The 288,358-nt window shown below is 42.0% G+C and overlaps 2 protein-coding genes and 2 long non-coding RNA genes across 17 annotated transcripts; 2 read left to right on the top strand and 2 right to left on the bottom strand.

Moving 5' to 3' along the window:
* Positions 1 to 61,176: 61,176 nt before the first annotated feature.
* LOC309352672 lies at positions 61,177 to 64,220 on the top strand. Its single transcript, XR_014161413.1, has 3 exons — positions 61,177 to 61,208; positions 63,864 to 63,928; positions 64,176 to 64,220. It is a non-coding gene; the product is annotated as an uncharacterized lncRNA (long non-coding RNA).
* Positions 64,221 to 102,185: 37,965 nt separating this feature from the next.
* On the bottom strand, positions 102,186 to 137,465 carry LOC309352269. 2 transcript variants are annotated; one of them, XR_014161215.1, is made up of 4 exons: positions 137,137 to 137,465; positions 124,776 to 124,926; positions 108,020 to 108,167; positions 102,186 to 102,851 (listed from the first exon to the last, which is right to left on the bottom strand). It is a non-coding gene; the product is annotated as an uncharacterized lncRNA (long non-coding RNA). The 2 variants fall into 2 exon arrangements; XR_014161216.1 differs by lacking the exon at positions 102,186 to 102,851 and adding an exon at positions 103,664 to 103,799.
* An 89-nt stretch (positions 137,466 to 137,554) lies between these two features.
* On the top strand, positions 137,555 to 262,996 carry PAM (peptidylglycine alpha-amidating monooxygenase). 7 transcript variants are annotated; one of them, XM_081880384.1, is made up of 26 exons: positions 137,556 to 137,699; positions 179,748 to 180,276; positions 181,553 to 181,673; positions 188,832 to 188,889; positions 196,104 to 196,191; positions 202,015 to 202,100; positions 202,925 to 203,008; positions 207,899 to 207,947; positions 209,811 to 209,878; positions 211,284 to 211,364; positions 212,417 to 212,493; positions 214,431 to 214,534; positions 218,047 to 218,231; positions 219,528 to 219,599; positions 227,587 to 227,904; positions 231,692 to 231,821; positions 236,709 to 236,825; positions 239,064 to 239,136; positions 239,507 to 239,717; positions 240,362 to 240,562; positions 245,741 to 245,859; positions 249,271 to 249,370; positions 254,042 to 254,095; positions 258,832 to 259,032; positions 261,161 to 261,217; positions 262,186 to 262,996. In XM_081880384.1, exons 2-26 carry the CDS (start codon positions 180,185 to 180,187, stop codon positions 262,365 to 262,367), a joined length of 2,928 nt encoding a protein of 975 aa, XP_081736510.1. In that variant the 5' UTR covers positions 137,556 to 137,699; positions 179,748 to 180,184; the 3' UTR covers positions 262,368 to 262,996. The 7 variants fall into 7 exon arrangements, with proteins under 7 accessions (XP_081736511.1, XP_081736510.1, XP_081736508.1 ...); XM_081880382.1 differs by having other exon boundaries at positions 258,829 to 259,032; XM_081880383.1 differs by lacking the exon at positions 137,556 to 137,699 and adding an exon at positions 157,756 to 157,864 and having other exon boundaries at positions 258,829 to 259,032.
* Positions 251,373 to 287,767, bottom strand: GIN1 (gypsy retrotransposon integrase 1). 7 transcript variants are annotated; one of them, XM_081880494.1, is made up of 9 exons: positions 287,748 to 287,767; positions 283,963 to 284,103; positions 282,457 to 282,650; positions 280,360 to 280,665; positions 279,926 to 280,111; positions 279,639 to 279,809; positions 278,709 to 278,997; positions 275,600 to 275,928; positions 251,373 to 251,744 (listed from the first exon to the last, which is right to left on the bottom strand). In XM_081880494.1, the coding sequence occupies exons 2-8, from the start codon at positions 284,099 to 284,101 to the stop codon at positions 275,645 to 275,647; spliced, it is 1,569 nt and encodes a 522-aa protein (XP_081736620.1). In that variant the 5' UTR covers positions 284,102 to 284,103; positions 287,748 to 287,767; the 3' UTR covers positions 251,373 to 251,744; positions 275,600 to 275,644. The 7 variants fall into 7 exon arrangements, with proteins under 7 accessions (XP_081736620.1, XP_081736622.1, XP_081736621.1 ...); XM_081880496.1 differs by lacking the exon at positions 251,373 to 251,744 and adding an exon at positions 267,614 to 268,055; XM_081880495.1 differs by lacking the exon at positions 251,373 to 251,744 and adding an exon at positions 268,441 to 270,238.
* Between the last annotated feature and the right edge of the window lie 591 nt (positions 287,768 to 288,358).

Here is a 288,358-nt window from a genome sequence, read left to right as displayed (position 1 = left end):
GCATTGCCATAGGAACAGCTGGCTGGTTAGGCTCTTTCAGGAGGGAGTAGGCCTGCTTCTCACAAACAGAAACACACACACACACACACACACACACACACACACACACACCTGGAAGCTACATAGTTTTGCAGGTAGGAAAACAATTGCCCAGGAACTAGCCTTTTGTTTTAGTCCTGTCAGGAGTTGGCCATTTCCCAGGGTGTCTGGAGTTGGAGGCTAGAAAGACCCAGAGAGGTGTAAGCTGCTGTCTGTGCTGAGTCCAAGGCTATGGCTTTGGGGACAGCAGCCCCAACCCTGGAAGCTTAATGGGGAAGCATGATCTTTTGGAGGGCTAATTCTGTGAGTCCTGTGCTCAGTACCTATGCGCTTATACATTTGTGTAAATAAAGCGATATGTGTTAAAGACACCATTGTTCATGTGATGGCCACTTTAAACAATAAGATCCATTGAATGAGGTGAATATTAGGAGTGCTGATTCAATCACTGATGCTAAAAACCTAAGCATACTTACTAGGTGAGTAAACTCCCAAGTGAACACAGTGAGACTTACTTCTAAGTCAACTTCCATGGGACTGCATTACACAGGGTATATAAGATTCAGTAAATGAAACAGTTAAAGTTGTCCTTAAGGTATTCCTCCCCACACTTTTAGGCATTTTTCCAAGCACAGGCTTATGCCAATGTTTGCATGGTGCAACTCATAACTCTTCATCAATAATACTGACTGCACCTGCTTTTCTGCAAATGAATACCTCCTCCTCCCTGCTTTTTCTCATTCTCCGCCATTCTCATTTCTCATTCTCCGCCATTCTCATTCTTCTCTTCTCTCCTCCTTTTAGCACTCTTGCATGCATTCTCTTTCTTCTTACCGTCATCTCTGCCTTTTCTATCATCTCCATACTTCCCATACAGATCTAAGAAGAGATAAAAAGAGTAAAGGCACACATATCTTGAATTTCTGTTTCAAAAAGCTTCTTTATCTCTCTCTCTCTCTCTCTCTCTCTCTCTCTCTCTCTCTCTCTCACACACACACACACACACACACACCCTGGGTGGGCAGCTCAGAGTCAATGGGGAGGGGAGAAAAAAGAGGGGAAGCAGCCGAAACGGGGAGAGAAAAGGACACACCACTCACATCTATCCTGACCACAGCTAGCTGGCAGGGCTTCAGATGTGGAAATTGCTTCTCCATCAGCTCTTCCACCACCATTACCATAAGATCCTTCTTGCCATTGGGGGGGGGGGCAAAGATGTTATATAACTGTGCAAATTCCAACCAGTACCAAGCAAGTCAGTGCAGGCAGGGGGAAAACTTAGCAAACTGAAAGTAAAATTAGCTAGAGGATGTTTTAAAACAGCATTACATCTGCCAGTACAAATAATTCTGCAAAGCTGCTGTGTTGAAAGAGGGTGAGAGGAGAAAACTGAAAAATTATTCCACAGATCAGTCTGATACAGAAATAGAGTCAGGGAATTTCCCTGGAATTTATATTATTTTATATTATTTTTGAAGGGCAGAGGACAGCACTAATGGTCACTCAAACGTTTTAACATGCCACTAAGAGGTAACAAGAAGTTACAATATCTAGGAATATTTATTAGGACTGAAATGAAGCACGCAAACATTCTCTATGATTCCAAGGTCTGGTTTTCACACACACACACACACACACACACACGTGTCCAAAGGCTAGTAGATATTGTACAGCTGCAGCACCCATGGAAACTTAATGGGGAAGCACAATCTGTTGGAGTGTTAATTATGTGAGTCCTATGTTCAATATATATGTGCTTGTACATATGTGTAAAGAAATATATGCATAAATAAAATCACATATGTTAAAGACACCACTGTCTTTAGTAACTTTCATTCCAAGGAAACCAAACCCTGGGTGAGTGCTGGGACCTCTGAAGTCTCTTGCCACTCAGACATTGGCTTGTGTGTAACAATATAATGGAACTAGATAGTATACCAAATTTGCAGTGCAAGCATAGGTACATTTACTCAAAATGTCTGCTTTCAGTGGGACCTCTTCTAGTAAGCATGCTTACAATTGCAGCCTTAAGTTCCATTCCATTCAGCATGTCTTAGTTTTGACAATTGATATCTGCTGCATCAGAATGGAGGCCAAAAGTTAGGAAGGCGATGCATCCCAGCTGAAAACAGTGGGGCTTAAGGACACATAAGCTTCACGGTGGATTACGGCACGACAAATTTGCTGCTATCTTTAAAGAGTTGAAGAAAATATGTTTCCCCTTCAGTCAACTCTACTTGAACATTCTTTCATAAATGAGAGGGTTCTTTGCTTAGTATGTTCAAGCAATCAAAAAAATTCATCTGCAACTCTAATACAAGTTTAATAAGGTCAATGTAGTTCAATGACTTTTTAACAGCAATGCTGCTGGGACCATCTGGGTGTTTTAGAGGGATTTCCCCCATATTGCTTATTTTGTGACTAAAAGGTGTTACTCTCTCAACCTTACAGCATTTTCTGGCCAAAAACAGCTCGGGGAGTGTTTTCCCAGCAAATGGTGAGTTACTGAACAGCTCAGATGAAGGTCAGTAGCCACAGTTTCAACATCTGGTGCTGGCCGACATCCAGTTAGTTAGCAGTCTGCTTCAGGTAAGTTGGTTTCCTCTGTGGTGGCTTGCATTATAACAGCCTGTCGTGGAGAGATTACTCAGATGTGGCTGGCTCAGAAAAGTCTTTCTCTGTGCAATCAACTTCCTAATAGCTGCTTCTGCAGACTCAGTATATGCATTTCACGAAATGGACCCCAACTTCTCAGTTTTAAAGAGTTGCCTGTGGATTTCTAGCACATTCCATACTTTTCTGTGTGGACAGTATGGGCTCATGCACACTTCTGTTTGCCTTGTGATTTCTAGGTACGGGAAAATTCACTGTTCACTGTTGAATTGGAACAAGCATCAGTCCACGGAAAACCCAACTGACATTTGCTCCAATTAGAAGTAAACAGTGGGTTTTCTCAGGGAAAGCAGCAGGACTAAAGAAAAACCTCGTGGACCCATGCCTAGAAATTACAGGACACTTGGAATAAATTACAGCACAAAAAGAGCTATGGGTGAGCCCTGTCTTATGCTGATTGTTCACTTAACATGCCCATTGGTGTGGAAGAAAAGGGTAGGTTTGTAAATTGCAATCTGTTTAGTGGTTTAGTGGTGTTCCTCTAACACAGAAGTACAGTGGTACCTTGCTTCTCAAACTTAATCTGTTCTGGAATTCCAAAACTAAAGCATTTCAAAACCAAGTTGTGCTTTCCCATAGAAAGTAATGCAAAATGGATTAATCCATTCCAGACTTTTAAAAACAACCCCTAAAACAGCAATTTAACATGAATTTTACTATCTAATGAGAGCATTGATCCATAAAATGAAAGCAATAATCAATGTACTGTACTATAAAATAAATAAAACAGTATTGTAGATGATGAAAATGAAAATTAAAAAATTTTCTTACCTGTACTGATGATAGTCATTGTTTGGATGGGGTGCTTTTATCCATTTCCGCAGTCACACAATCAATCAATGAACAATCAATCAATGAAATGGGATCCACACAAGTCAGAAAAACAAATTTGCTGAAAAAGCCTCAGAACAAAAAACGCAAAATAAATATCAAAAACAAAAGCACCAAATATAAGCTCCAAATATCACCTCAGAACATTGAAATCGGAAATGGAAGGCTTGAATGGCAAGGAGGGGGGCGGGCGCAAGTTAGCAGTGGAACAGGAAACACAGAGGACTCAAAACAAAGTACATTTAGCCTCCGAAAAAAGTTCAAAAACCAGAACTACTTCCGGTTTTGCAGTGGGTTCCAAGTTGTTCTTGAACTAAGCTGTTCGAAAACCGAGGTACCACTGTAGCCATTGTTGGCTATTCCTGTGTAACAGATGCATAACAGATAGAATTTCATCAGGCATTGCAAAGGGGGAAAGCTGTACCTGTGAAACATGCCACACTGCCTCTTCTGCCAATCTCACAGCTTTTGAAGGGATACCATATTTATCGAGAAAAAAAGACAAGTTAGGAAACAATGAAAGATGGAAACCTACACATGGGGACATTGAAAGTTAATATGTTTCTACTGAAAACCAACTTTTGGATGGGTTCCAAAATATAACTACCTTGAGAAAACAAAAACAAAAAATAGGTTGGTTATGAACAGGTTGTGTATAATTCTTTTGTCATATGCTCAACTACCTGAGAAACAAAAATCAGTCATCAGAAAAACAGGCTCAAAAAGAAGCACCCCAACATTTTTAAATAGAATAACCTACTTCCAAAAAGAGAAAGACTATGATCATAATCATACAGTACTATGTTTCATGCAATGAGACTTTTCAAACTGTTGCATTTATGCTTGTGTTCTGTAGGCACCTAATTCTAAACTATAGTGAGCATCTGGCTTTATGTCTGAACCACATGACTGGGTGACTAGGACATGAATTATTTTCTTTTCTTTTAATGTGCTAAAGCAGAAATTGTTCAGCTAAACGGAGGCATGATCAGCAATCAAACACTAACAGAATCAGTTGTCATTGTAGCGGGCAGGTGAGGTGGTTAGGGCATCTTAAAAACAAAAAGCAAATAGCTTCTTTTCAATATTTGAAGTGACAGAAATTTCCAGCACCATTCAAAGGATAAATTGCATTTGGACTTTATTGAAGCTGACAAATTTCACAGCAAATCGGAGAGGACATAACATTAATACATGTTTTCTAGTCGTGCGTTATTGGGGTAACACTATTATTTTTAACAGATACATATTTTCCACAGTACACCATACTAACACTTTGAATGCACCAATAAAAAACATCTACAAATATAGTCTACAAATATATATTGATGCATGCCATGCACCATATGACATATGGTTTATTTACGCATATACATATAACCTGGTAAAGGAGTTCACAGCACCAACACCACAAGAGAGTATTGTTTCCCCCATAGCTGCAGCCTTCGATTCAGATGGAAATTAATCAATGCACTCTATCTCTCAACCTGCCCCCTTCCAACTTGCTGCTTTGCATCTTGCTCACATCACTCCAAAACTCTCTGCTCTGAACCCTGCCTTTATCCTTCTAACCAATGTGAGTTGAGGGAGGGGCCCACAACTGCTTGCTACCTTGCACAGAGCCCCTGCCTTTGTTCTCTTAATGACCCATCGCCCAGGCTATCACTTGCCCAGGAAACTAGACTGTCTATTCCAAGAATTAGAAAGGGATCCAGGCATTCAGCCTAACCCCCTAAAATTTTCATAACTATATATATATATATATATATGAAGTTACATTTATGTAACCTGAAGGAGCGTCTCCACCCCCATTATAAGTTAAAATAAGTTATATCAATGTTGCAACAAGGATTTTGCTGAATTAAGAATTTGAACTGGAATACAAAAGGGGGAGGTAAGAGGAGGTCCGGGATATAAGGTAATGGAAATAAGAATTGGGAATTATACTTGTTTTGTTTTGTCTTAAATGTGTATTTTTGCTTTTTTTGTCTACTGTTTTTCTTTGTGTATAAAATTGGAAAATCTTAATAAATATTTATATTAAAAAAAGGAACACCCTCTCATCAGATGTCAAAGAAATTAACAACTATCTGACGTTTAGAAGACATCCCTGTTTAGGGAATGTCTGTTTTAATGTATTTTTAATCTTTTGTTGGAAGCCGCCCAGAGTGGCTGGGGAAACCCAGCCAGATGGGCAGGGTAGAAATAAATTATTATTGTTGTTGTTCTTATTTTTTAAAAAACCCAAAATATAGATGAAGTCAATGAAATAATAATGCTTTCAAAGAACACTTGAATTGGGCTAGTATCGTTCATTATATTGTGCATATGACAGAGAAGACTTCTCAGAAGCACTGTTTATGACAAGGTGGGAGAAAAGTGGTTAGAGAAAGAAGAAGACAGCTAATAAAGTAGAGAAGTGGCAGATAGGAGATGGCGGGGAGGGAACAGTGGATATAGTCAGTTTCTGACCCCTGCCCTTTCCTCCAAGGACATGGAGCCTTGAAAAGAGTTGAAAATGGGCAGCCTGTAAAGTATGCTACACATTAGCCAATTCCCTCTTGCCTCTGTTTGTTCTCTGTTTGTCACTTAAGAACAGATCCTATATCGATGAAGCAGCCAGTAGATTTCCCACCTTAGAACATACTTTTGTTCACATTACTTCCCTTAGTATCATTTGGGGACAGCGAGTTGCTTTCTATCTCTATTAGATTTTCCCCACCTCTTGCTCTCATGAGTAAATCCCATCGTGCCATTCTGTTGTATCCTCAGTTAACATGTTTGCTTCCCTCAAGTCCCCCACCCCCATGCCAAACTACATTTAAAAAAAAATACTTCTGGCTTATGTTTCCCAAGCCCCTAGCTTTTCCTTCTCTACTTCCCTAATTTCTACATCCAGACATCATCATTACATGGCACCCTAAGCTAAAGCTAAAAATAGTATGTTGCTATTAAATAAAACCTCATGTTCCTAGTCATTCTGCCCCCACCTCCCCACTTAAGAAACCTGCAGTCTGTTTTCATTTTCCATACTACATCACTTCCCCTTCCACATTTCTTCCCATTCATGATGAAAATGTTTGAACATTCTATACAGTTTTTCAACATGACGGGGCAAAGAAACATTGCCATGTAACAATGGGCACCTAGATAGTCTCGCTCCTCTATCCCTACCTGCCTTGTCTCCCACAGGTTAGGGGGCACAATACTTGCCTTGGCCTGGGTTCTGGCAACCCACATTATACCACTGGCTCAACTCCCTTAAAGTTTGTCATATATTAATGGAGTGCTTGATTAGCTGGCTAGCTCATCAGCGTTTTCTTGGAATTCTCTTAGTGGCTGAGGCTAATGGAAGCATTTTGTTGCAGGTGCCACAACAGACATTCTTTAGCTGAGTCACAGTGTTGATAATCTGTGGAAAGGAGGTTGAGAAACTCTCTTTCCTCCATCCCCACCTTCTCAGTACTGAAGAGAAGGGTGAAATGGAAAGATGCAGGAAAACACTGAAACCCAAAACTGAGTCACAAGGGGATAATCAAAAGGGAGTAGCAATGGGTTATTGAAATTTGCCTCTGCGCTGCTGGGCCATTTCACTGACACACATTCGGGGTGGGTCAGTGTTACTGCACGTGCACTAGTTCAACTTGTTATGGAGAGGGAGATTCCCTCAACTGGGCAGATCCAGCAACTCGACTAATTAGCTATTAAGCTAGAGCTGAGAATTCAGCTTGGAAGAATATGTGTCAGCTTAGGGATTTCATTATCACACAGGTGCACAGGTGTTGCAAGCTAGAACTGCCTCCATGTGGTTTTTCCATGTACACAGAGGCATAGTGTGGACGGGGGGATGTCACCCACAGCACAGGTATTGGGGGGGGGGCACATTCCTTTGTGGCATCCTTCTCTCCACCTGGAGGGCGGCTCGAGAAGGACGCAACAGGCATGTGCCCTGCCAGCCCTGTGCCACTTTTGCAAGTTTCCCAAAGCGGCGCTGATCTCGCAGCGTGCTATAAGTCCGTCCCTCAAAGCAGGGTGGCACAGACTGCACTGGAGGACCAGGTGCAGCCCCATTCAACTCCACTGGAGAGGGGTTTCTCTGGTGGCACACCTGCCACGGCTCCATGGCACTCTGCCCCCATGGTGTGCCACATGCACACACCTGCCCTGGGCACCAGCAAGGAATGCTCCCCCACAGGCTGGAAGATCAGCATATCCATCTCAACACGTCTGCAGTATCTACCACTGGCATATGCAGCACTGAAACAGAAACACTTAATGCGATGAAGAAGAACCACACAATGAAATGTGGTTAATGAAGAGTCATCCAGAGTTCCTCTCATGTCAAGAAATAACACGTAGTCCTAACTGGTTTCAAGTGGGGTGGAATGGACCACAGGGAGCTGCCTTAGACCACTGGTCCATCTTGCTCAGTTTTGTCTACACTGACTTGGCACTGTCTCTCCAGGGTTTCAGGCAGCCCAGCCCTTCCCAAGGAAGTCAGGGGCTGAGCCCGAGAGTTTCATATGAAAATGTATGTGATTTACCACCCAGTATCAGCCTCCTCCCTTTTGCTTCATTCAAGGAAGTGAGAGGTCAAGCAGCACCTCAACTGAGGCAGCAATTTTTAATTCTATCCTTTAAAGCCCTATATGGCCTAGGACCCTCTTACCTGCAGGACCTCCTCTCCTGGCATGTCCCACGGAGGACCTTATGGTCTTCAAATAAAAACATCTTGGAGATCCCGGGCCACGGGGAGGTTAGGCTGGCCTCGACCAGAGCCAGGGCTTTTTTGGCCGTGGCCCCGAACTGGTGGAACGCTTTGTCACAAGAGACTAGGGCCCTGAGGGACTTGACATCTTTCCACAGGGCCTGCAAGACAGAGCTGTTCCACCAGGCCTTTGGCCAAGGCACAGTCTGACCCCCTCCTTTGGTAATCCTCATAGAACTCTAGCCCAATGGTTGCGATTAATTTGATTCTGAATTGATTTTAGAATGTTTTTTAATTATTAATTGACTGTGATTTTATGTAAATTGTGCTATTTTTACTGTTGTTAGCCACTGAGCCTGGCTTTGACTGGGGAGGGCGGGATATAAATAAAATTTTATTATTATCAGTGGCGTAGCGTGGGTTGTCAGCACCCGGGGCAAGGCAAGTGATTTGCGCCCCCTAACCCGTGGATTTGCGCCCCCTAACCCGTGGATTTGCCCTAACCCCAGAAGTTGCGCCCGGTGCGGCCGGCCCCCCCTGCACCCCCCACGCTACGCCACTGATTATTATTAAAACATAATTGCCATTTGAAGAAGGCCTGAATGGCTTGGAATCCTAATTCTTACTTATTGCATTTATAGCCCATATTTTTCTTCTAGAAGCTCAACATGGTTCTCTCCCTCCTGGTTTAACTCCCACAGCAACCCTGTGAGGTAGGTTAGGCTGAGAGGCAGTGACTGGCCCAAGGTCATCCAGTCAGCTTTATGACCAAGTGTGAATTTGAACCCCCCATTCCCAGGTCCTTGTTTAACAACTACACTGGCTCTTCTCGGGTCTAGAGTCTGAAATTCTGGGTCTATTGTGTGCTGTAGCTTATAAATAAGTAAGAACAACCTTGGCAGGCAACTTAAAAAGATTTATCAGAAAACAGTACAGTTCCAGTCTATGCCTGCTTTCCAAAGGAAACCAGAGTGATACAGATGAAACTTTATAAGAATAATTTATACCTAGTTACTAATAACCCCTACCTGGGTAATTAGGCAAACATAATACAGGAGATTCTTGCTGTAAAGTTTGTTCATTTGTTCATTTTCCAGTTTACTCCTTCCTTCCTTCCTTCCTTCCTTCCTTCCTTCCTTCCTTCCTTCCTTCCTTATAGCAAGCCCCACAACTGCTCTAGTCTCAGAGAAGAGAAACATAGTCTGCTTAGTTAATATACTGTAGTTTTTAGGAAATTAAAAGAAAAAATTTCAGGGCATTCTGAGGAATGGGTAGATTTGCACTAGTACCATTTTTTAAGGAGACCCAGTGCTTTTATAATGCATATGTAATTTTTATTCATCTAACTTTTTTAAAAAAAGAATCGGGGTTTTATTTTATTATTTAAAACAGTTGTAAAACTGCTCCTTCAATGTTCCTTATTCTCAGCTGCAGTGATGTTACAGGAAATAACCAAGAGACACCTGCAAACTTCCTCTTTCTTCCAGAAGAATGAACCAGAATACTGCAGGCAGTGCTTGAAACATGCTAGAAACACCACAGCAAGATGATTTTTTAAAAATGTAAATAAGAACTGCTGCAGGCAATGATGACACATTCATATCACAAGGAAAATGTCACATCTGCACACAGTCCAAGACACAGGCTGGAAAACATTGCTAAAGCAATACAGAGGAGGGGTATGCATGAAAATAGCACACAGACATGATTCATCCTCACAAGTGCAGTGTGGTGAAAGGTGGGAAATGTTTTAGCTTGTTTTGAAATACTGCATTTTATAGAAACTTTTAAGCCAAGCCCTAAAACTCAAGGAAATGAGTTTTTTTAATAGGGCATTTCCATTTTTTAAAAAAAGTGTAGGAAAAAGATCTAGGTGTTGAGTGAACAATTTGAACATTTCTTTCCCCCCAATATGGAAAAACACTCATATTTTTGCCAGTTCAGTGCACTGAAATTGCTTTGCCTTCTAGGATTGCAGTAATCCACTGAGCATCAGTACAATTGTAGAACAATTTGTGTATGGCAAAACTGCTTCTATAAGTACAGAACAAACACACTGGTCCTAATTGCACATGCTTGGCTCTGTTCTTGGGCAAATTCATTCATTTTCAGTCAGACTTGTAGAAGTGAATCCATCCAGTATAATCTTGGGGACTGTGGACTGTACAAAAAAGCTACTGCAAGTGTAGGTGGCAAAGAGACTAGGCAGACTCCACCATTAGCCAGATGTTTGGGGAGGGGAAGGAACAGTAGCAAGGAATTAGAGGAGAGGTGTGTGTACCATGCCCTCCTGAGCCCCGAAAACTAATCTGATATCCATCTAGTTGATTGAGGGGCTCTAAAGCGATGTTGTGACATTGCATGTGCAACATTATGAGGAGCCAAGGGGTGGAGCTGAACACCCTCTGATCATTGAGGGGGCTCAGACATCTCAGAAAAATACATTGGGGAGCTGAAACTGCCTTGGCCCCTAGGAGCATTGGGGCCTATACATGTGGAAGATGCTTCCAGTATTGAAATAAGATTAAACTTCACCTCAAGTCAACAAAATGTCTTTGACCAACCCTACAGATCCTTCAAAATTCAAAGAATCATAGAACTGTAGAGTTGGAAGGGATATCAAGCGCCATCTAGTCCAACCCACTGCGATCCAAGAATTACAGCTAAATATTGCGAAGATACAAAAAGGGTTTGAAAAGCAATACTTGCGTTTGGTTTGAACTAATTCACACTGAGAGCTATCCCCACCCTGAGCCTTCAATTTCCACTGGTGCAAAGGAATAAAACCACAATGTTGTCCTTTCTGGCAGATTTAAAGTACTCATTGGCAGGGTTGTCTTAAGCATATGCGGCGCCAGGGTGCAAAGATCCACCCGGCGCCCCCACCCCACCCCAGGTTGCCCAGTCCCAGGCGCGCAGGAGGGCGGAGCCAGCTGGCCGCCTCAGCATCTCACTGTCTCGGTTGCCCCTGAACCCGTGGCGCAGAGCCACCTGCAGCAGAAGAGCCCACTGGGCGCTCTGACCAACAGGCGGGCTCTTTTCCGGACTCAACTCTCAGGCCCCGGACTCTCGGCCTGGCACCCCTGAGAGCCCAGCGCCTGGGTGCCCCGCACCCCTAGCGCCTATGGGTAAGATGGGCCTGCTCGTTGGCACTGATAAGAGAAAGGGCTGGTGAAATCAAGTTTCTCATTGGAAGAACAACAAGAGGTATTGAGCAAACTTGTTGGGTGGCTTTTATGTTCAGTGTGTCTGAATGTCCAGTGACAAGCAATGCGTTTATGTGAATAATGTGCTGGCACCCTGCATTGCATAAATCAATGGCACTGTTATAACCATCCAGCTAATATAACTTAGATAGTAAGAAGGGCAAATCAGTAAGCGGTGCAGGTCACCTCTTATAATCCTGCCCATCTGCCAATAAATTAGATCTATATCAGTAAGCATGAAAATGTCACTTTTTCCGGAACAGTCTAGTATAAAAGCGCAGAAGGTCATGTTTAGAATGCATCTGACAAAATAGCTGTTGCCCTTATAAGAAAATTCTGTCTTTATGTATATTGTAGCTTAAGTTGCTTAAGTATTCGATGTCATGCCTCTCCTTTTTTCGTTTTGCTTTTCAATCTTTGGTTCATTTTAAAACCCCTGTAGAGTTGTGTCATAAAGCACACATTATAGTATGCATAGGTTATTAGAGGAGGGGTAACAGGGCTGAATTTAGGTTTGATGAGGCCCTAAGCTACTGAAGGTAATGGGGCCCTTTATATGTCCACCTGTCCTTTGTCAACAACAAATTGTCACTGTTTTTTGTGTTGAATATACGCTATAGTGGTACCTCGGGTTAAGAACTTAATTCGTTCTGGAGGTCCGTTCTTAACCTGAATCTGTTCTTAACCTGAAGCACCAGTTTAGCTAATGAGGCCTCCTGCTGCTGCCATGCCGCCGGAGCATGATTTCTGTTCTCATCAAAGCAAAGTTCTTAACCCGAGGTACTATTTCTGGGTTAGCAGAGTCTGTAACCTGAAGAGTCTGTAACCTGAAGTGTCTGTAACCCGAGGTACCACTGTATATGGTAAATTATGGACCTAACAGGTATCTTAAACCATTTGCACATGTCGCCATGCAACCAGTCCATGCAGAATTTAGGCACCCTATATATAGAAATGAGCAAACCAGTGATATTTTAGGAAGCAGGCTAGCAGGCAGGTCCCATTACTTACATCATCATAGGAGCCTACACAACACAAAACACTGTTGCTGTATGTAGGTTTTATTTTATTTGATTTTTATCTTATATTTTGGAAATGTACATCCAGGGTTTTTTTCCCTTTAAAGTTTTTGGGAGCCCCGAAGAGAGTGGGGCCCTAAACTATAGCTTGTTTAGCTTATATGTAAATTCGGCACTGTGGAGTAGTACCTCTGGTGGGGGAAATGTTGTGCTCCTTCTGGGGTAATTTGTCCATCTTTGGTTCCCTCCCTGCACTCAGCTCTCACCTGTGACTCCTAGACATTGTCAACATGCAACAGTGGCCACATCCTGGCAACAGCTTTGACTGACCAGCTTAACCAGGTGAGGGTAGCCTTGATGAGTTAAGGACCTCCCCTGCATGCAATGACAGGCTTTGATGGATTGACTCTATGGTGGGACCAGTGGTCAAGAAGGTAGTTTCTGCATGTGCTGTAGAGGGAAGTGAGTGACAAATGGGGCTTGCAAACTGGGAAGTGGCCTATTTAGGAGAAGGAAAACTCTGATCCTTAACCTCCTCTGCCTTGAGGGTTATCTTTGGGGGAAGATAAGGCTAAGGAATAAACCCTACACAAATCCAGAGTGGAGTCCCTCAGGCAGTTGGATGGCATCTTGTATGCCTCCTTCTGGAAACTTCTGCAGCCAAGCTGGTTCCAAGCCTATTGCTCTGCTTTCCTTTAGACCACATCAGCAAGACTGAAAGGGGGGGGTCTTGTCTGGGCAGCCCAGGACCTCCATACACACTGCCCAGGCTTGCATCCTGGGGAGGTCACCTCAGTACAGTTAACACAGCAGTTTGACTTCACCCCTGAGGGCACGCTCCATTCTCTCTTGAGGCAGATGCATGCCACAACAATCGTAACTACTGAGATATATATACATAACTTTTGTGAAAGTCTACCCGTTCTTGATAGAAGTTGTTTCCAGATGGGTGTTGATTCCTAGAAAAGAGAGACAGACCACAGAGAAAGAAAGGGCTAGAATCCACCAGAATAGCAGCACATTAAGCCATCTACACATGAGGAAATTCCATAACTACCGTATTCCTTTCAGTTTCTTAAAAGTTGAATTTTCTGATAACTGAAAAAAATATTGGAAGCTGAGTGGGGGGGGGGGATGAGAGGGCTGTTGTTTTGCTCACCGTGTTGTTCAGATGTCCTGTAAAAGTGAATGAATAAAGCATGACTATTCCACAGTAAATGCCCAGTGTGGAAGCAGGTAAAAAGATTTTAAATGTAAGTCAACTGTAGTTAACCAGCTTATATATGAGCAGGCCATTTGTGCTGTCGATTGAGTCACTAAATGCCAGATGTGGTTAAGGTAAAGACATTTACAAGGAGGGATGAAATGTGTGCCTCAACTACCTACAAGCTTACTGTGAGTAGCTGCTTCAAAAGCAAGAAAAACTGGCACCCATTGACATGCACTGTTATATTGACAAATGAATTGCATAAATGCATTCATCATCTGGATGATGCAATAGAGTATGCAGAGCCGTAAGACATTTGGGAGACAAGAGCTGTGATGAAGAGATTGTTTTTGTGAAGCAGTCTATGAGTAGGTTGAGTTGCCTCCACTGGCACAACTTGACACACCTAATGTTTAGCAATAAGGTTTTATAATGAGGTTTCAAACTGGCATGCAGCAATACCAGGACAAACTTGCCCTGTTTGACAAGTTGAAAGATATGGCGCTGCTGTAAATATGTTTGTGCAATCCACTCTCCAGGCTCTTGCAACTATTCATTCATATAGATTTAGGCAAAAGTCATTCCCCTCTTCGACTGTACAATATAATTTTGTACCTAAGTATCCAGTAGGAAAAGTGAATCTTTCAAAGACATGAAGCAATCTTTGCCTTCTAGTAATCCCCTTTATAAAATAGTACTGGCAGTTCAGCATAATGAGAAGCTAATTTGTAAAAGAAGAGATTAACATGTTGATATTTTCTTAACAAAGTTAACATACTTTTTTGACTGTGTAAGTTTTGTCATCTTAGATACAAGTTCTTTCTTATTCTTTCTGCATACGTACCTTCAGGGTCAAAAAATGAAGTTCCTGGATACTTCAAGGCTCCCTCACACTGACAGGTGACTAAACTTTGGCAACAAACAAACAACAACTCAAACTACTGTATAGGAAGCCAACTTAATTTACACTGAATTAAACTATGTGTAACTTTACCTCAGTTGCAAACTCTGTTCAGGAATGGAGCTACTCCTCTTAAAAAATTATTTACACCACCTGTTTTGCCAGTGTAACTTCCACTGAGTTGCTAGGTCATGTGACCAAGCTGAAAATAGTTTGGAATAGGAGCATGGAAATATACATATTTTTTGTGCGTTCTGCAATTTCCTTTGCCCCATCCTGCTCTTTTAGGACCCTGGCTACCCTAGCTTCAGCTCAGTGAGGGTTCCTTCGGCTGAGCTAGGATGGAGGATTTATGCTGGCATATCACTGAGTTGGGATGAGGGACTTTCACTGGTGTGGCCCTAACCCAGCCAGAGATCCACTTATGCCAACCCCTAGAAGATCTTTGGCTTTGGGTTGCTCCCTGAAACACTCAAATATAAAAGATTGTACTTTGTTAAGCTAATCTTATCTCTAATAAATTATTTCCATTTGAGAGAAAGGTCCTAAGTAGTGATTAGAATGACATGAGTAAAACAGATAACATTCATTCTTAATCTATCTTCCTGCCTAAGGGCACACAGTGCTCAGGTTTGTCTTTCTCTGCCTGTTAAACTGAATCTTGTGCAGTCAGGATCTTCTAGCTGTAGGGAAGTGACCTCCTAATAGATGCCAAACAAAGTCTCAAATATAGCTCCTGGCTTTCTGCTGCACAGACTACAATATATCTCTGTTGCAAGTACCGGCTTACTTCACAAAAGCCTGCTTAAACAGCAGCAGAAAGAGGAATCATATAAAAGGGAATGCAATTTTCCTTTAGTAGCATCTTTTTTGAGCATCGTTTGAAAACTGAGATGGAACTGAGTTTAACATTTACACTGGGATGGAGAACTTTTCTAGCCCAGCAATCCAGATTGTTATCACACACACACACACCCCACTTCTCCTGGGCCAAGTTTGAAAAGTGAGCTGACATCAGGTGATTGGAAGACCCTCTCAAAGTGCTATCTTGCTCTGCACTTTGAAAGGGCCTTTGCAAACACTTTCAACCAGCTTGTCAGCAATGCCTGCAACTACTCTTTCAGTCAAGCCCTGCGCTTACCTGACCCACACCTGATATAAGGGCAGGTGGGATAGCTTGGCAAAATGTCCTCATGGACCAAATGGGGGAGGCCCACCCCAGTTTACACTATATAGCCAGTTCTCAACTAAGTTTTTTAATTGCCATGTGTCTTTGTTGTCTGATAGCCTTTTTAAAAAATAATAATAATCTGGGATTTTGCCTCAAAGAACATGCACTGACAGGTAAACCTACTGGCAAAAAGCCAAAAACAAATCAGAAACATTGATCTGATGGCCACTTCATACAAGAAGCTCAATTGAATGAGGTGGATATTAGGAGTGCAGCCCCAGTCACTGAGGCTGCAAGCCTACACACACTTATTAGGTGAGTAAACTCCCAAGTGAATACAGTGGGACTAACTTCCGAGAAAACATGCAATAGGAATCGCATCACACAGGGTATAGAAGATCTAGTAGGTGACGCAGTTAAAGTTGTAAAGGTATTCCCCCCACACTTTTAGGCATTCTTCCAAGCACAAGTCTATGTTAATGTTTGTACAGTGCAACTCATAACTCTTCATCAATAACTGATAAGCTTTGCTCTGTACAAGGGATATGAAGCACGCAAGTACTGTCTGCATCACTTTTTCTACAGATAAATACCTCCTCCTCCCTACTTTATATGTGAAATTTATTTGGCAGGTGGGAGGGGAAGGGTTAACTGGAGTTATAAAGAGCAAGGACCACAGTCATAGGATCATAGAACTGTAGAGTTGGAAGAAGAAGAAGAGTTTGGATTTGATATCCCGCTTCATCACTACCTGAAGGAGTCTCAAAGCGGCTAACATTCTCCTTTCCCTTCCGCCCCCACAATAAACATTCTGTGAGGTGAGTGAGGCTGAGAGACTTCAGAGAAGTGTGACTAGCCCAAGGTCACCCAGCAGCTGCATGTGGAGGAGCGGAGACGCGAACCCGGTTCCCCAGATTACGAGTCTACCGCTCTTAACCACTACACCACGCTGGAAGGCAGCACACATGGGTTATTTAGTCCAACCCCCTGCAATGAAGGAATATTGTGGTTTGAACCCACGACCCTGAGATTAATAGTCTTATGCTCTACCAACTGAGCTATCTTGGCAGTCTTTGTTTGGGGGGTGGGCAAACTGATCACAGCTGTGTTAAAATCTGGTACGTCTTTATTTATTTCTAAGGGCATCTCAGAGTCAATGGGGAGAGGAGGAAAAAGAGGGGAAGAAGATGAAGGGGAGAGAAAAGGACACACCACCCACATCTCATCCTGGCCACAGTTAGCTGGCAGGCTTTCAGATATGGCAGTTGCTCCACCAGCTGCAGCAGGATCTCCTACCCCCATTGCCATGGGATCACTCTTCCGGTTTTCTGGGCAAATATGTAATATAACCAGTGCTTTTTTTTCTGGGAGGACGCGGGGTACACATACCCCTAAACATTCTGTGAATCTAAGTTTGGCCTCGTTGAGGAGCAGTATTTCAATATGAATAGGAAAATGAGAGTACCCCTAAATATTTTTTTAAAAGAGGGGGGGAAAGCTCTGAATATAACTGCAAATTCCAGCCAGTACCAACCAAGTCAGTGCAGGCAGAGTAAAAAACTGAATGTAAAGTTAACTAGAGGATGTTTTGAAACATCATTACATCTGCCAGTAGAAAGAATTCTGTCAAGCTGCTGGGCTGAAAGAGGGTGAGAGGAGAAAACAGAACATTATTCCACAGATGGATTTAATGTAGAAATAAAGCCATGAAATTCTCCTGATTTTTTTAAAAATTATTATTATTTTATATTATATTTGAAGCGCAGAGGACAACATGAATGGTCATTCAAATATTTTAACATGTCATTGAGAGGCGACAAGATCAGAAGTTACAATATCTGGGAATATTTATTAAGTCTAAAATGAAGAATACCTAAGAATCGGTATATCAAACCTTTCACTCTCTCTCTCACACACACACACCCTAGTGCCCAATGATTTAAGCAATCCCCTGTAATTATCCACCCTTTCTCATTTATGCAAATCTACTGTATCTCATTCAAATCATTACTGAAATTAGGAAGTGCATGTTTATGTTTGCTGCAAATGGATGACTAATAAGTCTCATTTTTCCCCCCAATGGAATTTCCAGTAACTATGCTAATAAGTTTTCATCACCACAGTAAAATAAAAAATGAATAAATCCTATTTCATACTAGCAGGGAGCAGTGTGGTGGGGTCACCACTCACCTGACCTTCAGTCAGTCATACTGCTGCTTCTTACCAAGAGGTAGAGGGGGAAAGGCAAGGCAGCTGCAAGGCTGGTGTGGTGCAAATGCAGCAGCAAGAGCACCAGATTGACTCTGCCTGTGTGCTTGCACCATACTGACCTCATTGCTGCCTCGTTTGTGACTGACCACTGTCCACTACTGGCTTATACAAAAGAAAATGAATTTAGCAGATACCAACTTTTTTCTCCAATGAAGGTGTCTATTTCCCTATCTATTAAAGCATGCTGTTCTCTGTTCATTAGAACATCTCTAACTTGACATCTAAAAACTTCGCCTTTACCTCAACAAATCCTTTCATTTTTTAAAAAATAATTTTTATTAACTGGCCAATCACATCAAATTAAATCACATCACATAAATTCTGAATTACAAAGCCAAATTTTGAATTTTGTTGGGGGGACCCATACTTCAAGATCCAAAGGGGAATTCTGATCATCTTCTTGCTACTGCGTTAATGTCCAAATCAGTCCAAACAGGGTTCATAGTTCTATCCAGTCTTATCTTGCTGTTTCCACATCACATCTTGTTCATCTTGGAGAGCCAGTGTGGTGCAGTGGTTAAGAGCGGTAGATTTGTAATCTGGGGAACTGGGTTCGCGTCTCCGCTCCTCCACATGCAGCTGCTGGGTGACCTTGGGCCAGTCACACTTATCTGAAGTCTCTCAGCCCCACTCACCTCACAGAGTGTTTGTTGTGGGGGAGGAAGGGAAAGGAGAATGTTAGCCGCTTTGAGACTCCTTCAGGTAGTGATAAAGCGGGATATCAAATCCAAACTCTTCTTCTTCTTCTTCTTCATCATATATTTTCTCTTTTTTCTTTATGATCTCTTCTGATAGTCTCCTTAAGCCGATAAACACCAATATAATAATCCTGTGTGAATTTTCCGTTCTTCCAATCCTCAAATCCAGATGGTTTCCATATATCATCTCCTTTATAGATAACATCGCTCTTTCCATCATAATTTTACGAAGCTGTCGCTCTTAAGTCCCACTGAGGAGTTTAATCCACAATATATAAACAGCTTTGTTTCTCTCTTTCTCCTCCCAGACTCAAGACCTCCGACAGAGCTTCCCAAAATGGCGACGGCATTTTTAACTGCATCATTCCAAAGCTCTTATACCTTCCAGACTCGTCTTGAAACATGCTTTGGTTCGAAAGTTTATCTCCACACAGCCTTAAATCCACAGCTTAAGTCCTTAAAACGACATTTCTGACTCAGGGGAGGGGATTCTTGTTTAATCACATAGAAAAAGAAAGGAAAGTTTTTTTCCCCTCCCCCATCAGTCATTTGCCGTACTGTATCTTGACGTATCTTCTCATATTTTATTCTTGTCTTGTTTTATCAGAGATCTCTTCTGTCAGCAGTCTTTACTCCCCCTCCTTCCTTGAAGTATGTGCAATTCGCCTTGTCCAAATTGTTTCTGTTGAAGTTCTTGCAGCTAGTGGCGCGAATCAGGGACGGCGTCCAGGAGTGCCGAAATCCCACAGGAGGGCTTTGTGCCTAGTGCCCCCATCCCCACAAATTCAGGGGTGGTATAGGGCACAGCAGGCAAGGGCCACCCCCCCCCCACAATCCTAGGGGGGTTTAGGAGCCTATTACCCCCATCATAGCCTCCAAATTACCTTGTGTGGGTCGGAGAGATGTTATTGTCAGCCATCTTCCGATGCACCCCCTAGTGCCCCCCCTCAACAAATCCTTTCAGTACTGTTTCATTTGTTCCTTCTGCCTAGCAAATCGTTGGGGAAGTGGGTGCAGAGGGTTGTGGGGGAGGAGCTGCAAGTATTTTGGGATGACACATTCTTTAGCTCTATTCCAGTCTGGGTTCAGATCTGGTCATAGTAGTCAGTCGGCCTTGGTCTTTTCAGAGAGCAGGACAGTTCCCAATGGGTGAATGGAGGTTTATTATTAACTGGTAATTTAAATGCAGGCAGCCAGGCAGCCAGGCAGCCAGGCAGCCAGGACGCAGGGTTGAACAAATAAGTAATTGGTGGAAGAGTTGAAGTGGAATGGGAAAATAGTAGATAACCCTTAAGAATTTGCTGGGGGTTGGACTCGATGGCCCTTGTGGTCTCTTCCAACTCTATGATTCTATGATTCTATGATTCTATTCTATGATTCTAAAATGGGATTATAGAAGTCACATCCAGGGCCTTTTTTCAGCCGAAACTCACTGGAACTCAGTTCTGACCTCTTTCAGGTGGGCACCATTGCCATTATAAGAGAACAAGGGAGGTGGTCATAGTGAGTTCCAGCACCTCTTTTTCTAGGAAAATAGGTTGTAGTTAATATGATCCTTTAGAACTGGTAGGAATTGTGTGGGGAACTAAACTACATTTAAATTAGCAATAACTTCTATTTCTTGAATGACCAAGTTCAATTACAGTAGTTTGTTCCTCTGCGACTAATAATAAAAGCAAACCTAGGTTCTCATGTACTGCAAGGGTCGTTGGTTGTCAATAATAAATAAAATACTTTCCATCACACTAAAATACCAGAGCAGTAGATATTGTATTTGTGACAAACACTGGTATTTAAAATACAGACGTGTGATTCAGCTACTCATTAGGCAGCAAAACCACTAATGATGCTGCAGCTTTCGCCTGCATCGTTCCTCTGGGATCTTGTCTGCTAGGATACAAAAAGAAAAGCGAATATGTTGGCTAACTTGGAGATCCCTCCAGCTATCTGGGATAATCATTCTCAATTAAGATTCAGAATATTTCATCACAATGTGTTTAACTTCAAGCTAAATTCTCTTCCTTCTCATTTCCCTTGGGTCAGAGATGTGAAGCCTGTAAGCCCAAAATGTATCATTTACATTTTAGATTTTCTAAAAATAACTGACCGCAGAAGAATAAAACCCAGTGCACACACCAAATATATGTAGCCTTAGGATAAATAGTACCCTAGGCGAGGAATTCTGTCAGGGCTACCCCGGCTGCTGGTCAGCCTTGCAGGGCCACCCAGACAGTTTGTGGGGCCTGGTGCAGGTATGATGCTGGGGGTCTGCTGCTGCTTCTGCCCCCTACAATGAACCCTGTAGGTGTGTACAGAGCTGGGGGCTTCCTGGGATAATTAGTGCATGCATGGAATGCATGTGAAAATTCTCTTCTGCATCTCTTTCTCGGCCTGGAATCAAGCAGAATGATAGGATTGGGTTGTGTTTCTTCTGAGTACCTCCACCCAATTCTAACCGCCTTCTAGCAGAGATTGACTAAGCCCCAGGATGCAGTAACAAACAGGTCTTTTAGTGGTGGCCTGCATTCTGCCTTCTCCACTCTGCTCAGCCTTCTGGGCAACTGTCCAGTTCACTCACCCCTAAGGTCAGCCCTGAGAGTAGGACTTAGTCTCTCTGTGTGTTTTGTTGGTGTATTCTTCAACAGGTCACTGATGCAATAATTGTGCATTACTGCTGGGTTTAGACAGGACCATCCACACATCATTCCACTTTGTTAGCTGTTCTGCAATGCTCCCCCAATGTTATTGCCTTTTGCCATTTGGAGAGGCAATTCTTGCACCCTAGTGCAACAAAAGTAAGACCAAAAAAAACCCCACTCTAGAATATCTGTGGTATAATACGGGATTCCAGCAAGATGTTATGGGAGATGCACTTATTGAAAGGAGTATGTGTGCCCCAAGACCACTGTATATCCTCCAACAATTCTCCAATGAAAGTAGGCAAGCCCTATTCAATAATAATAATAATAATAATAATAATAATAATAATAATAATAGTTATTGTTGTTATTGTTGTTGTTGTTGTTGTTGTTGTTGTTGTTGTTATACCCTGGGTTGCCCCGGGCACTCTGGGCAGCTTCAAACATATATAAAAACATAATATAACATTTAAAAACTTCCTTATAGAGGGCTGCCTTCAGTTGTCTTCTAAAGGTTGCATAGTTACTTATCGCCTTGGTTTGAGGTTTGTATAGCTCCATATCCTCCAGCATTTCTCTGATGAAAATAGGGAAGTCCTAAGGAAAATCAGGACATTCCGGGATCAAATCAGAAACTGGGATGGCCTCTGTAAACCCAGGACTGTCCCTGGAAAACAGGGACACTTGGAGGGTCTGTTATTGCAGGTGCTAACAGTATTGAAAGTGGGATTGTGCTGCTATTGGTACATAAAACTTAAAATCAGTTTATTTGTTGGATGTGCCCACTCAACTACAGGAGACCTTGTAATGTTACAGGCACTGCTCATTGCGTAGTTGTAAGAAATCAAAGAGCCACACTTTGGAACTCAGGCAGGTGCCTTCACTGTACTGTTTTCAGTGCCTGCTTAAAATATTTTTGGTTAGGCAAGCCTATCCAGAGAAGTAGATGTTGATATGTTGCAATCTTTTTGCAGTTAATTTCAATTTAAATGTTGTAATTACTTGGTTTAAATGATAATTTTAATATTTCTTGCAAACTGCCAAGAGGTTTCATTACAATCAAGCAGGACATTTTATTTTATTTTATTTTATTTTATTTTATTTTATTTTATTTTATTTTATTTTATTTTATTTTATTTTATTTTATTTTATTTTATTTTATTTTATTTTATTTTATTTCTATATTGCTTTATATTTTTAATAAAAATCTCAAAGTGGTTTACAGCATATTAAATAAATAAAACAATAAAACAATAGCCAGGCAATGTTCCTCTGGCCTCATGAGGAGCCTCTTTCTAGGGCTAGTGAGTCTGGGCCCGGCCAGAATTTTGTTAGATAAATAAAACAAAATAAAAAGAACAGCTGGAGGCACCCTATATGGACCAGATGTAGGTATGATACTTGTTACAAACACCTTTCCTTGGAGAAAGATCACCTCCAGGTTCTCCATGATTTCCTCCATAACAGGAATGAAGACTTGAAACATGGAATGGAGTAATTGGGCAACATAACTTAACAAGATCTACAACAAGTAATAAGCATGTTAGCAACAAGCTAATAGACACTTCCATTGTCTACCCAGTGTGGGCTAGTCCACCCTGGCTCCAAGCACCAAGCCAGTTCGCTCAAGTACCAGAGCTTGTCATTTCCCAATCTTCTTAAAGTTGTGCTGGGGAGGCACCTGATGGTGGCATCATGGCTGGACAATAATAGATGTGATGAGTGGACACAGAGGGCTAATGGAAAAATGGAAAACCAAGAGGGAAGGGAAATGGAATGGAGTAGTTGGAACCCTGAACAGAAGTCCACACTGTGTTGTGCTTTGAGCAGCATCCTCAGCAATACAGAGGTGAAGTGAGGCCTTATTGGCAACCTGGACAGCTCCAAACAAGATAAGGCTGTGCAGGGAACCCCACTATCTGCCCTGTAGCCCTGATCTGTGGTCCCTGGATCAGGGTGACTTGCCCTATGCCACCTGTCCCGAACCCATCCCTGAAACAATAAGGGTTGGGGCTAAGGAATTTCTTCACCAGAGTGATACATGATGTGGTTATCTCCCACTTGGGTTATTACAATGTGCTCTACATGGGGCTACCTTTGAAGGTGACTTGAAAACTACAATTAATCTGCCAGAGTGGTGACTGGGAATGGCTACCAGGACCATATAACACTATGACCCCATAGCAAATTGGCAACCAATGCACATCTCTGGGCAGAGGTGTTATATGCAACTGTGCCACAACATTCTGCACTAACTGCAGTTCTGAATCAGGTGCATTGCAGTAATCCAATGCTGGAAGTATCCAATGCATGTCTCACTGCAGTCAAGTTTTCCCAGTTTTGACATTTGATGGTGTTTTCCTTTGTTATTTTTGGTGGCAAATGGGTTAATTGTTGGCAGAATGTTTTATTTATAAGAATGATAACGAACAGAATAAACATGATGGTTGGTATGCAGACATGACCTGCAAGTATAAATGATGACTGCATGACAAGGCAATATTGTACAGAGTGAGAAGTTTGCAGTAATAAAAGTTTCAGGAAATATTTTCTGCTGCAGAGATCATAGATCACCATTCCCAAGAGAATGAAGTGCCTGGCTTTCTGCCGTCACATTGTCAGCAGTAATGGAACAAATGTCATCCTTTCTGCTGGTGGAATACTCTCTTTTGTCTCACAGGATTTGCAATAATGCTATCCAAATAGCATCTCCTGAATTATGTCAGCGGTTCAGTGCATTATTCTGTCACTGGGTGTGTGAAATGCTAGTGCACTTAAGGAACACAAAACAGAGAAGCAACTTGCTGATTATTGATTCCAGGGGAAACGCAAAAGAGCGTGTTTGTCTCGAGCATATTACATTATTGGTATTAGTGGTATACAAGTGAGACCGGCAAACAACAAAATGTTGTAGTGCTGAGTGTCTATGCAAAATCCCAGCCAGCCAGTCACACCCTTTTCTAAAATGTTGTTGTTGTTGTTTAGTCATTTAGTCATGTCCGACTCTTCGTGACCCCATGGACCAGAGCACGCCAGGCACTCCTGTCTTCCACTGCCTCCCTCATTTTGGTCAAACTCATGTTGGTAGCTTCAAGAACACTGTCCAACCATCTTGTCCTCTGCCGTCCCCTTCTCCTTGTGCCCTCCGTCTTTCCCAACATCAGGGTCTTTTCCAGGGAGTCTTCTCTTCTCATGAGGTGGCCAAAGTACTGGAGCCTCAGCTTCAGGATCTGTTCTTCCAGTGAGCACTCAGGGCTGATTTCCTTAAGAATGGATAGGTTTGATCTTCTTGCAGTCCATGGGACTCTCAAGTGTAGTATTTTCTAAAATACTACACTCCATTCCTCTCTCCCCACTCCTGTTTTCTTGTCCTTCCCCCAAAACTGTTGGTTGACATTCTTCAGCCACTGAACATGTGTCTATTGTTACATTTGTATCCCACCTTTCCTCCAAGGAACGTTGGATGATGTACATGGTCTTGCCTCCCCCCAATTTTATCCTCACAAGAACCTAGTGTTTTTTTTTTTTTATAAAAATTTTTATTGGGTTTTCAGCTTTTTCAGACAAACACACATATATAAAACAAACACAAAACAAAACATCTGTAATTTCATAGTCTTACATTCATTACCTTCTTTCAGTGACTTCCCCACACCCCCCTACCCACCTTCCAATTTCATTAAGTATCTCAGCAAGTTATTTGTTCATTTCTCTTAAATATCGTTCATATCTTTCTTAAAATTTATCATTTTTCCATTTTTACTTATCATATCCCATTATATACATTGAATCCTTTCTCTAAGGTCGGCCTAATTTCTCTCCCACAAATTCCTCGGTCTTTATATTAAACCAAAAATCATATATTGAACCAAAAATCATAATATTTCAGTTCTAGATCCCAGAGTCTTACCACCCTACACTCCCCTCCCTCCCCTACCCCGGTTTTTGCTCCTTCCCATATTTTTAACCTGGATTTCTCACATCGGAGGCCCTTAGGCCCCAATTAGTCTCTTTCCACCAATTTTGTTTATAGTCCTTTTTGTTGGTCTTCTCTTCTCGGAGGAATTCTGTCCCCAGTTCCTCATATTTTCCTCCTTCCAAATCAAACAGAAACAGTTTCTGTCCAGGATCAACAAATCTCCCCTGTTGCAGCTTAAAGAATAAGTCCCCATCAGACTTGTTCATTCTTTTATAGCTCGATATTCCAGTTATTCCAGGGACTTCCATCTTTCTTTGCAGATTTGTAATCCTTTGGTTGTCTTCTTCATTTCTTTTGTTCCCAAAAGTTACAGACTTTTGATTACTCTCTTCCTCCTGAACTCCCTCTTCTCCTTCTTCTTTTTCCCCCAGTTCTAAAGTTATCTCTTCTTCTGCAGCTGCAGGTTCTTTTTCCATCCGGTTAATTCCATCAACAGAGTTGCTTAGTTTAAGATTGAAGGTCATCAATTGTTCACTCATAGCCGAGCTCTGTTCTTGCAGAGCTCCCACCAAAAAAAACATTTTTTTTATCTCTGCCAGTAATTTTCCTTCAGCCGCCATTGCAATGTCTTTAGTTCCCTCCAGGGGGATTTCCATCATGGTTCTTTTCCAACAGTCCGTTACTTTGTTGTTCAAAATTAGTTTGTTTCCAATGAATTTAATGTAACACTTTTAATCCGAAAATATATTTGTAGCACAGTTCCAGGTTTTAACTATCCGTTTGACAGCTCTTTTGACAGCTGTCAAACTCCTTATTCTTTCTCTCGGGTTCACATACAGGGCGCTGCCCGGGTTCGGGGGGGGGGGGTCAGCCAGAGAAAACAAAAGAAAAAAACCTCTGAAATTCCCCTCTCTTCACTCCAGCACAATTAACTTTTTAATCCAATTTATGAAAGCTTTTTCTTTAAACACCACAGTTTTTCCGACTTAGTGTTCCTCTCCTTACTTTAAGTCTTTTGGTGGGGGGGGGAGTGTGGACTTCCTTTTTGACACGTCCCCCGATCGTACTCGAATTCAGGAATAAAAACTTTTAGTGCCAAAATTTCCTTCTACTCACGGGTTGCTTTTTTCAGTCCCAATTTCAGGAAGAAAGACGGCGCTCTACGGTCATGGCTCGCGGCTTCGCTCCGCCGAGGTAGCGCTGAACTCTCAGCACCACGCCGCTCCCCAGTCCACTCCGCAGCCTTTAAAAAGGCTCTTCGCGGGTCGGGGAGGGCGCTTGAGGTGCCCACCGAGTTACCAGGTCCGCAAGCTTCCGCGCTTGCGGTTTTTAAGGGTCCCCGTGTCGCCGGCACGGCAAGACCCGTCCTCGACGGAGCCGATTCCCTCCGGGGCTCGGAGGGAATCCGCCATTACCCGTTCGCGCTATCCCGGAAGTCTTCACACACAAGAACCTAGTGAGGTGGTTAGGCTGAGAGGCAGTGACTGGCCCAAGGTCACCAAATGAGCTTCATGGCAGAGTGGGGATTTGAAACCTGATCTTCCAGGTCCCAGTCTGACCCTCTAAGCACTACACCATATTGTTTCCTACCTCTGTAGGGTTCCTTTTCCTAAACATTTTTTTTTACAAAACTTTTGAAAACCTGGGGTACCCATAACCTACCAACATTTCTTTACCTTGCTTTTTTGACCAGGCTAGTGGATATCCTCTCACTCCCCTCTAGTGGCCAAAGCAGGAAAGTAGTACAGTCATACCTCAGAAGCCAAACACCTTGCAAGTCAAATGTTTTGGCTCCCAAATGCTGCAAACCTAGAAGTTAGTGTTCTGGTTTGCAAATGTTCTTTGGAACCTGAACGTCCTTCATGGCTTCCATGGCTTCCAGTTGGCTGCAGGAGCTTCCTGCAGCCAATCGGAAGCCGTGCCTTGGTTCCCAAACATTTTGGAAGACAAACGGACTTCTGGAACAGATTCCTGGGAGCAAGAGACAGTTGTGCAAGGAACGGAGTAGGAATGCAGAATAAATTCAAAGCAGTTCTCATTTAGAGCTGGATTTATCAAATACACACATTCTGGAAAAAAATACGAGAACCAAAACACAGCCAACGATTGAAATTTGTAAATGTCAGAAATTTGCGATGCAGTTCTCCAACCAACCAATATTTACATATATTGGTGGAAAGTGTGTGTAAAATTGAATACAGTTGTGAAAATAACACACAGAAATGCATTTTAGTAGAAGAAATTGTTTGCATGTTTTTATTAGTCAAAAAATGATTTTTTTAGAAGAATTTTGCACTAAAATGATTAAGAATTTCAGTAAGCCTACATTTAGTTGAATGATCACCCATTGTCTTTAAGTTTCTGCAAGATCCTTTGCTGGTTTTGCTGTAACAGACTGGCTTGAGCCTGGATAAGCAAGAGCCTGGATGCTGAAGACAGAAAGACAACAGAGGCCAAAAAAAATAAAGAAGAATCCCCTAAGGAACTGTGACTCCCTCCTCATTTTTCTGTGGTTTGCCATGAAAGTTCCCCTTTCAGATAAGAGAAAGGAATTAGTGGGACATGGGGCAGTCATTTCTTTTTCCATGAGCATAGAGGCAAATTCATGCTACAGTATGGAAACAGAGCAGACTTTACAAGGAAAAGGTAAGAGGACACTTTCACCAGGTGTTCATTAGTTTTGTGTGCCACAGGTTTCTACTTAAAAAAATAAAACTATTCATGAATCATAGGTGGTAGCATTCTAAAGCAGCCTTCCCCAACCTAGCCTCCTCCAGATGTTTTGGACTACAACTTCCATCAACTCTAGCCAGCGTGGCTGTGTTGGCTGAGGCAATGGGAGTAGTAACCAGTGCTTTGTTGTTAGCTGGAGCACACCAGAACACAGTTCTGGCAACTCTCAGGTGGACACTGTTGCAGGCCAGCACTCCCCCTGCCCGCTTCATGCCTTTACATACCTCTGAGAAGCCCAAAACAAACATTTCAAGTCAAAATGGAGGCTAGTCAGCTTATGCAAGTCTGCACTTTTTTTTTTAGATCTATGACTCCACCTATCTCCTAGCTGCACCTAGCCGTGATTGGTCAAGCTACAGGTTGGGGCCCATTCATATTTCCCTTTCTTCAATCTGTCTCCAATGTAGCAGCAGTGGGCTTTAACCTTTCCAACCACACCTCTACCACTGACACATGCGTTTTTGTGTGAGCTGCCCTAGCCACCTGCCAGAATCTAACGAAGACAGTGGGAGTACATTTACTTGACCTGCATCAGAGCCAGGAGCAACCTCCAAACCAGCTAGGGAGATAGCTTGCCGTAGTTCTTAGCACCTTCATGGGTGGTGAATGAAGCTGTTGTCAAACCGGCATCTGTCCAGGGCTGCCCTGAACTTTATAGTGAGTTCCGGCACCTATTTTTCTTTGAGCGGGGGGAGCACTGGTTGTAACCCAAAACATCTGGAAGCTGCAAGGTAGGAGAAGGCTGTTCCAAGTGGTAGAATTAGGTAGATTCCGAATCATGGGTGCAACATTATATAAGTAAGAAGAGCCCTGCTGGATTGGCCCATCTAGTCTAGCACCTGTTTCCCAAAATGGCAAAAAGTCTCTGTGATGCTGTCGCCTAGCAACAGATATTCAGATGAATGCTGCCTCAGTTCCTGGAAGGAAAGAATAGCCGCCATGACTAGTTGCCTTGTTTTAGCTAGAATTTTCTCCCCGTCCCAATACAATTTATATGTTTAGACAGGATAGATGAAAGCCTGAGCCGCTTTGTTTGCCACAGTCAATTGGAAACTCCAGAAACATTATGACCAGGGATTACTGATTCAATTTGCTTTCATCTCCTCAAAGGTCACCATCTCACCATCTCTACCTTCATAACAAAAAAAGAAGTGGGTGTAAAAGAAGTAACAGAGTGATGGGTGAATCATAGAGCTAATATGTGGGTAGGCGTAAGAGTGGGAAACTGAATCTGGGGAGTAAATGGCAGAGTTTAGAAGATTCTATAGGCCGTAACAGAGCACCATTCATGCAGGATAATTTAGAGCTGAAGCGAAGTCAGTGCATTCACTTTCTGAACCTTCCCAGCTACAACTAAAATTGCTAAATAGGTTGCTGATGATGAGAAGATTGGAAACAGCTCCTTGGTAACAAAATCATGCCACAAAGAATTAAACAAACGGCCCACTTCGAGCAAAAGCAGATGAAATCACTGCAAGGATATTGAGTGTAAAAAATAAGCCAGACACATCACAACAATGAGGCACAGATAGTTTCCTATCTGTGAAAATAACAATCTAGAAATGACATAGCACAGGTGCTCAGAGAAATAATAGGCAGATGAAAGGGAAACACAACCGTGTGGTTTCAAAACACTTCACTTAATTAAAACAGCAACAATTGAGCCGAAGCACATGTGGAAGATGACAACACCCAATTTGAGAAGAGAGCTTCTGTACCAAAAGTGGCATGTGTCATCCTGCTGTAATGCTGGAGGGGTAAGGATGTTCTTCCTTAGAAGTCCTAGTAGCTAGGAATCTAAACTGCAATATTTGGTGAGTATCAGGCCATGACATGTGATGGGTGCAACTTTTTGTAAACTCCCTTCAACAACATGACTGATGAAGCTGTGGAGCAATTAAGTCAGTCATTTCTCACCAGTGCTATATGTCCTAAGGGACACGGGTGGCACTATGGGTTAAACCACAGAGCCTAGGACTTGCCGATCAGAAGGTCGGCGGTTTGAATCCCCACGATGGGGTGAGCTCCCGTTGCTCAGTCCCTGCTCCTGCCAACCTAGCAGTTCGAAAGCACGTCAAAGTGCAAGTAGATAAATAGGTACCACTCTGGCAGGAAGGTAAACGGTGTTTCCATGCGCTGCTCTGGTTCGCCAGAAGCAGCTTAGTCATGCTGGCCACATGACCCGGAAGCTGTACACCAGCTCCCTCGGCCAATAAAGCGAGATGAGCGCTGCAGCCCCAGAGTCAGTCATGACTGGACCTAATGGTCAGGGGTCCCTTTACCTTTACTATATGTCCTATTTTTACTAGAAGCCGCAAGGTGTCCTCAGTCATGCCAAGCCACTATAGCAGGAATGCCTGACCTGTGCCCAACTCCTATCAGTCTGAATCTGAGTCAGCATGGCCAGTTACTGGGGATTATGGGATTTGTAGTCTAAGTTAGCCACTCTCACACTAGTCCAACTGCCTCCATTTACTGGTATAATCTATTTATTTTTAAAGCCCTTGATTTATCCAAGACTAAAACAAACATGCAAAAATTAAGCAGCCAGAACACCCAGATGCTATCTCACCCCACATCCTTGTGCCAGACCTTTTCGACAACTACTCTATATTCAGTAGATGGTGGCAGCTAACAATCCATCAGGTTATTAAACTCTGGGCATCAAAGGTAGGGCATTGAGATGCCTGGGCAAATTGGTCTTCCTAGTGACTACCAAGGCATAAAGAGAAATAAGAACTCTCTGAAAGACCCCTGGGTACATCACCTGCTTATATAAGAGTATAAAATGCAGGATCTCAACCTATGGATTTAACCCAAAAAGTTTAAAACAGAATAATAGTCATGGAGAAAATGATGGTTATTTTAGGACAGCTTTTCATGTGAGCCCTGAAAGCTGAAGATTGCAAACATAATGTGTGTGTTTTTAACATATGGGTAAATAAAAATGGTTTGTTTTAATCATATGTGTCCATATCTGCATCAGAAAGCAATGTGGCAGAGTATGAAGAAATTCTAAAGTATATCTATTTCGCACCTGGGAGGTTGGAGTCTTTGGAGGAGTGAACCCTCTATTTCATTCAGCAAAAAACCAGCATGAAACACTGGGTAGGAAACAGGTTGTGAAATGGGTTTCAGATCAGAATGCTTACACAGTGCATAAGCCAGCCAGAGTTTGTTTTAAAAGGAACAAGACAGTACTGTCTGATACTGATACATAATGACAAGCTGACTTGGGACTCAGCTATACAGCTGAAAATAAAACATTTTAAGTGTGTTTTAAGTGCAATATACAATGCGACACTAGATGGCGATGGTGGGCCTTATGGAAAATAAAATGTGTTTTAAAAAAAACACTTTTTAAAAAGTGGTTTTTATATGTGTGTAGATTCCACCTTTTTAATATTCCTGTTGTCTTTGTCCATAGAGTTTTCTTGGCAGGGATACTGGAGTGGCTTGCCGGTTCCTGCTCCAGGTGGATCACGTTTGGTCAAAACTCTCCACTATGACCCGTCCATCTTGGGTGCCCTGCTCGGCATAGTTCATAGCTTCTCTGAGTTATTCAAGCCCCTTCATCACGGCAAGGCAGTGATCCATGAAGGGGCTTGTGAGTCCCATGGACTGCAAGAAGATCAAACCTATCCATTCTTGAGGAAATTAGCCCTGAGTGCTCACTGGAAGGACAGATCCTGAAGCTGAGACTCCAGTACTTTGGCCACCTCATGAGAAGAGAAGACTCCCTGGAAAAGACCCTGATGTTGGGAAAGATGGAGGGCACAAGGAGAAGGAGACGACAGAGGACAAGATGGTTGGATAGTGTTCTCGAAGCTACAAACATGAGTTTGACCAAACTGCGGGAGGCAGTGGAAGACAGAAGTGCCTGGCGTGCTCTGGTCCATGGGGTCACGAAGAGTCGGACACGACTAAACGACTAAACAACAACAAGATTCCACCTTAGTAGATATGCAAGAAATTTCTGAACACCGCAGGTACGTTTGAACAGTCATCGATATTCTGTCCAAGTCTGCATGTTATAGTTATAGTCATCAGAAGTATGCCCAGCTTTAGTCTGCTGCTGTTCCCCAGTTGCAACTGTTTCTGAGTATACAAGTCACCAAATCTCTCAATCCCAGACTTTCTACCATGCTTTCCACTAGTCTGCCCTTGCATGGTTACGTTCCTGATTAAATGTGGCATTATCCATCTTCTAGCAGAAATTGCCCGATCAGGTTAGATTTGTCACAGTAGTAAGTAGGACCCAGATGCTTTCATGGGATGGTGTAAAACGCTCAAATTGGACCATATTTTTACAACAACAAAAAGGCAAAAGAGTGATTCTACTTAATTACATATTTCTTAGCCTTTTGTAAAAAAATTTTTTTTTTTTTAAATTGAATGACAGATTTAACTCTTACTTCCAGTTAAAGGATACCTAATAAAAGAGAGGTTTATGCTTTGCGGGAATAAATAAAACAACAAAGTCTCTTTCCAGTTGCATGCTATTAAACACATCTGACTAAGGCGCAGATATAATTTTGGTTCTTTCACATTGCTTAATCTTGTTTAGCAGGTGTTTTAACAATTTATGATACTCTTCCTACCCCACCAAGTACAGAGAGATGGAATGTTATTGAAGTAGCTATTTTCTTGTGATTTGCTTGAAACCTACCACTACTACCTTTCTGGTACATCTAGATTCAGAAGCCTGGGCTTTTCAGCACAATGTTTTCCTGGTTTGTGCATTCAAACACATTATCAGTGTTTAGCAGGCGATATTAATTTGGTTTCCCAAGCTACCACATGTCAGAAGCCAATACTCCAAGATCTAATTAACTCAGCCAGTTTACTGATGCCATAGCACCAGAAACTCAATCTTCTGTACTGCGGCTTGTACTTATAAATCCAGATCGAGACTGTCGTGACTGGTTAAATTTCACAGCCTGTGAAAAGACACAGAAGCTCCTGACAGAAAAAGCCCAGTAGACCATGGCTTGATGATTATTTGTGTTTTCTTGTTCTGTTCCTTCCTTTCTTCTTCGCTTCCTCCCTGTGTACACTTTGCAGTGGTGTGTGCATGTATGCTTTTAACTACCCAGAAGTGCCTGGCTGTATCCTCAAAGAACTTTACTGCTGTCATCCAAACAGATCCATTTAAATGTACATGCAAATTGCTCATTTGGGGAGAATGTAACAGTATGTACTCTGCTGCTGTTTCAATTACTTTTCCTAATTATGGCTTTATAGATGTGTCGCACTGTTACTTGTTTTACGGATTTTAATATTGTTTCTGGTTCTTACCGTAAGGCACCCTGGGCTCCCTTTGGGAGTAAGGGTGGGGTAAAGATATGAAACAAATAAAACAATATTACGTATCACAAGCCTAATAAGCATATCACTCAGAAGTAAGTCGCTATGACAGTGGAAGTAGAACACCATGGCTAGTAGCCACTGGGAGGCTTGTCCTCCATGTATATGTCTAATTCTCTTTTAAAGCTATCCAAGTTGGGGAGCATCCTTAAGTAAAGCAGATGGTTCTATGTACACAGGTGGAAGGATATATACTACCATAAAGGAATAACAACTACCCTATTCATCTTTCTTCTTAAAAGAGACAGGAGTAAATCATTTGCAATATTCAAATAGTTTCAGAACAGAAATATGTATAACACCGGTCCTAAAGAATCTACATTGGCTTCCAGTACGATTCTGAGCACAATGTTGCTGCTAACCTTTAAAGCCCTAAATGGCCTCGGCCCGGTATACCTGAAGGAGCATCTCCACCCCCATCCTTCACTCCAGACACTGAGATTCAGCTCTGAGCGCCTTCTGGGGACTCCCTCACTGCGAGAAGTGAGGTCACAAGGGACAGGCAGAGGGCCTTCTCAGTAGTGGCACCCACCCTGTGGAATGCCCTCCCATCAGACGTCAAGGTGATAAGTTACTATAGAAACTTCAGAAGATACCTGAAGGCAGCCATGTATAGGGAAGTTTTTTTAAAAAATGTTTAATGCTTTTATATACAGTGGTACCTCGGGTTAAGTACTTAATTCGTTCCAGGGGTCCGTTCTTAACCTGAAACTGTTTTTAACCTGAAGCACCACTTTAGCTAATGAGGTCTCCTGCCGCCACCGTGCCGCCAGAGCACGATTTCTGTTCTCATCCTGAAGCAAAGTTCTTAACCCAAGGTACTATTTCTGGGTTAGCGGAGTCCGTAACCTGAAGCGTATGTAACCTGAGGTACAACTGTATGTTGGAAGCTGCCCAGAGTGGCTGGGGCAACCCAGTCAGATGAACAGGGTACAAATTATTTATTTATTTGCTGATTGATTGATTGATTGATTGATTGATTGACTGATTGATTTCTTCTTCTACTACTAGATTTATTTATTTTTAACAAATATACAGCACTTTTAAGACGGGGGTCTTTTTCCAGCCCTGCCTGGAGATACTGACGATTGAACCTGAAACTTTTTGCATGCAAAACCTGCAGTGTAATGCTGAGCTACAGCTACTCCCCCTAACACCATGAGGAGTGGAGGCATTACACATACTGCCCCGCTCCATTTATTGGTCCTGCATGAGTTTTAACATCATCATCAGTCGGCATGGAAGAGGAAGCTGTTTCCCCCCACATGTGGTTGGATTTGTAGCTCCCATCAGCCCCAGAAAGCATGGACAATAACCAGCGATGGTGGGAGATGACAATCTGTCAACGTCTGGATGGTCACAAGTTCCTTCTTCCTGGTCTAGAGCTAAGATTTTCAAACCACAATCCTTAGATCAATGAACTACCGTATTTTTCGCTCTATAGGAATCCACTTTTCCCCCTCCAAAAATGAAGGGGAAATGTGTGTGGGTCCTATGGAGTGAATGCAGGCTTTCACTGAAGCCTGGAGAGCGAGAGGGGTCAGTGTGCACCGACCCCTCTCGCTCTCCAGGCTTCAGGAAGCTATCTGCAAGCCTTGGGAGCCCGGCGGAAGTTCCCCCCAAAAAAACTAGGTGCACCCTATGGTCCAGTGCGCCCTATAGAGCGAAAAATACGGTATTCTCTCCACAAGTGTCACGGTAGTAATCTCCCAATTAGGAGCAGTCTGAAATAGCTGCTGGTGAGTGTCAACCTTTGGTACTCCCCTTACCCAACGGGAATGTGACCACCTTCTTCTTAGGGGAAGAGAAGCAATCGGGGATTTCCTAGTTCAGTAATTAAAGCACTGCTCTTCCCCTCCCCCCTCTATATGTAAATAGACTTGATGGTTGGGCAGTGTACATGAGTTTGACCAAGCTGTGGGAGGCAGTGGAAGACAGGAGTGCCTGGCGTGCTCTGGTCCATGGGGTCACGAAGAGTCGGACACGACTAAACGACTAAACAACAACAAAATAGACTTGAACAAGGGCTACACAAAGGGTTGAACTTTCATTACTAGCCACAAGATGGCAACATATTATTAAGTCTTAAAAGGTCTTCAGGTGAAACTCACAGGCTTGGTGAATGAAACCCTACTGCCTCATTTGGAAGCGGGGAGGTTAGGTGTTAACCCCCTCCCCGCAGCCCACCCTGCCAAATTCTACAAAATTTGGAAGTGCTGAATAGGAAACACAATGTTTTCAAAGCTTCAGTATTCACAAATAAAGCCGGCAGAGGTTGGATCCTGACTACTTCATCAGAGAGGAAATTCTAAGGATCCAAATTTTTGACTTGCTGTAAGTGTGGTTGGGTAACCAGTGGCTTCCTTTCATGTGGAGTCATTAAAAATGTGATCTCCCCACGTACAGGTTAAAATAGCACGGTCCATTCTGTCGCCTATATTCTCATTCCCACTTGTTTGTTTACATAAGAGCATAAGAAGAGCCTGCTGGATCTAGTCCAGCATCCTGTTTTCACTGTGGCCAACCAGCTGCCCAGGGGGAGCCCAAATGCTAGAAATGAGCAGAGGGCACTCCTCCACCTGAAGTTTACAGCAACTGATATTCAGATGCATGCAGCTGCTCCCAGGGGAGGTAGAAAATAGCCATCAGAATTAATTGTCATATTCCCAAGAGAATGATACATATTTGGTCTGCAGATATGCATACACACACACACACAATTTAGATTTTTCTCTGCCTTGTTTTTCTCTTACAGATAGGTAGCCGTGTTGGTCTGCCATAGTCAAAACAAAACAAATTCCTTCCAGTAGCACCTTAAAGACCAACTAAGTCAGTTCTTGGTATGAGCTTTCGTGTGCTGAAGAAGTGTGCATGCACACGAAAGCTCATACCAAGAACTGACTTAGTTGGTCTTTAAGGTGCTACTGGAAGGAATTTGTTTTGTTTTGTTTTTCTCTGTTTTATACTTTTCTCTGTTTCAATGCATGTGTTTATTTTTATTTTTAAATCGCTTTATTTATTGTTGTAAGTTGCCACTAATAAGTTTACTAAATAATAGTAAAATAATAATAATGCAAATGTGCAATATAAAGCATATGTATACAGTGGTACCTCGGGTTACATACGCTTCAGGTTACAGACTCCGCTAACCCAGAAATAGTGCTTCAGGTTAAGAACTTTGCTTCAGGATGAGAACAGAAATCGGGCCTCCGGCGGCGCAGGAGCAGCAGGAGGCCCCATTAGCTAAAGTGGTCCTTCAGGTTAAGAACAGTTTCAGGTTAAGTACGGACCTCCGGAACAAATTAAGTACTTAACCCAAGGTACCACTGTATTGCAAATATTTACAGCCGGCTTAATATGCATATTATAAATACATTGTAAATGTCTGCATGCTTAAAATTAAAGACCATGATGCCTCCAAGCACATAGTCAGCCCTGGAACTGGTTTTCAAGCAAAGAACTGGTCTCTCGGTCCTTTCACAGACAATTCTGCTTCTCTACCTGAAAGTTCTTTCTTTTCAGCAATCTAATATGGGAGGGAGTCCTTCCATTGTTGATTTTGTTAAGCCATCAGGAGTCGGAAACTCTGCCAATCTACTGCAAATCACTTCTAGATATACCAGTGGATCCCAAACAACTTTCTGTCCACACCTGGTCAAGGCTGCCATTGGGAAGCTGGCTTCACTCTACTTCTCTGGATCAACAATTCTGCTTGTCTTTCAGTTCAGTGTCTTGGTCAAACCTGCAAGAGAAAGCCAGGGGGCTCTTCAGAGAGAAGCAGCTTTCATGAACAGAATTGCATGTGCTTTTAGAATATACAGGCCCTTGTTCCCATATATACTCCATATAAATTTCCACAATGGGATGTTTGCTTTAAGAATTCTGAGGTAAAGGAGCCACGTTAAGCTTAAAACAAAAACAAATCACAACAGCAAGAGGAAAAAGTGGAATGGCCAGGTTTGTCCAATTCATTCACAAAATAGTTTTCCACATCTTCCGCCACAGTATGGTAGCTTTGAAAAAAGTCAACGTACAATGAAAAATGCAGCCATACGTATCCAGCGTTATTCAGATGCAAATCAGAAGTAAACCCCTCAAATTCAGCTGACTTGCACAAAGGACAACCTGGTTTCTCGGCAGCCCCAAGCCAGTGTCATTGCAGAATACCACTGTTTTGAAAACAAAGACCCCCCTTTGTATGGAATATTAGAGATTAAGCTCAGTAGAGGGCCTTCAAATTATAGGTCTTGGTGCAGCAATGAAATAGCTTAGAAGACGACCCTAAATTGGCACCTGTATGGATGGGTGGGATGTCTTATACTTTAAAAGCAATATTTGTGCCTTGATACTTAAGAGTGACCACTGGGATACTAGGGAATTGTCTAAGGAGACATTAGGTTTGAACAGTCTGGTACATTTTGCTGTCCAATCACTATTATTGAGTATACATGAAACTGTTACATTGGATAATGAGTACTCAGCTCAACTCAAACATGTGACAACACAGAAAATTAAAATGCCACCAGCTATGAACTCTAACATACCCACATGTGAATAGATTTGGTTTTCATTTGATGTGGAATTCTTAAAGCAGCCTCATTCTCAAGGAGCATATATACTAATGTGTGACTGTCAGCTAAAATGAATTAATATGTATAGGACAAAGGATCATGCACTCAATATGTACAACTGTTGAGGGAGATTAGCAGCCAAACTTAAATGCATGTTCTTGCTAGTTGAATTCACAGAGCTGAATTGCTGATAGGCAGCTGCTCAGACCATAGAAATACAACTGGTAGAGAGGGCTCTGTGTGATGTCATTTCCCCTTCTCTCCTGGAGTGAAATGAGCATAAAATACTTCCTGTTCCTCTCACTCTCTTTTCTTTTGACCAGCCAGGAGGGCAGATGTGCCCTGTGCTTGCTCCAGCTCCAGGCACATGCCTAAAGCCAGTTACACTGTAAATATAAGTATTTAGCCTGCACAGATTTTACTGCTGCCATTCCTGTGAACCAATGCAATATTATAAATGAATTATATTTTTTAACTTACTTCCTAAGTTGTTGTCTGGTTTTGTGTTAAGCAGGGTAAGAAAGAACTTCATGTTTAGACTTTCTCAAACAAACTTTTGTAGGCTAATTCTTATGCTTTACAACTTTGCTGCCAAGCATGGGATTTTAAAACTCTCTTTAAGCCCCACGTGTGGGCACCTGGAGGGATCAATTGCAATTAATACTGTATATCCTTTCCTACCCATTAAAACCCATTCCACAATGATCACATATGCATACAAATGACAGTCTGTTTATTGAACCAAGGCAAGAATGCGCTCTAGAAAAGTCTAGGCCAGAGATGGGAAACCTGTGGCCTTCCCAATGATGTTGGACTACAGTTCCCATGAGCCCCAGCCATCATGGCCAAAGATCAGTGATGATGGGAGCTGTAGTTCAACCAACATCTGAGGGGCCACAAGTTCCCCATCCCTGGTGTAGACTGTTGCTTGGGGCAGCAATTAGCAAAGTGATACCACATAAAAAACCCAAACACTTATTTCATCCAACTAGCTAGCTAGGGATGTAGATGCACCTTTTCCTCCAGTCCTTCAAACCAATATGAACATGCCACTCCAAAGTGTGGAGTGAGCTCCTTGATATATAGTGGTACCTTGGTTCTCGAACTTAATCCATTCCGGTAGTCCATTCGACTCCTAAAACATTCGAAAACCAAGATGCAGCTTCCGATTGGCTGCAGGAGCTTCCTGGACTCAAGCGGAAGCCGCGGAAGCCACGTCAGACATTAGGCTTCTGAAAAATGTTCGCAAACCCAAAGATTTACTTCTGGGTTTGCAGCATTTGGGAGCCAATATGCTCGACAGCTAAGCCATTCAGGAACTAAGATACCACTGTATCTTGTCCCTGTATTTCCCCAAGGCTATCTTTAATCCCCTTTCCACAACTTTTGCTCACTCTAACTTCATTTTTAAATATAAGCAGAGCAGTCCTAAGTTGGCAGTTGAAATTCAATGGCCGAAGAAATGCCAGTTCCTAAACCCTGCTGCTCACTTCAGCAAGGGTAGAAGGTGGACAGCAACTTTTTCAATAATCAACTTGAATCTTCCCTTCTTTTTCCTCTAATTTCATCTATTGATACCCTGGGGGGTTGCAAGCAGAGATCTATTTCTTAGAATTGTGCACAACACCATGCACATTTATTACTGCATTTCATGAATATTTCTTTTTATTATCATGCTATTTATAATTGTGGGCAAATTAACAAGTTTTCTGGATTTACAAGATAAAAACTATCATTTACATCTAATATTGGTAATAAAATGATTCCATGTGTCCTTTTCTTTCTTTCTTTCTTTCTTTCTTTCTTTCTTTCCCACACAGAGTTGATCTGTGCTCAGAATCAAAGTTAACTTTCGCTCCAATCCTAAGCACAGCTGATATTAAAAATGATAAGGACAATAATAACAGCAATTAAGGCTGTGGGGTTTTTTTCACTGCATAACATCTGTACATATGACACTTACACCCAAACTAAACACGGATGGAACCATTTTTTATCTGAACTCCATCAGTCATGCCAGAAGGAACAATACAGTCATTCTAAAACAACAAATGTTTCAAATAAATTCCCTCTTGTCACCAACTGTGCAATAAATATCGTGTCACTTGATTTGCTTAACATAAAAGCAATATAATTCTCAGTGTCTGAAGTCCCAGTAGGAACACACACACAAACCCACTCCTAATTGCAATTCTCATAATCAAAGAGCTGCCAGAATGCAACATTTTTATTCCATCCAGATAAAGAAGATCAATAGGCCGATTGTTATTACTCTCTCAGACATTATTCAAATTGAGTATTAAAATTAAATGCAAAGTAACCCATTAAATATCCTGAAAATGAATTGTGGCTTCTTTAGATTGAGCTTAGCCATGATCCTGTTGTAGTCTGCTATTGGCTTTAATTGTACCACCGAAATCCCTCTCCATCTGCCCATCAGGTAGCTGAATTCAACAAAAGCCTTCCACTGAAGACACTCCTAGCAATATAATTATCTCTTGGCAGCATATTAGCAATGTGTTAACTACCGGGCTGCCCAAGAAATTTTGCTGCTTGATGCAAAGGAGAAGACGGTGCCTCCTTCTCATTCCACATACAGAAGCCGACTGCACTAGCAGTTGAATATGCTGTTCAAGGGACAATGAAGGCCCTGCACACAGCTCCATCAACTAGCTGATGTTCCCCATCTACCCCACATGTGCTATGTAGAGCTAGCCAACCGCCAGCCAATTGCCATTGCGAAGAAGAGCTGGATAATTTCCCACCTCCCCTTCCACACACAGCTGCTGCCTGAGAAGGCCACCTCCTTATTCCTTGTGCAGCTGCACCCATTTGGGTATAGATGGAACATGTCCATGTTTTATGCAAGTAATTTCCAGCATCAAGCAGCATGGAGAATATTGTGCGCACTGTAAAGTACTTTTTCTATACCTTTTTACCTGGTCAAATATGCCTTCTTAAATTCACCCCGATAACCTGGGAGGCAGAACCAATTTTGCTATTTAGAATTATACAAAGAATGCAAAGGACAGTTGGAGAAGTTAAAAGAACAAATCCAAATATTGTAATTTTAAAACAAATAATAATGACATTGCTTAATTTTTCCCCCCTTTACATAGCACTGATGAGTCTTTTTGTTGGCTTCAAACAATCCCCTGAAAAATCTGAAAAGTAAATATTGGAACAGGATGAATCAGCTTAAGATCCTGAACATGAAATTAACTGATGAGAAATTACAAAGTAAATGTAAGTTTACTATGGCGGGGGGGGGGGGGGGGACTGCCAGCCAGGGAGACCTATTAGGTTGAGGAACAATGTTCTAAGGCAAGTGGTGGAGGCTAATCTGGCATATGCAGTCTTGCACTGGTCAGCCTCACTCAGAAACATATTTCAATGAGACATTATAATAATAATAATAATAATAATAATAATAATAATAATAATAATAATAATAATTTATTTACGGCAATTAGCCCATAAAATATGTACAAACATAAAAGCACAGAAACATAAAAACCAATACATCTAACAACAGAAGGGGAACACCACGATGCAAGGGTGGGTCATTGAGCAGTGACAAATAACAGCTTGGGGCCCGGAAAGATCCAAGGGACGGTTCACAGAAAAAGGAGAACTGGAGACGAGATCCGTCCTGCACTCTCATCATAACTGTCCGATTAGTTTTTGTTGTTGATGTTGTTTTTGGGTGGTTTTTGTGTGTGAGATAACCGCATTCAGGAATCTCGCCACCTGCAGAGTTACAGAAGGATCTGTATCCTGCAAAAGCAGTGCGGCATGTGACTCAACAGGCCTGCCAACCAAGCGCAGTAAAGCAGGACCCAGGAATTTAGTCCTGGCTATGCTATGTAAGGGACAGTTGAACATTATATGTGGAAGAGATTCAACTGTTTTCCCGTCACACTCACATAGCGGAGACACCAAACCCTTGGAAAATCTGTGGCTCAGCAGGTTCAATGGAAAAACATTGAACCTTGCACGAATAAATGCAAGTCGGTGTGGTACAGATGAAAGAGATGACATGTATGATGGAAGGCCAAGTGGTGGGGTTATTCCATGATACCTGGGGGAGCAGACACCCCCACCCCTGGAGAGGTTGTGTTGATTTTCAATGTCTGCTAATCTTTGCTCGATAAGGCTTTTGGCTGAGCGTAGGTTCATCTTTAAGGAGTCCGCTGGGGAAATTCCGATGCTCAGAAGTTTGGCATGGATTTTCCCTACCCACGGATTAACAAAGTCATCCCGCTAGAGGCACTGAAAGAGGTAATGGTCGGGAAGCCTATGCCAGCTGGACAGCCAATAGCCAAAGACTCGCTTCCAGATGACAGTCTCCAATGATGCAATCCTTAGCTCCAGATGTATGGCTGCATTGCTCACACACATGGGGAGTTTCAGGAGGCGATGGAGAAACTGATTCTGCAATGTCCCCAGCGATGTTAAATTGGACCCTGGGGCCCAGAGCGGGGCAGCATAACAGAGGGTGGAAACCACTTTTGCGTGGTACACCTTCAATGCAGAAGGGATGTGGGAGGCTCCGTCGACCGCAAAAAATTGGAGTAGAGTGTAAAGTATTGTTTTCCCTTTGTTCAGTAAATACTGTATCTGTGGCTTCCAGCTTAGGTTGTAGTGAAAAAAGACTCCCAGGTATTTAAATTTGAAAACCTGTTCTAATTGGACTCCATCTAACTTCCAGCTGTAAGTTTTCCGAGACCTGGTAAAGACCAGTACTTTAGATTTTCCATGATTAATTGTCAGATGGTTGAGTTTGCAATAAGCCGCAAAAATCTTTAGAGCTCTGCATAAACCGACTCTAGAGTAGGAAAGGATCGCTGCATCGTCAGCATATAGGAGCAGAGGGCAGCGAAAATCAGCTAGGCGGGGGGCATGAATGTTGGCTTGAGACTCACTCAGAAAGAGCTTCATGTCGCTAATAAACAAGTTAAAGAGGAGTGGGGCCAAAATGCAGCCTTGGCGCACTCCTCTATTTATTGGGACCTCATTGGATAGGTTTCCCGCCGGTGTGAGTCTCACTCTAGCCGACGACCCGTGGTGTAATTGGGTTATAAGCCATAACAGCCTTCTATCTATGCCCCATCTCTCTAATTTCTTCCATAGACAGTTTCTTGGGATACTGTCGAAGGCGGCCTTTAAGTCTATGAAAGCGACACATAGGCGCCCCCGACTCGGGGCAGAATATTTTCTGGCAAGATGATACATAATTACCATATGGTCAGTGGTCGAATAATTGTTCCTAAAGCCCGCTTGTTCATGGCCAATCAAATTTGAGTCGTATGCCCAATGGGACAGCTTAGACAGCAAAAATTTTGCATAGATTTTCCCGATGATAGACAGAATGAGACATTGCAAATGGCCAGAACTGTTGAGAGATTCAGGGCAGACAAAAATAAATTCTTCTTTGCACAACACACTTGGAATTTGTCTTCACAAGATGTAGTGATGTCTACTACCTTGGATGGCTTTAAATGAGGACTAGGCAAAGTCATGGAAAATAAGGCAATCAATTGCTACTAGTCATGATATTTAAATATTAATTCCATTGTCAGAGATGATATTGCTTCTAAATACTAGCTGATGGGGACTGTGAATGGGAGAGGGCTATTGCACTCATCTCCTACCTGGGAGCTTCCCATTGCCTTCTGGTTAGCCATTGTGAGAACAGATGCTGGACTAGATTGGTGTCTGGTCTAAGATAGCAGGGCTCTTCTTATATTCTGATGTCCTAAAGGTCTATCTGCATTGTAACTGCACATCTGGTATAGAGATTAAAACAAGGGTGGGGAATCTTTAGCTCTCCTGATGTTGCGAGGATGCGGGTGGCGCTGTGGTCTAAACCACTGAGCCTCTTGGGCTTGCCGATCAGAAGGTCACTGGTTTGAATCCCCACTATGGGGTGAGCTCCCGTTGCTGTGTCCCAGCTCCTGCCAACCTAGCAGTTTGAAAGCACACCAGTGCAAGTAGATAAATAGGCAGAAAGGTAAACAGTGTTTCCGTGCTTCCATCACGGGGTTCTGTTGCACCAGAAGCGGTTTAGTCATGCTGGCCACATGACCCGGAAAGCTGTCTGTGAACAAATGCCAGCTCCCTCAGCCTGAAAGCGAGATGAGTGCCACAACCCCATAGTCGCCTTTGACTGGACTTAACCGTCCAGGGGTCCTTTACCTTTACCTAGTGGCCTGCTAGCTAGGACAAATAGGATATAGAGTCCAAAAATCTGGAAGGCCACAGGTTCCCCATCCCTAATCTAAACAAAGTACAAGTACTGGAAACATTACTTGAAAGACAAATATTTGATTTTGCATCGGTCTACTCTGAGTAGGATGAACATTGGCTACAACCGTCTGTACATTACAGGAACTAAGGGTGCTTCCAGATGGGTTTCATTGTGGGATTGCTGCTCCCCATGCATGCAAGATTTTTGCAGCATCCACATGATGTTGTCATCATCAAAATAGCAGCCCATATCACCACCACCACTCCATTTATTCCAGTTTTACCTTTTCCGGGGGAAAAGGTTTTACCTTTTCCGGGGGAAATCTGATTTTAAAAAATCAGTTTTACCATTTCCGGGGGAAATCTGATTTTAAAAAAAAAACCACACATAACCTGCTGCCAATGACAGGATAATCTGACTTTAAGAGGATTGGATAATGCAGATTCAGACACTGAGCCAAATGTTTCAGAACCAGTGTTAAACCCCCATCTGGAAGCAATTTGATTTTAAAACATCATCATCATCATTAATAATATGCTGCCCATCTGACTGGGTTGCCCCAGCCACCAGCAAAAGCACAATACAGCATCACTCTCTAAAAACTTCCCTGTACAGAGCTGCCTTCAGATGTCTTTTGAAAATCACATAGTTGTTTATCTGTTTGACATCCGCTGGGAGGGCATTCCACAGGGCAGGCACCACTACCGAAAAGGCCTTCTGCTTAGCTCGTTAAAGGGCTGCTTCGTTTGTTTCAGTGCAACTGTTTCTCTCATCTGCCTTGCTTGTGAACCTTTAATAAATGCCTTAAATCAGAAACCTGGAGGTGAGTAATGAGATTTCACTTGGGCAATCCCACCCACACTGACTTTTCTGCCAACTGAACTGCTAAGAGAAGAGCTGGCACAGGCCAGTCTCTCCTCCCTTTAAGACACACTAAGTTTGAATTTCTATGTGTTCAGTCTATTGCAATAAAACGTGGGTGGTGATGGTGCTACTTCATTTATAAACTGCACCTTCCAGTGGTTCTACCTCGCAAGGAAGGTGGGAGCTAAAGAAACTGATTCATAACACCCTCATTCCCCAGTCAAAATCATAACCCTGAAATAAATACATCAGGGAGAAGGCTAAATGTTTGTCCACCATGTAAGCTTTTCACCCGGTGTGTGACTGGGATGAAAAGCTGCTTTCATACAAGCAATCTCACCCATCAATTGTGAGGTGATAAAGTTCCATTAAAGGATTGTATTACATTAAGGTCAATCCAAATGTGAAGGAGCTATGACAGTGATTGGAGGGATAAGGGCACACACTGGTCCTGATTCTGTCACACAGGAGGCTTTTAGCAGCCATGGGTCCCTGCGAAGTAAAGCACTCCTATTGCGAGAGGATTCCCAAAATGTGCATTTGCTGTCGCTCTGTTTTTACTTTTTATCAAAAGACGAAGGGAAAGTATAGAGGATCTGAAGAAAAAGGAGAAATCACACAAAGGTGCTATTGGTTTTACACAGAGAGAGAGAGAGAGAGAGAGAGAGAGAGAGAGAAATTGTTCTGTATTATTATGTGTACCAGACTCCAAGTTGTAGCAGGTTCCAGGGATCTCACTCCAATCCCTTGGATTGCTTTCTTTAGAATGAAGGTCACTGGAGACAAGAGATGGTGGAAAAATTCGCTGCAAGCAGAAGGAAACATCAAACTGGACCATGATCTGCTTGCCCACTCTCTTTGCAAAGTGGTCTTGCATGCATTGACTTTCTGAATAATTCCCAATTCCAGGAGGGGAGGGGATGTAGAGAAGTTGCGGGGGAAGGGGATTTTCCAAATATGATTCCATTTGTTTCAATACTATTAAGTCACCTACCATCATCATCAATGTTTGCTCTTAACTGTGCTAACTAGGTACTGCTGAAATGTGCATTCACTAACTTCTGTCTCATTGATTCACTATTGAAGTGATTATGTTAACCATTAACCAGCATTAACATTCATCATTTTATTGTTAACCTTTCTCTCTCCTTTTTGGTCCCTTGTGACTTAACAAAACGCTCACAGAAAGCGTAGTCATCGTATTATGTCTTAATGTGAATCTTTGATATTTGTTAATGTAACCAGAAATGGGTTTTACGGGGGTATTGTGAGTGTTAAAAGGCAGGTCTGATTCATTTCTTTTGTAGTAACATTATTACATTATTTATTATAACATTATAAAAAGGTAAAGGGACCCCTGACCATTAAGTCCAGTCGTGGCCAACTCTGGGGTTGCGGTGCTCATCTTGCTTTATTGGCCGAGGGAGCCGACGTACAGCTTCTGGGTCATGTGGACAGCATGACTAAGCCGCTTCTGGCGAACCAGAGCAGCGCACGGAAACGCCGTTTACCTTCCCACCGGAGTGGTACCTATCTATCTACTTGCACTTTGACGTGCTTTCGAACTGCTAGGTTGGCAGAAGCAGGGACTGAGTAACGGGAGCTCACCCTGTCGCGGGGATTCGAACCGCCGACCTCCTGATCGGTATGTCCTAGGCGTTGTGGGTTAAAACCACAGCGCCACCTGTTAACATTATAATATTATAATATTATAATCTGTTAACATTATAATAAATGGTTAATTATTACTTTTCACTATTGATCCATGCAAAAATACAAACTGAGGTGGTGATGGGGTTGTTCTTTTTTTCTGGGCAAAGTTTGACAATGGGTTGAGTCAGGAATCACAAGCACACCTTGCAAGCCATACTTGAACAATATGAACTGGTTTTTTGTGGTAGCAGAGGCATATGGAGGAAAATCATCAACACACAGGGCCCTGAAATTTATCTCATTCTAGAATTAGAATTAAGTGGTTTCTTTGGTGGGCTGGGGGTGAAGGGAACACACTTGCCCTGCCCCTATAAAATTCATTTTACTGCCTTCTTCACCACCACTCATTTGCCACTACAGTAGTTCATCCTCAAAATCAGTACAATTTCTGAGAGGTGCTCTCTCCTGCCCGCAATCGTTTTTATATATAAATTCAGGCAATATTGATTTTCCCAAACCACCCTACTTGATTCCTAGCCATTAAGCCACTCTCCCTGCAATTCATTACCATTCCAGTAAGGTAAAGGGTAAAGGGACCCCTGACCATTAGGTCCAGTCGTGGCCGACTCTGGGGTTGCGGCGCTCATCTCACTTTATTGGCCGACGGAGCTGGCGTACAGCTTCCAGGTCATGTGGACAGCATGACTAAGCCGCTTCTGGCGAACCACAGCAGCACACGGAAACGCCGTTTACCTTCCCGCCGCAGCAGTACCTATTTATCTACTTGCACTTTGACGTGCTTTTGAACTGCTAGGTTGGCAGGAGCAGGGACTGAGCAACAGACAATCACCCCGTCATGGGGATTCGAACCGCCGACCTTCTGATCGGCAAGTCCTAGGCTCTGTGGTTTAACCCACAGCGCCACCCACGTCCAGTAGTACCACTTAAAAACAATTGTTTCCAGTGGAGCCTCCACATTCTGTGGCCATCACTCTTTCTGGTCAGAACTGCAGGGGAAATATCAATGATGATTAGTGACTGAGTGTGCAATGACCAAAAGAAGAAATCTCTCTAGCCTAAAACATTAACGTTGAATGAGAGTGCAAGGGAGGCCCGACTTTAGTTGTCATTCTCAAGGAAGAGTCAGTCTCTGTGCTGGGAGAAGGTGTGGGGATTTCATTTTGCAAAATACAAACCAGCAATCAATGCAACGGGTCACTTATTTGCCTGACATTGTAAGTTGTTAATATGCCAGCTACCTGACAAGAAAAAAAATGACAAAGAACAGTAACTCCAGAGTGGCGAGGTTCATCACCTCTTCATCCTCACTTGAACAGACAGTAACCCTGAGGCAAGAGGCATACTTCAATAGGCAATTACCAGCTCACTGAGTTTGCAGACAGCTCTGAAATCATTGCCCAAAACATAAACAATAGCATGATTTTCAAAAAGCAAAGCACTGGATCCGGAATAATTTTTAAAAAGTGACGTGAGAAGTGAAGGGAAACCGTATGTGTGACGTGTCTGTTGAATCGTAATCCAAACCGGTACCAAAAAGCAGATTACATCCCTACTGGAGACCAATGGAATATTTAGGATATAAGGTCTTATTTACACTATTCACAGGCTGCACGTAAGATGAAATGCATCATCATCATAGATTTATTAATCGCCTTCTAAACAACCATCACAAGGCAATTTACACATATTAAAAACGGTTTTTTTTAAAAAAAACCAAACAGCAAATACATTTAAAGCAAGGCTGAAACCCTAACAAAGTAAGACATTCATGGTAAAGACCTATTTATACAGCTGGGAAAGCCTGTCTGAACAAAAAGGTTTCACAGCATTAGTACTCCAACGTATCTTGCTCCCCCATTGATTTGGGGAGAGGGTTCTCTAGTGCACTGGTTCCTCATGGAGAGCAAGCCCAGCCTGTGTGTCCCATGCAGACCCATTTCAGAGGCCACCAGGTCATGGTTCCCTTTCACACAAACAAAGTCCTTGATGACATTACCTCCAACTAGAATTGGGGGGGGTGCCCATAGTACATTCAGCTATTTTGTTTATGTGGCAACACATCACCTGTACTTGGCCATCTCTTTATTTTATTTATATTATTTTATTTTATTTTTAAAAATATAAACACAGAACTAACATCCATTCAAAATCCAAATACTGAGATTACTCTGGGGGACTTCCGGGTTGGCGCCATCGCCGAATGGTGGACTCCCTCCGAGCTCCGGAGGGAGCCAGCTCGGCAGGGGCTGGGTCCTACCGCACCGGCGATGCGGGGACCCTTAAAAACCACGGCCACGGAGGCCGTGGACATGGAGACTCGGCTGGCACCGCTAGCGCCCTCCCGACTCATGAAGGAGCCTTTTTAAAGGCTACGGATCGGGTGCCGGGGAGAAGCGTGGTGTGCTGGTCCCGGGGGAAGGTACCGTGGGTGTAAGCAGAGTCCACACGAAGAGGGGCGAGGTCCAAGACGGGGAGCCGGGCGGGGAACAGGTACGCTGGAACAGGAGGCCGAGCTGGGAACTGGAACACCGGATAGTCAGGAACAGGAGGCCAAGCAGGGATCAGGAACACAGGAAGGTCCAAAGCCAACAACGACGTTGCTCCCGCAACCTGGGGCCAGGCTGACTGGGCTTTTATCCTCTTCTAAGGCCGGGGGCGGTCCCGGCCCCCAGGAGCCCCGCCTCCTCTGGCCTTAAGGCGAGCACTCCTCCTGGGGGCAACCAGTTCCCTTCGCCTCTCTGCCCTAAGCCTCTGCAGATCAGGAGAGGCCGAAGGGTTACTGGGCCCTGGAGGAGGCTCACCTGTGGCCACTGAGTCGTCAAGCCCCTCTGGGGCCAGAAGGGCTTCACCTGGGGCCAGCTCCTGATGCTCTGTCACAGGTGCAGGCTCTTCAGCATCTAGGCCTTGCCCCAGTTCAGCCGGCCCTGGAGGCGGGGACTCCTGTGCAGGCTGGGATTCCTCTGGTTCATCCTCTGAATCGGAATCCCAGGCCATCACACCATCCCCCCTCCCAGGCCCCCCCCTCAACCGAGGGTCCGGACCCGGCTTGCCGGGGTACGTCGCATGGAACTCTCGGAGGCAGGCAGGTGCGTGGACGTTGGCCGCTGGTTCCCAGGAACGGTCCTCCGGTCCATACCCCTTCCAGTCAATGAGATACTGCAGCTTTCCCCTGCGGTATCGGGAGTCCAGGATGCGTTCCACCTCATACTCAGGCTCTCCCTGAACCAACACTGGCTGCGGACGGGGACGGTTCGGGTGGAACTCGTCGGGTGGGGCCACCGGACTCAGCAGGGACCTGTGGAAGACCGGGTGAACCTTCAGGGTTGCGGGTAACCGGAGACGGAATGCTACAGGAGAGACTTGGTCCACGATAGGGAACGGGCCGGTGAAGCGGGCGTCCAACTTCCGCGAAGGTCGAGAGGGGTGGAGGTGGCGAGTGGAGAGCCAAACCAGGTCACCGACGCGAAGTTCCGGCCCCACCTGGCGGTGGCGGTCGGCCTGGGCTTTGTACGCTTCCTTGGCCTGGTGCAGTTGCTCCACCAAAAGCTGTTGCTGGGACTGGAGCTCTTGAAGCCACTCCGTCACCGCCGGGACCGCGGATGCCGGCAGCACATCTGGAAACAGCCGTGGATGATAACCGTAACTGGCCTGGAACGGGGTCTGCTGGGTGGACGCATTCACCGCGTTGTTGTAGGCGAACTCCGCCAATGCCAGGTGGTCGACCCAGTCATCCTGCTGGTAGCTGCAGTAACACCGGAGGTACTGCTCCAGCACCGCGTTCGCCCGTTCCGTCTGGCCATCGGTCTGTGGGTGGTAGGCTGACGAGAGGCAGACCTCTGTCCCGAGGGTCTGGTGTAATGCTCGCCAGAACCGGGATGTGAACTGAACGCCCCGGTCGGACACCACGCGCTCTGGTAGGCCATGCAGGCGGAAGACATGCTGAAGGTACAGCTGAGCGGTTTCCTTGGCTGTGGGTACAGATGGGCAGGGGGTGCAGTGCACCATCTTGGTGAAATGGTCGGAGAACACTAGAAGGCAGGTACAGCCACGAGACGGGGGTAAGTCCACTACAAAGTCCAACGAAACCGTGTGCCAAGGGCGCGGTGGAACTGGCAATGGCTGAAGTAGGCCGGGGGGTCGCCCGGTAGGACCCTTGGCGCGCCGGCAGACATCACAACCAGCAACGTAGCGAGCCACGTCGGCCTTCAGGCGGGGCCACCAAAACTCACGACTGACCAGATGGGTGGTCCGATACCGTCCAAAGTGCCCCGCTGCTGGGGCATCATGGGCCATCCGGAGAACCTCCAGCCGCAGTGGCCCTGGCGGGATGTACAGACGGCCGTGGTGCAGCAGAAGGCCCTGATGCAGGACCAGCCCCGGATACTGTGGGCTGGACCCTTCAGCCAGCTCCCGGAGTCGTTCCTGGGCCCAAGCGTCGACCCGCTGCTGTTCCCGCACCCGAGCCTGCAGTGGTTCCGCCTCCTGGGTGGCCAGGAATGCAGCTGGAGGTAGGATCGTGGTGGGTTCTGCTTGCTGTACCGTGTCTGAGTTGTCTTCAGGTTTCCGGGACAGGGCATCCGCCTTCTGGTTCTGAGAGCTAGGGATATAGCGGATCCGGAACTGGAACCGGGAAAAGAACAACGCCCACCGGATCTGTCTTTGGTTCAGCTTGCGGGTGGTCTGGAGGTACTCCAGATTCCGGTGGTCGGTTCTCACCTCCACCGGATGTCGTGCCCCCTCAAGATGGTGGCGCCAGACCTCAAAGGCCACCTTGATGGCCAGTAGTTCCCGCTCCCACACAGTATAGTTACGCTCCGCTGGTAGGAGCTGGCGGGAATAGAAGGCACAGGGCAAGAGTGGCGCTTCAGGTCCATTCTGTTGAGACAAGACGGCACCGAGAGCCGTACTGGAGGCGTCGGTCTCCACCACAAAGGGTCGAGAGGGGTCAGGATGTTGTAAGATCGGCGCCCTCTGGAAACAGGCCTTCAACCCCTGGAACGCCTCCTCTGCCTCCTCGTCCCAGGAAAACGGCGTCTTTGGGCGCAGTAGCCGGGTCAACGGGGTGGTGCGATGAGCATAATCTGCGATGAAGGTCCGGTAGTAGTTGGCGAACCCCAGGAAACGCTGTAGGTCCTTGCGGTTCCGGGGTGCCGCCCATTCTCGAACCGCTGCCACCTTCCCAGGGTCCATCTGCACCCCATCTGGAGAGAGCCGGTGACCAAGGAAGTCCACAGTCCGCTGATGGAACTCGCACTTGCTGAGCTTTGCGTACAAACGGTGCTCACGCAAGCGCTGCAGCACGGTCCGGACATGTCCCTCATGGCGAGCCGGGTCACGGGAGTAAACCAGTATGTCATCCAAGTACACCACCACGTACTTGTCTAACAAATCCTGGAACACGTGGTTGATGTAGCGTTGGAACACAGCAGGCGCGTTGCATAAACCAAAAGGCATAACCAAGTATTCGAACTGCACGTACCGGGTCCCAAACGCTGTCTTCCACTCATCCCCGGCTCGGATCCGAATCAAGTTGTAGGCCCCCCGGAGGTCCAGCTTGGTGAACACCTGTGCCCCTTGCACCCGCTCCAGCAACTCCGAAATAAGGGGCAAGGGGTACCGGTCTGGGATGGTGATTTTGTTCAGGGCTCGGTAATCATGGCAAGGACGGAGTTCCCCACATTTCTTCTTAACAAAGAGCACTGGTGCCGCAGTAGGCGAGGTGGAAGGCCTAATGAACCCACGCTCCAGGTTCTTGCGCAAGAAGTCCTGCAAAGCCTCGCGCTCTGGCTCTGTTAGAGAATATAAGCGACTCACCGGTAGGGGCGCTCCGGGCTGGAGGTCTATGCCGCAGTCAAAAGACCGATGCGGCGGCAGCTGGTCTGCCCCCCGTTCCTCGAACACGTCTTGGTAGTCCCGGTACACGGCTGGGAGCGTGGGTGCTGCCTCCTCCGTGGGTGCGGCCGCTAGCATCTGCGACTGAGCATGGGAACATGGATCTGGGAAGTGTACGGTCCGTTTGACCCAGTCAATCTGAACGTTGTGAGCCTCTAGCCAGTCCATTCCGAGCACCAGGGGGAACCGGGGCATGGAGGCAATGTCCAAGGTTCGCACCTCCCGGTGCTGCTGGAGACACAGGACCAAGGGCTGGGTCTCCCGAGTGACGGCACCCGAACGCAGGAGCCGTCCGTCAATTGCCTCCACCTGTACCGGTTCTGGCTTGTTCTGAAGTGGCACCTGATGATGAGCGGCAAAGGCAGCGTCCATATAGGAGCGGGTTGCCCCCGAATCTACCAAAGCGTGGGTAAGAATCCAGGGCCCACCTGGAGGGTAGAGACGCACCGGTACCATGAGATGTCGCAATTCTACTGGTGAGGGCCCTTCTTGCATGGTTTGGGACCCCACGTTGCTAGGGCCTTCGGCTACCGAGGTTGGCGGTTTCCCTGCGACTGGTAGCTTCTCGGGACAGGAACGGGCGTAATGTCCACCCCCACCGCAGTAAAGGCACAGGTTCCCCTCCCGACGCCGCGACTTCTCCGAGGGGGAGAGCCGAGGTCGCGCAGCCCCGAGCGGCGTTGGCTCGACTGGCAACTCGGCTGTGGGCGTGGACCTGCTGGGAAGGACTGGCGCCAGGAGTCGGGAGTGCTGGCGGTCCCGGGTCTGGCGACGGTCCTCCAACCGATCGTCTATCTGCAGGCTCCGCTGAATGAGGGTATCCAGTGTGGTGGGACGATCCATCATGGCCAACTGGTCTAGTATCTCGTCCGACAGTCCCTCAAGATACTGGTCCCGTAGTGCAGAGTCATTCCAAGACAAGTCTTGTGCCAACAGCCGAAATTCTGTGGCGTAGGCGGCGGCTGTGGACTTGTCCTGTCTCAACCGACGAATCGCCCGATTGGCTTGGCTCTCCTTCAGTGGGTTACCAAACGCAGTCTCTAAGTGGTTACAAAACCCCACATAGTCCGTTAGCAAAGGAGAGTCTTGCCGGAGCAGTGGCAAAGCCCACTTGGCCGCCTGGTCCTTTAACAAACTGATTAAAAAATGCACCTTGGTGCGGTCGTCAGGGAAGTTCCGGGCTCGCCCCTGAATGTACAACTTGGCCTGGGCGAGGAACATGGGAAAACTGGCCTGGGTCCCATCAAATTTCTCTGGCAAGGCCACTGGGTACTTGCCTGGAGCTAGGGCGTCGGCCCCAGGATCTGGAAAGGCTTCCAACCGCTGCTGAAGCGCCGCAACCACATCGCTTAGCTGCTGAACGGTGTGGGTCAAGGCCTGGTTTTCCTGGGCCAATGCCACCAGCGCAGCCGCCTGGTCAGCCATGGCCTCTGGCTCTTCCCGAACACACCCCAATGAAGGGGGAGTGCGGGTGTGGCGGGAGCAAACTGTGCTGGTCCCGGGGGAAGGTACCGTGGGTGTAAGCAGAGTCCACACGAAGAGGGGCGAGGTCCAAGACGGGGAGCCGGGCGGGGAACAGGTACGCTGGAACAGGAGGCCGAGCTGGGAACTGGAACACCGGATAGTCAGGAACAGGAGGCCAAGCAGGGATCAGGAACACAGGAAGGTCCAAAGCCAACAACGACGTTGCTCCCACAACCTGGGGCCAGGCTGACTGGGCTTTTATCCTCTTCTAAGGCCGGGGGCGGTCCTGGCCCCCAGGAGCCCCGCCTCCTCTGGCCTTAAGGCGAGCACTCCTCCTGGGGGCAACCAGTTCCCTTCGCCTCTCTGCCCTAAGCCTCTGCAGATCAGGAGAGGACGAAGGGTTACTGGGCCCTGGAGGAGGCTCACCTGTGGCCACTGAGTCGTCAAGCCCCTCTGGGGCCAGAAGGGCTTCACCTGGGGCCAGCTCCTGATGCTCTGTCACAGGTGCAGGCTCTTCAGCATCTAGGCCTTGCCCCAGTTCAGCCGGCCCTGGAGGCGGGGACTCCTGTGCAGGCTGGGATTCCTCTGGTTCATCCTCTGAATCGGAATCCCAGGCCATCACACCTGGTGCTTTGAGTCCTCTGCTATCCCTGCCGAGCGAAGCCACATGCCATCCGGCGGAGAGCGCTGACTTCTTCCATTGAGAATTCGGACTTTCAACAACAACCCGTGAGTAATTTGGAAACCGGGTTTAAAAAGAAAAACAAGAAATTTTTTTCGGATTTGATACGAGCGGGGGGGATCCAAAAAGGAAGTCAGTCCCCCTCCCTATTGTAAACCTTCCAAAACAAGGACTGGGAAACCAAGGTCCAAAAAGAATTGTATTGCTGATAAAAATTAAGAATTCCACGATGGGAAATTACAAGAACTGTGCTGGAGGAAGAATTGAGGGAGAAGGAAAACGTAACCCCCCCCCCTCCGGGAACCGGGGTGATTGAGGAGAGAGCCTGGCGAAAAGCGAAGGAGACTTTGACAGCTGTCAAAGTAGCTGTCAAAGTCGGAAATTCAAAGAGGACTTTAATACGAGGACTTTGCTGGTTAAATTTTGTTATAATTTGCTACAACCCGTTAAAATTTGGATACAAAATGGCGAAAACATGGATAACAATCGGACTTTTGGACTAGAGAAAACAAAGTTATAATAATCCCCCTAGAGGAGCTTCGGGACATTACAAAGAAGGTCGTAAGTGGAAAAATACCATCGGAATTTTACAGGACTGGTTATCTTCTGGGAAAGCTGCAAAACGGAAACAATATTGTGTCTACAGGGTGTTCAGCTAAAGGAGACAATAGAATTTTCTATTGAAGAAAGGAAGGGACTGAACGCAAGTTTTTGTTCCTGAACAACAATAACCCCTGCAGACTTACTAAATTTCTGAACTAGAACGTTTTAGTAGCGGAACAAGAGGAAACTGGACTACAATTTGGAAAGAACAATAGGGGGAGCGTTATTATAGATTTGATGCTAAATGGTTTAAAAATAATTCTAAAAATAATTATAAAAAGAAAAAGCCAGCAAGGAGTTGGGGGGAAAATGTGATTTATGGACTTTAAAAATTCCAGGCAGACAACATGGATTGGTGGTCAGGGGGAAACTAAACCGGGGACGGGAGGGGGGGGGAGAAATAGAATCCAAAGGCTTGTCAACTATCTTCTTTTACTTACTACTTTTTTTACTTCTTATTTTCTTATATTTCTATTGTGTGGGGTGTTTTTGATCATTAAAAAAAAAAGGGGAAATTGTGGAATGGAAAGGGGGTGGGCCCTGGGGAAAGAACTTTTGTTTTGCTAGTAAGGGTATTGATGAGGATTGTACAAATTTAAATTTAAATTCGATTAATGGTTTAAACAAACTAAGTTTTAATTAGAATTGAGAGCTTGTGGAGCCAACAATATGATAGGGGAATATGGTAGGGGTGGGGGAAAGAGGGAGTCCCGGAAAGTGGGTGTATAAAAATAAGGCTTTGAATGTATTTTAATCTTTTCTTTCTGTATTTCTGAAAATCTTAATAAATATTATTTTAAAAAAAAAAAAAACAAATACTGAGATTACTCTGAATCTCCTGACTCCCGCCTCCCCCATCCCTTCCATGGGTCCTAGTAAAAATAATTACAACTGCATATCAGTATTTATCCAAATATTTTCCCTTCTAAATTGTCCATAGTTGCCGTTACTTTATGTGTGATGAAAATCCTGCCAGTGTCTTAACCTGCTTGCAGTGGTTTCATATATAAATTTTAAACTTTTCCCATTCTTTTTTGAAGTTCTTGTATTCTTGATTTCTGAGCTTCCCAGTTATTTTTGCCATTTCAGTATAGTCTATCCCATCTTGATTTGCCATTCTTTTCTGGTCGGGGTTGACTCTTCCTTCTATCTCTGTGTCAGTAGCATCTGTGTCAGTAGCATCTGTGTTGGACATCTCTTTATTGATGGAAAGGTCCATTCTCCCAACAAAAGAGGATCTGCCAGGCTAAGCTTCTCCAACCAGTTTGTTCTCTTTTTCTGCAGAATCCAGTCTTACAGCTACAGAATCACTGGAATGGAGGAGACCATGAGAGTTCTTTAATCCAACCCTCCATTTCATTACAATATTTAAGGTATCTTAAACCTAAAAACATGTACCCACTTCTTCTTAGCACCCATGATATTTAAGGCTTGTCAAGTACACAGAGATAATAGAATGGTAAAATTGGAAGGGACCACGGGCATCCTCTAGTGACACCCCCTGCAATACAGAAAAATATTTCACCCCATGTGGGGCTCAAACCCACAACCCTGAGATTAAGTTTCTTGTGCTCTACTGACTGAGCCATCCTCACGTTAGATGATTCTATATGAATGATCAGGTGGCTGGGTGGGATGGTGCTGCAGATTCAAAGACAGCAACAAATGTTGAGTCTAGTATGAGGAATCCTTTCTCTTCACATGCACTGTCAAAAACGTACTATTTTTAAGAACACCCATCTCAGATTCATTCATTCATATATGATGCACACTCCCAAGATTAGCTGCTCTACACAGAATGATGACACATGAATTCAACATACTAGAGAAATATAGACACTGACATCATGTTCGGGAGGAAGAGGATTGAGATGCTAGCTGGCACACGCTCGCCTTCCTTGGAAATAAATTGGCTGTCTCTTTTTCAACTTTGGACTGATCTGCTCACTCAAAACGGCATGTTTCAAATGGCAGAAGCAAATGGTATTAAATAGCAATTAAGGGTAAAATGTTCTCATTGATTGCAAATGCAATGAAGAATAAAAAAAAAGATCTCAGCAACCTACAGCTATAATGTCAAGATTTAATAGAGTGGGAGGTTTTTGTTTGTTTGTTTTTCCTTCCTCTTTGGGAACATGGAAATGTGATGCAAAGGTCTCAACACAGAGAGACTTCAAAATATTTGTAGCCTTCCACAGAGGCTTGCAAATTGACCAATGTCTCGGCGAAACGTCAGATTTACGATGGATGGGTTTTTACAGTTTCCACAGACCTTGGAAAGGGTATTGGGGCGGGGGGGGGTCGTTAGGGCTGGACCATAGCTCATTAGCAAAATGCATGCTTTGCAAGCATAATGTTGCAGGTTTGATCCTTGGGCTCTCTGGATAAAAGGTTCAGTTAGCCAGAGTAGGGGAAGATGACTTCACTACCACCACTGAGAGTAGACAGTACTAGGCTACCTGGATAAATACAGGGGTCTCCCTACTTATGCATGGGGCTATGTTCCTAGGTACCACGCATATACATGAAACCACTTATCGTGGGGAACACCAAAAATCCACAAAAATCCGCCAAACTCCACCACCACCGCTACCTCCAAAACTTCCTTTCTCAAATTCCAGCTCTCCACAGGCCTCAAAGATCAGTGCAAAGTCTCGTGAGATTTGCATTTGCAAAGGCTCCTGGGATTGCTAGCTGTTTCACCGCTCTTTTTGCCCCATTTCTGCAGTTTTCCCACTCTTTGGGTGCTGTTTTTCCCTCTTGCAATTTAAATCTATTTAATCATTTCCCGGTGCCAAAAGCATACGTGGTTGTGTGTGTGAGGGAAATGCACATAACTGGGGAGAGTCCTGTAGATTGACCCGATTTAAGCCGTGGTGACTGGTGCCCACAGGACTGGCAGGGTGGCAATATGGGCGGAGCCAAAACCAGTAACAGGTGGCGCCAACTAGTTGTTGTTTTGTCCCATCCTCCTCCTTACTGAGTTCTACGACAGCAGCATTAAGACCACTGAGGAGGAAGCTGGCACCCAGTGCCGCCCTCTGGACTGGATATAAGAAGATGGGCAGATGGGGACTTGTTGAAGGCAGAGCGAGGCTGGGAAGGGGAGTGCCCCATTCTCCCTAATGGACCAGCCTGCACTGGGTTCAAGGCAATTTCCTCTCCCTGTTATAATAAAAGGCAGCTTGCTCATAAGAAAAAGCAACATGTTTAGCAAGAGTTTTCCTTTCCTCCAAAGGTAGCATTACCAGACACACAGGATGCTTTGCTCATAATAACACAAGCAAGTTATTGAGAATAATTTGTTTAGTGGGGATCATTAGGCACTCCAAAGACAGAAGTACTGTATACACAAAGGATATGATGCCGTTTTGCAGATGACTCGCAAGCTGTCCTTTACTCACGACAAGAAACCACACAGGAGGGAACGTTTCTTTGGAGGCAGCCTTTGCAAACACACAGCTGATTTTTGTCTTAATTTATATCATCCCGCCCCTCCCCCCCGCCTCCCCGTCATTTCTAAAGCTTTGCTGTCTGATAAACAGGTAGCAGAGCTCATGATTATGCCAGGAGGGATATAAAGCTATTCATGCTGTCAGAAATAATCTCCTGGAGTTTAAAGATGGTCGTTAATTTAGAGGGGGCCTGCGCTGGCACTGTTTGTCATTTTCCTACCCAGTTTGCCTTTCCTTGTCTCGGCGCCTTCCCGTGTTGTTCTGTGTACTTTTGCAACCCACAAACATGAAGAGGAGCACAGGAATTGCATGAAAGCAACCCCCTCTGGCATATTCACTTGCCTGCAGATCTGCTTGCAAATAGGAGGAGCACCTACCCAGGTTTGGCTCTGGGTTTTCAAAGAGACCCTGGGCAATACACTCTTAGGGCAGCAGTAAGGATCCACCTCATGAGAAGAGAAGACTCCTTGGAAAAGACCCTGATGTTGGGAAAGATTAAGGGCACAAGGAGAAGGGGATGACAGAGGACAAGATGGTTGGACAGTGCTCTCGAAGCTACAAACATGAGTTTGACCAAACTGCGGGAGGCAGTGGAAGACAGGAGTGCCTGGCGTGCTCTGGTCCATGGGGTCATGAAGAGTCAGACACGACTAAACGACTAAACAACAACATGCCCCCCCCAGGAAAATAAACAACAACAAGGAACTAGGTCCAGGTAAAAGGCCAGATCCTTCTAGATCCTTCTTCCTCCATTTCCTGTGGGTCAAGGTGTCCCCCTGTCCAGGAAGCTTCCCACCCTCTGTAGCCCCTCTGTCATTACTGTTGCTGATGCCCATCCCTTGGCCCTGACCCTCTGGGCAAAATCTACAACGCTGTTCTGATGGAAAGAACAATGGAGATGGAGGCCTCTGCTCCTTCTCCTTGCTCCTGTCACTGCCAAGCACAAAGGAGAACAGTTAGTGGCAACAAGCAAGAGTAGAAGGCAGGGTAAATAAATCATTGAGATTGGTTCCTCTGCCATGGGCGTAGACAGGATTTTTGTTACAGGGGGCAGAACCTCATATTTGTATTGATTTGTATTGATTTTGATTGATTGATTGATTGGGGCAGCTGTCCCCTGGCTACGCCCATGCCCTCTGCTGGTGAGTCTTGACATATGCCCCTTTATCAACTTGCCACTGGAGTTCCTTGCCAGTGAGTGGCAAACCATGCGATTAAACAAGTTTTGTTTTTCAGATGGTGATCAACAGGGCCTGTCAATTTAGAAGGTGATCAACAGGCAATTTAGAGCAGATAAATAATGGAACAGCAGGAATAAAAGAGGAAAGCAGCTTACCTTGTTCTTGAAGGGGAAAGGATCCATCAGTAATTAGGCATTTCTTTCTCTTCTCCTAGCTCTTACTGTCTCCTGCAGCAATGTAAATGGAATGTGGGGATAATAACAACTTCACTCAGGGCAGGTCCAATACATTTTGCTGCCTGAGGCAGAATAGCAATAGGTGACACACACCTTCCTGCCAGTTAAGATGCACAGTCCCCCAAGTCCAGTCCCTGTGGCAGAAAATTAAATAACTAACCATTTTCTGCCATTTCATGACATGCAAAATCAGCTGCCAGAGGCAGCTGCCTCTGTCTAATGACAGGGCCAGCGCTGATTAAATGGAGAAGATTTTCCTAATGGGAGGAATTGTGTTCTACCAGCTTGTCTAAGACACTTTGGGATGCTTGGTCTCTCCTCTGGATTTTCATATATATTTATTGACTTAGGATTTTAAAATTTTATTTGTTGCTTTCCCAGGAGAGCACGCTCGAGGCAGTGTACAATTCAACACCCATATAAATACAATAGAATACTATAAAAATATAGAAATCAATAAAACAACATCAGAGCATTCAATGAAAAGCAACAGTGTTCATTCATAATCCCAAATCTCATTTTAAAAGAGAGGATTTCATCTGCTTCCTAAATACAGTAGGAGTTTGCAAACTTGATTCAGGACAGAGTTCCGGAGGGACAGTGGAATGAATGACAGATAAAACCCTGGCCTTTGCCTCCATCAGTTAAACATCACAGATTTGATGGGACAAAGAGCAGAGCATCCCCTGCAGGTTTTAAGAACACTGTGGGGATTATCTAGTTGATGCAGGCATGTGGCAGATGAAACTGAAGCCTGTTCTGTGTGTATCCAAAGTCCCACACACGGGTCATTCCGTTTCAGTGCCGTTTCGGCCAACAGGTCAATTTCTCTGTGTCTGCTAGTTTCTGGATTGAAACTGCACCGAAAAATGCTTCCAGCGGGGTGCAGAGGCGAGGTGGTAGTTGCTGCATTACGAGATGGCCTCCCGCCACTAAAACTTAATAATGAATAAGGTGGGCTGAGATCAATTCATTTATTTCAGAGTCAACTATCTGCCATTCGAAATGAGCTTTAAAACAAATAAAGTGGAGTATTGATGCAGTTAACCCAAGCGTGGCTCTGTTCACTGATGTGAATCCTTTCCAATCCATTTACATAAGCACTCTCCTTTATGCTGCATCTTTGCTGTGAATTCTTGCCAATTCTCCCTGAACTGTGGGGCAAAATACTCTTTCCTCCTCCAACACCGCCACCATCCAACCACCTCCTCCTCCTACCCTATAGTGCTCAAAAGGCTCCATTTCAATTTCAGTGCACACTGTAAAAGGAAGAGATTTGGGAAGCCTTTGGTTGTTTTGCCTGCCCGTACTGAACTGTCTATCGTCTCCAAAGCTTGTTAAAGAAGATTTAACATAATGAGTGGCAGCATGCTCGTTAAAATTGGGTGGGGGCTGATTGGGGGATTTGAAGCAAATGAGCGCAAAGTTTTCAGCCGCTCGCGTTGCAGTCAAAGATGCTGCACAACAAATCCCCACAGGAGCCCTCCAAGTTGACTGTGTTATTAACGAGTATGTGTGATTGGTGCAAATGAGTCATGCCGAGTTGTGGCACATTCCTGTATTCTTAAATGTCTCTTTACAGCATGTGTCAATATGGCAAGGTTATAACTACCAGACACACAGAGACCGGGACGCTGACAGGGAAGATGTTGAGAACAGCAGTGTGCTGGCAATCTGAATATTTAATATGCAGACTGTTGTTTTTTAACTCTTCCCAGGAAAATATTCTCAAAACAACGTTTCGCCGTGCCGTAGCAATTTGTTCCTTTGCATGACGCTCCGTATGGGGGAAGGCAATTGTCCAATCCATTTTAAATTGGAATTGTACAGAATCAACAGTGACTTCACGTCAAAGCGCTGTTGATTTAAGGAAGGCCCATTTTTGTCCTTTGATAAAATCCTGGGGTTTTTCCTTTATTTCCTAGTTGCGATTGTCTATGTGTGGGTTTTTTTAAAAAAAGTGGTGTGTTTAGTTGAGTTGAGCTACCCACAAATCAAAATCAAACTGAAAGGAAAATAAAATGCAACATTCTTCTTCATCATCATCATCATCTTCTTTTTAAGGAGGCAGAATTAAAAGCAGACTTTGCAAGGACCTACTGTACTGTAGCAAAAAGTGATTTATGAAATATGTAGGATTCTGCAGCCAGGGGGATTGTTAAATGGGAACATTGAAAAGCTGTTATATGATATGCAAAACAGTGACATCATTGACCTCCTTCTAGCATCTAGCCATGGCAGGCAATAATAGCCTCTCATAAGCTCTGTTTTTCTGCAGATTTGTGTGAGCTAAATACAATAAAATTAGTCTTGGAAATTAGCTATACATGACACTGGCAAATGTTGTTCAGAAATACCCAGTCATGTTATACTCATTAAACTCACCACTTCTTCAGCTCTTACATTCATTATCTATACTGTAGTTTTCTGTGCAGGTCTGGAAACCTCATGAGACAATGCCCATGAAAAATTTAAGTTCCTCCGATTAGTATCTTAAATTTTAAAATAATTTCTCTCTTTTTATCTCTCATAATGCCTAATGGAATAAACATGATTTTTAAGAAGTGACTTTAATAGGTCTATTGCTTTCATAAAGTGATCATAATACTGCAAAAGAGCAAATAAATTTGAGAAAAATATAAACATTAACATTTCATTTACTAAATTTAAAGTGAATGGCCTAGCATAAATACAGCTAAGGACTGAACTGAACTGAAAATTCATTTAGAGATTCTGTTTATATATTATTTCACTGCTTCAATACCACAAGAAATCTAGGAACCAATTTCTTTACATACATTATTCATTATGTTCGAAGTATGGAATCCTGCCAATAACACTAATAATTATCTCAGGGAAAATGTGTTTTAATGATATTTCAAACATAGCTACTTGAACTTCACATAAATCAGAGCAGTGTTAGGATTTTTGGGGGGTTGGGGAGCAGTAGATAAAATGAATAAAATCTTTCAGATTCTATGACTTTAAATTAATTTATGTTGAACACAGTGGGTACCAGATTCAGTTCTGGTTGCCATGGCAACAGACACTGAAAATTTAAACATCCAGTGGCAGGCTGAATTCTCCACAAAGAGAGTTCTTTCACATTAAAATTATATACTGGTGAGCATTAAACATATCTACATGCAAACTACTTTTTAAAAAGAATGGACTGTTCAATCATTTCTTCTAGAGAGTGAGCGTTCAGATAATGTGCTCATTGGAGCTTTAGTTTCTATTAGATTTAAAGAGCAAAGAAAAACTACCTTATAAAAAGATCAAGCAGCTAATTATCAAAAGGTAATGGAGAAGAGAATCAAAATACATAAAATGACAGCGCGTTTGTAATCATAGTTTGATCATCAGTCTAGTTTGATGGATGAGAAAGATGCTGAGCTATGTATTATTCCATGCAAAATGAAACCAATACATTTATAGGACGTAGGTTAAATGCATAGTGCTAATCTTCTCTGAATTCTGAAGCCCGATGATGCATACTAATTCCTCAGATGGTTCTTTAACAAGCTATAAAATTACTGGATTTGTGAGTGAGTGTGTTTTGACTCTATCCATGCAATTTTTGTCTCCATGCCTCGTCTGTTTCCTCAGATGCACATCTCCATTTACTCCCAGACTTGAAAATTAGAAGTAATGGATACAAGCCAAATGGTGAAGTAAGTGTGTTAGTAATTGCTATTCAAACAGTTATCAACAGATTTGGGTGCTGGGCCCGTGCTATGCTGTGTTGCGGGAATTTTCTTTGCATGCTCAACACAGCAGATGACTGGGAGGAGGAAAGCTGTTTCAAATGTGGGAGATGGGATTCCGTTAACATTTGGACATGTTAATTTAAGCACTTGCTCAAATGTAAGGAGGGTAGCATTAGCATAAAACAACCTCTTTGTCTGTTTCCTTTGAAAGACCACCTCTCTGACAGTTAAAAAGCAGAGGAAGATTTGATTACGTAGATTCACGGCTGCCATTTCTGCTGCAGAAATTTCTTTTCAGATAACAGTACAGTGGTACCTCGGGTTACATATGCTTCAGGTTACATACGCTTCAGGTTACAGACTCCGCTAACCCAGAAATAGTACCTCGGGTTAAGAACTTTGCTTCAGGATGAGAACAGAAATCGTGCTCTGGAGGCGCGGCAGCAGCAGGAGGCCCCATTAGCTAAAGTGGTGCTTCAGGTTAAGAACAGTTTCAGGTTAAGAACGGACCTCCGGAACAAATTAAGTACTTAACCTGAGGTACCACTGTATTTCCATGTATCCTTCTCTATTTGGTCCACTGAGCAGGCTATTTGTGCCAGCAAGCCAAGCAAAATACACAGCCGCCAAGCACAGGCTTGGTTTCTGATACTTTCCTGAAACAAGCTATGATTTTAAGAGCACTTAAACTATGGTTGGCCAACGTGTCTTATGGGTGCTAGGGAGGATTGGCTGAGGAGTTTTAGCAAAGGAGTCTGAAGGCCTGGCTGTGACAAAATCAGGCCTTCTCTCTTCCTTGTGTCCCTTCTTCCTTATGCAGTAGTCTGAGCCACAAGCCACACAGGACTGAGCAATATCTGGTTTTCAACATCGTGATATATCACCAGCTAAACATCATGATATAAAGATATATCATGATGTCTGAGATAAGAATGGAGCTATGTAGAGACACTGGCTGGCTTCATGGTTTCCCCCACATTGTGATTTTTGCATAGCGCGCACACACACACACACACACACACACACACCATGATTTGTGATATATTGCCAGGTCAAAATTTATAAAACCAGTATCACGATCTGGACTTCAACCCGGTTTTGGGTGATATAGCTATATATTGCCCAGCCTGACCACTGAGACATGGATTGGGGAGCAGGGGGTGCTACTTTTGTGTGGTAGGGGGCACTAGGCTACCATTATATTGCACTTTGCTTCCTTACTATGTGTCAGGGAACTGCCATCGGAGCCAAGGGTGGTGGTAAGGCTCCCTAATGACACTGGAGAGGGAACCAGCAAGGAGAGAGGGGGAGCTTCCGCTGGGGAAGGAAATAGACGTGACGCCAGGGAGAAAGGGGAGGCTGAGGGAGCTTCGGAGGGAAGGCTCCAGGACTCTTCCAGTGAAGCCAGCGGGGAGAGCACAGGACCTCCTCTTGGGACGCCCACTCTGCGCAGAAAGCTTCAGCGCAGAGAAGCTAGGCGGCGACTTGGTGTCAAAGAACTTTTATGTTGGAAGAAATTCAGGAAACGCCCACTGACGGATTCTGCCAGTGACTGAGACAGTCACGGAGTACTGACTGTCCAGCCAGGGGAAAGTTTTAACCAAACTACTTAGCTTGGAGCAGTTTGCGCCTTACGCACAAGCAACCCCAAACCCCATTACACTATGATTACTCATATCCCATCTTGAATGGTACTGTGCTGGTCCCGGGGGAAAGGTCGTAGTCAGAGTCCACGAGATGAGAGGCGAGGTCCGAAACAGGGAGCCGGGCAGGGAACAGGAACGCTGGGAGGTCAGAAGCAGAAGGCTGGGCAGGGAACAGGAACGCTGGAAGGTCAGAAGCTGGGAACCGGGCGGGAACAGGAGCGCTGGAAGATCAGAAGCAGGAGGCCGGGCAGGGAACAGGAACGCTGGAAGGTCAGGAACAGGAGACCGAGCAGGGAACAGGAACACTGGAAGGTCTGAAGCCAACAAGCTCCCGCAACCTGGGACCGGGCTGACTGACCTTTATCTTCTTCTAAGGCCAGGGGCGGTCCCGGCCCCCAGGAGCCCCACCTCCTCTGGCCTTAAGGCAAGCACTCCTCCTGGGAGCAACCAGTTCCCTTCGCCTCTCTGCCCTAAGCCTCTGTAGTTCAGGAGAGGCCGAAGGGTTACTGGGCCCCGGAGGAGGCTCACCTGTAGCCACTGAGTCCTCAAGCACCTCTGGGGCCAGAAGGGTTTCACCTGGTGCCTGCTCCTGAGGATCTGACACAGGTGCAGGCTCCTCGGAATCTAGGCCTTGCCCCAGTTCAGCCGGCCCTGGAGGCGGGGACACCTGTGCAGGCTGGGATTCCTCTGGTTCAGCCTCTGAATCGGAATCCCAGGCCATCACAGGTACAAAATCCTTCCAAGGTGGCTTATGTATAAATTAAAAATACTGTAATCAAACCACAGAAAGAAAATACTGAAACGTAACTCATCTAGACACTTCTTACATGGCAGTTGTCAGTCAGTGCTGTCAGGGTGGTAAACAGACCAGCTAGACTAGGCGTAAGTGCTTATTAATAGAATATTTTTGCCTGCCTGCCTTTCTTGTCTCTACCCACAGGTCAGTTGGTGGCACATGGTCATCCAGAGGTAGGAGGATGGACAATGGAGCTGGAGAAAGCTCTGATGTCTTCTTTACCTGCCTGCCTGCCTCACTCTCCCTCCTGTCTATCTAAGACTTCAGTTGTGGATTTACTGTGGGGGGAAACCAGGCACTGCTCATTTAAATCGTTAGTGGGTCTCCCCCCCCCCCCCGAATTAGGGGTCAAATCGAACCCAAAGCTGGCTACGACGGAGCCAGAGCAGAAGCAGGGGGAGGGAAAAATATCCTTCCACTGCACCCAATCCAGAATGGATGTGGTTTACATTGCAACAAGTTGACAGCAGGGTTGGCACAGGAGTAGAGTGTGTGGCAGCCTAGGCCCCAAACCTTACAGTTTTAGGGGTTTTATCTGGCTAACAGAGGCCAACAGAACTAAGTAGGCTTGGCCAGGGGTGTCCAACCTTTCTCCAGTGTGTTGGATCAGGAGTTTGGATTGCTCTGCCCACTGCTGTGGATCACAAAGAACCAGAAGCCAAGAAACAAACCTTTATGCCACATTGTTCTGTATTTTGAAGTGTTGACTGCTCTTTCACAGAACGCAAAGGTGAAAAAACCCAGAGCAGAGGGAGGCTGCTAGAGTAAAGATGGTGGGCATGGGGCTCTCCAGATCTTGTTAGACTCCAATCTTCATCAGCCTCAGGCTGCACAGACAGTAGTAGTAGTAATAATAATAATAATTTATTATTTATACCCCGCCCATCTGGCTGGGCCTCCCCAGCCACTCTGGGCGGCTTCCATAGAAACCAAAAATACACTAAAATATCACACGTTAAAAACTTCCCTGAAGATGTCTTCTGAATGTCAGGTAGTTGTTTATCGCTTTGACATCTGCTGGAAGGGCATTCCACAGGGTGGGTGCCACTACCGAGAAGGCCCTCTGCCTGGTTCCCTGTAGCTTTGCTTCTCGCAATGAGGGAACCGCCAGAAAGCCCTCAGCGCTGGACCTCAGTGTCCGGGCAGAACAATGGGGGGGGGAGACGCTCCTTCAGGTATACTGGACCGAGGCCGTTTAGGGCTTTAAAGGTCAGCACCAACACTTTGAATTGTGCCCAGAAACGTACTGGGAGCCAGTGTAGGTCTTTCAAGACCGGTGTTATATGTAGTTGGGAATTATGGGAGCTGTGATTATGGGACGTGGGACGTGGGTGGCGCTGTGGGTTAGACCACAGAGCATAGGACTTGCCCATCAGAAGGTCGACGGTTCAAATCCCCACAACAGGGTGAGCTCCCGTTGTTCGGTCCCTGCTCCTGCCAACCTAGCAGTTCGAAAGCACGTCAAAGTGCAAGTAAATAGGTACCACTCCGGCGGGAAGGTAAACGGTTTTTCCGTGCACTGCTCTGGTTTGCCAGAAGCAGCTTAGTCATGCTGGCCACATGACCCAGAAGCTGTACGCCAGATCCCTCGGCCAATAAAGCAAGATGAGCAGCGCAAGCCCAAAGTCGGTAACGACTGGACCTAATAGTCACGGGTCCCTTTACCTTTACCTATGGGAGCTGTAGTCCAACAATATTGGGAGGGCCATATCCCTGTGCTAGAGTCAAAGCTGAGGTACAAGATCACAGTGTTTTATTTTAAAAAAAACAAGAGTAGAGGACAAAATGGCCCAGAAATTATGTTTTCCATGGCTTTTCATTTTTTGAATATATGAAGAAACAGCCATGTAAATTTGTTTCCCATGACAGTGTGTTCATTTCCCCCAACACACACATGGATGTAATATATATCACCAAAAATCATTGGCGTTCCCTGAAATATATTGCATGTGATCAGAATATACACCAATATGAGTTTCACATATTTATCCTCTTGAAGATCTAAATACCATCCATTTTATTCTCATTATTATGCTTTCCAAAAATAAATTGTTGCTTTTCTTTTTAGTTCTACCTGATTTAGTCCCCACAACACCACACTTCATCACCTCTCTACCTTGCCCCCTTCTCCATTGTAGTATGACAGCTAGCCTAGACCCCTGTTGCCAAATATATATGATTTGTGTTTTTCTTGTAGATAATTTACTGTTTATCTGTCTTTACAACTCATCTCAAAAGGGCCTTTCTACATCAAGGTAATACACTTCTCAGAATCCAGTCACAATTAAGTCCCCCCAAAAGGATAATTCAGGCTTAACTCATCAAACATGGTTGCCATCTTCACGGCCTCCTGGTTTTTTATTAATTGATCCCAAAGTTCATTTTAAGCAAAATTTCCTTTCCCTTTTCAACAGTCGAATCAGAACTTATAAAGTGCTTACACAAAAGCAGCCCCAAGTCTTGCTGAAGATACAAAACCCATAGGTAGGCTTGTGGTGTTTGCAATTGCCCCTGAATAACCAGAATAAACAGTGCTGGATCTGGGTATAGAGTAGATCTACTGAAAGCAATAGGGCTTAAATTAGCCATGACCAATCTAAATTCCACTCATTTCAATGGGCATAACTAAATCTGGCCTGGTACATGTCAGTCCATCTCTAACAGTATCACATAGTTATGAAAAGCTACTGTTTTAAGAGATCATAAAATATAAAATATAAAATCTAATGCTGAAACCCATTTGGGTAGTTCCAAAAAAACCACTCTCATCTTTGTTCAGGTTCTGATGATCAGAGCCAGCATATATTTGGACACAATGGTGATTTTTGGTATCCACATATTCAGGATTCGGGCATTCTCAGAGGATAGGCAATCACAGGAATACAAGAATCCCATAACCAAGCGTACCAAAGAGGTCAGAAGACTGAGCTGAGCAAGCTTATTATGACAATGGGATGAGGACTCTGAGATAAAACAAGAAGGTCAAAGCTGGTAAATCAATCTGAGAGCATGTCGGAAACAGGGAGGCCAGCTAGAAACAGAACCAAGAGTAAAGAAGCATCTCCAGGGACAGGGAAGTCGGGGCAAGAGCGCTCAGGAACCTGAGGCAACCATTATTATTTATTTAATTTAAAATCTATACCTCATGATGTTTCCAAATAGGAACTCAAGGCAGCTAGCAAAAACAAAAGACAACATACATTACAATTTAAATAGCACATACCAGCATTTCTAATAACAACAATTGAACCCGTCTGTCCCCCAAATGTTAATGCAGCCATGGTGTGTTGTGTATTCAACAGCTGATAATGAGAGTCTTGTATTCATAGGGAGAGAGGCCCAGAAAGAAGGCAATGAGTTGTTTCTGACCTGGCAGACTTTACCCTTTTCTGTAGCTAAGAGAGACAGAGAAAAGAGTGCCTGAACAGCATCAGCACAGGGAATGGGAACAGCCCTTTTAATGGGTGCCCTGTTGAAGTCTGGGGAATTTGTGCAGAAACTCAAAAGCTCCAAGTATGTTTTGTACTGAACAGAGTGGTCAGCAGCTTGTGTGGAAGCCTAAGGCTGGATCTAGAAACACCAAAAAAAGCAGTTCAGGAAACGTGTTGTAGACCTCATAGTGGGAAATCCCATTGGCAAAAGAAGGGACTCCACACCGCCATCTGGTGTCACAGTGTTATAACGCCTATAAAACGCTTTTTCATTACTAGTGTAGCTGAGTCCAACTCCCGCCCCTTGGCACCTTAATATACTTTGACATCCAGGGCTTCTGGGGAGGTGTTAAGTTGAGTGATTTGATGAGACCTAATGCAATTAAAGGCCTCTGTTTGCTGCAGAGATGCAAGTTGTTGCAACTGTTGTTTTAACTGGTTGTATTAATTTGTTTTTGCTACAATTGTAACCTCACCTACCTGGGATAGATTTCTTTGAATAGTTAGACGTGTTTAGGACTACAGCCTTGATTATTATTTTGCAACTGTTTATATTTCTGTTTAAATATGAATATTGTAATACATCCTGCCCTCCGTATCGATGAAAGGCAGACAAGAAATTTAATAAATAAAAAACAAAAAACAAAATAAATGGATAATTATTTTAAAAAAATAATCATAAAGCGATAACAAATACACAAAAATTAAACACAGAGACGTTTCATGACAGAGGAACTGCAGCAACAGAAAAGCTCTTAATTATTTTCCTCCGATAGAATATCATAATTAGATAAATACTAGAGAGATCAGGTACCCCTATGATTTACTGGGCTTTTTAAGCAAATGATTTCATAAGGGACTTGTACAAAGACAGTGATGTGCTACAGGGTGTCAACATACCAGCGTATCATTGTTCAAATCATTATTTTTAAAAGCATAATGCAAAACCTTTTGAATTGGCCTTACATCAGAATGTACTTTCAAAGTGCTGGGATAATTTTTTATAATACCTGTCATTGAAAAACAACAATCCGCATGAGTCATGAAGCCCTCATGACAAAGTGACCATTCTGAGATGAGTGCCAGCCTTGGCATATTTTCATGCTGTTGAAGCAAAGAAATGGTGTACATTTGGAAATGTGCAAAGAAAATCCAGCCATTTCCAACAAATCTTTTGTTGCGGAAATTACATCAGACCCTCAAAGCGTCCCTATTTTCCAGGGATGTCCCTGATTTAGAGAAGCTGTCCCGGTTTCTGATTTGATCCCGGAATGTCCACCTTTTCCTTAGGATGTTCCTATTTTCATTGGAGAAATGTTGGAGGGTATGAAGTTATCCAATCCCCGAGCTGTCTGAAGGCAATTCTGTATAGGGAGTTTTAATGTTTTATTATATTTTTATATATGTTTGAAGCTGCCCAGAGTGGCTGGGGCAACCCAGTAAGATGTGTGGGGTATAAACAGTAAAATTAACATTATGGAATGGGATGTTGGAGGGTATGTTGCAGCTGTATGTAAGGAAGAAGCTGCTGTTTCTACAGTACTTTTGGTGACTGAAGTTTAGTCAAGTCTTGGGCAGCCAATGCACAGTAAGATTATTTTAAGGAGATCATTGATACTAGGAACACAGTGATTCTGTTTTTGATTTTGAAATCTATCACCTATTAACTCTCCTCATCTTTCACGATCCCATTTACCTAATGCAAACACACAGTTTACATGAGTCACCAACTGACGCTCAGTTTCCAAGATTTTGGGCTAGGAGTCATGGTGTGTCAGAGGGATATTGTCCTTCACATCAGTTGTGGAGTGGGGTTACAACAGAGCACACTGCTTCCGTTTGGGTGAAAAACAAAATGCTTTTATTTATTACAAAATAGAAAAGTATTGGCCCAGATCAATTCTCTCCCAGTGATACTGGGCAGAGAAGTTTCTGATCGCTGTTAATTTCCATGTTTTAAATGTTTTAAAATTAGTTCAAACATGTGCAAGAACTCACAAGAGATTCATAAAGTGGAAATTCCAAGCATTACACACACACTATTATTTTTCGTATGATGAATCAGCAGACTCTATCTATCAGCAAGCTCAATTGATTTCTCCTCTCTATAATGCACTTTTCTATAAGCATTTAATTTTGCCATGGCATGCCAAACAGTTTCTTACCATGCCTCCTTTGATGGACATTTTGTAGATTTCCAATATCTACTGAACATGATCCTAGCTTATATAATGAGATTCACTGTCGATACATGAAGTTGTTTTGAACTCTAGTCCAATATATAATTAAGCAAGTATATGCATGGAGTAAATTCTAACTCACAACATATTGTTTCATATTTTGACATTGTTTCTCAGTAGCATAGTACAATTGATGTCCTCTTTCTGTTAATGATTCTAATTATTTCATTAATTCACACACACACACACACACACACACACACACACACACAATTTTTATGGAGACTCAAAATTTTATCAGGACAATGTTGTTTACTGTTGTAACAACTGTTTTCTCAAAATTTATCTTATGAACCATGAAAATAAATCAAAACAGTATTATTATTATTATTATTAAAAAAATCTTTTTCCTTCTCTTGAAATCTACCTGTGATCTGAAAAAGCCAATATAGATAAGAAACTTAAAAATAAATAAATGATGGGGTGAATTTATTAACTCATACACCCATACACCCAGATGCACAATTTTTGAGTGGGCACAAATCAAGCGTTCCCATGCAGGTGCCCTCAGCACAGCCTAGCCCGGTGATCCTCTCCATCTGCCAAGGGACACATCATCAAGTACACTACTACATAGGCTAGACAAAAGCTGAACTATCCACAAGACCAGTACATCATCTGCAAATCCACTGAGAAATATATTTTTTAAAAATTATCTTAAGAACTTGACCAAATTCTTCCATATTAAAAGCTGAAAAAGTATCACTAATATGATATCAGGTGCCATGGGTCTTTTGCTGGGATGCTGGCAGGTCACCTAAGGCACCAATTTTCACCAGGGACATTGGTTAGCAGAGAAAACTGTAGGCTAGCAGAACATTGTCCCATGAATCAGGTGGTCCCAGATAACCAATCTCTTGCTACTGCTTGCTATGAAGCTCCTGCATCTGAGGAGCAGCCTGATGCTTGAGGAAAGCCAACAGGTTATTTCTCTGTGCCCATCTGTTCTAGGCACCCAGAGCACTTGAACCAGATATCTGACCTTTGGTAATCTCTCATCTCCCAGTCTGCATAGCAACCCTAGCTTAGGTAATGCTTTCCTGTCAGTTTTATTCTAGATACATACCACCAATTGGAAAGATATGAGCAAATTAAAATACAGGGGCAAAAATAGCAATGAAGGGCATCTGCATGTGTTGAAATGTAAGTACACATTCAGTTTTGAAGATACATGGAAGAAAATCACTCATTTTTTTTCTTTTGCCTCTATCAGTTCTCCCTGCTTTGGCAGCCACAGTATCACCCGACTTCCCCTGCCACATATTTAGAGTATTTTGTATAACTCCCAGGAAGCACAATATCTTAAGCACATTTAGAATTCATGACACGGCCCTCGTTGAAAAGAAATATGCCTTACTGCTGGCTCCAGAAGCGAGTCTGGGAGCAGAAGGCTTCTGGAATAATTGTCAAGTCTTTTTGACTGTGTCAAATACAAATTTTATCATTTGGCCTTTTTTAATTTCACTTGTCAGAATGAAAGAGAACAGTACCTGAAGTGATCTCCCAGTATGTCAGGAGTAATGGGAAGTTTGGGACCACATGTTAGCTGCTCAAAAGAAAAAAGAAGAAGAAAGCAGAAAGAGAAATTGACGTGGGACGAATGCAAATCTGCCCTCATTTATTCTCTTTCTGCAGCGCAGGAAAGTGCAGGAAAGGCACTTCCAGTTATTTTCGCCGAGGAAAATAAAACATGTATTACAACAGGGAAAGCAGGGAGGTTAAGAAGCTGTAAGAAAAGTCGCTGCCACTGTGTCAACCCCTATCAAAAATCACTTGTGTTAAACAATCGCCTGTGATGGCGTTGGAAGGAATTTTAACTTTAACGCAGGGGAGGGAGACGTTCTGCCAGTTAAGTAAAAGGTTTACTTTTTCAGGTTGGCAACTCTATCACTCTGTTCGTACTACCACTCAAAAGGTGATGCCATGTTAGCCCAAGAATCATTCCAACCAAAGATATATGGAAGCCAGGATTCTCGGGCATTCAGCCACCCTATTATCTTCCACTTTGTGATAAAACACAATGGCGGCCAATATTCAGTGCAACTGCTGTATCGAGAAACAGGAGTGGTCAACATGGTGCCCTTCAGATGCTATGCACTGCAATTTCCAATATCCCTGGCTGGGGCTGATGGGAGTTGTAGGTCCCTAACGTCTGGTGACCCCTATGTTGACTACGTTGTACTCTACTTTGGATTATTATTATCATCTTCATCATTATTACCACATACCACCAGCAAAGGGAACTGCAACAGGAAATGGTGAGTGCCTCTCCCCGCTTCCAAGCAAGACTTGCAAACCATGAACAAGCAAAGGAGTAATCAGAGAATGGGAAATAGAGACATGATAAGAAAACAGCATGTTGATATGGTTAAATATATGATGTGCTATGGAACGAGCAAGAGACGCAGGTGGCACTGTGGGTTAAACTACAGAGCCTAGGACTTGCCGATCAGAAGGTCGGCGGTTCGAATCCCCGCGACGGGGTGAGCTCCCGTTGCTCGGTCCCAGCTCCTGCCAACCTAGCAGTTCGAAAGCACGTCAAAGTGCAAGTAGATAAATAGGTACCGCTCCGGCAGGAAGGAAACGGCATTTCCGTGCGCTGCTCTGGTTTGCCAGAAGCGACTTAGTCATGCTGGCCACATAACCCAGAAGCTGTACGCTGGCTCCCTCGGCCAATAAAGCGAGATGAGCGCCGCAACCCCAGAGTCGGTCACGACTGGACCTAATGGTCAGGAGTCCCTTTACCTTTACTTATGGAATGAGCAAGAACATAGGATAAATATTCTGGGTTACCTGACTGCTTGTAAAGTATTATAGTCATAACTGATTAGATTCAAGAGGTTGTAAGAGCAGCTGGGGACACCATTCACATTCACACAGAGAGCAGTGCAAGCTCCACTTATCCGTAGTGTGATCCCATGTTGTTGCAGTATGTGTGTGAATGCCAGAATTTACTGAGTGGGGGAACCTGATCATTGCTCTCCCCTCCCAGCCATGTGACTGAGTTGAAAGGCACACCTGATTGGCTCTGACCCAGGGGTGGAGGAAGGGGGGTGCGGTGGGGGCGGCACTCACTGTGAGGCCTGCAGCATGCCCAAACCATGCCCAAATAGTCCACCCGCTGCCTCCCCCCCGCCCCCGTTGTAGTGTGGCTGAGTGGGAGGAGGCAGGCAGATTCCTCAGAGGCTCCGCTGAGTGTCCTTCCCCAGCTAGCCCCGCCTCTGGGTGTAGGGCACGCACGCCGTCCCAGGCGCCCAATCAGCTTGCTCCACTGCTGCTCTGACCACGTAGCTTTAACATCCAAATTCGTACCACAGCAGCAGAGGGCAGTAGCTTCAAAGCTGCTGTGAGCTGTACGTATGGGGCCAGCATCAACCTCTAATTTTTGCAATGGGCCACCTTAGAATGGTTGTAGTACAGATCGTGTCCTGGTTCAACAACCCTAATTAGTCTGATTCTAGACATGAATGGATTATTGATGCCACCCATGTCCCAGTGATGTGCTGACCCACAAATGAAATATTTTATTTTTCAGCACTTTTTGCACCACATTTTGTAAGCCATATAAATAGCACATAATTAAATAGCAATTTATGCAGGACTGCCAAGTATAAGGACAGCTGGGATTATTAATAGAATGCTTAGCAAATAACCCAAAACTGAGACATACTACATCTAGCTTTATGTCTACATTCTGACTGCCAAGCTTGCCAAAGCTGATGTCACTTCCAAAATACTGTGATTTATTCCTAAAGCTATATATAGCTTATAATATTTACTGGCAATGCAGCCAGAAATCTGGAGCCAGTTAGATGAGAAACAATAATGATAAATGATTTGAGAGCTGAGAGCTGAGAGTTTATGCCAGGCATCCCCAACCTTCGGCCCTCCAGATGTTTTGGACTACAATTCCCATCATCCCTGACAAGTGGTCCTGTTAGCTAGGGATCATGGGAGTTGTAGGCCAAAACATCTGGAGGGCCTCAGGTTGGGGGTGCCTGGTTTATGCCGATTGCTCCTCCCAGCTCCACCTGCTTGTGAGTAGTATTGAATTCAGTGTAGCTGAGAGTAGCATTGAATTCAGTGGGGCTTATTTCTAATTAGACACACATAGGAGTGCACTGTAACTCACAAGTAAGTGTGTGATCACTTCCATTCTCAGTGGCAAATAAAGAAACTAATTACTAATGGTCTTAAGTGCTCCCTGGAATTTTTCTCGCAGTCTTGGGGTGCTTCTGAATCTCTTACTGTGACTGAAACTCAGACATCAATGGTAGTTATGGGCATTGCTTCCTGCTGACTGATCTAGATGTAGCAATATAAATGGTGCATGATTTTCATTTTTGAAGCTTGGCCATTGCAATGTATTATATGCAGGCCCAGCATCAGTATGAAACACCCTTGGGCCAATTCCTCAAGCCCCAGTAGGACTCATCCTTCTTTGTCCGGCGCTCCAACGAAGGCCAGGCAGCTGGGTGTGGGAACTACCACCATTTTATTTTCCCATTATGTGCCCGAAGTAGCATCAATCTGGGGCATTTGTTTGGAATTTAAATGACAGCAACCCAGTCACTCAGCACTCATTAAAGCATCCTTCCAACTTACATGGGGGTTACATTCTGGGCCCCCACAGACATAAGCGAGAATTGTGTAAGTGGGGGGAACCCTCTAAAAAGCCTCTAAATGCCAAATTTTTTCCTCCTCTCCAGCTATCTCTTCACATAATTCTCTTTTCAACTAGAGTTGAAGTTCTAGTGCTGGCTGGATGATGTGTGGGAAAGTGACAGCGACAGCGGCTGCACTACAACGCGTGTCAGCTGCTAGGCAGGGAGTTCAGCAACCTAAATAAAGCCCTGCTGCAAAGACAGGCAGCACGAGGACAATGGATAGGCCTGGTCTGATATATATACATGCTTGAAGCCTAGTCTTCTGATTTTGCTTGGTACCATCTCTGCTTGCTCCTCTTCAGATCAAATCCTGATTTCAGCTGTAACAACTGACCTTAGGGAACCTGAACTAAAACAATAAACTGTCAAGATTTAGATTTGGTTACAGCTCCCCACATCCACCATTTGCCCCTGACAATGTACTTGGCACAAAACATACTGAAGCTGCCTTTTATTGAGTCAGACCATTGGTCCATCGAGCTCAGTGTCACCAACACTGAATGTCAACGTCTCTCCAGGGTTTCAGGAAGAGGTCCCCTACCTGGAGATGCCAGCGGTTGAACCTGAGACCTTCTGCAAGGAAAACAAACACTCCTGACCATTAGGTCCAGTCACTGACGACTCTAGGGTTGCAGCGCTCATCTCGCTTTATAGGCCGAGGGAACCGGCATACAGCTTCCGAGTCATGTGGCCAGGATGACTAAGCCGCTTCTGGCAAACCAGAGCAGCACACGGAAACACAGTTTACCTTCTCACCTATTTATCCACTTGCACTTTGACGTTCTTTCGAACTGCTAGGTTGGCAGTAGCAGGGACCAAGCAACGGGAGCTCACCCCATCGCGGGGATTCAAACCGCCTACCTTCTGACCGGCAAGCCCTAGGCTCTATGGTTTAACCCACAGTGCCACCTGCTCCAATGCTAAAACTTCTTACAAAATCAATATAATGCGTTTTTTTAGGCTGCTCTTTAGCCTTGGCTCAATCTAATTGTATAATATCATTTATTTCAAATGTGGTTACCTTTGGGGAAAGAAACGGCTCCAGATCTAAATATAAAAATGAGGATTAGCCAACCTGGTATTTGAATTTCTGCCAGTATCCAGTATTATTCTGTAGCCTCTATTTTATTTAGGAAGAGACACACACAGAGATCTAAACTACTAAAAATTTTTTTTAAAAAAATGCAATGGGCAAAGATGAAAGGGGAAAAACATTTTTAAAAAGAAGACTAATCGTTCCTCTTAAAAGTCTAAAAATAAAATGAAGTACTGTCACAGAATGACAAAATTTGAATAGATGCTATTAAAAATAATAATCATGCTACTTGCACATGGGAAGAAAGTTTAAAACAAGAATGGGGGCATGGGAGCAAACAGTGCTGATTAAGAAGTGGGCCATTTAATTTCTTCAGGAGTATAAAACTCCAGCATGAATTAATTTACTTCACGCAGAGACCTGCTGTTTGCTCTCCTTTCCTCAATCACTGTTTACTTCATAAAATCACCACTCACCTATCTTTTTTGATTATTTAATTTCAGCAGGATTTTCCTACCGCAAGGTTGTTAGTACAGTTAAGCCTTATTCTGCACTTAATATAGAAACACGTTACTTGGGGTTGCTGCGGGAGCACCAGGAATATTTTCAGTGTGAGATGCTGCTGTTTTAATAGTCTACCTTCTTCTTGAGCAAAGCATTGCCCTGACTTCTAATAAGGGTCTCTGACATCTGATTTCTCTCCCTCATTCTCTCTCATCGAAACCTCCACTGCCTTCTCTTGGATTGCAACAATGTCTTCCTTCCTTCAGGTGTTCTGAATGCCATATCCCCAGCAAAATTCTTCCTAACAGCTGCAGCCTAAGGATGTACAATCTGGCTTCCTTAGCCTTATTCCTCTAAATTGCTAAACCACGCACAGCTTCTGTGTTTGTCTTTAATTTCAGCTGCACACTGCTGAATCTGCAACTCCTAGATTGTTCATGGGCACTGAGCACAAAACTGAATCTTCTCTGGGTTTCTTTTTTTCTTCAGGTTATCAGCCTGGGACAGCGAACTAGTTGTCTTCCAACTTATCCTTCTTTTTGATGTCTAAATTGGCTACAGAAGATGTTCACAAAGTACAGTAGGCTTCATTTGGCAAACCTGAACACAGCAACCATGCTCCCCATGTAAAAAAGCAGACACAGTATTTTAGAATTTGCTCTTTTTCTGGCCATTGGCTTTGAAGAGCATCATGGGTTAGATCATATTGTGCTCCCTTGTTAACTTATCTTGATTAGGAAAGGACATTTAGGACCTAAATGTCTGCCAAAAACACAAGGAACGGTCTCGGAAGCAGGTGAATGATTTGCTATTGTGTTGTGAACTGAACAAGATGGGATCTTTTTATTGCCAACATCTACCTCAGAGATGAGGATTATCAGGCATGGAATTGTAATAAGATGAACTCTGAACAGGTGATTGGGAAATAATATGACTAGGGATGCTTCCAGGTGAGGCATTTATTATGGAATGTAGTGCTCTTTGTTTACTCAGTTTTTATGGTACATGTACACAACACTGAACTTGAGGGTCCTATTGCACCCAGGTCCTGCTGGCAGGTTTCTCATAGGCACTTGGTGGGCTGGCCAATGTGAGAGCAGAATATTGGCCTAGATGGTCCTTTGGCCTGATGACTTATATTAAGAAATTAAGATCTAATTGTACAGGTATTAAAGACAGTCCCTGCCCATAGGCTCACCATCCAATGGAAACAGCAAAAAAGGAAAACAAGCTTTTCGGTCAACTTCACTTTCCTTGGTGGATAGGTACACTACATATAGTGTACCTATATGTATAGTTGAAAATAACTAACTAAATAAATAAATAAATAAAAAGCCTGGAGCTGGTTCCATGTGCACAAATTGCATTTATCAGAATTCAGTCCTATCCATGCTTTTTTAAAAAAAATACTACTGAATTGAGTGAGGCTTGGGAGTGTTTAGTTTGTCAGTTTTTGAGGCTGCATAGAATTATTTCCACCCAGACCCATGACTGTCTCATTCATAAGCCATTTTGGAGGGAGGGACAGGAAAAAGAAAGCTGTCTTCCTTGAGCATAATTGCTGGAACCCACCTAGCATAAGACAGATGTGTAAATCAAAAGAAATACAAATATTTAAAGCACTAGGCTGACACATAATGGTAAATTGTTTCCAGAAGCACTCATTACTAATGAGATTTTAGCAGCCTGATATGAGAAATTGTAGATATAGTTATATACTACTGAGATTTTATAGGAGGGTGATGCTTTGGGGGCAGAAAGAATCATTGCTGATGTATTATCTGTCTTTTCTATTGGTAATTCTCAGTGAGAACATTTGTTCTTGAACTTTAGAGATGCTTTTCCAGCAAACAACCAAAGCAATTATGATGGATGCATCTGCTTCTCTCAGAAGATGAGACTTATGAATCAAACGCCCACTTGCAAGTCATGGCATCTATACAGGAGTGTTGCTATTTGCCGGTCACTTTCCTTGGCTTATTTTCAAAAGGGAAAAATGATTTGCATAGATGTTTAAGTGCCCTTAACCTCTCGTATGAAGTTACAAAGAATCTATGCAAGGAAAGCCAAACAGGAACAATACAATATATCAAAAGCTTGTTCCGAAGACTAGGTAGACATCTTTTTCTTGCTATCTGTTAGCTTCCACAACTCAGGAAGCTCTTGAGGAAGCTGGTATAAAAAATGGGGGGGGGGCATCCAATGAATAATTATGTGGATTAAAAGGAGCTTCTGGAGGGGTGGGGGGAATGAAATATAACTGCTTAAGTTCCATTGTGCTGTTGCTTCAGATATTTCAACCCCTAGGTTGCACTTTCTGTAAAGAATCTTAGGTAACTGTCTCTTTTAGGTAACTTTTGGTTTTTCAGTTTGCTGCAAGATTGCCACAGCATTCACATTTCCTAATGCACATTTTAAGACAGATGGTGAGCTAAAGCAGTTTATTCAAGGGGAAGTGGTGAGGGGAAATGTTACACCCAATATTGCAATCATTTACCTAGTGGAAAGCAAATTAAAATTGGTAGGTACAGTTTCTTACCATGTTGGTTTCTTTCTATTTTTTCAAACAAAGGATGCTATTTCTCCACCACTAAATTCACAGAAAACAGTATGTTTATTATAACTATCAAATACTCCTTTATAGGGTTTTGGGTTTTTTGTCAGTGGGAAAAGTGAGAAAGCTCTATGGGAGCTACTGAAAAGAAAGGTATGAAAAAATCCAGACTGAATGCAAACATTCTTCTGAATGGACAGCCCTTCAAACTCCCAGAACTTCAAAATGCAATTGCATCTTGAAAATTACATGAGTGCATGCAATGGCAAAGTGCATCAACATTTTTGAAGGTTTGCAAGGAACACAAGTCTGTCTCTTGGTTGTTCTTATATATTTTCAAGGGGCACAGTCTAACTCTCTATTGAGACCTTCCCCCCCTGCTTTTATCTTCTTGCTGAAGGAGCTGTAGTTGCATACTATGCACAACATCAAAGCCTTTTTGCTTCTTGGCTGCTCCCCATTGGTGGGAGAGGACCCAAAGGGCTGAATAAAATGGGCCTACCATTGGGCTATAGGATTGCAACTTTAAAGAGCTTGGAACCAGGAAGCTTCTCATATGACCATACCTGACCTTTGATATCTTCTTCAGAGGTCCTTCTCAGACCTCACCTTCTGAAGGGTACCAGTGAGGAACACTGCCTTTTTACTGTAGCACCTCACATGAAGAAAACCCCTCCCCTGTCCCTCCATCAATATCCCTCCTTACTGTCTTGTTATAAAAAGAATCTGAAACCTTTTCTGCTACTTTGAACACAGTCTGGTGCTGCTATTAATAGTTGGTTTCTGTTGCCAATTAGTTTCATTTGCTGTTTATGTTCTTAAAATTTTGTTGTGGTTTTCTATTAGCTGCCTCATGAATCCCTATGATTAAGAGGTGGGGAATAAATAAATTAAAATATTGTGCTCCATTCAATTATAGTGTAATAGGGACACAACGTAATGCAATTAAACTTCCTCTTCCTCGTGTTTCTGGAACCTATGCCCCCAATCAGCCTCTCCAAAGTGTGGGAGTTCGTGAGTGGTGTGAGCCATGCCATGTTGTTGTTGTTGTTGTTGTTGTTGTTGTTGTTGTTGTTTAGTCATTTAGTCGTGTCCGACTCTTTGTGACCCCATGGACCAGAGCACGCCAGGCACTCCTGTCTTCCACTGCCTCCCACAATTTGGTGAAACTCATGCTGGTAGCTTCGAGAACACTGTCCAACCATCTGGACACTGTCCAGCCATGCCATAGAAGCCTGCAATTGAAAGGGGGAAATCACCTGGAATTGTGGGGAGCACCAGCACAACTCCACTTGTGCAAGATTTGTGTGCCCAATTTCAAGTGATTGCTCCCTCCCACTGCCTCCCTATGTTTAAAGCATGGGGCTTCCCCCAAAGTATCCTGGGAACTGTAGTTACCCCTCACAAAACTACAATTCCCAGCACCCTTAACAAGCTAGAGTTCCCAGGATTGCTTGGGGGAAGACATGTTATTTAAATATTTGGTGTGGATGTGACCACAGCCCACACTGTTCAGGAACTATCTGCCCTCAAGCCCTCTGGAGAGGCTTTTTTGAGTATGCAGAGGGGATTGAACCTGCAACCTTAGTATGAGTTCTCAGCACCACGCTCTAACCAGCTGAGCTAGGGGGAGGAATAGAAGAGAAAGATCAGTTATGGAAGCTGCCTTCTGTTTGCCAAACCATTGGATACAACCCAAAGGAAAATATATTGGAGACAGACTTCATTCTTGCAGCGTTTGGTAGTTTTTGCTTTAAAAAAGTGCTAGAGAAAGGCCTGGTGTTAATTTAAAGCAACTTAGTTTGTCAGCTAAAAGTACTGTGTATTCCTCCTAGTATGAGTGTGTCCGTGCGCATTCATTTTGTCTGATAGACATCATCTTATGTTTCATTACCATTTACAAACTAAAATGAAACTGATTCTCAAACAGTTCTTGGATTCCCTGCAGCTTTGGTTAGAAGCCAAAGAAACATATTTTTGTTTCCTCTTCCATTTGTCTTTGCCAATTGACTGAATATCTTAAACTAGATTGCTTAGGGTTTCAGGAAAGAGGTTTATAGAAATGCATATGCTGTTTATTTGTTCTGCTTAAACAGATTGTCAGTGGACATTTATCCCCTCGCTGAACAGAGGAAGGAATGTGTTGTCTAAATGTAATTCTCTTGTAATGGAATGGATGCGATTCTGCACATTGCATTTTATTGAAGCATAAATGCACTGGCTTCAATCCAGCATCAGATATATAGCAATGGGTTGCTGCCTACACATTTTCCTGGGCTGGAAAACCCCATCTAAGGCTGTGGACCCGCATCCATTTGCTCTGGCTCCAGGGCCCTCTCGCCACCGGTGTTTGAAGCCATGTACACAGGATGTTAGCCTTATCATCTCATAGTGTGGTCTTATCATGCGAAGTCTAAGAAAGTACCAAAGGTTAAATGTCTAGCAAATGCTTTAACTTGAACTGTAAAGCCATCTAATGCAATTTTGGGGTATCCATGACTGTGGTGCTGTGATGTTTGAGAGTTGTCAATGTGCACCATGGCATTAAATCCCCAACTGTGGCTCAGCTGAAGATACACTGGTGTAACTCGCTCATCCTGGATAAGCTGAACCTGTGGGTTATACAGCCTCATATACCGACATACTTAGGTCTAATTAATGCATGAAGGGGTTAATACCATAGAATAAGCTGTCCTGCCAGGCTTAACTATGTCCACTTCCCCTCACCTTGGGAGGAACTAGGTAATCAAGCCTTTGTTCTTCCCAGTCTACCTGAGAAGCTCCATGTGTGAAGAGGTTTCAGCTGGTTGCTCCAGCTCAGACCGCATGGCTCTCACAAGCCACTCTTGAGTTCCTATACCAATAATTTAGGAACTTTCTCCACTTTTTTTACTAAGCCAGGTTTTACTGCCTGTGGAGCTTTCTGAAGGTGACCTTTGGAGAGTTTGTAAGGAAACCATTTTTTTAACTTTTTAACATGTGGTCTTTTCCTATGCTAGGAGAAGAAGGAAACTTTGGAACTCACTTTAAAACACATATTTTAAAGATCTAACAGCCTATATTTTCACACTTTACCTTGCTGCATATTTTATGACTTTAAATCTCTGCTGGGTTTTTCTCACCAAAGAGTACTTGCCCCAAACTTGGATCTTGGCATCCAGGAATTCTCCTTTCTTATTTTCTTTTTTCCCTTGAATGAGCCAAGGCTAGTTCAAGTCATCAAAAAAGGGGTGTGGCAGGGCAGGACCAGAAAGTGGGGCACTTAGGCTGGATCTTAGCCTATTTAGCTTGGTCACATGACCTGGCAAACTGACATAGAACACCATTTCCCCTCTGTCAGGATTAGGCAGAGTACAGCAGCCCTGCTACTGAACAGGGTTTGGATTGTGTATAATTTTACATCGGCTTAATTTACACCAGCATGCTTTCTGCCATGTTCTTGTGCAGAGGATTGCTCCCTCCGATTACAGTGATGCTCCAAGTTGCTAAGCATTAATGCTGGAGACACATGTCTTTGTAATACTGCTGATTTACAAATATACAGGAATAGCATAAGTGGAAGCAAACTATCTGGGCTCCTACTGCGTAGCAGATTCACTGCTTCACATAGGATCCCCATGTGACACCACCCCCAGCTCCAGCCTTCTGCTCATCTCTCACCCGCCACCATCTGTTCCCAGGCTACCAAGCAACTGTTTCTTTGTACACCCACCTACACAACTGCCCCCTTTCCTTAGCTTGGAAGTCATTTCCCTATCCCCTGGTGGCTCCCCCACTGAAAAACAAGAGATCTCTCTAGATTAATATAAATTAAAAAAATATTAATCACTATCTCCTCCTACAAAGAAACATTGGCTGACCATTAAGGCTGATTTAACAAGCAACCTTCCCAATAAAGCAATGGTGTGTAACTAGCTGCACCGTTCATAACATGATGCTGTGTTTTGTCCTTTATTATCATCTCATAGTGTGGTCTTATCATGCGAAGTCTAAGAAAGTACCAAAGGTTAAATGTCTAGCAAATGCTTTAACTTGAACTGTAAAGCCATCTAATGCAATTTCGGGGTATTCTTCTTCCTTCCCCCCCACCCCCCTCAAAAATGATCAGCAACTGATATTAGTCAGGGCTGTGAGCAAATGTGCTCGGAGACTGTCATGACTGTTTTCAAGGAGTGCCCCATTATGTTCCAGAACACTTGCACGCCCTTAAAAGCCAATGGAGCCGCCTTAATCATTTATTAAGGCAAGGGAAAGGGAATAAACAATAAACAATTTATAAATGAGGTTTGCTGTAATCAGCAAAATTAGCTTTTCTTAAAAGACAACTTGGTGCCTGTCTTACAGAGGAACTTAGGGTAACTTAGGCCTAATCTAACTGGTGAGATCCTGAATTATTGATCACCAGATGGTTGGAGACTGTGGCTTTTTGATTCTCACTCAGCATATTTAAATACAAGAAAGCTTTGGAGCTGCCTAGCCATAGACCTCCTCCCGTTCAGGTGGCTTTCGGAGCAGGTGTAGGTTAAGATACGGTGTACGTTTTGTGAATAACATGGGAAGAAATGGGGGAGGGAGTCAGTGGATAAGCTGGCAGTCAATACTGTTAGAGGAATTACAGTCGGGTACCAGGCTTCCATTGCCTTCATCTTGTTACATAACCGACTCCCTACGCGGCTGTCCTCTGATACGACTTCCCTTATGCAACCTGACAGCACTGATAGGCTTGTAGTAGTAAATACATGCTGCCAAATGCTTAAGGAAATTTTATTCATATTATCATCATGTTTATTAGACTAAACGTGATGCCAGATACGTTCTCTTTCCCGGGCTGATGGGTATTAGAAGAGCGGCACAAATGTTATTCCTTCTGCCCCCAAGGGACTATCCTGCAGCACACATTTGGTATCTCAGAAATTTGTTTCACATGGCTGAATGAATCCAGGCGTATTCTATAATGTGAAGCAGCAACTTGGATAACCGTTTCATTATCACGAGTCACAAACAGAAGTGGTGCTTTTCTGCTGCTCCTCACATATGGAACTGGGAGATAAAAGCATTTTCCTCCATCTCCCTGGTCAAGAAAACCGACTGTTGCAGTTGTTTTGCCTAGACATGATGCCCTCTGCAGTTCAGGAGAGTCCAGGGCCTGTAGTGCCAATGTGTTGCCCTTCAGATGTTCTGGACTTCAATCTCCCATCAGCCCATCCTGGAATTCGGAGTACCAAAACCTCTGGAGGGCATCACATTCACTACCCCTTAACAAGAGCATAATGATTAAGAGCATAGGTTTCATAGGTCTCTGTTTGGGCATGAACTGATGGGGAATCCTTTTGACTAAGGATTCTCAGGTCACTTCCAAACATCCTGCTTCTTGAGCATTCATCCTGATTTGTTTTCACAAAGCTTGCAGGGGAATTAGATGCTGTCGGCAATTTGATGAGCAAATTTTGAGGTTTTATATCTTGATTTTGTTCTGTGAACTGCCCTGAGACCTCCGGGTATAGGGTGGTATATAAATTCAATAAAAAATAAAAAATAAAATGATAATAATTTTTTTGAGGGGTGGTTATACAACATTACATCAAGTAAGTGTTACACTACACTTTCCAGTGTATGCCCCCCACCACTTTCCAGATTGCAAAAATAAATAAATCATGGGGGGGGGGAAGGTTCCTTTCACAAAAGCTCTCTGTCACTATTAATTATGCAACCTGCATTTTCCTGTATGTTACTGAATCTCACCTGAAAATAGCAAAAGTCTGGAAGTGCCCCTTGTCTCACTTCAAAGTCTTTAGGAAATACACTCTTTTGGCTTCCTTTGTTGGCTGAAAGCTTTCCCCTCCCCAAGCTGTCATTCCTTTCCTGGAGTTGAACACTGAAAGAACTTGGGATACCCCAGCAAACAACAGTCAGTACCTAGAAATACGTTGGCCCTGTTTATGAGATTCCATAAACTTAGATAATAGAATTGTAGGGTCGGAAGGGACCCTGAGGATCATCTAGTCCAACTCCCTGCAATGCAGGAATATGCACCTATCCCATAAGGGAATCGAACCTGCAGCCTTGACATTATCAGCACCATGCTCACCAACTGAGATACCCACGCACATCCTAACATCTCAGAATCTGATGGTGAAAGGGAGTTTGGCTGATGGCTGTTGTTCTATGCAGTTCCTCTCTCTCACCCAGTCACTACACCCGTGGAAAGTGGGTTGGTGGCTGGGCCAGGGTGCACGTAAACAGGTGTTGCAGAACATGCACCAGTTGCCCACAGCTGACATGTTTCATAAGTGAAACACCAACATAGCTGCAGAAACAATATTCCAGTATAAAATGAGGTGCTGTTCTTAACTCTGGTCTAATCAATTCCAGACAGTCTCTCTGTTACTGGTTTTCTGGTACTAATAAAAGAGGTTCTCCCCCAAGTGATGACGCTTTAGACATCTGCAGGAACTCAAGACTCTTAATGATCTCCACCCTATCAGGTCCTATGCAGGGCTATGTGATACAATTTTGCCTCTTCAACTATGTTGTCCTTGTCCCAGCATCATTCCTGCCCTCCCAGACCTGGTCCTGAAAAGATTGTGGGCATTTTCAGCACATGAAACTTAAAACATTTAAAGCACTGTATTATGTGACCATAAAACCTAATCACAGAGAAAACACAGGAGAACAATGATCAGGCTGATGCCCCATAAAAAGTGAGTGAGCAAATCCTGGCTACTGCAAAGTAAATGCCTAATGTGGAATCACACCTGCACTGCCCAAATTGTGCACCTTCTGTTTCCTATTCATATTAACAGCCCAGGAGATGCTCAAAGTCCATTTAAAGCTCATTGGTGGAAAAAACCCTTCACACACCTTTAAGCCCTATGAGTTCCTGGCTTTCTCAGACGTTGTTCCTTTGCATCATTGTTGTTACCGTGCTTTCTTCTGGAAGGTCCTGGCACATCAACATCCAGTTTCTACAACTGATTCTTAGGCACACGCTCACATTTTACAACCTTCTGGAAGCTTTACTGTGTCTTTTAACCAGGGGGTGGGGAAGCTGTGACTCTCCAGCTGTGGGCATCCAGCTCCCACAATCGTGATGGGAGGTGCAGTTCAACAACATCTGGAGAGCCACAGGTTTCCAAACATGTTCTAACCCTTTCAAGTATGTGTGTAATTACCATAACCACACACACACAACATCTGCTCCCTCCACAACAAACCAATACATCATAAGTATTGGAATAGGTTGACTCATCAATCAAAATCCTATTGCTTTCTGTGACTTTTCTACTCTTTGTGTTTGCTATAGTTAGGTAATCCGAGTCCTGTGAGCTGCTGAGATGCTACCCTGCTGAGGGAACAATGCCCTTAGACCTGTTTTTCTGAGTCATGAAGAAGACTGATTGGCTGTTTCTGAACATAAAAGGGCTTTCTGAGCATCTGGAGGCAGCCTTCATATTGATAAACATCCACAGAGTTGGATGGTGAGGCTGGCAGCTGGGATGTGACACAGATTGTTGGGCAGGAAGATGGGAGGACTTTTTATCTGATCCGGAATGAAAAAGGGATGAGATTGGGATGATTTAAAGATCAGGGAGGAAAGGAAAAGAAATGATCTGGAGTTAAGTTTCAATATGAACAAGAATTTGTAAAATAATAATAATGCGGGACTCTGCGTTACTGTTGTCTTCCTGAAGATCAAACAGTGTTTGCAAATCCTATTGATTTTGATGGAATATATTTTCACATAATTTATTTTGGATTATGATCTAGGAATAGAAAAACAAAAGTATTGTGAGCTGCATTGTGCTTTCCTTCAAAGCTTTCTTTCAGCTTTAGATTGGCTACTAACAATGAATACAAATTAACAAGTAATCAGCGCAACAGATTTTCTTGGCCATTTCGATGATCAGCCCATACCCAGCTGCAAATAAAGAGAATTTAAAACAAAACACCTTCAGTTTATTGTACTTTTCCCTTAAACAGGAAAATGCAAAACTATCCAGGAACCTCTTAATGCTTTGGGAAGTGCAAAGCAATATAAATACAAACTGCATTCAGTATTATCTCCTAACTGCTCATAGCAAATGGGCTTTTTTAAAAAAATAGATCTGTTACCTATTACACTTGCAAGCAAGTTTGCTTACTCACTATAAAGTCCTATTGAACTCAGGGTGACCTACTTTGGAGTGAACATGCTTAGGCTCAGATTGTAATATGCTCTTAAAAATGAATTAGCTTTCCCTTGCCATTAACTGCTGTGTATCAACTAGAGATTCAGTGCTTGAATTGGTGGAAGCAGCTGGAGTTGCTCAACTTTACAATAAAGAAACCTGGGGCCATCCAATGAAGATGAGTGAAGACTCGGGACAGACAAAAGGAATCAGTTCCTCATGCTGCTCATAGTTAAACTGCGTGCTTTGCTACCACAAGTTGTAGTAAAGCTTCTCCTCTTACCTGAGGGAAGGTGTTGTGAGCGGGAGCCGTCCCCACATCCTGTCCAATGCCCTGCTGGTGGCTAAGGCCATGGCACGACCCCCAGTGACAACAGGGGAAGCTTTCAGTTGTATTTACATCAACAAGCTCCTCCCACTGGTTGTTAACCTTCAAATGACTCCCCGCTGTGCAGGGTGGAGTCATCTATACGTTATTTAATCCAGTGCCTAAGCCAATACCACTCACATGCTGTAACCAATAAAGTTGTGGCCGTATTTAGCCCATTAACCTAAATACTTGTGTCCTTGTGTCTTATTTATCCCTAAGCGGGTAGTGTGTCCTCAACTCACAATGGCTGTTAACTTGAATAGCTTTAAAAGCAGATTAGGGACAGATCTATGAAAAATAAGGTTATCAATGGCTACTAGCCATGATGGTTGTGAACCACCTCCATCCAGTACAGGAGATAAAAAAAAAAAATCTCTAAACGCCACCGTTTGTTGGGGAACATGAATGAACTATTGTAATCGCATCCTGTTTGCAGGCTTCCCATAAACATGTAGCTTAAAACAGGGTGCTGGAATACATGCCCTGATCCAGTCCATTGCATTCCAGTGTATTGTCTTTCTGTGCCCTAATTTAGAGAGACTCCCCCCCCCATAAAATACAGTTGTACCCGTCTATCATGTGTAGAAGACTCACAAGGAGCTATTAGGCTTCTCAGGACTCTTGTGCCTTTAATCAGAAGCTTCCTCCTCCAGAAGAAATAGCTTCTTTCTCTAATTGTTGGTAATTAACTGCCGAATTGCCTCTTAATTGTCCTGCAATTAGTCAGTGGTGCTGCACTAAACAGAAAAACGATAACAGGGAAAGAAGCGGCAAGGCAGACAATACTCATTAAAGTTGCAGGTGTCCTTTGGTAAATAGGACGTTATTGTAAGATCTTGGCCAAAAAATTAGCTTTGCCTAATAATATAGCACTGTGTGGAATTCTGCTTTTTTTCCAACTGGGGAAAAGCAATGCTCTGGCAATGCTAAAAAGCCCTCCATTGGAACTTATACCATATACTGGGTCTCTAAACTGAATTAAGGAACAAAACACTATAAACCTCTACTTATTTTCTGAACTGAAATCTTGTGTTTATCATTTTCTACATATATATATTTTTACAAACACTATTACTATTCTGATAGATCATTGATTTTTATGGTACCAGTTCAAAATAATTCCTCTAACTTCAACAGCCATTTATTTGTGTTCTGTTCAACCACAGGTGCATTTTTATTTTATTTTTTACTGGGCTCTTGCACTTTCTGCAGTTGCCTTGCAGACAGAAATCTCACATCTCCATTGCTTCAGCCTGGGAACAAAGGAGGCTGCTTCATACTGAGTCAAACCATTGCTCTATCAGCTACTGACTGGCAGGAGCTCTCCGGGTTTCCAACTGGAGACATTCGCAGCCTTACCTGGAATTGCCAGGGATTGAACCTGTATTCAAAGCCAATGTTCTGCCACAGAGCTACATCCCTTCCTCTCCATTCCAGGAAAAGCACCATATACCCAACTTCTGGCTGCCAGGTCCAAGGGCTATACCAGAATAATGTTGTCACAGTCCTCCAAGAGAACACTTTTTCTGATTCCTTCCTAGAGCCAGCATGATAGGTTGGCATTTGAGGAGACAATGGAGAAGTGTGTCTTTGGGGGTGAGGTCAAGCTTGTTGGACAGTTGCAAAACAAGAAGAAACCTCTGGTTACATGAAACATATTCAATACACACACAAGGCGTAACCAGCTGCACGTTTGAAAAACTAATATATATATTTTTTTTATAAATATTTATTAAGGTTTTTAAATATAAAACATAATAAACAATCTTACTTCTTTCACAACAATTTCATCACTTCTTTGGGCTCCCTCACGTCTCCCGCTCCCATTTACATCGTTAAAAAAATTTTTCCAAACAAATTATCAGCTTGTTTACAATCTCATGTCCACTCACACATATAATCTAGCGCTTCTTCCAAAAAGTTTTATATTTTCTTTAGTCTCACTTATCATCAAATTTAAATCTAGTTTAGTGGTGACCAGTTTTTTATAATCTAGCATCCTTCTTAACATTCAACCAAATTACAATGTTTTTGTAAATACATCTTGAATTTCTCCCAGTCTTCCTCCATCTTCTCTTCTCCCAGATCACGGATTCTGCCGGTCATCTCGGCCAGTTGCATATAGTCCATCAGCTGCTGAAAAACTAATATATACTATTCATTGTACTGAATTGTAGATTTCAACAGAAGTAGCTCATAAAGTTCAAAGAAAAAAGTAGAAGACCCAGTGGATCAGTTCATTCTCTAATCAGTTTATGCATAAGGTCCATATATGTGAAAGTGTCTATTCCACCTGTCTGTTCATAGAGTCCAACAATACACACGAAAGGTTGTTGCAGTTCCACAGAATCCTTTCTATGCTATGCTACTACTATGCTATAAGATCCACTATCCTGTAACATTACATATGAGCCTGTACTACTGATGAAGCCTAGGATGGCGAAACAAGGCTAATATTCTGGAAATCCTTGTCTTAGACTCAGTTGCAGCACCTGCTGTGGCTGTAGAGACCGATGAGAGAGAGAGACATGTTTTGTTGCAGCTGGGGCAAATGAAGGCATCCGGTTGTGCTGCTGCAGATGCACCAGGGCGTGTCTTCTCACTGCATTCCTCCCTGAGGTCATTTCTCTCTGGTCACTGCTATGGATACACAACTTGACTGCCTGTCTCCAGGCACTGTGATCATCTGCAAGGGATTCCCACACGGCAGGGTTGTTGTTGCCAGCCTTCATGTCACATTCACAGACACCTTTGTAACACAGAGTTGCTCTGCCAATGGGCCTGGTGCCAGCTCCCCATAGAGCACATCCTTAGGGATCGCAGCCCACCTGCAGGACTGCTCTGAGGATAAAATGTGAAGGAGCTTATAAGTCACTCTGAGCTCCTTGGAGAAAGTGGGATAGTAATAAATAATTGACTGCATGTCTATTCAGTTTTAAATAAACAGAAACGAACAAGGTAATAGCTGCCATAAAAGAACATAGCAGCTCTTGGTCCTTCATTCCCGTTATTAAAAAATGTGACTACATACTGTAGCAGCAAACTATTAGAAAACCAGGCACAGTGTTTGGAACAAAGCATGAAGTGTAATGTGTTGCTGTTAAGCTGAGAGACAGAGAGAACAAAAGCTAGAAAATAATTCAGGCAAAAGAAAAATCCTGAACCTATGCTTTCTTTATGCCCCTTTCACCTCAGCCATCCCCGAAGACCCATTCAAACAGATAAGCTGTGCACCATGCACTGAAGCTCGACTGATTCAGGCTATTTGAGACCAAGGGAGAAAATTAATTCCAGTATTGAGGGCCCTTGAACATCATCCTGCTTTAATTTAACTGTATTCCACAGAAACTAATTACGGTTCCCCAAAACTCTCTGCTGAGGCGAAAGCGTTAGGTCTGGGCGAGCCTTACTATTAAAGCAGTCTATAAGGAAAACCCAGGTAATTTAACCTTTTATGTTCCTACCAGCATCTGACAGCCAATTCCTCAGGTAAGTCATTTGCAGCCTGGTCCTCTGAGCTTCCTGGAACAGGAAAATTTCCGTACCTGCCGCCTTTGGAGCAGGGAGAGCCACAACACAATGCTCTGTCCTTAAGCTACATTGTTACCTAAGGTCTGTGGCACTTACAGGTGGTAAGGACATGCATAGGGTTAGCCCAGCATTTAGGAAGCTGTTTCGGTCTCTCAGCCTAACCCACTTCACAGGGTTATTGTGAGAGGGATAAAATCATAGAACGGTAGAGTTGGAAGGGACTATGAGGTTCATCTAGTCCAACCCCCTGAAATGCAATATAATGTAATATAATATAAATGTAATATAATAATAAAATATAATGGTTGTCATCTTCTCTCCCTACCAGCACCCTGTCCTTGTGCCACAGCTGTAAATATTCTACGCCATCACAGAATCATAGAGGTGGAAGGGACACCAGGGGTCGTCTAGTCCAACCCCCTGCAATGCAGGGCAAGAGGCAGAGAAGAGGCAGTCTGTATGGGAGATGGTTACAGGTATGGGATCTCAGGGCTGCTCTGTGTTAAGGAAGGAGGGGAAACCTAGCTGAAACAGATGGAAATTAAAATTACAGCTCTTTCCCTTTCTTTGCGTCGGTTTGATATATCATCACAGAAACTCTCACTCCTAAACATCCTTCATGGATCAGGATGAAGGTGATTATCCTGTTATTATTTGTCCGGTGCCATTTCATTATATGGCACTGTACAGAAGGTAAATTGAGCAGTGCAAATGATTCCACACTCTTACGAATGCACATTATGATATTATTATTCATGCACACGCCTCTGTGACTGACTCAGATCTCCTGCTGGGAGGCTAAGGCAATAACAGACAATGACCCGCACCTTTTGTTCGTGCACAGTCCATTGTTGATAAATCTATCGCTTGTCACGACTAGGTTCACTCAGACCTGTCTGAGTGAATCAGCTGGCACTGCAGTCTATTGATTTCCATTTGTTCGAAGGCTCCTTGACCCATAATAATCCTGGCGGGGGCCATGGGGTGACAAGAAAGAAGGAGGCAAACTTCTTACATCTGGCCTTATCTAAAACATGGGAAGTTATTTCGCTGGCATGTCCAATAAGTTTATTTCCTTGGGACTTTCTGAATGCAGAATACTATTACAGTGGTGCCCCGCAAGACGAATGCCTCGCAAGATGAAAAACTCGCTAGACGAAAGGGTTTTCCGTTTTTCGAGGTGCTTCGCAAGACGAATTTCCCTATGGGCTTGCTTCGCAAGACGAAAACGTCTTGGGGGTTTGCTTCCTTTTTCTTAAAGCCGTTAATTCCCGGGGAATCCGCGCTCCGCAAGACGAAAAAATCGCAAGACGAAGCAACTCGTGGAACGAATTAATTTCATCTTGCGAGGCACCACTGTACTCTGTGAGATTCTTGGGTCCAGACACTTACCCAGGGTTTGTGTTTCCTTTGGAAAGGAGGCACAGCAGAGACTATGGTGTCTTTAGGATATATGGTTTATTTGCACAAATATACTACCTGAGCCTACGATGGAGGGGCTTCCAGCATTACACTCCAATAGGGTTTCATTTCTCCCTCTGCTTCAAAAAATGGTTAGCCCCATTATGCCCTGATCCACCCCCTCTTCAGCTTTCCTCCACTTCCCATCTGCAACTATTCCTCCTGCGGCTTACATCACCCCCAGCTGCAATCCTGAATGTTCCTCCTTCTCAAAAACTCTGGCATTACCTTCTACAAACTACCCAGAGCCCAGGGTAGGTGGGGCTCCACCCATTTGCTGGCTAGCACAGAGTCTCTGCTTGGTTAATTGCCCATCTCACTGCCCCCTTTGTTTGAATCATAGAATTGTAGAGTTGGAAGGGACACAAGGGTCATCTAGTCCACACACACACACACACACACACACAATGCAGGAATCTCAGCTAAAGCATCCATGACAGATGACATGGATCATTAAAAACTCTGCCATTATCAGCCTGCCCTGGACACAGGAATCTGCTATTAAGGGTCTGCCTTCCAGTTTAACTCTCCAAGCATTGATCAAATGCTAGCACTTACTAAATCCAGGCACCCCCAGACTCTGGCACCCCAAAACCCATAACAATACTATTAAATAGCATTTGCCTTCTATGATGATGATGATAATGAACACTGAGTTAACACACATCCACGCCATATGTTTAAAGCATTATAATGCCACATTAACAGTCATGGCTTCCCCCAAAGAATCCTGGGAACTGAAGTTTGTTAAGGGGGCTTAGAGTTGTTAGGAGACCCCTTCTCCCCTCACAGAGCTACAGTTCTCCTAAAGGTTTATAAATCAATCTCTCTTTTCCCAGGAAACTATAGAGATTGTTAATTGCAATTCCCTTCACAAAGCTACAAACTACAGTTCCCAGAATTCTTTGTAGGAGTCCATGACTGTTAAAGGGGCATAATAGTGCTTTAAGCACATGGCACAGATGTGGTTTGAGTTCAGAGCAAGTCCAGTAATTCTTAAGATGCACCTTTCTGTGTATCTGTGAGCCTATCACAAAACCATGCCTTGGGCATATAATTTCCAATGGCTAGAAGATAGTTCAATCAGATTTTATCTTGCAACACAAAATTCATCCATCTTTTTTGCTGATTCTCATATATTTTCAAAGGCAGATCCAATGAGAGTTGCTCTTTACAGGCTCCTCTGCTTATGCTCTTAACAGTAGATTGGAAAAGAGACATTAGCTTACCTGCATTCAATGAAATGCTTCACCTTCTGATTTCTATCTGGGTGATGAATATAAAATCTCCAACTGATGCATAAAAACAGAGGGCATCATAGAAATCCTAGATCCCTTATTACATAGCCATGATCTGCTGAGTGATTTTGGACAAGGTATCCATTCCTTTCCCACTTACTCATACAGCTTAAAGCCAGTCTGTCTACTTGTGCCTTAAATGAAGAGAGAGAGGGAAAGAAAGAGGGGCGGGGGAGGAGATTGTCTGCAAGGTGCAATCCAGTTTGGGACTCTAGTGGGAAGAGATGGGTCTTCAATCCTTTGTCCACCACTATGGTCTTGATCTGGATCAGGGGCTCTGCACCTGCACTGGAGGAGGAAATCTTCCACTGGAATGAATGGGAGTTTTTCACCAGTGCAAACTGCAGGGGCAGCAGTCCAATTTGGATAAAGACCACAGCAAGGGTTAAGAGTCCTGATTCAGATTGGGATCTGGATAGCCCAACAACTGCCCCCCCCCCACTGCACTGGCAATATGTGCTTTTAAAAGTTGGCTTCAAAAGAAAAAGAAAACAAAAAACCTGCAGTTAAGGGCACAAATAACATAGCTAGCATAACATGCTGTCTGGCTCTTATTAAATGTGGGGTTGCCTGACAGCCTAGTTTCATTGACAAAGCAATGAAGTAAAGAGGAGTCTTCCTTTTGAATAAGGATACTTTCATGCATAAAAGTAAATGGGTTGAATTTATTGGCAGGAGGACACACCGGCTGTTTATTGCTGGAATAACACTGGATAGAACCTGAAAGAAAAGTCTGAAGATGGAGCTTGCTCTAGCCCATAATGGTCAGATTGCTGTACCACTGTGTAGCCACAGCTGCCCTCTTCCTTTCATATATGTTCTTAATAAGATCCACATAGGAAAAGGTAAAGGGACCCCTATTCGTTAGGTCCAGTTGCGGACGATTCTAGGGTTGCGGCGCTCATCTCGCTTTACTGGCCAAGGGAGCCGGTGTACAGCTTCCGGGTCATGTGTCCAGTATGACTAAGCCACTTTCTAGTGAACCAGAGCAGCGCACGGAAACGCTGTTTACCTTCCCGCCGGAGCAGTACCTATTTATCTACTTACACTTTTACATGCTTTTGAACTACTAGGTTGGCAGGAGCATGGACTGAGCAACGGGAGCTCACCCCGTCGTGGGGATTCGAACCCCCAACCTTCTGATCAGCAAGTCCTAGGCTCTGTGGTTTAGACCACAGTGCCACCAGCGTCCATACTGTGGATCAAAAATCCTGGAATATTCGCGAGAAATCCTCAGGATGTGAATTGTTGCACACACACTTCTTAGTTTATTTTACATGCCATAGAATGCAGCATTATTTTACATGCTGTACAAGCCGTGCTGCAGAAAGCAAGATGGGGATTACAGTGTACACCTTTTGTGTCATTAACAACTGAATTGCTAGAAGTGAGTCTTTTGACTACAAAATCCCTTTTCCAACTTGAAAAGAATCTATTACAGCCTCTTCTCCTTCTTAATCCAAATGTCTTAACAATTTCCTCCCCCCCCCCCATCCCTTCTCCACTGGTATCTGATACTGTGCCAGCTATATTGGTTGTGGGTCTGTTTCCAAACCCACTTTGAAGTGCTAGTGTTGACATTTAAAGCAGCGGTGAGGGATCTTTTTCAAGTCAAAGGGCTACATTCCTTAGAGGGCAGCCTTCTGGTGGGTGCCAGAGGCAAAAGTGGGTGGGGCCACAAGAGGAAAAGTACGCGGAGCAAGGGATGCAACTTACCTTTGTACAATATGCCATTTCAACCATGCAAAAGTAAATGTTTCTACGCAGACACCTCTATAACCACCATCCAGGCAAGCAAGTAAGTGGATTTCTCTGCACATTTCAGTCATTCAGAAGCACCTGAGAAGGATGCACATCCTGGCCATTGAGGGGAGTGGCCTGAGGAGAGGGGGTGTGGCCTGAGGAGCAGGCATGGCTCAGAGAGAGTCCCGATGATGAGATGCAGAGGCCCAGAGGGTTCTCCTCCTAGACCAGTGTGACGATGGATAAGAAGGTGGGGGCTGGTGACAGCTTGGTGGACCTGATTTGCCCTGTAGACTTCAGATTCATCTTCCTTGGTGTGTATTTTAAGTTAAAGAAATAAAAGGGGAGAGACAGGTGGACATTGTGGGGGTTCTTGGCAGGCCAACAAAAGCTGTGACGTGACAAGGATTCCCACACACCAGCTATATATGACAGCTCATCGCAGCCTTGATAAACTGGATTTTGGTGGTCCTACAGGGTCACTTGTCAACCCCCTGAAAGGTTACGCTTCCTGGTAGGTGGGCTGTATTCAGCTTGTACCAACCCTGGTATATAAGGTGTCCTTAAGATCTCCCTTTGCCTAAAGAGCAGAAGCCATGCTGCAGAAGGCCCTGTTTGTCTCTGCCACAAAGCAGGTAATATGAGGTAGGTAGTGGGACTTCTTTCCATTGTGACACTTGATGCCACAAAATAAAATCTGGGTTTCTTCCACACTGGACATGTCCTCTAGATTAGCCATGCTTTGTTTGCTCCCTTTGTTTCAGGCCTCTGCATGATGACATGAACAGTTTCCTCCCATGTCTTCCCTGTTTAGCTTCCTTTTTTTTTTTTTTTTTTTTTTGGAGCTCAGAAATTTTGATTTACTTCACACAACGCAACAGCTGCACAATTTCCCCAGGTGCATCTGACAGATCACACAGCTATTCTGGCCTATACAGACTGTTAATAGTTTATATATAGTGCTCCAGCAATTTCCTTCTCTATGCTCCTTCTCTCCTCTCTAGGAATCAACATCATCCTTTCAAAAATGGCTTTTTTATTCCATTTCTTTTCTTTCTGTCCTTCAGTTGCTGCAGGGAGTGGGGAATCGTGATTGGAAGTGCGGTAGCCTTTCTCAATATGCACCATGGTCCCCATGAAAATTGTGCTACACAATATTTGGTACTAGGGAAAGGGAGGCTGGTCATTTAGCTACAGAATATTATTTGGATTCCAGAAGCCTAGAAGCAGATGTGCTAATCCACTTCCAGTTTAAAGCAGAACAGTAATCATTAGGTGTTGCTAAATCGTCTATGTCTAGAAGCCAGCGGCTATGCAGTGAATATGAACTTGAAAGGTTGCCTAAATGGGGGAAAGGGGTCTCCTCCACTGACTTTTCCTATGTGTCTGCCACGCTCCTGTGTAGCCTTTCAGCATTAAACAAATATCAGTGGAAGCTGCAATAGAGACATGCCCTGCCTGTGGGAATCACTTTTTATCTCCTGTTGAGGTAGAAATTAAGTTCAGGGTGGCAAGCCATACTACTGTATATAATCAATGCTAGAGCTTCCTTATCTATAATTGCAATGCGATAATAACAATAATAATAAAACCCTCAATTTTATTTTGCATAGAATATTTTATACCAGCTAAATCCCCAATTGCCTTTACAAAAAATAAAACAAAAATAAAAATCCCACGTTGCACTCACATATTGGGAGACGCTGAGTAGGTCAAGATGCTACTTTTTATTGGATTAGCTTCCTGGCAGAAATGTGAAAGCAAGCTAATTGGATCACTATCTAAGCATCTCAAACTAACATCCTTTCTATGTCTTTGGCTTTGATATGCTAATGAATTAGCCCTCTAGCACAGTCTAACCCACCTCCCCCTCTTCAGGGTTTTGAATATTAGCATGCAGAGGAATAATAACAAGAACAATAATAATAGTAAGCAGACTCTTGAAATTTCCTCCAAGTTTAGTCAATAATAGCTCAATGTATTCTAAGCATTATTAGGTGGGTGCACGCTATTTGAAATGTGGCTTTCATTCCTACCATACAGATACCTGGCCGGCACTAGCTATTTCTTTGTTTGTAGACCACCACATGACAAAAAGCTATCTGGTTGGCTCAAAGCATTGAAAGAATATAGAACAATACAGTAAGATACAGTGCAGCATCAAAGCAATGCAAGTTTATGAAGGAATCCAAGAAAACAAAATCAGCAAAGGTACAGCATGATTTAAGCAACCTGGGAAAGTTGCCATCCAGTGGACTAAGGGTCATGATTTTGAGTTAATGCTCATCCTTGGACAGTGCTAGGGTGCAAGAAGGAAAGCTTGAGGTCCTGTTGACCAACAGCACTGTGGTTTGCGTTGTCATTACTTTGCCCACACCATACCATCTCTCTCTTTTTTAAAAAATAATATTTATTAAAGATTTTCAAATATAACAGAAAAGAAAAACATCCAAATTTAAAGCCTTATTTTCAATGTCATCTTTCCAGGACTTCCCCTCCCCTCCCCCTCTTGTATTCCAGTTCTTTCCAATAGATTCAGCAAGTTCTTACCCCAAGTTTTAAAGTTATTATCATTAACCCAATTTAAAAAATATTTTCCCATCCCCTAAAATCGACCAGTTCCCTTCCACGAGTTCCCCTCTTTAGTATACAATACAGATTAACATAAAAAATATAGAAAAAAGAATAAAGTATAATTTAACACCCTTTGGATTCCAAATTTCCCTCCCCCCTTTCCCGGTTGCGTTCCCAATGTCCGTCAATGTCTACTGTCGTCCTGGAGCTCCCACATCTAAGCCATAATCCTTCACCAGTCCGCTTTGCCATCTTTTTAATAGTCTTTGCCGTCTTTTGGTCATCTTTGATTTTGAATGTCCGATCTTGGAAGGGGTCTATCTTCCAACTTAGTCCAGTTCTTGTTATTCTTGTTGTTCTTGTTGTTCTCTCTTCTCCTCTTTTTTTTTTTTTTTCCCCTGCTCTCCTGCACAAATGTTCTAATTCCAAAAAGCTTGTAGTTCCTCTACAGAGGCTTTGTTATTCAGGAACAAAACATTACGTCAAGTCCCTTCCATTCTTCAATAGATAAATCTATTGTCTCCTTTAGTGTGTAGACCTCTGTAGACAAAATAGTGTTCCATTTCTGCAGTTTCCCAGGAGATAAAAAGTCCGATTCAAATTCCATGCCAGCAATACTTGTAATGACCCACAGCTCCTCTAGAGGGATTGTAATAACTCAGTTTCCTTCCCAATCACACCCACCAGTCAAAGTAACTTATTATTCCTTGTTTTAAACAGTTTATATCCAATTTATAACAAATGTAACCAGCAAAGTCCTCGTAACAAAGTTCTCTTTTTGTTCTTCAGTTTTGGCAGCTCCTTTGACAGCTGTCAAAACCTCTATTTCTCCTCTCTCGGCGCTCTCACGGATCGCTCCCGGGGTTTCCGGGGGAGGTTGTATTTTAATTCACATTCCACTTTTCTCCTCCAGCCCAGCTTATAATTTTCCATCGCGAAGTTAATAGCTTTATCAAAAAAAAGGTTGCACTCGATCTTAGTTGTCAGGTCCTTTACTTTAGCTCCTCTACAACAGGGGGGAGGCTGACTTCCTTTTTGCACCTCCCCCGCTCGCTCCGAATTTAAGAAAAAAATTATTCCCCTTTTTAATCCAAGTTCCAATTACTCACGGGTTATTCTTTTAAGTCCAGATTTTCAATGGAAGAAGTCAGCGCTCTCCGCCAAATGGCATGCGGCTTCACTCGGCAGGGGAAGCGGAGGACTCACAGCACCACCACCCCCCTGTCACCCGCTCCGTAGCCTTTAAAAAGGCTCCTTCGCGTGGTCGGGGGGGCGCAAATGGTGCCCGCCGAGTCACCATGCCCATGGGTTTCAGCGCCCATGGTTTTTGAGGGTCCCTGCGTCGCCGGCGCGGTAGAACCCAGCCCCTGCCGAGCAGGCTCCCTCCGGAGCTCCGAGGGAGTCTGCCATTCGGCGATGGCGCCAACCCGGAAGTACACCATACCATCTCTCTCCCACAAAGCAATTCTTTCCACCATTTTTCTCTCAGTGGGGGATTGCTTCCAGTCTTAGGTCCTAATTGGGAGGAGGAAAATTTCTAAGAAAAATGTAGGATGGTTCAGCTTCCCCCTTTAATATTTGGGGAAGAAGCTGACAAGGCTGATGTTGTAATGGGAAATTTGGTCCTCTGTGCTTAGGCACCCTCTGTGGGTGAGGATCAGAGACACCTGTTCTGCACCATCTTTCAGATTCCTGAAGCTGTAACATTGCATGAGCTAGTTTTTCATTTTGCACAGCAAAAACATAAGCAAAGTTTCTTAGACTTATATAATTGTGCACAATTTCATTGGTTGCATTTCAATTAACTTCAGAAAATTAAAGACAAACTATATATTTTTATTGTCATTATTTACTTTAAATATAGACAATAGTAGTACACAACACTGGATTGACATGGTAATCATAAAACATTTTCCATTTAAAGAACTTTCAATTGATAAGTAAATAGCAGCCATGGAAGGCTGTTTTTGCATTGAAAGTCAATCTTCCATTCACATCAAGGGGAACTTCATTTAGAGTACAAATAATATAACTCAGTCCCCAGATCTAGACACTTAACAAGGACTGATGGACGGAGCAAACAGTTAAGGACCTCCTTAAATCTATCCTACTATGGTCCAGACTAGGGTCTTACATAATGGTTTAAGAAAAGCATTCATACAATTGCTTATTGCATGAATAATGTCATGCTAACCCATGGTATCAGTTTTTATCATTTAGTTGGGTCTCCAAATGTTCCCCACCATCAGAGTTTAACAAAACTAGGAAAGGCATTGGACATGCATGACCACATCTTGCATCTGTTTAAGGGATTTTTTTGAAGCCACCTACAGGGTTCTGAATTACATTTGGACCCTGACACTGGGTAAGCAGATTTAACCCTTTCACCCCTGCTCTTTTCCCAATGCAAATGCCTCCTCCAATATGCTACCTGACCCGTGAAAGCCTCTGGGTCTTTTAAAGAAGTATTTTTGTCTCCTGCCTTCAACTTTGAGCCTTCTAAATTCCTGAACCAAGTGAATGCAAAAAAAGAAAGCACACTGTAAAGCTACAGCTTTGCTTCCTTCCCTTATTGTGGCCTGCAGTTCATGGATTCTTTCCACCTTGGCTACATGCTGCTTTGTCTGTGTTAAGTTGTTTTAAGCTCTTAGGAACCAATTCTTTAATCTTTATGTGGGTTTTTCCACATCTCTGTCAACATTACCAGTAAACTGATTCCCGATTCACATCAGTGTTTATCGTACGACATTGTAACGAGGGACAAAAGGCAACAGTTGAACAGCTCAGTGGTGAGATTCTCACTGAAGTATAAGCCATTCCCTTTTGATTCAAATGGTCTAGTGAATTCTTTAATCTTTGATATAAATCCTGGAGGGATGAGATTTCAAAGCAGAAAATGCACCTGCTTGCATTCATCACAAAAACACAAAAGGGGAAATATCCTATTCATTTACAAATGGAGGTGTAAAACATTTCTTGATTTACTTGCTTGATGGATTCTAAATGTACCTAAGTTTGCTGAAAACCTTTTACACACACACACACACACACACACACACAAATAACCTTTAAAATGTGATACATTAGGTCAGAGCCGGCCAATACATCTTTCTGCCTGAGGATAAGCGAACACAGTCTTCCCACATCTGACACAAGCAAGGTGTGACATCAGTTGATGGGTGGGTGTGGTTTGAGCCAAATTGGTCCCCCTTCCGGGCCAAGATTGGCCCACGAATGAGTGCAGGAACTGTGTGTGTGCATGCATACTGAAGTCTAGAAAGTACTGATTCAACTTGACAGTGGGAAAATGTAGTGACATCAGGAGCCCTTTAGTGCCACTGAAGCACTGATTTTCTGCAGTAGACTGGAAGTGGGCCAGCCACTGTGGTTTCACTTGGCACTGTAGGGAGCCTATTTCAATCCCAAAATGCCCATTGCCGCAGCCAAGGCAATAGTGGGCGGTACTTTACTGTGCCAGCCATAGCAGTCCCCAAGAAAATAATATGAATAGTTTCTCACAGATTTTTTTTTAAATCATCTTTCATTAATACACACATTTTAGAGGGAGGGACATTTTGTATGAATGCACTTGCACTGTAGCACGTGCACACACACACACACAAAAAAAACACTGCATGAGACTGTGGGGAATGTCAAGACCAAGGCAACCACAGCAGCTGAAACAGAATGGAAGTTCGAAGCCATGTTGACATATGATGAAGTGTAAGCAGTCAACACAGATTAAAATACCACTATTCAGTGAGGAGGGGGGGTGAGCGAGGCTGAATCTCTTCCACAATTCCCTGAACGGTTGACCTAAGGAATTTTTAAAACATTGAAAGGACTCCATTAGTGCAGGGAAGTAATGGTGGCAGTGCAACCAAGAAACACAGGGCAAGAAATGCAGGAAAGCTGAGCCTTCCTCAGCCACATGAGCATCTGCCTCATAGGTCACTATACTGCCTATAGTGCTTTGCCAGTTCTTCTGTGAAAAGCTAGCACCAGAAATTGTGTTGGAAGTAAGAGAAAATGCTACCACTAATAGAAAAGTCAGGACAGACAATAACCCTGCTGGATCAGGCCAGCGGTGCATCTGGACCAGAATCCTGTTCTCACAGGGGCCAACCAGATGCCTATGGGAAGACCACAATCCGGACCTGAGCACAACAGCACTTTTTTTCAATGCATCTGTGAGGGGAATAGGGGTATCCTAACAGTACCCTTATCAAACTACAGTTCCCATAATTCTTTGTGGGAAGCCAGGACTGTTTAAATTGCCATCACGGTGCTTTAAATGTGCGGTACGAATGCAGCCCCAAATATTATTTCCTAAGGATTCTTCGGCAGAGGCAGTATTGTATCTGAAAACTGGGCTATGATTCAATCCCTCTGATCAGCGAGGGGGGAAAAACAGGTTTTAAATGGCTGGGGCGAGTGCTATTCTGCTCTGAAGTGAGTGGATGTTTTATGTACAAAATAAATCAGCTGCTTTACTCTTTCACTCATGAAAGAGTCTATCTGTCACATTGAAGTAAAGCTGCTTCCCTTGATCCAAAGTTTGAGAAGACTTTTAGAATCTTGAGAGAGAGAGAGAGAGAGGCCAAGCCGCATGCATTTAAAGAAAAGCCGTAGAATAAATTGGAAGCGCAATGTTTGCTAAAAGTGCAGAGCAAAGTAGCAAGAGAATGGAGGCAATTAGGAGCAGAAAAGCCAAGGCAGGTGGTGTAACCTGCTCCTTGCACAGTATTTGAATACTTTGACTATAAATTTGGAGCTCAAACCTGGAAGAACAAAAGGGGAAGCAACAGTCTTCAGAAACACCACGGATGCAAAGCTTATAAAGAGAGGCTCCGTGGCTCAGGAAATCCTCAAGCTGGGAGGCCTATCACCACATTAGAGCCAGGTGGGATGAGAAGGGAAGAGAAGCACTTTCATCTCTTCCAGCATCCCCTTCCCATTCATTCCTCCAGAGTCTGTCATCCCAAGGTAGCAAGGGAAGTCTCAGAGACCTGGAGGTCTCAGGGAGGTTCACATAAATAGATCATGGTATATAAAATAAAAATAAAAGCAATAACCCAATAATACCCCCCCCCCCCCCCGCTGAAAGAGTCATATTTTATCAAGCCAACCAAAGTCCTGTTTAAAAAGGAACGCTTTTGCCTGGCACCTAAAGGTATATAATGAAGGCGCCAGGCGAACTTTCCTGGGGAGAGCATTCCATAGATGGGGGAGCCACTGCAGAGAAGGCCCATTCTCGTGTTGCCACCCTCCTGACTTCTCAGGGAGGAGGCACATGAAGAAGGGCCTCAGAAGATGATCTCAGATAGGTTCATATGGAAAGAGGCGGTCCTTGAGGTACTGCGGTCCTGAGCCATTTAAGGCTTTGTAGGTCAAAACCAGCACTTTTAATTGGGCCTGGAAACTAATCAGTAGCCAGTGCAGTTGGACCAGGATCAGTGTAATATGCTCAGACCATCTTGCTCCGGTGAGTCATTACATCTCCATTGGTGAAAAATAATACAAAATGCACCCTCCATGAAAAGATTGTTTTAAGTGATGAATTTTAAGTTTCAGTCATTTAACTGTGATCAACTTTCTAGCTGCATTATTAGAATGCATCACATCAACATGAACTTTTTTTATGGGGGGGGGGTGTTCCTCTGGACGTAATATACTGCTGTGCCATGCTTCTCTTTGAAAACAGTTTGCCAGAGAGGGTTTTCTTGTTTCTCATTCCATAGCTTGTGCCTGAGTGGATTTCAAAGCCTTTCATGTCATGGGGGAAGGAGAGTCTCTCTGGTCAGAAACACTTGCCACAAGTGCAAACCTTGATCATCCTTGTAAATATCACTGGGGTTTTTCTCGGTTGCCTTGAAAGATTTGTATTAAATCCTGAGCTGATGCCGGTCACATCTTGTGCAAGCTGCTATAGGCAGAATTCAAGAGGATAAGTGAGGTGAGAATTCCTTCCCTTCCTTTGATGATGGGGGAAACATGAGGCCTATTTCTAAATCAGCGACGGTGCGACTCAATATTACGTTAATTAAACACAGAGCGATTTTCTCGAAGATTATAAACGAAATGCTTCAGAAGGGGAAATGGGAATTCACAGAGTTCTAGAAAACTGAGCTCCAAGCGCCTTCTCTCTCTCTCCCTTCCTTAAATCCTCAGATTCCATAAAATTATGCAAGCGTGGAAGGGAGCCCCTGACATTATACAATGCTACTTTTTATTCTGAAGTCACTCCAGCTGTGAATAAAGAAGGAAGCCCCGGAGAGGTTTTTCTTTCTCATTTTTAACCTTGGCCTCCTGGTGTGCTGCCTTGAACTTTCCACAGAGTCCCCTGTTTTGTTGGATTTATTTTGTTAGATGGAATTATTTTGCTTATGTTGAAACTCCCAGTCCTTGCGGTAAGGCTTTTTGCCTACCCCCTGGCTACTGGCCAGTTCTGGCATCCTCTTTCTTGCTTACATTATAGATTTTCGAAGTGTTCCCCCACGGTGTACACTTGCACAAAATTACATTTGAATGAATTACCAGTGCAGTTTAATCCCATAAGAATCCTGTATGCTTGGATGGTTCCCCTAATTTTCCTGTTGGTTCCTGCTTACAGAATTGCCTGGGGAAACATCACATCCCTTTTACACTGTCTCTTCCATATGTATATACCCCCTTTGTTGTTGTTGTTGGCATCTGTCTGTATTGAGAGACAATGGGGTGTCTCACGCCACAGGGGTGAAGTCAAGCTGCTGGAGAATCACAGCACCTGCTGTGGCTGAAGAGACTAGTAGCTCATAACTGCTTCCTCCTGCATTGTTTCTGCTATGTTAGCAGCCTAAGAATTACAATTTTTCCAAGTTGCTGCCACCCCCCTTTTTTCCAACCTAAGGCTGCAATCTTATACACACTTAGAAAGGTAAAGGACCCCTGATAGTTAAGTCGAGTCGCTTTACTGGCCGAGGGAGCAGATGTTTGTCCGCAGACAGTTTTTCCAGTTCATGTGGCCAGCATGACTAAGCCGCTTCTGGAGAAACCAGAGCAGCGCACATAAACACCGTTTACCTTCCTGCCAGAGCAGTACCTATTTATCTACCTGCACTTTGATGTGCTTTCGAACTGCTAGGTTGGCAGGAGCAGGGACCGAGCAACGGGAGCTCACCCCATCACAGAGATTTGAATCACGACCTTCCAATCGGCAAGCCCTAGGCAAGCCCACGTCCCTTCACACACACTTACCTGGGAATTAATCTCAGTGGGCCTTAATTCTGTGGGCCTTAATTCTGCTTTGGAATACACAGTTAATTTGGTTGCGGACTAAGCAAGGAACTGTCTTCCTAACACATTAGGAAACCTGCAGATTTAACTTCCACCTTCCCTGGCAACAGCTACTGAGCAGGCAAGCCCAACCTTTCAATTTCAGAACACGGGAGAACATACTAAGGGTAATTCAATGTAATTACTGAAGTGGATAGAAAAAGACAGCCAAGCTTGGAAATGATAACTAAACAGCTCTCTTGTGTTTTGTTTGTTTTTGAGAATCCATGCATGCGATTGATTTTCAAGTACTGGGTGCACATTTTGAGTATTCAGTCATTAACTTTCCAAAGTGTTGCAAATCAGAACGATCAATAACTTCTGTGAGCACTACTGGAAAATTTGATGAGGCAGGATAAGACTTTGTGGAGCACAGACTAAACTCTGTGACAGATTTTATTGTAACCGTTAATATGAAACTGGACATAGAGGAAATAAGGCATTTTGTTAAATCTGAATGGTTTAATACTACTGGTTTATGGTTGCATCTGAATGAAAATACACTTACATTGCAATATATGAACATCTCACAGATTTACTAATTTAGGAGATTGGTTCATTTAAGAGATTAGGCAGCAACTCAAGGGTTTTTAGTGAAATACAAAAACTGGTTTTTTTTGGTGTTTGTTTTAACAGTCTTTTCTAGAGATGCATAATTTAAATTGGATATAAAAATCGTTTGTAAATACTGCAATTTTGTATCAAGTCATTATTATACTCACCATCTCAAGAGCCAGGTCTCTTATACTGCAGTAGCTTCCAGTCTATTCATCTGTTTTCTTTAGATCCAGATCTGATCTGACTTCTCCAGAAATTCTTCAAGCATCTCAGAAATGGAATCAGCTGTCATCAGCTGCTGCCACAACTTTGCTAATAGGAAGCAGGTGAAGCAGACAAATGATAAAAGTCATACTCATGCCATTACTCAATTCAGAGCTGATTTCATAAATGTATGTACATGAGTTGGTTGACTCTCCGCTGAAGGTGTGATCCGCCTTCCGTGGGAAAAAGCATTCTGCCTGAGCATTATGCACCTGATGCAAAACATATTGTCAGCCATGCTTGGTCTGGGATGGCTGTTTCTCACAATCAGGTTGCTACACAATATGACAAACATCAACTGATTTCTGAGCCCACTTAGCTGACCATTTCACCCCAGTTTTGTTTCAACTGCATTTCCTTCCACTTTGTTTTAAGGGACAATCTAAAGTGCTGATTCTTACCTACAAAAACCTGCATTGTTTGGAAACAGGATATGTTCTTGCCCACCCATTGTACTCAGCACTGGAGACCTTTTGGTATGCCCTACCACTTTCACAGCAATTGGTTGGGATGTGCTATAGGGCCATTTTTGTTTAGGTTATGGAGATTCTGCCCTAGATAAGTTGATCTGGCTTCCTTTCTTTTCCATGTCAGAACTTTTTGTTTCACCAAGCTTTTAGTGTGCATGAAGGTTTTGTCTCCCCATTTTTAGGCTAACTTCCACATGTTATTCTCAGGAGGGTAGGAATTAGGTTTATTGATTGGGGGTTTTTTGTATTGTTCTACTGGGAAAGATAGCATTAAGCAAGCTTTTTTCTGTTTCCCACCAAAGCTACATCATACTCATTGTGTGGATGGAACATAGTGGAATGAACATATGGGAAAAGTGCAATATTCCTGATAGTGTGGATACTCAATTCCGCTTGTGGCTGACAGCAGAAGAGCAATGAGTTATAATCATTTGGGAGTTACCTGTCTGGAATCAGCCTCAGTGTATGGTGACTTTTAAAGACAAGCATCTGACAAAATACTGGCAGGCAGAGCAAAAAGGCAAGTTCTTTCCATTAAGCTTGCACCGTATTTATGAGCAGATAACATTTCACCCCCAAACCAAATTAAATCATTACATTAACAATAAAATGTTCACCTGCAGGCATTCAAAGCCCATTAAGCAAGACTGAATGGGAAACGGGGCTGCCCTTTAGAGCATTTCAAACACTGTTGATACGCCACTCTGCTTGTGTGCAGTATTGATTGCTTGAGTAATGAAGGGTCTTTCCGCCTATGGAAAATTTACTGAGAACCATCCTGGTACTTTGCTCCTAGGGATAATTCTGAGCCATATGCCACTAAAGAACAAAGGAAGTGCCTCACATGTGGAACAGGGAGGAGGGGAAATATTAAAAATTAAATTAAGCTTTAAAATAGAAGACTGCCCACATTGCATATGCAAAAGAGAGGAGGAGAGGATTTCAAAACACAATGTTATAAAGAACTGGATATCTTTCTTCAGATATTTGTTCCGTAATCAGGACTGCTCTTGCACACATGTTTCGCACAGTGTTGGCCATTGTAAGCATCAAAATGCCACATCATTTCTCCTTGTCATTTAATACAGGATTTTTCCTTACTGCACAAAAAAAAATAATGCCAGTGACATACATCAAAACACGTTGCAAGTGGTTGTTCATAATTGCAGGGGGGCAGGGAATGTAATTTGAGTACAGTGGTACCTCGGGTTACATACGCTTCAGGTTACAGACTCCGCTAACCCAGAAATATTACCTCGGGTTAAGAACTTTGCTTCAGGATGAGAACAGAAATTGTGCTCCGGCGGCGTGACAGCAACAGGAGGCCCCATTAGCTAAAGTGGTGCTTCAGGTTAAGAACAGTTTCAGGTTAAGAACGGACCTCTGGAACGAATTAAGTACTTAACCTGAGGTACCACTGTACTATGAACATGCATTATTTCCACAACAAAAATGCAACCTTGAAAAATGTTTATAATTTGCTCTCAACTGAGTAACATCTATGAAAAAACATAAGAAGACCCCTTCTGGATCAGGCCAAAGGGTCATCTTCTCCAGCATCCTGTTCTCACAGTGGCCAACAAGATGCCTATCTACAAGTAGGACCTGAGTGCAACTGTGTTCTCCCAGCTTGTGTTTCCCAGCAACTGCTATTCAGAAGCATATTCTAGCAACAGAAGTAGAGCACAGCCATTGTGATTTGCAGTCACTATCATCTATCAATCTGTGCAACCCTGTCTTAAAGCCATCCAAGTTGATGGCCACCACCACATCTTGCAGGAGCAAAATCCATTATTTATTCCATTGCACTCTGTGCAATGACAGCGCTAGTTGCTGATCCATTTGTGGTATTCACCAGATATGTGCAAACAGGAACATCACCAGTCAAGAATGATCACGCAATCAGTTATTACAGAGGGGGCTCTACACTGTTTTTCACATGATGGCCCCTATTTCTACAACATAGTGGCCTGACCCTTTCAAATTCCCATCATGCAAAACCTTCTTCTCAGCCATCTTCTCATCAATAAGAACAGGAAGGCTATCAAGCAATTACTCTCACGGGAGATATAGGTACGCAATCAAACATAGTTCTGGCTAGAAAAAAAGCCCTGGAACCTTAGAACCACCCTCACCTTTTTAATTAATCATAATAGTAAAAGAAAACCCTACTACTCTGCAAAACTGAAGTCAATGGAGAATTTCACAGCCCAGTCATAAACTGGAGGAGCAGATACTAATTATGAAGATAGTAAAAAAGAAGTCAAATGGCTTTTAATCCTGGTCCAGATACAGTATGAAGAAATGAGTGGGTGATAAGGACTTTCAATAAGACAAAATCTGATTATTTCATTACCATACATCATTCAAAATGTAGGGTTTTTTTGTCACAACCTTCGGTATATTGTCTTTCTAATAACCTTATGGTGTTGAACTCTGTAATATATTTTGATTAATATATATTAATAAAAGGATAAATTTGACTATAGGGATTTTTGAATGGCTGTTGTTGTTTTTAATTTGATGTTGTATTTGTATGGCATTTTTTAATTCAAGGTGGCTCCCAGGAACAACACAGCATTTGAAATATGATCAGGTTAATTTCAAACAATAGCAACAGCAGCAGCAACAAGCCAATCATATACGGAAAACCCTCAATGCCACCCAAAAGCCTGCTGCCATCCAGGAAATCACTTCTTCTAAGCTTTCAACCACATGGCAGGCTGATCAGTCAGCCTCGCTCAGCCTTGGATAGAATACATTTTTTCTTCCCCTACAAATCCCATCACTCTTCTCCATTGACCATGGCTTCCAGGGATTGATGGAGAGCTTCAGGTTTCTCACACCTGAACTTCAGGATAACTGTTTTTTCACTCAAGACTGTAGATGAGGAAATATCAGCTGCAGTGAAGAAAAGTCCTAAACTAATAATGTAATTTCAGCTGCATGGCCTGTTGGCACCATCTTCCTGAACCACCTCCTGCTTCAACGAGTGCACTCCTTCTCAGCGACTATTCGTTCAGTAGGCTGCATGACAGGTGTGTAGATTGTGTCTCTTGTCTCTGGTGGGGATGATCATTACTGCAGTGGCCTAAAGGCCCTGACGAAAGAAGCATCTTTTATGTAATGCTGCAAAGCTAGGCACCAATTTTGCCCCAGGCTCATTACTTAACAAATTCAAGGGGCCTGTTAACTGGACGTTCAAACAGTATAGCACGCAATTTTCAGTCGGCTCTACCCAAAGGCAAACACACCAATGCAGGAATATATTTCTCTCTGCTCATCACTACTTGTACGTGTGTGTGTGTGTATGACAAAGATTATTTTCAGTTTGGGAGATTGTGCTGGAAACTACAATGCTGCTGGTCGCAATCTGAGTTCCGACAGCCAATTTTATAAATCACTTTAGCACAGAGAACATTATGACATTAAGCTAGAAATGTCACCAATTAAGCTGAGTATATGGAATGGAACTTTTTACAGTGTGATGGGAAGAGAATTGATTCTGCACCACACTAGTGGGCTGAGTATCAAGGCATGACTGGTAGAGGCACATGTTGTCCAATTAAATTGAGGCAATTCATTATGCAGTCAATCGTGACCCCCACCCATTTCACGCTGGGATTCCTGTTAAAGTACATTGTCTGCTTTTCATCTTACCTTTTCAGTATCTGAAACTACTACTATCTTAAACTATCTTTTTCAGGATCTAAAAACAGGATGTAAAAACTACTGGAAGCATTTCTAAAGAAGACATGCATATCTATTTAACAGCAAGTACATGTATTCAACTATAATGTGTAGGCCACTTTAACATGAAGTGTAGCAAAAGCCCTCAGCACTCTTTAACATCTGTGCTATTCACACCGAGGACCCATTCACAAGTTCCATTCCATTAGGCTAACTCTCCTGGTAAGCTGAATACATGTATATTGAATAGTTCACTGAATAGAGCCATGCAGTAGGATTTTTCAGTGTCCTCGATGCAGAGTAAGTAACGTTTTCAATGGGTTGAGTCGTAACCAGTGCCTGCTAGTGGAAGAGAGAGAAGTTCTTTCTGATCCATCCTCTTTCCTGCATCCCCCCCCCCTTCTCTCCCCCAAAATACATCTCTGCACAATTTAGGGAAGGAGCAGGAGGCAGTGGTGTAGTGTAGGTTGCCAGTGCCCGGGGCAAGGCGGGGGCAGGTGGAAGGGAATGAAACAGAATACGCATGTTCATTCAACTGCCTAACAGCATCCGTGTCACCCAGGAAATCGCAGTCACAGAGTTAAGATGAGTCGTTCTGTTGTCTGGAAAGGTCACTTCCTGGTTTGCATGGAGAAGACATTTTAAATGGAGTCCAACAACAGGAGCATGCAGCTGTACTGAGGCAGCACTGGGTACTGAACTTTTGTGCCCCTCAGTGGCGTAGCGTGGGGGCTGCAGGGGGGGCGGTCGCACCGGGCGCAACATGGGGAGGCGCGCTCGCACTAGCAGCTCTCTGCCCCTACTAAAATCCACGGGTTAGGGGGCACTATTTACTTGCCTTGCCCCGGGTGCTGACAACCCACGCCACGCCACTGGTGCCCCTAAGAATTTTGTGCCTGGGGCAACTGTCCCTGTGCCCCCCCCCACTACACCACTGGCAGGAGGTGATATAGGAGGCTGCAGAGTAGCAGGGAAATCAGCGAGTGTCTGCCCTCACCAGGAGTCTCTGATGGATCATTGGCCTTCCATATTCCACAGAATATGTTTCTATGAATGGAAGGGCACCTTGGATCCAACACAATGGGCCCGGGAAAGAGATGTAAAATTACTAAGACATAGAAGTATGGGATCTTTCACTGTGCAGGTATTATATGACTTCTGTCAGGAATTTTTTATATACTCCAGACCTCGACAGAGAGTATAGAAGCTTCAGGCATCCGAGCCAAAAATAATTTTGGCTTATCCCCACCTGATTTAACTGGATCTAGTTCTCCTGGGGGATAACCAATACAGTACTGTCTGTTTCTGTTCTTAAAATGTATGTGAACAATAAAAGCAAGATATGGCCTCATAAATAATCCACACACATCTACAAAACATTGTTTTGCTTATGTTCTTGTGAAGGTATCCACAAGCCATGTGATATCACTGCAGTAAAATGTGACACATAGAACCTTTCTTAAGTGAAGTTTGCCCATGTTGTAAGAAAATAGGCTTCAGATGGACACTGCTTACAGTAAGCATGGATCTTCAGCTCCTCATTCATAAAGAAAGCACATAATCAAATAGAAAGAGCCTGTACACTGCCATGCATTCATTAAACGTTTGCAAGAGAAACGTATATTGGTTAGCAGAGGTGTTTGAGGAGGGTAAAGGCTGGCAGAAGTACAGAACCACAAATGTCTCCCTGCCACATTGCTAAATGCATTGTATAAAACCTTCATTTTAAACATCTGTAGCAGGTCCAGCAATTTTGTTTTGCACATCAAACCTAGTGAGTTAATCACAGCACATTTCTGTACACACACACACACACATATATGGGACATGGGTGGCGCTGTGGGTTAAACCACAGAGCCTAGGACTTGCCGATAAGAAGGTTGGCGGTTCAAATCCCTGTGATGGGGTGAGCTCCCATTGCTCAGTCCCTGTTCCTGCCAACCTAGCAGTTCGAAAGCACATCAAAGTGCAAGTAGATAAATAGGTACCACTCTGGTGGGAAGGTAAACGGTGTTTCCATGCGCTGCTCTGGTTCACCAGAAGCAGCTTAGTCATGCTGGCCACATGACCTGGAAGCTGTACACCGGCTCCCTCGGCCAATAAAGCGAGATGAGCACCGCAATCCCAGAGTCGGTCACGACCGGACCTAATGGTCAGGGATCCCTTTACATATATATATATATATTCTGTGATGGTCTGTTTTAGATATCATAGTTAAGAGATTCAGGCTCCTTATATGTCTAATAGATTTTTTAAAATTTTACTTTACTGCTTGTATGTGAGGGAATTCTCTCCAAATATTTTGCTCTCCTACAGTCCCCACCTGAAAATCCTGTTATTCTTTCAGTTATTACAACACAGCACAAATGAAAGATTCAAACCGTTTTAGAAACAGGTCTGGAAGAACTGGGGATTTGGGAAGGAACAGAAAAGGGGTGTTTTAAGACAGGAAGTATGAACGCCTGGAATTTTGTAAATCTCATAGACGGAGCATTGGGATTGGGCTGGGGCTCTGTTTGCTTAATACAGATCCTTTGGTGCCAAGCTCTATCTTAGTACCTTCCTCTGGAACTTTTCCAGATCAAGGTTTGCATTCCCTTCTGGGCAAATTTTCAGAGATCACATGCCAGTGATGGGCGGGGCCAGAAGCAAAAGTGGGCAGAGCAACAAATGTAAATTTCCCCTTTGTAAAACAGGCTTATTTTACATACACTCACATAGCTCTCTATCCTCCATCCAGGCAACCTAAGAATATAAGAAGATCCCATTGGCCCATCTTGTCCAGCATCCTGTTATCACTGTGGCCAACCAGATGCCTGTAGGAATCCCACAAGCAGGACCCAAGTCCAAGAAAACTGTTGCCTCCAGCAACTGATATTGTTGTTTCCAGCAACTGATATTCAGAAGGTTACTGTCTCTCACCGTGGAGGCAGAGCACAGCCATCATGGCTGGTAGCCAATGTTATATTTATCTTCTTTGCATTTGTAGAATCCTGTTTTAAAGCAACCCACTACTATGAGTTCCATAGCTTAACTATGCAACCAAGAGAGATTATAAGAACTGAGGAACACATTCCAGCCAGGCAAACAAACCCTGAAGGTGTATGCAAAGTAGAGTCATGGAGGTAGGGAATGAATATAGGGTCCCTTTTGCTAACGTTTTCATATAGCATAATGCTGCAGATGACTTAGCCTGCTTTGTATTCAGAACAATTATAAATTCCTGTTCGAAAAAGGAATGAACACTGCTGTGCTGTGTGCATGTGTAGATAGATGAGCTTTGCCTACTGAAATTTGGAAGGGCACAAACCTGACTTTCAAGGTAGGTTTTGATGGAGGAAAAGGTATAATATGTCGACTAATCAACCAATCAAAGAACAAGGGAATTATTTTGGCATAATCATACATTTGATTGAGATATCAATTAGTGAAATCCCTGTGGGTCTTATTACACTCAGAATCAGCTCTGTCGTCAAAAAGTGGATCTTGGCTGGAACTTCTGCGGATGGGGTTCCTAAGAGACTGATTTAGCGGGGAGAATAAAGATGAGCCACAGAACACCCCACACCATCTCTCAGCCAGCCTATGTCTGTGTTGGTTACTGAAAACCATGGGTCTGGTCCAAGGCTAGCCCTGACACTTTGGGTGGTATTTAACTTAGCTTTGCTTAGAGTAGACCCACTGAAATTAATGGACCTAACTTAGTCATGTTCATTAATTTCAATGGGCCTACTCTGAGTAAACCTTAGTTGAATTTGGATCCACATCTTCCTGCCCATCTCTTAATTTGCATTACCATGGTATGCCCTGCTTCAGAGAGGTTCCAACAGACATTATAGTTAGGGGTGGGGTGGGAAACACAGCCATCCTTCAAAGTTCGTGCTTCTCTGAATTTTGCAGTATGGTTCGCCAACAAAAAAATGCACATACTAGTGTAAAGTATGCATTTAAATGCATGTGTTAGTGTAAATAATGTACGAAAATACATATATGAGGGGAAATGGCTTGCAGAAATGTGTATAGTGGGAAAAACTACATACATTATGCATTTTAGGAGAAATTCACTCTAGAGTGCTGATCAGTTTTCATAAGGACTTTAAATAACAACAACAACAATAACAATACTAGATTCAGGTAGGTAGCCGTATTGGTCTGACGCAGTCGAAATAAATAAATAAAAATTAAAAAGTCCAGGAGCACCTTAGATACCAACTAAGTTTGTTCTGGGTGTAAGCTTTCGTGTGCATGCACGAATGCATGTATCTGAAGAAGTGTGTATGCACACGAAAGCTTATACCCAGAACAAACTTAGTTGGTTTCTAAGGTGCTCCTGGACAATTTTTTAATAATAATACTGATCTAGAAATGTGGAGAACTGAACTTAAGATTGGAAAAATAAGAAACTGAGAGAAACTGAAACTGCCAGTTCCCCCATCCTTGCTTATAATACTGATAAGAACTTAACATGGACATATGCATGAAGTAAAACTGGGTCTCTCTTCTTCTCTTCCCTCCCTCCAACAGCCTCTTTTTCATAAGTTTACTGTACTAATTGATTACAATGAATAATACCGCCTATTACAATATCTCCCACTGCCCCTCCCCTGCTGTTAAAATTGAAGCTTTAATGAAAGTTTGCTTTAATTATATTACCCTACCCCTGCTGTTAACCGACTGTATAATATCTTAACTGCAGCCCTCAAAATGCTCTGCATGTGCAACTCCTGGGGAACATTCCAGGGCAGCCATTGGAAATCAACTCCCCTGCATTTAGAGCTGCTGCCAAGGAGTCCTTGTAGCTCTGATGATATGAATGGGAGTTGCATGAAACTAATGCACAACTCTGGGGTGATTTGTAAGTTACTGGCTCCCCACTTTCATCCCCAAGATAAATATGTGTTTGAAAACATGCATATGCTGTTAGACACATTGCTTGTCTTATCTAGTGTGGCCTTGTGTCCTGTTTTACGGAGGACAGGTCTCTGTTAGAAGGGCTGTCTGGCCCAAGTCTGGTCTGGAGATAAAGAATACTATGGGATGCCCCATATATGGGCTCCATGATCACTGCAGATGGTGACAGCAGCCACGAAATTAAAAGACGCCTGCTCCTTGGGAGAAAGGTGATGGCAAACCTAGACAGCATCTTAAAAAGCAGAGACATCACCTTGCCAACAAAGGTCCGTATAGTTAAAGCCATGGTTTTCCCAGTAGTGATGTATGGAAGTGAGAGCTGGACCATCAAGAAGGCTGATCGCCGAAGAATTGATGCTTTTGAATTATGGTGCTGGAGGAGACTCTTGAGAGTCCCATGGACTGCAAGAAGATCAAACGCATCCATTCTTAAGGAAATTAGCCCTGAGTGCTCACTGGAAGGACAGATTGTGAAGCTGAGGCTCCAATACTTTGGCCATCTCATGAGAAGAGAAGACTCCCTGGAAAAGACCCTGATGCTGAGAAAGATTGAGGGCACAAGGAGAAGGGGACGACAGAGGATGAGATGGCTGGACTGTTATGTAGTGAAGTTTCACCCTGGGCTAGCAGGGGGATACTGTAGATAGTTTTCACTCAGGTCTGTAGATAGTTTTCACTCAGGTCCACGTCAGTTATTTTAGGCGGGAAACTCTGGGTTGTTGTTGCTACAATGTTGACAGCCGGCTGCCTATAAAAGCAGGCTGGCTGAGCTGTTTGCTAGTCAGTTCTATTCCAGCTTACAAAATAAAGAGCTGCTTTGGAGAAATCGCTGTGTCGTCTGCTATGTCAACCATAAAGAAGGCTGATCGCCGAAGAATTGATGCTTTTGAATTATGGTGCTGGAGGAGACTCTTGAGAGTCCCATGGACTGCAAGAAGATCAAACGCATCCATTCTTAAGGAAATTAGCCCTGAGTGCTCACTGGAAGGACAGATTGTGAAGCTGAGGCTCCAATACTTTGGCCATCTCATGAGAAGAGAAGACTCCCTGGAAAAGACCCTGATGCTGAGAAAGATTGAGGGCACAAGGAGAAGGGGACGACAGAGGATGAGATGGTTGGACAGTGTTCTTGAAGCTACAAACATGAGTCTGACCAAACTGCGGGAGGCAGTGGAAGACAGAAGTGCCTGGCGTGCTCTGGTCCATGGGGTCACGAAGAGTCGGACACGACTAAACGACTAAACAACAACAATGGGATGCCCATCTCTCTGGCATATGTAAAGCAACATCTATCACTTGTTTCAGACATCTTGCTAAGACATAGATTTGTTTAGACTTTCCCTGAACCAGAAGATCAGACTCTTGTCTTTATTTGTTTTAATTCCCAGACTTTCTGTTTTTTTATGCTGTTACACTACTGTTGTTATTTTTGTATGGGTGATATTGCTTTATTTATTTTTTGTTGCTTGGAGATTTTTAAAAGATACTTAGAAATGCTTTTAAATAAAAGAAATGAAAAAAGAAAGATTGAACAGGCCAAACATATAGGATGGCATCCAACTTCCTCATCCTGTCAACACAAGGATTTCTGCTTGTGCAGTGTGGCTGTTACCCCTCTCCTCTCCTACCCTCCACAAATCTACTCCAGGAGGCTGGGGGAACCTACAGAATATACTTAGGGGTGGAGGGCTGATGGAGAGTGGGCGAAAGTCCCCTTGTGCAAGGGGAAAACCTTGCACTTATGGGATTAAAAAATTGTCCAGTAGCACCTTAGAGACCAACTAAGTTTGTTCTTGGTATAAGCGTTCGTGTGCATGCACACTTCTTCAGATACACTGAAACAGAAGTCACCAGACCCTTATATATAGTGGGAGGGTGGGGTGGGGTTTTTCTCAGGAAGGTAGTAGGAGATGGGTGATTGACTCAATGGGTATGGTAAACCTGTTAACGACTGCAATTAGTCCTACAGAAAAAAACAAGGGATAGTATGCAGATGATTAGCATATGTAATGAGACTGGAATCCAATATCTCTATTAAGACCAGGTCTCTCCATAGTTTTCAGTTTAGTGTTAAGTTGTAATTCAGCAACTTCTCTTTCAAGTCTGCTTCTGAAATTCTGGGATGGTTATTGAGCACTATGTTGGATACAAATCATATGGTGCTTCCACGGGGGAAATTGGGTGTCTGGGACAAGGGGGTAGACTTACTGGATTTTTTTCTGGAAAGGAAAAGTCTAGATTAGATGAGGAAAATTTATGGGCTGTAATTACCAAGAACATTATGTAGACGTTGCAAAAAAGAAAAAGGAAACAAAAAGAAAAAAGTGCTTAATGAGGAGCACCAACCACACAATAACATCCATTTAGAAGCACCCAATGTCTGTTGTTGCAGACCTCTACAACACTGCAAACCTTCTAATGAATTCCACTTGCCTGTACTTAATATTTCACTACCTTGGCTTTGTGTGCATCCAATTATCAGCAACAGTTGATTCATGCATTTTATATAATCACTCTGGAGACATAACTGGAAAAATACATTACTTCCTAAAACTGGCAGAAAGAGGTAGGGTATTTATTTACCTACCTCATAGGGATGTTGTGCTGATTAATTAGTGAATATTTGCTCAGTATTACACATCATTTAAGGGATAAGGCTCCCCCTCCTGTCCCGCTAATGTTGTCCCTTGTTCATTTTAATTGCTTTTTAAATCTGTGTGCACAGATTTAATTGTCAGGATCTCATTGCAACTGAGCTATGTTTATTTTATTTTTTAAAAAACATGCTTTTAGCACTGGAAAGTGCATTGCTCTGAAAACTGAACAAAAAAAAACCTTGCAAAAATGCAAGAAGCAGGTGATATAACCCATGGAACTACACAACTGACAAACATGACCACTGAAGTTTGCAGAGTGCATGGGAAGAGAGCAACTGGAATCATCTGTGTTGCTTTCCTGGCAAGTAAGTATAGCACCAAAAAAAGTCAGGTTCTTCTCAAATTTGACACAAGACCGCATCCAAAAACCTGGGAATCTAGCTAACTAGATTCCCAACTTAACTTCCCAGCCAAACCTTAAGTAGCATTAACTTGGGTTGATACAGGTTTACTTGGGTGCAAGTCCCACAGACTCCAATGGGACTTATTCCTGATAAGTATGCTTAGGATTGAAACCATAAAGAGGGGCAAGCTTATTTGCATCAACCTGAGAATCAACCACAACAGTGGATTAATCATATGCTTGACGCCTGGAGACATTGGGCCCTTTGTGTCTTTGCTCTCAATTTAAAAGGAATAAAATCAAGAATATGGAGAACCCGGAACGTTTCAGTCTAAAAAACAAAAGGGGAGAAACAGACATGAGGGAAGAACTTCCAGATCAAAATGATAATTGCACTGGCACATGTGAGTAATAGAACTGACATTTGATTTTAAGTTTAAGCATTAATTCAATGTTTAATTTATTACTTTGTGCATCTAAGCCAAACAGGTTTGCCAGGTTGTAACTGGAGATTCCCTGTGCACCTTTAAACCGTCTGCTGAATCAAGGTTTGAGGTAGCCCTGGTTTCTCTCTCTTATAGTCCCCCTGCAATTCCATCTCCCACCCCCTGCCTGCTCTGTAGCACACTTGAAACTCTGTAAGAGCAGGATAACAACCAGGAATTGAATCAGACAGGAAATCCTTATCATTCATTCATCAGGAGGTTTAAAGTTGCAGCACCATTCTCCAGGTTGTAACATAGCAGCCCTAAGTAAGGGTCAGATTCTATTTGCATTTAAAGCACAATATGGACTGCATTGACTTTTGGTTTGCTTCCAGTACTTTGAGGGTGTCCAGATGTTAAGGGTATATTAATAGCTGTGTAGAAAAGGTACACCTGCTCAAATGTCCTCTTCTGCACAAAATGGAGGAAACGTCCCTGTTTTGCATTTGGCTCCATAAATTGTTAACAATTTGATAACTTATATGGATTTGCATATCTACAGGTTGAAGCTCGTTGGCTCTCTTAAAAATAGGAAAAAAAATAATTGCCTGATAACCGGGGGGGTGGAGCTTGGAAACAGCAGTGTACCGTGCTGAAGCCTCAAGAAATTCAGGAGCATCCTCAAAGACTTCCATTCTTTATGCTGCTAGCATGTTCTCCCCCTTTATAGAGTGAAAGTTCTCCATATCTCCCCAGAGTCATCTTATGCAGATAAGATGCTCTATATAAACCGAAGGAAAAGATGAGGTTGGCAGCCTACTTAATCTTGAGAAAAGGCAATAGCTGTCAGAAATTCTATAGCGTAAAAAGTCCCTAATTTCAGATGTGCAAGGAGCCAAGGTCTGATAGCCACGTTGTTATACAGTGCAAAGTAGATAGATGGCTCCTTCCTTACGCTTGATGTGGTCTTGTCATTAATGGAAGACAATGGGCTTCATGTGTAGCTGGCTATTTCAAGAATCTGAAACCTGTATGTACTAGTGGGAGCTGGGTCACCTAACCTTACAGAAAATGTGCAAGAAGAGAGTGGAATTATAAGGGATGTGATATCTGCAAGACTATGCATTTCCTAATAATATGGGTGGAGTAATAGGCAAGTCAACCACAGGCTTGCTTTTGCAACCCTGCAGTAGTTGTTCAATCTGTAAATTTGAATTTATTGTAACCGTCTTTTACAACACTTTCTCCTCCAAAGGAAAACTTATCTGCATCTGTTCTATTCAGGGAAGGGAAAATATAAAATAGTATTATTATTTTTTTAGAATTAGAGATGAAAAGGACACAATGATCACTTGGTCTAATGTTCTACTTTAAGGTATGATGCTGCCTTATTCAACAATAAGCCAATTTTCAAATTCAAAGCCCAGCATGAACTGTGGTGCCAACAATGAACGTTCATGTACATGCAGGATTCCATGCTTATTTCAGTGGAAGGCAGATATACCTGCTGTCATCCCTTGTACATGCAGAGCTACTCTCTCTGCTGGAATGAATAAATCTGAATATGCTCATTGCAGCCTCTATGCATCGCACGGTTGGACAATTACACATTAACCTGTATCTACCCAACCATACTGTGCAACCACAAACATGAATATGTAAAATGAACAGGTGAAGAGGTTTATAACAGGAGTTTGTTCATGTTTCAAGGAACAAGCCAATAATTTACAAGTCTTGCATTGACTTGTAAAGGTTTTCACTTAAAGCATAAGGTCTTCTTTCATGGCCAGCCTTTGTATTAAAAGAAGTGTCTCAATTACGACACTGTTATTAACTAATTTCAGAATAGAAACCCGATGCTGTGTGCTGCTCAATCTGCCTGACCCTCAATTAAACATGCCCTGCACAGGGTATTTGGCAAACCTGGATAACAGAATCAACATTGTTATAAAATGTATTTTTCCACTTGCAATGCCAAAAAACTATCCCTTGAGGTAGAAAGTGTGTTTTCTCTTGCCTCGACTGCTCAAGGAAATAGCATGTAAAAGGAACACATGCAGTCCAATTCTGTGCACATTTGCTTAGAAGTAGATTCCACATATTTCAGTGTGGCTTGTTCTCAATTTAGTGTGCTTAAAATTTCAGTAGTAGGTTCTAATCCCTTACTTGGAAGTAAACCCCATTGAACTCAATGGGGTGTACTTCTGAATAGACCTAAATAGGATTGCATTGCTATTTTCCAGCTCTAATAGTATCTGTTTTCAGTGTCACCGGGCAAGCAGTTGTGAAATGAATTGAATTAAAATGAAGCCCTAGAGCTTGGAATTATGAAAACACTTAAATAAAAACTACAGTAAAATATAGTGATTAGCTACCAAAGGCAAAGTAATTCCATGTGTGTCATCATAATACTTTTTTAAAAATTTAAAAATTGAAGAGTCTGTTTTGAGAGAACTCCCTTAATGACTTCTATAGCACTCAACATTCAAAACAATTTTTCTTCTTTTAATGACACTGAGATACTTGAGGTCTAAATATAATTTCTTACACTGACACAGGAACTGTCACAGACCCCAATTATGACAGACAATCACTTGTATCTCTTGATTCAAAGTTGACTTGTGCTTTGTATTTACATACACATGTTCCACTGTCTACCGCAACCAACCCTTCAAAACTGCACGGCGCAGAAAGCAAGGAGTCGAGAACAAAGCAGAACCGCTGTCCTTTGATTGCTGCTTTCCTCCTTTGCCTTCCACTTTGAAATAGAAAAGATTCTGGCAGCAGGCCAGACCCCTGGCTCCTCCTGAGCTCCAGTGGTTTGCTTTGCTGCAGCTGAAGTAGCATCTGCGATGGCAGTACACAGTGCTCATCCACTGCCACCAGTGGAAAACTCAAATTGCTGTTTGTTCTGATTCAGCATAAAGAGCAGGTTTTCCTGGGGAAAGTGGCAGGGCAAAAAATGCAAAGCGTTCAAACACAGAGCTTGAAAGCGTGGGCCTGTGTCTAGACAGTGTGGGGCAAAAGGTATGTGTGGATGAGCACTGTGTACTGCCAGTGGGGAGGCAGCAGGTTTGCAAAGGTTGCTCTACACACAGTACCTTACATGATTAGGCCTTACATGTTCCATTTCCTAATTTTATAAAATATCAACAGACAATATGGTGACTGGAATGAGAGGGGAAGCCAGTAGCAGAAGCCCAAATTTGAAACCAAGGAAATGGAGCTCTCATGGGAGGAATATGACTGGCTCCAGACTCCAGCTTCAACTGCTTCTTTACTATTTGCATAAAACAACAGCTATATACTCAATTACAAGTGTGACAAACTTTCTACCTTTGTAGATAGGAAAACCTGATGCCAAACTGTTGGAAAAGTTGATTCGAAATTTGCAGGTGACATTTATTTTAATTGAAACTAACCTTTATATAGGGATTGATTAGCCAATCATGACGTCAATGTATTGTTATCAGTTTGTGGGTGCTAGACACCCTAGATTCCTGGATTCAGTAAGTATTAGAATTTAATTGATGTTTGGAGTGTTAAAACTGGATGCCAGACATTGGATTTAGCAAGTATTAGAACAGAAGCCAGGCCAGCTTCCTGTGTCAGGAAATCACATGGGAGACAAGTCATTAAGAAATAATAATAATAAATTTATTATTTATACCCAGCCCATCTGGCTGGGCTTCCCCAGCCAATCTGGGCAGCTTCCAACAAAATATTTAAATACCGTAATACATCAAAGAAAGAAAGACAAAGGGAATGAGTCATTAGGAAAGAAAAAGGAAAAACTCTGTGCCAGATGGCAAATGGGAGGGGAGAGGCCCCTCCCTCAACTTAGAGTTTAGTTTGGAAGACAAAGTGGAGTTCAAAAGTAGAGTTTTAGAGTTGGCTGTGAGATGACCTGGGGGGGGGGGAATGTTGCAGTTTGTAAAAGTCAGCAAGTTACCAAGAGTCAGAGCCATGGCAGGTGTCTATTTTGAATCCAAGGATGTGTCTATAGAAGAAGCAAGACCCTCTTGGAATATCAGTGCTGTGAGCCCCTCCATCATAGACTCAGGTTGTACATGCATGTGTAAATAATCCACTTACCATAAAGACAACCACAGTCCCTGCTGTGCCTCATTTTCTGAAAGGAAACACATACCTTGGGTAACTGTGCCTGCCGCCTCTGGAATCTTGCACCACTTGGAGATTGGGGTGGTGTGCAACAGTATATTTGCGTATTTTATTAGGATTCAGCATCCAGTTACAATCTGTTCTTTTGTTTTCATTGTAGACATAGGTAATAGCCAAGAATGTTTTAAGCTGCAAGACAGTAACAAAAAGATGAAGTCACCCAAATGACAATAAAACAGAAGTGATTTTTGAAATATAAATATGTAAACATATGGAAATATGTATATAGAACACAAAAGACAAGTTATCCTAGTTGGGACCACTGTGTAAATAACAATGAAGTTATTCAGATAATACAGATAATGATTGATGAGCTCTGCAGGATTTTATCACATTTCATACTTCAGAAACATATCAGAGAATGATTCATAGATGGCAGTCATTAATCCCCTTATTACCTCTTTTTTTCTTTTAAGCTTTTTCTTTCTTTCAGGAATATGTTATTATGATTCTGCTTCATGCAACTAGGGATTTGAGTTCTACCAAGAGGGTTGTTACTCCAAGAGCTGTGATCCCAAAGTGAGTAGTTTTCAGTTCATAGGCAAGAAGCAAACACATTGAAATGCATGAGCAGCAGCCATACATCTTTTTGTTTACAACTCAAGCATAACATCTAGGAGCAAACCTGATGTTGGTGTTGGGTGATAGTCAACATCAGTCATTGTCAGAATAGATGCATTTAAATCAATTGCTCTAAATAGCTCAACCCCATTAATTTCAATGTGCCTATGTTGAATATGAGTTACCATAGTTGGATACATACTGTGTTTAACTGAAGCATCTATGGTCTTTGAACAGAGTTTTTCCTAAAGGAATATTGCTCAAAATAATCTCAAATTTCCTCCAAGGTAACACTCCTAACCAGCACTTTCTAAATATTTTTAGACTAAACCTTGCATTGTTATGCAGTGGACGAGCATTCAATCACATTTGAGGAATATATCAAAACATGGTTTTCAAAGCTCACTCACAATGTAATCCGTTTACACTAATGAAAGGATGAATTGCCTCAGCAAGTTACTGAGAGCTGCTGGGTGCTCAGCATTTTTTAAGACTCAATCCACTTATTTAGAAGCTTAAATGTGGATTTATGAGTTTAGATAGTGATTCATTTTCATTTTTTAAAAAAGTGTCACAGAAACCTAACTTCTGCTGCTCTACTGATACAAGTTTGTATGAACAGAACTATGTGGGTTCCTTGTGTCTAGTAAAGAACAGAACCTATAATAAAATAATATATTTGTATTTAAAATACATAATAATCCACAACATAAACTAAATCTGAAACTCTGGCTTTGGCAGAAATGATTATCTCATGAAATGAGTATAATTTCACCCTATGCAATGCATAATTAAAGAGATACTCTGAAAGAATACTGTAGATTGGTTCCATACTATACTTTGGAGACATCACTGCTGTAGGTACACCAGCATTACAATGGAGCTGCACCAAACATGAAAAGTACGAATGACATACATTTGTCTTTGAAGAGCTGCACACACAACCCCAAGAAGTCCAACTGGGCTTGGCCTGGGTACAGTGTTTTTTAAAAGGATGTTCACACTGCATGCATTTGCTGCAGGCAACACAAGTGCACACCACTAGCACACCACTACAATTATGCTTGCCTTATCAAGTGTGAAGCCACCTTAATATATGGCAACATACAAATGAAATTAGGTTTTTTGAGCTGTTGTGATACCACTTGTCTTGCTACTGATCTTTGTGAGAGCTTCTGGAAGCCTCTTTAAAGTCACGTACAAATTTTGCATTTGCACAATCTGCACCATGAAAAACTCACAATTTCTGACTGATTTAAGCACTCTTTGGGATTGGCTAACTTGATAATTATGTGGAGCTGCTTTCCTCAAAGCATGAAAAACAGGAAAACCCATTCTTGCCTTCCTGTTGCATGGGAGATTGATGATCTCAGCCTCTGGCATCAGTGGCAGCTGGGGCCTACTGTGACTGGTAGGGTGGAAGACTGAGAGATCAACAATAAGTAAAGCCAAAACTCATGACAGACAAATCCAACTAATTTTAGATTTCTCTCCATCCTCCTGCTGAGTTCTACTGGGGCAAAACTAAGAGATGAGGATAAGGATGACCCTTGGGCGACTTGTAAGTTTGAAGGAAAAGAGGTGGGGACTGGTGAAGGACAATGAGGCTGGTGGGTCAGTTCCCCATTTACATTATGGGCTAGTGTCCACTGTGTGGCATCAAAAAAATTAAACTAATTTTATCCTCTAGTGTGAGTTAGATAGTTACTTATTCAGTAGATTTGTATCCAGCTTTTGAACTGGAGTCCCCGCACAGCTTTCCTAAAATATATTAGATTAATTTAATAACTGTAGACATTAAACAAATGGGAGATGGGAGTAAGCAGCCCAACAAGTGATAGTGTCTTTGCCTACTTCCCTTTCTTTTCTGTTTCATTCTAAGAGGGCTCATATTTGTAACAACACTAGTGTGGTCTACAATATGATCTAGTTGACATTCTCCCATGAACCTCAATATAGCTTCTTGCGTCTCTCAGCAGGGCAGTTGATCTTAGGTCGTCCTTCCTGTCCAAATATACTAGAAGCATAATGTTATGAATGTGATCAAAAATGAACTGAACTGTAGCTGTCGAGAAACGTGGCATGTTCCCATTGCCAACTCTGAATAGCCTCAGCATGTTCCACGGAAACCACTGAGCGTGAAGATACTAGAAGTGCAAATAATAAATTGAATGTGGAAGTTACAGTATCTGAAATTGCTTTTGTGGGTCTCCAAAACTAGGAAGATACTGTAGAAGAACTACCTCTTGGTACTGAAAAACATGTATTTTTCTTTAAGACAGTGAAGCAGCTCCTAGGGTTTTCCAGGCGTTGTTGGAATATAGCTCGCATCATTTCTTACTGTTGGCCATGCAGACTGGATCTGATGAGAGTTGGTCCAACATCATCTGGAGCGCTGCAGATTCTTTAGAAGCTTTGAACATAGGAAAATAATAATGGAGCAGCTTTTTATAGAGTCAGACTGCCTTGGCCAGTGCTATCTGTTTGGACTGGTAGCACCTCGCTGGAATCTTGGGTGCATTTTTAACTCAATAATCCAATAATTAAACCAACAATTGTATATAACAGCATGCCATGTACCACGAAGTTGTAACCTACCTTAGGGCCCGGCTAGACCTCATAGCAATAGTGTGTGAATTAATTTACTTCTAAATTTTTGTAGATAGAAGCTGGGGGTGGGTGGGGAAGAAAACAAAGTCAGATAATGACCACTGAGCAGATGAACATGAGCTTTCACCTTTCCCTGGTGAAATCACTTCCATGCCAGAGGAAGTAGCCTGAATATTGTCGTCATTTAAGACCTTACCTGAAGACTGTAAGGTCACTGGTTCATGGGTCATGCCACTACCTGTCTACATTTCTCCCTCAAGTTGCAAAGTGAAATAATCACTATCATAATTAAATATCTGTAAAAGTACCTGAAATAAAAGTGAACAGGCTTGCCTCCAGGCTCACTTTTTTTTTTTTAAAGGAAGCACAAGGGAAGAGGACTTAGGGGAGGAAAGAAAAACTTTGAACTTGCTTGGTGAAGCTAAAAGCAACCTAGAAAGCAATTAGAGTAAAAAGAAATCTATAAAATAGGCAAGATGAAGGGTAAAAAAAAAAAACAGATAAAGAAAAAAACATCAAGAAGGTAATGCAAAGGGGAGAAATTGGGTTTTTAGTAAGTTTTTAAAAGAGAGAGGCCTGGTAAATATATATTTTAAAAAGTGTGTGCCACACATAAAAAGCCACACAAGAGAATGCATGAAGATAAGAAATGGCACAACAGAACGGAGATTTAGAAACAAACTTAGTATTTGATAAGTAAATGAACCAATAACATAATAAAAAGGAACAAAGAGGCATAGGTAGATCAGGTATGTAGAACCTGTGGCTTTCCAGAAATTGTTGGACTCCCACTCACGTTAGCCCCAGACAGCATGGCCAATGGCCAGGTATTATGGGAGGTGTCGTTCAACAACCTCTGGAGGACCCCAGAGTCACCACCCCTAGAGTAGAAAGAAACACATGGTCATCAACTCTGCATTAACAATGCAGGAAAAACTGTATCTGCAAAAGCTCTTTCAATCCTGCTCTTAAGGAAATAGATTCTGGTCTATATGCTGCAATCCAAATCAGAGGACACAAATAGAAGGGTATTTAAGTAAATAAGTATTTATTGCCTTGTAGCGCAATCCCAAAAATATTATTGCTTATATTGTCCTATTTTACCCTATACTTTCCTGTCAGTCTCAATAAAAAACCCTATACTTTACTTGCTCAGAACCTAGAAGTACTGGAAAAGCCTAATAAATTTAGAGCACAATCTCATACAGTGGTACCTCAGGTTACATACGCTTCAGGTTACAGACTCCGCTAAACCAGAAATACTGCTTCAGGTTAAGAACTTTGCTTCAGGATGAAAAAAGAAATCATGCTCTGGCGGCGTGGCAGCAGCAGGAGGCCCCATTAGCTAAAGTGGTGCTTCAGGTTAAGAACAGTTTCAGGTTAAGTATGGACCTCCGGAACGAATTAAGTACTTAACCTGAGGTACCACTGTATATGTTTTCTGAGAAGTGAGGCCCACTGAGTTCTATGGAGCTCATGTCTGTTTAATGAGTGTAGACCTGCTGCAGCCATACATGAAAAGGGGGCAATTGACACAACAACATAGGACATGAGATGCATGGATAGTAGACTAAGAAACAAATTTGCATCAACTCAGAAGAATGGGTAGGTTAGAATAGGTTTATAACCTGTGGCCAAATGAACAAAATGTAGGATTACTAACATGATGGGGACTATTGAGTGGGAGTGTGTAATCCTACAAAAAAAGGACACTGTTGGTGTATTTCATGTCATTTAATGTCAGTTTTATTTCCTTGTGCAGCATAGATTGCAAGATCCCACTTGCAATATTCTTATTGCTTAAAATATGCTGTAACCTAATGTGTGAAGGTTGCTTGTCAGTATTTTCCCAATTTTGCGGTAAGTCAAACTGACTTCAGCCCTCAATATTTCTCAAAAAACCATAAAGATAACAGACAGCGGGAGGGGGGGAGATATCCCCCATGGGTTTGGTACTGTTGCAGGACACTGGAAGTAGAGTGTTAGAAGTGAGCCATAATTTTTTAGCCACTACCTCCTAAACTGCTTTTCACAGCAAAATTCATTTGTGAACATCACCATTTTCTTTAATGGAAAATGTATACAGAATGAGTGACCCTGGTGGTCTTTTGAATTGTTTTATTTTTAAACCACAGTCTTATAACAAGGAATTAATTAGTATGCATCATTAACTGCTGTGTTGGGTAATGGTTTAATAGCTCAGGCATACTGCTTATAGGAATCTCTGCCTCTCTGCAGCTCAGTTCTTTTAGATTCTATTCTAGAGTGATCCATGTCTTTACAGGCTGTACAGGACCACACAAACTGTGACAAGTTAATAGGTCATGGTTCCAAACCAGATCTGTTCAAAAGCCAAGATACAAAAAGCCAAGTTACAATGGTCCCGTCCTTAAGAGCTGCAGCAGATTTATTATAAATATACTTCCAACATAGGATACGTTCATGCTATCTCCACCTCATCAACACTCCACCTGATTAATTATAGTCAGAATCTATAATTCATGACAACTTGATTTCTGTGTCATTGTACATCAAAGCACTTGTTTATGTTAGCACTCCCGCTGCGTCTTTCATCTTTCTAAATCAGAATATGGGTTGTTGTTGTTGTTTTAATTAGAAATATGAATTATAACAATTTACACTCTACCAGTGTTAATCCATGTTGTTCAAAAAAGGAATCTCCTAAAAAGCCAGGAACTCCAATTTAATAACTCCTTAGTGATGTTACTATTTTCACTCTGTAAGCTACTAATAAAGATACTGTGGCCATCTATTTATCTTTTCCAGTTAATGAAATTACTTGCAGAAATACTGTGCAGAGAAATGGCAGGTGGTACGTGGCAAAATATAAGCAACCTTTCAGCAAGTGTGAGAATTAAAACTGGAAACAGTGAACATGCAACATCTCAATGATAGGGTTAGTCCATAGATTATCAGAGGATCACACCAAGCTTTGCATGTTTCCAATTAGGGATAGTTTTTAATTAATACTCACTATACAGAGAACAATAAAGTGTGGGGATGCATGCAGGATCATGCTTATAAAAATGGATCCTTGTAATCCTGGAAACTAATCCTTAGCCATAGACATTAGATGAGTGCTGTGTAAATCGCTGGTTTCCCATTTCAGGACAGAACCACAAAGAAACAGTACCTGATACTTAATCCTACCAGGAGGCAAGTCACAGTAAGATATGTGTATTAATATTCACGTATGAGACAAAGCCCAACTAAGGCTACAGATTATCTTTCAGATATGTGAGCTATACAAAACAAGGAGGCTTACCTTGAGCCTTGGCTGCCCCAAGTCAGGGATCAGCCATGAAATCTGCAGAGACAATATCATGTATTTACATAAGGATATCCACAAAGCCTGTTCTAATACTTTCCCCAGACACAGATATTTTTATACTGAAGTCTAGAACCTAACATGATTTACTCTACAAATCAGGCCCTGTAGGGTATTGTAACACGTGCTGAAGATGTAGATCCAGTGTGCAGCAGATGTGAAAAAGATGAATTCCATGCTAGGGATTATTAGGAAAGGAATTGAAAATAAAACTGCCACTGTCATCATGCTATTATTCAAATCTATGGTGCGACTGCATTTGGAATATTGTGTACAGTCCAGGTTGCCTCCATTCAAAAAGGATATTGTAGAGCTGGAAAAGGTTAAGAGAAGGGAAGCTAAAATGATCAGGGGGGTGAAGCAACTCCCCTATGAAGAAAGGTCACAATATTGGGGGCTTTTTCGTGAAAGGGAGACTATGAGGGGACATGTTACAAGTCTATAAAATTATGGAGAAAGTGAATTGAAAAAAGTTCTCCCCTCATTCTCGTAGCACTAGTGTCAGGGAACTGCCATTGGAGCTCAGGGTGGTGGAGAGGCTCTCGGATGCTGGGAAACCCTCGGATGCTGAGGAGGGAACCAGTAGGGGAAGAGGGAGGGCTTCCGCTGAAGAAGGAGGGGAGGAGGAGACAGCGTCGGAGGTAAGGCTCAGAGACGCTTCCAGCGAGACCAGCGGTGAGAGCTCAGGACCTCCCCTTGGAACGCCCACTCTGCGCAGAAAGCTGTCGCGCAGGGAAGCAAGGAGGAGACTTTCTGTCAAAGAACTCTTATGTTGGAAGAAGTTCAGGAAACGCCCACTGACGGATTCTGCCAGTGATTAAGACAGCCACAAACTGAGGGCTGTCCGGCTAGGGAGAGTTTTAACTAACGGCTCAACTTGGAGCGTTTTGGGAGCTTACGCACAAGCAACCCCTTATCCCATTAGAACTAGAATTTGGAGACATGTAATGCAGCTGAATGTTTAAAGATTTAGGACAGACAAAAGCAAATACTCCTTCATGCAGCTTGCATGGACCTTGGCCTTCAGGAGGCAGTGATGATCATCAACTTGGATGGCTTAAAAAAGGATTACACAAATTCATGGAGGGTATCATGGAGGGTATCAATGGCTACTAGCCATGATGGTTATGCTGTGCTTTCATGGTTATAGGCAGTAATGCTTCTGAATACCAGTTGCTGGAAACCACAGGTTCGGGGAGTGCTCTTGTGCTTGGTCCTGCTTTTAGGTTCCCCACAGGTGTCTGGTTGGCCACTGTGAGAATGCAACATTGGGCTAGATGGGCCATTAGCCTGACCCAGAAGCCTCTTCTTATGTTTTTTTATGTATGTTATGCGGCCAAGTAACCCACTGCCTTGCAGGACATCTTCAGGAGGAGAAAAGGCTAAGGAGCAAACCTTCAAAAATCCAAAGTGGAAGGTTATGGACCACCGGATTGAAATTCACGGCATGTAGTGCCCTGAAAGAAAATATTATGAAAATGATATACCGGTGGTACATGACCCCAGTCAAGCTTGCTAAGATATATCACCTGTCTGATAATAAATGCTGGAAGTGTAAAGAGGCGGAAGGGACGTTCTTTCATCTCTGGTGGACATGTCCGAAAGTGAAGGCCTTTTGGGAAATGATCTATAATGAGTTAAAAAAGGTATTTAGATATACCTTGCCTAAGAAACCGGAGGCCTTCCTTCTGGGCATTGTAGACCAGAATGTGTTAAAGAAGGATAGAACTTTTTTTATGTATGCTACAACAGCAGCAAGAATTCTTATTGCAAAGTGTTGGAAGACACAAGATTTACCCACACTGGAGGAATGGCAGACGCAGTTGATGGACTATATGGAACTGGCGGAAATGACTGGCAGAATCCGAGACTTGGGAGAAGAAAAAATGGAAGAGGACTGGAAAAAATTTAAGGACTATTTACAAAAATATTATAAGCTGTATGAATGTTAAGAAAATGCACTTTTTAGGAAATATTAGCCCCAGCAATGGTAATTAGGTGAAATCAAAATTAAGGCACAAGAAAAGAGAGGTGAAATTAAGAAAAATCTTTATTGCATTACGTTTTAATCACAATATATAAGATCATGGTCACAATAACTTTGACTTTGGTAACATGAAATCGAAAGATACAATAATGAACTGAAAGATACAATAAGTAATGAAATAAGATAATAAATAGCTGAAGACTTTGTATTATGAACATTGGGTTATAAATATATTGAAATGGGTAACATGACAAAATGAAAGATACAATAAGTGATGAAATAAGATAACAAAATGCTGAAATTGGTATTATAAATAATGCAGATTCGGGAAGATGTGGGGAAGTCCAAAAGATTCTGTAAAAGAAATATGATTTATGAAACTTTTGTATTTTATTCTTTGTTCTTTTTTATTCTGTAAAATTAATAAAAATATTTAAAAAAAAAAAAAAACAAAAATCCAAAGTGGAGTCCCTAAGATGGTTGGATGGCATCTTGCATGTCTTCTTTCAGCAACTCCTGCAGCCAAGCTGGTGCCAAATGTATTGCTTTGTTGTCCTTTGGACCACATCAGAAAGGCCGAGAAGGGGCTCGGCTCTTGTTGTCTGGGCAGCCCAGGACCTCCATACACACTGCCCAGCCTTGCACCCCGGAGAGGTCACTTTGGTGCTGCTAACACAGCAAAAACGCAGGAGGCAGCAGTTATGAATTACCGGTCTCTGCAGCCACAGCAGGTGCTGTGATTCTACAGCAGTTTGACTTCACACACCCACACCTTGAGGTGCACTCCATTGTTTCTCAAGACAGATAGATGCCAACATGTGGGCAAGTCACTTTCACAAATAAAACTGCAGATAATACCTCAGGATTGGATACTGTGATTCATGTTAGAAACCCCTGCTAGATCCTTAGAGCTTACCATAAACTAGCTAGTACTGTATGCTTCTTTTCTTCACCTGCAGGCAACTGGGTGGAAGTGCAGTTAGGTGCTGCCTATTTTCACGTTTGAGTATTCCTAGTTGCCTCCTAGACTTAGCACATGGGGCTTCTAAATCTCCCTCTGAGAGAGATTAACCACTGGGATTCTAACTGCGTTCGCATGTATTATCAGAGAAAGAGGCTACAGGCTTATTTCTTCTGAAACTGCACCTGTGCAAATGTCAAAAGAACTGGGACTGACAGAATGTTTTCAGGATCCCTGCTTCATTACATTGGGTTTAACGTCAGTGAGCAATTGTTCCTATGACATTTCTCAGTGAGTGCTTACCAACGTGCAAGATGGCAATCTAGAGGTTATTAATTTTAAATCCATTTTTTAAAAAATCCTCTTGTTAGATGAGATTTTGAATCCAGTTTCTCTGCACTTGAGTAGCATGTCACAGCTACAATAATCTCTTCACTGAGTGGCAGGGTAGTATTCCTTAGCAAGTAGCTTGTCAATAAGAAGAAAAGCTGTTGTTTCGCCTTGTTAAAATTTAAAAACTTGAAAGAGATTTTAAAAAACCACACCGTTAATTTTATTCCAAGGACACAACAACAGAGCTAACATCTAGAGCATCCCGAGCTCCTCTTCCCTTCATGTTGTCACAACAAATCTTCTGCCAGTGATTGATGTTGTTGCCTGCCAAGGAGCTTTTCCACTGAGAGCAATGTTCTCGCCTAGCCTCTGGTGGAGTTCATCCCCCTTCCTGGAGGCTCTCTGCAGTTGCATGGTTCAACAACAAAAAAATCTTGCCTGGAGACAAATACACCAAACTGGGATATGTTTATTTCAAGGTTGTCCCAGTGGAGAATGCCCTGAGCCCCCTAAAATGTTTAGCCTTCAACTTCCAAGTATACTACCCACAATAACTCAGCCATCACCATAATATCCCAAAAGGATATTACATTCATAAAACAAGAGGAGAAATGATTACCCTGAAGTACTAATCTTTTCAATGTATTGCCTACAACACAAAATGACAATACCTTTGAAATTTCATTCAAAAGACAAAACTGCACCCTTTCCCCAATCCTCAAGTTCCTTTGCATGAACACCCAAGAGAGAAACCCAAAAATCAATTTTCTTCTCGCAGCCCCTCTTTAATCCAATAGATTCACTTTTGTCGTTTTCCTTGCAATACTGAGCACTACTGGCATTATCTGTGACACCTATGGGTTGAATTCTTTTAACCAGTTATTCTTCATTTATTTTCACAAAAGGAGATGAAACAATATACAAGAGTGTACAAACTCCCTTTCTGTCCACTTGCAGGTACATCTGCTCCAGTACAGCAATTAAATATTAATTCCAGAGCAATTCCCAAAAAAGTAATTAACTTTGCTTACGCAAACACTGTTTGCACACACACATATCACTGGTTTTTATAGTGTAGACCCAGAGGGCCTAAACCTTGCTAGATATCTCTAGGTATTGCTTATTTATTTCTTCTTTATTTTATAGCCCCACACACCCCGCCTCACTTTTCAAGATGTATATAATACTGCAGTTGGCAAGCCAGCCAAAACTTAGAAGTAAAAACATGTACACATTACTGGCTTAAAATGCAGCAAGGCCATTCTTTTCTTTAGTTTGGATGAAAGCTAGCTTGGGGGTAAACAAACACATCAAAACACAGTATTTCATAAGAAACAGCACAGACACTGTATATATATGAACGGCGGCGAACTTGTGTACATCACTTCCCAAACCAGCAGTGGGAGCGCACTGCTGGTTTGGGAAGAGCAGGCATCCCCAAACTTGGCCCTCCAGATGTTTTGGGACTACAGTTCCCATCATCCCTAACCACTGGTCCTGTTAGCTAGGGATGATGGGAGTTGTAGTCCCAAAACAGCTGGAGGGCTGAGTTTGGGGATGCCTGATGTAGAGTAACCAAGACCTAGGACAGCTCAGTTGGTAGACAGGGTCCTGGGCTTGGGCGAAAGATTCCTGCATTGCAGGAGGTTGAACTCATGGCTCCTTCCAGCTCTACAGTAATATGATTCTATGAATATAAGCAGCATCTTCTGGTAAGACTGAGAGAATGTTGACTGAGAGAATGCACAGCAGTTTTGAGATGCCTTAAGAAAAACCAGGTCATTATCACTGGCATTGGCTACTACAGAGATATTTACGAAATGATGAGGCTGCGGAGGCTCAGCTCACCTTTACACATCTGATAATAATTTGTTGTTGTTGTTGTTTAATTGTTTAGTCGTGTCTGACTCTTCATGACCCCATGCCAGGCACGCCAGGCACTTCTGTCTTCTCTGATAATAATATTTGGGGCCAACTACATAGGAGTGCAAACACCTCTTAAGAGAGGTCCAGCATGCAGAGGGGCACTCCCACAAGAAAATACTAGCTTCAGAAGAGGGATTTTCATAGAACCATAGAGTTGGAAGCGAGCCTGAGCATCATAACACGCCTGCAACACAGGAACGGGCAGCTGTTCCTCACGAGGATCGAACCTGCAACCTTGGCGTTGGCGCCGCTCTCTAACCAACCAAGCTCTCCTCCATTTGCACTTTGGGCCAGGTTTACCAATGCCGACATTACATCTGGCGATGTGGCAAAGGGCCAAGGACCACCTGAAACTTGGCAACATTCCTGCAAGGGAAGAATCTACCTGGTAAAAAGGAAGCAGCAATATTAGCACAACCCCAGTCAAGCACACCAGTTGGTTACACAGTGCGATAGGCCACGGTTTGGCCCTGCCACACAGTTTTACACGAGGCCACCATGCTATACACCCTCACTTTCTATGTAGGGAATTCTGTCATTGTGCGTGTGTGGGGGGGGTGTGTGTGTGTGTGCATTTTTGTCATGGGGCGTGTGTGTCGGATTTGTCGTCACCTTTGAAAAGAGGCCCTAGGCTATACGGAGCAGTTCCTTCTTAATAATAACAAAGGCCGGTCTTCTTCCCCCTCCTTGTCCTTATCCTTGGGAAGAGCAGGGACACTCAGCGCACGCCGACGCCGCAGCCTTTGCCCTACTGTGTGCACTTATCTCCCTCCACCGCAAAAAAAATAAAATAAAAGGAGGGGGGGAAAGGCCTCCTCGGAGCTCGCCGCCTTTCTGCCGCCCACGGGGGCTTTTTTCCTGTCAGGCTTCCAAGCCTGGCGCGCCTGAGCAAAACAAAAGCTTCCTCCGCTCGCGGCGGCTGGGCCGCCTCACGTTTTGGGGTGGTGTTTTTTTTTCCTTCGCGAGGCGGAGCTCCGCGCGCGGGCTGTGGGAGGGCGCGAGGGCGGGCCTGGCGGGCTCCGAGGGAGGGACGGGGGCGGGCCGAGGCTCCTCTTAGCTCCTCTCGGCGTCAGCGAGGCAGCCGCGGCCGCTTGGGCGAGTCGGTGAGGGGGGGGAAAAGAGCCTCAGCCGTGGTCGCCGGACAACACTTGAGGCGAGCGGCCTTCGGAGTGCGGGTGAGTAGCCGGGGTGGAGTGGGGGAAAAGGGCACGGGGGGGGAAAGGGGGCTTCGACCTCCCTCGCCGTCGGAGTCGCTGAGGGGAGGAGGAGGAGGAGGAAGGCGGCAAGTTGTTTCCGTCGCCTGGCCAGGGCGGACGGGCGGACGCTCCCGCCGCCCCCGTCGGGGCACATTTCTCCTCAGCGAGGGGTCGCCCCGCGCTGTCCGCTCGCCAGCAACTCCTCCGACTTCGTTTCCCCTCTTCCCTCCTGGACTCCCGCCGGGTGTGGGGGGGTCCCAGCTGGGCACCTGCCTCTGCCCGCCTTCCCTCCACTTTCGGCCGCGGCGGCGGCGTGCGCGCTGCTGCGTGTGCTTTTCCTCGCCTGCTTTTCCCCGGCAGAGAGGGAGGGATCTCGGCCGTTGCTGCTGCTGCTGCTGCTGTAGCTGCAGCTTCTTCTTGTTTTGCTGTTGAGCAACTTTTCCCCCTTCCTCTCCCCGCCGCTTTCCCGCCCCGCGGTGCCTTCCTTGGACGGTGCCCGTCCGGAGGTGGCTGGCTGGAGCCCAGCTTGGGCGCTGCCGCCGCCAGTGGGCACGTCAGGATCGGGTCTGGGCGAAAAGAGGGGCGACCCGCTCGGAGGCCGCCAAAGAGCTGGCAGCTTCCTCGGAGATTCAAGGCGGGTTTATTTGTTTTGCCCACGTTGCTGCTCCATTTCCTCCTGTCCTGTCCTGTCTGGTGGTTATGGTTGTTTCGGGAGATGCTTTTAAAGATATTGTGTCTGGACCAGGAGGAGAGAGCGTCTGCTGCATCATCGGGCAAAGAAAAGCGGTTTCCCTTGGGAAATAATAATCTTTTTTTTTGGTAGAGGCTGGCGAGGGAGTTAAAGATCTGTTCAGTAGACAACAACCCCCCTCTTTTTCTTCTTCTTCGTAGGGGTTTATCGCTTGCATACACTCAGCTGTCCCTTTTCTCTATCCTTCCCCTACGCGATCTTCTATGTTTTCTTTATTTTTTTGAAGTTTCTGACTTCACGCATTAAGATTTAATCCGTTATTTCCGACCCACTGAAGAGACAGGAGGACCAGCGTTATTGCTCACAGTATGAGTGTTTCTCTCCTTTCGCCCACAATTTGGTAAGGAAGCCGGGAAGTGAAAGGCTGTGCTTTTCTTTTCAAAGTTTCCCATGCCGCCTCCGATTAATCCTAAAACCGCTGCTGCTGCTCAAAAGACTAAAAGGCTGCTGGACGCTTTGGAGTGTATTTCATTATACACAGGGCATGCTTGTTAGTTTTTGCAAAGAATGCTATACGAAGAGAGCCTTCAATCTACAAATGCACCATAACAGCTATCTTAACTAAATTGCACAAATATTATCAACTTGTGGGGAAGTAATGCATGTGATTTTCATCATCTACCTCAGTAGTCTTCATAAACTATCACTCCTATTATTTATTGAAGTGCACTATTGTTGTGCATGGTGCTTTATGGCAGGGGCAGATTGCCTATGGTCCTCCAGTTGTTACAGCTTGCATTATTTCTGACCATTGGCCATGCTGGCTACAGTCATTGTAGTTCAGCAACATTGGGGAGGGCATGGGTCAACCGCTCCTGCTTTACAGTATACAAGAAAACTGCTTTCTGCCCCAAGGAGCTTGCAGTCTAAAAGTCACAACAGCAGAAGCAGGGGAGTGGAAGCAGGGGTGCTGACAGGAATAATATGCAGTTATTTCAGTTACATGTATTTAGGCTTAAATACAATAGGGTGTGGTAACTTGAGGGTTAAATCTTTCCAGAGCCAGAACATGATTTTACTCCAGCTTCTAACATGGTACCACTTTGCTTTATTTTTGCTAAGTACATCCCTCCTTTTTCTCTTCATCGCCCTCACCTACTTGTTACTCTGTTTTTGTCACCTCACTTTTCTTAATCTTTCTTTCTCTGTCTCTTAAGTACAGCTGAACTCTAAACAAAATAAATGAGAGTGGGTGCTGCAGACCCACCTTGGTTGGGGGTACAATTGAATTTGGATGCTGACCCCAGTAGTGTCAGACTCAGTGATCTATGATAAAATGCTTCTTAATATGCCACTTTCAATTTATCAGAACTGCAGTGTGTTTGGTTTCAGGCCACGCTGGGGACTACTTTTGCAATTAATGTTCATTGAAACCTTGACAAGTGTAAGCTGCTGAGGGGTAGGTGTGTGGGAGGGAGAGAGAGAGCTTGTTCTCAAGGCAAATATACAAAATCGCTTTAAATCTATTGCCTTCATGTGTATACAAATAACTGTGGTCTTAATTCTGCAAACATGCAGACTCTTTTTCCATTTTTGATCGGTGTGCTACTAACCACATCAGGGTTGAAAAATTGGAAATGAAGAGCAACTGAAACCATGCTAGCACTGAACAATTAGTTTCTAATTTTAAAATGTTTGATCAAGCCAAGCTTTTGTGTTTAAGAGACTCACAGCACAAATCTACCCAAAAGTTAGTCCCATTGAAGTCAAAGAGGCTTACTCATACTGAAGGTTTAGGATTGAGGCCTAAGCAATATTGACTCATATTAATCTCCTGGACTGAACATTACCTACTCCTAGGCTAATTGAACTTAAAAGTATTTTAGAATTGGAGAATAACAGGAATTTATACTACCTTCAAAATTAGCTTCTTTCTCACACAAGGAGCTAGTCTCTTCTCTCTCTCTCTCTCTCTCTCTCTCTCTCTCTCTCTCTCTCTCTGCCCCCCCCCCCAATTTTAACAGGTTGCAGAAGAGTAGAGAAGTCACAGGCTTGCTAACAGTTACTGATAATAGGGCAAGATTTTACTTATTTTTATCAAAGTTCTATGGAATGTTTTAGAATACAACTTCACAAATTTCACTGCACTACTTCTCAATATAAGTTATGGTTTCAGGAAGAATGGTGAATATATGGTTCCTCTTTGATAAGTAGTGCTCATCAATATTAAGCATATATATTAGTGTTTAGTGTTGACCTCTTGGAGCACTTAAGATTAGGGTGATTTGTTCTGGTTTTATATGACCCACAGATTTATTTATTTTTAATCTCAGAGATTATAAATCTTTGAGTAAGATTAAATAGGTACCATAAAATAAATCTGGCTAATTAGTGGGAAACTGTAGTAGAATTGGATAGTATCTGGAACTGGAATAAACATGTATTCTCCTCTGTTCACTCATACTTCCATTTTCCTCTTTACCTGTGTTTTCTCCTGTATTGAATTATACACTGTAAACTCATTGGGCAGGAACCTATTCTCTTACACTTTCCAAAGCACTATAGAGTACATCACTATAGAATATAGACAGATGAAAGTTCTTGTAGTGGTAAAACTTACATTACTTCCAAAATGTCAAAACTTCCCACAAAACCTGAACCATATTCCATATGGGTAGCTGCTTTGTATGAAGCTATTATCAGAATGGTTATGAATGTGATTGCCTTACCACTGATTGGGCTGCTTTGATGTCCAGTTTGCCAGCATTGACTTAGTACTGAGGGGAATGGAAGGAGATTCACAGGAAAGCTGATGATATTTCAGAATTTATTATGAGTCAGGTGTGAACCTATGAGCCTATCAGTTGGGACAGTGGACTGGTAGAGAGTAAGGTACCTGGGAATTATAAGTCTTAAATGTGGAATATTGGAATTGGCCAGCTGGCTGCACTAAAAGCAATAGGCTTTTGTGGTTTTTGGATCCTAAATAAGTGTTTGGGGAGAAAGGTATTCAGAAGGCTTGAATAAGGTGCTCAGCACAGCTTTGCTGTGGACTGGGCATTTTCTGCCTTTCTTGAAACATTTCCAAATCCAAGTTGTCATGGGAGCTCTTTATTGTTTGTTCGTTCATGCTGGGACATTATTTCGCTCAGTTCATGTAGAGCAAAAAAGAGGCAACAGCGCTAGCATACAACAGGAAATAATAATCCAGGATTGCCGAAAATGGCAACATGTTATTCTTAAATCTGTACACACCTTTTGCAAAAATAAACTCTTCCTCAGGGAGAGTATAACAACAAATCTATCTATTCTCATTTGCAATCTATAACATTTTAACATGAAATTACTGTCCATATAATGCTGCTCCTCCATTAACTATGAATCTGTTTGGCAGACCATGATGCATCTTTCAGATAGCAACTGTATTTGGTGGGCCATTTGCCTACATAATCTGGGTCTTGTGTGTTTTATGTGCCTGTTTGCCTTCTCCTCTGAACCGTTGCTCTGGCATGAGCAGGAGAAGTACAGTTAGTAAGCTGCAAGGCAGAGGGAGTAATAGACTGCTTGGAAAGCCTGCAGCCTTTCACTGAGAAGAAATGTTATCTGACTCATTAGCTGATTCTGGCAGATCTACTTTTGAATTTACAATGCTTTCCTGAACTCCGGTGGGTGCTGTCCACCAAGAATTGCCATAGCTCAACTTCTCTTCCTTTCCTTTCTTTGGAAACAGTACATTTGAAGTATTTCAGAGTTCTCCTATTCTGAGTAATGCCATATGTTTTATAAAGGTTTAATTATCTGTATATTAAAGTCACGGAGAGTATCTTACCACCCTTGTGTGAGCATTACAAGTAACCGGTCTTCTTTCCAAGTTGGAAGCTGTAGAGGTTGGAGGGGGAGCCTCATCCTCCCAATGTTTGGACATCAGTCCCTGTCTTCTCTCAGCTCCAAGATTGGGATGAAAACTGAGAGTTCATTATCCAGTATGTCATGCCATAGCTTGGACTAGCAAATGCCCCGCAATGCTTTCCTGTGGGAAAGACTGACTGGGCAATTATTTGGCTGCTTGGAGAAGAGGTGCCTAGTGCACTGTGCTTCAGAGCAACCAAACTAACTAGAGCATACAGATCTTTTTCTACATCCGTGCTAATAGGAAGGTGGATGGGAGGGCGTTCTTGGTTATTGCATCTGAGCACTCCCTACCTGTTTCTCATAAGGGGTTTCCTGGGATGTGGGGGTAGGAACCCACCGATTGCCCTTCTTGATTTTATTAGAAGCACAGACAACCATTTTGGACCCCTTGATATGTAACTTATTCTCTATGAATACTCTTTCTTTGACAAAGATTTTGTGTCCATTGGTGGTGGTTGGCATAAAATTGCATCAAATTCAGTTACAGTGGTGCCCCGCAAGACGAACGCCTCGCAAGACGGAAAACCCGCTAGACGAAAGGGTTTTCCGTTTTGGAGGCGCTTCGCAAAACGAATTTCCCTATGGGCTTGCTTCGCAAGACGAAAAAATCTTGTGAGTTCCCGCGGTTTTTTTTCGCTTCCACCCCTCTTTCCTAAGCCGCTAAGCCGCTTATCAGCTGTTCCGCTGATAAGCCGCCTCTCAGCTGATCACTAAAAGCCGCTAGACCGCTAATAGCGCTAATCCGCTAAGCTGTCAATGGGCTTGCTTCGCAAGACGAAAAAACCGCTAGACGAAGAGAATCGCGGAACGGATTCTTTTCGTCTTGCGAGGCACCACTGTAGTTTTACTATTGTCTGCTACAGTTTTTCTAATACTTGGGTGTTTTTTGTTTTGGGCTTGGCATTCTAAACTGGAATCCTAGCTTCTTATCTTAAAGTGAGTGTTATGGTGCAAAAAATACGGTAGTTACTCATTTTTGAAAGGTTTATTTCAGGTATTTGGAACCTGTGGCCTTCCAGATGTTGGACTACAGCTGCATTCATACCTGTTTGGCACAGATGGGATTGGAGTTTTAATAGCATATGGAGGGCTGCAAGTTCCACATGCCTGGTTTAATTATTGTAAAGTAATTTAATCTCAGGATGGCCAAGCACTACTGTGATTGTCTCACAATCCCGTTGGGATTTGGTGAGTATAGCCTAAGAGTATTCAGAAAACATTGAGGGAAGTTTTTGGTGGCTAGGCATGTTCAGAAAATCCTCATGGTTTTGTGAGCTTTACCAATTTACTCCACCACCATCCGGGATGCAAAGAGAGACTAACTAGGATAGGGAGAGAGTGCAGCTTCCTTTCCTGCTATCCCCTCCCTCTCTTAAGCCTTTTAGTCAAAATAGGCTCATATTGGGGAGCAGAGGAATATAGCAGCGGGGGGGGGGGGGGGGGATTGAAACAGCCAAGTGACATGAAGAGTATAATTTTCTTCTTCTTCCTAAGGCTTGTGGGTTGGGATACAATCCAGATGGGTCCATTGCAGGAACTGAAGCACATTTGCAGCCATAACATCTGCCAGCTTCTTCCAGACTTTAGGGAGGCCTTTTCTGCCTGCTCATCCTCTTTCCCCCTAACTTTGAGTCCATGAGGAAATGAAGATGCCTTAATAGATTGAGGAGGGTTGAATTGCAAGCCGGTGCAGGGCCAGTCAAGGAGGCCCTACTGTACCCGCCTCAGTTGAGCTCATCCTTTAACAATGAACAGGTGCTTGTATTGTTATGCATCCCTGACTGAATTATTGTAACACCCTAATTTAACCTGCTCTGTTATGTGAACAATTAGGTCTGCTCAGAACAGTATGTAACTAGAAAGGCAGCAATATTTCAAACAACTCATTCCTTAGTCATCAGCTAGTTTTGCTGGAAGGAGACTTTAAGGAGGCACCAGCCTTTCCTCTTAAGATCCTGCCAGAAAGCTCTGTTATAACAGCTGCTTCCTCCATTCCCCTTCTTCCTCAGTACAGTGGTACCTCGGGTTACAAGCGCTTGGGGTTACAAACTCTGTTAACCCAGAAATAGTACCTTGGGTTGAGAACTTTGCCCCAGGATGAGAATGGAAATCGCGTGGCGATGGTGCGGCAGCCGTGGGAGGCCCCGTTAACGAAAGCACACCTCAGGTTAAGAACAGTTTTGGGTTAAGAACAGACCTCCAGAATGAATTAAGTTCATAACCTGAGGTACCACTGTATTAGCATTTGGGAGTAGTTTTGGCCCAAGGCTGTCAGTTGCTGATTGCTAGGCTTTTAGGTCTCATAAAGAGTGTTTTACCATATTTCGCTGTTTCTCATCCTATGGAACAAATGTGACTGCTAAGTGCTTTATGCACAATAAGTATGATTTGGTTTTCTTCAGTTTACTGAATATTTTACTGTCTCTAAAACAAAAGGTAAGGCAATAATTAGAGAGTGGAGTGATCTGTGTAGGTATCCAGCTGTGTAAATCTGTTGCTGGCCTGGCATTGTTGCTAGTCTTTGCTTGCCCTGGGGTAGTGTTCTTGCTTCTGATGTGCAAGGGTGTACAACTTCAGTCAGCTGTCAGCCTTGCAGCATCTGATTATTTCTGCCAATCTGATGTCAGTTTGAGGACGGGGAAAGTACTTACAAGAAGAAATGCTGTGACTTAAATATTACATGCTCCAGACAGGTGGAGAGGCAGTTATCTTTCAACCCCTGGAGCTCTTGTCAAGTTCCATTTTATATGGCTAACGGAGTTGCTCAACATGCATCCAGTACCTTAAAATATGCATGGGATGAATGTGTGTGAAGCTATGTTCTACAAAGGAACTCCCCTCACATGTTATATTGACATACTAGGAGGTCAAGTGGTAACAAAACTAGACTGGTCTCATGTTTTAAAAATCTAGTATATTGAACATCTGAATCCTTTGAGAGTTTGAAGTTTGACTTTTTAAAAAACCTCCAAAGTTGCAAGTATTAGTGTTTAATACAGAATATGTGCCGTATGTGGTTCTGTATCAAAATCTCACTTGACTCTGCAATTCTGGTGCTGAGACTATGGAAAGCAGCACCAGATATGGATTTCACAAAAATCTTACTAGCTTTGTTCTAAAGTGCATCAGACTTCTTTATCCTTTGCCAAATTTTAGATTAGATTTTTAAATCTTCAGCTCACCCTACCTTTTTATCAAACCTTTGTTGCTTGTGTACCAGTCTGTTGTCATGTGGAAGCAAATCCCTGAACCCGTTAGTCGCCCCTCCTCAGTTGACGATTTCTAGTTTTATCTCTTTCTTGCGGCTATTACCATGTTAGGCTAATCATAGCTTTGCATGAAATCACAACTTTATGGCAAGAATATCCTTGCTGTTGTTAGGTTTAATGATATGATATATTTATATATTGCTTTTTTAGGCCTCCTAGGCCTCCAAAGCAGTGAGCAGCCTATTGAACAGCATGTTAATACAACATGTTAATACAACAAAAGATGGAATAAAAGTAAAGCAAACCAACTATTGAAACAATATATGGATATTATTATTATTATTATTATTATTATTATTATTAACTACTTATAATAAAACTTTTTTTACTATAAACTCTTTAGTATAAGATAGATGGCATTTCTTGCTGGAAGCAGTTTCTGTGCATAGTTTGTTTTCCAATACATGTTTAAAACTTTGCAGGACTATTTGTAAAAGCAGCTATTGTGTTCTCTTGCCAGTTTACACAACAACTTTATTTGTACTGCTTTTCCTTGAAGAAATTTATAACCCTCTGGATGTTGCTGGACTACGACTCCAGCCATCCCTGACAGGGCGGTTTACAGTATAAAAATACATAACATGATAAACAAAACAATCTCCCCCAACTCCCAGTTTAAAAGTCCATAGGTTGGCTAATTAAACAAAGGCCTGGGAGAAGAGGAATGGTTTTGCCTGGCACCTAAAGCTATGTAACGCATCAGACAAGCATTCCTGGGGAGACCATTTCACAAATTGAGAGCCTACATGGAAAAGGCCAATTCTTGTGTTGCCATGCTTTGAACCTCTTGTGGAAGAGGCAAATAATGAGTGCAGGGTCCGGGTCAGTTCATATTGGGAGATGTGGTCCTTCAAGGCAGGGGTGCACAGTACAGGCCTGTGGCTTAAGGTTTACTCCTACCAAGGTATAACCCTGTCAGTTGAATATTTCGTGATATCCAGCAAATAAAAAAAATCAAGTAGGGGATCTCCCACATCTCTTGAACCTGTCTTGATATTTGTCTGGATGCTTCAATGGTGGACCATATTGCCTTATGACCAAGTAAATCTGTAATTGTACATTTCTTTTTTCTTAACTATGAATGCTTAGTATTTGTTAGATATTATATCTCAAGTCAGCTTCAAAATGGAAGGCTGGTTCTTGACAAGGAAAAATTACTTGTGTGTTACTGGGACCAGTGTTTACAAGCAATAAAATTCATGTGGGTATTGTGCTATATTCAGGTGCAGACACTAATCTTCAGAATTTTGCTTTAACTGCAGTATTTGTCTATTGAGATTATATATCTCTTCTGCTAATATTGGGATGTGATCATAATGACTAAGCACATACTTGTTGGCCTTGTAGGATAAGTATTTTGCTGTTTCTCAACTGTTTTTCAACTCTGGCTATCCTTCTAAATTTTCTCTACAGTTTGTGTTTCCCAAACAAATACTAATAACCTGTTTCATGATCCTTGTACACAGTGATGCATATATAGACTGTTGCTGCACTCTGTACTCCCATCAGAATCGCTATTGGGAAGGCTGGAGGGAACATGGTTTTACATGGTGGTGCATGTGTATGGCCATTCTCACTGTCAATTCTGGTTAAACCACCTGCATGTGGCCTGCTTCCCACTGATCTCTGCATGTTGCTCTGAGGAAGAAAATGACTGTCTGAATTTGTATTAAATTCTGGAAGTTGCTAAGTATAGAACACGAATGCCCAACCTGTGGTTCCACAGATGTTGTTGGACTTCAGCCCTTGGCATCCCTCACCATCAGCTGTGCTGGCTGGGTTGGTTGGGATTTGGAAGTCCAGCAATAACTGCAGGGTCACAGGTGAGAAACCCTGGTCTAGAGTGAGGAGCTTTTTGTTTTCCATTCCAGTTAAGAAACTTTTGGAAAGGTCAGATCCCTTTAGCAGGCTGCTTAAGTCATCACTGTTTGGGGTAACGTTTGAAATTTGCCAGGCGCCAGGGGCATTTTGTACCTGGTTATCAGCCACTTGTAACTAAGTGAAGATGCCTGGGTGCCAGGATGACACCTGGCATCTCCACCATCTAGGGGTGCATGCCTGGGGATCCTTGGATCTTGCCTGATTTTGGACACTAGAAACACAGCCTGTAGAACTTGATCTGTTGTATTTTATCTGCACAATCAGAATGAATTTCAGGAACCAAAAAGTCGTATTGAAAAATACGACTTTTGAGCTGCCTGGCCCCAAAATGGCAACTAGGCATTTTGTTTTGGCAACTTTAACTCTGGTTGAAGGAGCCATTTGGCACCTAGCTTCTATATCATGAGTTTCTAACAATAGGGGCAGGGTCTTCCAAGCAGTTGCATAAAAAAACCTGACCATCTAGTCATATGCCATTTTCTGTTAACACGGGGGTGGAATAAATTTTGAAATTCTATTGTGAAAAATGCTAGTTTCCTTTGGTAGAGGGAGCAGACAAAATGGTCTGTACTTTAGGGAAGAACAACAACAACGAAATAATAATGACAGTAGCATAATAAAGCATTTCAGCTGTTAAACCTGTTTGTGGATAATTGAGATTCTCCAACCTAGACAATTGCTGGGCAGGTGGCTGTTCCAGTACTGTTTGATCAGATACGTACGTTATATATTTTGTTCCACCCTTTATTCAAATAACTCAAGAGTAGTGACAGAATTTCCCCCCATTGTATCTTCTATCTTTTTATCTGTACCTGTAGAGAAGTAGTAGCTAACACAGTGTGGGTCAGATCCAGTCCCTACAAACCTTTATTGGGCTCAAGAAGTTCCTGACAAATTTGAATCAATATACAGTGGTGCCTCAGGTTACATACCCTTCAGGTTACATACGCTTCAGGTTACGGACTCGGCTAACCCAGAAATCATGCTTCAGGTTAAGAACTTTGCTTCAGGATGAGAACAGAAATCGTGCTCTGGCGGCGCGGCAGCAGCAGGAGGCCCCATTAGCTAAAGTGGTGCTTCAGGTTAAGAACAGTTTCAAGTTAATTCGTTCCGGAGGTCCATTCTTAAGTACTTAACCCGAGGTACCACTGTATCTTTAAATTTGCTCATTTTCATGTATAAGAATGAGATTTGTGTATATTTCCTAATACATTTTAGTGGAAAGGGACCTTTTTATTTTCACAAACTTTATAAAGAGTCCACTCATTTCTAGTGTGTTATATATTTATTTCAAAATGCCTCAGGCATTATTGAATTGAAGGGCGGTGTATTCTTAGTTGCAATAACCACATTTCTCATGTTAACATAGTTTGTTGTAATATATTGTGCATTAAAAAATCAAGCAGGGTTACAACAGATTAAAACCATACACTTTCCCCCAGGCATTTGTTTAATTGTGATGAGTTATCGTCACCCATATATGGCTGATGTTTTGCTGTTGTTGATGCAATTCTTGAGGTTACTGTTTTTATTAATGTAGGCTGGGGGTCCATTTTTTGGACCAAATGCTGCATTTCCTAGTGAGCAACCTTCTAGGGACCAAGTGATGAGTGATGTGTACAATGGGCTGCATCCCACCCCCACAAAAGCCAGAGATTTCTGCAACATTTCCTCATGCCTTGCAAAGTAAAAATAAAAATAAAATGAATTATTATGAAAATAAGAAATATATAGGCGGTGTGTGTGCGTGCCAAATATCCTCACTCAGGGTGCCATATTACTAAAATCTGCCCCTGTGGTTATATTCCAACCTGGCAACAGTACTGGAGGACGTTGTAGATTGGGGCCAGCAAGGAACATGATGTGGGGTGCATATGGAGGTCTAGTGTCAGGAAGGCGAACTGGACCTGGCCAGCAGACCTGATCTTTATCTTCTACATACATGGATCCTCTTTCCCCTCAGGACTGCCCACCTGTAACTCGCGTAACATGACAATGATGTTGGATTACCCAGTTTTGTCTACGTGCTTGGAAGTCAAACTGTGTAGGCAATGGCATCCCATTTTACAAACCGTGATGAGCAGCTGATTGTCAGGGCTTGCAAAGTACTGTGCAAGGGGCTTTGAGGGTGCTTGCAAAACCCCTTTTGGCCTGGCCATGTCTTTATCAGCCTCACACCTGACATCATGCATAGCATCGGTTGAAGGGCTGTTGGGTGTGGTTTGGCCAAAAGGGTGTGTACTTTTTATCTTTTTATCTGTACCTGTAGAGAAGTAGTAGCTAACACAGTGTGGGTCAGATCCAGTCCCTACAAACCTTTATTGGGCTCAAGAAGTTCCTGACAAATTTGAATCAATATACAGTGGTGCCTCAGGTTACATACCCTTCAGGTTACATACGCTTCAGGTTACGGACTCGGCTAACCCAGAAATCATGGTTCAGCACAGAAGTGTGCTGGCTTAGAGATTCTTCACCTCTGGCTTAATGTGAAGAAGTGCCTGAAAATTGCATTTGAGCAGCCATTTGGGACTTGCTGACAGTTAGTGGGCTTCAGGAGGAATGTAACTCTTACCTCATGGCTGTAATTAAAAGTAGGGTCGTGATCTTAACATTCATAGTTTGCATTTGATGAATGTTTAAAGAGACCTTTCATGTAAATAGAGTAATTTCTTCCCAGTCCTAAAGTCTGAATAATTTCGCTTGTTTTCTATTCTTAATAACAATGGGCATGTATGGGAGAATGCTGTTTTGAATGCTTACTTCCATACTGGAGGTGCCAAATCTGTTAGAGCAACTTCAAAGCTCAGTCCTGGAAACGGCTGGAGATGGAAAGAAAGACAGGGCACAGACATTATGCTTGCATTCCTACTGAGTAAAATTGAGAATTGGCACTTTGGCTTACTTTTAACTATGTGCAACAGGGCATAGAATGCCTGCCAGATACAGCATATGCAGATTATACTGACTTTGTGGGTATTAATAGAGAAAAGTTGAGATAAGGTTTTGCCTGAAGCCTTCTTCCTGCTGTTTCTGAAATTCACTCCAAGAAAATTCACTCCAAATGTCAGAAAACACTTCTGGGTTGATACCAGTGCTATGCAGCAATGTTGCTTCTTTTTTCAAATATCCTTAGCTGCTTAGAAAACATCTGAGACTAGTTGGTACTGTTGCCTCTGCAGCAGTTTACTTATTTTAGTAAAACTGAAGTGGATATATCTGTGCATTTGTTCTTAGAATCATAAAATCATCAAATGGTAGAATTTAGAGTTGGAAGGGACTCTGAGGCTCATCTGGTCCAAACCCCTGCAATGCAGGAATCTCAACTAGATCATACATGACAGATGGCCATCCAACCTCTGTTTAAAAACTTCCAAGAAAGGAGAGTCCACCACCTCTTATGGGAGTCTGTTCCACTGCCAAACAGTTCTTACTGTCAGAAAGGGCTTCCTGATGTTTAGTCGGAATCTCCTTTCTTGTAACTTGAATTCATTGGTTTAAGTCCTAGCCTTCGGAGCAGGAGAAAAAAAGCTTGCTCCATTCTCCATGTGACAGCTCTTAAGATATTTGAAGTTGACTTTCATATCTTCTCTCAGTCCCCTCTGTACTAGGCTAAGCATACCACATTTCCTCAACTGCTCCTCATAAGGCTTGGTTTCTAGACCTTTATCATCTTGGTCTCCTTCCTTTGCACACATTCTAGCATGTCAATATTCTTCTTAGATTGTGGTGCCCAGAACTGGACGTAGTACTCCAGGTGTGGTCTGACCAAAGCCAAATAGACTGGGACTTCCCTGATTTGAACACTGTACTTCTGTTGATGCAACTTAGAATAGCGTTAGCTTTTTTGTTGTTGCTGCTGCATCACACTATCACACTCATGTTAAGCTTGTAGTCTACTAAGGCCCCTAGATCCTTTTCACACCTACGACTGACAAGCCAGCTGCCCTCCATCTTATATTTGTGCAGCTGGTTCTTCCTGCCTGTCCCTGTTGAAATTCATTTTGTTAGTTTTGGCCAGTTCTGCACCTATACTTGAATAACCTGATTTGCAGTTTCCATTTTAAAAGAAACAGAAATATAAATAGCATCGCAACAAGAGTTGAGAATATGTTCAGATGTCCTTAGAGGTTCTGCCCTAGAATTTATCCCGGGACATTTAAGGAACACGTGGTACAGTCTGCACCTCATCTTCGGTGATAATTCAGTTACAGTTCTATTTCTGGATTGTGTTACGAGCAAGTTGGTACCTCATTAAAGAGGTGTGACTTCCTCACAGTATATTACTTGTGCTGCTTGAACAGACACTTGAGCAGCACTGTCCCCTGCAATCTTGCTATTATCAAACTCTAGTAGGTGCCCTCTAGAGCTAAGTTCTCAGTCTTCAGATATATAACCCTCTTATAAAAATACTCTCCAGCTGCGGCAGGTTTACAGGTGCAACACAGTCCAAATAAACAAAAATAAAGCACAGATAAACATTCTAGGTCCAAAATGTGAGCCATAGACAAGGTCAGGCAACAGAGGTTAGTCAATGTGACCTAGGAAGTTCTGTTTAGATACTGCACAGCAAGGAGGAGGAGGCCCTAGCACCAGGAACCAGAAACTGGTATGGTTTCCACCAACTGAAAGTTCAAGAAGGATACCTTATACTCTGGCCTTCTAGACCATCCCTTGACCCAGCTGCTGGTAGTGAAAATGTTTCAGATTCCTTACTCATCAGGTGATCTCTTACTCATGAGCTGTGCAACTACTCTGGATCCATCAATGCATGCTATGTTGTTGCTCTTTAGCATTGACCTTGGGGACAGGGTGGCTCTACCTGCTCCTCTGACAGCTCCAAGGGTTCTTCACCAGACCTCTCCCTAGAGGGCTCTTGAAGGGGATCCTCAGCATGGGTTCCCTGCTTGCTCCTCAAAGTCCTTGACCTCTGCAGTAACTGTTTCATCCTCTGAGGACTCCTTGTCTGGTCCCAGGTTAGAGCTAGGCAAGATACCTGCTTGAAATTGCAGATTTGGATAAGTAAATTCTACCTTAGTATAATGCTGTTTGGACCTAAGTATATGATTTTTGGGGGGAGGACTTTCATGAATTTTGGGTATTGGAGGCTTCTAGAGAACCATGTTGTTGTTCTAGGCTGGTAGTGTTGAGGGGCGAAACTGTCTGCATGCATTTTGAAAGGCTGAAATAAAGCTTGTGAATTACATGTCTTAAAGAGTTTGTAAGTTGTAAAATAAATGGTAACTTTGCCCGCCTTTTAAAGCTTGGGATAAAGACAATGCTGTAAGACTGGTAACATTTTACACAGGTCTATGTTAATGTAAGCTGCCTTGAGAAGCCTATATAGTCTTGAAGGCACTATAGGAAAATAGATGGAATAAATACATGTTTTAAGGGACTTGCATATGATACAACAGCTTCCTAAACCTTTGGCCAATAGCTCGTTCAGCAAGTACTTTTTGTCACAAGTGTTTTATACTTGTTGGCTTTCTTGGTCTAGTGGTTGTAGCTCTTAGTGTTCTTAGGAATACCTATTTGGCTGCATAGAGGGTAGAAAAATAAAGTCTTGTATACTCTGTTTTGTGTAGCATGCTAATTAATTATATGCAATTTTTAAAAGAGTGAGTCATAAGTTAATTCATATCTCTGTACCAAACCAATGTATTTGCTCTTACTTATGAAAAGCATGCGTATTCATCTTTCCAGTTGGCTACCAAAACAGGAATATATAATTTTCCCAATTAAAGTTAATTGCACAATACTGAAAACTCATTAATTCCTATCTATGGTAATGCGTATTGTTAATTTATATCAGAGAATCATAAAACAAGCTGGGCTGGGGGAAAGTGTGCGCATACACATGCTTGAGCACACAACTCTTTCTTTATTCTGGTTTATGCATTTGGGACTATTAATGCGATAACAATACTGTCACTGCTTGCCAACCTGTCTTCTAATAGCATGTGATTAGCATTTAGTTTTTAGATTAGCTCATACGTAAAGCTAGAACTTTTATTCTTTGTTCTTGCGTCAAAGCATTATCTATGTGCTCCTTGGAAGGTACTGTTCTTTAAGAATGAAGCTGCTTTATTTATATTTGAGGACTTAATAAGAACAGCTTGTTACTTTTGAGGACTTAGAATATTCATTTGCAGGATACCATTTATGGCCACTTCTGGTCTGAAATTCATAATGTTGGAAGAATCCATGCCCATGTTTATGTGCAACTGGGGATGATTTGCATGTTAGCTTTATGAAACACTGTAATCAACCACCCATTCCCCTCCACATTCCCCTCTAAAAGAAAGGAGCAAGCACTTTTTGCTGGTGACCTATGACTGGACATCACTTCCAAGTGCAAGTTCTCTCATCTCTCACCTAGATTGGTGTTTGCAAGCAAATTGCCCAGCCACTTCTTCAGTTGCATCAGTCCACTGCAATGGAACAGTTCATTTTCGATCTGTTGTCTCCAAAGCTGCTTTTGCCCAAGGCAAGTAAGAGGACACCTCTTTGCAGTAGCTTGTGAGAAGCTGTCATAATGTGCATCCCAGTCATTTGGATCCGTATCAAAACCTGCAGCGCAATCTTTGAAAGACATTGGTCACCAAATGGCAATAGTCTTAGTAATTCTGACTGGGGTAGTCAATGGGGTGTTTTCTGTTTGTATAATTTTGACCATTGGTATAGTATTAAAGATCACTTCTCTGTGTGGTTTAGTTGCTTTAATGTTTTATAGTTTGGAGGAAATCATAGCCGTTTTTCATTATCAAACAGAGTTTGACATCAAGAAGTTAAAGGAAGAGAAGACACACTTTGATCTGTAGCTTTTATCAGTACCAAAGGGTCAACTCAAAACTAACATGAGCATGCAGATGACAGCTAGTTTTCCTATCAGTGCAAAGTATATACGTATATGAGAAGCAACAGTAATGAAATACACACATTCCAAAAAACACCAATTTCCTTTCTCCCAAATGTTGCTTTATTCTGTTGAAGGTTTAACATTCAAAATCTAACCAACCAGTTGTCAATAAGCCTGTTCTTGCATATCCCTTAAGGTTCAAAATAATAAAACAATGACAATGACTATTGTAGCATCTTCTGATTTTACACTTCTCCACGAAGAGTTGTTGAGATATATGTTCTAAACACAAGTTTGGGTGACTTATGATTGCTATTGAAATGGATAGATTCTTTTAAAAAATCATTCCCTGCGTTAGTTTGATGTAATCTTTCCACTTAAAATTCTTTTTGGAGAAAGAAAAAGTAGCTAATTATCGGTAATATATATAGAGAGAGCTGCTTATTTTAGTAACTATTGTAGTCAATTTATAGAGAGCATAATTGATCCAATTAAACAGCCGTGCTACTGACTTGTGGCTGAAGTTATGGAATGCAGCTGCAGCAGCTATAGAGTTGGAACTAAATAGGTACTTAGAGTCTCTGACTACTACACAATTTTATTTGTATGGCACCTTTCTATAGTTCAAACCATGCTCAAGGCATTTTTCAACATGGAAAAAATACATAATTACAACGTAACAAAAGTAGTCATAATAAATAAAACATCAAAAAGTACACAACAAATATAAAACTAAAGATCAAAAATAAAGATACAAAAAATAACAACAGCAGCAAATGCCCAAGCATTTGTTCAGCAGCCTCAGCTTTTGTAACTGGAGTCAGGCAGGGACCTGCACCCTCAGGTGGTGGGAAAAGCCTGCAAGGCAGAGAGCAGGTTTTCCAGGACTCACAGCCCAGATGGTCATCTCTCTATATAAGATTCTATTGTCTAACATCTTGTAAGATGATAGAAAACGTACCCTTTGCTGGTCATGAAAAATAATTTGTTTAATAAATAACATATGTGTTTGCATCTGTTGTTCCTTCTGGTTAATGTATAATATATAAAGTTTCAAAAGCTTTGATAAATCCGTTGCTTACGTAAAATGACAGCAGTATTTGTATCAATGTAAAATGTTGGTCATGCAATAGTGGACAGTTTTTCTACTCAAGGAAGAGGAATCCTCCATGACCACTGGCTAATTTTAGTGTTTCTAACACAGAACTGATGCGGGTGGCACTGTGGGTTAAACCACAGAGCCTAGGACTTGCCAATCAGAAGGTCAGTTCGAATCCCCGCGATGGGGTGAGCTCCTGTTGCTAGGTCCCTGCTCCTGTCAACCTAGCAGTTTGAAAGCACGTCAAAGTGCAAGTAGATAAATAGGTACCGCTCTGGCGGGAAGGTAAACGGCATTTCCGTGCGCTGCTCTGGTTCGCCAGAAGCCAATAAAGCGATATGAGCGCCGCAACCCCAGATTCCACCACAACTGGACCTAATGGTCAGGGGTCCCTGTACCTTTACCTAACAAGGAACTAACTTGCTGATTTTGTATTTTAGTTTAACTTTATCAAATCTGAACTGATACATGAAGTCCTGGCATGGTTGCAAATTTTAGGAATCATTATTGATCAAGTAATTGTGTGAGCTAGCTGAACAGTGGTGGCAGGGAGAGGAACTATACAAAGACCATTTTAAAAAATCTGTTAGTAGATGGAACTACTTATTCCATCTCTTTAATGATGAATCTGAGGCCTTTTCCTAAACTGGGAATTAAGTCTGGGAACAGATGGACAAGTTCATCCCACTTCTCAACTGTTCATTCAGTATCTGACTTTTCATAAGTATGAGAGGCAGAGGAGGTATTATGAACCAGAAGACCAGTTCTGTCAGCTTTTGTGTGTTTCCATATGTTACACATTTTTAATGAAGACTTACTTGTCTTGCCGGTCCAAAGTCTATAAAGATCTCTCTCTCATATACCCATAATGAACGCATCAATCATTCTCTTAGTCTTAACAGAAGATGCTCCATACTTTTGACCATCTTTTCCAAGCTTGCCACACCATATCCTATATCTGTTCCAAAAAGTGTTGCATCTTTACCACTAATGAACTGCATTTCAGATAACCCAGCCTCCAGGTTGTGTTCCTGTTCATATATTCAGCCTTTATCTAATTCTGTCTTGGGTGTGTATGTATTCCTTTTCCAGCCTCTCTCAAACTGCTTGCCAGATGGTTGGTATCCTTAAGCACAGTATCTGAGCAGTCACCAAGAGGTTAAACTGCAGAGCATCTACTGTATATGATAGGTATGCTGTTTGCAGCCAGACTGGGTGGTAAACTTTAGTTACTGTTTGCATGCATTTATAGATGAGCAATCATAACACAGAGCAGTTTCGGCACCAGAGGAATGGTTCATAAAATAGTGTTTGGTTTTTTTATGCTCTGAATATGACTTTGATTTGAAATCATGCTCCTGCATGTTAAAAATCAGCTGCAGAAGATACCTTTTCCAAAAGAACTGGGCATACCTGTGCATGTTTTCTTAAAGAAGACATGCTGGTATCTCCAGATATAATTCCCGAAATACTCTATGGCTCAAATCTTTGCATAACAAAGGAAGTCTCGACATAAGAAAAATCCTTTGTTGTGGTACATGACTGACAGGAGATCTTGTAGAAATTTTTGCTTCATAAATCTTACTATACAGGTTCCTCTTGATCATGTTACTATGCCATTTCACATTTCTCCCTCATTACCTTGAGCTTTGTCCTTTAAGTGATGTATTGCCATACACACAAGGCAACAGTTAGGTGGAAAGATAAATAATAATGTAGCAAATACAGTCTTTTGCATCCTAATTTACTAACATGTGACCTCTGAATTAATGATAATAAAGCAAATAAATAACATTTTTCAGTCTGCTTTACAACGCACAACCTCTAAATGAGTTTTTCTTTTTCGTGTTGTTCACAAATGAGTGTCCAGTTCATTTTTGTTTTTGAAGCCCTCAACATAGTAACAACTCCCCCTTCCCTTGTTTGCGTGCAAACAACAACACAGATTGGCCTAATAGAAAACGCAATTGAGGAACCCTTACAACATTTCTGCCCAACAGTATCATTATTTGGCTTGCATGTTACACAGAACTTGAAGATGTCAGGAGGATATCAGCAATGGATTTGGGCGATGACACTTGTTGTTGTTAAAAGTCACATCTGAATTAATAGATTCAGGATTCATTGAGCTCTCTCAAATTGGTGTCGCATTCACTGCATTTCTGACAACCTTCATTTCCTACTTAGCAAATCGAAACCCAGTAGCCAGAGCCCTGGGAAGTTGTTAAAGCAATTAAAGGCTTCTGTCCCTCAGCACATTGCTTGGTTACCATGGTATCCTCTGCCTCCAAGCCTTTCCTGATGATGTCAGTATGCATAACAGGGGTTATTCACAGCATCTACGTGAAGATGATTCACCCTTTCGGAAAAATCATAAGCCCTTTCCAAAACGCTCTTCTGCTTACTGTTGTGTGAAACGTATAGGTGCAACAGGTAAGTGCTTTACTTCATATCAAATGACTTTAAAATCACAGTGTGCTCTGAAGGAAAGGGCTTACCCTAGCTTTCAAAAGCCTTGTACAAGCAAATAAAAAATAAGTAGGAGAGTAAGCCTAAAACAAAGGTCTGGGAAGTCCAGTGTGGCTTTTTTCCTTTCGGTAGAAAAATAAATGAGCATTCTCTGTATGAACTATTCACTTTAAGACAGTAGGTGTCACCTTGAGTAATGTACTGTAAGTAATGTAAATCAAGGGCTTCATTTTATATGAAAATGAAATATAACATCCCTTTCTATAGAATATATTGTGTATAAATAAAAGTATATTATTATCCTAACTTCAAATGTACTTTGCTGATATTTACAGATGTGCAGAGTTCATTGTGGGAGGGGTGGGAAGCTGATGCAGCACAGCAGCCAAGAGGTATTAATTATGAGCCACAAGTCACTGGTTTAAATCTCAATTCAATTTCAGGGAAAGCTCTCTCGCTCAACCTTCTCTCATTGGCCTACTTTAGATGATGGTCATTTTACTGAAAATTATGTCTAAATTGTTTTTAGAACTTTGGGTGGTGGTGGAGGAATAATGGATGAAGACACACAAATATGACACAGTACTGATGATTATGTAGTGACAGTAAACGGTGGCTTCATATTTGTCTGTGGTTAATAAAAAATTTAGAATCTCAGAAAATTGCAGCAAGAGTTTATGAAGCAGATTCAATCATATTCATTTTGAACTTAGTTGGAACTCTGGGTTTTTTTCTCTCCCATTAAAGGTGCTTACAGTAATTAGTATGTTTTGGCTAGAAAGAGAACATTATCACAGTGACTGTTGAAGGATAAGTTGGTTATTATCTTGTAGATGTTTGGGTTCAGGGTAGAAATGTTCCGGGCCTACTAATACTCTTGCCATTTCATGGTCGTCTTGATCACATTGTTTACCCTCTGTGTTTTTATATATCTGAAAATAATCCTTGGGGCATCTGAGCAAGTGGGCCCTAGTTTGTGAAAACTTATCTCCCAATTTGGACTTAAAGTGTCATAAGACTCTTTGTTTCAAAACTTTATATTTTGCCACAGCTCAAACGATGAAAGAAACTTGCTCAGAAAAAATAATATAATGTGACTAATATAATGCTAAAATCAGACATTTCCCCAGGTATTTTTAATACTGATTACCAAGGTTGTATCAATTAAGTGATAAAGTCAGAAAGGGAAGCCTTTGCAGCTTATGCTTCAAATACTGTGGCTTTAACATTAGCTTCAGCGTTATTCATCTTTCAAAACAAAGCACACAGATGGGTTAGGGTTGCTTTTCATTCTAGAGCTTGTTAGCGTGGACATAGATTAAATCTTCGACTGCCTCATTAAAAATAAAAAAACCTTTCACAGCATCTGTCTTATTTCTAATAGATTTATTACTAAGAGGGAGATGTTTAGTCTTTAAAATCAATTAAGGTTCCTTGCTCATCTGCCTACTGATTCTTTAGCTCTGTGGAAAAAGGTCTTTTTCAAATTATCTTTGAAAGACTTAAGGAACTGATTCTTAACCTACAACAGATTTTAAGCTTTAAATGTCACACAAATGCCAGGAAGTCTACACATACTGTAAGGGAGGTGGTTGCACACCAAATAAGTTGCTACATCAGTTCTTACATATGCATGTATTTAAGGTATTTGTGTAGTGCACTTCATACAAATAAATCTCAGGAAGTTTAAAAAGAAATAAAAAATACTTTTTTTCTTAAACCATTCCCTGCTTGAAGTGTCAGTTTTCATCAGTTCTGCACATTATGTTGGCTATGTGTAAGTGTTCATAATGGTGACTGGCAGGGGTAGAGAATTAAATACGTAGGCATCAGAGCTGGCACGTAATACCAGGTGCTATGGGTAAAACTGAAAGAACTTATATTTGTCAGCTTGTACACATATCCAGTGTTAGTTATACTTGGAGCAGACCCAATGAAATCAGCGGAGTTAAGTAACTTAAATTCATTTATTTCAATGGCTCTACTCTCTGTGACATGTGAGCAGCATTCAAAATTCACCAGGTGCCAGGCACATTCTGCACCTGGCTATTGGCCATTTGTGACCAAGCAAAGATACCTGGGCATCAGGATAGCACCTCCACTATCTGGAGGTATTGGAGGTATGTGCTTGGAGATCCTTGGATCTTGACTGTTTTCACACACTAGAAACACATACTGTAGAATTCTGTTATATTTTATCTGCACAGTCAGAATGAATTTCAGGAACCAAAACGTATTGAAAAATACGACTTTTGAGCTGTCTGGCCTCAAAATGGCAACTAGGCATTTTGTTTTGGCAACTGTAACCCTGGTTGAAGGAGCCATTTGGCACCCAGCTTATATATCTGAGTTTCAAACACTATATTTGAGTGATGTTCAGCTAAGTTGTATTTTGCTTGGTCTGTGCCAACTTAAAACACTAAGGCTGAAGAACTTTGATGGAGCAGAAGAGCAGGATATTGCTGGTACCTAGAGGCAGGGGAAAATGCAGTTATCTCTGCATCTGCTTCCCCCCCTTTTATATGGGTTATATCTGTGTGGTCCCCTCCCCTTTTATATAGGTTAATAAAGAGGTGCTAATACTGTTGAGCAGCTGCTCTTAATTATAATGTGTAGAAATGAATCCAAAGTTTACTCATGACTAAGTTTCACAAGTTTAACAGGTTTCTATCTTTGGTGAAATATTTTTAGTGAAATGAAATTTTAATGAAATAGAAGCTGAAAGCTGATGTCAGGCATCTTGCAGCATAGCTTGAGACCACCTTAAATTATATATTTTCTTAAAATTTGGGCTTGCTGCCCCTTTTATCTGAAAGGTATTTGGATGTATCTATTTCTCCTGGAACAAATGTTTTTCATTCTCACAAATAGTACATGTATCAGTTTAATAGCACACGTTTTACAGGTGATGGGAACCTCTCCAGTTCTTTATGAGAATGTGGAGTAGTGGCAGTTAAAGTGAATGGATTTATTTAAAGTAATTAAAACACAGATGGAGCTCATCCCTTCACCAAGTATTTGATTGGCAGATACACTGTGGTCAGTGTTTACTCTAGCTGAATACATAGGCACCATCTGCCTTCACTCTGCTTCCAGGAGGCGATGTTGGAAGAATCGTTGTGATTATCACATGAGTTAATTTTAACCTCCCATCTGAGCTTACCTCCAGCCAAGCATTCTTGACTAAGACAAAAATAGAGATGTCAAGGTTTCCACTTTAATGAAAGATCTGCGGTTTAAAGGGATGACACCAGCATGAATTCCAGAGGGGTAGCCACGCTGGTATGGAACAACATAAATCGAGTTCTGTGGCACTTTTTAAAGAGTAACAAATATATCATTCTATAAGCTTTCATGGCCCAGTAGTCATCCTTTATAAGATGCATAAGTCATTGCCTAAATAGGTAGGTTTCTATACCCTGAGGACAGAGATCCAAGAGGAAAATATATGAGGCCAAATGCCCAAGCAATGCAAGTGATAAGAATAGGTGTTGCTTCTATCACTACTAGTCAGAGCACAAATGAAGACAAGGCTCAGTCAAGTTAATACAAGCTTCTGTACTAATTTGATTGTACTATGCATAGTAATGCGACAACAGACACTATTATCACAGACATCCTACTTTATCAAGATATAGGTTCTGGCTCAAAATCAGGTTCTCACCTCTCTTGAGAAGAGAACTAGCGAGACCTTGCTTAAAATCATTTCAATGAATATAATTATAAAATTGCTACTTGACTAGATCCTTAGTTGCAGGTGGTGTTTTAACTGTTTTTAGCATTGTCCCAAGTATCAGTGACCTTCCTGGATGCACCAAGAATGTGTGTGTGCTTGTAAGCTATTAAAAGAAGTATGGTAGTGGGAAGAATGGAATGAGATTCCTCCGAAAAGTTCTATGAATGATGTAATGAGAATCCTGTTTAGCCTTGTCACTCCTATGTGAAATGTGCTTTGTTCTTTATAAGTGAGTGTAAGGTTCGTCTTTCCACTGTTTAGGGGATTCTCATATTTCCATACTAAGAAAAGAAAGAAGTTATTGTCAAATGGTAAGTTGACTCCCTTTGATGGAGATTAAAGTTGAGTTGGCTGCAATTGATATTGATAGTTTGGTGGCATTTTACTGACTGACCCTGGTCCATGGATTAATGGTAGGAAGAACCAGCTGCTTTTGCCTCATTTCCATCCTGGATGGTGAAATCCATTGAGCAGATATGGATTTTGTATGATGCATTTAAAATACATTGGTGCCAGATGGTCTCAAGGAGTTGTCAGTAAGTAAGAAACAATTGGATTAACAATTGTTCTCTGCTTTCTGAAATGTAGCAGTGCTAGTGCATTCAACTAAAATGTATCAACTAACACATTAGAAGTAATAGTACATTGAAAAGCACATTTTCTTCTGAAGAGAAAAGATAGCAGCTGACGTTGTGATATTGCTGATTGGTTGAATTCTCCCTTCCCATTGTTTAATCCTACGTGTTCCATAGATGTTTGCATAGTTCGGTGCAATAACAATATTTTATTATGTACTTAAAAATGTGAATAACTTAAAAGTAGTAAATAGAACTTTCTTCAAAAGTCCAAGTATGTAGGAAATTCATAATTTTATTTTATATTGAATGCTAATTTATAGCAAAGAGCAGCCCATAAATTAACTTTCAATATAAATTGGCAAAATGGGGCACTACCTAGTGAATTGTATTTGTGTGTGAAAGTGGCAACAGCAACCTGTCCCTTGCTCCTTATTTTCTGTTTGCTTACATTTCTTCTTTCTTTCGCTCTTGTCTTGATGCCACAGTAGTTGCTTGAGTTGCAGATTAGGGCTTTATAAAATGTATGCCTTAGGAGTAAAGTTTAGGGCTAAATACAGATCACTTGGCAGCAAGCGGGTTGATTTTGGCAGGCATGTGCTGCTGCTATAGGAAGGAACTTTGCCAGCAGACAGGGTGCACACGCTCCTTAGGCATATAATCCTTTCTCAGTTGTCAAACTGGCATATTTACAGTCAGTGAAAAGAAAACCATCACACCCATGCAACACCATGCCCAGCCAGTCCAGAAAGTCATTCGAATGACAGTGTGTTTTGCACACAGCCACCTATTAAATGTTTTATTTCTTAAAGAGATGCTGCAGAGGAGGCTGAGCGATGAGCAGAGCTCAATTCCAGGTGTGGTAGTTATGATTTCTCATCAACTCTGCTCAGGAGAGGCAGGTGGATCTTCCCTGGAGTGTCCCTCTTCTCCAGCAGAAGCTGTGTAAATAATTTACAGCACAGTAAATAGTGATCACTGGGAAATATGCTGTAGATTTGGATAAGCTGGGTGGGGAGCAGAGCTTGGTTCCTTGACAGATGAAGTGCCAGCTAGAAATGTGGCCCACTGCATTCAGAGATTTATCTGCATAGGGCTTTATATACCACACCATTTGAGTGCCTACACAGTGCCCAGGCTGCCCTCTAACTATTAAAACCAATTATAAAACGCAATTATAACATTCCGTAAAAATAACAATGCTAAAAGAGGCAGGTTCAATTGATGAAACAGACATCAGATATAAAACGATCTACCCAGTAACAATAGTCTTTGTTATCTGGTGAAACACAGCGAAGGACAGAGCCAACCAAGACTCAGGGGAGCAAAAGATTTCCATTGTTTGGGTGGAACCACCAAGGAGGCTTTTTCTCTTTTCCTGATCAGCTGAACCTCCACACAGTCTGAACACAGGGAACCAGATCTTACAGCATAAACTATAAAGTTGACAAGTAACATTATTCGTTACTATAGAAAAAGAAGCGGCAAGCCTTTCTTTTTGCTGTTGATTGGGAAGGTGGGTTTCTCAGCATCCTAAAAAGACAAAGGAACATTTGTTTCCATACACAGTCAAAAATCCTCACTTCATATTAAAAATGCAGGCAATGTTTATACATTTCTAGCTGAGAGATGTGTTGTGACGGGAAGAACCCATGGGGAGTAGATTTAAATGCAGCAGTTCTGTTTACTCTTTGAAATCTTCTTTATAAAATGCTCTGTGTTCTGCATTTGGATTGGTGGAGGTGGAGGAGGACAGTTTTATCTGAGAACAAAGGGTTGATGGCTGACCTCGGCCAACATCTGAGGGAAGCCTTCTTCTGAATTGCTTCTCTAGGCACCTTGCAATTCTTTTGAGATGAACAAGGGCAGCCCAACATGCATACCAACATTTAAAACTATGTGCCGGTTCTGTGCAATGTTAAAGGAGTGAGCAGAATCTCAATAACATTTGTGAGCAAATATATACTTAGTCTCTAGACCAATTGCTCCAAACTTGGTTCTGTCCAAATGTTGTTGGACTACAAATTCTGCAATCCCTGACTATTGGCCATGTTGACAGGGGCTGATCGGAGACGGGACGATATCTAGAGGGCATCAGGTAGCGAAGCCTGATTTGGACTCTCCAGATGGGAGGTTTGATGTCCCTCTCTTACATAGTGCGGAAACTCCAGATTCAGATATTGTAATAATGCACTTTGCATGGGGCCTGTCTATTAAGACTGTTGAGAAGCTTCATTTGGTTTAAAATGCAGTGACTAGGCTTTAGTCTGTTGCACGTAGGTCAGAGCATATAATTTTGTGTTTTGTTTTTTGGTAAGTCCCATTGCTTCCCATTTGCGCCTGGGCTCAAGTCAAAGTGCTGGTTCTAGCCTTTAAAACTCTAAATTGTTTAGTTCCTGTTTACATTGAAGATTGCTTGGGAACCGAGATCAACATTGGAGGTCAGTTAACCAAAGAGACTACCTTATCTGTGGCGGTTCTACTGTGTTATAAAACTCTTCCAGTTAAAATTAGTCAGGTTTCCTCCTTGAATTGAATTGAAATTGAAGACTCTCTTATTTTGACTGAATTTGAATGTGTGGTGCCTAGTTTTATTGCTGCAAGTTTTAATGTGCAGGGCTTTTTTAGTCTTGCTTGTGTAAGGTTGGTTGCACTATGTTCATTGCTGCTTTTAGAAACAGTCTGTTAACCTAGCAATCCTTTGGCCGCTGAGATGCTCTTGCCCTTCTGGCATCAGTTGATAGGGCCACAAAAAGGGTGTGTGCCAGCGAAAAGGAGTAGGGGGAGTTGTTGGACCCAAAGGATCCAACACCACCAAGTCACCATGCCTCCATACTGGAGATTAAACTGCACCAAGGATCAGTGGGTACCTTCTGTGCCAACTTTTAAATGCCCACTGAAAACGTTTCCATTGTGTAGTCAGGCAATTTAGAACACACTCTCTACTGCTGATGTTTGTTTTTAACTTTTTAATTACAGTGGTACCTCGGGTTAAGTACTTAATTCGTTCTGGAGGTCTGTTCTTAATCTGAAACTGTTCTTAACCTGAGGTACCACTTTAGCTAATGGGGCCTCCTGCTGTTGCCGCGCCACTGGAGCACAATTTCTTTTCTCATCCTGAAGCAAAGTTCTTAACCCAAGGTACTATTTCTGGGTTAGCAAAGTCTGTAACCTGAAGCGTATGTAATGCGAGGTACCACTGCATTTTTTGTTTGATTTTGTTTTTATACCTATTGTAAATCACTGCAGTATATTTTTATATGAAGGAAATACTCATTTGCCCTCATTTTGTCCTGCTGGTGAGAACCCAGCAAAGATTTGGATTCTTCAGCCTCTGTCTCTTCTCCTCCCCCTTCCAAATTTGTGATTATTCTGTGCACTCTGCTGGATACAGTTAGTAAAAGATTGTATAGTTACTTATCTCCTTGGCTCAGGGGTCGCATAACTCTATACCCTCCAACATATCTCCGATGAAAATAGGGATGTCCTAAGGAAAAGCGGGACATTCTGGGATCAAATCAGAAACTGGGACAGCTTTTGTAAATCCAGGACTGTCCTTGGAAAATATGGACACTTGGAGGGTCAGTTGTTCATGTGATTTTAAATCCGAGAATGAATACATTACTGTGGAAACATACAGTGCAAATACTTAGCTGAGTGTGAAGAACTGTCCTACTAACTCTCTATTCCCACAAGCACATAGAGAGACATGCTTTGAAGTAGGGTTGTCAAAGAAGCTCTCTTTTTGGATGGCTTGGTCAGTAGGCTATCTGTGGGTTCTTAAGAAAGGGATATTATCCAGAAATGGTTTATAGCCTGGTGGCTCATTCCTGTTGTTGTGCCCCTTTTTTGCGGTGGGGAGGAATTGCTGTAAAATTTAGCTTGTGCACTTGGATTCAGTTTCATAAAGCTTTAGAGCTTTTGTTCCTTTCTGCAGGAAGCTTGGTAGCTCTTCATTAGCACCAGTGAGAAATGTTTTCGTCTTAGATTCAAGTGTTAAATGGTCTGAATGTAAACTGTAAGACAAATGGAGCTCCTACAGCTCCAGCTGTGGTATAAATAGCATTTTTCTCTCTCACTTTCAGTTTTGATTTTTAGGCCTTGTAAGTTCACACAAGCAGTTTTCCGGAGAAATTCTTGCCTTTATACATGGTGCTTCAGTGAGGAATAAAATGTTTTGTCCTTGTTCAAAAGGACTACTGTATGTGGTCTTTTTTTTCAAATAAAACACATAAGCGTGCCTTTTCTCTTCCTTTTGAGTACAGCTCTTGTGGGAATGAAACAATGTGAGAAAACAAAGCAAAATGTGCAACATGCTTTTTTTTTTTTAACCAATATACCTCTACTGAATGGATCCAACCAGGATTTTCTACGTCCAGTACACTGTATGTGTATTACGCCCTATGATCTACTCAGAAAATAGTACACAGATTTGCATATGTTTTGTCATATGCAAATTTGTGTCCTCATTTGCAGGTGGAGTGGAAGGCCCCAAAATAAAAGTGTGCCAAAGGAAGGGGTAAACAGCAATTTAGAACTTTAGGCAGACCTGTTCAGAGCTTGTCTGAGGCCCGGGGCAAGTGTATGCCCCATGGGACTGGTGTCCAAACAACTGTTTGTCAATCACAACTCTTGATTTCGTCTACTGGTTACAAGGTGGGAGCAGCCAGGCCAGTTCATGTCACAGAAATTCCTTAGATGGATACCGACATATTTTGCTTCATAAAGGAATGATCAAGGACTTCTTTTTTATAGGCTGAAAATGGGAAATATTAATTCACGGATGTCTTGTGCCATCATTATATTATTATTAGAGTGTGCTGTTAAGCATTGTGTGCTGCTGAAACACATAATCAAATCAAGCAAACAACATTTAAAGTTAACACATGCACCTTGTGGATGAACTATATAGATTTTGTCTTCCTAAACTGAGTTTTCAAGTTTAAGTTATTGTGAATAAGTTGCTTTTCAAATAGTGAAACGAGACAGATTAGAAAAAACCTAAAAATTTCTAATCATGTTTACAACATACTTGAAATTCTTATAAAGTTTTTTTATATATAGCAAAAATTCCCAAACAATAAACTACCTTATCTGCAGCAAACCTTGTGAGAAATCTTGAGTGCAAACTTTTTGCACTGGCACTGGATGAAGAGCCTTCTTTTTATAGTAAGAAAATGCTTTGAATCCACCTAGAAGCAGATTTTTAAAAACTTGCAATAAATTTTATTGGTGAGAAATTCCAGTGCATGGTGTGATCTGTATCTACATTTTCCAAGGAAAGCAAAAACCTTGGCATTATTGCTTGGGAAGGAACTGTTGCTCTAGCCCAGGCAGCCCCAAACTCGGCCCTCCAGCTGTTTGGGGACTACAACTCCCATCATCCCTAGCTAACAGGACCAGCGGTCAGGGATGATGGGAGTTGTAGTCCCCAAACAGCTGGAGGGCTGAGTTTGGGGATGCCTGCTCTAGCCTGTGTACAGTGGCAACTTGCTGATGTATGAAGGATGGTATTCATTATAGCTCAGTTCTGCTGTATGAACCTGCCTAGAGCAGCTGAGCCACAGCTGAAATCATGTTTAAAGGAAACACTGAGTAGGCTTGAAAATGTGTGTGTGTATGCATGCCCCTAAACCACAACAATAGCATATCTGAAGGATCTCTTTATTGTGATCGAATATAATACAACTGAAGACAGTAAAAACGTCTGCATTATGTCTGCTTGTTTGCATTATCTTCAAGGACACCTTGTAATCTCAATAAGCTTCCCTTTATTGCATCCACGGATTTATGTTATGGAAGAGCAGAGGTATTGGCCCCGTGGTGTAATAAAACTATGCAGTTAATTTAATCAAGGTGCTGAAAAGTCACAGTTCTCAGGATTATATTTTGTTATGTCTTTTTACTATGGAATATTCCATCAAAATCCTGCCATTACGTATCTATAACATCTCTGTATGGCATGGAAGTGATCATCAATAAGTTCCAAGCTTGCAGTCAATGACCTTAAGGCATTGCAATAGCTGTAAGAGAATAAATTATTCCTTAAACGAGAGTAATAAGTGCTAGGTGGTGGTAGAAGATTGCTTTCTGCAAAGGAAATCATGGGCAGAATACAGTAATGTCATCAGCAACATAAAATGCAGAATGAAACAGCCATGCAAAGGGCTAGGTATGCTGAGCAAGGCAAGTTGTACAGTAAAATGTACAAGAGTATAAACTGCTGAGTAATACACCTAGAAAGTGCAGGTCATCTCTGGCAATCCTGTTCATGTCTACTCAGGAGTAAAGGCCCAAAGGGGCCTCTCTCTCTCAAGGATTGCAGCTGCAGAGGCCACTTTCCATGTTCAAGATTAGGAAGTGCAATGCATCTGAAAACATTAGAAAGCCCCCTAATGTAAAATATGGTATTAAGACTTTATGCAGGCATGGCCAAACTTGGCCTTCTAGCTGTTTTGGGACTACAGTTCCCATCATCACTGACCTCTGGTCCTGTTAGCTAGGAATGATGAGAATTGTAGTCCCAAAACAGCTGGAGGGCAAGTTTGGCCATGCCTGCTTTATAGTGTTAGAAACTGTTGGAAATAGAATATAACCAAAGCCGTGCTTCTTCCTGGCTCTTGCCTTGCTAGCTCATCCTCTTGTTTTGTCTTTCCTTGTCCTCTCCCTTGTTGCCTCTTGCAAGGATTCTTCAACAGAAACCATGCATACAGACAGGACTGGCGATATAAATCCGCTGTATGATCCCTAGTGAAGACAGATGTTTTGATGAGGCAAAGTACCACATAAATCATATCTGTCCAACACAAAGCCAACTGTTTTAATTTTAAATTGTTTTATACCTTAGGAATATAGGAAAATTCTTTGTAATGTGGTCAGGCCATTGGTACATCTAGTTCAATACTGTCAACCCAGACTGGCAGACTAGCTTTCCAGGGTTTCATATAGAAGTCTTTCTAGCTCTATCTGGATATGCTGCGAATTAAACCTAGGACCTTCTGAATACAAAGCAAATTGTCTACCCCTGAGCTGCAACCCGTTTCTATGGTGTGAATAATGTTCTGTAAAATCTAGAGGGCCAGTGTGGTTACAGCAGCCTTTCTCAGCCTTGGGCCCCCAGATGTTGTTGGACTACAACTCCCATCATCCCTAGCTGGCTGGGATGTTGGCTGGGATGGGAGTTGTATTCCAACAACATTCAGGGACACAAGGTTGAGAAAGGCTGGCTTAGAGTGTGGGACTAGGAGCTGGGAGACCAGGGTTCAAATCCCCACTGGGCCATGAAACTCATTGGGTGACCTTGGGCTGGTTGTCGCCTCTCATCCTAACCTACCATATAGGATTGTTGTGGGGGTTAAATGAGGAGGGTCAGAACTGTGTACATCACATTGAGCTCCTTGGAGAAAAAAGTGGGATGAAGGTGTAAGTAATAATTAAATAAACTGTATTCTATAGAATGTGAACCAGTTGGAGTAGGGAAACTTTGTTATGCATTACTTACCATGGAAAAATATCATGGAAATATGACAATTTGTAAATGTATCCATGTTACTCTTATAGCTTCATTTCAGGATATGAATTATAAATTTAGGATTATATGGATTTATTTATTTTTAATAAAAACCCTAATCAGGGTTTATTATTAGCAGTATAAAGAATGCATTGAAAGAAGAAGATGAATGGAATTTCTTTGATAATTTCCTTGGAATATAACATCTTCTTAACAAGTTTATTTTTGTTGCTTTTGGAAGAGATTTCAGGTTTGAGTAATCACTGTTTACCGATTGGCAGTGCTTGTGCAGACTTTTGACAGCTTTTCAGATAATTTCAATATTGCTGTCATGCTGGAATTCTTTGCCTACACTATGTGAAACATTGCAAATATTAAACAAGATGATCCTAAATATAGACAATGAACAGCATGCCTATAATAAAAAACTGAATATAATAGTTTTAGATGCATAAAAAAATTATATGCCTATTAGCAATATTGCCTAATGCAACTGTAGACACAAATAAATATTTCTGTTATGGGATTGTGCTAGTTATTCACAATTTTTAAAACGTACTTGCTTTTTAATTAACCGTGCATGGTTACAAGGTCAGAAATTAAATTCATGAGGATTTAAACACTAAAACTATTTCACTTGGATCCTTAAATAATTCTATTTAAGGAAATTCACAGAAGAAAATTTTCCCATCCTCTATTTCCCCCTGCAACCTTCTACACCACCACCACACTGCAAAAAAATTGTGAGGGACCCTTCTGAATACTTTGGGATGGGGTAGAGAGGGAGAAAGAGCGAATTGGAACAGTGGTGCAGTTAGGTAATTTTTGACTGGATTTAATTACCCTACAGGTGCACTTCTCAATGAGGTAATGTCCTCCTGCTCATTCTCCTGGAATTCTTCTCCAAAGTACTGTACAGATGGCCCCACTGAATGAGAAACTTTCCACCCTGAGAAGTTATTGAAGCTTAGGATCTAAGCCATTGCATCCATTGCTCTTTGCAGGCCTATTTTTTTAGATTTTAGATGGAAGAATAGTTCTGTACTGAGACATCAAAATCATGACAAGTGCTCTTAACCTGTGTACCCACTGTCTAGGCAAAGGATAAAGTGAAATTCAGGATTTGTGAGAATTGTAAGTCATTGAGAGATGATGACTTGAGTTGTATAAATATAAAACTAGGTAATCCTGTTGTGGAAGATTACCAGACTAAAGTACTAAAGGTTGCACGATTTTCAGCCTTTGGGGCTTAACCTGGAGAAAATTAGACTTCAGTAAAGTGGTTGTTCATATGCACTTAGAGAATGCTGCTGTAATTTTGTGGTTGTGTTTTCCTTCATAATTTTTTTGAGTTAAATATCAGCAATGTTGGCATGTGCCACTTAAATGTCATTATCCAGATACACGCATTAAGCTATTGTGGTACATTTATGCCTCTTACATTCCAGGTACTGTACTTCATTGTGACCTTTGTTCCTTTGTTGCATCCTGTTCGCTGACTTATTACAGCCAGCTCTTCAGCGAGTATGCTTCTCAGACTTTTGATAGCAGAGGCATGCTCATTTTCTAAATGGAAAATGCTCTTAAAAGGCAAACATTTCGTGTTAACAATTTTGTCTCGTTAGTGGAACCCACCTGTGGTGCTACTGAACGTGTTGCAGTTCTGGACATGGCTCCTGGATGGAAAGGGGAACAGCCAAGAACAGCAACTTATGCAAAGGGCAGGTCATTTGAGGACTTTCTCCTTCTGAATAATCCTGTCTGTCCACTGAGGTCGCAGATGTCTTGCTATCATCTTAAATAGATGGGAATACAGGAAAGGGTGTATCTTTTATTATGGTGTTCAGTGTGTGAAAATATCTACCTAGCTCTTTTTCTAAAGATTGTCAATTGATACTTAGAAAAACGAGAGAAAGCTCTCTTCTAGGCTGGGTCCTGTGTATTGCCATTCAGTGGTGTAGCGTGGGTTGCCAGTGCCTAGGGCACGTGTTGCACCCCACCCCCCCGGCAGCTGGGGTGGAGGCACATGTTTTATTTAATGGAATTTGTATACTCCATTATTGGGGGGCGGGGGCGGGGACAACAACCACTAAGCAGTTTTATAAAACTAACATTTCCATTAACATTATCAATAACTTGTTTTTAACTCTGGCTTTTAACTTTTTAAAAAATCAAAATATAAATAAAATCAGCAGTTCAGGATATGCATAATAAGAAAAAAAATGCAAATAAAATGTATGCTAACCATGCCTATCGGGGTAAACACAAAAAATTCTTAGTAGCTGCAGCAAAGTTGCCTGCCTAATGTCAAAGGGCGGGCAGTTCCAGAGTATAGGTGCTGTTGCACTAAAAGATTGATTCCTTACAAGTGTAGAACGAACACTATGTGGCAACAGAAAATAGGGATGCTAAGCATTATCCTGTATCTTCACCTTAACATATGAAAGTGACCTCCCGCCCCATTGTCAATGCCCTTTCATTCCCTCTAGTGACTGACTGCTTTCCCCTTTCTGTCTGGGTTACCATACCACCTCTTTCAACCTCTTGTTTTGATTGCTGCTAAATTGGTTAATCCTATTTTCCAGACACTTTCATAGTTTAGTCTAAGCAACATGTAATCAGCTTTTCAGAAGCAAACAGCTGGCTGTGTCTCAGGAATAGAAACCAGGGTGCCCTGTTAAAAGTAAGCTGTTTTTCTCTTGTTGCCGATTTAGTTCTACACATTGTGTCTTAGTAGTATAGGGAGTTAATGTATCTTACCGAAGTGTGAGATGCTTATCAAATAACTTTGTTACACTATAAATGTTTTCATACAAAACTTACACAAAAGTAAAAATAAAGCTCTTCCTCTCCTCACAAAAACTACTGTTAAAATTTTCTGTGGTGCGTACCTTATGACTTGTATAGTATAAAGCCAGTGTTGCTTGAGAAGGTACCGTATTTTTTGCACCATAACACTCACTTTTTTCCTCCTAGAAAGTAAGGGGAAATGTCTGTGCGTGTTATGGAGCGAATGCCTACGGATGGCGGGGGGATCTGCTGCAGTCGTGAGCAGAGGATCCATGGTTCCCCTTCCTTCCCTCCTCCGTGGCTTGCTTTGAAACAGCAAAGCGGGAGAAGAGCCGCTGAGTGGGGAGGAGAGAGGGACAGAGAGCCTGCTTGCTTTAAAGGAGCAAAGCAGGAGAGGAGAGGAGCCTTCTCCTCTTATACCCCTCTTCTGCATTATTAACAGCATCCTTCTCCACCCATCCCATGTGTGTTCCTTGTCCCTTGAGTGCTTTTCCTTCCCTCCCCACTTAAAACGTGGTTACAAAGCACGGATCCACATGGATCCTCAGGATTTTTGCACTGGGTCACCTCAAATTCACCATCAGATCACATAGCATGTCCATGGCTACAGCTTGCACCAAAAAAAATCACGCACCCACTGTTGCCTGGGGCCGCAGTGGTGCAAAAATGTGGTTACAAAGCATGGATCCACATGGATCCTCAGGATTTTTGCATTGGGCTACCCCAAACTCACCGTCAGCTCACATGTCTGTGGCCACAGCATGAACCACAAAAATCATACATCCGCTGTTTCGTTTAGAATATTTTTTTTCTTGTTTTCCTCCTCTAAAAACTATGTGCGTGTTATGGCCGGGTGCGTGTTATAGAGCAAAAAATATGGGTAATTAATCAAGCTCTTGGTTCTGTAAGGTGAAGCAGATGACATATTTGTGCAGGCTTCAGTAAATAAGTTGAAAAGCTCTGAAAAATCAAAAATTATGTGACTCAGTTGCAACATAATATATAATGGAATTATTGCTCTGGCTGCTGAATGTCTCTTACTCTGCCTTCCCTGGGTTTTATTTCATTGATTTTAAATTTTTCTGAAAGTTGTATTTTAAATCTTCTAAGCCACCTGTTTGCACCCCCCCATTGACAGTTTTAAACACACTTCTCGTGGGAGGGAGTTCCGCATGCTCACCACTGCCATGTGGTTCGTCTTATATGCCTGCCAATCTGATGTGCTGTACAGTCGTACCTTGGAAGTCGAACGGAATCCGTTCCGGAAGTCCATTTGTCTTCCAAAATGTTTGGAAACCAAAGCGTGGCTTCTCATTGGCTGCAGCCAATCGGAAGCCGCTGAAGCCCCGTCGGACGTTCGGGTTCCAAACAATGTTTGCAAACTGGAACACTCACTTCTGGATTTCTGGCGTTCAGGAGCCAAAATGTCTGGGTACCAAGGCGTTCGGGATCCAAGGTACAACTGTGCTCTGATTAGGACCTCCATGGCCAGTCTTAAAGCCTGAGTTGGCTCTTATAGGTGTGAGCTGTCTTTCAGATGATCTGCTTGGTCCATTTAGGGTTTTAGATAGAGAGCACTTTAAACTGGCCTTGGAACACACTTTCAGTCAGTGCAGCTGGTACAGAACCAGTGTTTATGTGCTCTGATTTCTTGTACACATACCCCTCCAAGCAATTGGGAAGCTTCTTTATGCATTTCCAAGCAGTCTCCAAAGGTCATCTTCAAAGATGAACCTTCTAGAGGAAATGCATAGACCTACTATTATCTCATTTGTCTGACCACTTCTTTCAAAGCCTTATTATTTTATTTATCATACCACCCTTCATCCAAGGATCACAGGGCGGTTTACAGTATAAAAACACAGCTTAATTATTTTTTTTTTAAGGAAAATGATAGTTTGACTACGCCGGAAAATTTGTTTTGGCTTCTGTTTAAAGAAATGTTCCCAATAGTAGCATCTGACGGTACTGCAGATTAGTAATGAGAAAGTATATGTGGTATTAGCATTCATAGTTGTGCTTTCAATGTTCTGTCTTTCCCCTTATCTTAGTCAGGGATCATTGTGTCAGACCAGCGGTTTCGTTCCCATTAGCTTTGCAGTTTGCTTTCGTGTGGCTGGTTTATTCTAATTTCTGGCGCATATTTTTATATAGGGAATTCAAAGAATACAACTTAAGCACAGCCCCTCTGCAAACAAGTGCTGTAAATGTATTTCAGCATGGCAGGAATGATTCTAAAAAAATGTTTGTTCTGTTCTTAACCACTTTTACTCTAGTGAAAATCTTTCCTAGCCCGTGCTTTCATTGTATTATAAATGTTCACATTGGCAGTGCATTTTTATTATTTGGTGAAATTATAGCCTACTTTTCAACAATTGCTCCAAAAGGGGGTTGCATTTAAAGAAATGGCAATAAAGTTTCAGGAACAGCAGTTGTAGATTAAAAACTGACATTCAGCATTTAAACAATACCCGAATTATTAAAAGCTTGTCTGAAGAGAAAGGCCTTAACAATTCATTTGAAGGACCCAGTCTCTGGGCAGTTGCATCATACTGGCTAACTATTTTAGAGCTTAGGGGCCACCACAAAAAAAGGACTTCTTTTGATCAGTTTTGTAATGCAAATGTAAGTCTTGTATTAAAGAAGTATACATGCATATTTATTTACTGTCAACAGAAGGTTAACCATGAGACAAGCTTAAAAAATACAGGAAAGTAGTTTGAAACTAATAATAGATGATTAATCTAAGATTAGTGTTTTGTAAGTATGCTAGCAGTCTTTGCAGTTGTCCATGCTGATAGTAGATGTGCTATTTTAGAAAACTTTAAATATGCAAAGATAAAGCATCTAGACTGCATTTCTTTTCCTGTGCAAAAGTGTGTGACCCTTTCTTTTCCTGTGCAAAAGTGTGTGACCCTTTAGAAGCACTTTGCCAGTAGAAAAAGTACATTTCCCTTTATTTTTCTGCTTCTCTTTATTATTCTCTATTTGTGTAATTTCATTGATGGCTTTTTATTATGGACATCTGGAGGTGTAATATCTCATGGGGATCTTGCTGCCTTGTTAATCATTATTGTGCTCTTTGTTAAATGGAGCATTTCCTGAATATTTCCTGCTGGGAAAATGGAGTAGCTTTAGCATAAGACATGGCAGGATACTTTGACTAGCTGAGCAGTCTACTACATTATCCATAACCATTTAAATGCTTTCTGTGCACTCTGGAATTCTCTGGAGGAAGGAAGTCTACAGATTTACAGCGTTCCAGTAGGTGGGAGGCATGCTTTCAAAAGCAATGTTTGTTTCATCTTCATGAATGAAACATGCATTGAATTTCAGTATGTATGTTTTGAAATGGGTAAGTAGAGATGGAAACTACTGCACACACAAAGATGTACAGTAGTCGTCCTGAAAAGAGCATTATGTGAGAAATGAGAAGACTGATTAAAAGACTGTTCAGGGGCAATGTCGTATTCCTGTTACATGGATATGCAAAGCTGTTAAAATGTTAAGAGCTGATACAACTTGTTGAAAAGATTGCAGGTGGATGGCATCTGGGATGTTTAATTTCTTTGGGAGGTTAATGAACTTCATGCTTCAGGATGGTAATGGTATAGACATTATAGGTCCAAACTAGTCAAAATTAAGCATTTTATGTCCATACCATTGCTACCTCTGAAGTGTGAAGTTGCTTAACTTCTGGAAGTCCCAGTTTCAGGTGGGGAGTGAAATAATCTAAAATAGAGAATAAAAACAGATGGGACTCCGTTGTTAACCTCTCGTGGGTTATATCCATATTTTGTCAAGGTAATCAATTGGGAAAAGTCACTTAATTATTGTAAGTGGTGGGGATGTGTCTATAGAGTGGTACCTCGGGTTAAGAACTTAATTCGTTCCAGAGATCCGTTCTTAACCTGAAACCGTTCTTAACCTGAGGTACCACTTTAGCTAATGGGGCCTCCCGCTGCCGCCGCACGATTTCTGTTCTCATCCTGAAGCAAAGTTCTTAACTCAAGGTACTATTTCTGGGTTAGCGGAGTCTGTAACCTGAAGCATCTGTAACCTGAGGTACCACTGTACTGAAATTCTTCACAGTAAATAAATGAAGGCTTTCTGGTTTAGCTATTCAGTGCTGGGCATGTTTCAAGTGCCAAGAACGGAGTTTAAATTGAGACATTGGATGTTTGTTAAATCATTTGTTGACTTGGTCCAGAAGCACAGAATGAAATCTGTAGTCGTAAACTGATACTGTACTTATGTCCTGTAATGCTGAGACTATTGTTACAATTGGAATTGAGCATGATGTGACACTCATATTCCATTGTCTTAATGTTCTACATGCCTTTGGGTGTTGCTGGAGTGCTTACTCCTCAAATAAATTCTCATTTTCATTATGTGTGCATGTTGACACAATCTACAAGACAATTCCCTTCTTTAAGACAAAGTACGTATGTATTTTTCAAACAAATGAAAGTCAAAGCAGTTCACCTATTGCCTACAGTTAAGACAGTCACACAAATTCCCCTTTTCTAGAAGAGTCACATATGGTTTTACAAGCTTACCTAAGCAAATTCTGTCCCATGACTCAGGGGATACATGCTTCACTAACCCATCATCATCCTGTTTTAAGCTGTCTTCATGCCAGGTTCAACAAAATATTGATGGGCTTCAGATGTTTAAATAGGTAGAATAGGAAGCACACATGAGTTCTATGCAATCTGTTTGTGCACTGTATATGTAATATTTAAAAAGTGTTTGTGAATTTTCTATTGGGCACATAGGCTGCTTTCCTGTCAATTGTTTAGAATCTAAGGAAATAAGAGGATGACGTGTAAAAAAAATCTCCCATAGAAGAAACATCTAAAGCCACTTGTTGAGTCAATCCAGTCAAATCCGTAGTGTTTTACCTCGCCTGCTTCTCCACTGATCTGCAGCAAATGTTTAGGTTTTTTGATCAATCTATCAACCAACAGCTTAAGATGTGGAAAAACACAATTCTGCAAAGTAGGAATAAATTGCAAATTGGTCCAAGCTAAACTTTGACGATGGAAAGGAAATGTGCAGCCGCTATAAAAGTGAGGTTGACTTTCAATAGGTCAAAACATTTCCCCAGCCTTTCTACTTGACCTTTTTTTCTGTCTCCCCTACTTATTTGCTGTCTTCCTGTGGAGCATCTATTCTAACCCAAAGCAAAGCTGCCGTATCAAGATGCACACATAATGAACCTAAGCAACCGTGTAATCTTGTTGTTGTATCCTTTATCCTCACTTGTTCCCATTTTATTCTATTGTTCCTCAGTTTTCATTTCTAGACTGAAAGCTCTCTGTAAACAGTGCTTCCCTTAGTTGTTCAGCATAGTGCCCAAAATACTTGAGGCAATCCATAAATAATAAACAGAAATCTCTTGATGAAACTTGACCTTGCTGAGATCTGGGTGTTTGTCAATATGTTACTTTTAAATTTAGGATATGATCTTAATCACCACACATTCTCCATGTTCACTTTTCCATATTCGCAGTATTAGCTTACAAGACAAATAGTGCTGTGATTCTGATCAGCAGGCATATAATTATCAAATGTTTAATGTAAAACTATGATGCTATTCATCACAGTCTTAAAAACGTTGAACATTTCTTGGACCACAAAATGGTGGCAGGTAGAGGCAGAGTTTGGTATAACCCGTTGGCAATTACTGACATCATTTTCTATTGAGATCTAATTGGCTCAGCATGTTCCTTGGGGCAAGGTGTTTCATAGCTCAACTTTCTTCAAGCTACCATATTTTTCACCCTATAGGACGCACTTTTTCCCCTCCAAAAATGAAGGGGAAATCTGGGTGCCTCCTATGGGGCAAATGCAGGCTTTCACTGAAGCTTGGAGAGCGAGAGGGGTCGGTGCGCACTGACCCCTCTTGCTCTCCAGGCTTCAGAAACACATCCGCTGCCTAGGCAGCCCTGCGGGAGTTCCTGCAGGGCTCCCTACGCTGCAGATAGCAGCCTGCCGCCAGGCGCGAGGGGCGCCCTGAAGGAGAGCGCCCCTCGCGCCGGGCAGACATCCGCAGCGTGGGGAGCCCTGGGGAGTTCCCCGCAGGGCTCCCCACGGTGCGGATAGCAGTCTGCCGCCAGGCGCGAGGGGCGCCCTGAAGGAGAGCGCCCCTCGTGCTGGGCAGACATTGGCCAGCCCCACAAGCTCGGGGGGCAGCAAGGAGGCGCAGCGCCGCCATCCCGCTGTTCCTCAACCTGGTTCGGTTTCCCCGACCTGGTTTTGGGGGGGAAATAAAGGAATTTTTTTCCCCTTTATTTCCCCCCCAAAAAACTAGGTGCATCCTATGGGACGGAGCGTCCTATGGGATGAAAAATACGGTAAATATTAATATTTGCTCTGGAGGCATTGCGATAGCCTACCACACTTCAGGCAGAATATACCTCAGAGGCGTGAGACCCTCCTTCTCCTGCTGAACATCTCTGTCGCCTAGCCATGACTTCTCAGCATGTAAGATCCCAGCATGCTGGTGCTGGCAGTGGTCCAACCAAAATGCTATATGACATGGCTAGAGGATGGGACTGGCAAGTGGGAAACCCTGGGCAGACTGTGGTATTGAGGCCCCCTGAAAGTGTCCTATGGTGCATTGGTGGGTCCTAGCATACTGTTTGAGGGACAATGTTCTAGTTCATTGAAATTTGAACTACTATTTATTTATTTAATATTCACATTTATTTATATGCCGTTTGTTCTATAGCTGGAAGGTCAGACACTGTGTGTTTCATATACACACAGACATTTGAATTTTCTGCTAGCAAACTTTGCACTTGCTCTAAATTTTATGGAAAAAGTGGACTTTACTTAATTCTTGGTAAAAGAATATTGTGTATGATACTCAGCACTGAATACTGCCTTCTCTGAAGTAGAGGAAGAAAAGCTAGGTAATGGCTAAATGCACTTAAGCTTTCTAAGTCCTGTCACTTGAAGGCATTAGGGAGTTTGATAAACTACTTTTGATAGCATCACCTCTAGCATTCACAGTTCATGTTACAAAGAATATGTACCATACTTGTGAGAATTGTTGCATGGAATTGTGAGGATGGCGGAGGGGAGAGGGTCAACAAAGTTTACAATACCTTTTCTGAGTTGAGCTACAGCTTGTGAAACTCCTAATGTGCGAAAAAGCTTTAGCAAGTATTTGCTGAGAACTAATGCTGTAATGTGTTAGTCACCCATTATCTGTTTCTATTTTTGCAGGTCCTGAATGACGAGCGACATGGATTTCTGCAGTGCCACTTGGAATCTCTTGCACTGTGGAATGGATTGATTTTTTCCCCCAAAATGGAGATTTTACAGTAGGCTGGAATAAAGCACCACAGCTGTGAATTCTGCTTCTGCTCTGTCACTGGACATAGCAAAGGAAAGACTCTCTCCCCTGCCCTCCTCCCTTTCCTACTCCCCCCCCCCCCCGCTTCCAATGAAGAAGGCACAGTATCATCTCACCTTACTGATTTAGAGTACACCACCGTCCAGGACAGATGGTCTGTCAAAAGCTGTAGGATGCCTGTGGAGAACATCATAATGAAGTAGCAAACTGATAGCAGTGCTGCTGCCTAATTGTCAGGATCACAGCCGACAGAGCTGCATTGCCCTTTCCCTGCTTCCTTAATCGGGTCAGGAACAGCAGGGTGAACATGGCTGGCCTCGTTAACAACCTGCTAATATTGTTCCTTATTTTTCAAAACAGCTGTTTGGCTTTCAGAAGCCCACTTTCTGTCTTTAAGAGGTGGGTTGTTTATCAGTGTGCGCTGCTTAGTGTTGCCGTCTGCTTTTCCTTGATTTGTGTTGTGGCTTTAAAAGTGAAGCTTCCAGCAAAGTAAACAAAAACATTCTAAAAATATAACTGGCTTATTTTTTAAAAATGTGATTATAATTGGTTTTGGTTAATACTGAAATATTCAGTACGTTACATCATCGTTCTTATACTGTTTTGCAATAACTTTTTTATCTAAATTCAATGTGCGCTTGACAGGCTCTGTAGTAAGTAAGTAACTTTTTTATATACAATGTCCTTCCCATTAGTCCTTTGAAATCTCTTTTTAAAGTGCATCAGGTAACTTATCAGTTGTTTGATTAGCCTTCTGGAAGATGTCTCCTTGCATTTGTGGATACCTTCTTAAGCGGAAGTCTGCTTTATTTGCTCACAAGACAATATGGTTGTATGTACAGCATAGTCCCCGTAATTGCCACATCAAATATTTATCCATGGATATATTTAATATTCACATTGCATCAAAGGCTGCTTATATCTAGCTGTCCTGAAACTAGGAGGCATGTCTAGGGTTCCCCCACTATATTTTACAGGAGGGTTTTTTTCCCCTGGATTCTCTTCCTATACAAATAATAGGGAACAAAATTTTCCGTGACTTCTTTGGTATCCATACAAAAGATGCAAATACGTGTGATTAGACAATTGTTTTCAATCACAGTTCAAGAAGAGAAATGCAGGAAGTCCCCCCCCCCCCCAAGGCTTATTCAGCTATGCATTGGTAGTTCTGCTGTATATTTGCATATTAAGGATTTCCCCATCTATTAATTCATTCCATAGTTTGCATGTTGCAACTAACTGAAGCAATCATGAAGTGTTATCCATGAAGTGACTTCTTGGTAGTCTCATTGTAAAGAGATCTGCATGGGCTTTTTTGTTGTAAATTGGGGGCAGCCCTGCAGACTTCCTTGGATACATGTGTGAATTGGCATGTTAGTTTGGATGCTTAGTTGGCTGAAACATATCAAAGAACTTGTTTCATCAATACAACTTTCCTTCCTATCAGTACATGGTAAACTTGGGACATGTTAGCCACCATTTGACCTGGTGTATGAAATGGTTGTTAATATTTTGCCAGTTCTTAATATTTCAAACTGTATTATGTAATCCACACATGGATTTCTCAAATTATTCTAGCTGCAGCGAAAGTTTTTGGAGCACCTGTATGAATTATACAAGTTGTGAAATGCTTTTAAATAAAAGGTACATATTTAATATTTCTTCTTAATTTTAGGTATAAAGATTCTGCCAAGTCACATTCTAATGAATGCCTGGGCAGCAACAGGCAGCTGGTTCCTCTAAGTTTATCAGATTTTGCATTGGACATTCGCATGCCGGGAGTAACTCCTAAGCAGGTGAGAACAGAAGTCCGTATGTAGATCCACTTATAGCTTTGCTTGTAGCAATAGGAACAAAGGTAGTCATGTCACTTTATTAACAGGTGGAGATTTACAATCGGTACATCTGTCTTGTGATGACTTCAGAATGACCCTGAGTTAAGAGTCCATGGAGAGCTGGATTGTCCTGCTTGTTCTCGCTGTTGCTTAGAATGCTTGATGGCTTCTCAGATGACCATATGCTAGGCCCCGGTAGAATGGATGCTTTCCTGTGATTCTCACTAACAGAATCTGTAAAGAACCAGTGACTGTTTCGAGGGAATATTAATATGAATTCTCCGGTGAAGACTTGTTAGAATTGGAGCAATGTCAACTTCATGCAGATTCGTTTTTGTGGTATCCTATCCTTAGGTTTTACACAAGTGTAGAACAACCTAAGAATGTTCCAGAAGTCTAGTCAGGGAACTGGCCTAAACTAGCCAGAGGCAATCAGATTAAAATAAGTTGATCTTTTAAAGGTAGATCTGAAATAATTTTAGTTGCATAAACTAAATTACTTGTGCGGAATTTTTCCTTTTGTTCTTTGTAGAACAGTCTAAAGCTGGAGTGGCTAAACCAGTTACCATGGGTGTCTGTGCACTTGCCAGTATCTCCCATGGTGCTTAAAACGTCCCTGTACAGGACTGCCTTCAGATGTCTTTTAAAAATCGCATAGCTTTTTATTTGTTTGACATCTGTGAGGGCATTTCACAGGGTAGGTGATACTACTGAAAAGGCCCTCCGCCTGGTTCTCTATAATTTCATCTCTTGCAATGAGGAAACCACCAGAAGGCCCTCGGAGTTAGATCTCAGAGTCTGGGTTGGGACGATGTGGTTGGAGCCCCTCCTTCAGATACCGGTATACAGGGCCAAAGCCGTTTAGGGCTTTAAAGTTCATATAAGATACGTCCTGAAACATTTCTCCACCTGTAAAACAGTCTGTGGGATTTATGCAATTTGGTGTAAATGCCAGAATATTTATGTGGGTAAAACTTTTTAGGATTCTTTAGAAGTCTGTAGGTGAATGTCTTAGTAACATTAGAAACAAACAACTGGGAATCCCTCTGATTAACCATTTTATAAAACTGAACTACTCTCTAATATATTTAAAGTTTTGGGGGAAATTGCACACAGATGACAATAGGATTTTACTGAGGACAAAGATTTGGCCCCCTGTAAGCTAAATAAGGAACTAGAGTTTTTCTTCTTTTTTAAGACAAAAGATTTAGAGGTAATCCCTTGTTCTTTCCCTATTGCCATGTGTATTAGTGAAATACCTTGATGCCTTACCCTAGATTAATGACACCTGATCATATATAGTCTGCAATTGAGGATAATATTTTAGGGATCTAGTGAAATAGGTAAAGCTCATGCCATAATAAATATGTTGGTCTTTAAGGTACCACAAGGCACTTGGCTGTGTTTTTGCTTACCAGGTCAGGCCATTTAAATAGTTCTCTTCTTTCAGTGATGCAGTTTCAGGTGCTTCTCTACCCTAAACTTATTAGGCATTCTACCCCAAATCCTTGAATCTCTCCTCTACAGTGTTGGCAAACATCCAGCAGTCAGTCTTGGAGCCTAATAACCATTTAATTGCTAACCCAGAAAGGCCAATATAAGAGTTTGTGTTTTTAAGAAAATTCACTGTGAAGATGATTTAAAAAAAAAACCACTTAGAAAAGCTAAATTGTGTATACACAATGGCAATTACATGTACATAATTTCTCTTACTTTGCATATGTTTTCCTAGTCATCATGGAGATGGGCAAAAAGCTCTACAGGATTTCAGAGTCCCTGCTAAAAAGAGATTAAATAATGTTTAGATAGAACTGCCAGTCATGAAATTAGTAGCAGCGTTAAGAGCTTCAGAAGCATTACAAGAATAGGATGTTTTGCAGCCGATGAGATGACTCATTGTTGCAGATAGCACTTGCATAAATAGAAGCTGAAACAAGTGATTTAGCTATTGGGGAGCATTTCCTGGAACTTATGATTGGAACCATCTGTTTCAATTTCTTGGCTGTAGAGAAAGAACGCTTCAAGTAGGACTCAAGTAAAAATATTCTGTAAAAAACCTTTTCTGGAAATTAAGCCACACAAATACTTGGAATCTGCAGGTGTAGAAAAATCCATGTGCTGTCCAACTGAAAGTATCTATGGTATAGCAGGTGGGGATCCTAGCCACTAGGCTATAAAGTCAAAAAGTATTGTACCATGGAACAGCAGCTTGGAAAGACTGTGATTTAGCTCTAGTTCGGATGTATGTTCTGCTCTACTGGCATTGATTTGTTTGTGTGTCCATAGTGGCAGCCTCAGAGGCTTAGAATAAATTCCAACGAGACTCTTATGCTTGTGTAAAAACTGTGTGTGCAGCTCATTTCAATGAGTTTCCATTAATTTCATGTGATATCACCCATCATGGTGATCATCTTGCACAAAAAGAGAAGTAAAATAGTTTGCAGCATGCTCACATGCTTGGAGTGGATTGTAATAGCACAGTTCAAATGTCATGTTTCTGATCCTCCAAACCAGCCCTTAGGAACAAATTATTGCTAAATCAAGCCAGCAAACAAAGGAGAATGTGCAAACCCTTAGCTTGTGCTCAGTCCTCCAGACCATGTTTTGGAATGTGATATCTGAACTGGGCCAGTGACTTGAACTGCGGCTTCTGAAAAGTTAAAATAGCAGTAGACTAAAAGCAGATTAAAACCCACATCAACTTTCTTATTGCAGGAGTGGAGAAAAACATTCGCTGAGAAGCATCTGTGGGAAGACAATAGTTTTAACACTTTCCTCTCACCTGTGCATAGGATGCTCTCCTATTCTTTTGTTCACAGATCAGTATAACCTGATTCCTAACATGTATGTCCTAAAGTTTGGTATGGTAAACACTTTCTTTCATGCTAGGATTAATGTGCGTGGAAACCTTTGTAGTGTATAGGCATTCTTAGCATAGTTTACATGCCCCTTTTTAATAAAAAGAAGCAGCATCCTGTCGTGGAGGTTCTTCCCTACCTGCTATCATGTTCAGGCTGTCTTTGGTGATGGCATTTGTTAGGTTAATTATTCTAAAGGAATAAAATAAGACTTCCAGGAATCTACCTTGCGTAAATTGTTTGAGAATAGCAGAGCTCTCTATGTGTGGGCAAAAAAATACTTGCACTACAGCGTGAAATAATGTAGCATTCATCTGGAATAATTCTAAGCACTGTTGGCAGGGTTCATTGTAGTATGAATACAGATGGCATATGTGCAAAAATCAGTCCTTGAAAAATTCTTCATCTGGGTTGGCTAATTAGAACAATGGGCTTTTTACATAAAGGCCTGTGATATCGTAAAGAACAAGGGCAGCCTTAAGTAATGCTTACTGGTAAGAATGGAAAAAAATATATTCTTGCATCAACCTCCTATCGCTAATTGTGCTTCAGATCTTTGCTGTTCAAAGCTCGGCATTTGCATTTTACATTTTGAATCTTGCTCAAATGTATAATACAGAGGCTATCTTTTACCCTCTGTACAGAGCTACTCAAAGTGATATCAAGGAAATGGGATGGTGAATAACAGAAGAACATGCATCACTGGAAAATGAATCCTTTCATAACTATTTAATTTATATGGAGGCAGTACATGAAAATGGCTGCTGTCATTTAAATTGTTCATAAGCGTGACTTGCTATTCAGGACTTATGAAAAAAAGCAGACTCAACTGGCTGCAGCCTCTAAGTGACAGGATAAATCTGTACAGGATAAATGCTGCCTACTTCTGCTAAGCCACAAAAATCATGCCCAAATTAATCCTCTTTGTCCCCAAACCTGTAACCTCTCATTGACCAAAGATCAATGTAATGATATTTTGCATGGGCAAGTTTGAATCTAGAGCTCCAAGCCTCCATTATGACCTTTAAAATATATATATATATATATTATTGCAAATTTATCAACTTTCACATGCATAAGCAACCATAAGACCAGAAGCTTTGAACTTGGAAAGGTTTAATCTTTTTATTAGTTTTAATGCATATAGTATGGGGGGAAATGAATGAACAACACTTTCACACAGAATGCTTGGGAATGAAAGTAGGAGAAAGGCAATTTAAGTAGTTCATTATTTTCTTTCAGTGTTTGGAAAGTATTTAGGAACTCATCAGGCAAGTGTGTTAAAGAATAAGGTGGTTCACTTTGTGTGTTTGCAAGTGATGCCAAACCATTAATGTCTGAGCTTGCATATGTTTGCTTGCAGACTAATATATGAAATAATGACAGAAGATTGCAGAGCAATTGACATTTTCAGTGCTCGTCTATTTTTGTTTATTAATAGAAGTATAGCCATTAGTGTAGATGACTATCAAACACTGACAGCTTGAAAGATAAAGAGCAATGGGTCTAGTCCAGTCATTCAAGTTCTTTCTCTGTGTGAATTATTTACTTTGAAGTGATGAAGTCGGCAGAATTAGAGTGCCCTGTATTATTAGGAAATTATCCCATTATTTGGGGATTTGTAACTTGCTTCAGAATCCTCTGCAGATCTAGAGAGTGGAAATTTTAAAATCTTTTGATTAAATGTCTTGTTTTTGAGGGGGAAATAGTGCTACACACCGCCCCAATCTCTGAGCCGTGTGAGATTCCAGGTTTCCTCGCGCTTACTTAGGGTTTGTGTTTCCTTTGGAAATGAGGCACAGTGGAGACCACCAAGGTGTTCGAGGGCATATATTATATGTTTCATTTTAGTGCTAGTCATTTAAGCAAATCTCAAAGTCCACCATAAGTGTATTTTTGTTTAATCAATGATCCAGTTTGAATGTAATGATAAACATTGGGTTATAGATACACGCATGTGCCTAAGGTTTGTGTGTTTTTCCTTCTCCTTGCCTCGTCCAATGCAGTCACAAAGAAGAGATTGGAACTTACCAGTTAATGACTGTCTATTGTTGCATCCCATCCCTGCCTACTCTGCGATTAATCTTAAATATAGATAGAGAAAACAAGGGAACTTCGTAAATTATGGTTTAAAGTTGGCTTATTTCAACCAGCCACAAGACTTATCACTGTCTGTCTGGGTTCAGACATAACATTTCACTGTGGTTAGCTTAAAACAGAAATAGAAGCTTCCAAACTCTTCCTCAGGAGTTCAAAACTCTCACTAGAGGGGGAGAGGTCTGTAGTTCCTGAGCTCACTGTGATTGGTCTCATAACAATGAACCATGATCTGTCATTGTATCCAGATTGTCCGACACTGGCGGCAAATAAATTTTAGGAAACTTGTTTAATATGTTAAATTTCGGGGGGGGGGAATGGCAAGTGTATCTGCTGCTGCTGCTGCTGCTGCTGCTGCTGCTAATAATAATAATAATAATAATAATAATAATAATACTCTTGCACATTTCCCACTTTGTTCAAAACTTTATTAATTCTTTATTAATAACTTTATTAATTCAACTCCATGGGTACTTGAAAGGGACTTGACATTATGGTGCAAGGGAAAGAGGCAAGTTGTAACATATGTAGAAGATAAGCTTGCTGTGATAATAAAGTACCAGAATATAGAACTGAAACCTGCAGAACAAATAAGAACTTCATTTTGGGGAGGCATTGAGATCCTTTGGCCTTCCACATGTTGTTGAGCTACAACTCCCACCAGCCTTAGCATGCACAGATGAAGGGAGTTATAGTTTAGCAACATCTGGAGGGCCAAAGGTTTAAGGGAAAATTTTCTCTGATTTATTCTCTTTCACATATATAGTTCCTCAGTTACAAATGCCTTGTATTGTATATAGGATGACCTACACAAACAGTTGTCTTGCTTCATGTTTAATATATCTGCAAAAATTTGGAAGGGCAAATACATATGGCTGGAATTCAATTATTTTGTGTCTTCTTTAAAAAAAAAAAAAGGCATTTGAATTGTGGACTTCAGCTCCATTGTCTCTTAAAAAGCTTTGGCTTTTGAAACAGTAGCAACTTGCAGCCACGAAATTAGCACAGGCACTTGTAAAACGTGGGTCATGCTGGCCCTACACATCTTGCATTTCACGGCATTGTGTGACTGCTGGGACTTGTGAAGTAACTGATGTCTGTACAGGGTTGTCATGTTCCAATTTGCGCTGAAGACGATTACAAATGTGTGTCTCAGCCGACTTTCCATTGCTTACTTCTAAGGGAAACATTCTCTTGATTAACTTTCATTAATGTTAATTGAAGTGAGGAGCATACAGACACAGTTATGGATTTCCATTCTTGGTATTCTCTGTACCCAGAGTGAACTACTTAATTATGTTTAATATTGTATGAGAACAAGAGTATGGTATGGGGAGGATGTGTGACTTGGGAATATGTCCTCTACCTTGAAGTAATATTGATTTGATTATTCCCCCCGCCCCCCCGGTATTATCCAAGTGCATATCTGTAGAGAGGTTTAGCAAGGGCTTAGAAGTGCATTTGGGGCAAAATCCAGAATGGCTTTGTCTTGCTCCCGTTCATTTCCAGGGAAATGCTTACACGAGGAACTTCCTTGTTAATTAGTCACTTTTAATGTACTTCTCTGCTGCCCCCTGTCCCTAGCAGCCCACACAATAATATCAGAATGTGCTGTATAGTATCCTTGATTTGCTTGCCACTAGAGGATACAGTTCCTGTGTTCCATTGCAATAGCCCCAGAGTACAGCTATAGCACAAAATGACTACTGCAGGCTGTACATTTGTCTCTTAGCCTGGAAGCTGTTGTCGAGTGTGTGTATTAATTCCTCAGTAGCTGACTCACCAATGTGCTCCTGGTATCAAAGAACAATATGTAGAAGAGCGTTGAGGACTCAGCTTACCTATTTTAGCCATTTTCTGATTAATATAGTTGGTTTGCTTTGTGTAAATTCTTATCCTAGCCAGAAATGCATACCCTCTAGAAATACTGATTATCTAATATATGATCTAATATAGAAGTAAAAAGTATGTTATAGCTAGTTTATCATTAGTTTATCATATAGGCATACTTCTACTCGAAAAGTTATTTTAGCTGTTTTCAAGGTCACCTGTTGCCAGAAATTTATACATATATGGAAGGTGAACTGTTTGTGAAATTAGCAAATTTTGACTTTTTTTGGGGGGAAATATGCCTGATGTCTTTTCCCCTGTTGTGTCATTCCAGTCTGATACCTACCTTTGCATGTCTGTCCGTTTACCAGTGGAGGAGGAAGCCTACGTAGGTGAGTACCACCTGAGTGTCAGAAAATCATGGACAGAATCGGTGAAAGGCTTGTGTTGCTTCCCCTGTAGCTTAATTCCCCCCCCCCCCATCAGAATTCCTGTAATACATTCATCATGTCTAATGCAGAAGCAAAACTAGAGGGAACCACTTAAGGTGGGGATAACAAACTGTATCTGGAGAGACTCGTGAGTAATAGTACTTAAGGAGCTTCATGTAGATGCCTCTGGCAGCTGGGCTGTAGCGCTCCCATTTGTAAAGTATTGGCTTTCTGTCTGTGGCTGGATACTTAATTCCACTCCATTGCACAAGCTGTTTATTTACCTGCTGGTACGGGCTGTAAATCTCTTTGCACTTACAATAAGCGCTAGGTACAGTAAGATCTTACCTGTTTGCAAAATATACTTGCTTTATGTTGAGGCGTGGATGAGATGACAGGCAAATGACAGGCCCTACCACAACACTATATCAATGTTTAATTTAAGTAAGTAGGCCACTGAAGTAAGCACCATCTGTTTAGTTTGTTCGCTCCGTAATGTTCATTTTTTATTCCATTCTGCTTGCCAACGGTTACCTTCACTAGTAAGTGTAAATAGTAGAATGGAAATTTACAATGAAAGGGTAGAACCTAGAAAATCGTCACTTGTTTTCAACGAGATTAGTTAGCTCTTAACACATTTTAACTGTGTATATGTATTAGGTAGCTGATGAGTGATAAAGGTTTGGCTTTTTCCATATGTGTTGAAAATTCGATTAGGAAACCACTATCATTGTATCACTGCCGTATTGCCATTGGCTTAAGGCAGCCTTGCCCACCCTGGTGCCCCCTAGAACTTGGGGACTTCATCTCCCATGAGCCCCAGCCAGCATGATCATTAGGTAGAGATCATAGTCTTTGTAGTCCCAAAACATCTGGAGGACACCAGGTTGGAAAAGGCTGAGTTAAGGTAAGGAGAGTGCAATTTTCAAAGGACATGACATCTCTACTTTCAGCCGACATGATTTGGGGACATCTTTATTTGGTGTGATATTTAGTAATTATATTACTGTGTTCTGGTTTGGGGGCTCTGAAGAACGTAATTTAGGTCATAGGCAGCCTTTAGAATTTATGCTTTGTAAATCAAAGGTTCAGTTTGAGTTCCCATAGTAAGACACAGAAGGATTAAAGAAAATTAGAGATGCCAGCAATATGTAGGGGGCATGCGCCTGGAAATTACCTTTGAGGTTCATGAAGCTCACTGCAAGGAATAGGCAGGCTATAAAAGGTCCCGAATTATTTTCTGGCTTTGATTTAAGAATTTCCAGCCTTTCCCTTGTCCAACACTCAAATCCCCTTCCCAAACTTTTCCCTTTTTATTTAAGAGCCTCACCTATATTGGCCAACATGCAGTGCATTGTCTGTGAAATAAGAGGAGAAAATCTGCCTCTTCTTCTTGTCCTTGTCCAAGGTGCTGCTGAACACATCAGTATGGCAAATCCCAGCAGTTCCTTGGAGCTGTAGTTTATGCTAGGGCTACCACCTTTGCAGAATTGATTTTGGGATTACGCTTGTATCCAAAACGACTTCCTTTCGGCTCATGTAAACCCCTGAAGACCTCCCCCCAGGTATAGGGTGCTATAATAATAATAATAATAATAATAATAATAATAATAATAATAATAATAATAAAAAAAAAATAAAAATAAAAATAAAATAGGCAGTTTCTTGTGAGTATAGGTAGTTTTCCTGTGTCTTGTATTAGGGATGATTTAATATTATCCAGTCATGCTTGATGCAGATATGGGCAGAATTAGCAATTCTATTTCCAGTTGGAAGGACGGAATTCCAGAGTATTACTTTATGTAGAGATATAGTGAGTAGCAGCTGTGGGTGGCTGCTTTGGGCCCCTGGGAGCCTTTAATGATCTGATTTTAATCATTATTTTCATGACACAGAAGCAGTTCTCTCATAGCACATAATTTGGGACTTCTGCACCAGTTGATTTTTTTTATTATTACTTGGATCTTGTAAGATAATTTATTCTATCCAAGTATTTAAGCAATTGTGTGTTTAGAGTTTCTGTTAATTAAAACACTGCAGCAATTATTCTTTAGGGTATATACTGTGTTTAATTTATGATATGTCTACTGTTCTGTGAACTGCTATTTATAAAGACAAAATTGGCATGAAATACATTGTACAATATTGTTCTTTGGGGTTATTTATAGGCTGGAAACACTCCTATTAAGATCTAGTTAGGGCTAAGCAAATGGGTCCTTGAGGACAACTACTGTTCTTAACATCTTTTGTAAGGAGTGCACTATCTGAACATTACAAATTAAAATTACTGAAGAATTTAGTTAGAAAAGAAAAATACAAAACGTTCATATCATAGTATGATAGTTACTTGCAAATATATAGAGAATGCTGGCAGTAAGAAATTTCAGATTGTACAATGGTGGGACACTCTATATTTTTCATGCCACCTGGTCCAAACCAGAAGTCACAGTAGAATAGGCCCTTCGGTGTTGCAGCGCACAATCTCTTCCAAATAACCCTGTGGTTTTTAAGGCATTCATTTTTTTTTAAAATGACTAGTTTTACAATCCCAAGCACACTTAGTAAAAAGTAAGCCTGTTAAAATTAATGGGATTTATTTCTCAGTGAATGTATTTATGATCAGGTTAGATGTATGTTGCTTATTAATATAATTTTAAAATACTGTAGAAGAAACTATTTTAAATGCTTTCATGCTTGTTGAATCATAAACAATGTATAATTGCTTCTGTCCAGAAATGTCTCATCAGAGGTAAACTGAGCTGGACTAAAGTTATTTCATTCCATATATATATAAAAGTGTGGTTATGTAGTAGACTTTCCTCACATAAGCAGGCATTAAGCTTTGAGCATGTGAATGCAGAAGTCTTTTGAGTGGTGTATAAGATATCAAACTTTCCGGTTAACCTTAGAATATATTACTTAACCTTAGAAGGTATTACTTTATTAGTGTGACAAATAGACATGAAAAGTTACCTAAAGAGAAGGTGATTTCCCAGCAAAGCAAAAACTGAAATAAAAGCGCACAAAGGATGCACCAGAACGTCAGTATGTGCCATTGAAATTGGGTATCTCCAACATGTTTTGAATCCAGTGTGTAACATCCAATAGTCACATCCTGCCACTGGAAGGAACCTCTGGTCCAACATGGCTCTCTTTTTCTATCTTTCCCTTCGCTCCCCCTATGAAGTGTGTGGGGTTGATGAGGAAGTCCCATTGCACAAGCTGAAGTCCCACTTGTACGACATTGGATTTTGTCTGTACATTTTGCTAACCAGATGCATTTTGTTGGTTGCTATGGGTAGGCTGTAACTTCACATACTTACTAATGAAATAAATGTAGTTGCTAATCGTAATAAGATATGTCTAGCATCTGATTGTCCAGTGTACAGCCTTTCACTTAGAGCCCATTTTATTAGATGTGTAATACTGTCCATTCCAAGCTTGGAAGATAGCCATACATCTAGCTAACAATAGTAAGCTCCTTGGTAGGATTTTTTAAAAAAAGCATAATACAGTATTTGACCTTTCCCCTCAAAGTTTTTCTGCTGCACAATGAGACTGAATATGTGTAAAATATATAGAGGTGAGCAGCGGGGAGATATAAGTGTTTTTTTCTCCCTTTTGTGCTTCTGAAAAATTAATATTTTCCCATCTAGTCTTTTAAATGTTTGATTATATGGGCAAATAGCAAAGCAAGAGAAGTATTTTCTGTATTGTGCAGGGTTTGATACAATCTGCTCTTTACTATTGAACTCTGCTGATAGCTAAAGGGTATACTACCGACACTTAGAAGAATTGTGTCTGACAGCAAGCCACTCGGCCAGGAAATTTATCTGTCATTCTCCTTCCCTTATTTTCACGCATATGGCCAACCAGTAAATAAATGTGGTTTCCTCCCCTTACTGACTGATGGTAAGCCACCATTTGTCAAACAGTTTCATACAAACAAGATAGGACCTATTATAATCTGAAAAGAGGATGGAAATAATTTGATGATATATTGCATTTTTATTGCTTTACTTGACTCCATAGCTGCAGGATTGTTACAATAGAAATCTTTATTGCTTGGTGATACTACCTTTTGAGGAAAACCCATCTAAGTTAGTAAGTGTTTATACATTTATGCCTTTGGTGGCTAATGATATATGGTCAATTTTGTAACATGTGAAAATGATTCAAGTTGCCTGATCTGCGTGTGTGATTTGCAGAAAAATAGGACTCAAATAAATGAACAATAGTTGAAAAGAATTCGCCTTATCGATGGAAGTAGACAAGCTTTTTTACTACTGCACTGTGTATCAGAGAGAGAGAGAGTCCCATTTTGTATCCTGTGTACAAATAACTAAACTATTAATGTACTGTGAGCCTTAAGATTTGCCAACCTTAATGGCAAAGCAAAAAAGCATTGTAGCATCAAGTTGAAAGAAAGGAGATTCCATCTAAACATCAGAAAGAACTTTCTGATTGTAAGAGCTCTTCATCTGTGGAATGGACTCCCTCGGAAGGTGGTGGATTCTCCTTCATTGGAAGCTGTTAAGCAGAGTTGGGTGGCCATTTGTCATGGATGTTTAAGTAGAGGGTCCTGCACTGCAGGGGGTTGGACTAGATGACCCTTGGGATCGCTTCCAACTCTACAGCTCTACAATTCAATTATTCTGTAAGATATGAAACCAAATTTCCAGCTCCTCCACCCCACCCTTCCACAATTTTTCAATGCTTCCTTTCCTAGTAGCTAGAAAATGTGTATGAAATTTCACCAGTACAGTGGTACCTCAGGTTAAGAACTTAATTCGTTCTGGAGGTCTGTTCTTAACCTGAAACTGTTCTTAACCTGAAGCACCACTTTAGCTAATGGGGCCTCCTGCTGCCGCTGCTGCGCCACTGGAGCACGATTTCTGTCCTCATCCTGAAGCAAAGTTCTTAACCTGAGGTACTATTTCTGGGTTAGCGGAGTCTGTAACCTGAAGTGTCTGTAACCTGAAGCATATGTAACCTGAGGTACCACTGTATAGTGGTTTCTAGAATAGTGAGTAGGTTTGGGTGTAGTTTAAGAGAAAGAGAGAGAGGGATGAAGGGAGGGTTGTTGTTGTTTTTTTAAAAAAAACTGTAGAAGAGGACACTGAATTAGTCACATTATATTTCACTACATCGGGAAATATGTAGAACACTGATAAATAAATACATATAGGGTGAAATCCAGCGGTATGTGAGAGTTTCACTTGTACCTTGGGACTTTCCTTGCCTATTCCCCCACCCCTGCTGGCAGCCCCCCGGTCACCCCGAAAATCTGACTTGCATTAAAATAATCCATCAAATTATACTGTCTGGAAGATGGTCTTTTAAAAGGCAGTGGGAATACAAATGTACCCCTGTAATGGACTAATCTAAAGTTGAGGGAGCCTATGACAGGAGTGGCTCAACATTGTCCTTGCACATAATGCTAATATATAATTTCTCTTGTGGATGAAATACATTTTAATATTTAACATTCTTTGCCACCCTTTGAAGTCTTTTGGTCTTATAGTGCTGTCAGTAAACATCACAGTTAGTGAGAGCAATTGGAAAATGATTTTGTAGTATCTTCAGTGGATTGTAAAACTCCAGCTGTCATCGTAGAATTGAGTCTACCCTATTAATGTATTCATCTCTTTTCTTCCCCCCACCCCTGGAATATTCCTTTGTTCTGCTAAACTTCAAAATGCAAAACCGGGGGCGCAATTGTAAAGTACCAGATCTCCTGTGGTCCTGCTCCTACTGTGCCATTAGAATTAAAATGATACACCTCAAGAATCTGCCCTGCTGCTTCCTAGTTAAAGAAACTTAAAATGCTCTCTGTCACTGAAGAGTAAAACTATTGATAAAGCTACTCTTGTTTACCACCTTCAAATGTACTCCTCCCCTCTTCTTTTCTCTCTTTTTTGGGTTGGAGGATCATCTGTGAGACTTGAGTTTCATCTACAGTAGAAACTAAAAACATATTCCTTGGAGTTATGTTGTTTACAGTAGTCATTAAAATGTCTTTGTGTATTTCTTATTCCCCTTTTATATTTAATTATTGGTTAAATGTACACATTAATCTACATTTTTGGACTTCATTGTTTAGTAAGATCCAGAAAATTATTAAACAGTCCCTGGACAGGACCTAGAATAAAGACGTACCGTATTTTTCGCTCTATAAGATGCACCAGGCCACAAGATGCACCTAGTTTTTGGAGGAGGAAAACAAGAAAAAAAAAATTCTGAATCTCAGAAGCCAGAATAGTAAGAGGGATCGCTGCACAGTGAAAGCAGCGATCCCTCTTGCTGTTCTGGGTTCTGGGATAGCTGGGCAGCCTGCATTCGCTCCATAAGACGCACACACATTTCCCCTTACTTTTTAGGAGGGAAAAAGTGAGTCCTGTAGAGCAAAAAATATGGTAAGTGGAGACCCCCCCCCCAAGGCCTTAATTGGACATTTATTAATGGCAGCGTACTTCACAATCCCCAAACAATGGAAGGATATGCATGGTGTTTCAATTACTTTTTCTTATCAAAATGTTTAGTACATAGCTTATAAGGAAATGCTTGCACACAAACTCAGAGCCTTACATGGTGTTTCTAAAATTGATAAGTTCATTAAAATTTTGTTTGCTTTTATAAAACACACACACACAGAGAAAGAAAATGATGTTAATCCCCTCAATCCCAATATATTTCCATTTAGAATTTGGAATAGCATATGAGTACTGCCATCTCTTGAAGCAGTGAATGTTTGGAGAGGAGGAACTTGAGTAGGGTATTCTGGTATGTTATCATAGTTGTATATTTTACCTGCAATGAAAAACAGTAATGATTTCTTTAAAATGTACATCTTAATTAGTGTGTAACAAAAACATAAGAAAAACTTAAAACAATTTTTTTTAAAGTATCATGGCCAATAAGGCATATTTGCCTGCTTTAGAAGTAAAATTGAGAGAGCTGAAACACAACTTGAGATATTAGCACTTCATCCTTGCTGCGATTTTTGATTTCTATTCCTGCTGTGTCGTTATAATGAGTGCAGCATCCCATAGTGTATCTCCATTTGCTGTTGTATGAGTGAAAGAGAACAAATAAGTGTCCTCGTGCAACTTAATGCAGAACCATAAAATGTACTCAGAAAAAAGACATACGTAAGTATCACTTTTGTCTTTCAGTTGACTTCAAACCTCATGCTAGCATGGACACTGTCCATCATATGCTGCTCTTTGGATGCAACAATCCATCTTCAGATGAAGATTACTGGTAAGGAGCACAGGGTTGTTTTCATGGCATTGGTTTAATTTCCTACCTGTGTCAGGAGGGAAAGACATGTGGTTGGGAGGGGGTGTAGAAGGCTTGATGAATGCATGGTGGGTATGGTGTTTTCAAAAACGTTCATTATGACATTTCTGCAATTTGGGTTGCAGATTTTAATCAATAGATGTATCAAACCAGGCCTAGTTGATCTGTGACTTCTTTGATAAATTGAAGGAAACATGAAAATGTATACCGTATTTTTCGCCCTATAGGACGCACTTTTTCCCCTCCAAAAATGAAGGGGAAATGTGTGTGCGTCCTATGGGGCGAATGCAGGCTTTTGCTGAAGCCTGGAGAGCGAGAGGGGTCGGTGCGCACCGACCCCTCTCGCTCTGCAGGCTTCGCGGACCTCTCCGCAAGCAGCGGGAGCGCTCCCGCTGATTGCGGAGAGTTGCTTGCATGCAGAAGCCTGCGCACGCTGAGCTCACCGCGTCCAGGCTTCGCGGACCTCTCCGCAAGCAGCGGGAGCCAGCGCTGGGCTCCCACGGCTTGCAGAGAGCTGCCTGTTTGGCGGCTGGGGCGGGGGAAGCTCGGGCCTCCCCCACCCCAGCCCCGCACCTGTGGGGGGGGGGAAATAATTTCCCCCCCTTTATTTCCCCCCCAAAAAACTAGGTGCGCCTTATGGGACGGTGCGTCCTATAGGGCGAAAAATACGGTAATTAAAAAAGCAAAACTACCAGTCTTTGCTTAGAGGGATGCCCATTTGGTTCCTCCCCACGCATATTACTGTAGTACACTAGAGTAAAAACAGCCATAGTAAAGCTGATGTTGATTGCGATTTGTCCTCACACATTTTAAATTTTCCCCTATGGATTCATTCACTAAAACTTAGTTGATTGATTTACTGTTCAAACTGATGAAAGGTTGTAGCCCCCAATAAAAACTGTAACCTCAGTGCTTCATAATGGGAAGCAAGTTGCAAATTTCTACGTCTTCATACTCATCAATAAGATGTTGCTATTAATAAATCAGAAGCAGCTCTGAAATACCTTTTAAATTTTGATTGCGCCATTAATATTTGAAAAGGACAGTCTATAAAACAAGTAACCAGAAATGCTAACTTGGCCCCAAAGAGTTATGAAATTGGAAAGGTGTTCTGTTCATCTATTACTGAAAAATAGTTCATGTTTAATTGAATTTTATACTGGAATCCATGTGCTCATTTAAATATTCTTACACAATCTTACACAATCCTACTATTTTGTAAATAATAATAATAATAATAATAATAATAATAATAATGTATTATTTGTACCCCGCCCATCTAGCTGGGTTTCCCCAGCCACTCTGGGCGGCTTCCATAGAAACCAAAAATACACTAAAATATCACAGATTAAAAACTTCCCTGAACAGGGCTGCCTTAAGATGTCTTCTGAATGTCAGGTAGTTATTTATCGCTTTGACATCTGATGGGAGGGTGTTCCACAGGGCAGGCGCCACTACCGAGAAGGCCCTCTGCCAGTTTACCAGTAAGTTTACGCATAGCCTTGATTTTTGCTTTGTCCGTTTCACAGGTTTATTTCCTCCATATAGGTTTATTTGCAGCATAGAGGTTGTATGATTTGCACATCATGGAAAGCTTGGATTCCTGGCTTATTGTAAGAGAAGAATCCTTGTGTGCACAGCCCATATCTGTGAGCAAGTTATCTAGGAGGGTGGCATATGAACCCAGCATCCTGGTTGGTGCTCTCAAAGCTAACTTCTAACCCTGGCTTATGAACCTGGCTTGCTGGGAGCAACAAACCAGGATGCCAGGTTTGCACATCATGGGAAGCCAAGCTAAATTCAGACATCCTGGTTTGTTTTTACCTGCTTGCAGAAAAGGAGGAGGTGAAGCAGGAGTGAACAGGCTGCATTGTTAATTCACAGTAGAAAACTGTGACATTCATGGGCTTCGCAATTACTATTAGTTTTTGCCAGTTGCAATCACCCCACCTCTTTCCCTTCCCTATCTCTTGCCTTCACACTCCATGTGTTTTCTACTACACCAAGGTTATGCCAAGTTCTCCCTTCTCACATAGTGCACTCTTTTGCCCCAGTGGACACGAGACATTTATAGTCATGCTAGCAACTACTGGTAGCACTCTGGAAACCACTATGAAATTAATAAAATTCATTTTGTTCAGTCCCAGAATACAAAGATTGGTCTGCTTCACAGTTTGAAAGCATCTGCTCTAAACAAAAGGAGAGACTTATACAATCCTATCCATATCTACTCAGTAGTAAGCCCTGTTGAAATCAATGAGACTTGCTCCCAGGTAAATTGAATCAGGATTACAGCTTTAATCTCTCTGATTTTAAAGACTAAAGTCTGTTTCATACACTGCTGAAGTGTCAAAGTTGATTCTTCCACGTGGCTGGATCCCAAAACTTTCCAAAAGCATTTGAATGAAAGACTTTATGGTGAGCATAACTGTGTCCGTGTCTACTGTACCATGGGACAGTAGCTCTGAGATGAGCTTTCCAGCTGATCTATTTATCTAACGTGATTCCTTCATCCAAACATGACTGGAACAGTGTGGGGACCAGGAAATAACTGCATTTTATTAATGAATAACTCTATTCCTTATTGTAAATGACAGTAGGAAAGTAGCATCTTCAACATTTCCTTGACATTGCAGATAGGTTTTCTCCTTCCATTTTATCTGTGGAGGTCTGTTGCTGTTAAATTGAGATCCAAAATGTGCTGCTTCTTTTTTAGTGTGTTGTGAATGTTCCTAAGAAAAAGCGTGAAAAAGGAGATATAGTAGTTCTGCTATACATTCTACCTATGTGGAAAAAATAAAAACACATTTGATGAATGACTGTGATTACTGAATCTCATTTAAATGCAACTCTACCTAATTCACACTTTCTCATTCATATACACACACACACACACAGAGAGAGAGAGAGAGAGAGAGAGAGAGAGAGAAACATGATGTGTAAAAATGTGTATGGGGGAAATTGCATACAAATGTCAATGTTGAATAGATTTCTATTAGACACCCTATATCAAAGAAAATTCTACTTCTGCATCTCAGCTGCTTCTGAGGGAGGAGTAGTAGCAGGGCAGGACCTATGGGAGGAGATGGCCCTTCTACACAGATCCTAAGGCTTATTGGTCTTCCAATGTCTTTGAAATATTTATTTATTTTCTTGCCTTTATATCACTCCTTTATTTTGACATGAAAACCAAGGTGTGTGGTATATGTTGCAATGGAAAACACTTCAGATTAGGACCAGAAATGCACCAACAGCTATTGAAGCTGAAATAGTAGCGGGGTGATGTGCTCCCCCCAAAAACTCACTCTGTTTAACTAAAGCTCATTAAAGGAAAATCCTACCATTATCTCTCTCTTGGCAGACAGGGCATGGTATAAGTGAGCCCACTGTGACTGGCAGCATTATGTAGGGTTCAAAATACTTCTGATGACAACATGGTTTATCCTATGGGGATTATCCAGTTTGGTTGGTTAACTGTGATTTAGATAATACTAAACCTGATAAACCAATGATTTGACTTGGTATAAAATCGCTTCCTATGTTGCATGTGGATAGGTTTGGTTTTTTTTTTTAAATTGAATTGCTAGAACAGAAGTTAATTGCTTTCATTATTTGGAGGCATAGCATTGTAACTCATTTTGGAAATTTCTTTCCAAAGAACTTCACTATAAATATATTGGAAGCAGCTACTGACATAGCTGAAAAAGTTAAGTCTCTTTCCCCCACTAACTAATAATGTATTTATTACTTTCTGAAAAGAGATAAAATCAAGGTTATCATCTGTATGGTCAGCCCAAGGGGAAATGCCAAGCTTTTTCTAGTGGGAAGAAGCAATGTTCAGTCTAATTAACCTTGTGATTCTAAGGGCTAAATTCTTGTGGTGTCAAAAATAGATCTTCAACCATGCTCATCATGCCATGGTATATATGAAGAAGAGAATAGTTGATGCAAATGTCACATGGAATGATAGATATTTCATAGTGTGGGGATTAGTTTAAATATTAAGAATTATACTTGAATACAGGAACATATATCATATTATAATAAATCTTGCATAGTCTTAAAGTCAAAATACAGGGTCTCTAAGGGTTTTTCTTTGTTTCTTTTCTTCTGCGGGTGACTTTTGAAATCTAAATTAAGACACAAGCTCCCAGGACCATTTTCTGTGCAAAAACCACTGTAATGGTTCTCGAGTCCCCGTGGATGGGCACAAAATTTCAGGATGACAAAATTCTAAGCCAGGGAATTTCATGTTTGCAGCAGATTTTAACATTCAGCTGCCTGAGAAACTATTCCACCCACAGTAGGTGCTCATTTGTATGGGAGCTTCTGAACAGAGCAACCTTCCTTAACTGGCTGCCATGAGCCCTCAGCATTGTCGTTTGACATGGGGCGGTAGACTAGGACTCAGGAGGAGGATGGGACTGAATGGTGGGAACCTGAGTTGGAGAAGGAGGGATCTCCCCTTTCCACCACAGCTTCAGTCCCTTTGGAAGGGGATCAGGGTTGCTAGCTCTCCCCTCCAACCTTCCTGAAGAGCAGAGAGCCTCAATACACGTTGGGAAGGGCTTTGATCAGCTGAGGAGGAGGCTGAAACAGAGGCAGCAGCGACTGAACAGAAGAGTGTAGCCTTGTCACCTAGAATCAAATGCCACCTTCACAGGTGGAAGCTCACATACTCATGGAGTGCATGCTTGCAATCTTGGTATTCCTGTAAGGCAAGGGAATATTGTGATTGAGCACTCCATGCCTTGTCTTTAAAAGCTGGTGGGAGGTGCAGGGAAACTTGTTGGTGCATCTTCATTGCTTGAACATCTGAATTGTGACTTCTGAGCACTGTGTCTGCTGTTGACCCTATACTGTTAATTCCCTGAATAAATAACTTTTCTTTATGTACAAGTATGAGCCTCTGTCTGTGCGTGTTGGGCAGGAGCCAGGATAGTGGCTGGTTTAGGGGGACATCTGATATGTGCTGTTACATTCCATTTTTAACACCAGTATTGGACTGTACTGCCTAAGCCCTTAATCAAACAGCAGCAGGTTGCACACACAGAGAGAGCTATGTGTGAAGATTCTGTGTGCCTGCCTGTAAGTTAGCATGGCATAGTGGTTGGAATATCCTGCTAGGGCCAAGGAGATCTAGATTCCAATTCCATAAAGCTCCCTGGATAATATTAGGCTGAATACAAACTCTCAGGCTAGCCTGCCTTAGATAGTGGTTGTGAAGATAAAATGGGACCATGTACACCGCCTTAAGTTCCATGGATGTAAATGCAATAAGTAAAATAAAGGTAAAGGTAAAGGTAAAGGTACCCCTGCCCGTATGGGCCAGTCTTGACAGACTCTGGGGTTGGTGCGCCCATCTCACTCAAGAGGCCGGGGGCCAGCGCTGTCCGGAGACACTTCCGGGTCACGTGGCCAGCGTGACAAAGCTGTATCTGGCGAGCCAGCGCAGCACACGGAACGCCATTTACCTTCCCGCCAGTAAGCGGTCCCTATTTATCTACTTGCACCCGGGGGTGCTTTCGAACTGCTAGGTTGGCAGGCGCTGTGACTGCCAAAGAGATGAGTGCTGGTAAAATGCTGGAGGGAGCAGGCTCAAAAAGGTAGTGTAAATTTTAGAAGAGGGAGTTAAAAACACATTGAGAAGCATGATAACAAAGGGCATTCTCAGCCTGAATGTAGTGTTTGTGGTGGAGAATAATGTTAACTGCTTAATGTTCCTAAAATGAAAGAGATGCTCAAGACAAAATAAAAAAACTTCCCACTGTGTGTTTGTTTCAGGGACTGTGATGGAGGAACATGCACGGACACATCTAATATTTTGTATGCTTGGGCAAGAAATGCACCACCAACAAGACTACCAAAAGGTATGAGATATTTCACACTGACATTCCAAATGAGCATGTGGTAGTAAGGATGGACATAAAATGTTTTCTTTGTGTGCATAAATGTGTGTGTGTCTGTGTGTTAACTTGTAGTGACTTAAGTGCAATGCTCTGTATGTCTCTACTCATGGTTATTATTACTTTCCTTGGGAAGAATGGTGTTGTTCCTCTGGGTGAACTACTGCAAAAGGCTGTGCGTGTTTTGGTAGCTTCCCTACCTTTTTAATATGGAACTGAACAAATGTAATTCCACAGCGAACTTGTCTGCTGCCTTCTTATTACGGAGGAAACTTTTATGGTTTGTGAATGATGGATTGTTGGTGAAATCTATTTGGTTTGCAGCAGGATTCTGTCAAGATGATTCTTTTATCTTGTATTACACCAAGTAAAGTTCTGTGTTCCATATTCCCACCAACAGTGAACTAGGCCACTGTTGTAAAAAAAGAAAAAAAGAAAAGGAAAGACATAAAACTTGAGATATCTGGTCTGTCTGCTTCTATTTGCTCTTCTAGCTTTTCATAGCCAGAATGAATGCATAACTCTCAGTTCCAGTGTTATATATCCCTTGAAGGGTACTTGAGGAATGATTCCCCAAGCAGAATACATGTGAAAAACGTTGCTTGTGCTCTCTCTGTTTTAAAGTTATCACAGATAATAACTTGTCAACTTCAGTTCTTAATATGAACATTGTGGGATTTCAATTTAAGTTAAATATTACCCACTGTTATTATTTTACTATACTATTGAAAATACACAAGCATACCATTTATTGAATTCCCACTTGTTGCTTTTTGTTTCATGTCAAGGTGTTGGATTCAAAGTGGGAGGAGAAGAGGGCAGCAAATATTTTGTACTCCAAGTACATTATGGAGATGTTAGTGCATTCAAAGGTATGTATGATCTTTGGATATGTTAATGAGATGATATGTGTAATAGCTATACTATAATAAGCCTGCAACTTACATGATGTCTGTGTTCCAGGGATCACACCTTAAGCCAAAATCATATATAGTCCATATATAGTCCATTGGGTGCATTGGGATTGCCAAAGTATTTTTTTATTGGATGCCCGCCCCTTCCACCCCCTTTTTAATTAGTTTTTTTGCTAAGTGTGTAAAGCTGTGCACAAGTCAAATGCATGTAAGTTGTGGGCTTATGTATATTTATATATTTGCACTGAACGCTGCCATATTCTTGTGGCTGCAGACAGATGGTGCTGCAAACTATAGGATGATGAGAGGCATCCCAGGTAAGCTATAGAGGGTCATCCAGAACAGACTGCAGCAGCAGCAGGCACCCTGCTCCACTGGCTGCACTGACTACCAGCCTAGGACCCATTGCCCCACGATCCAGATTCTCAGGCTGACCACATTCTCCCCTCCCCACCAGCTTGCCTGGGTATTTGCTGTTGGCCCTGCCAGTTAAGATGAAAAGCTGGCCCAGGTGAGGCGTTGGCAAGAGAAGTATTAGCACGAAGTGGAGGAAGGCACTTACTGCCTGGAGATTGTCCGCTGCTGCCAATTAGGATGAAGAGTCAGACTTGGTAAGCAAATGGATTGATCCCCAGGCCAGTTGCCAAATCTGATCACCTTACTCCTCCCAGGCTGATGGGTCATCCTCTTGGTTGTAACAGTTGCATGGGGTGGAAAGCAGAAGATCTAAGCAGTTAGAATGAGGCAGGAAGGGGTTGTTGAGCAGTGTGACCCCCCACCCCAGTGAAAAAAATAAAACTAAAGTGAGAAAATGGCTAATTATTGAGACAAGTTACAATAACAGTGGCAGCTTAAGTGTGTTCTAATGCAGACCCTCCTGTATTTTAAATAATTTGGAGGTCATCTGATTTGAAATTGGTGGTATTTCTGATTATGTAATCAGGAAATTCAAATAGTGTAAACATCTTTGTCACTACCTCCTCCTTCTCTGAATTTACTGTTATGGAAGGTAGTATGCATGGTTCCCAGTAGGTCAATGGCAGCATCTCTTTGAGTGTGCAGAAGCTGTTTCTTGAGTTTGGCATATATTGTGCATTAAAATTCCCAGCAGTTTATTAATGTAAAACTCATAGGTGTGACACCATGCCGTTTGTACTCATTTCATTAATGATTTGTCTTGTGTTCTGACCTTTTAATTTTTAGCAAGTAAAAATAGTTTCCGATTTAGGAATTCCAAGGCCCCCTGTCTGATAATGGCAGCAACCTACCAAGCCCTGTTGCTGGCCAGTGGAGGCCCCCATCAAAAGGAAGTTAAATTGCATTGTAATAGAGCTTGGTATATTTCCCTCTCCCCATCAAGCTTCTGTCTAAAGGCCAAGTTTGCACTGGCATGGCTACAGCATAATCTTTTAACATTTTGTTTCTTGGCCCATTATTCTTTGCTGCAAAGTCTGTGAACCTTGTGCATTACATCCCATTTACAGTACATAAGATTTCTTCCTTCCACCATAATCAACATAATAATTCCAGTTTGGAAGATATACATTGCTTTATTTTTGAACTGCCCCAAGTGCACAAGCAGTTAAGGGAGGGGGGAATACGTATTCTCTGGCAAGTGATTTCAGCAAGCTGTCTTCATGGAATTATCCTTATTGCTCTATTTAGCAATATTCCTACCCAGCATCAATTACACTATTTTCTAGAAATCTGACAAAATTTAAATTCCTGATGCATAACAAATTATTTTGTGTTCATCAGTCTTTTTAATATAACTTACATTGGTTCCAATGCTTTAAAAAAAATAAGCTGCAAAAAAGAATGTTCTTTTGTATAAGGATATCTTTTGACCATATTAAATTGGTAGTTTCTATTTTCTAGTTACATTCATGGTTTTACAGTCATCCTTTTTTCCAAAAAAAAGTTAAGATGCTCATCTACACATGGTTTTTGCATAGCATTTCATGTAGTGGAATGCAAAGTTTAAGATTATTTTTTTATCTAGCCAGTTTTCATTTTCATAGTTGTAAAATATACTTAAGAGAATTTATGCAAGTACTTGCACTGCATTTCAATCATAGCAATCATATTCCCTAGTTTCAAAATTATTTGATTATATTTCTTAACGCTGGACAAATTTATAATAATTTTCATTTGTATTATTTTACAAACTAGGCAAAAGTAGAAACTTTGTGTTTCATGCTTCCATATTTTTGAGCTATACTCCTGGAACAATAAGCCTTATCTTAGGGTATTTTGACTTCGTAAACCTTTTAATGTATCTTCTGAGTGGCAGTTACCATTTATTTTTCTCACTGATCAAAGAATTAGAAGCTGATATGCATATCACAGTGGATTTTGCTATATACACTCTGCAATCCAGAAGTGCTATTAAACCACACTAGTAAGCACAGCTTCTTGTTTGATCTCTGTTGGAAGCTCTGCATAGAAAATCAGCTTTGAAAGAAACCTCCTTCTGAGGTGGGATGAATGCATTTTCCTCTCATTGCCACAGGGCAAATGGAAGCTAATAATTTATTTGTCCTGGAGCAATGTGTACTTGCTCTCTAGCTGAAATGCAAAATCAAAGGAATTATCCTAGGCTGAGTGGCAAATAGGGAAGATGATTTTTAAGATGGGATGTAAGGATTGCATTGTCTCTTCGCAATCTGCTTAGCTGATGCAGCACTTGCCAAAAAAAGCAAATGTTATGATCCCATTTCTTCCAGCTTATCAAACCTGCTGAGTAGAGAGCTCGTTAGACATGACCATTTTGGGAAGTGGGTGTCTAAAGTGATGAAAAGTAGGCCCTTACGTTGGGAGATTCTGCCAGTGTGAAAGGGGGTTCTTCTTGATACATCATAAATATTTAACACAGGGACAACCGTGGTGTTCGCAAAAATGAAAGACATGGCAGTTGATCTCATATGCAAGGCTGAAGCCTAGCCCAGATTTTGCTTTTGCTTTAGCACAGCAAGCAAATTTTCTGAAGTTCACAATGATGTGTGAGTTTAGAGAGAGCACAATTTTCCTTGAATTTATGCTTGTGATGTCTAGCTTATTCATAGAGTGCTTTTTAGTAACTCCAGATATAAAGGCAGCTGGACTAGCCCACTTGCCCTGAATGCTACAGCATAGCAGTCTAATGACTTTGAATAAAGTAGAAACTGCTTGACCCTATTTTGAGTGAAATGAGTCTGCCCCAAATGGGTTGAAACAGAAGTTGTTCAAGCAAATATTTTCTGCATTCAGCTTCAACTTTGCCATATTTGTTAGTTCTCAGTAATTCTGCTATGTATATAAACACAAGTAGCTCTTTGCATTTCATTTAACATAAAAATATGTACAGCACGTCTTCAGGATTTTTTCTTTTTTCCTTTGCATGTATACCCGTTTTTAGAAAAATCCTCCTGTTTGGTTGGGTGTGGATTTCATAAAAGCCCTAATATCCTAAAGGACACATCAAAAACAAATAGCTGAAATATACAATAGTGAGTTACAAAAATGTTGAATCTGAGGAAGTGACATTCAAGTCTTCTTCAGTCTAAAGCTTCTTCTCTGACTAGTGACATTTGCTGCTTCTGGTGACCACCATCCATGGTTGATTGGAACTGGAAGTTGTTGTTGTTGTTGCTGCTGCTGCTGATGATGATGATGATGACTATGCCCCATCTTTTTCCTTGACAGGGACTCCAAGCTGCTTACAAATAAAATAAAATAGAAACACAGCTAGAATAATAGGGGGAAAACAATCACTTGTTACCTTCCACAGATTGCAAACAGTTGGTGTGACATCTCTGACTGGGTGTAAAATGAAAGCCATCCACAAGATTATTTGAGAAAGAACAAGAGATTGTAAAGTTCTCAACGTTTGTTTTTTTTAAGAGCACTGCTTTTCCACATATCTCTGTAGTGAATGAAACTCCTTAGTGATTCATCTTCCCTCCTGATATGTTTCCCTGTACTTTCCCCCAAGTCACCTCACAACTCTCCCAGTGTTGGGTGAAACATCTTTCAGCATTCAGTATGAAATGAGAAAGGAAATTAAAAAACAGGGGGTTCACAGTACTTAGCAAACTTGGAACCATTGGGCTAGATGATTTATTTATTTAGCAGAAAACTACTGACCTGTTATACAGTAGTAATGTCCAAAAACAAGAAGTATTGGATGCAAAAGAAAAATGTTCAACATTTGTTGTTGGCTGCTTTGAATGTCTAACATAGACACTATGGGCTGTATCCAGAGTTCTTTGCGTGCCAGTTGCAATGACTTTTGCACTAGCAGACAGGTGAGTTTTAATGTTGCTTAGCAGAGGAATCCATTGCAACTGTTGTGCTAGCAGAAACCTGTTTGCTCAGCAGATCAAAGTTACCAGCAACCAACTTAAGTGCTCTCTTGCGCAACAGTGTTCCAGCTGATGCAAAACGTTTTTGCCAGCAGAACAAATATACTTTAGCTTAGCACTGCATTGGATATAGGCCTTTGTGGCAATAAAAATATTTTGCACCAGGAAGAAATATGTCTTCTAATGTCTTAGTTTTGCCTCCCTGCTTAAAATATATTACTTGATTTTCATCACAAAAAATAATAAGCCTATTTGGTTTTCAAAATATAATTACCAACTTTCAAGCTTCTGTAGTACAGTATATAACATGCATTCTTCATTTTATTTCAACACTGAAAGAGAATTTGATGCAAATGTGTCACCGGCACAGCAGAGTGACTTTGTTATGTGTATAGCTTGTCTAATAAGAAAATGTTATGCAGAAAGCATTTAATAATCACACTCATGTATTAACCGGAAAAATGCTAATGCTTCTACTTAACATCCATTTATATGTTTTGTGCAGATAAACACAAAGACTGTTCTGGTGTAACTTTACATCTGACTAATCAAAAGTAAGTATATTTCCAACATCTTTCATGTCAGTTCCCCGCCCCCCTAAAATCTTCTTTTGAAGAGATCAATGTGAACTTTGTCAGAAAATTTATGAGAAGAACAAAACCTTATGTTGACCCTGGTGTATGCTGAAGCATATTGTTTAGGGTTTGAGTGTGTGTGTGTGTGTGTGTGTGTGTGTGTGTGCGCGCGCTTAAAGAGACTAATTAACATAATCACATTTACTTCAGAATATATTCGATTCTTAAAATTGAGAAAAGGCAAGTTGGACTAAGTGTGATAAACAACTAGTTGACTTTCATGTCTTGGTAAATCAAATGTTTCATATATAATGTGTAGCTGCCCAGAATATTTCCAGAAAGTCTTGTATATCACTCCTTTTTTCCTCTTCATATTTGATTTTTAAAAGTTTGGATCTATCCATCTCTGTATTTCCCTTGACAAACCCAACTTCATACTGGTGTTGTTTATTTCATTCCTCAGATCCCAATTTCTTTGAAGTTGAAAGTTAGCTTGCTTCCCCTTTCCTTCCCCCCCACTAAATTTCACATCATATGAACCTTTTATGTGCTCATCACATCTCCTTTGCCCAACTGATTACTTCAACTACTCAAAGGATCACTCTGACCTGAATCATGCATTCAACCAAGGGTGGAACTGCAATAGCTTTGGTGAAGAATCAGCTGAAACCTTTCCCTCTGGTATGCACTGAGCCCTCTCACTAGTGCCTTTTTGAGATTTCTTTCTCCACCCCCCCCCCCAGAAAAATCTGTGAAGCAGCCCTCCACATACTTGTAGATGGGTACTGAGAAAGAGGCTTGGGGCTAAAACAGATTATAAATGTGTGGTCATATTTAAAATCTTTTTAAAAAGATAAGCTTTTCAGTTGTTGGGGATGTGCTCAATCAGCATCAGAAATGTTGCATCTCACCCTTTCAAAGTTTTGGAGATCCACATTTTGCACACTAAAGGAGAAACAGGAGTGACTATGTCTGTTTTTCTGTGCAACATCTCAGAGGTTTTCTGTGCAGAGGTTTTCAACCTTTTTGAGTCTACAGCTCCGTTGACCAACTACATTTTTTCTGTGGCTCCCCTGTGGGGTCAGAAGCCTAGTTATGCCACCCCTTGCCTGCAGAGCCAGCAGCCCCTTTTTGAACACCCTCCCTTGTGGAGTGTTCCCTCAGTCTCCTTTCCTCACCCCTCCCCGTGGGAGTCCTCCAGGCAGCAGCTGCCGCCACCCCTAGTCTCTGTGCCACCACCCTGACCTTCGTGGCCTCCTACTTGTCCATCCACTCCCAACAGGCTGGTTGACTGGCTGGCTGGCTGGGCTCCCTCACCTACTTTCTTGCTTACTCCAAGGCCACCACAGCTCCTGGCAACCAGCACCTGCTGGCCAGCCCCAGAGACACCATTCACCTAGGGAGCTTGTAGCCAGGGCTGCTGCAACAAACAGCCACAGAAGCCTTTGGGGGGCAGAGATGTGAGAGGGCATCAGAGGAGGGAGGGATGGAAAGAGGGACAGAGGCCAGTGTTGCCCACAGCGTCCTTAACTATCATTCAAGGCCCCCCAGGATGCCATGGCACACTGTATGAAAACCACTGTCTCACTGTAACATTTCTTTTATTTAACATAATTTATATTATGCATGATTGTAAGAAAAGCTCTATATAAGTCTCCATACACTGGATAAATATTTAGTATTCTACTAATCTGCATGGTGTGTGTGTGTGTGTGTGTATTTGAATTTGAAAAGTGCTGTTTCAGTTCAGCTATTTTATTTTAGAAGGAGCCATATAATAAGTGATTCAATGTATTTGATTTTAATTTCTCTCTCCTTCCCACCCCACTTTCTTTTTTTAAGGCAGCCTATGATTGCTGGCATGTATCTTATGATGTCCATGGATACTGTTATACCACCAGGGGAGAAAGGTGATTACAACAACTCCCTCCTCCCACTAATATGTGCAACACTTTCACTGTAGGATATAATTTCCTAGGAAATGTGTTATAAAACCTTTGATTAATATTGGAAGTAGTAATGTACCTTATATATCCATTTCAATATGTAGCATATTATAAACATATTTTATTATTAGACACACCAGCAGTACAATTTAGAAAAACAGATATCAATTCATTTAGACTAATAAATTTTGAAAGCATTTCTTTTGATTTTTATTAAGCACAAACTCCTTTTAAACCAGTAGTAAGTCTACTTTTTCCAAAGTTTGAAATGAAGTGTGTATAGAGGAACTGCATGTTTCAATATTTAGATAAATATATATTTCTGTTTTTGTTTCTGAATTTAATGTGTCCTGGAATGTATATTGCTGATGGAAGTTTTTGCTTGAATACTTTTTGTATGTGTTTGTTTGTGCATGTGGTAAAGCTGTTCCAAGATGGCGTAACATGCATCTTTAATTATTACTGAAACATGATCAGCATTTTAATATAGCAAATGAATAACAGCTTGGAACATCTTTTTTTCAACTACTCTTAGATTAGTATCCAAATTCCACTTATACTTGGGAATTTGAAAATTATGCTTTATTGTTTATGTGGATGGGCCTTGGGTAGCATTCTCTCTCTTCCCCCTGCCCCACACCCTTGTAGGTATGAGTAGGAGACTGGAAGCTTTGCTTCTTTTAATGGACCACAGTTCAATGTTATATCTGAACCCAAAACTCTGCTTAGTCTTTGCTGTGTTTTATTATTGAAATGAGCTGGTTCGTAAACCAGGTAATAAAATAAGTTTAAGACTACGCCTTTCTGAATTCTACTGTTAGCTAAAACCAGAGGTGAAAGCTTCTGATTTCATCATGGACACACCTAAGGGGAAGAGAGGTGAACACGAGCCTCAGGTTCATTCATGTAATGCAGCCATTGTGGTCTTTCATGATCCCAGTGTTACACCGTTAACTAATTAAGATGTTTCTCATAAAATTGTTGGGGAACACTTGTTTGGTGTTTTCTTATTTGTTTGAAATGATCTGTTGTGCCCCACTCAGATTTCCCTGTATACTCCAGTACACATGGGAATCTGCCACATGTTTCGTATATAAGGAAACAGCTGTACCATGTATGTGAATTGATGCAGACACAACATTGTCCCAGTAGAACAGTTCTTAAGAGCAATGTGTCAGTGAAAGATATGTCCATACTAATTTTTAGATGAATGAGTAGAGTCAGTAATTTTGCACACTACATTTCACATTGATGTACTTCTAATTAGATGGTTTGAGTTTTTAATTGCAACAATAGTTCCAACTAGCTGCTTCAACTTCAGTATGTACATGCCCTTTCCCCTGATTTCCTTATTTATCTCTTATGACAGCGGTTAATGCAGATATTGCTTGCAGTTATAAGATGTATCCAATGCATGTGTTTGCCTACAGAGTACACACACATCATTTAGGTAAGCCTTTTCATTTATTGATGATTGTCTTTTCAATCTGGTTTTGCTGTAATCCATATTAACTCATAATGTCTGAATTGAATTATATAGTGTCAAAACTTGTCAATCAATTTAAATCTGAAGAACAACAGAAAAACCTGGTATAAGCATGTTTTATACATCCAGTTCCAAGCTTATACAACACATAAAGTGGCTAAGGCAAGGTTGGGAAATGTGGCTGTTGAAATGTGTTGTTGCTCTCCAACTGGCATCCAGTCTGTATGCCCAGTGGTCCGGAATGATGAGAGCTGTAGTTCAACAAAAACTGAAAGGTTGTAAATTCTCCATCCCTGGCCTAAAGGCATGTGATTTAAAGGTGATGGGGGGGGTTGGAGGGGAGGGGGGATAAACTGAGAATTTGGGGCAGAGGAAAACAGCACACTCAAAACAGATTTTAAGAAACTAATGTGAGCTCACAGCTAGCCATTAAGAATAATATCAACTGTTTTTGCAAGATTTTGCGCTTCTTTGAGAGAATTGAGTTGGACAGTTGTTGAGCACCTTCTTAAAAACAGTTATAAAGTGAGGCTCATGCCTTAATTTAATTCTTGTCATTCATTCTCACACACACACACACACACACACACACACACACACACACACCCTTTCGTGATGTCCATTTATATATAGACAAAAACAATTTTTTCCAAAGGAAGGAGCATTGTTAACACACATTATGAATAAATGTGTGTCGCACCACATCACATGATGTCAGCTATGTTTTCAGCAGTTTGAAAGCTGGGTGAGCTTTGGGGGGAAATGGTTTGGCAGGCCGAACTAAACCCCTTGGTAGAGTTGCCCATGTCTGACATGTGTTTGGGTGATAAATAACAGAAAGCACTCAAGCGTCTTAAAGTTTTTAATTGTTTAAAAACACAACCAGCAAACCAACTTTTTATACAATCTTTGAATTTATTTTATGAACTGAAAGTAGCATAACTGTAACAATCTGGAAAAAAATAATTATCTTGCTAAACATATGATACTTATACTCTTATAATTTTATATTTCAGGAAAAGTAGTAAGTGGATACAGAGTTAGAGATGGTCAGTGGACGCTGATTGGCAGGCAGAGTCCTCAGTTGCCACAGGTATGTTGGGCTGATGTTTGGGTGGCTAGGGTTAATATGGAGAAGCTGGAAGGTCTAAATCCCTTTCTTTGTGTTTCTGATATTATGTACTTGAAATTTAAATGGATACCTTGAATTTGCAGGTTAAGCTTGGAAAGACTGAAATTTCACATGTTACATGAATTACTTGGAGTTGAGGAAGCTTTAAGATTTTTTAAATGGACAAAAGCTGTACTTGTGTGGGGCCAGTTCAGCAATCGGTAGCCCATCTAGTTATTGGCCAGAGTCTGGCAGCTGGACTGAGTAGTCAGAACATATCTTTTTGTTTATAATTTTTAGACTGCTTAATATAATCACAATCCAAAATGCGGTTTATGTAAAAAAAGAAAAAAAAGAAAGCAACAAAATAGAGATGCATATGATTTACTGCAACAACTTAAGCATTGCAAAACACTCTGCGGCAAAATAAAACTTGTGATCTATTGAAAGTCATAGAATTGAAGAGTTGGAAGGTTATCCAGCTAACCCAACTCCTGCAATGCAGGAATATTTCACCCAGCATGGGGCTTGAGCCCACAGCCATGAGATTAACTATACAAGGCATTCAAGTATTTTTATCCAAAAAAGGTGTAGAGGTTATAATTATTAGATTTGTCATCAGATTCCTCTAATACAGTATTATGTTGCTTGTAGGTTGAGTTGTTGCAATCAATCATATGCATCTCTAGTGAACGAGATCATGGTTTGCTGTATTGTTTTGGTGCAAACGTATGTCAGATCAGCTACTAAAATTAGCATGACATGACCATTTTTCATGCTTGCAGTATCCCTTTTCCTTTTGCAATATAGAAAGGAATGTGATGAGAGACCCAAGATTATTCTTAAAATGAAAGCCCATTGTTGAAGGCAGAGAAACTTCAGTCAGTTGCCACAGAATCCAACACTGACAATAACATTACAGTGTTTCTGTTTATCATAATTTTAATAGTTTGTCATATTGTTATCAAATGCAGATGCGATGAGATGATTTCTTAATCTAGGTTTCTCTTGCAAGATGCCTGGATGCCTGCATGAGTTTCACCCTTGCTTGAAAGAAGAACAGTCTCACCTCTCTGAGCTGCTGTGTGTCTCATAAGGAAGATTTGTGATTTAAATGTGTTGCATGCTAGGCATTGTAGAACTCTCCTGCATTGTAAAACAATAACCAGTGGCTATTTATCTTGCCAGTAAGTCAGGCTTATGAAGTTCAGCAGACTCCATAGCAACCAAGATGACCACTATGATTCATCTTGTCATCAAATGAAAATCAGTGAATCAGATGAAAATCAGTGGAAATATAGAGAGTGCATCTCTAGGCAAGCTCAAAATACAGAATGGCATCTCTCATTGCTGAAAAGAGCACTGGATATTTTACCCGATTGTAAATGCTTAATGTAGCCACCTTGATTTCATGGCTGCAGTCTGCAGTGAAGTGTGCATATTTTCAGGGGGGTGCACTTTACTATCATTTTTTAATTTCCTATTTGAAGATGCTCTCTCAGAACCCTCAAACTAAACCCTTATTTTAAAAGTAACATTGCTTAATGAAGCATTTGTAAAGGAACATCAAGAAAAATAATTGTGTGTACACAGGAACTCTTGAAAGATCTCTTGAGACACTTAAGTAAGTAAAATTAAATGAGTAAACTCTGAGTGGTTAAACTGTGACCTCAAGATGTTGTTTGATGATGATGATGATGATGAAGAAGAAGAAGAAGAAGAAGAAAATGACACCTCCCTTCATCCCTGACCATTGGCAATGCTGGCTGGGGCTGCTGAGAACCTGAGGTTAGCCACCCCTGAAGCAAGCAAGCAAACAGCACACATGGATTGCAGCCACGATTCCCAAAAAGATGAATGAGAGGAAACACACTTACTGCTAATCTGAAATACTTGACCTATTTTGTTTTCTTTCTCAGGCATTCTACCCTGTAGAAAACCCTGTTGAAATTAAGTATGGAGATACTCTAGCAGCAAGATGCCTGTTTACTGGGGAAGGCAGATCTTCAAAAACATTCATAGGGTATGTGTGTCTATACTTTAAAGATCTCAGTGTTTTTTAGTGGCACTCCAGAATGACCTGCGGAGTATATTGTGTTAGTGTGTTCTTCTTCTTATAAACTGGAAAGAGAAGGTTGCTCTCTTCCATTTCTAAGGAAAATGGCATGTAACCCTTTCTCTTTTCAGTTCAGCACTCTTAGTGCAGTCAAAGATCTGGTTATCCAATGGAAGCCTACTGCCAGTCAGTGTAGAAAATACTGAGCAAGATGGACCAATGGCCTTCCTTGATGTAAGGCTACTTCCTAAGCATTAAATGGCAGTTCTGCTAGGGATTATGATAAAGTTATTCATTTGCCAAGAATAAATTTCTCCAAGCAGTATGCATCTAGCATTGATGAAAGTCCTGTATCTAAAGTACAATTACTTGAGCCTTGTTTCTGTGCTTACCTAGACCGACATGAGGATTATGAACTCCACATTCTTAAAATTTAAATATTTATAATCTGGACTTTCATAAAGTATATCACGGTGGTTTACAGCATACAAATATAATAAAAAGTCCATAAATATCCATAAAGCATAATTTAAAGCATCAATAAAATATCAGTAGATAGTAGCTGGTTAAAAAGAGAAAACTGTATTGTGAAGTCATGCCTAAACAGTACAGTTTTCAGAACACAGCTGAAAGAAGGCAGAGACTGTTCCTGCCAAACCTCTGCTGTCAGGGAATTCCATAGGGCAGGGCCTGCCACACCAAGGGCTTGGTCCCTAGTAAAGGGCAACCAAACATCAGGGGTGCCAGGAACCACCAGAAGTGATCCAGGTGGAGCAGATGGCTTTTTAAGGTACTTTGGACCCAAGCCGTGTAAGGCTTTGTGAGTTAAGCCCGGCAGCAAATTGGCAAGCGGTGGAGAGCATTCTGTTAGAAAGACAGCCAGACTGCTGCAGGCAACTAAGCTGCTGCTTGATATCCCCCATTTTTATTTTTTTTAAAGAGAGAAACCCCTCAGCCACACCTTGTATTTAAAAGACAACCCCTTGGAAACATTATTTCCCCCTTCCCCACATTTCATGTTCCCTTATGGTTTCATGTCTCCTCAAGATTGACTTGATATCCAGGGGCGTTTTCACCCACCCTTACAAAATGCTGAAAAAGTGCTACACTCCTTCCTGGTGTAAAACTAGTGTCATAAGAATCATAGAGTTGGAAGGAACCACAATGGTCGTCTAATCCAATTCCCTGCAATGCAGGAATATGCATCTCTCCCATACAGGAATCAAACCTTGGTGTCATCAACACCACGGCCTTATTCATGTCTAAATTGTCTGCTTCATTTTCTGGGTATTCCTGTAGATCCAGAGTAAGGATCTTTCTCTCCGTCCCAGCCCGGGGGGCTGTATTTTCCTCAGGGTCATCCTTCTGTGGGCCAAGGCAAAAAATGGGTGGAGCAGTCCATGTGACTTTTCCAATCTCATACAATAATCTCCATTCCAGCTATGTAAAAATTGGAGCTTTCTGCATACGCACATCTCGTTGAAGTAAACATTCCAGCTGTGCAAAATCACTCAAAGAGGTCATGGAGCAGGGCCTGGAGAGAGTCATAAGGGCCAGATAGAGAGATGTGGAGGGCCACATCCAGTTCATGGCCCTAAGAGAGCCAGTGTGGACTCGTAATCTGATGAACTGGGTTCGCGTCTCCCCTCCTCCACATGCAGCTGCTGGGTGACCTTGGGCTAGTCATGCTTCTTTGAAGTCTCTCAGCCCCACTCACCTCACAGAGTGTTTGTTGTGGGGGAGGAAGGGAAAGGAGAAAGTTAGCCCCGTTGAGACTCCTTTGGGTAGTGATAAAGCGGGATATCAAATCCAAACTCTTCTTCTCTTATTCTTCTAAGGTTCCCCCACCCCTGCTAGATTAAACAAGCCATTGTGACCCATTCCTTTCTCACCCAAGGAAAAGGAATTAAATGCTTCTCGGAGGCAGGGGAAAGACTTGTTGCTCCACTAATTCCTGTCATTTTACTAACAACAAAAACAAACTAAACAGATTAATCTTCCAGAGGTGTGCAATGTCAAAAACCTTGACAGTGTTTTGATACTATTGAGATATGTAGATGGGTTAGATCACTCCTCTATTGCACTTGAGTGCTTTGCTTATATACTAAAGAGGTGGGTATCTAAATCACGTGTTGACGGGTTACACTCAATAAAAGAAAAAGAAGCTTTAAGCAATTTTTTTCAAGCAGCTTTCTGTGGTGGGAAGAGATTCCACATTTTCAAAGGCTGAAATATCCATTCACATTTGGGAAGGTCTGGTCTCTTTCATTCCCTCCCCCCCCCCCCCCCCCCCGGCAACAAACTGATGCCGTTATTGTTGCCATGGTGAATAAATGAATGCTGCATGATGCCACGAAGAAAAGTCATCATTGACGTCTTTGCTGCTTCCACCTAGTCCACCCCCACACCAGCTTGATGGTGAAAGCTAATTAAAAGAGCGGGAGACACCTTATTGCAGGCCACTTGCTGTTTTTTGAGTCTGTCTGTCAGGAGCCTGGCACTGCCCAGTGAATTGATAAGAACTGCTGGAGGATATTGCAATTGTCTCTCAAAATAGAACATATCGACATACCAAATGTTGGAGAACATTTTAGATTTTAAATAGGTTACTACTATCGCTTTCAAGTCTATAGATAACTCTTACTTGTTAGGTTTCTGCCTAAAGTAAGTCCGCCCTGACGCTTTTCTGAAAAGCAGCATTTAAGTTATGTCAGTTTGTATGTGTGTGTGTATCTTTTTGTTTTGTATTCTGGGGTCTGCAGCATCTTTTAATCTAAATGGAAGATGCTGCACTTAGTGTCCCATGACATAATGAAGCTAAATTTTTAACTTGGATGTATACTCTGTGGCCTGGCAGGCAGGGAAGAGGGGAGCAATGAGGAGCATTAAATAGAAGAGTCCTAAATTAAAACGCTAAATTATTGATGACTTGTAAATGGAATACATCATCTGGGCAGAGGGTGTGTGTGTGTTGTGTTCGGAATCTTCAGGAAGGAAAGAAATACTTTATTCTGCTGTGTTCCCTGTTAGTGATTCTCTTGCATGCAGTCCACCAAGCACTGCGGGAGTTCATGAAATGTGCTCACAAAAAAAGCCATTGAAGTCAATGGTGGGGGCTTGGGGGTCTGTGTTCACACCTGAGGAGCTGGGAGGTAAACTAGGGAGCTAATAAACCAGCTCATTGCAGGTTCAAAATTCTAACTGTTCTTAATTTCTAGCATGGTTGATGAAAACTTTGCAGACTGGTGTATATAAATGCTAAGCAATCAGCTGGAGATAATGGCCTTTATGTCAGAGGTCTTAATGCATTTTTTATGTGAAATGTTTAAAGTGTACTGTGGTCTAACCTTTTATCATTTGGGCAGTGGCGGTGGTAATTTTCTGTCTCTCCCATGCGATTTAATACCAGCCTCTACAAGTGTGTTTCATCCTGTGCCTGAAACTACTCGTATGTCTTTCTCCGTTGTATTTTGCTATAGGGGCACAGCTAGTGATGAAATGTGCAATTTCTACATTATGTATTACATGGAAGCCAAACATGCAGTCTCATACAAGACTTGTACAAGGAACATAGACCCAGAGATGTTCAAAAACATACCACAGGAGGCAAACATTCCCATTCCAGTCAAGCCTGATATGACCATGGTCCATGGGCATCATGAAGGTATGTTTTTTGTTTTTTAAAATTAATTGATAATATTAATTGAGAAAGAATGGTACGGTTGAGCGAAAGGGTACTTGCATGGAAACTGACCAAACAAATAGACATAGATTTAAGTATTGCATTCTTGAGAGTCGGATTGGTGAATCTTGTTCAGCCCGAGGGTCACACCCCCTTCTAGGCCATCTTTCAAGGTGAGTGGAGCCTGAGGCCAGAGTGGGTGGAGCAACAGATGCAATTTTTACCTTTGTATAATAAACTAGTTTGTATGCACACACCTCTCTATCCATCCAAACAAGGTCTGAAGCTGGACGAGTTAAGGGGTGTGGCCTGGAAAAAATCTCCTAAGGGGGCTGTTTCCTAAGTGGACCTTGATCCCAGCACACATGCCCTGCTTTGCGTTACATTGAATTCCACCCATAGTCCCTTGAGGCATATGCTACCAAAGCAATTTCCATGCTCCTTCTGGGGAACTTTCTCTTACTTTTTTAAGACTAAACTATGTTTTATTGAAACAGGCCAGTATCAGAAAACATAGCTTGAGCTTGGCTTGTTGGAATAAACTATGATTTAAACTAAACCTGGTGGCCCAGTTCATATAAAGCTGTGGTTCATTTATCCAGGAAATGGATGCTTCCAATGTCCTCCTTGCAGTCATGTCAGAGGGTCAGGGATCAGAAAATAACTAATATCCTGCTCCAGCCTATTGCTGTAAGGAAGATTTTTGCTTGGTGAATCTGGTCGTCTTGCACTTCGTTCCTTTGGCCAGATTTGGGTGTTAAAAGCAACTGCAAAATTCTCACATTAGTTCCCTCAGTTCACTACTGTTGGCTTGTGTGCTCACAAACTTCCCCCTGTGAATCATAAAATACTAAATGATCAAGCAGCCTACGTGCATGTGTAGACTGAACAGTACATAGGAGCAAACACGGTCTAGGGGCCATGGGGGCTTCAGCCACCCATAAAATATTTGAGGGGGCCGGGGGCCCCAAGAGTTGATGGGCATTGCCATGTAAATGGTTTGTGCACACATCATGTGATTGGTTATGTGGAGCAGGGCTTACCTGGGCCCCCACAATATTTTATTCAATTTGGAACTGCTGGAGCAGTAGACCATGTTAAATGAAGCTGTGCATTTATATCAGAAAATAAATTGTTGGATTGTTCTGACTCCTTGCAATTAATCTGAGTTACAAAAGCCAGCATGTATATGTGCAGGTATCTGAATTCTATTAACTTCTCTTTTAGCTTTTCGATTTCTTTCTTAGATCATTAGATTTCCTCCTTTCTATTTTTCAGAAGCCAAAAGTGGAGATACAGTTTCTGTTATGCAACAGCCAAAAAGAGATGAGGAGGAGGTTTTAGACCAGGGTACGTATAATACCGGTTTCATAAAATAGATTTCAAAAATGTTTCAAATAGTAGTGATAATTGCATTCTTTGTATTGAGATTTATCAAAATAGTGGTAGCTGTTCAACAACTAGCATTTAAATCATCCCTACCATTGCATTGCTGCTCCTTGCATAATCATTCAAGAGGAAATAGTCAATTACTGGTCCCTAACCTTGCAGGTAAACTCATTAGTACAGTTTAATCTCATTTGATTTTCTTGTTCACAGATAAATTTGCTTAACACAATTGTCATTTATTTGTGTGCTGTATTGGGCTAGTAGGGTTTAGAAATGCAGATGATTAATTAAATGGTGTATAAATGTCTTCAATAAATAAAGAGTGTTCTTCCTGGAAGAAGAAAAAAAGAGAGGTTTTTAGTTTTAATTCTTGATTATATATGAAAATTATTAAATACTTATTTTGTTGGAGTTTTGTAACATAATAACCATTTTCAGTTTGACCTACTCATGTACAGAAGGAAGCATCTTAATGTGCAAAGAATTATCCCTGTGCTTTAATATTAACATGTAAGGAGATGTGGAATGGATGCTAGTCCTACTTTGTTGCATTTTAATACTGTATATATACAAAATGTGTGTAACTGTATGCATACAGGCCTACAAACACTTTATTATGTCTCACAAGCCCAGTGGGATGTTGTTATGGCTGAATCTTTCAGGATAACATTACCTAAGGTTGTATCCAACAAAGTGATCCTGTTAGCACAAATATTTTTGTTTGACTTTTTAAAGGACTCATTCTAAAGCTGCAGTCTCAAGCCTTCTGTTTTACTGTCTTTGCACATGCACCACTTTGTAAGCCAAATAGTGGAGTTAAATAATTGAAAGAGCCTTGCAACTAAATTAGTAGTCTCACCAGCATTGCTGTTAAGCGGGGTGTATTTAATTCATCCAATTTTTGCAGATAGAGAATGACTGCCCTGAGTCTGATTCCATGGTTGAGCTGCATTTTGAATCGCAACATTTCCACATATCCAAATATGTGGAAGAATTGCTAGGTTTAATCTTGCAATTCAAATATTTAATATTGATTTAAATTTTACACACCTATTCCTCTGAAGCGACTTCTGTGGATTTGAAGAGGATCTTGCATGACAATTGTCAAGCTTAGCAATCCCTGATTAATCTTGATGGTACTCATTCTGGGTTAACTAGTGAGATACGTAATGATTTAACACGGTGGTTCGGAAGCATTTTTTAATCACTGAAACACTTATTCTGCTTTGCCGATTGTAACTTGTCTTGTAAAAACATCCTCCAAACAGAAGCTGCAGTACAGCTTTGTTTAATAACAAATCTCTACTTGGTGTGTATGTGTGAGCGTGTGTGTGTATATATCTCTAACATGTTTCTATGGAAACAGGTTCTTTAGATTTTGTTGGTCAAGAAAGAAATCAAACCTCTTTAAGAATGAGTGGGAGTTTCTGTAATTTTAACAGGTTCATTTAAATTCTCATACACCATTTTTTTCTTGCTGACTTTAATTGCAGTAGTTCCAGCTAATGCAAGTTTTAATTGCTGAAAGAATTAAAACCAATTCTAGGACTGGTTCTGGGTGGTTAATCATTAAGGTGTGCTTTTATTTAAGTTATTAAATAACTTAAATAACTTTTATTTAAGTTATTAATGTCGCTGTGTACCAATACATTTTCCTAAATTATGAGTGAAGTGCTGGATAATGGATTGCTTTTAAATTTTGTATTGACAATGAATCTCCTTAGTTTCCAGCTTTTATTTCTTCCTCCTTATTGTCCAGTTGGGCTACATTCTTGTATTCATTCTCCTTCAAAAATTGTGTGAGGTAGGTCATTGCTGTTCTTCTCCATGATGGGGGACTGAAATGAATCTTTGTTTATAGTCATAAAAGGAGTGTTGTAACTAAGCCTGGGAGTCGGAATGAGGTCTAAACTATTTTGTGCCATGCGGAGCTTGAAAAATGTATTTGTATTAAACAATATAGCTACTTACATATAACTGAAACACTGGTTCTGGAAGACAAATGGCCTTGGACACAATGGTGATGTGAAGTTGTATTTTTTATGAAAACTGAGAAAACATATCCGAACTTAGTTGGATTAAGTGGGAATTGTAGCATTAGTTTGGGGGCTATGGGTTTCTGAAAGCTTGTGTAACCACCTTATTCTGAAAGAAATACTTAAGAAACGGTTATCTTATTAATACAGTGGTACCTCAGGTTAAGTACTTAATTCGTTCTGGAGGTCCGTACTTAACCTGAAACTGTTCTTAACCTGAAGCACCACTTTAGCTAATGGGGCCTCCTGCTGCCATCGCACCACTGGAGCATGATTTCTGTTCTCATCCTGAAGCAAAGTTCTTAACCCGAGGTAATATTTCTGGGTTAGCGGAGTCTGTAACCTGAAGCGTATGTAACCTGAAGCGTATGTAACCTGAAGTACCACTGTATGTTAAACACCCCATTTTCCTCTCCTCACTGTACAGCTTTGGTCTGTTTTTGCATTACTGAAGTAAAGTTGTCTGCATTTAGTGTACAAGCCTTTGAGCTGCAGTTTTATCACCCAGGAATCTACTTCATCATCCCTGGATGAGACTTCATATTCTATCTTTTCAGTGTAGGAGGAGTGGGTTGTATATGTAGTTCTCGATGAGAAGTTGAGATTGCCACAGCGCCAGAGTGCCTAAGGCTTCAAGCAATGCAGAATCAGCTGTTTTAAAGTGCCCATACGAAAAACAGTGTGATATCTAAACAAATGAAATGTTTTTCTCTTGAGATATTTCTGTTCTGCCATTTGGACGAGTTCAGTGACAGAACTAAGAAAATATAGCAATAATATCAGAAAGGTGTTGAAGGATAGAAATAAATGAGAGGGTTGTTTAATTCATCTCATTTGGTATTATTTATCATTTAAATTTATTATCAGTCACAAGCCTTCTTTAGGCAGCAAATAATAACATTTTTAAAAAAACTCTCTGTGGAAAAGTTATAGATAAAAGCAGTTGGCAAACCCACTTCAGTAGCAACATCAAATTCCATTAAAAGCTGGGGGGGGGGTGTGCTGGGAGAGGCATGTTTCATTGTTTCCTAAAAATCTGAAATGCAGGGATTTTTTGCCCAAAGTGGGGCTCGAACCGATGACTCATGTTCTACTGACTGAGTTATCCCTCAGGTAATGGAAGTTCCTGAGATGAAACATCCTGACCAAAACAACCCTGTCTTTTGCTGCTGCCCATTTCACCATTTGGGCTTCAGACTTGGCCTTCTTCAGTGGAAGCCGCATGTCACCCCTATTAGCTGCAGAGTACAATAGGGGATAGTAGTCGCTCATACTTGGTTTATACCCTAAGTGAGTGTAAGCCCTCAATATGCCTTCACAGTAGGGAACTTGGCTCTGTTTGGGGATGGATAGGGGCCATTTAAAATTAGTAAATTTTGATGTATTTGAACCAGGGGTTAGACAGATTCGTGAAGGATAAAAGTATCTGTGGCTGCTAGTAATGTGAATGCATGTGCATACTAGTTGCTACAAATCAGGAGTGGCACAGAATTATTGCACTTACATCCTGTTCATGGGCTTACCATAGGCATCATATTATTGCTCTTTGGGAGACAGGAATAATAATAATAATAATAATAATAATAATAATTTTATATATATATATATATATATGCTTTCGTAGATTTTCACGGGTACAGGAATGCAGGTTTTGGTGTCCTCGGGTGTCTTCCCGTGTAAAAGTTGGGGTGTCTAGGCGACGTTTCGACGAGGTCTCACTCGTCATCTTCAGGCTGGTGCTTTCGGCTTCTTGTTACTGGAACAGAGCAGGATCTCAGTGTTTGAGTTCCTATAAATACTGTAGAGGGGGTGTGGTGTATAGCCTCCAATGTTCTGGGCAGAGAGGAAGTTCCCAGGCTAGTGTGCCTTTTCTTCTTTTGTTCCTTAATTACTTGAGAGATATCTTGAGTGATTTCTTGAGTGATATCCTGAGTACCACTTAGGTGGGTCATTAGGTGTGGATTAGTTGCTAAAGTCTTTGTGTCTTGACCTCTTGAACTTTGTGAAGAGTTTTCCTGAGAAGATGGCTGTACTGTACTTAGTTGTGCTCTGGCTTGGCTTCGTGTATAGGGGCGAGCTGTGGTTTTGTGGCTTGTGTCAGCCAGATCTGTGTAGGGATTGCAGGGGGGTGCAGCATCCGGAGGTGCCACCATGGATTGGCTACTGGATGGTGTCTGTAATTCATCTGTGGAGAGGGTCTGGGTTTGGGTCTGGTGTGGTTGATTGGTGTTGGCGTTCTGTGTGCCTCTGGATCTGGTGTCAGTTTTTGTGGGGAGGGCTAATTTCCAGATGTCTGGCAAGCGGGATGTGTCGTCACGCTTGTTCATGTTGTGAGGGTGTTCCAATGTACGTGGTATAAAATTAGATAAAATTAGCAAAATCCTCCATAAACACAATATCAAAACAGCCTTTTGCACCAACCAAAAAATAGCCAATATCCTCAGAAACCCCAAGGATAAAATCCAGTTGGAAAACCAAGGGATCTATGAAATACCCTGCAAAGTCTGCCCAGCCACGTACATTGGACAAACAAACAGACGAATAAATGCACGTATCGCAGAACACAAGAATGCCGTCAAAAAAGAAGAAAAAACTTCCTCTCTTTTCCAACACATGAAAGAAACAGGACACGAAATTAATTTTGCAGATTCCAAATTGCTCTTTAACACGGAACATCACCACAAGAGAATAATCATGGAAGCCATCGAGATAGAGAAACACCCTCACAACATGAACAAGCGTGACGACACCCTTCATACTTGAGCTTTTTTGGGAGGCAATTCCTCATGGATGTTTGATCGGGTACCCAAGTAGAAGATATAGGCACATCACTTACAAAGGGTGCTTAGGCATACAGGAATTGGATTAATCCCTTGTATGAGGAAAGGTATATGTCATAACTGATTTTAAAATGCAGCTGGGACGATGGCGACGGTGGTTGTGCTGTGGTTTTTGTAACGGTAGAAAGCATCTGATAAGAGTTGGCCATAAATGCAGTAGTATGTGGTTGAAGGAAAGCAACATTAAGGATGTTTTATCAAGCATGTTAGTGGGGATGGCTTAACACATTATGTTCAGCTCCAATTTGCTTTGTTCATTTCACCAAAATTGGCCCTATTAACTCTGATAATTATTTTCTGACAGGGGATTTCACTGGGGACATTCCCCTTCCAAAGGCTGAAATTGGAAATTTAGCTGGAACCGTTGAGCCAGGACTGTTTATAAACATGACAGACTCTCTTAGGGTCATTTTGAAAAGACTTAATTTCCCCCCTTGCTGAGTTCTTAAAATTGCATTTTCCGTGAGAGTCCTGAAGCCTTAGCTTACCATTTACGTTTATTATTGCTTTAATTTGAAACTTTTAAGAAGATTTTATGACATGGTTCCATAAATGTATATTTAAAAGAAGTCTAAATAATTGAAATCCTTAACCTTTTAATTCATTATCCTCTCAGTCTAATGGAAATACTTGTGAGCCAGCATATTTGCGGAAGTTAATGGTTGTGTCACCAAGGCGGGGATATTTATTTACGGACTGTTTACAGCCACCAATCCAAAACAGAAAGAAAGAAGCATAAAGTGATAAAGTACTAAGCCCTTTCCTCCAGTGCAGAGGTTGAATAGATCATTTGAAGTATTTATATTCCTCCTGCTAACTGAAGAGCTCAAGGTGATTTAGGTTATCTTTAATATACAACAGAACAGAGAAGAGTTGTTAGGAACAGGCACAGATGTCTACAAGTCCCCCTTCTCAACACTGGATATTCCAGCTGCTGCTGCAGCACTGAGCCACAGCAGATCTTCAAGGAAGCAATTGCTTCCTCACCCAGGATGCTTCTTCTGATGTCTCTTGTTGTTTCTGGCTCATGGTGGCTGACACAAGAAGCACTGGAGAAAGCAAATGCAAGTCTCCCTTAGTCCTTAGATCAGCCTTTCCCAACTTGATGCCTTCCTGTTTGTTTTGGACTACAGTTCTCATCAGCCCCAGCCAGCATAGCCAGTGGTCAAGAATGATGGGAGTTGTAGTCCAACACAGCTGAAGGGCACCAGATTGGGAAGATTGCTTTAGGTCAGGCTTCCTCAACCTCAGCCCTCCAGATGTTTTGGCCTACAACTCCCATGATCCCTAGCTAGCAGGACCAGTGGTCAGGGATGATGGGAATTGTAGTCTCAAAACATCTGGATGGCCGAGGTTGAGGAAGCCTGTTTTAGGTGTTCAAGCTGCCACTTGCCTTCTGAGTCTCTGCTCTACAGGGACTCTATAAGAAGAAATTATCTGGTCTGGAAATGGCTGCCAGAGGAGCCAGATGTCAGTCCCTTGCAGGGCAGGTCTCCCTCCCTCAGGCCGCCACTGCCTTGCAGTTTTGGCTCTTGGTGGCAAGATGCAAATTGCAATAAGATGTAGCACAACTGAACACATGTCCAGCTGCCGACAGTTGCTGGCTCTTAACAAAATTGTTGAGTAGAACAATATGTTCTTGATGGCTTGCGCTGACGCTGGCCGCACATAAAACCTGCAGACGGCGAAGAGCTTGTTGCTGCTGCTTTGTAAGCAAGTGCGTTTACATCAGCAACAAATTGGATCCCGTTCAAATCTACCCAGCTAGTTTTAAGTGATGTGTAATGAGTGAATGAGTAACTCCCTTTCCTCCTTTCTTTTGAATTTTCTTCTTTCAGGCTTCTACCAGACCTTGCTTTCTTATTTTATTTATGTGTCATATACTCTAGTGTGCTTCAACAGTTGTAAGCTGCCCTGCTTTGATAACAGTAATCTTCAGATTGCAAGTAGAAGAGTGTGTGGTGCACATCTGGAGTGCTCTAGTGAAGTATTCTACTGTATCTTCTTTAGTTACAATTGTACTCAAATGGAATAAAAGGGCCTAGATCTAGCAAACCTTGAGCTTGCATCACAGTATTATTATTAGCTATTTTCCCCTGAATTCTGGATGCCCATTCTGAATATGTTTGATATGCTTATCATTTCTGAAATAGTTGAATTAACAAAGTTGTCGATCTTCTGACTTTTTTATTAAAAAACACTTGATATTCATATTCAACACACAGGAAACAGACTCAAGTGAAACCAGGCAACCTGGGAAATGGGGGGTGGGGGGAATCCTTCCTGGCAGTCTTCATATAAACATGATGCAATTTTCTAGCACAGACAATCTAGCTAACAACACTGGTTGGGGGGAAAGGATATTGGCTAGGTATGGAACTTTAAATAACACAGATAATGTATAAACCAGAATGTTAGGAATCTGATATACCTAAAGATATTTAAAAAGATATGTCAGTTTGATAGTCTATCAAACATTTCTGTGGGAGAATTTACCAAACTGTAATTTTTCCTCCATTTCCTGGCTAATGCAGTTCCAAAAAGCATACAGTAGGGGGAAAAACACAACCACAATTGCAACTGGTTCACTTTCAGATTGTATTAACATTCTGTAGAATCTAGTAAAAAATTGAATATATTTCCTTTCAAACTGGTTTCACTTCGGAATTTCTGCTTCCTGTAAATGGAAGGCTATTAGTAGCAAATTTCAGAGGAGGTAAGTACACCAGTTTTCCAATGCTAAATAATGCTAAAATAATCCTTCCTAAAGTTATGCTTCCCCCCCCCCCCATGGACAGCCTTCCAGAGGCAAGGGGCCTCATTTGCCTGGGTTCTGAAATGCCTTGTCAAAAAAAGGCATTGTTGTGTAAATTTAAGGACTGCAACAGCCTGTGATTTATGTCAAGAGTTCCTGAGCAGCCAGAAGTTTTGAACCAAGTTGGCTTTTAGGAATAACTTCCTATTTCTGCTCTTTGTCAAGCTCACAACAAAATCTTGCAGTCTGTCTGCCTCCTCTGCCTCTTTCTCTTATCTTTTTTTTTTTCTCTTTCTCTCTCTTTTTTCTCTGTGCAGGTGATTTCTATTCACTCATTTCCAAGCTGCTAGGAGAAAGGGAAGATGTTGTTCATGTGCACAAGTATAACCCTACAGAAAAGGCAGAATCAGATCTTGTAGCAGAGATTGCTAATGTAGTCCAGAAGAAGGATCTTGGTTGGCCTGATGCCAGAGAGTTTTCCAGTAAAGATGAAAGGGCCAATGCCATTCTTGTCAGAGACAGAATCCACAAATTCCACAGATTAGAATCCACCCTGAGGCCACCAGAGAACAGGCACCTTGCTTTGCAGCCACCTAAACCTGGCAGTGGGAACTGGGGAAAAGAACGCACAGGAGGTGGGTTAGGGTTGTGTCTTTTTATTTGAAAATGTTACCATATCCAATACTATAAACTACTCTGTACATTAGCAAAATTGGAAGAGAACATCAAATGATTTTTTTAAAAAAATTGAAGTTGTACATCACGTTCCTCTCTTACATCAGCTGTTCCGATGAAAAATTCATTTTGTTCAACATAAGAGTCAGTAATCACTGAAGCAATGCTCACATTATCCTTCCCATTTGTGGCAAAGGTTTAGTAAGTTTTGTTTCATGTGTATGTTAGTTGTCTGCTGTACAGTTTAGTGCTATGTATTATGTGACAGATTTATTTGATACATTATTGTATTTCATACTTTATTTCTAAAAGAAAAGACTACGGTAATTTAGTATCAGAAGTTTTATTTTTGGTATATAAACAGAAAACCTGAGCTGGAATTATTTGTTACATTTTTCTAAACTGAGTAATCCAACTTGAACATGGTAAATTCAATTATTTGACTTTGTTTTTCTTACTGTGCAGCTGGCTTTATTACACACTCTCCTGTGAGGGTAGTTATGCCCTCTGTATTTTTCAGCTTGAATGCCTTGTTGACTAGTAACAATATGTTATGTGCATTTGTATTATATTTTCATTGTACTTCTCTCTTTCTAAATATGAAACATTATAGTTACTTCTTAAGTAATTTTCTAGAAACACAGAGCTGGGATAGGCAATGATGGCATGGAAATAACTACTCATGCGGTAGTTGTATGAGTCATGCAATATCAGTGGAAGGAATTTAATGACATTGCAGCTCTTCTTTCCTAATAATAAGATTTGTACTGATTCTTTCCCTTTCCCCGAATAAGGGACAAAGAGCTGCAATTCATGCAAATACCTTTGTCCAAGGATATGCTGTTTGTATAATTAGACCACCCTTATGAGCAATTATTTGGATAAGTAATTGCAGTGGCTCAATTCAGACATCATACCTAATAAGTTTGTACTAACCATAGCTGAAAACCCAAACCATGGTTCAGAACTGTTTGTCTGCACCAGCTCTGCCATTTTCATACCGCTCACCTTAACACATTCACTCTGTGTTGTAACAACTTATGAAGGCAGAGAGGTGGATGTAATTGTGGTTTATCGATTCAGACACCATGCCAAGCACACAGCTTGCAAACCATTATTAAACCATGATTTTTTCAGCCAGCAAACCAGAATATGGTTTTCCAATCCATGCATCATGCCAAACTATAGCTTAAGCTTTTTAAACCATGGTTTGGCATAATGTCTTGAGTTGAGCCAATATCTGTGTTGTCTTTTTTAGTTTGAGAGAATTTCAGCCAAGATTCATGGTACAGGACAGTGACACTTGCAAATTTGCAGCTTTAAATGATGAACAATCTTCCTGGTTCTGATTTTCTATTTGAAACATTAGTGTGGAATGCTTCCTGTTAACCTGGTGTTAATGTATGCTGTTTCAAATGACCACCAAGCCTTTGGTACACTGTGGAAGTTTAATAAGGTATCTGTGAAATTGCTTGCCTGTTTTTGCTGCTGTTGACAGAGGAGAAAAGAGGGGCAGTGCTTTCGATTTCAAATTTCTACACACTTATCTGAGAATAAGTCCCATTGAACTCAGTGGGGCTGACCTCTGGGTTAATAGGCATAGGACGGTGCAGACAATTCTTATTTACTATGGGCTGTTTTCTCTGTTCCACCAACAAGCAGCCAACAGAATACTTGATAAATATAATTTGAAACTGAACTCGACTGAATTTAAGTCACAGTGGGTATGTTCTACTTCCACTATCAGAGACAGTATGCCTCTGAATACCAGTTGCTTGGAATTGCAGTTGGCCAGAGTGCTGTTGTGCCCGTGTCCTGCTTGCAAACTCCCCACAGGTATCTGCTGGCCACCGAGAGAACAGGATGGTAGACTAGGTGGGCCATTGGCCTGATCCAGGAGGCTGTTCTTGTGTTCTTGCGGGAAAAGTGGTTTTCAGATTTAATTATGCTGGTGAATGCTAGTGGAGTGAACAGAATACTGGCTTTTCTGTCGTATTATAGAAGAATGCTGATTACAGTAAGATATCTCCTCTGCGTGTCTGGAGAGGGGAATATTTCATTGGAAGCTATAAAAGCAATATTTGTGCTAGGACTATTAGAGTAATTCCATAATAGATTTTGCTTTTGGTTTAGAATGTTTTTTCCTTACTTATGATTATCATCAATCCACCTATCTATTATTTATACCTTTTGCTGTACAAATCCACAGGGCTGAGCAGTAAAGGGTTTATCAAATAATACAGGACTAGAGTTGTGCAAAAAACCCCAAAAAACCCTAAGAATTATACAGTATTTAGAAGCTTTATGCAAATTTATATGAAATTATGGCAATTCAAATCAGCCTAATTGACTAGGTTGACGGACTAGATTCTTTATTAGCCGTTATCACCCCACAAATATAGTGCGAAATGATTTTTTTAAAAAGGTATATATGACAAATGGTGTTAATACTATGAATATGCTGAGGTCTCTTGTGTGTGCTTTTTCCCCACCTCTCAGAGAGAAGATGGCCAGACTAGATACTAAACAGTAAACAATTACAAGGATGATTTATGCTATATTTGCTTACTTGGCAATAGCCCATTCAAATCAGTGGGACTTACTTCCAAGTAAACATTCATAGATCATGTGTTTGGTCCTTATAGTAATCCTACATTTTATTGGAACTGTATGTCCCAAGAGTAGCAGCTTCAAGCAAGTCAGTAATTTAAAATCTCTTACAGTATCCTAAAATATCCTGCATTAGGCAAATCCTAAAGTTGCTTGGAGTTTCATTAAATAAATAAAATGTGACAATGATTACTACTACTACTACTACTAATAATAATAATAATAATTGTGGATAAATATAAGTGGGCCACTGCACTCACTTCTGACTACATGCTTGGAATTGGCTTGTAGGTTACATAATATTAATGCATGTAAATATATGTTTTATAAAGCACCTGCTGTTTACCAGGTGTTGTACACAGATTAAAGACAAGGCACACTATTACAATCTAAAATAGAGTATACAAAAGGGAAAAGGTATGAGGGGAGGGGAGAGAAAAGCAGAAAACTCAAGCACTAATTATTAAAATTGCAAAGTTCTTATAATGCCCTACATGGATTGAGTTCAGGGGCAGGAGGCACCAAATGACAGCTGATCATTCAGCCAAGCTCATGAAATTGCCTTTCTTGGTCCACCTCTCACTCTGCTTCAGCCAGGAGTATTATAAATGACAAATTCGAAGGCTGGAAATGCTGGTATTCATAGCATAAACCACAAAACAGGAGCTTCTGTATTGGAAGCTACATGCATATTTACGCTTCTAAAGGGAGAAAGTGTTTCATGGTTCTAGATGCTGCTGCTGATCATAAATATCTTTTTTTCTAAGGCTTCTTTTTCGTACAGTCGTACCTTGGATCCCGAACACCTTGGTACTCAGACGTTTTGGCTCCCAAACGCCGCAAACCCGGAAGTGACTGTTCCAGTTTGCGAACGTTTTTTGGAACCCGAACGTCCAACGTGGCTTCTGCGGCTTCCGATTGGCTGTAGGAGCTTCCTGCAGCCAATCAGAAACCACACTTTGGTTTCCAAATGTTTTGGAAGTTGAACGGACTGTATTGTTATATGAACACATTGTAACTATTATATTGCATGCAAATATGTTGGCTGGAGCTTGTTTGATTCTATCTTTAGCCATTGAATTATTTACTTACCTAATATTTTTATATCAGCGTGTAAACCTTATTCTCCTTTTTCAGATTTAAACATAGAAGAAGTAGTTGATTGGCCTGGAGTAAACCTCAGACTCGGGCAGGTTTCTGGGCTGGCCTTGGATTCTAACAGTAACCTGGTCATCTTCCACAGGGGCGATCATGTATGGGATGCAAAGTAAGCAAGCACTTGTAAGCCAAAAAGTATATGTTCTTCAGCACCTCTGTATGTGTCTCTTATCTCCCCGCTCTGTGCTGGCTCCCTTTGTGAGGCAAGCAAGATAGCAGTTTTTCCATATAGGCTGGACTATAGTGTCTTACACATGGGACGCGGATAGCACTGTGGTCTAAACCACTGAGCCTCTTGGGCTTGCCGATCAGAAGGTCAGCGGTTCGAATCCCCGCGACGGGGTGAGCTCCCGTTGCTCTGTTCCAGCTCCTGACAACCTAGCAGATCGAAAGCACCCCAGTGCAAGTAGATAAATAGGTATTGTTGAGGCGGGCAGGTAAATGGTGTTTCCGTGTGCTCTGGTTTCCGTCACAGTGTTCCATTGCACCAGAAGTGGTTTAGTCATGCTTACCACATGACCCGGAAAGCTATATGTGGACAAACGCTGGCTCCTGAAAGTGAAATGAGCACCACAACATCATAGTCACCTTTGACTGGATTTAACCGTCCAGGGGTCCTTTACCTTTACCTTGTGTTTTGCATTTCCTGGTTGATTTTAAATTGTATATCAGTAAACTAATTCCAAATTAAGCTTAATCATTCCTTACAGCATTAATATAATGAAGAACCATGCAAAAGTTGCTCCAGGAACCTGTGTGTTTGGTATAAGGGTGATTTGACTCAGAGTTACAAGCCTGCCCTAGCGTCTCAAAGAATGGAGGAGCGGCCATTTATCCTAGATTCTCTAAGCTAGAATCCTAGTGGGTAGTATTCAGCTGTTTTATCCAAAGCAGAACCATTAAAATGAATGGACCTAGCTTAGTCACATTCATTCATTTCAGCGGGTCTATCCTTAGAGATATTTAGTTGAATGCCACTCTACTAGTGTAACTTGGTATTGGTAGCAACTGGATGGGACTTATTTAGCCTGCAGTCTCCCATCTTGGAGCCAGCCTCCTGACTACAATATCCCATCTATTTTTGCTCATCCCGTTATTTTCTTCATGTACCATCTTGCCTGATGAAGAGTTCTGAAAGTTGAAAGTTTGCCACAATTTTTATTTCCTTGCTTATAAAACATTTATGGTGCTTTATGTAATAAAACTCTAAACAGTTTACACAGAAAACAATAAAAAGCAACATCGATATCAGTTCGTATAAAATGACAAACAGTAGCATCCCTAAAAACTAAGGCAAAAACTTTATATCACAGATAAAACTGAGCAGTGTACAAAACAATTTAAAATAGAATTAAAATGAATTACTTGAGGGAATACAATTTGTGGAGATTTGGTTGGTCCTAATAATGGTATAGCTCAACTGTGAATTTTGAAGTTTCCCCTCATTATTAATCCTTATGGGTACCTTTGCTTTATTTGATATTTAAGTTACTGAAGAAAATTTGAATAAGGCATCTGCATACGAGTACACATTACTAATAACAGGAAGCTTTTAGAATCAGGAAAATGTTAATTATTTAAAGGAGCAGATTTCACCAAATATTTCCTTTTATTTTGTGATAATAGGCCTCTATTATCAAGCTTGCCTAAATATATGCACATAACCATAAAATTAATGCAAAGTTATTAATTGGGTGTAATGTTCTTTGCCAATCATAAATGTGCTCAATTATCAGCCTTAGGAACTCTCTTCATTCTTTCTGGTTGATTGCTTCCCCATCATACAACAAGGAAAGAGGCAAACAAATTATCAGGGCTTCAGGCACTGCACAGAATGCTAGCAGTGTATTAATAATACATGCACATAAAAGCTGCATATCCCTACAAGCAAATGCAGCAGACTGCTTGGGAACTTTAGGCAGTTGAATCTTGTGCTGTAGAAAACTTAAGTGCAAGATCTAGAGATGTGTGTCTGTTTCCTGTACTCCCCCAGCTTTCCCAAATTTGCAGAGAACATGAGGTTTGGCAGAAGGGGTGCTTAAATCACCATCTTAGAGTGTGTATGATTTTTTTGGGATGGTCTCTGCTTGGGTGGTGCAGAAGCAGATTCAAGGGAGTTATGCCAAATAACTCTGGCAGGTGTTCAGATGTCTCAAGTCTGCTTTTAGTCTGGAAATTACCTTTGCATTTATGTTATCTATCTTGAAAACCATCTGGAAGCTTTGTTCTTGCAAGTTCCAGTGTTAAGATTTTCATTTCCCCTTATTGAATACAATGTCTCTTGAACTTCTCTATGGTTCATTTTGCACATGATGCTAAGCCAAAACATAGCCAAGTGTGAGCTCATGTGTGTGGGTTCTTGGAGCAAAAATTGCAACCACTTGCTGCCCTTCCAGGAGCTAAGACATGGTTTGGCTTAGCATTAAACTGTGAGTCTAGGTTTGGACATATCTCACCCCAAACAAACCACAAGCCGTCAGTCATCCTTTTCTTTCCTCACCCACCCCATTCCAGAGAGGTATCAGCTCTTCAAAATATATGCTAATATTGTTAATCCGTTCACACACAGCTTCAGTAGAGAAACTGAATTAGATCTAGGATTCTTGAGATTAGTTCCTGTCTTTGCCATGGACTCTTCGTTCTTATTCCCAGGCCTCACTCCTTATAGTAAAAATGGGAATGTGGCCTGGCTCCTATGGGAGAGAGAGAAAGAGGAATTGCAAAACCTTCAAAATAAGTAGTAGCTTGTTTGTGTGTAAAAACTGCCATAGGTCAGTACTTAAGGACCTCATGGGTTTATATGAATATGATAGTCATCAAAGAAGATGAGTTTATTATCATTTAATTGCCACTGTTACTGCTTGCTCCTGCCTACTGCTTCATTTCTTCATGGAAAATAGCTATATTTTTAAGAGCCTACCATGCTAGGGAAATAAGATTTCAGAGCATAAGCAATAAATATTGCAGCACTTTATAATCTTCTTTAAATCTGCATTGTTAGCTATCCTTTGTTGTGTGTGAATACTCAGGTTTTGGATATTTGAAAGTAATCCTGAAAACTGCTATTAAATCACAGTTTCTAAAGCATATTATCCAAGAGACCGATCCAACACTAGTCTTAACTTTTTAAGATGCACCTGCTACTGTTGCTCACCCTTGTGATTATTCCCCATGCCCATTGCTGGTGGCCTGACCATGAAATCACAAGACTCCAAACAGGGGTCAGCAAACTTTTTCAGCACGGGGCTGAACCGACCTTGTGGGGGGCCAGACTATATTTTGAAAATAAAAGAAAAATGAATGAATTCCTATGCCCCACAAATAACCCAGAGATGCATTTTAAATGAAAGCACATATTCTACTCATGTAAAAACACCAGGCAGGCCCTACAAATAACCCAGAGATGCATTTTAAATAAAAGGGCACATTCTACTCATGTAAAACCACGCTGATTCCCGAACCGTCCGCAGGCCGGATTGAGAAGGCGATAGGGCCAGATCCGGGCCTCGGGCCTTAGTTTGCCTACCCATGTGAGTCCAAAACAATCACTTGTTGTTTTTAACTGCACTTCTGTGCAGTATTAATAAATGGTAACTGTTCTGGAAAGCCTGAGGTTACAAAAAACCAGATAAAAGGTATTTGCAACAATATTCACTAAGTGCATGATGGATATTTTTAATTAAAAAGTGCTGCAGATTTCATGTGCAAATAATTTTAATAAAGAAATCAATGTACTAATCAATGAAGTACAACCAGTTGAGTGGCCTGCCACTTTTCTTAATTGAAAGCTATAGCATAAATATTTTATGCGGGGCTTATTCTTTTTGTTGTTGCAATGTACAGGTTTAATAATTTGGTTTGCAGACTCATCTAAAGTCATAAAGCAAGCCTCCTGTTTTTTAAAAAATCAATCCCTATAAGCACTTAGAAGCCAGTTAAATAAATAAACGTGCAGAAAAAATATACAGCTCCCAGATTTTGGATGAGAATTGAATTACAATTTTACATGTAATTAGATTAAATGCTATTTACTTTCATGAGCATAGTCAGTTAACACTGTTTCAATCAATGCTAAGCACTTATGCTGGAATGCTTATAAAGGCTTCTTGCACTGATGGAGAAGTATAGCTAATAATTTCTCATTGGGATAACAGTATGAGTGCCTTATACTTATGTAAATGGCTCACAATGAGCCTACTGTGAATTTCAAAATTATTGATACTTTAATTCTCAGTGTAAAATAGACTGGGGGTGGGGGACGGACAAAAACTCGAGCTCATTTTGTTGTGTCAACTGTCTGTATAAAATAATCAAGTACAGCAGCAGTGGCAGACCACTCTCCCTTCCCTTGCATTTTTCCTCCTTCCAACATATCCACCTGATTTGGGTGGTGGCATCTGCAGTGGTTTGCTTATTTATTTTAAAGCCAGATATATGTAAGCAGCAGCGCTTAGAGAGATCACTGAGAGTGGGGATACTCTCCCAAGTGCCGAGGAAGCATTACATTTCCTCAAATTTGGTCTTAGGAAACACTGGAGCATGTAGGGAAACTTCCTGTTTCATGAGCACCTTAGATCTGCAGCCTGCTCTGGAGCCACTCAGAGCTCACTATTATCCAATCTTACAACATCTTTCCTGTTCCTACTTGCTATGTGAATGGTGCACTTGAGGCTGCAGCAGTGAACTCATGTGAAATGAAATGCACAGCCCAGAAGAAGAGGCTGTGTGCAGTAAGATTCTTGCTTCTCTGTTTGGGAAAGGAGGAGAAGGAGGGAAAACCACCTTCAATGTGCTACACCCTGGGAGAATTGCCGTTTCTTTGTTTTTAGATAGCAAGCTATATTATTAAGACACACATATTGTATGGCAATGTGTGTGTGCCTGTGTGAGTGGAGAACCCACATTTGTGCCACACCTGTTACTGGCATCCACCCAAAGATTCTGAAACGTCTGATTGATTACCTTGTATATTGATCAGTTTTTCTTTTCTCTGTAGTTCATTTGACAGTGGATACATTTATCAACAAAAAGGACATGGGCCCATTAAAGAGAGCACTATTCTTGTACTAGATCCCAATAGTTCAGCAGTTCTTCATTCCACGGGAAGAAATCTGTAAGTCTTTCTTATTTTTAAAATTCTTATGTTTGCCTTCCTTGTGCTGAATAAGTTCCCCACTTCATAGCATTATATCTATATCATCTATATCTATATCATCTATATATCTACTGTTTTCAAACATTATAAACTTTTCCAGTGTCTGGAAATAATTTATGCCCCTTCCTATCTGCTCACTGTTTAATGACCCAAATGAACCCAACTCAGATAAAAAGCAAATATTCTGTCCTCAAGAGGCAGAAAGACTAAAAAGGTGTGTTGTGCTTTCCTATTAGAATGGTAGGATAAATGGGAGAAAATAATACCTGCCCCAAGCTGGAAAGTAAGATACTAAACACCTACTTGCTGGTTTGGCTATAAAGTGTTTGTATGGAGAGTTCTGCTTTTATCATGAAATGAAGCATGGGATTGAAACCCTCCCAACAATCTGTTGCTTGAAGACCTTTTTCCATAGCTGCTTTACTTCTGGTAACAAAAAAGCAGTAGAACATGGGGCTCTCGCCAACCCCACCCCATCTCATGGTCTCATTCAGAGATAAAAGTTGATGCTGTTCCCACTTTGTAGCCAGACTAGTGAGTGCATATTTAGTAGACACTTGATCCAAGTTATCCTTCCTTGGGCAAATGCAGATACATCACTCAAAACTAGCCTTAACTGCATTTTTAGCCATTTTGGCATTACAGCAAAAATAGTGCCATATTTTCCGTGGAATAACTGTGGACATGTAGGTGGCATTTATCTTCTGGAGCCGGATAGTCTTGGTGTTTGCCACTTTTGTTTAATCTTTCTAAGTGTGTGCCTGCATGTGTGGATTTTGTGTGCTTCTCATCTGCAGAAAAACATTTTTTTAAAGTCTTGAGGGGTGCTCCCTGCTGAGCAACTAATATGAAATGTACTTGCGTGGGAATAATTTGTTGGGATGAGGAGCTTGAGAAGTGTCACTAACTTCCTCCTCTGTGTGTCAAAAAGGGTCCTCAAACCTCAGCGTTAAAATCCAAGAAGACTGCTTCATTATTATTATTATTATTACTATTTATAAACAAGCATATTATAATAAAGATAGAATTATTGGTACGCAATAGAATGCCAAAGAAAACTGAGCTTCGATCCTACATAGTGCAAACATAGAGATTTTCCTGGCTCCAGCCTTTTTGAAGAGTTAACAGCACAGAATACATACAGCGGGAAATGATCCCAAATCTAGCAAAACAACCTTTCACTGGCAGCACACTCCATTTTCTGTTCAGTTCTGAGGAGAAGCAGGAAACTCTAGTGCAGCAGTTGTCCCAACAATGCCCCTGACCCTTCACGAGCCACACAAAATGTGCCACCAGTCTGTATCTAAGTGTATATGTAGTATCAATTTTCTGCAAAGTTTGGGTAATACGCCTGTTAATGTTAATATGCAGTTTACCTTAACTATGAAACTATGATGCTATCCGAAACTGCTTTTCCTTACTAACATTTCAACCTTGATTGTATTTGAGACCCACATCTTTCCTCCCAGCAGAGTAACATAAAAAATGACCACTAAGCCTGAAATAATGCCCAGGCGAGATTATATCACTCATCACAAATTACACGGCACATTTAATCCAGTAGGTGCCCAAGGCGCCCACGCAGCCATGTTCCTCACTGTCGTTAGAATGGCTGTGAATGTACTGAAGTGTTGTATTTTCCTGAGTGCAGCACTTATGTTTTACTGTTAAAAAATTTGATACCCCCAAACAACAGTGCTACCATGTGGGAAGATGCATGGTATGGAATACAAATACAAAATCGGCACACAATAAAATCTTTTTAAAAGAACTTATTCTTTCCTTTAAGGACACAGCAGTGGCTTTTAAAAATTTGGACCAGGAAACGGACAGGGGGATCAAAAGCCATCTGTCTCTTCCCATGCTCATGTCGAGTGCTCTTCGCTCTTCAACAGGAGAAGAGAAAAAAATTTAGGGTGTGTACACACAAACAACAACATGGAGTATTTCAAAACTGGCCACTGGGTGAAGGTTAGGATGAAAGTCAATAGTAGCACAAATTAAACCATTTACTCAGGAATGACAGGATAATGCAGCCCGAAAAATAACAGGCATTCAGGGTTCCAGTAAATTAGGATAAGAAGATTTCCTTTATATAAACATCAATCCAGGTGTTTGTATGGTGACTAAACAGAACAAATTATCCTACCTTGTTTCCCCGTTGCTTAATGTAGTTTTCCTTTATTTTGTTTTCAGGTTTTATTTACCACATGGCTTGAGCATAGATCATAATGGTAACTATTGGGTGACAGATGTAGCTCTTCATCAGGTATGCACAACTAGCTTCCAGAAGTACCGTACTAACTGTGTGACTCTGAATTTAGCTAGCTTCTCTTGTTAACAACTTGACAGCATGATTCTTCTCAGACTTGGAGGGATATTTGCCAAATGTTCCGCTGCTTCATTTAGCACAACGACCATGGATTGACATGCAGAAACGCTACTGAATTAACGTTGTTACATGTCTGATGATGGATTTCTTTATTGGGTTCATGAATATTAATGTATATGCAACTGTTCTCTGGAGAAAGACATTTTCTAGAGGACAGGCCTACGATGTGATCTGCAGCGGGTTGTGCAGGTCTACCTATAATATATGATTAAATGACCTGGAACTTTTTGCCCTTTTATATTGCTAGGTATTCAAACTGGCATCGAATGGTGCGGAATCTCCTCTGTTGTCTTTTGGGAGGGCTTTGCAACCTGGGAGCGACAAAAACCACTTCTGCCAACCCACTGATGTGGCAGTGGATCCAGTTACTGGCAATATTTACGTATCGGATGGCTACTGCAATAGTCGTATCATCCAGTTCTCTCCAGATGGAATGTTTGTCATGCAGTGGGGAGAAGGTACTGAATAGAAAGCTGTTGATTCAATTAGTAAACCCACCCTTTCCCTAAATAGCTTATGGTGCCCCACAAATGATACTGTCTAGAAGTTTGGGTACACCTTAAGTCTCTATGAAAACAATTAGACTTAAGTGCCTATGAATGGGCCTAATGTTACCGTGTACAGTGGTACCCTGGTTCTCGAAATTAATCTGTTCCGGGAGTCCTTTCGACTCCCAGAACCAAGACGCAGCTTCCAATTGGCTGCAAGAGCTTCTTGCACTCAATCAGAAGCTACATTGGACGTTTGGCTTCCAAAAAATGTTCGCAAACCAGAACTCTCACTTCCGGGTTTGCGGCATTTGGGAGCCGATTTGTTTGGGAGCCAAGACGTTTGACTACCAAGGTACCATTGTACATCTATTTAGCTTCTTGTGGAGAAATTTCAAAGTCCTCCTCTTACCAGGTTTTGTTGCATGAAATTCAGTTATTAACACCCGGCATTGTGAATAGGATGCTTAATGCTTTCAGTGCACAGTTTGAAATCTAATATGTTTGGACCATAAACCATTTCAGTGTACAGTTTCTTCTTAGCTTAAAATATCAGGATTTCTCATTGTAAGTAGTGAGCAGTTAGACTTTAACCGGATGTTTTCTCCTTTCAGAGAGTTCTCTTGGACAAACTAAACCTGGCCAGTTCAGCATCCCCCACAGCTTAACACTGGTGTCTGATTTTGGTCAACTCTGTGTAGCAGACAGAGAAAATGGTCGGATCCAGTGTTTTAAGCCAGAAACAGGAGAATTTATTAAAGAAATCAAGCACCCACTGTTTGGAAGAGAAGTATTTGCAGTTTCATATGCCCCAGGTAATAACTTAAAAAAGAACAACACCTAATGTCGTGTATGAGAGACCTGCTTTGTTTCCTTAAGTGATTGTAGAAGTAGTATTCTTAACGTAGCATATTATTAAAATAATAAATGTACTTAATTTGAAGGATTGAAAGTTCCACCAGCTCCTTTTTAAGCCTCTATGGCAATCTTTTTGTGGTCGCAGGCTGCAATTTGAAAGCAGCAGTTATCTAACTTAACCACGGTTTTATAAAAACTGGAGCTAGGGTAGGAAACTTGAGTCTTCTCAAGTTTAAATACTTTTCTCAGGTTTAATTACAGAAATGTCTTAGCCTACTTGTACAATAGAAATCCACTTGCACACCGCAAGTTCCAGTTTCTTTCCCCTCCTTCCTGTCCATGTCTACCCCTAGAGAAGATTTTGGGGGTGTGCAAGAGGGATAATTTTATTTTATTTTTTTTAAATAATTTTTTTTATTAAGGTTTTCCAAATTAAAACAAATTAAATCCAATTTATAAACTTTTTCCAATAACTAGGACTTCCCCTCCCCACCCCCTCATGTATTCCAAATCTTCCAAATAAACAATTAGGTTCAACAAATTCTTATCCCCAAATTGCAATCATCCTCCATTACCCAGTTTAACGTAATTCCCATCCCCCTAAGATCGATCTATTCCCTTCCACGAGTTTCCCCCTTTAATACAGATAAAAAACAACAACATAGAATTAAATAATAATTTTACAACCTTTGGATTCCAACTTTCCCTCCCCTTTTTCCCTGTTACGTTCCTCCTAGCCCTCCATCTCTAATATCTTCCTGGAGTTCCCACATTACATTAAACCCACATCCCTCTGATTCTTTGCCAGTCTTATTAATTGCGAATGTCCAATCATTTAATTACGAATGTCCAATCCTAAAAAAAAGTCTATCGAGAAGAGGGTCCATTTCTTCTATCCAGATTTTTATATCCAGGAGTAGAAACTCCAATTTTAATTCCATAAGCTTGTCAAATCTGGATATCCCAAATATCCCCTTTCCCATTTCTGTCCAGTTCTTGTTGTTTCCTTATTCTTGTCGGCCATTCTCCTCCTTTTTGTTTCTCTGTTCTCCCACAGAAATGTTCTTTCTCCAAAAGTTTCTAATATCCCTGCAGAGGCTTGTTGTTCAGGAACAAAACATTACATCATGATCCTTTCATTTTCCAACAGATAGTTCCATTGTTTCCTATAGTGTGTAGTCCTCTGTAGACAAAATAATGTTCCATTTCTGCAGTTTCCCAGGAGATTAAAAGTTCTATTCAACTGCACAAGTTTCCTGTCAAAAACACATGCAATATCCCTCAGCTCCTCTAGATGGATTCCCATAACAAAGTTCCCTTCCAAAGCCCATCCACCAGTCCAAATAGCTTGTTTATCCTTATTTGAACAATTTGAAACAATTTATACTCAACTTATATCAAATGTAACCGGCAAAGTCCATAACCAAGTCTCTGTTACATTCTTCCGTTTTGACAGCTCCTTGACGGCTGTCAAAACCTGTCAAAACCTCCGTTACTCTTCTCCAGGCATTTTCACGAATCGCTCCAGGGATTCCGGGGGGGGGGGGGGGTGTTGCTTTTTAATACAAATTCCACTTTTCTCCTCCGGCTCAATCTTATAAATTTCCCTCGCGAAGTTGCTAATTCGGTGAAATAAGGTTACTCTCGATCTTAGTTATCCATTCCTTTGTTTTGGCTCTTCTACAATTTAGGGGGGGGCTGACTTCCTTTTTTCCACCTCCCCCGTTCGCTCCAAATTTTAAAAATTTGTCCCCTTTTTTTAGTCCATATTCCAATTACTCACGGGTTCTTCTTTTAGATCCAAATTTTCAATAGAAGAAGTCAGCGCTCTCCGCCGGATGGCATGCGGCTGCGCTCGGCAGGGATAGCAGAGAACTCAAGCACCACGCTTCTCCCCGGCACCCGATCCGGAGCCTTTAAAAAGGCTCCTTCACGAGTCGGGAGGGCGCTAACGGTGCCAGCCGAGTCTCCATGTCCACGGCCTCCTCTGGCCGTGGTTTTTAAGGGTCCCCGCATCGCCGGTGCGGTAGGACCCAGCCCCTGCCGAGCAGACTCCCTCCGGAGCTCGGAGGGAGTCCGCCATTCGGTGATGGCGCCAACCCGGAAGTCCTGCAAGAGGGATAATTTTAGAAGTTTTAAAATTATATTGTTTTAAGATCTGTTTTCCACCCTGGGCTCCTTTGGGAGGAAGAGCAGGATATAAATTGAATAAACAGTGGTGCTGGTGGTCATGGTAATAGTTGTATATGCCAACTCATGCTATGTTTGATCTCACCGTTTTTATGAGAGATTTTTAAACCTGTTCTCTGTCTCACTATCATAAACAGTAATAGCTGCCAATATCTAAATGTTAAAGGCCTCCTCTGAGACAAATGTTTTTTAAATACATACCACCTTCTTCATTGGCGGCTGCAGATACAAAAAGCTATTTCAAGTGTCATTAGAGAGAACACAAAAATATTTCTACACCAGTAGAGGAAGAAATTAGAAATTTTAACGTGAGAACAAGAATGCTGGGTATTAAATCTCTTAATTAAAAATTGAAGCATAAAGGAAGAGAGAAAATTAAAAGGGCAAATATTACAATACAAAAGTACAGATAGATAATTGTCTAGATAATACTCGGTACTGAAAAGTTTGCAATAATTTAATGAGCAGTGTGAACATAATTGCAGTATTTGAGGAGAGAAACAGAAATATACACTAAAACTGTTTTTTAGAATCATATTTCAGCTTTGTAAATATGTGCTGAGGTGGTAATTCTGCTGCATCTTGTTCAGCCATATTGCATTGCTTAATTTCCCCAAAAGGAGAAACCTACTAGCAAACCGTTCACTGTGGGAAGGGGGTACCCCAAAATTTATTCACAGAGGAAGCTCAGTGTGACTTGGAAATGTCATGATTTGCACTCTTGACACCTTTTTCTACTTCAAAATGCATCTATGGGGTAAATAACTGCTTTGAGGTGTGTTTTGGATCAGACCTACTGTGTGGGAACAAAGAATTAGATCCTGTTTCCCCAGAGTATCACCCCTCCTCTAAATGGGTCTCCCTTCCCACAGCTGCTGTTTGTACTAGGAAAGGATGCTGGGAATTCCATGACAGGTGTAGTTGGTCTCTGTAGTTTGTAACAGAGAAAAGCACGCCTTTCCTGGAGCCAGTTCTCAGCCCAGAAGACTGTAATTACAAGACTATCATTGCGTACGAAAACAGAATAGAGTCTGCCTAAATATGCCAGTAGTGGCAATGTTTTCTCTTTAGGGAGAACTTTTTCAATTGAGGAAAATATCTCTGTTGGAGAGGCAAGTAGAAATCTAGTAATTAGAAGATAGCTGTAAATGAATGTTCAAAGGTGTGAAAAGGCTAGGAACAAGAGTCACAGCTTCTGGTACGTTACATGAAATACATTACAGACAGGTGGACCCATATAAGTCCTTGTTCACAAATCATGTATAACTAAACCATAGTCTAAAATTGTTGTTGTTGTTGCTTTAATTGACTTATTTGTTGCACACTACAAAAAGGTTGAAAGCCAAAAAGGCACAGTATGTAAAACAATACATTTCAGTAAAACCATTCTGATAACAAATTCAGCGGAAAAACAGCAAAAACATCAGCAGAAGGAATATATCATCAAATGCCTAGAAGAATATATGGTTTACAATAGTTTATTGTGCCATATAAACCTAACGATAGAAAACTAAAACAAGAACATTAGCAAGTGAACCTCTTGGTTATTGTAAGATGCACTAGAGAGAAATAATAACTACTGAATGTCTGGAAGAATCTGTAACAAGTCTTTAAATATATGCCTGTAGTTTTTTCTGGACTGATCTTTAAAAAATGGCCTATCAATCATTTTACTGGAAAACTGCACTGTGATCATTCTAGTCCTCTTAATGTTCAGTGGTATGTCTTTAATTATTATTGCTCAAACTCAGGTCATGTCTGCATAGGTTCTCTGGTTCCCCGCTTGGAGCAGGAGAAATGGTTTCTTGTGCTCCTATTTTTAGTGCTGAAAACTTTTCAAGGCTGACTGCCCTGAAGCAAATACCATGACTATACTAGATATGGATTATGGCCTGGATCCTCAGTAGCATAGAATTGGGCAAGAGAACTTTTCCATCCACTTACATAAGGTGCCTCTGATTTTTTGTGTCCGCCCCCCCTCCCACTCTCAGCAGTTTTCTGCACCCCATCGTTCACACTTATTGTGTGTTCCCCAACCTCATACAGTTGTACCTCAGAAGTCAAACGGAATCCATTCCGGAAGTCCGTTCGACTTCCAAAATGTTCGGAAACCAAGGCATGGCTTCTGATTGGCTGAAGGAAGCTCTTGCAGCCAATCAGAAACTGTGGAAGCTGACATTTGTGTTTGAAAGAATGTTCGCAAACTGGAACACTCACTTACGTGTTTGTGGTGTTCCGGAGCCAAAACGTTTGACTAGCAAGGAGTTTGGGATTCAAGGTATAGAGCAAACTTCTTCAACCTCGGCCCTCCAGATGTTTTGAGACTACAATTCCCATCATCCCTGACCACTGGTCCTGCTAGCTAGGGATCATGGGAGTTGTGGGCCAAAAACATCTGGAGGGCCGAGGTTAAGGAAGCCTGGTATAGAGAGTATTGAAGGGAGTGCAGAGGGCTGGAGAGGGAAGGAGGAAACAGGAAAGTTGCCTTGTGGAAATTCTCTTCTCATGCTATTTATGACCCGTAGCAAAGTGACTGACGGGTGGGGTATATATTTGAATAATGGTCAATGAAAATATTCCAAGAGTCAGCTTAAAAGACAAGAGAGAGTCTGGAGTGCTAACTTCATTTGATTTCTCATGCATTTATTTTTCATTATATTTCCCTTTTCCCAATTGATTCTAATTCAGAGGACTGCCAGTTGCTTCCTAGCAGTCATGGCTGAAAAGTTGCATCTGTTGTTTTGGGGAAGGTCTTGAGTCCATCCTCACTATTAGAACGACTATTTCCAAAGTCTACATGAGCTGCTGCATGCTTGCAAACAAACCACTAACTGGCTCGTTGAGTCAGCCTTTTCCTAACCTGCATTGTTGTGCTTAAGACTTGTAATAAAAAGGAAGATTATAAGCCCCAAACAGATCACGGGAGAACAAATGTGTCTTTGCAGGTGGTCTGCTGTTTGCAGTTAATGGAAAGCCGTACCCTGGAGACACGGTGCCCGTGCAAGCATTCGTGATGAACTTTTCAACTGGAGAAATCATTGACACTTTCATTCCACTTAGAAAGGTAACACGTCGTGAAGCATCACTTAGTTTTATTAAAAATGCATGAACACTCGTTTCTTTTTCTTCCCCTTCCACGTCTTCTGCACATTTCAAACTTCACCATGTTTTTTTTTTCAAATTACCTAGCAGGTGAAACAAAATTATTCTTCCTAGTTAAATTTTGGATGTTGTGTTCATAGAATCATAGAGTTGGAAGAGACCACAAGGGCCATCGAGTCCAACCCCCTGCCAAGTTGTAAGGCTGTAGTTAACGATCTGTCCCCTAAAAAAGATAGTTTAGGATCCTGATGCCTGGATCAGAGAAACACCTATTCACTGGTCATTGACAGTGAGTTCAAGGACATCACAGCCTGGTTTGGAAGTGATGCTAAGCTATACTTATTGTGCCACAGGAACAAGCCTCAGACTTGCACTTTTCCTTCCTCCTCCTCCTCCTCCTCCTATGCTGCAGCTACTTGCTGGCTTTGACTCTGAAATAAGATGTGCATATGGGTGAATTAAATACTGACCTTGCTGCGAGTGTTGCCTCTCACCTAAGCTTGAGGCAAGCCGCCTTTTCGTAAAGCTCTGCATGAACTTTCATGCAATCTATCATGCATTGCCTTACTAATTAAAAGAGGAGAAGGAGGGGGATTTTCCAAAGGGCAAGAGGGATGAGGATGAGGACAAAAGCTTATTGGTGACCACAGGAGGGAACGGGAGCCATGTCTGGCTGGCTTGCATTTTGAATATGCAGAGGAAATGTAAATACAGATCGAATTTACTTGCACTCTTCATGATCACCAGCAATATGTTTAATCTATGTGGATCTTGCTTCCTCAGAAAATAGTGGTAGCCAAGAATAAAACAGCACTGGGGCAGGGGGGGCGAGGAAGCATGCTAGTATTGTATCTTTTCCCCTTAACCATTATGTTGTAAATGATCAGTTTAACCTAAGCCATTAGTTACCTAAGATGCTTCCTGAAATATGCAGAACTGAATTTGGTCACAGCTGGGATACTGGGCTAATTACAAAATTACACCGAAAGGGCTTCAATTCTAAGTGAGCAATAAAACGAACAAGCCCCAATTGCAAAGCAAGTTGAGAGCATTCTTGGTTGCTGAGTAAGAAGGCTGGTTCTTTTCAGATTTTCTTAGTGATCTCTGTTGCTTTGGAATTTGAAATTTCCATGAAATGAATCTGAAAGAGAGTGAATTTAAGCTGCCTGCTGACAAAGGGCCTACATTAATAGGAACCAGTGTCTGTTGAGGGATCAATAAGCTTCTGTGGTCAGAGAGATGTGAAGGGTTTCTAAAAGGAGAGGGAACTTTAAAGTAAGAGAATGCCCCGAGAGAGAGAGAGAGAGAGAGAGAGAGAGAGAGAGAGAGAGAGAGAAGCCATCTGTGTGAGAGTTTCACTCCTGGGTCCCAGTTCTGCTTTGCAAGGCTAGCAGAGCATTCATAAAAGTATTTGGAAACTTGAGTTTTACATCATGCTGCTGGATCTTGTTTTGTGTTTGAGTTGATCTTATCACTGTGTTGTTGTTGATTTTTAGCTTTTTAGCTTTTTTAATATTGTGAAATGTCACCTCGAGGGTTTAGACTGGGTTGAAAAGCAGTATAAAAACTGATTAATAAGAAGAAGAATAGCTGGATTCTGGTTGAAATTGGTTCTCAAGTAGCCCTCCACTAAAGAAGTAAATCTGCAAAATACCACCGTGAACCAAACTGAAATGATTTCCCCTTCCTTTATTTTCCACAAGGCAAGCTAGCTTTAAATTGTGCCACACACAGTTTCTAACTCAGAAGTTACTTGGCACACAGCAGCTTATTGCTTCATATGAAAAGTCCTTTTATTTAATTAGGCTAGAGTCAAAAATAGACAGGGTTGAAATTTGATTTGTTAAGCCACATAAAGGAAAGAGATTCCGCTAGACTGGGGCCAAGTCACTGCATTATTATTTGTTTTCCCTTTCCCATTTCATTCCACTTCTATGTTGTCTGAAACTGCCACCATGCATGTGATGTCAGCATGCCAGTGGATTAAAATTAATTAGTACTCTGGGATAGCTGTCTAATTTGAAAACTTAAATCCAATGTCAGATTGGCTTTAAATAAATTCCCTCCCAACCCCCACAGCATTTTAATTTCTGGTTATCTAGAATGGGAATCAGTATTGCTTATTAAAAATCTACATTTCATCAGTTTTAAAGTAAGGATGCAGGCTCCAGTATAATCTAAGGTACTTCCCAGTGCTGTGTGTCCTTTCTACTAGTGGCTGGTGTTATCCCTGCTAGGCACAGAGAGAGTTGGTGCAGGGAGAGATTTTATTATTGAGAAATAGGGAACATGAGCTCTCCAGATGTTGTTCAACTCCAATTCCCATCAGTCACTGCCAGATTAGCCAGTGGGCAGGGATGATTATTATTTGGAGCCCAGGGACACGGGTGACACTGTGGGTTAAACCACAGAGCCTAGGACTTGCTGATCAGAAGGTCGGCGGTTCGAATCCCCACGACGGGGTGAGCTCCCGTTGTTCGGTCCCTGCTCCTGCCAACCTAGCAGTTCGAAAGCACGTCAAAGTGCAAGTAGATAAATAGGTACTGCTCCGGCGGGAAGGTAAACAGTGTTTCCATGCGCTGCTCTGCTTCGCCAGAAGCGGCTTAGTCATGCTGGCCACATGACCTGGAAGCTGTACACCAGCTCCCTCGGCCAATAAAGCGAGATGAGCGCTGCAACCCCAGAGTCGGTCACAACTGGACCTAATGGTCAGGGTTCCCTTTACCTTTACCTTTAACATCTGGCGAACCACAGGTTCCCCATCACTGGTCTGAATGAACAGGGCCAGCCCACCATGAGGCAAGGTGAGGCAACTGCCTCAGGCAGCAGGGTCCACAGGGGCAGCAGATCCCACTGTTCATCTTTCTTTCCTCATTGTTCCTGCTGTAGATCTTCCCTGACCCTCTTCTTCACTGGGGGGGAAGGGCATGCCATTTTGGGGTCCGCCTCTGTGCTGAAATGTCTTGGGCCGGCCCTGTATACTGATTATCATTTTAGCTTTTATGTAGCACTTCTTAAATGCAGTAATCTTAAGCATCATGATTAGCTGACCAGAGATTGACAGGGCAAGATAATGCAGCAGGGTCATGTTGTTTGAAGCCTGATGGGTTGTCTGTTGCCATGTCGTTCTGTAGTGAAAAGACTTCACCGCAAACCTGCAAATTATATTGCTGTACAATAGGACACCTCTGCTCCATCATTGGACTTTGTGCACCCTTTCACATATTAAGAAAGCTTAAAACATTTCCTGAGTTTAATTCTACATCTAATCGTTGAACAAACGGCTCTAAATGAGCTTTTGTGTGTGTGTACTGTGTGTACTGTGTACTGTGATGATCTCCAATTTTAATTCTTTGGCTCTTTACATTGACAGAATTTTGAGATGCCACATGACATTGTTGCTTCCGACGACAGAACAGTGTATGTTGGTGACGCTCACGCCAACACAGTGTGGAAATTTGCATCCCCAGAAAGTAAGTTGTGTTTGCCTTCAATCATTTCAAGCATTATTTTCAGGCACATACTTAATCAGCAACCCTGCTTCCTTAATCCCTGTTTTAAGAACATTTCTGCAGCAAGATTTCATTAAAAGGGTTGGACATATTTTCCAAATTCCAAAAAAGATACTGGATTTCTGTGTTTCTAGTTTAGCACAAGGAGACAGCCTATTTTGGCTGTACCATGAGCAGTGATGTGTTTTCTAGGAAATTTTGAATCAGAAAATTTTCTGATGCTTGAAGTTGATTGTGATCTGATTTAGTATGTTTATCTGATTTGTAATAGTGAACAAAATTAAGAGTACTTGTGTTAATTTTATGTGCTGAATATTTGCAGCATTTGTATATTATGAAGATCATCATCAAATTTGTATACCACCCATTCCTTTAACCTAATTTTTTTATATTTAATATATTTATTTATTTTACTTATTTTTACTTATTTGTATTATATTTATATTTATATTTATATTTATATTTATATTTATATTTATATTTATATTTATATTTATATTTATATTTATATTTATATTTATATTTATATTTATATTTATATTTATATTTATATTTATATTATTTTATTGAATTGAATTGAATTTATATTCCGCCCTTTACCCCCAGGTCTCAGGGTGGTTCAGAGAATAAGGTTTTAAGGGTTTTCCCCCAACCTTCCAGAGCAAATTTGGGGAGGGTACAAGTCAGTCATTGGGAGAGGACTAGAGGAGGAAGTTTCATTGTGCAAAGAAAAATCCTTGCTCTAATGAAATTGTTTAGTTGGATATCGCTATTTAGTTGGATTTTTTTTCTGGGGGTACTCAAGGGTACACAGTACCAGCACCTTTCCTCCCACCCCCCACACATTAAAAGTGTGGCACTTACTGTAACAACTTCATGGAGAGTACCGACACCTATTTTTGTTTCATTTTTTTTTTTAAAGCACTAAGTAGAACTAAGATTGGCTGCAGCTCACTGATTTTTAAAATTCATTTTTAATTAGTAAGGGGGAGGGATGTAGGACTTGCTTGTCAATTTTTGCCCTCTTAGAGGTTCACCAAGATGGTTTGCAGCATTAAATGCTGTGCTGCCATGCCTGGCATATTATCCTGTTAGAGATCACTTCATCCCCATCTTGTCCCTCAGCATCTGGCATTTAATGTCCATTGACAAGTCAACTGAGAATGGTAGTCACTCCACTGGCTGAATAACTAAATTTTCACTCTCCTAAGCCACTTTCACATCTTGTTAGCCTAAATATGTTGCTCCCGCTGGAACATTTGCTGCCACTTGGTCATTAAACCTTCTTGGCTGACGTTTGAAAGCCCTTCAGTAGCTCTGTTCTTTTTAAAGGTATAAACTCTCAAATTGTTCGACAGTTCTGTTGTATACTATTTATTGGGGGCGGGGGTTCCCCCAAGTTTGTTTTACAATCTCGTACCCAAAAAAGCATCTGAGGCAGAATACAACCACAATAAAAACAATAAAACAAAGAATAACACCACCAATCAGAATGAAACAAAGCCAGATGAGATTTATATATTTTAAGTACAAATTGCAGAGTAAACTTGCTTCCCATTTGCAACATTTAGAGCCACAAATGCAACTGCTTGCTATGATATGCATGGTTTATATGCCATTTACAGTGGTACCTCACAAGACGAATGCCTCACAAGACGAAAAACTCGCAAAACGAAAGAGTTTTTCGTTTTTTGAGTTTCTTCGCAAGACGGATTTCCCTATGGGCTTGCTTCGCAAGACGAAAACGTCTTGCAAGTTTGTTTCCTTTGTCTTGCAAGTTTGTTTCCTTTTTCTTAAAACCGTGCATTCACTTCGAGGAGCAACTCATAGCATGCGGTGTGGTAGCCTTTTTTGAGGTTTTTGAAGACTTTGGTGATTTTTGAAGCTTTTCCAAAGTCTGTGCTTCGCAAGACGAAAAAATCGCAAGACGAAAAAACTTGCGGAACGAATTAATTTTGTCTTGCGAGGCACCACTGTACTTTATTTCTGCTCTGTTTTTGATTCAGAAGGATTCCCAGGCCTGCCTGCATAAAATAATAAGACACAATCACTTTAGGGCCACTACCATTCCATTCTGAAGTGTCATCTATCACCCCAAATACAGAATTGTGTCCCTTCCCATCCCACCTACCTCTGACTGCTGGCGGTTGGTCATTTGCTTGTCTGTGCACTCCTTATTCCCTCCCCTCTTCCTTTTCAAGGGTGGATTCAGTAGCTATGCCTCAGGTGAGCTGCTGAGCAATGGTCACTTGCCTCTGCCATACAGGTGCTCCTGACTGAAGTGTCTAGGAATCTCTGTGGCTGGTTTGGTACCACAGAAAACTGATTATTTCCTCTGCAAAGGAATACCCACAACTTCAGCTTTCTCACTAAGACTAAGGTTTTGGAAAACAGCTCTTGGTAGAGGATGGTGTAAAACATGCCACAATTCCATGAACAATTCTGTTTTGTCCTATGTTTGCAGCAATAAAGCCATAAATTGACTGACTGACATTCAGAAATAAGGGTTGGTCCTGTTGTTCCCAAGAACTGGTCCCATCCCTTAGCTTAGCGGCACATGCAGTTTACAGGTCCCATATTTTCCTCTGTTCACTGTGTGAACACACACAAATGTAAATACGCATAAGATAATTCAGCACTTGTCACATGATTCCATCCCTTTTGACATAGGTGGGGAAGCTCCAACCTGTAAGCCAGTCTTGGCACACCAAGGCGTCCAGTTTAGTCTACAAAGCAATTTTTCCCAAGCCATATCTGCCCATCTGGTGACATCACTGGTGACACCAGGTGATGGACAGGTATGCATCCTGCTTTGGCTGCATGCACCTGTCTCCAGGAGGGGACAGGATTGCAAAGCCAAGGCAGCAGGACTTAGTCAGCTGCTGAACAGGAATAAATTTCTGCTCAGTTCAGGCACCCCAGCAGAGGCTTTCAAACAGTGCTGCTCTGTGCTTTGAAGTCCTAACGATTGGAACTTCAAAGCATGGCATCACCTAACATCATAGAGATGTTAGGTTACTGCCCACCTGTCACATTTTTTTCTTTTCTTTTCGAAGCTGCTCTGGCGAGCCAGCACCAGCACAGCACACGAAAATGCCATTTACCTTCCCGCTAGAAAGTGGTACCTATTTATCTACTTGCACTTAGGGGTGCTTTCGAACTGCTAGGTGGGCAGGAGCTGGGACCGAAAGACGGGAGCTCACCCCGCCGCGGGGATTCGAACCGCTGACCACACGATCGGCAAGTCCTAGGCGCTGAGGTTTTACCCTCAGCGCCACCCGCGTCCCAGCTCCCTGCCCACCTGTCACATTTTGCCCATGGGAGATAAAATAATCTGGCCAAAGAAGTTTCTCTACTCCTGCATTATGACAGTAACTTCTTGTCTGTCTCTTCAGTAATCCCCCTAGATGAGCATCTTTGCCATTCTCATTCAATTCGCTCGGTTTAGTGGCTTTAAAAAGCAAAAGGCTTCTTGTATGATTAAGAGTGTAGTCTTCAGCAACAATGGGAAGAATAAGGATGTATCAAGGTAATAAATCTTAATGTCTAAAGGAATGGAGCAGCAACGATGTTATCTGCAGCTTTCCCAAATATATTGATAGCGCCATAATATGTAAGTGTTCTTGCATAGTCTTTTTAGGATCTGATGTTAACTAGAGGTTTTTGAATGCTGGGGTGTTGCCAACCAAAGCCTTGGAATCAAAATGCCACTAAGTCTCATCTTCAGTGGACAGTGTCTGTGCTCTGCAAAGCTGAGCCATTTCTTCCAAGCCATCCACCATGCAAGCCTATGCGAAAGTATTTAACTGGGAATATATTGTGCAAATGAGGGGCAGGTTTTGGTTTCCATGATGTTCATAAATATATCTTGAGCACAGGCTGCCTTGATGCAGAATTTTCAGATGTGGTGAAGTGTACCCATCTAAGAAAGATGGTGCTTTAACTGAGGGATGGGGAAGATCTGGCCCACAGATCAAATTAGGCCTGCAAAGCCACCAGCCATACATACCCACCTGCCCCACGTGTGATATGGCATGTGGGACGGTAAAGCATCAGTTGCAGAAGAAACAACCAGGAGCCTTAGAATGCATTCCCCATTTTCCCTCTGAATTCAGCACAATTTAAATCCAGCACTGAATGCAAGCCCTGCTGGAACTGGCTCGTCTTAGGAGCTCCCTAATGGAGCAGATCCCTGCCAAAAGTGGGGCTTTCATTCAGCGCTGATTCTGAAGCTGTGGCTGCAAAGGAAGAATCAGGAGCATACCTAGAGATGAAGCCATCATGACATCTCAGGTGGCCTGTGGTGGGTGGGCCAATTCTGGATCTGCCCCAGTATCCGAATCCAGTTTCACCCCCATTTTAAGAGATTGGTTTGGGCGCAAGTCATACTTAATCCTGAGGTTACTGTACTGGTTACAAAGGCAGAAAACCCTTTGAGTTTTGAGAGAGAGTACTTAGCTACTGTGTCCCATAGATTTTGCATATATTGCCAATTAAGACCAGCCCTGCTAATCTTCTAAGTAGTGCAGGCTTGTAAAGGCAATTGTGTGTCACAAATGGTGGCCATTACAACCTCTATGAATCACACACATCACAAGGGCTTTAAACTGTTTTTTTGTGTGTGTGTTGCAGAAATGGAGCATCGGTCTGTCAAGAAGGCTGGGATTGAGGTACAGGAAATAAAAGGTTAGCCTTGTCTCAGTTTGACTGCCTTGGGGGAAAATGTGATGGCCTTGTATTACTATAAACAAGATAAAATATGTTTTGGGGATCTTCCTCAACTTAATAGTCACTATGGTTTCTATGTACAAATAGCTGTCTGGAAAGCACTTGTGTAAGCAAATTAAAACTTTAATACTTGTCAAGATTTTTCAGTTGTATTTGTTATTTCTAAATACGAAAGCACTAAGAGTTATGGCGAGTCTCCTTATGCTAAGGAAGTTAGAGCTCAGGCAACTGACAGCAATGATCTTAGGAGTTCCTATTTATGGGCTTCTTTAACAAGGCAAGAAAAGAAAGTCTGAATCTCTTTAATGTTTTAATGATTTAAAAAATGGGCCATGCTTTCAGATATCAATGTACACAAGGTTGAATCTTGGTAAAATCATGCCAAAATTTGGCCTCATGCCTCCTTCCCGAAGCAAGCACTTACTGGTCTTGGGGAAGGAGGCAGGATGGTGACCTCTTGGTTCAGTGCCCTGAGTGGGGGAACCAATCGTGCTGTCCTAAATCCACCTCTGAATGTACATACAAGCTAATTAACATAGTTGCAAACAACACACATACATGCAATTTAAAGCAGAGAAACCAAAATGCCTCCCACCCAAAACAACTTAATGTCTCCTACCTCCCAGTGAGAAGAGTGAGGACGTGTTCAAAGTACATTTACACTTGAAACAAGAATTTTGAGTACTGCCAATGGGGAATGTGGGAGAGATGATGCTGGAGGTGCCAGCTACCATTTCTCTAAATCCCCTACAACTTAAAAGTGGTTTGTTTTCTTAACAATACAGTCGTACCTTGGAAGTCGAATGGAATCCTTTCTGGAAGTCCGTTCAACTTCCAAAACGTTCAGAAACCAAAGTGCAGCCCGACGATTGAAGAATGGAGAATGAAGTTAATGGACTATGCAGAACTAGATAAACTAACAGGAAGGATTCGAAACCGGCGGAACCATAAATTCACAGAAGACTGGAGTAAATTTACGGACTATTTGAAAAGTATTTGTGAAGATCAGATGATGTTTGTAGGTTTGCAAGAAGTTTTGTGAGGAGTATTATTGGAAGTATTGCAAAAATGGAGAAGGGGAAGGATGATTTGTAAGAGATGTAAAGGCAATATAAAGTTAAGAAATGCATAAGAAGTGGTTAAAACGGTGGATCATCAGAGGTGCTGATGGAAGTCTAAAAAAGATTGTATAAGTGCTAAGTTTTGTGGTACATTTTATAATTTATATGTTAAAATCAATAAGAAATTCAACCAAGGGGAAGCGAGGAAGTCACTTAACAATGTTAATAAGTGTAATTTTAATAAGGTTATGATTTTTGTTTGTTTGTTTGTTTATAATTTTGTGAAAATCAATAAAAAAAACTTGAAAAAAGAAAGAAACCAAAGTGCAGCTTCTGATTGGCTGCAGGAAGCTCCTGCAGCCAATTAGAAGCCACGGAAGCCCCGTCGGACGTTCGGATTGCAAAGAACATTTGCAAATTGAAACAGTCCAGACTTGCGGCGTTCAGGAGCCAAAACATTCAAAAACTAAGCTGTTCAAAAACCAAGGTACGACTGTACAATCATTTGCAACTTTACAAGGTAGCTTTGTAAATGCTCCAATTATATTGAAAAGATTCAGGATAGATTAATGATAGTAAATGAAAAAGAGTCTGAGAATTGGGCCTTGTGGATGAACACTCTTTGCAACCAGTGTTGGCTGTAGTAGTGTAGTAGTATACCTGAAGGAGCGTCTCCACCCCCATCGTTCTGCCCGGACGCTGAGGTCCAGCGCCGAGGGCCTTCTGGCAGTTCCCTCATTGCGAGAAGCCAAGCTACAGGGAACCAGGCAGAGGGCCTTCTCGGTAGTGGCGCCCGCCCTCCCAGCAGATGTCAAAGCGATAAACATCTACCTGACATTCAGAAGACATCTTAATCTGTGATATTTTAGTGTATTTTTGGTTTCTATGGAAGCCGCCCAGAGTGGCTGGGGAAACCCAGCCAGATGGGCGGGGTACAAATAATAAATTATGATTATGATTATGATTATGATTATGATTATGATTATGGTTAGTGAGACAGTTACTGAGAGGGAGATAGGCGAGGTAGAGGGAGCTCAGTGTGTTGTGGCTTCAGCTGCGAAGCCAGTCTTATGAGCGCACACGGCACCCAGCTCCCTGCTTCTTACTCTCGTATCTTGGTAACTGGCAGTGATACTGGGCACTGGGAAGCCAGAGCCGAGCAACACCATCCCACGGACTGCTACTGATGAGTTGACTGCATTTGAAAGTTACCAAGCAACATCTTTTTCCAAAGCTTTCCCTCCCCCCCCCCCCAAATCAGCCTTGTCAAGAAACTGCATTAGCACACAAGCATGGCAGTGCTGAAATCTCACGAGGACAGACATCTTGTGAGATTTGGCAGTTCCTGCCTTGCCCAGCTGTGGCAGCCAAAGGCCACCTTCTGGAATTATCATGCCAAGATGAGAGTTGCCAAAGCAGCCCTTTTGCAACAATGAGCTTCGAAATTCCATTTTATCCGTGAACTCACCGGGTAGTTGAAAACTCACTTATAAAAATTGGATTGTTGAGGGACCTTAACGTTGCAAAATTGTCGTGAGGATAAATAAGCCATACGATTCTTTTGGCACACAAATAATGAATTTAGACAAATAGCTTTTCCTCCAGGTGTTGAAATTTGGCTTGCTCAATGAGCCTTGACTATGGAGTCCATCATATATTGAACTCCTTCACACAAACCGCATTTGCCCATGCGTAGCAACTGCAAAAGTCAATGACTGCCTGGGAGGAGGGTATGTGTGTGTGTGTGTGGTCACATCTATTAAAAAGTGATCTAGAAGTTGCTAGTCCTATAAGACATGATGCACATGAAAGCACATGCAGTTGATTGCAGCGTGGTCTGTTTTGCTTGTCTTTCATTTGAAAGTTATAATTCCTGTTTCTTTCCTTCTATGGCGACCAATCTTTCAGCATCTTTGCTCTTGCTGCTAATTATTGTTTTACAGGAGGCTTCCAGGTGGCAGTGACTAGTGGAGATGACAACTTCTGCAGGAGTCAGCGGACAGAGCTCTGAGCTTTGTTGGAAGATCTGCTGCCCCCCTGCCTCCTAGACTGTCTCTGTTTGTGAGCGAATTGGCAGGGGGGCTGTTCAGACTCCTGAAACCTGACCCTTTTATTGGAGCTATTTAATTTTACTTTTACCCTTTATTCTCTTTCCCTCCCTGCTCATCTTTGTTATCCCTTCCCCTCTTAAGGATTAGTTAGGGACTTTCCCAGGGGACTTCACATAATTGAGATTAGGACCTTTTGCAGCCTAAAGGTAAAGGGACCCCTGACCATTAGGTCCAGTCGTGGCCGACTCTGGGGTTGCGGCACTCATCTCGCTTTACTGGCCAAGGGTGCCGGCATACAGCTTCCGGGTCATGTGGCCATCATGACTAAGACGCTTCCTGCGAACCAGAGCAGTGCACAGAAACGCCGTTTACCTTCCCGCCTATTTATCTACTTGCACTTTGAAGTGCTTTTGAACTGCTAGGTTTGCAGGAGCAGGGACCGAGCAATGGGAGCTCACCCTGTTGTGGGGATTCGAACCACCGACCTTCTGATCGGCAAGTCCTAGGCTCTGTGGTTTAACCCACAGCGCCACCCACGTCCCATTTTGCGGCCTATTTCCAGCCAAAAAGCCTGAGCAGTTGGTCCAAAGCCACCTGAGGGAAAGACAGAGGTGCTCCTTTGGGCGGTAGTTGTGGCTCAGTCTGCTTTTTACCACCTGGCGCAAAAGAAGTTTTTTTCCCTTTGCATCTAGAGAAGAGGCTGCAGAGGATATTGCACTGAGTGGGTAAAGCCGTTCTGGTTCACTAGCGGAGCCAGAGCGCAGAGCTTTGCCTGATCTGAGGAGGTACTTTTGTTGCCTACTCTTCCCAGAGGGTGGGCAGACATCGTACCCAAGACCAGGAACTCAGAATGGTGGCCAGCCCCTTCCCTGCCTTTGGAGGACTCTGCTAGTCTGGGCCCTTCCCCACCAGCTGGGAGGCAGAGGCGCCATCTTCAGAAGAACACTGAGGGGGCCCGACACAACGTCCTGAAGTCACACAATGTCCTGACATCACTGCGCTTGGCTCGGCGTTCAGCCTCAACAATGGGAGCCCCTGGCCCCCTTTAAAAAAGGTTGAGGGGGCTCAAAGAGCCTTGGCTCCCTGGAGCTGGCATGCCTGCTGGGAGGTCAATGTCACAAGCCCATCAGGATGCCTCAAAGCTGTGAGCCCTGCATTTATGCCCTTTGGTATGTTTCCTATGGTAACTGGGAGGGGCCTGGAAAGGTTTGCAGAATGGGTTTGGGGCCTTGTTGAGTCCCAGATGAGGCAGTCCTTGGTCCAGGCCCAGTAGGGTGGTGCCCACAGTTCCTCTGGTTTCCGCTCCACCATGGTAGGGGAAATAAGGGCAAGTGAGAACACAAGTCCCGGAGTAGGTTGTCTGTAAGGCAGAGGGTGGCAGCTGCTCCAAAGAAGCTCTGAGCTCTGCCTACTGACTCTTGGCCATTGGTGATCAGTGCCATCCTCCTTAAACAGAAATTCACATTTCTTTTTTTCATTTTTTAATACATGTTATGAAGTGAACTTCCGCGTTCCCGTGGAGTCCATATGCACAGCGTGAAAAACCTCATATTTGTTCAATCTCCTTCTTTTCTTAAAGAAGCAGAGGCTGTCATAGAAGCCAGACTGACAAACAAACCCATGTCAAAGGAATTGTTAAAGAAAGAAGAAAAGCACCCTGTGGTCCAGCAGGCCAGCACCGGAGTTTCTGTTGTCCTTATTACGACGCTTCTAATTATTCCAATCGTCGTCCTTTTGGCAATTGCAGTATTTATCCGGTGGAGAAAGACAAGAATCTATGGAGGTAATTAGCTAACTCTTAAATTGGTAACAACAATCCTTTCTCGTGTCCAAAACCTTCATGGAAACAGCACAATAAAACTGTGTGAGATGCTTATTTCCCCACTACTGTGCAGCAGTCAAATCTGAGCAGACAAAAGTAAGATGTGCCATGATCCCTGTATCTCTGGCTTTCTTGGTTTTGGAAAGTGGCTTTTTATGTTCCTTTCTCTGTTCGGATTAAATTTTCTTGCAGTACTTTAGCAGGGGGCAGTGTTTTGTTTTTTTTTACTTTGTAAGTTCATAAAGATTGGGATGTTAAAAATGGTAGCTGAAGAAAGCACAGCCAATTACGGAGTGGTCTTGCTGTCTTTTGTGCTGGCTCTGAATAAGATCTCTCTCCTTTGGATGTCTCCAACTTACTCTTTAGAATCCATCTGGGCCTCCCTTGATGTGGAATTCCTTCTATATGTGCTAAAACAAATAACCCTTTGCTTCCTTTTCTTAAATTTCTATAATTTAATGCTTGCAAATAGCCCAGAGTAACATCACCCATTAACTTACCTATCATAGATGTATGTTCAGCAGCAGCAGCATTTTATCGGTTCAGAGTAAAGACCAAGTGTTAAGACCTATCCGTCAGCTAACTCTGAAAACAAAGCCATGCAATAATTGCAAGGAAACCTTCAAGTGGGATTTTGAGTGCAGAAGGGACAGGAAGAAGGCATGCTTAACCCTTCTCCCATCTGCCATTTCTACACTCTGCATCAACTTTCCGTGGCCTTTCCCTTCTCGTTCATAATGAGGAATTGGTTTAGAGCAGAATAGAGGAGGAAGGAGAGGAAAGAGCTTCCTTTAAAGGTGTCCACTCAAAATCTACCACCACCACCACTGAAAAGCTGTTTGACTTTACTAAAGACTCGCTGAAGGGCCTTATTACATGCATTTGCTAATAATATGTAAATAATGGAGGGGACTTCTCACATTATCTCAGGTGGAACTTGCACCTGTTCTGCATTTTGGCCCATTCAGGATGAGGGCAGAGTGCATTGCCTTGCTCTTTTTGATATTGTCACTTATCCAGATCTGATCAGCTACACTGTCATGCTATGTTGGCTTCATGGCCCCTGTTACAAAGGTGGCTAACCTGGGGTCCTCCGGATGCTGTTAAAAGTACAGCTCTCATCATCCCTGACTATTGGCTGTGTTGGCTGGGACTGATGGGAGTTGTAGTTCAACAGCATCTTGAAAACTCCAGGTTAGCTGGAACACATCAGGAAAAATTCTTATTTGTTGTTTAAAAACTGTCAAAGCAGCTGCCAAGAAACAATGAACAGAAATAGTTCAAAATGGTACAAAAATTGCAGTGGGTTTTCTTTGAGGGGGGCGCTTCAGAGACTATTTAGTGTGCTTGCCCCATGTTCATCTGCAATAACTTGGATTTGCCCTAGTTTTTAGCTCCTGTAAGCTTAGGTAGTTTTCACATGGGGAACATTTTATAAATACCAGAAGCAATTCTGCAAGTAGGATATAGCTCAATATATAAACAGTGCAACACACGGTGTTTCCAAACAAGTGCTACTATGTAGTTTTTCCCTATGGATATGACTTTTCAAAAGTAAACCTTGTTGGAAATATTTGAATTAATGTTTTGACTTAATGCTTTGAAAGGCTAGCTTGGTTTCACTAAGTTTGTCTAGTTTATTATAGATTTAATGAGGGCTTTTATAGAAAATGTAACTTGAAAAAAGTTACATTGCACATAAACATTGCACATAAACCAACAAATCTTTAATAAACATATGTTTTAAAAAATAAAGAAGTAATTTTAAGGGAAGTCACTTTTAGAACTTAATTCATTTTCTCAGTGGGACAAATCCAGATCCACGTCTTTTACAGTCTCGGGTGATATGTGAAAGTAAAATTCTAATAGTCAGCGGCAGAACAGAATCATTTACAAATAGTGCTGTTACTTTTCAGCTGCAAACACAGCAAAACCACCAAGGCCCAACAGAGACTTTGCCATTTCATTTCCATTTCTCTTCCACATAGCTTGATTTGCACAAATCCTGCTTTATTTTCTGGTGTGTTGATAATATAATTCTGCTTGAGGGTGCTTGCTCCTGATGTAGCAATATGTCTCATTTTTATAGCTGATGCCGAACATAAACTTGATTCAAGTTCAGGGGGAATCCTGGGCAAATTTAGAGGTGAGTAAAGGGAAAGCAAAGACCAAGGATGAGGGCAGGAAATAGTCCGGGCACTGTAGCGACACCACATCATTTCCACTCCTCGTACGAGACTTGAACATGATGTCTATTGTGAGAATCTTTCATAAGCTGGTTTTACAGCCAATTGGGACATAGTCCTTCATTTACAATCTGGTGTTACACTCCTAAGAAGTCAGAGACCCATGAAAGAATAAAAATAAATGTTTTTTTATTTTTAATAAAAGATCCATGAAAGTATATGCTCTCTGTGTTTATGGGCTCTTGTGTGAGATATTCCCAGATGTATCTAGCAAGTGAGCATTGCATTGATTCTCTTCATTAGATGTTAAATGCCTGCCTGCCTCCTGCCTAGTACAAATTGTCTGTCCTCTGCTAATGAATTTGGCAGCTATTCCTTAGGAGAATGCTGTAGTGATAGTGTTGAGTCTTCCCCTTATCTACCATGTAAAGCCTTGGGGAGCGGCTGATTTGGTTTGATGAGGAACACAAGAGGGTTCCTAGAGACACAGAACAATACTAAGAAATTGATCTTCTGCAAATCTTCCCTTTATATAATGAAGAAAAATAATGACTGCAATTATTTCTCTCAGCCGAAGTTCAAAATAATCCCTGAGCTAACTTTAAAGGGGGGGGTCAGAGAAGAAGATGGAGGCTATTATAGTTAAGAAAGCCAATCCTGTATTGTGACTATGTCACGCCTCTCAAGGGAAGGCATGATGGGGGAAATGTACAGAACTGAAGATATCAGCTGATTCCAACAGGCAGATCAGAGGACTTATTCCGTGAGTCACTTTATACTGACCTCAACAGGTTTTCTAAGAAGTTGCTGTTCTTGAACGAGCACAGCTGCCATCTTAGGAAATCAAAAAGCATTATGATCCAAAGTAGCAACTTGTGAGAATAATGGGCACATTGAACACTTTCTTCAAGTGCGTTTCTGCTTTCAGGAAAAGGTGGCGGAGGCCTCAATCTTGGGAACTTCTTTGCAAGCCGCGCAGGCTACAGTCGAAAAGGATTTGACCGACTTAGTACAGAAGGGAGCGACCAAGAAAAAGATGAGGACGATGCCACAGATTCAGAAGAGGAAGATGCTGTTCCTCACCCTCCAGCGATACCTCCATCTTCCTGAAATTGGCCTTTGATTTCTACCTTGTATGACTCTACAAAGATTGCCGGATTTAGCACGTTTTAAGATTTTGTGTATTTAATTGTAAACTGTACTAGTCCTTTGTGCGACTGTACACAATTCGCCCCCTCCCTTTGGCTTCAGTTTGGTTTTAGAGTGTGACCATTTCATATCAGTGCCATTGTCTTCTGTGAACCTTTTAATAAAGCAGAACAATCCCATTTTAATTGCAGTAATGATTTTGAAAGTAGTAGTATCTGCTCATTTCAGTTAGGGACCTTCTCTATATTTGTAAATAAGTCCCAGCCTCTGCTTTAAGAAAACATTTTTTCAGTTCCAATTTTTTCTTTTGTGCCTTTTCACGTTCAATGCCCTTAACCTATCACAGAACAGAGAGAATTTAGTGCCACAATGAAACAAAGCTGCTAAAACTCCTATTTTTTAAAGAAAAATCACTAGCATTCTGTTGCTTTGAGGGAAAGATTTTTAAAGCCTCTATTTAAAATGGTTTTTCTTCTTCCTCGAGAATTTGTGTGTTTCCAGGATGTCTTATTTTTAGATGGTTATACTGTTAGAACACTATTTTCAGAAGCTGAATGTAATTTGTGTAATAAAGTGTTCGCAGAGCATTAGCTGTCAGAGTGTACTTTGGAATTTTTGCATTGAGGTGGGAGAGGGGAATGGGTCTTTGTATGCAACTTTTTGTAAGCCAATACCTCAAACCACTGAATACAGTGCAAAGTTTTATCACTGCTTTCTACTAGCAGTGGGGAGGAAAAGGAAACCAAAGTGTTATTTTGTATGAAAGATGGAAGATGTTTTGTTACATGACATATTTTTTTTTCTTTTTTAAAAAGCAAAACTTAAAAACCTAAAACTAAATTTGCATTACATGTATAAAAATCAATCGTTGGTTTTTAAAGAAAAATCTGGCCTGTATATCCAAACTTCAGGGTATGTACTCAAATAAAACATTGTCAGAGCTAAGAGGAAACCTGTGTCTCAACTTGCATAGAAATAATTTTATTTTTGCACATTTCCTTCCCCAATCATAAAGTACAGTCCTGGTTACCATAGCATGAACACGCAGTCTCCACACTTGGCATTTGTAAAGCCCTTTGGAGTGTTCAAAGTGTTTTATATATATTAAAAGTCTACAACCATTATTGCAAACCTTCCGAAGTAGGTCATAATTATGCCCATTTTATAGATGAGAGACTGAGGCTGGAGAGGAGTGCTTTGCTACGAGGCCTCCTGTCGAATTCATTGCAGATGGCACAACTTGAAGTTGCAGTGTAATCTGTGCTGAATTCAATTAGACGTGTGCATAGCGGGGATGAGAAGCCCTTGGACTCGCATCTCCCATCAGCCCCTGACAGCATAGCCAATCAGGGATGAGGAAAGTTGCAGCCCCAGCAGCATCTGCTGTGGTAAGACAGCAGTCTCTGTCTCTTAACTGCCGTGCTATATTAGCCATAATATTTTATCTCTAATGAAGATTTACTGCAATGCATCTGACAGAACATGACAATGATAATTTAGATACATCGGCCAAGTTCCATTTGATGAATAAAAACATCCCCCCCCCCCCGCCGATGCCCATTTAGTAACATTAACATCTTCTGAGAAAAGGTGGCTACGTGCAGGAAACTCTACATGGTTCCTTTGAGAGGGACTGCTTCGTCAGTGAGACATTTTCTTGGAGCAGGCATCGGTGACAAACTTCTCTAGCTATCACAGTATAAACAGGTTTAAGAAAATCTGTTTCTTAAAAAATTGGTGTTCTGTTGATAATTAAATTCACTGAAACAAAAAATAATACATAACTTATAAATAATAATTATTATTATTTATCTATTCATTCATTCATTCCCCACCCATCTGGCTGGGTTTTCCCAGCCACTCTGGGCAGCTCCCAACAGAATACAGTGGTACCTCGGGTTAAGAACTTAATTCGTTCTGGAGGTCCGTTCTTAACCTGAAACTGTTCTTAACCTGAAGCACCACTTTAGCTAATGGGGCCTCCCGCTGCTGCCGCTGCGCTATTTCTGTTCTCATCCTGAAGCAAAGTTCTTAACCCAAAGTTCTGGGTTAGCGGAGTCTGTAACCTGAAGCGTCTGTAACCCGAGGTACCATTGTAATAATAATAATAATAATAATGATAATGATAATAATAATAATAATGATAATAATAATAATAAAGCAATACAACATCAAACAAGAAAAACTTCCCTAAACAGTGCTGCCTTCAGATGTCTTCTAAAAGTCAGATAGTTGTTTATTTCCTTGACATCTGATGGGAGGGCGTTCCACAGGGCGGGCGCCATTACCAAGAAGGCCCTCTGCCTGGTTCCCTGCAGCTTAACTTCTCGCAGTGAGGGAACTGCCAGAAGGCCCTCGGAGCTGGACCTCAATATCCAGGCAGAACAATGTGGGTGCAGAAGCTCCTTCAGGTATACTGGGCTGAGGCCATTTAGGGCTTTAGAGGTCAGCACCAACACTTTGAATTGTGCTCAGTAACATTTCTAGCAGACAAGCATTCAAACGCAAAATCTGTAACTTCGTATCTATAACTATTCTAAATGGAACTTGTTAAATTAGCAAATATTAAAACATGAATGTTACTAAATTCCCCACCCACCAGTAACGCGGATCTGTCTATTGAATCCTGCATTCTATTTTTTTAATACATGAAGAGCTTGAGTTTGGACAGCAGTGAGAATGGAAGTGGGTACTTGTTTCCGTGATAGGAACTGAATCCAAGAATATGTGGTTATATAGTGCCCAGACAGGTGTCTGTTGAAGTGTAGGATCTATGTAAGAGGTAGCAAACATGGTGCTCTCCAAATATTGCTGGACGACCATTGGCCATGCTAGCTGAAGCTGATGGAGAGAACCGTGTTTGTTACCCCTATCTACAGGATTCAGACTGAACGAAGCATATTTGTAGCCTGAGATGTGTAACAGAAGGGTACAGAATTAAGCAGGAACCCATGTACTTTTTGAGGAGATCGAACCCAGTGTGAAACCCAAGACATCTCCAGAGACCTCAGCACCAGGAAGTTACCTGAAGGTGTTCCAATTGAATTGCCATCCTAACTAAGCAGCTGTCCTTACCACCAAGTATCATTAGGTCAGTGTTTCCCAACCTTTTTTGGGCAAAGGCACACTTGTTTCATGAAAAAAATCTCGAGGCACACCACCATCAGAAAATGTTTAAAAAATTAACTCTGTGCCTATATTGACTATATATAAAGTAACTCTCTTTAATAGGAATCAAATAAACACAAAGAAAGTATTTTATAATTACTTTATTATGAAATAGTAAGTACCGTATTTTTCGTCCCATAGGACGCTCCGTCCCATAGGACGCACCTACTTTTTTGAGGGGGGAAATAAAGGAAAATTTTTTTTCCTTTATTTCCCCCCCAAAAAAACCAGGTCGGGGAACAGTGGGATGGCGGTGCTGCGCCTCCCCGCTGTCCCCCGAGCTTGTGGGGCTGGCCCATGTCTGCCTGGCGCGAGGGGCGCTCTGCTTCAGGGCGCCCCGCGCGTCCGGCGGCAGGCTACAGTCCGCAGCATGGGGAAGCCTCTGTTTCAGGGCGCCCCATGCGCCCCCCGGGTGCACAAGGCTTGCGGACACCTGCGTGGAGCACGGGGTGTCCTCCGAAGGGTGCCCCGTGCTCCGCGCTGCCAGCTGCCGCCCGCAAGCCTTGCGCTCCCGGGGGGAGATCCCCCGGGTGCGCAAGGCTGGCCAACACCAGCGCGGAGCACGGGGTGGCCTCCGAAGGGCGCCCCGTGCTCCGCGCTGCCAGCTGACGCCCGCAAGCCTTGCACTCCCGGGGGGAGATCCCCCGGGTGCGCAAGGCTTGCGGACACCTGCGTGGAGCACGGGGCGTCCTCCGAAGGGCGCCCCGTGCTCCGCGCTGCCAGCTGACGCCCGCAAGCCTTGCGCTCCCGGGGAGAGATCCCCCGGGTGCGCAAGGCTGGCCGACACCAGCGCGGAGCACGGGGCGTCCTCCGAAGGGCGCCCCGTGCTCCGCGCTGCCAGCTGACGCCCGCAAGCCTTGCGCTCCCGGGGAGAGATCCCCCGGGTGCGCAAGGCTTGCGGACACCTGCGTGGAGCACGGGGCGTCCTCTGGAGGGCGCCCCGTGCTCCGCGCTGCAGGCTGCTGCCCGCAAGCCTTGCGCTCCCGGGGGGAGATCCCCCGGTGCGCAAGGCTGGCCGACACCAGCGCGGAGCACGGGGCGTCCTCCGAAGGGCGCCCCGTGCTCCGCGCTGCCAGCTGACGCCCGCAAGCCTTGCGCTCCCGGGGAGAGATCCCCCGGGTGCGCAAGGCTTGTGGACACCTGCGTGGAGCACGGGGCGTCCTCTGGAGGGCGCCCCGTGCTCCGCGCTGCAGGCTGCTGCCCGCAAGCCTTGCGCTCCCGGGGGGAGATCCCCCGGGTGCGCAAGGCTTGCGGACACCAGCGCGGAGCACGGGGCGTCCTCTGGAGGGCACCCCGTGCTCCGCGCTGCAGGCTGCTGCCCGCAAGCCTTGCGCTCCCGGGGGGAGATCCCCCGGGTGCGCAAGGCTTGCGGACACCAGCGCGGAGCACGGGGCGTCCTCTGGAGGGCACCCCGTGCTCCGCGCTGCAGGCTGCTGCCCGCAAGCCTTGCGCTCCCGGGGGGAGATCCCCCGGGTGCGCAAGGCTTGCGGACACCAGCGCGGAGCACGGGGCGTCCTCTGGAGGGCGCCCCGTGCTCCGCGCTGCAGGCTGCTGCCCACAAGCCTTGCGCTCCCGGGGGGAGATCCCCCGGGTGCGCAAGGCTTGCGGACACCAGCGCGGAGCACGGGGCGATGGGATGTGGGAGGGAGCTCGCTCCCCGCCCCGCGTGTGCTCGCCGCCGCCGCCCCGCCTCTCGCCGCCTGACTCGCCCGCCTCCCTCCCACGGCACACCAGCCGACGTCCCGCGGCACACTAGTGTGCCGCGGAACACCGGTTGGGAAACACTGCATTAGGTGGAAATTGGTTCTCTGGGAGGCATCTTGATTCAGTAGTGCTTTCCAATTAAGCAATGTACCATGGGAGTTCATCAAAATTTATAGATCGGGGTCAGAAACCTTTTCCAGCTGTGGGCCGATCCACAATCCCTCAGACCATGTGGTGGGCTGGACTTTATTTTTTTGGGGGGGGGGAATAAACGAATTCCTATGCCCCACAAATAATGCAGAGATGCATTTTAAATAAAAGGACACATTCTACTCATGTAAAAACACGCTGATTCCCAGACCATCCGCGGGCCGGATTGAGAAGACAATTGGGCCGCATCTGGACCCTGGGCCTTAGGTTGCCTACCCCTGTTATAGATCAATGCAGTATATCGGAGCAATGCAGAATAGTGGCTCTACTCCATTTCCTCAGCATAGTCTACAGGTGTTCCTTCCAGCTGCCATGACTAGGTCACTCTTCTGATGCTGTTTCTTGAAGCCCAAGATCATGGCTGCAAAGCAGCTAGGCCTGAAAGGTCACAGGGAACAGTAATATAGTGTTGATCTTGCTGCATGAAAGCCTGGTGATATAAACAGACTGTCAAGGCTTCCCACATTTCCTTCTTGCTGCTCTTGCACTGGAGAGGAGTGCAGAACATGGCAAATCTTTAGACCTCTTTCCTTTTTCTTCGGAAGAATAGAAGAACCATCTTAACAGCTACAGTTATTTGGGGATGGAGGGGAAGAGAGAATAATAGAAAATAATAGAAAATAACTTCTCACCCACTTATACTGGTGAGCACAATACAATGCCAGCTTCTCTAGTGGTGCCCCCTCCACCTGATCCTCAGCCTAAATTCTCTGCATCAGAAGATTTATGCCAGAGTTGGGGAACATGTGGCTCTCCAGATGTTGGACCACAGTCCCCATCATCCCTGACCAGTGGCCATGCTGATGGGAGCTGCTGTCCAACAACATCTGAAGGGTCTCGGATTTTCCATCCCTGATTTATGCCTGATAATGAGAAGGGCTTTCGGTCTGTGCAGGTGCTTGCCAAATCCTGGGGAATGGGCTGATCCATAATGGGCTGCAATTTTTTTGCCCAAGAAATTGGAAGTAAATATGACCGAAAAGCAGGATAAAAAATGCTTTAAATAAATAGTAGAATGCATGCTGTCACAAAACCGTACCTCTCTGTATTGCAACTCAAAAATGTATTATTGTATCCAGCTCAGAAACTTGATTAATGCACCAAATTTAAAATGATTACAGGGGAGTGCAACTGTTCCAAACAGCATCTCATTTCTCAGTGTCAAAAGCCATTTATTTCAGCGTGCCTAACTTGCATTGGATAGAATATGTAATAAAACTGTCATTTCCGAGATGGCAAAGCTAATCTCTCCTTCTCCTCCCGCCCTCCAACTCTTAAAACTTGCAATCAGGATCACATTTTGTGACACAACCGATTTCGATAAACCATTTCCTTAATTTTGCTATTGAGGCTGGTATTCAACTTAAGTGTTACTCAGAGAAGACCCATTGAAATTAATGAAAATGACTAAATCTGGACCACTAATTTCAACAGGTCTACTGGGTTAAACCACAGAGCCTAAGACTTGCCGATCAGAAGGTCGGTGGTTCGAATCCCCGCGACAGGGTGAGCTCCCATCACTCGGTCCCTGCTCCTGCCAACCTAGCAGTTCAAAAGCACGTCAAAGTGCAAGTAGATAAATAGGTACCGCTCTGGTGGGAAGGTAAATGGTGTTTCCCTGCGCTGCTCTGGTTTGCCAGAAGCGGCTTAGTCATGCTGGCCACATGACCCAGAAACTGTACGCCTGCTCCCTCGGCCAATAAAGCGATATGAGCACCGCAACCCCAGAGTCGGTTACAACTGGACCTAATGGTCAGGGGTCCCTTTACCTTTACCTTTTTACTCTGCTGAGTAAAACTTAGTTGAATACTGCTCTAAAATTTTATTTCCTAAATTCATTTTAGCCTTAACATTAGTAAGCCTGTATTCTGTATATAAAAGTCGTAAAGTGGATATGGGATTACAGCCGTACAGCAAAATCCAAACCCAAGAGTCCCCAGATTTGAGTACGTTCGGAGTAGGTGAATGTGGCAGACCCAGGGTTATGCCAGATTAATTCCCCCATCTCAATTCAGCTAGGGGCACAGCAACTCCTTCAATCAGGCTCCATTGATGGGACTTATGCTAGTGTTAAGTCCCCAAAAAGGGCATTCTGAGGCAAGGAGATACAGCTGCTCCAAACCTCTTTCAACCCAGGTGCCTTGACAACTTGGAACTTACTCTGGCAAAAACAGTGGTGTAAGTCAAACTAGACTTTGGAATAAGGGTAACTTGCAGTCGTTTCCTAGTATACATTCATTTCATAATCAGGAACTGTATCCATATGGGCTCACAGACTGAAAAATGTCCTTGCTGGTGACATTCTTGCTAGTTGATCAGTGCTGCCAACCATTAGCAATCTTTTATAGATTGCTATCAGAGAACCAGAAAGAACAACCACCAGTTCACTAATTTCCAGTAGCTGTAACCTTCCAACCTATTTTATTTTATTCAAGTATTGCATTTCACATTGTTAAGAAATCCGTTGCAAAGCATCTTCTATGTGGTCGGTTAATACGGGCACAAAGATTTTTTAAAAAATCTCTCTAAATATATAAAACTACATAAACCTAGCATTTATATTAGGGTTCCTATTTTGGCCTTGCATATTTGTGCAGCAAATTGCACAGTGCTTCTGAACATGAGCTTGCTTAACGATGCCCCCCTTCTGTCTTGGTTTTCTCCAGTGTCTCTTTACATCCATCACCACTGCCTGTTGGACTGCAGGGCAGATCCTTTTGACAGCTGCCCACTCTCCTGGTTGTGCAGAACTCCATCAGAAAAAAAAGATGTTAATTATCTCTGGGAATGGCGTAGAACTTACCGTATTTTTCTGTGTATAAGACGAGCTACCGTATTTTCCCGTCTATAAGATGCCCCCATGTATAAGATGCTCCCTATTTTGGGGAAGTCTGATTTAAGAAAATGGGGGGATATATCCATGTATAAGATGCCACCCCAATTTTTGACATTATTTTTTAGGAAAAAAACCTAGTCTTATACATGGAAAAATACGGTATTTTTCTTTTTAGAATATGTTTAAAATTGGGGGTCGTCTTATACACGGTTAGTGCAGAGGGGGGAGAAGCGATTGGTTGCAGCTGCAAGCAGGAGACTGCCTGTGGCTATTTGGCATTTGATTGGTGGCCGCAGCAAGGGCTGTTGTTGATTGGCTTCCCCCGCAGCAATTGGGCGGGTGATTGGCGGCTTTTGCGTCGCTTGCAATTTTAAGCATTGTTCAGTCGGGTGAGTGACTTTCGGCAATCCCCTCCCCCCCAAAAAGCTCAACAACTGTGGGCAATACCCCCCCAAAAGTGCAATAACTCTGGGAAATACTCCCCCAAAAAAGCTTAACAACTGTACAACTCTTGACAATTTCCCCCTATTTTCTTAATTTGGAGTCCCCAAAAACAAGGGGCATCTTATACATGGAAAAATATGGTAATCCCTCAATATGTCCTTCCACTCAATGCTAACAAATTCTCACGCCTATGTTCTTTTCCAAAACATATGGTGTTTCACACCTCACACTCCTTCCTTGCGTTATCTTGTTGTGGGCGATTGGGGCATAGGATTAACTGAAATGTACGCATTCACTTTCATGAACACACAAACATGCTCTTTCTCTGTGCAGCTGGATTTGTTCAACCAAAGTGAGTGAATGACACCTAGTGGTTAAGAATAAAAGTACCCAAGTAGGTTTTTATATGTACCACTACCATATGCTCTGCATGCAGAAGATTGGGTTTCCCATTTCCCAGCACCTCCTGTGACACGTAAAGTCTTCCGCCTGAACCACACAAGAACTGCTGCCAGAAAGTATTGGGCCATATGAATGAAGGGACTGCTTCAGTATAAAGCAGCTTCATATCTTATACAGTAAACATCAAGCAAACTTGGCATGGGTCTCCCTCTGTTCTTCCCCAGTCCTCTGTTTCAGGGCTTGGGTGGGGGTTTAGGTACCGTCCTCACCTTTTGGGGGGCAGCTGAGCAACTGCTGCATCCAGAGCCCCACTGCTCATGCTAGTGGCGTAGCGGTGTTTGCATCAACTCCAGGCTGCTACAGGAAACAGTGCCAGATCAGGCTCCTGTGCTGAACTTGCTAATAACCGGACTGGCTTAGGAACAAGTAGATCCTTGCCAGTTCATGTCTGCCCCCCCCCCCAGCACACCCCATTTAAGAGGCGTTACACTGGGCATCGTCAGTGCAGGAGGGGGAAATATAATTGGAGTGCCCCGGAGGAAGACACGAGAGGCTAAAGGTTCCATTGCTTTCCATTCATTCTCTCTTCCTCTCCATCTGGGACACTTGTGTTTTCCTCACCCTCTGTTGTCATGAGCTGCTTGCTGCACCTTGACATGGTGGTGCAGAAAAGTGAAAAGGAGGGTGAGAGGGAAAAGGCTGCTGATCAGCCGGTAAGCAGGTAAAAGAAGCTAGCTGGGAGAAAAGCAGCCAGGGACAGTAAGAAGAGCAGAAGGTGTGTGAGGCTACCTATGTATCTCTCCCTATGTAAGCCTTTCGCTCAGTTTTCCCCCTCTGTCCAGAGAATGCAGTGAAACTGTGCAAAAGAAGACAGAGAAAGAGACACGCACAGATCATTATCCCCAAATTGCAGTCAGAAGGGACTGGGAGAAAGAAGCCTGGCAGTGCAGATCATGCTGAATACTGCAGACCACGGGACACTACCTGACTGTTTTATTATAACTACACCAAACTGTTGCTCAAAAGTATGATACACTTACTGCAGACTGGACTGAGAAAGTAGATTACCAGAACCCTGCACTCTTATCCACTGTTGTTTCCCCCTCCCATTGGGGAAGAAAATAAGTTACTGCTATGCCCCTATTGCAAACTAAAAGAGGGAGGCAGCACTAAGATCAGTGCACTATTAATATTGGGGGACAGAGGTGGGGCTGGTACTTGTTTGGACTCTACGCTTCTATGACTCCTGGTCAAACATCCCCCATACATCTTGGGTTGCAACAATGGTCGACCTGCTTGAATTACCCTTCCGTCCACCTCCAAGGTGAATCCTGAATTCAGTTGAATGCAGAATGCAGGTTTGTGTCCTGACTGTGTGTACTTTTAAATGTCAAGCTAAAATACACACATTTCCCCACATGAAGTGACAGCAGAGACTTCTGTCTTTTATATTATCAGAATTGAGCAAAACGCACATATCTAGGACAGACTGCAACATTTTGTGGCAGAGCCCCACTTATTAGAGGTTTGTGAGGTCTTGCCTTTAGTCCAACCCATCTAGCTCTGTTTGCTGAAAAAACTAAATTGCTAGAAGTTTGTCCAGAACTCACAAGATACTGTTATATCTGTTATAATCAAAGTTTACTTTAAGGTAAATTGTGATTCCAGTATAAACCATGTTAGCTGAAGAAAGGTTATGTTAGCTGTTCTGGCACAAGCTGCTCATCTCTAGCGCTGGTGAAATTACTGGTTGAGAAACAAGACTTCATTGGCTTCCTAGAAATTTTCAAGTTGCTTCTGGTGGGCTTAATTAGACCTGTCAGAATTTACATGTCAAAGCTACTGCAGAAACACTAAAGAACCCCCACTGACAGTATCAAGTGGTACAATCCAGAATAGGGAAAACTAGGCCATTATATGAATGTATGTCTTCCATTTCCTCCCCTGAAGTTATATAAAAACCCACCAGGTGGCACAAGTCAGACAGTAAACAACATTTAGCTAGTGATAAAGCTTACAGAGGTCCTACAATAAAGAAACTGTATTTAAAGAAGATTGTGGAGATTTTCATATTCCAATTAAGTTTTGACGGTGAAAACTTTCAGAAGTCACAGGGCTTGTGTTGTACTTTGAGGTTGAACTATTATTTTTTGACTTACTAGTCGCTTACCGGAAAAAAAACCATATAATAATAATAATAATAACAATGATCATCATCATCATCACACTTTAATAAAACAGTTACAGTAACCCTTAAGGGAGAGGGTTTTCTCTGTGGCAACCCCTAAATTGTGGCACACAGTCTCCACAGAGGTGTGTCTACTATATTCATTGTACAGCTTTTACCATGTGCTAAATATGCACCTCTTTAACCAGGTCTATGACAGTTAAGCATTTCGTTTCGTGTGACCTACCCTCTTCTACTGAATGTTATGCTGCTCTGCATCATTTGGAACAGATTTAATTGTTTCTGTGAGGGTTCTATAACTTTATATTATATTGCTGTAACCCGCCCCGGGATCTCATGGCGAATGACCTCATAAGACACATTATAAATAAATAAAATCCAGCAGAAAAACAACAAAAACTCCAGCAGCAAGAATGTACACCAGATAGGCCATTAAACAGCTTGTCCCACACTCTGTAAAATGTGTGCGAGAAGAGATACATTTTAACCTGGTGCAAAAAGGATGTTCAGGTGCTAGGTGGGCGTCACCATGGAGAACATTCTGCAGCTGGGAGCCACAACCCAAAAGGCCCTCTCCCTTGTTGATACACTCGGAAGGGGCACTCAGAGAAGACCCTCAGATAAAGATCAAAGGGTCCAGATAGGTTAATACTAGGAGAGGCGCTAAGGCCCTAGTCATAAAAGGCTTTGCAAGGTAAACATTCAAAACAGTTAAGAATTGATTGACTTGTTGGCTTCAAGGTTCTCAAAATATTGGAAGAAGCTCATCAACAGCTTTGTGTGTTCCATGCAAAGCCCTTCTGTAGCTCCGGTGAACAAGACTGAGGCGGCAAACAGCAAGTCTTGTCAACAAGCCAGAGGTGATCTAAGAGAAAAGCCCCGTCGTAGCTGCAATGGACATAAGCCACACCACTTGGGTTGATGGAAGTTCATTACCTAAACATGATCTCCTTGAAGACCTATCAGCATCTGCCTTACATCTAGTGCAGTGCTGTCAACACTGTCAGCAGTTGTCCAAGAGGTCAGGCAGAAGTTTTTCCAGCTTCCTAAGACTCCTTATTTTTGGGAGTTCTAGGGCTTGAACCTGGGACCATCTACGTAGAAGCCTGTGTTCTGTGGCTAAGCCACAGTCTGTTCTAGTGTATTTGCATGAAAGGTGTACAGCGGGATGTTGTGATTTTATTTGATAAGACACAATGCTTCCGGCAACTGACCAGAATGGATGCCACTTAAAACCTCCCGCTAATTCTATAGTAAATTACATTGAAGCATAGCTTCTTTATACTAATGGTATACACAGCACGAACCACTGTAAACTGTGGAGCAATTGCACCACCCTACTGGGCTAGTTCATATATATTGCTAAACAACAGTTTAGTGTCATGTGTGTCAGTTTGCATTTCTTAGTACAGAAAGTATTGATCTGATGTGTAGAGATCTTTCCTATTCTAATTAATTCAAGAGGATTCTAGAAGCTTTTCTGTGTGAAAGAAACAAGCAGAAGGTTCATGATGTTTGGGTTATTACTTCAGAGAAGCTGAGTACAGCTGGCTTAAACTGGTTCTCTTATCTTTTTCTGTCAAGGTCATTCTAACTATAAAAGTAAGGCCAGAAGGAGCCTGGGTTTCACTTCTCTTTCTATCTCTTTTCCTTCTGGTGTAGTGTTCTGTATATAGTGTTAAGGTTTAGTCTTATTATAAGTTATTGTAAGTTTAAGTTAAGTCTGCTGCAACTGGACTTCTTATGGACAGTGCCAATCCTGAATGTACTGTATTGGATTTGTGACCATTATGCTCATTTGCCTTCAGTAGCAGTAAAGCTCTGCTGGATGAAAGACAATTGTGTCTGGCCTACCTTTTGGGAATCCTCTCACCCTTCTCTTCCTTTGGCATGGCCAGAAAAAGAAGATTTTTAAAGGGAAGTAGTTCCATAGGTTATGTGGTTCAGTATGTTGAAGACTGCTTGAAGTTGACTTGTTTCCCTTAACCATAGTTAACATTTAACCAGTTTGATATAAAATGAGAAACTATGGTTGGCTGAAAAACAGCTGAAAGTTTCCAGTCTCCTCCTCTATGGCTGCACCAGAGCAGGAAAGGGGACTGCACGAGCCCAAGGCTTGCTGCTATTTGGGGATATGGTGCTAAGCTATGGTTTCATACAACATACGAACAGAACATTCAGCAGCAGCTGAACCAGTGGTCAATTCTGGACAAAGGAAGAAAAAGTTTGGTATTTACACACCTTTGACAAGCTCCGTACCACTTATTCCAATGCAGTCTTACTGCATCAAGTAGCCTCTGTCTTATTCTGAAGAGTCCAGTAAGCTGCACACCACTGTTTGGGATTCTTCGGCACTGAGTCAGTGGAGTCTGGGTCTATCAATTCTGCCTCTGCGCTACTGTTACATTCTGAGAAGACACGGTCCTTTCCCGACAGGCCATCATCAGCAACGGCAACAGGTGGATCTTTTCCAGAAAAGACATCTTTGGAGCTCTGTCCTGCGGACGTTTCGGATGAACCGACATAATCATGATCAACCATGACAGCACTCTGCCAAATGTAGCTGCTATCTGCAATAGGAAAATACGTTTTGATTAGAAGCCAAGTTTAATTGAGGCTAAGGTTGTGGTTCGAGGACCCGACCCCACGAAGTGACATGAAGACACAAGGACACGTGAGATAAGGTTAATGGGCTAGAAAAGGCCACAACTTTATTGATTACAGCAATGAAAAGGTATTGGCTTAGGCATTGGATCGAAACAAGTGGGTTTATTCACCAGTAGGTGGAGCCTGTTGATGCTGATCCAACTATAGGCTCACCTCCTGCTGTCACCGAGGGTCGTGCCATGGCCTCCCGCCAAGCAGGCATCGGACAGAATACACGACCGCCAGATTCCTTTAACGGAATACCCCTAAACATTGAAGGCATAGGCGATGGCCACACCTAGCACTTCGACACACCACAACACATTATTCCAATGCCTAACCTACCCACCAATACCACAAAAAGTTGTGACGATTGCTACGAGGTAGGCGAAAAAACCAAAAAGCCTAATGCCAAATGGAAAAACTCCTACCAGGCCCCCCGGACAACCAGGGCGACCAACCTAAGGTCCATAGCAAGGCCAATGACCTAGGCCCTAACTAAAAGGGAGTGGAGGGTGGGTGACTCGCCACGGGACGACGATGAGGAATGAGGCCAGGGAGAGGCTAGTGCTGCAGCAAAAGGCTGCTGAACACGCCCCCTCTGTGGCACCTGGTTGGATGGCCACAGGAGGGGGCGTGAGCACCAGCCAGGTGAGCTGGAGGCAGGGGGCAAATGCCCCCCTGCTGGGCGGTGCTCGGGCTCCCGCCCACAACCACTCCCCTCTCTTTCAGGGAGGAGAGTCTTTACCAGACATGACCGTTTCCTGCGGACAGTCCCCGGATTTACAAATCAGTCCCCATACAAAATCCATTGAAGTTGAAAAGTGTCCCCGGATTCATTGAAAAATATCTGGTAACCTTTTAGACAGACAAGGCCATTAAATGGCCGGGGGGGGGGGATGCAAGCCCATTGCATTGTGCACTTCTGAATCCAGGGACAGGAGCAGCAATACAGAGGTAGCAGAATGTCATATCTGTACCCCATTTTATGGGGCACAGTTCTTGAGACGTTCTCTTTAAGAGCTGAGATAGACTACAACAATGGATATGCAGGTGCTTCTTAGAGTGCCCCAGCTAATAAAGGAAGGGGCTGAAATTGGCCTCCATATTGTAACAGACCAAAGGATTTATTTTATATTATTTTTTTAAAGCATTCTCTCTTTCCTCTTTTTCTGTCACGATACATCAAGGTATTTACACATTTGTAAATAGGGAAATTTGGAGGTAATATAAATTTTACAGTTAAGGCATCTTGATGTAAAAGCCTTAAATAAATTTTCTAGTAAGAAGCTTCCTTGCTAAACTGGTCAAGAAGCAGTTAACCAATCTGCCCTGTATCCATTCCTCCAGTACCACCACAAAAAATAAAACACCACACACAAAACAAAAGCCCAGTCATTTTTTTGTCTTGCAATTTGGATCTTTGGACTGTGCAGCTTGCAGCTGTTGGCTCCTTTCTAAATATCATGCTTGGTGACTCAGTATCGGTTTAAAGGAAATGAAATTGCTGAGCCCGTCACAAATAGACTGGAGATGGAAATTAAATATTTCAATTATCTCTACTGAACTAGGACAGAAAGCCAGAATGCTGAGTGACGTCATGAAGACGTTCATTCTCTGCACAAGTAAACAAGATATTTTTGGGAAATTGGTTCAGTACAGGTGCTTTAAACAACATTCAGGGGATTCAACAATTCAATATTTTCACTGGCTAGGTAAAGCAGAACAGCCTAAGTTAATGGGGGGGGAGAGAGAGAGAGAGAGAGAGAAGACAGGGAGTGCTCTTGACATCTCATTTTGCATTTCAGCAATTCTTTCAATGATTACAGAAGACAGCACACAAACATATTCACCAAAATTTAATAATAAATGCTGCCATCCTTCCGTAACCCATTACACACATGGATAAACTGCAGCAGAAACATGTACTTCTACAACCTTATCCTGCTTGGATTTTCAATTCTCTTCTTAGACATATCACTATCTGGACTATATGCCCAGAACAGTTCTCACAATTACTGTAATTAGCAGTGGTGCATTTCCAAGGCTTCCTTAAACCTCAGCATCCTGTCCATAATTATTATAGTGCGTGTATTTCAACAGGCAAGAGGCCAACCTAACTCTGTATAGCTGGAGAAAATGCACACACAAAAAACAAGTTTTGCAGGGCTGGAAAGCCTTAGGCAAGTTTTACAGGGCAAGAAAGCTTCCCCGTAAATCTGCATATGTAAAAGAAGAAATGGGAACTATAATAAGATCAAATTTCTTTTAATTGTGGTGGTCTTTTGAGATTCTTCACTTATTATTGCTCTTATTTGGGAAAAGCCAATGGCATAGTTCAACATCAACTATGGTTTAAACTTATGTGTTAACTATGGTTTAATGCATGCTAGCGCACACTAGTCAAAAGTCCTAGCTTCTCTCTTCCCCACTCTGTACCAGGAGCAGCAACCCACGATGGCTGGCTTGTCATTACGTGCAAGTCTGGACTCAAGGTTTCCTTTCCCTAAACCTTGGCTCCTATTTGCAATTTGGAAGTGAAAACCACAAGTTGGGTTCACACATAACAGGAACAGGCTTGTGGTTTGTTGCTCCTGGCACAGAAAGGGATTTCTGATCAGTGTGCACCAGTTTATTTGCTTTACCTATGGTTTAATGCAACGTGACAACCAGATAATTGAATATAACTAGACATAACTTTCACCTTGTTCCTGGGATCCTCTTATATATGGCTTAAGATGAGATATTTTGATGGGCCTTTTCAGCCTTGAGCCAGAGGCATCTCTTAATATTGCACAGCCATTATCAGTAACATAATCTATAATACAGGGGCCAACCCATTCGGACTGGAAGCGACCATCTTTCCACCAGTTCTTCTTTTGTCTGAGAACTTCATGTCCAACTTTAAGGAGAAATTGATTAACTTGCTTTGGTTTCTTCCTGACTTGGCTCATGTTCCCACTCTGCTGTTCCACAGGCATTTTCTTCATATTCTAAATAGAAAATGAACCTATTAGTTAGAACTTTTGTTTTAAGGATGTACAACTCAGACAGATGTGTGTTTTCTCAAGTGCATCTGATCTGTGCAAGCCAGAGTGAGTCTGCAAGATATGTGGAAATCAGAAAATGAGCATATGTTTTTCTGTGTGCTCCTGTGTATACACATATCCATATAAACTCATAATGAAGTTTTCTATTAGCCTACCTTATTAGTTTTGTGAAACTGTAGGCTACAAATGTCTGAAAGGTATGGCTGATATTTATTACTTTTCTAAATGATATCTGGGTCTTGCTTTCTTTCTTATATCTAATAAGTTCCTGTCTGTATTTGTCCTTCATAAGAAGGGAATTCAGTGTGATGTCAGACAGCTCCACTCCCTAGACCACAGAGGAATAGGCCTTAACTTTGTACAGTTTGAAGATTTGAATGAGCCTTATTCAGACACATTTGTGCATGATTCAGGGGAGCATTTTTAACCTTTATTTCTAGCTCAAACAGCTCGAAATAATAGGGAATGAAAGACATTCATTAAATGTGCTGAATTAAAATCATTCACACATTTTCTTTCTCTGAATTACTGTATTCACTGAACATTGAATATTTTTTCCTGAGGAAGGGAGGAGGCAGATTTACCTGGCAACTTGAAATTGTCTTTTCCTGTACTGCTTTCTCTGCTTGTCTAATAGCAGATAAGATTCTCACAAACACGCAGTCACTCTCCCCTTCTTGAATCACACTTAATGTTGAAGGTATATAAGGATTTCGTTTAAACATTTGGAAATAGGGCGTGTTGTTGCTAGTTTCCTATTTAAAAAAAAAAGGAAGGAAGAAAAAGGAAATGTGGTTATATTTGACACTGTGCTACTAAAGAACATTCAGCCCCAGTTCACACAAAAGGTACAAATGTTCTCCATACATACTGAATCAATCAAGTTGAACGCATATGAAATAGCTTGCAAATGGTCATCCCAGTCTTTGGTGTGCTCCGTACAATATTTGAGAAGGAAAGATCTGATTGTCTTGACAGCTTCATTTTCATGATCAGCTTGAGGGTATGGCATTATTAATTCCTTTGTCCCAAAGTGTTCAAACAGCTCCCTGTTGATCTTTAAGAATAAGACAAATCATTTTAAACCTCCACATTGTTTTTATTTCACTTGGTAACTGAAAACTGTGCTTTGAAATAGTGGCACAGTTACACTGTAAAGGCACTGAAATGTTTAAGCTTAATTTCTCTTTGAGATACAAAATTGCAATTTGTTCAAATTTAGACATTTAACATACATGAGCCAAAGAATAAGCTCAACTGGAAGTTATCAAGTGCACTTTCCACAGCAAAGTTCTCTCCTCTTACCTGATGAACAAACTCTTCTTCCTGATCTATAGTTATTTTCTGAGGTGGTCCATAACAGAACGATGCGCTGACAACTGCCTTAGCCACTTCAGCTGCTGAAAGGTCATGCAGGGGCAAAACCACAACCCACTTAGTGAAGACATCTGTTAGGAGGATAACATACACATTGTTCCGGCTGGTGGCATCAAAAGGTCCCATTAGCTCTAGAGTAACTACAGTCCACGGGTCTTCTGCCTTAATAGAATGGAATTTAGACGCTACAGCAGCTGTATTCTTTGCTACCTGGCAATGTTCGCAAGCGTACACCTGGGAGAAAAGTCATGAAAATGGGTGTTAATAGTCCATCCATTTGCATTAATAATGTTTTTGTAATAAGTTATTAGAGTATCTCCTATTATTCTAACAATAGGTTTAAGACAGAATAACCATGCTACATTGCCTTGGGTTGAAACTATCACAAAATATGTTTTGATACTTATAACTACAAACACCATAACAGATGCCCATCTACTCAGATATAAAAATAATGCAGGAAAACTCAACTTGCAATTTATTTTGGTGCATTGTTCTATTCACACTGCCAGTTTTGTAGTCTGGGGGCACTCCTGGATCAGTCTGTTGCGAGAAGCCTAGGTGACTTCAGTGGCTACTAGTACTTTTTTTTGTTTCAGCTGATTAAACAGCTATGGTAGTTTCTGGACCAGTATAGCATGATCAGTGTCGTAATGCACTGAGAATCTCCACATATGATCACTGCAATATGCTCTGTGTGAGGCTGTCCCTGAAGCTGGTCCAGAACCTGCAGCTAGTGCAAAACTCAGCAGCTCAACTGCTCACTGGTACAAAGCATCATCATCAGATTACGCTGCTGCTGAAAGAATTGCACTGGCTGCCAATCAGCTAAATTCAAGATTCTGATCCCTATAAAGCATGGGATTAGAGTACCCAAAGATCATCTCGCCCCTTATCACTGTACTCTATAGGATGCAGCCTCCTGCAGAGCCTTTCTCATCAGGAAGTCCATTCTGTATAATGTTGGAATTGGGCCTTTAGAGTGGCAGCACTTACCCTTCGGAACTCACTCCCACAGTCCCTATTATCTTTTGGGGGTGTCCACTGAAGGCGTTCCTTTTCCAAGCAGCTTTTCATAAATAGAGATTTTAATCCCAGTCTGCAAATGTTTCAGACTTGGATTTGGTTTTAAATATGTGCTTACTGTTAAATCACTTTGAGATTCTTTATGGGAAGCGATTCGTATATGAAACAAATGACAGGGTGCCACATGCTACCAACTTACTTCAGTGTTTGGTGTCGCAGCCAATAGGTATTACATTAACACACATTTAATAGCATTGGCAATATTATCTCAGAATGCAACACAAGCATCTGTTGATTAGATAATAGTCCAAGGGTGTTTGGATAGATAGGGTGTTGATTAGATAATAGTCCAAGGTGTATTGCTGTTTATATTCTGCTGTCTTATGAAGATTTAGAATAAGTAAAGCCACACAAAATAAATTAAGAATACCCCAGAACCACACATTCCAACCTTTTCTTGCAAATGCACTTTTAGGATCCGGTCTTTCTCTGCATCTTGAACCACCAGTTTTAAGTAGAACAAACTGAGAAAAATGTCCAGTCAAAGGCAATTATGGGGTTGCAGCGCTCATCTTGCTTTCAGGACAAGGGAGCCAGCGTTTGCCAACAGACAGCTTTCTGGGTCATATGGCCAGCATGACTAAACCACTTCTGCTGCAATGGAACACCATGATGGAAGCCAGAGCGCAAAGAAACACCCTTTACCTTCCCGCCGCAGCGGTACCTAATTATCTACTTGCACTGGTGTGCTTTCAAACTGCTAGGTTGGCAGGAACTGTGACAGAGCAACGGGAGCTCACCCTGTCGTGGGGATTCAAACCACCGACCTTCTAATCAACAAGCCCAAGAGGCTCAGTGGTTTAAACCACAGCGCCACCCATATCCCATGAGTGCCATATCATGCAAAGAGGACTTTAAAGAATGAGCAAGAGTTCATTCACATGCGCGCACACACACACACACACACACACACACACATAAACACAGTGTGACTCATACCCACTGTTTTACATCGCTGGTTACTGATGTCCAATAATATTGGGATTCCACCAGGGTCAGTGTCCTTGATATGCCATGATGTGCACCTGCATGATTTTCATGGCACTTTTCTAACACTTTCCTTTTCTCTTCATCAGAAAGAATCACCAGGCGCATTTGCCTCTTGTCTTTTCCCACATAGAACAGATTGTTATCTAAAAGAAAGCATTCAAATAAATTGTGTAATTTCATACAATTTATTGTATATTGGTTCAAATTTTATTCATAACTACTTCTTAGCACACCTGCTCAAAACAGACAGTTCTATTCTGAAAGAGACACAATGTTGGTGGTAATGTGGCCAGCAAGATTATTTTTGAGGGATTTTGCATGGGTAAAATTTTCGAAAATATCAGCTTTTTTTTGCCGAGAATACAAATGTAAAGTTAGCATGACAGGTAAATTGTATTTCAAAATAGGCAGACACAAGCTAACATTTATTTTATTTGCTAAATTTATATCTCCCACTTTCAACCCTATTATGTTCCCAGGGCAGCTTAAAAGAAGAATAAAGTACTATCCCATTAATAATATAAAGACAAAATAGATGAAGCAATGGCAAATTGAACTGCATCAAATCCAGCAGCAGAAATTGAAAAGGAACACAGCAGAAATAAAAATTGTCCTTGTTAACTTAAAAAGTTCAAATGGCTAAGGAAATAAAAAGGCTGTTGCTGAAGTGTCAGCAAAGCAGGCACCAAGCACGTTTCCCTGGAGATTTCCAAGATCTTGCCAAAATGGAACACCTTCCATTCCTCAGAAGACATGGGTGGTAAACCTGCGGCCCTCCAGATTTTTTCTTGGTAACACCAGACTCGCCACCCAAAATTTCAAATTATACATGAAGAATGGCATAAACATACATAAATATGTAATATTCCTGATTTATATGCTCCTGTGTACACTATTTAATTTCTTAGAAGAAAATCATGTTCATTATGTTCTTTTTATGTAAAAAGGTAAAGGTAATGGTACCCCTGCCCGTATGGGCCAGTCTTGCCAGACTCTAGGGTTGTGCGCCCATCTCACTCAAGAGGCCAGGGGCCAGCGCTGTCCGGAGACACTTCCGGGTCACGTGGCCAGCGTGACATCACTGCTCTGGCGAGCCAGAGCTGCACATGGAAACGCCGTTTACCTTCCCGCTAGTAAGCGGTCCCTATTTATCTACTTGCACCCGGGGGTGCTTTTGAACTGCTAGGTTGGCAGGCGCTGGGACCGAATGACGGGAGCGCACCCCGCCGCAGGGATTCGAACCGCCGACCTTTTGATCGGCAAGCCCTAGGCACTGAGGCTTTTAACCACAGCGCCACCTGCGTCCCCTGTTCTTTTTATGTATGATGACGCAAATCCCACTTTACATTTGATAAGCAACAACCCAGCCCAATATTGTTTGGTCTCGGCCTTCACGGATATAAAGGCATGGCACAAAGCACACTGAAACTCCCAAGACCATTATATTATATTTACCTCTGAAAACAAACTTTTTAGCTGCTCTTCTTATTCCGCTTCTTTCACTTGCTAATGTTGTGGGATGATATCCACCTGTTTGTTTGTAGTAAGAGATCTGTTTCAGATGGAGTCCACCATTTTTGCCATTACGGACCATTGCTGTTTAAAGTGAAACAAATACAAAAAGTGACTTGCCTGGTCATCTTTGGGTTTTTTTTAAAAAAGACTCTGGCAACTAGAAAGTGAGGGGGGGTTGGGGGTTGAGTGAATAGTTAATTTTATTGTTCTTGGTTGCGTTCCCCACTAATTAAGGTTTCTCTACTTGCAAACCCTTCAACTTCCTGTATACAAATTAACAGGATAGATAAAAATAGAATAGATCTTACTCCAATAATTGTAAAGAACCTTTGACAATTAATAACTTAGGGAGGGGTTCACGACTAAAATGAAGTAAATACATATAATGCAAATTACAACTATGTTATGTGGCCTAGATTCAATATAAGTGGCTAAGAAGCAGATTTTAAATAGACTCAATTTCCTGTACCTGCCCCATTTCCGATACTTCTTTGGGATTTATTTGAAAGGTGATAATTGGTTAATTTTAATTCTGCTTTTCTCTTATTTTCTGTTTCACAGGTACTATTTTTACAGTAATAGCACTTCACACACTATTAGAAATATCCATACTATAGGCATCACATTTTACACGTAACATATTAAATCTCATTTTATAATCCAGTTTGTTAATTTATGTTTTAGCTCTTAGCATAACATAGTTTTTTAAAGACAGCAATGAGAGACCAGCTGCAGCACTATTAATAAATAATGGGAGAGAACTTGAGCTTATTTCAATTGGACAGGAAAAGAAAACACTAAATTCAGCAACAGCTGCTTTGTATGGGAAAGCAAATATAATCAAAGCAATCCACCAATAGCACTTCACATAACTGCAGCTTTCAACCTACCCTCCCAAATGGCAGACTTTCAAACTACCCTGTGCATATATATTCCAAAGTTCAATCCGCTGAATTCAAAGGCTTATTGTATGAGTGGAATTGCAGCTTAAGGGTACAAACTGGTGTATCTAAAACTCAGGGACAAATCAGACAGGATGGTGGATATCTGTAACTGAGTAGCCTGTCTTTTGCTTTGGACACGCACTGCTACATACATCAGAAACCTACTTAACCATGTTCTGGATATAAGGTGTTCTGAAATACAAATTACTAGTGTGAAAAGATTAACTTCTCTTTGAGGTGTGGCTGTATACTGCCAGGATCAAGCTGCTATCAATCTGGTAGAGATGTCCAAGCACGGTCAATGGTCGGAGACAATGGGAGCTGAAGTTTATTAAGATCTTGAAGGTCACAGGTCCCCCATCCCTGGTCTAAGTAATGAGGTGTCTTTATAAAGTAGCTGGGACAGGGAAATAGGGATGAAGATTGAACTTTTTCAGGAAAATAATGCTTTACTGATGAAGTAAAATAAGAGGAATTTTGCAAAGATGGGAGAAAGAGTTAGAGAACCATGGTTAGACAAAGAGTGAACCAAGAGCAGCTGCCTGGTAATGGGGGAAAGTGGTAGAAGCTGTGACATTCAGAGAGCTAAGAAAGAGAGGAATGAAGGAAGAGCAAGTTATTGAAATCTTAAACCTATCGGGGGGGGGGGTTCTATTTATCTGAAATCTGACACCCAAACCAGGGTTTCCAGGAGCAGACTGAGCAACAGCTGCTTGCCAGACCACCTCCCACAAATGCACAAAAAAACAAAGCTGCAATCTTCAAGGCAGAAAGAAAGTGATATGTGGCCAACAGAATTGTCACAAACAAGCTGTGAAAAAAATATGGAATTCCATGTTAGGAATTACTAGGAAAAGTGTTTTTAAAAACCTGACAGTTTTGTAATGCCTTTACACTAATGTAAAGTGTGCAGAAAAGGATACTGTAGTGCTGGGAAAGGGAAAGAGGGAAAGAAAGAAAGAAAGAAAGAAAGAAAGAAAGAAAGAAAGAAAGCATAAATTATCAAGGGGCTGGAAGAACTTCCCTATGAAGAAAGGTTGCATTTGGAGCTTTTTAGTTTAAGGGAAAAGCTGAAAAATTATGCATGGTGTGGAAATACAGATGTTTTTCTCCCTCTCTCATAATATTAGAACCTGGGATCAATTAATGAAAGTGAATGACAGAAGATTCAATAAAAAGTAATTATTCACGCAACACATTGATAAAACTATTCTCTATCACAAGATGTGGTGATGACCTCCAATTTACACTGATTTAAAAGGAGATTAGGCTTATTCTCCATGAATTTATTAATAGCTACAAGCTGTGATGGCTATGTACTATTTGTAGGCTCAGAGGTAGCATGAGACTGAATATTGGTCAATGGTGAATAAAAGCAGAAAAATATTATTGTGCTTATGTCCTGCTTGAAGGCTTCCTATAAGCATGTTGTTGGCTGCTGTGGGAAGCAGAATACTGGATGAGGTGCACCTTTGGTCTGATTCAGCAAGGTTCGTCATGTTCTCAAGCATGCATGTAATTTCAACTCAAGTGTGCTGTGATTGATACATACACACACCCCAATATTTCAATTCAACTAAATTTGGCTGTCAGAGGCTTTGCAATACTGATAGAACACATCAAAATATGGTAATACAGTGGTACCTCGGGTTAAGTACTTAATTCGTTCCGGAGGTCCGTTCTTAACCTGAAACTGTTCTTAACCTGAAGCACCACTTTAGATAATGGGGCTTCCTGCTGCTGCCGTGCCACCAAAGCACAATTTCTGATCTCATCCTGAAGCACTATTTCTCGGTTAGCGGAGTCTGTAACCTGAAGGGTATGTAACCCAAGGTACCACTGTGTGGTGTTGGGTTTTTGTTTTTAAGAAAACACGCTAAATGGTTGGCCCATAGAGCTATCATCTGAAAGGACAAAATACAGCTACTCAGTCGAAATTCATTGCCTGGATTGCAGGTGTAATTTTAGAGGATGGTAAGGGAAAGTCCCAAGAGGGAAACGGAAAGGGAGATGGTTATTTTCTTTTTCTGATAAAAAAGGCAGACAAAAAATCCTGAAGTATGATTATGTGGGGAAAGGGGCACAGCAATGGGAAGAAAATATTTCCAACATCAAAAATATTTTCAATTCCAACCTTTGCCCCCAATTCCCGTTAAAATAACTTAGTTTCTCCATCAGCACTATGGAAGAAACTATATTACAGTCCATTTCTCCACCCTGCTACAGCAGGAAAATCCTAAAAACTCAAAATCGACCATGGTGAAAGCAAAATATATTTTTCCATATATTTTCCAACTCCTATCCTAGTTTGCTCTGAGCAGGCTGCAAAACGATGCAACCGAATTATTATTCCAGTAAAAGAAAAGAAGAAGAAGAAACGATCCAGGCTGCTATCCTCCCAGATGACCAGCTATCCCTTTCACTACCCGAATTACAGAGTGTCAGGGCGTTAAGGGGAAAAATACAACCACCAGCAGCAACCAGGAAATCCGGTCCGCGGATAAAAGAAACTGACAAGGCAGAAGCATTCTGGCCTCTTCCTGCTATTCCTTCGCCAGGGTCCCTTTCTCAGCGCATGCGCAGAGCACCTCTCACGGCCTCACCGGTAATACCAAGCCACTGTTCGTTGGGAACCAACGCCTCCCCGTCACCACCGCCGCTGCCGCGCCGCCCTTCCCCCCCCCCAGTGAAATTGCTCCCGCCCAACGGGAGGGCTAGAGCTTCTCTCAAATTATTCTTCCCTTTCGCGGCACAAAAGGAGGCCCCGGATCACTTAGAGACCTATGTGGCGCTCACGGAAGTGACGACAGAGGAAGGGAGGAAAGCGTGCGGGCGTCATAGAGATAGGAAAAGAAGAGTACTACATCCGCCTAACTTATTGTTCTACTAGGAATGTCTACTTTATGTTGATGAGAAAGAGGTGGAGAAGCAGCGCGTTGGTATGAAAACGCAGAATGTCTGCGTCGAGCTGAGCGCTGGGCGAGTTCTGGCGGCGATGTGGGAACTTTAACTAGAAATAAGATTCCTGCAACCTGAGGTGTGTTTTGTATGGAGTTGCTGTTGATATTATTATTATTATTATTATTATTATTATTATTATTATTATTATTATTACTTTTCTAGAAATTCAGAATAGCTCCACAACGGACAGTGACGGAGGGTGGGGGGAAGCAAGAGAACAAGTCCACTGCAGCCTTTCAACGAGCTGCTTAGGAGCCCTGGTATACAAAATGTTGGCAACAATAAATGCTTCGAAGGACACATTAAACACTTAGCTGCATTTCAGAGTTGTTACGAAGCGCTCTCTCTCAAGCACCCCTCTCCCATCAATGCTAGACCAACCCTAGGGAACGTTGCAGGTTGTTGCAAACTCATCAGTCATATGGACAACG

The sequence above is a fragment of the Podarcis erhardii genome, assembly GCF_964252035.2.
Source record: "Podarcis erhardii genome assembly, chromosome: 11".
NCBI classification, from domain to species: Eukaryota; Metazoa; Chordata; class Lepidosauria; order Squamata; family Lacertidae; genus Podarcis; species Podarcis erhardii.
The sequence above is the reverse complement of the archived record's forward strand: the minus strand, read 5'-3'. Positions and strand labels throughout refer to the sequence as shown.

Coding starts and splice junctions, on each gene's coding strand:
- PAM (XM_081880382.1), top strand. CDS start 180,185: ATGGCTGGCCTCGTTAACAACCTGCTAATATTGTTCCTTATTTTTCAA. Junction 207,948..209,810: donor TTACATCTGACTAATCAAAA/GTAAGTATATTT, acceptor TCTTTTTTTAAG/GCAGCCTATGATTGCTGGCA. Junction 227,905..231,691: donor GGGAAAAGAACGCACAGGAG/GTGGGTTAGGGT, acceptor CTCCTTTTTCAG/ATTTAAACATAGAAGAAGTA.
- GIN1 (XM_081880494.1), bottom strand. CDS start 284,101: ATGGTCCGTAATGGCAAAAATGGTGGACTCCATCTGAAACAGATCTCT. Junction 282,651..283,962: donor TAAAAAGTTTGTTTTCAGAG/GTAAATATAATA, acceptor GCTTTCTTTTAG/ATAACAATCTGTTCTATGTG. Junction 280,112..280,359: donor AAGAAGAGTTTGTTCATCAG/GTAAGAGGAGAG, acceptor TTATTCTTAAAG/ATCAACAGGGAGCTGTTTGA.